General features: G+C 46.1%; 5 protein-coding genes and 1 pseudogene across 11 annotated transcripts; 5 read left to right on the forward strand and 1 right to left on the reverse strand.

Annotated features, from left to right (window-relative positions):
* The first annotated feature begins 73,685 nt into the window (after positions 1-73,685).
* LOC115325441 (decapping and exoribonuclease protein-like) lies at positions 73,686-138,387 on the forward strand. Of its 5 annotated transcripts, XR_005716355.2 has the most exons (7): positions 73,686-74,271; positions 97,379-97,608; positions 101,510-101,732; positions 103,035-103,170; positions 104,248-104,363; positions 126,516-126,601; positions 138,165-138,250. XR_005716355.2 is itself a non-coding variant. In XM_029986152.4 (6 exons), exons 1-6 carry the CDS (start codon positions 73,952-73,954, stop codon positions 138,283-138,285), a joined length of 1,146 nt encoding a protein of 381 aa, XP_029842012.1. In that variant the 5' UTR covers positions 73,686-73,951; the 3' UTR covers positions 138,286-138,387. The 5 variants fall into 5 exon arrangements, 4 of the variants coding, with proteins under 4 accessions (XP_029842012.1, XP_029842013.1, XP_029842016.1 ...); XM_029986152.4 differs by lacking the exon at positions 126,516-126,601 and having other exon boundaries at positions 138,165-138,387; XM_029986153.3 differs by lacking the exon at positions 104,248-104,363 and having other exon boundaries at positions 138,165-138,387.
* A 5,469-nt stretch (positions 138,388-143,856) lies between these two features.
* Positions 143,857-145,257, forward strand: LOC115311772. The gene has a single exon (XM_040216112.1). The coding sequence runs from the start codon at positions 143,857-143,859 to the stop codon at positions 145,255-145,257; it is 1,401 nt and encodes a 466-aa protein (XP_040072046.1).
* An 80-nt stretch (positions 145,258-145,337) lies between these two features.
* LOC8027145 (leukocyte elastase inhibitor-like) lies at positions 145,338-192,038 on the forward strand. The gene is made up of 4 exons (XM_029986162.3): positions 145,338-145,472; positions 145,523-145,574; positions 190,923-191,897; positions 191,944-192,038. The coding sequence occupies exons 1-4, from the start codon at positions 145,338-145,340 to the stop codon at positions 192,036-192,038; spliced, it is 1,257 nt and encodes a 418-aa protein (XP_029842022.3).
* A 6,159-nt stretch (positions 192,039-198,197) lies between these two features.
* On the forward strand, positions 198,198-213,655 carry LOC115320892. 3 transcript variants are annotated; one of them, XM_040215952.3, is made up of 9 exons: positions 198,198-202,749; positions 206,823-207,009; positions 207,381-207,644; positions 208,303-208,377; positions 210,608-210,828; positions 210,979-211,138; positions 211,283-211,381; positions 212,221-212,341; positions 212,854-213,655. In XM_040215952.3, exons 2-8 carry the CDS (start codon positions 206,823-206,825, stop codon positions 212,316-212,318), a joined length of 1,104 nt encoding a protein of 367 aa, XP_040071886.1. In that variant the 5' UTR covers positions 198,198-202,749; the 3' UTR covers positions 212,319-212,341; positions 212,854-213,655. The 3 variants fall into 3 exon arrangements, with proteins under 3 accessions (XP_040071886.1, XP_040071883.1, XP_040071891.1); XM_040215949.3 differs by having other exon boundaries at positions 212,221-212,280; positions 212,854-213,654; XM_040215957.3 differs by lacking the exon at positions 212,221-212,341 and having other exon boundaries at positions 212,854-213,652.
* On the forward strand, positions 203,192-205,977 carry LOC120844370. Its single transcript, XM_040216125.2, has one exon. The coding sequence runs from the start codon at positions 203,300-203,302 to the stop codon at positions 205,310-205,312; it is 2,013 nt and encodes a 670-aa protein (XP_040072059.2). The 5' UTR covers positions 203,192-203,299; the 3' UTR covers positions 205,313-205,977.
* A 61,911-nt stretch (positions 213,656-275,566) lies between the features above and the next one.
* Positions 275,567-278,454, reverse strand: LOC121836520 (annotated as a pseudogene).
* Between the last annotated feature and the right edge of the window lie 9,904 nt (positions 278,455-288,358).

Raw genomic sequence — 288,358 nt, forward strand, 5'->3', positions numbered from 1 at the left:
TGCTTGTTGAAATAAATCGCTCAAGCATCAGGCATCTAGGCAAATTGTTCGTTAACCCTAAATGCGTGCCATCAGGAAAGTTGAATACCTCAAAATCATTAAAGATGTCCCGAAATTAATTAACGTAATTAAAACATAAAGTAAACCCATAAAAAAATTACTCGCAGAGCTAGTTGCTTGTAAACGGGCAGGAAGACAGGCATAAAAGATAGTTTTCAAATCTCCTAAAAGTTTAATACACACAGAATGTTCCGTAGAGAAGTGCATACGTGCAGGCGATCTGCGAAGTGTAAAAAGGTACTACTAAGCTATTATACAGTTGAGAAGATTGCGAAGCAAACAAGAACGGGCGTATTTCTTGGCTATATCGTCTATACTTCCGGCAGCTGGAAAAATATTTTCCCCGAAATTCTACCTGCAGACGCCTCTCGTTGGCGGATGAAATCTGTTCATCGAAAGATGTTTTATCGACAGATTGCAAACAGCTATGATTAGCGTTGTTTTTTTTTTGTTTGTTTTTTTTTTTGGTAGGAAGTCATTCCAGATTGCCGGAAAATTCTTGTAGGGTGGGCTATGTGGGTTAACATTTTTGTAATGAGCCGTCGCAGAATGTCGCCGTGAAGCTGCGTCGACGGGTCTGCCAGCCAGTGATCAACACACCATCGGACAAATGTCCCTGCAGCGTGCAATAGACCGATCTCAGCAGCCCGTTTGACTACGCCACCGCTGCCACAATGCATAGTGGGAACTGTAGTCTTTGGGCACGTGCGACAACTTCGCTGGATGTCTGCGCGTGTAGAGCACGAGACGGAACGAGCCCTCTCGTGTACTGTCGTCTGCTCCCAGTGAACTAAAGTTATGGCGGCGTCACGCATGCGCCGAACGCTTAGTAAGATCGGTCTATTCGCGTAACGAGTGTCGGTAGTTAGTGTCGACAAAACGTGTCCACAAAAATTTGCCAATGAAACGTGTTTCCACGAAATGCCAGGAGAACAAGAAAATCAATATTCTCAGACAGTTGTCGCATGATTTCAGCCAGCTACTGGGAGGCACTTTTGAGGAAATTATTGTCCCGGCTGCCGGGAGACAGTGCCTGATTCTGTAGATAATCTTGAAGAGTACCCACAGAACAGCGGTCACTCGTCTCCAACAAGTAGGTTGCTGTGCACGTACCATAAACTTAGCGGACTTGAAAGATATGCATTCCGAGATATATGTCGAGGTTAAAGCAAGTAAGCAGGCGAGCTGGTTAAGGATAGACATATTACCCTGGAGCTAGGGGACGGACAGACACGAAACTCCAAAAGTAGTTTCGTGTCTGTCCGTCCCTTTTTGTCCCTTAGCTCCAAGGTTACTATGTCTATATATGCCGATACAGAAGGGTGTGTACTTGGGCTAGTTGGTTATTCATGAATAGGAGGTAAAAGCGCTAAAAAACGACGGACAAGTTGAAGAATGACGAACACCACAGAGCGCTAACTTGCAACTGAAGTTTATTACTGAAAACACGTACACATATATACACCGTGACATCAAAAAGACAAGTGGCAATAATGCCGCTTCATCTATCTAAGGTTAATCTATGAATTGTTTACTCTTTCGAATGATTTCAAATATGCCACCTCAGAGCTATACAGGTTTACTGAGGGAGTGCTGACACACATGCCCTGATCATACTTCAAAATAAAAAACGCCTCCGATATCTCTCTCGTTTTTTTGTCCCTATTCCGAGTTAAGATAACGGTGTTGTCAAGCCGTGGGACACACCCACAACTGTTACAGTGTACAGCCAGATTGCCCGAGGGTGATGATCTAACTGACAGGGCATGTTCCCTGAGTCTGTCGTTTATGCACCGACCCTGCAGTGCCGATACAGGCACTGCAGAACAACCACACAAGAACGAGAAGAAAAGGGTCCGTTAACACTCAACACGATGTGGCAGAAGCAGTCATTTGCCGAACGGACACTGAACGCCTCACAAGAATTTCTTGGGTTTCTTTGAAGAAATCGCTTGTTGCCTTTTTTCGCGTAGAACTTTTCAAACACTGGTAGCCTTGGATACGTTGTCGGATACGTTGTCATAGACGGAATCTGCGGCAGTTTCCACAGGTCGCAGCATAGCACACAATAAGCTAAGCCAGAAAGCAGGCTTTCCGGGATTGGAAAAAAGCTACTACGTCATCCGTGAAATCTTTACCACGTGACCACGCTTCGGACGTTGCCCGCATCCAGAGAGCGGAGTGAAGTGACAAAAAAGCCTCCGGTTGATTGGTCCGGCGAGTTCTCACCTTCTTCCACGCTTTCAACTTAGGGAGAGAGGGAGAAAGAGAGAAGGTGCAGGAAAGTAAGAAGAGCTCCTTCAAGGTCAAAATGGGGTGCGCTCGCTCACAAAGGCTTATCTTCAGGGGCATCCCAACAATAAACACAACGACAAGATTTGTCACTTATATCCTCTTGAAAGTTCAACCCAAAGTTGATAGTGCAGTGGATGTTATCCGTGGCCTTCGCCTTCAGGTAAATGCCGTGCTCTGCCTTATCTTTATCTTGGAGACTAATCACATGATCCTATCCGGAGACACGATTGGCCTAAAACAAGCATAGCGTCTACTTTGCTGTCAATACCGCGGGTAAACAGGACAACTCCATACTTCCAAAAAAAAACTGCCAAGCCCAAAAATAGCCACAAAAACGGGAAGCTTGAAAATACTATGTTTGAAGCCGTATAACCCACATTATAATATAAAATGAAGAATCGACCGCGACTACGTTCACTGACCGCGTTCGCTCTGCTAAAATTTGATCGTGGGACTCTCGAGCAGCGTTAGCTTGCTGATGATGCAGGACGCTGCTTTATCGTTGAGAATCGTTTGCCGTGCGAACGCGAAAACTTTCTCGTGCCTGGCGTACTCTACGCAGGAGCGCCTGCCAGCAACGGCCCGCGCAGCATTGCCAACCTTTTTTGCGCCTGTTGGCAGTCTACGAGCGCCGGCAGTTCATCTTTGCGACTTGAATGCGAGCGTTTTGCTGACTTTAGTACACCGAGCGAGTATCACTGGCGTCAATCACCCCGATAGCGTCAATAGACTTCTTCCAAAACACGAAGTGCCCCATCGAGGCGAAATGCCATGCAATGCACTCTGGGAACTAAATTGTAGAAGAATCTGGAGTTGGGCAAGTTAGATTAGAAAAGCGCCAAAAAAAAAAAAAAGGACAACAGAAACAACAGAAGCGCATCGTTTCGTCTATTCTTTTTGTTGTCCTTGTTTTCTGGCGCTTTTCTAATCTGGGAACTAGTTGGCCACTCAATTTCGGTTTCGATTAAGGAGCTTCAATATTGATGCTATCATGCGACCGAATGCGCTGCTTGCTTTTTCAATCGACAGACATTCCACGAATGTACAATACTCTAAACATTCTCGAGCTATATACCCCGTGTCCCAAATAACGGCCAGGTTCTTTAAATTAACCGCAAAAATCGATTTTTTAACCTATCGCGTTCCGATTGTGTAGAGCGTTGGCCACAGGTGTTGCATTTTTTCTATAAAATTCGCAAAGAGCGAACATACCTGAAGATAAAGTGAAAAAAAAGGCTTAACTCCTATGGGAACGCAGCAAAGCCACCGGTTTTCAAACCATAGGGCGCCGTATGGTTTGAAGACCGGTGGCTTCGCTGCGTTTCCCAAACAGTTAAGCCATTCTTTTGTTGTTGTTTTTTTACTTTTTCTTTAAGTAAGTTTGCTCTTTGCGAATTTTATACAAAAAAAAAAATGCACCACCTGTGGCCAACGCTGTACACAATCGGAACGCGATAGGTTAAGCAATCGATTTTTGCGGTCGATTGAAAGAGCCTGGCCACTATTTGGGACACGCAGTAGAAGGAAGACCAGGGCACTTTTCCTTGGTTTCCGAAAGGCCGGATATTGTGCTTAAGACGTGACTTAGTCCCCTAACCCCAGGATTGTTTCTTTGAGCTCACGTTCAATAATCCTGTCTAGTACCAGTGAACCACAATTAAAATTTGGTCACTTTGAGCCCTACACGTATTTTGTTTGCCAAACGTCCACTTCGAGTTACTTTATTAAGCAAGAAACAATCCGCATTCTAAAAGGATAATCACAGTTGAGCCCAACGTTAGCACATGAACTTACAAGGAAATGCAACCAATTCGCACACACGACTGCACAAAAGTTGCTATGAAGTCCTCCTCGTGTCATCGTACATTTCCCACTAAACTTTTATGCCGATTGGAGATTGCGTTTTTGCGAACGCCGAGATCGGCTAGCTACGACGGAGTCCGTAACAAGCGTCCCCTACTCCTGGCGAAGCCTTTTTGGATTAGCCTTTACCGACGCCCAAGATCTGTGTCTGAACGGCGGTTCTGAAATTTTCTCGGCATACTCAGTCAGGAAGAAAGCAAACATATAACAAATCTTATCACTATTAGCAACCGCCAAATGCGCTGGGAATTCTCTAGTTCATTTGGCGCGTGCTGTCCGCCGAACTGTGCAACATTCTTCACGCATGTGCTCGTCTGTTGCTTTCATCAAAACGATTTGTATGTGCGACTGTGCCTATATGATAGCAGGATAACTTCATGCGATATAGAATTAGTCGAATCCAAGCATGTAGGAACTTCACTTCGCGCAGTACTGCGGGACAGTACACTATAAAAGGATAAGAAGTGTGCGATTTTAGCTTTTCGACGGCGTCTCCCAGTTTTACTTCGCGTACTCGGGCGTATTAAAAAAAACTGTAATTGAAAAAATGTATTTTTGTCAATGGACGCATAAAACAAGTAAAAAAATTGCTGACCAGCGGCACTAATGTAAAGTTGCAAGCTCGATGTACGCGAACGGGTTGGTTTTACAGTGTGTTGAATCGTACACAAGCAAGATTCCCGAGCTTCGCAGCGTCGAGATTCGCAGCACGTAGTACCTCAAAGCGCTAACAGGAAAGCTCGAGTACAAAAATATAACAAGTATGTGTCAAGACGAACTGGTTCGGGCTTGTGCTAAAGCTTCGAAGTCTGTCCATTTGGTTAGTTTAGAGGCCGAAAACGATGCGGTCGGGACCAGGAAATATTAGATAACGGCTGTTTACAATCCACGCTCGGTGTATGATCTCTTCTCGACGTGTGGATCGAAACCGAAACTGCCGCTCTCCTCCCTGGCCAATTAGTTCCCAGAGTGCAACGCGCGCTGTGTTGCTTGCAGGGATTTATGAAAGTAGTCTATCGCGTCACGGCGCTGCCCGCCACCCGCCAACAACCCCGTTAATAACAACAGAACCAGCATTCTGCACATCTTGGTCGCCATGTTAATTTTCTTCCTCTTTTCCGTGTGGTCCGATTTTGGACGTTTCTGTCGCGGTTTTGACCGAAGCTCTTAGCTTTCGTTGGTGCAGTGAATAATTATCCTAGCACCTATTTAAAACATTACTGAGACCTTAAGATTAATCTATGTAGAAGAGACGTCATGTTTATGCTCCTCCATAACACAAAGCCCGAAAGATCCAACCTTATCAGATCCACTCACGAGCTGATCGGGGCGCGTGGCTAGCTTGGTGGTATACTAATCTGGGTGCATTGATACACCTAAAGGTTTTTAAATGGGGGGGGGGGGGGGGGGGGGTGCAACGATTTCCGGACTTGGGTAAAAAATTTGTGGAAGTTGCCCTCTGACACTTCTGAAGTAAAGACACAAAACCGATTTCGCCTGCGTGTCCTACTTCTTGTGTAAAAAAAAAAAAAGAATAAATATTGGCATTCCTGGCACCCCGCAACTCCCAGTCTTCAGGATCACACTGGTCGCACTCCTTGTGACGTAATTCAGGGTGCCGTGTAGGTTCCCGTGTGCTCTCTCGGAGGACGGATTACTTTACTCATTACGTTAAAAAGTACTTCCACGCTACTTTTTCCGTACACTTATCCAGAAAAGAATAGAAACAATTTTTATATTTTTCAAAAATGTTCTGCAACGCTACTTTTCATTTCTCATACGCCCGTATTACGGTTGTCCTTGGAAAAATAAAACAGTGTATTTAAGACAAAGAGTGTAGGTGCACTCCGTTCCCCTGTAAGCTGACAAGGCACCGAAAGCTGCTGCAACCACACACGCCATTTCGCTAGCTCACGGCCTCCGGAAATGATCCCTGGAATTGTGCAGAAAAAGCTAGCGGTGCGCATGCTCAGCAGCAACGCCTACCTCCGCTACGAGATTCGGAGCTAAAGAGTGATCAACGAAAGCTCCCTTTTGACTCAGGTGTTTCACCTGTTATTCACGGGAAAAGACAAACTTGGTTGTAACGTTCAAATCTATAGCCAATGCAAAATGCTAATGTCCCAGCTTACCTTGATGTGTTTTCGTAAATTAGAGTTTGTTGTTCTTGCTGATGACAATGTATTTTTTTGTTGTTTTTTGCAAGCAAAGTATGCACTGAAACTTTAAATTTCCGTTCTCCTTAATGCCCTGAATTTCGAACATCTCATTTAGAGTTGGCCATGAAGACGACGGACACTCCATGTCCGAAAACTCAACCAATCAGAGAAAACGTGGCGGTTACGGGTTATCGATCGTTCATCGGTTCTCATTTTATACCAATATTCGTGCAGGTCAGGGGAAGGGAGGGCATAGAGAGAGAGAGAGAGAAGTGGTGGCCATCGGTGTCACAAAACAATAAAGGATCCCACCACTTTTACGCTCTCTCTCTCTCTCTCTCTCTCTATCTATCGGCACTTCTTAGATGGCCTTACTTTCCCCCTCCCCCCTCCCTTCTTATACTGACAGTTGACAGTAAAGTGAGGAGTGGACTCGACCACCATGCCCAAACAAGTAAACCAAAAGAAGGATCTTTCGTACTCTTGAAGACGATGCTCTTAGCCTCGCGCCGGGCGCTTTTCAGCCGTGCCTGAAAAGCGTGCTAGAATAAAGTAGTGCATATCAAAAACGAAGAGAATTCGACCCCCTCGCTCGAGGCCTTATGCATGCGGTTTGGAGAAGCTCATTTTAGCGAATGCCGTTTTACCGACTCCAGTTTATCGAATCTTTTTATAGAGGAACCCAGTTTAGAGAAGATGGCGAAGGGTAGCCTTTTAGCGAAATCAGCCGCCGTGAAGCGGCGTGTAAGGATGGGTCAGGTGAGTTAGCATGTTTGTAATGAGCCACCGCAGACTGCCGCCGCGAAGCGGCATAAACGCGGGGCGGCAAGTGGGTTAACACGCGCCCCGGTGATACACGCGCGAAGTTGGAAAGCATTGTTTAAACAGCGTCCCCTTTTCAACAAACGGCGTTTCACTAAACAAAGGCTTCGGTTTCTCTAAACCGAGCTTCAATAAAACATGCCCATTTTCTAAAACGTGTTTCAATGAAATGGCGTTCGGTCAACCGTAGTAAACCCGCGCGAGGATACATTGTCACGCTAGTTATGAACCCGCGAATCGAGGGGGTACAGACCCGCGTTTGATGTTTGTGCAGGTGGCGGTAAACGGCGAAGGTAGAAACGGTGATATGGTGTAAAGGACAGAAACAAATAAACACAAAGAGCTTTCTCCTTCCCGGGAGAAGAAAAATACGATGGAAGGCGACGCAGAGCCTACTCGGCGTTGCTTTACTTGATCTTCGTCCTTCGTATATTTGTACAGGCTTTCGCCGGTTTTCTAGTGGTTTTAGTGCCCGGTCATACAAAAAATCGTGTTTTCTTTTCGGCTATTGTCCCCTTCCTGACGATTTCTATTTTGTTAATCTTGCTCTCTTTATGCTGCAAAATCTTCTGCTCGTATTGCACCAGTTACTGTATTATGCTCATATTTTTAAAAGTAGCGAGTAATTAAAGTAATCTGTTACCTATATTTTGTAACGAATTACATTACAAATTACTTCAGAGAAAAAGTAACGTGGCAATTACAAAATTACTTGAAAAAGTAACGGATTACAAGTAATCAGTCAGTTGTAATGGATTACTTCCCAAGTCTGACTGTGACCGACTGCGTCCCGACTGCCTGTTACTGCTTCTGATGAAATTAACGCTTTGGCGTTTAGGGAACCATTTTAGCGCATCCGCTACGGTACAATGAGCCCTCCGGTTCAAACAGCGCATGCGCTACCACAGAAGTCTCGCATACGCGCACTTCGTACCGGAAGGCCCATCGTAGCGTATATCGATGTGCACAGACGGTTTCCTCAAACTCTTTATTGTCTTTACAGTATTTACGGTATTCTAAATCTCTACTCGCGAACTCAACCGATGGATGGATGAATGCTTACGGCTAGCGCGGCTAAGGTTTCCTTGCCCGGGCGGAGCGGCATTGCTATCTTAAGCTCGCGCTGACCACAAATCTAGACCCCCAGGGTCCGCAGCCCTCAGAGCGCACTAGGCGCCTTCTTTATATACGAGATCAAGACCGCATACGTCCGATGCACCTAATCGCCGGATCCGTTCGACGCACCTTCGGAAAAATCGACCGAGTACGTCAGACGTAACATTAAACAAATCGGCCGAGTACGCCCGATGCTTTAAGCAAATCGGCAGGTTACGACCACCGGACCTTTTGACAAAGCGTAAAAAAAAAAAGATTAGAAAGTTCTAGTAGATTGTACGGTGCCGAAAACGGGCCCAGCGGGCGCGTGCTCGATACATTCTTGCTTCAAACTGACGGCGCGAACGCCCGCTAACCAAGCGTAGCTCTAGAATACGGTCTACTAACCGCCGAATTCAGAAACCTCACTCAAACTACACTCACTCAAACTGAAGGGCCCCTCCACTTCCTCGAGGAAGGCGCGAGGGCCGGCGCTGGCCAATCGCGAGGACGGATCCGCCGTCGCGATTGGCCAGCGCCGGCCCTCGCGCCTTTCTCGAGGAAGTGGAGGCGCCCTTCAGTTTGAGTGTAGTTAAAGTGAGGTTTCTGAATTTGGCGGTAAAAGTCAAACGCTCTAACAATAAAGCGCTCCGGTTTTATGTCTGATCAGTTTTAACATATCGCAGCGGTGGCAAAAGAGCAAAAACAGGGTCCGCTGTGACAGCGAACAAGTAATTCATATCGTAACCGCCGCGTCAGAGCAGTGTCGGATCGTAACCCTTGAAAACCGCAAACAAAAGTATGCCAGTCACATGTGGCCACTACCATCAAATTTCAGCAATAGGCAAGCTCGAGAGGTCTTAGAGATCGACGTGCCCGTATCAGTTTTGCGGACAAACAACGAACTTTTTTAAAAGGATGTTGATGATAAGAGGGAGTTTTAGAATAGTGAGTATAGTAGTGCGCATGCGAGCAAACACAAGCGCCGTGCGTTTGCGTTAGCTTTGCCTGCTCCACGCTGCGCATTCGCGAAGTCGCCATGCGCCAATCCAAGGCCGCGGTTTGGGCGCCGCTCACGCGCAGTGTGGAACACGACACGCGAACGCAAACGCACAGGGTTTGCATTCGCTTGTATACACGATACTAAAACTCACTAATACGAGAGTGGTCCGATAAGTACTTAGCCTACAAAAGAAAAACAAAAAAGTTCTGGAAAAGCGGCGATTTGTTTTTCAATATAGTCTCCTTTTAGTTTGATACACTTGACCCAGCGATGCTCCAACTTTTTTAACCCACCTGAAAAGAAGGTTTTCTCGAGGTCTGCAAAGTATTCTTCCGTGGCGGCGATGACCTCCTCATTCGACTCAAATTTCTTCCCGGCGAGTAACTTTTTCAACTTTGGAAACAAAACGAAGTCGCACGAGGCCAAATCTGGAGAATAAGGTGGATGGGGCAGCAGTTCGTAGCCCAATTCGACCAATTCGGCCGTGGCGAGGGCGGAGGTGTGAGCCGGTGCGTTGTCATGGTGGAAGAACACTTTTTTCTTCGCCAAATGGGTCGTTTGCTCTGCAATTCGGTGTCGAATCAGCCCAATAATTCGGCATAGTACAGCCCTGTGACCGTTTTGCCCTTCTCCAGGTAGTTTGTGTAGATCACACCTTGTGAATCCCAGAAACGGTGGTCATCACCTTTCCGGTCGATAGGACAGTCTTCGCCTTCTTCGGAGCAGGTTCGCCGGGTGAAGTTCACTGTTGCGACTGTTGCTTGGTCTCTGGTATGTACCAGTGAATCCATGTTTCGTCGACGGTCACGAAACGACGCAGAAACTTCTTCGGATTGCGCTTAAACAGCGTCAAACACTGCCCTGAAGTGGTCTCACGGTTGCGCTTGTTGTCCGGAGTGAGCAAACGCGGCACCCATCTCGCCGACAACTTTTTCATGCCCAAAATTCATGCAGGATATGACCCACGCGGTTTTTTTAGATGCCTACTGTCTCAGCTATCTCAGGCACCTTCAATCGGCGGTCTGCCAATACGAGATTGTGGATTTTTGTCACATTATCCTCTATGGTAGCCGTTTTCAGGGCACCTGGCGCGACTCTTCAAAAACCGACGTGCGACCATGTTGAAACTTGTTAAACCACTTTTTGATGGTCGCCATCGAAAAAGAAGAGTCACTGTAGATAGCATCCAAGCGCTCCTTGATTTCACTGCATGATTTCCCTTCCAAAAACAAGAATCGAATCACCGACCGATATTGCTCTTTTTTCATTTTTTTAAAATTCACGGACACGCCCGCTTCCACATGCGGTCAAAACAAAACTATGAGTCCGATTTGGTTGAAATTTCGATAGTGGCTGTACTACACGATAGTACATTTTTCTTGCGATAGTGGCGCCATTGGCCGGTGAGGCTAAGTACTTATCGGACCGCCCTCGTAACGTACGCGCTTTTAGCGCACGCTAGTGCTAAATGTAGCCTTGAGTTAGCGCACATTACTAAAGAGTTTTAGAATAGCGTTTCTCCGCCGCGACGCAAAAGACTAAGCATATTGCGCTTGCAACGCCGCCAACACACACTCAAAACTTTTATTTCACCCGCGAACTGCTGTAACTTTAGAAAAAAAAAGTTTTTAGGTCCAGAGTAACATTTCGATTTGTTTAAACATGAGAATGTGATTGCTGTTTGCTGTTTGTTTAAAATGTCACCTGACAAATGTAACTGCGCTCTCACTTTCGTTCGCCCCGTTTTAGCTGCAGAATCAGCAGGCGCGTCTACGCTGGGGCTCCAGTTTTTCCATCGCCAGCTGGCTTCCACAGAGTTTTTGCAAAACAAATTCCGTTTTTGGAAGAGAAGCGTGGCAAATCGTGCTCAACTTCTACTACAAACTTCGTTCTGAGTCTATGAGTGTGTCATACAGAGCGATGGTTCACAGAACGCCTGAGCGGTGGTGAATGCGGAAGAAAAGTGCCACTGGCAGCATGTCTGGTGTGACGGCAAACAATTTTTATTAGTCAATTCCCCTTTATTGGCTTTGCAAAAAGGAAAGAAACAGAATCTCTGTCACCCATGCATCTTCAGTAACTTCCGAACAGCTTTCCGTAGTGTACTGTTAGTAGTCGGCCTCGGAACTTTCCAATCCGACACACGAGCCCGGGCCTGCGAGTCCACGCAGGCGACACATTTTGCAAGGTCGTTAGTTTGGAGTCTACGCTCCACTCTCCAGACCTACCTGTTTCGCTGCGTGACGGAGAAGTCCCCCCTTTTCTGTGTGGCAGAAGAAGCTAGGCAAAGTGTTTCTGGGTAGACTGCTTCGGCTCGACGCGTCAGGCCTCTTTGATAGGATAGCATACCGTGCCATCCCAACGATCCCACTAACAAAATTGAAACCGCACAGCTGCGCGTCAACCTCGGCACGTCAAGAGGTTCCAGCCATAATTACCAACGATACTTAAACTTGTGGAGTAAATCAAGCAAATTATATGAAGTATGAATTTTCTCGAACACAGCAGAAAAATCGGTTCACCCGCATCGTGTCCACGTCAGACCTCCAACCAGCGCCATTTTAACTCGCGCACTTATTCACGCCGAGGAATGAAGTGGCGTAACTTATAAACTGGTGCTTGATTGGATGTGGAGGCACCTAGCTTTCTACTGCGGTTTAACATAGGTTAAACGAAATATAGTCGCGCTTTGGCCAATCGTGGCTTCGCAATCTCGAGGCGCGAAACCGCAGATCACGCTAAAACTACTTGGCAGAAACCGCTTTGAAGGGCGGCAAAAAGAAGGAAAAAAACTCCGCTCCAAACCAAGACCAAGATGGTGACCGCCTGCAAATTTGAACGGGAGTGGCCTAAAAGTCCGACTCGAGTTTGCGGTTTGAGCGCGATTTGGAAGCCGCCGAGACCTCGTGAACAATTTTTATACATATTTTCTTCAGTGAATTCGGTGCCCACAGTTACAAAGGCGGTAGTCTACGAAATTACAACCCAAAAAAGTTTTTAAAATAATTAGCATTTTGCAATGTTAATGTAATGTGTTCATTGATAAGTCTTCGGCATTTCGTGAAACTCAAAAATGAAGCCTTGATAAAAGCGTGGCCACGAGGCTCAACACTGATTGATTCACGGGTGTGAGAGGAGGAGTGAGGTGATCGACGTTGATTGGTTAGCCAGTTGGTCATGTGACCAGAAAGGTAGGCAAGAAGGAGTGAGGTAGGTGAGGGGGAGCTCGAGCACCTGTGCGTACTGAGGCAGAGGAGCTCGAGAGTATGGAAGGCCCTGGAAGATCGCCAGGTTTATTAGCCGGCCCGACGAGTGGTAGTATCGCTCCATTCTAGAAACTATCGAGTGAACCATGGTATGTGTTCAACTGTATAATGAAGAACGCTGCAAACGTAGGCGGCTGGCGTTTGGAAAGCTATAGTATAGCTAAATGTTTGCAATTCTAGAATGTTTCACCCATGCAGCACAACTGCCTTGAAATTTGCCATAATTCTTTTTTTCGCTTTCTAAGGCCCGTGTTTCCCCAAAAAAGTGTAATGAATAGAAAATGTATCCGCCAGATCTAAGTTTCTGTTATTATTAAAACCAAAAAGACATTGATTCCATGTATTAAAGCGACATATTGCGTCTGCATTTTATAAACCATTTTTAAAAATCATGTTTTTAATACTCAGTGGGTGTGCGTTGGACACCAGGAAACATTAAGATGGCCTGATCTTCACACCAGGACCTGTTGAGAAGTGCATACCAAAACACACTAAGCTGATCTGCGTGACACATTAGGATACATTATCTGGTGTGGTGTGCACACTAAAACACACAAGGCCGCTTTGTTATGCACATCAGGATATTTAGCAGGTGTGGTGTGCACGCCAAACACACTAAGCCGCTTTGATGTGCACATCAGAATACATTAGGTGGTGTGCTGTGTACACCAACACACATTAGGCCACTTTGATATGCACATCAGGCTACTTAGCTGGTTTGTGTGCACACCAAAACACAAAATCCACTTTGATATTGATGTGTGCACCAAAACACACAAGCCACTCCGATGTGCACACCAAAATACATTGGGAAGGTCTGTTGTGCACACCAAAACACATTAGGTGGGTCTGTTCTGCACACCAAATCACATTAGGTGGGTCTGATGTGCACACCAAAACAGATTGGTGGGTCTTATATGCACACAAAACACATTGGTGAGTGTGATGTGCATGCCAAAACACATTAGGTGGGTCTGATCTGCATACAAAATCACATTAGGTGGGTCTGATGTGCACACCAAAACAGATTGGTGAGTCTTATATGCATTCCAAAACACATTAGTGGGTCTGATCTGCACACCAAAACACATTGGTGGGCTTGATGTGCAAACCAAAATGCATTACGTGGGTCTGATGTGCACAACAAAACACATTAGGTGGGTCTGCTGTTTACACCAGGACACATTTAGATAGTCTATTGTTTACACCAGGAAACACCAAAACACACCAGACCCGTTGTCGTAGAGTGCTCAAATATCCAATTTGCTATTTACTTAAAAAACTTAGGAACGAATTGACATCTGAGCTTAGGAAAGCAAAATCATCATATTACAAGCAAAAGTTTCATGAGGCTACTAAACAACGACATGACGTCGTGTGGAAAATTATTAATGAAGTTTTAAATCATAGAAAGGTTTCCCACTCTATTGGCGAATTAACTATAGACGGTCATAACGTGTCAGGTGCACGTTTGGCGGAACAGTTTAATGCTAACTATTCAAATGCACTACCTACTGCACAGGCAAACGGAAATAATGAAAATGTCCTTTCTTCTGTGAAACATACTGATGATACGTTTTTTCTCAATCCAACTGACGAAGTAGAGGTGTATAACATCTTTCTAGGACTAAAAAACAGCAAAAGTATTGACATTGATAACTTGCAAATACAGCCAGTTAAATTTGTAATGGATATAATCGCCCCACACTTAGCATACATATACAACTTATCGTTATTATCTGGTCAGTTTCCCGCAAAAATTAAGTTGGTTAAAGTCACTGTTGTGCATAAAGGAGGCGATAAGCATGTAATGAATAACTATAGGCCAATATCTGTGTTACCTGTCTTCTCTAAGGTACTCAAAAAGATTATTCTTACGCGCCTCTATCACTTTTTTTGTAAACATTCTATATTAACAGACTATCAATTCGGCTTTCGCAAAGGCAAATCTACGGACGCCGCCTTGTTATATCAAAAAGAAATTATATTACGAAATATAGACCGACACGCTGTTTACAAACAACTCCGCATTTGCCCACACCAGGTGTGGGCACTGCGCAAGCGCAGAAACCAGATTCGCGAGAGGTGAAGCTTCTGCGCATGCGCCGTGGCGACAACAGCGCCACCGCAGGAGTGTGACGTCAAAGCGGCGTGTTGGTCTATAGAAAAAAGGCTGATTACTTTAGGTGTGTTCATTGATTTTAGTAAAGCGTTTGATGTCCTAAATCATACAGTACTACTTATGAAACTTAGTCGATATGGCGTCCGCGGTGTACCACTTGCCTTGCTTCACTCGTATCTAACAAATAGGAATCAGTGTGTAGCTATTGACGTTTTTTTCTTCTTTCCAAAGTGTTCTTTGTGGTGTACCGCAGGGAAGTATACTTGGACCTTTTCTGTTTAACGTCTACATCAATGACCTAGTAAACATCGATAACCAAGTGCAGTTTGTTATATATGCGGACGATACGAGTATGTTTTTCTCTGCGGCTGATGCTGATACACTATTATGCCAAGCCAATTCTACTCTTACCAAATTTGCATTGTGGTCTGATACTAACGGCCTTAAGGTAAATACAATGAAATCTAAAGCAATCTTATTCAGATCAAAAAATAAGCCCATTTCAATCAATTACACTCTCTCACTAGGTACGTCGTCATTCGAAATAGTCAGCCAGCATAAAACTTTAGGTGTATTTTTTTCAGAGAATATGACGTGGGATTGCCATGTAAATTATTTAACAGCTAAACTTTCTCGGATCGTTGGTATTGTTTCTCGTTGTCGCAAACTTTTACCACTCAACATTAAACTTAAAATTTATTATGCATTATTTCAATCCCACTTGAGTTATTGTCACCTTGTATAGGCTACTACAACAAAAAGAAACCTTAAAAACATACTATTACTGCAAAAGAAAATAATACGATATATTGCTGATGTTTCCTACACAGACCACACAGAACGTTTATTTTTAAAATATCAAATAATTCCGGTTGAACGCATGTATGAGTATCGTTTGCTTTGTTCCATTCGTTTCTCTTCCACACACTTCATCGATTTCTTATTCACTATTTCTGAGCTTGTAAGGCATAGCAGTGATGTCAACATACGCCGCAGAGAAGCATGGGTCCTCCCTTGTTCCCGCACGAACTACAACTTTCAAACTTTACATTACAACCTACCACTTGTTTTAAATAAATGCCTCACAAACAACATAAACATATACACGATTAGCAAACCAGACTTGCGCTCGTACATCTTCGTTGTTCCCTAATTTAATGTTATAATGTTTACAAAGTTCCGATTTTCTTTTTTTTTTTTCAAATGTTACGCTAAGAGAGTGTTGTGCACTACCAAGCTGCTGCCATGTAATGAGGGTCCCAGACCCAGTCAAGCTGTCTCAACAGCTTTTTGTCTGGGACTCCTTCCAGTGTTTCTGGAAAATAAAGCTTTGATTTGATTTGATTTGATGAATGTGCCAGCATTAAAACGCTCTTTTCCGCTAAAACGCCGTTGTCGGTCCGTGCGTCCCTTTGTCAGCGTCATTCGTGACTTCGCGAGGAGAGCGGGGTGGTGAGAAGGTATCGTGTTCAGATTCACGGCCGTATTCATAAACGGGCCTCGACTCGACACTCCATTTCGACTCACTGGAGTGGAGGAAAGCAGCTCGCCTCCACTCGAGGAGCCATCGGGCTTCACAGACGCGCCTCGGCATTTCCTCGGCTGAGGAGCTCCTCGAGAACACTTCCTCCACTCGAGGAAACTCGAGGAGACGTGAAAGGCGTCTGGTTACGAGGTTGTAGTAAGAAACGAAGTTGAAAAGAATATTGTGGTGTGAATTAGGAACATATTAGTTCTTTTTATTTGAAGGGACACATTTTACTAACATTGAATTGGGAGTCTGCAAGATTTCTGCTTCGCAGCACGCATGTTTTATGTGTTGTAGTCGGTTTTCGGACAATCAGCTACAAGCGTTCTCCAGTCTGGCAACGGTGGCGGCCGCTCTCCAGCTTTTGCGTCGTAGAGGCAGCTGTAGCTCGCTACCGTCGTTCGTCTCTGCGTCTCGCCCGTTCTTCGCCGTCTCACCTCGTCTCACCGGTTATCTGCTCGCTGTCACTGCCTAAAACGAGCATCTTCACCCTTCCTCTTTCTTCAGAGACAGTGCCTTGCCCTACAACGATGTCGTTCAACGAAGGTGACAAGAAGAGGCGAGTGGTTCAACGAAGGAGGAGAGCTTGTTCGTCGTTCTACTAACAACTCCCCGAAAGAAGCTAAAATTGACGCGTAGAAGAGTCTGCACCATATATGAGCGCCAGCCGCATGTCCACCCACGAATGTTGGGACAACGGTAAACCCAAGTGGAAGAAAACAGACTCTGAGAAGAATCAGGGCATCCACACAACAGGTGTGTAAGCAATTTCTATATTCGGGCAGAATAATGCAACGGGTTCGCAAAATCACATGACAGGACGTGGGTACTAAATAACTCTGCAAGGGACTTTGGTGTGGCCACTTGCAGCTAGTCAATCACGTTACTGTCAAGGCCGTAGGTGGGCAGTGACGATGAATTGTCGCTATCTTTGGTGATTCTTGTGCCGACATCGACAACTTACGTTTGCGTGTTGTACTATATCCAAGCGAAAATTACGCAGCGAACATTCTGGTTGCGCCACACTACTTTAGCTTGACCTCCGGCCCCTTTCTTGAGATTAGAGAGGCAACCTGGACGTATAAAAAAACGCGACGCACGAAACTGACACTAGTACACGTAGAAGTTACGCTAAGTAGGAGTTTAGACTATGTCAATTAAACCTATCACCTCATCTCCTTGTGTGCTAATCTTTTGAAAAAAAAAATCTTGTGCTGGTTTAATTGACTACCAGCTCTCATTTCTTAATTGTAACCGCCCAAGAAATTACATTATGTGAACATGAGACGTGCTGGAGTCCAGTTGTTGACAGATGTCTTTTTTCAGGTGTCCATGTTAGTGTGCAACCATTGTCATTTATTTGCGAGGTTAACCAGCGCATTGTACTGGCAAGATTAAGCTGGCAGAAATTTAATATGGATAGAAGCATGCATTATTGATTTGAAAAGTCGCGTGTCTACAATATGACTGTTGTCGATGATCACATTAAGCTACTCCAGAATTTTCCATGCGTATCAAGAAACAGCACAGGTAAGACATCGCTTGTTTCGCATTTCATTCTTGCAGTTAAGTGTCGAACAACAAATTGTACCGCATAAGTTGTAGTATGATTTGTTTTTCTTTCTGCGTTGTGCTCTGTACATCTCAACTCATGGATGCTGTCACAGGATATTCTTCGGCCTTTCGTTGCAGGAGGGGGCACTGGTGTTGCACCCGCTGAACAATGAGCCCGTCCCTCCATCTTGTGGGGGCACTGGTGTCCCACATGGCAATGCGGCTGCCAAGCCGGTACAACAGTGGCAGCGCCCGCGCGGGTTGGCCGGTGCTCTCAATGCTGCCAGCCGCCATTCCCGAAGCCGCAGTGAACGAGCATGACGATTGGCATGATGCCTGGTAAGAGCTTTCGATTACATTTGCTACGAACCCATGAAGGTTAGTTGCTACTTGATCACGCAGCTTCCAATGCTTATTTATTAAAAAAAAAAATCTGTCTATGCTCTTCCGTTTATTATTTCGATTCTGGCTAACTGTCTCGTAGGAACGCTAAAAACTGTGACGAGCCACATTTTCATTAATGCGACTCGTTAGGGGTGCCACGTAGGAACACAGTAAATTCCTTGGGTCTGGATAATGACATGTTTATTGACGAATACGCCACACGTTTGCCCGAGGGCCAACAAGGTCCGAGATTACAGCGCTGTCTCTTTTGACGGTATCACCATTTGTAGTCTGCCCTGCCGCTACTGACAGTATCACGGAAAGGAAAGGGTCAGAACAAGGAAGGAAAACTTTCGTGTTTACCAACAGTTGGCATTTAACATTTCTGTAATGAGGTGGTTGTGACAGTTTCTACCAGTTCTCCGGTGTCTTCACCGTGCCTGTAACACTAGGCGTCAATCTGTTGTGCTTGCCTAGATTCGCCTGCCTCACCGCTGCTGGAATGGGCCCCTAATCTGGACACTTGGCGGAAAAGTCGGCGAGAAATTCGGCGGCTCTGATTGGCCGGCGCCAATGTCAAGTGTGGCGTTGGCCAATCGCGGCCGCCAAATTTCTCGCCGTCGTTTTCGCCAAGCGTCCAACTTAGGGCCCCTGGGGTGACATCATGGAGGTTGCGGTTGCTGCGTCACCAACCAAGCCCCCGCCTCCTCTACCTCCTCAGCCGCCACGGGTGGTTGTCCGAGTGAAGACAACTAAAGGCCGCACCGACTGGAGGAGCTGCACCTGCTGCAGGTGGAGCTACGTCAGTGTCAGGTTGCCTAGTAACGGACGCAGGCCCAGGTTTTCCATCAGCAGCAGCGTAGCGAGCTGGTTCGAGCTTGAGCTGCTCCAGCTCAACAAACTAATCAAGCTGCAACAACACACAACACTAAATCAGTTGGAAGTTCGCGCCTATCCGTGTCGTACGTGTCTCTCTTTTTTCGTCCTGTTTGTTCGCGCCTTTTAACCTTTTAATGCAACAACTGCTTGTTCTTGGGGCCTAGCCACAACAGTAGGCTGATTTATTCGATTTGTTTCATCTTTCTTTTTAGTAATTAGAATGTTTTACATTCTCTTTTGTGTTTAAGGATGCTTTATTAAAGTCTGTAACTTGCTTCATTTTATCCCTGACCTGAAGTTGTTACAAGTATTGACCATATCTTGTTCAGTAAAGCCAAGCATTCTTTTTAACTTGTTTCTCGATTGGCTATTTGTAGTGAACATTTTATGCAAAAGGACAGTTGCGTCAGCTTTAAATCTATTCTTTTAAAACTTAAAAAGTAACCGAGTATTTTTTTTCTTACTAATTACATTGTTTGTATGTTTAGACAACGGGAAGTTAGTCAGCCCCAGTGAGCAACTTATCTCCACTGTAGACGAAATATTCAGCCAGTGTCGTACCACAGCTATCCTGGGGTCTTTAACTTAAATCACAGTAGTGATAGACAACCGCATGCTGTTAAAATAATCGTCCACATCGCTACAGGCAGAGGCAGAGATTGAACTCAAGATTCCTATGTTCAGCTGTGCGAGCTTTCGCTCCACGTGCTCCAAGCTGTGATGCGCTAATGCAGTCGACCATCGATCCCCTTGAAGGAAATTAGGAATCTGTTTGAATGTACAGCCAGGTGTTTTCTAAACATTGCCACTGTGATTTATGTAATGTCTCTTTTAATATTGTGTAGTTCATGTGCAGCCTCGTTGATTAAATGATGTTGCCACAGAGTTTTGCCATAGTTTTCATTGAGTTGAGACGTCTCATTTCCTGTCCAGGGGTTTGTGCCTCGCAATCCTCTATGGACTTGCACCGCCTACCAGAGTAAAGTCAACACCACATTGACGAGCCTTGCCCACTGCCTTTTTATTGCGGATGTGGCGCCGTGTCACCGAGCTTTTGGTTGCTTGTCAAAAGATCCCCAGGTGGTCAAAATTAATTCTCAGTTCTCTGCTGGGGCGTGCCAGATGCCCGTCGTTGGTGTGGCACGTAAAACCCCCAAATTTAACTTCACTGCCTTTTCACTGCGCACTACTACAGTGCCGACGTAGCTATTGGGTCCAAGTTTGCAGCTGACCTCACAGTGATACAGTAATTGAGCAGCGGTTCCAGCTAAACTCTGGCACGGTGCTCACCTCATTCATGCTCGCATTCAGTAATACATAGTGTGATGCCATCAGTTTGAGTGCATGGGCCCTGCATGCTTGTGTAGGTAACTGTTAGTAGGACACCCTTGACTGCCTAACATCCAAAGGTATCCTCACAAGGAATTGCTGCGCTATATTAATATTTATTCTAACCGAAAGTTCTTCATGTGGGGTCACAGCTGCAAGACATGATTTCACGCATTCTCATGTATAAGCTTATTTCGAACAAATGTGCACTGAACAGCTCGCTGAAAAGTCTCGAGTCTGAACACGGCAAAATATTGAGTTATTTCAATGTAATTACCTGAAGCTTCTTACTTTCTTTGTATCCTGCTACCCCCTGCTTTGTGTGATGATGAATTGTTCTTGAGCAAAATGTTTCCACAACAAAGACGGCAAGTTTGTCTTGCTTCTTTTGGAAGATTCATAAAACAGCAACCACCAGCATAGTTTCAAACACTCGTCCAGTGGGAACCTGAGTAAAACAAAGACATTGCAACAATCCGTGGTGACCAACTAGCTGAGAAACCGGCGGATTTTTTTCGGTTTAAATTAGAAAGTGTGTGGCCATAGTATAAGGTTGATTTGTTTCTGGCCCGATTGCATGTTGAGCTTTAACATGGCCAGTGACTTGATTCTCCGGTGACCTAAGCTAAAAAAGACCATGCTCTGCATTCAGTTCCAACTGGAAACACCACACAACGAGTTGAGCCTGCACCCATGCCCCGTTGAATGTGTCCACGGGGTCTGGAGTCGATGGGAGATGAGACTGCCTTCAGCATCGTCAGTGGGGGGTGGGACTGATAGAGCGGGAAGTGGCTCGTTCTGCAGGTGGGCCAAGTTTTGCAGTGCAAGTCCACCAGTGATCATCACAGCTGACCATTCAGGCTTGTGCTGCTACCACATGTCGAGGCACGGAAAGTGCCTAGGCCCGCTGCACTGAGTTCCTAGTCCAGAAGTGGGCCTTTTGGTACCTACAGAAGACAAGAATGAGGAACCATTACGCATCCTTTTTTTGGTACCTAAATAAGACAAGAATGAAGAACAATACAGCACAATTATTGTTTGAGTAGAAAATGTGGGACTAGTTTGTGGAGTAGCGTATGTCCAATTAATGCTCAGACTACTGTTTTCGATAGAAAGTGCTGTGTACGATAACACACTTCTTCAGATGTACACACACAGCTTTTTGTCGTCAGCGGATAATGTCCCTTCGCGCACATCTTAAGCTTCAGGAAGTCTCTTTTAGATGGCTGCAGGCATCAGTCCGGTTCGGGCGGTATGCTGTACGACATGGACTTTGGCAGTTGTTGTATTTTCGGTACACTCTGCTGCTTGCCGAAGGATGTCAATCTGCGAATGGTGTGGTATCGGCGTATGTTTTCTCCATTATTGTATATTTCTGTGGACTCGTAAGCCGCGGTCTCATTTAAGCAACAAATGCCAAGAACCAACGAACAACCAACCTCAATGAACAACAAATGTTATTGAGCAGTGAGTGCTCGCTGTGCAGTTTGGGTTATTCGACACAAGCACATGGAGACACAAAAACTGTTTACATATGGGACGGTTGTAGTTACCAATTGCACAGACAACTTAGGGAATGCCACCAAATGAATGCCTTCATGTGTATGTAGAAAGTAAACACTCGCTCATCATTTTCATTTTTAATTTAATTTAATTTTAAGTTTTCATATTTCAGAATCTGACGATCGAAAAGGTTCATCTGGGATAAGACTGTGTTGCAACACAACATCATCTCATCCCACATTCACTGGAAATGTGCTTTGGTCATGATCATTCTTGCAAGGAGGATACGCTCGGGCCGCTACTATCATTGTGCTCGGAAACCCGATCGAGAGTTCGTTTTATTTTAACGTATAATCTGTGCTCTCACAAGAGTAGGGCAATCGTTTAATGACATCTTTTTTTTTTCTTAATAAGAACGGGAGTACGTTCACGCTCGGTCGTGCAAACTGTTGCCGGATACAGATTTGTTTTAAAGTTTCGATTGATATCGTTACGTCAAAGTTTAGACCTACGATATCGCATCTCAGCGTACAGTTGGATTAATTAAGTTTGGCACTACTAACGCAAACAACAGGGGTGAACTTACCTGCACGTTGATGGAGAAGTATCCGTTTCTGTTTCGAGAACACTTCCACATCGGGACCGCCGGGTCCTCTTATCAATGCACCCAGTCGCCCCCTGAAACTTCATTTCGCAGCAGCCCCGTACGAACGCATTAAAGTTCGCTGCGCCGTGCGGGAACTTCACCGAGCGGGTGAAAATGGTCCGTGCGAGGAGCCGCGAAACTCGCTCCGCAACCCGGCACACTGCCGGCTGCGGCATGTTGACATGGTTCCCGTAACAACTTGGAACGTACTGGCACCATAAAAGCTCAAAGCAACGAGAAGCTGCAGCATCGTTGAGGGCGGCAGGCCTTGAGTACTCGCGCTCCTGGCAGAGACAGCAGAGTGCTCGCCGGTCGCCTTCGTGAAGCGGCACCGCACAGGAAATCCGCGGTCACTGAAGTGTTCCAGCGGGTTCATGCGTTCTCTGAAACTTCGTCTCGTCACACGTCTCGATTCGCTGTCGCCTGCGTCGTCGTAGAGGATCTCTTCTGCGCTTAACACGAAGTGCTCGAACTCCGCGAACGACTCGCCGGCCTCCATGACACTCCAAACTAAAGTCGAGGAGCGGCTCGACTTTAGAGCCGCTCCTCGACAGAGCTACCTTGAGATTCTCGAGGAAAGAGTCGAGTGTTTCCTCGAGTCGAGGAGCGTTTGGAGTGGAGGTCGGTTTATGAAGCCCAAAGCTGGCCTCGAGTGGAGTTTCGAGTCGAGTTTGAGTCGAGTTCGAGTCGAGGCCCGTTTATGAATTCGGCTGTCAATGTCTCACCACGGCGGACAGGAGAGAGTTAGAGGGTGACGCGTGCTGACGTCAGCGCTTCGGACTAATACGAGCGTGGCAGAGCCGGCGAGGAGCCAGAGACAAGCAGGCGCCGCGCCGATTTGGAATGTGTAGTGACCGATGCGAGAGTAACAACTGCGCTTGCAAGAAGTGTTGGTTCCGGAATAAAACATACGTTTAAGTAGTCTCGGCGGCGGTGCTCGGACGAGCGTGTCGTGATGCAAAAAACAAGATGTGGGAGCGCTCGCTATCTTCGCCAGTCATCACAGAATACGGCCCAGCTCAGTTACCGCTTCCGCGATGGATGTGATTGTTTCCACGAGTAATATGGCTGACCGTATCCAAGAGCGACGACGGAAGAAAGAAGAGGACACGCGTCGGCGACGTCAGGCCAGGACAAAGGAAGAGTGTAAAGCCACGTTCACACGGATCCGCAACTCCTGAAGTAATGTCCGGCTACTTTGGTTTAGTTGTAATTATCTCTGCAACTCTTCAAAAATCATTCTAAAGCAGTCATTACTTTTCTTTCACGTGCATTGTTTGTTCATTTAGGACTAAGGAAGGTAGGGCACAAAAAACGTTTCATTGGTGAAGCAACGTCCATAAAAAGGTCTATACCCTTCATTCATGGCCGATTAAAACTTTCATCGGCGAAGTTTTGCGTACACCATGTTGAACTTGTATTTTGCTCTTCAAAGCAGAAACGTTTTAAATTCTTTGTGAGAAGTGGAGACTTCTACAGAAATTATGACGAAAAACTTTCTGTGGAAATATGCTTCCCGTGGAACCATGGCTCTTCGCAAATGCCATTCGACAGTTTATTTAATTGTCGGACTAAAAAGAAATGTAAGAGCTGAATAAATGTCAAGTGCCTCCCTATCGTAAAACAATTTATCGTGGCGATCTAAAAAAAAAAAATTGTTTCTCTCAAGAGCTGTAGGCACCGAAAGCTACGTGGGCAAGATTTGGGTAGAGGATACAAAGCATGGCGGCTACACTTCCCACTTCGGCGAATATTAAAAAAAAAATCGCTTTAATCACCTCTACATAAAAATATATATATACTAAAAACGTCACAATATTTTTTTTTTTTTTGCGATTGTGTACTTTTTCAAATTTGTGTAATGCAAAACGCCAGAAGCAAATATCATAGTAAAAGCCACAAGCAAGAATGTTTGGGTAAATCAAGATTTTTTTTTTTTCAATATTTGGCGGTGTCGGACAGCAGCAGTATTTGTTTCGGTTAATTTGACATGGTTCTTGCCAGATGGAGACATAGTCCACTGGTGGGAATGCTGCTTCCCTTGAGATCACTACAAATTATGCGCGCGTGGGAATCTGCCGCCCACGGAGGTATTTATGCGATTGGGGAATCAGCTCGCGATCACGACTCCGTGCGTACACCTACGTGCGCACTGGTTCGCCCATTTCACAAGGGTCCTCAGCGCGGGGGCCTTTGAATTCTTTATGTAACAGACAAAATGTGGGCACTGATAAGTTAAGAAACTCAGGCGGCGTTTTTTTTTGTTTTTTTTTCTATGCTTCTGGTTTTGCGAATCGATCTTGTGCAATCTTATCGGCCAATGCCACAATCTTCCTCGGCTGCAGAATCGTTAGAATGCCCGAGGCTCGCCACGCCCTGCTTGTCTCAAGATGTCACGGGCCATAATATAGCATCGCGTGTGGAATTCTATCGTGAGTCGGCCTAGGGCCACTGAATACGGTACGCTTCGAGTATCAGCATTCCTACTTCCCTAATGTCTCGTGGCACCGCCATTTTGGTGCTTAGTATAGTGCGGGAGTAATAGCCCGTTTTCAAAACTCCATCAAGCAACGTTGGCGGCCGCCATTGCTTGGACACGAAGCCCGTGATTGGATCCGAGTCCTCGCCGAACGCCGACGCAGTGCTCGTGACCAATTCAGGCTCAGAGTACGTCATCAAGCAATGGCGGACAAACGTTGGCGCAGACTTCTGAAAAGGGTCTATCGGCGATCGTTGCCACTCCAAAATGATACTTTCCGAGCCTTATATTAGGTGTCGGGACACTTGGACGATGTCGATCTGCTTTCCTGAATACAGTTGTAACATTCCCGGTGGGCGCAGAAGCGTTCCCGGCTATTCCAGATAAAGCTGTTGATAACTCGCGAAAGTAGAAGCGTAACACAGATTGGTCCACTCGGCTGCTCGGTTTATTTAGGTCTGGTCTCTTTCCGCGTGATGGTCGTGCAGGCATTCTTGCATCTGCAGCAAGCTTTCCTCGAGAGCGTCCCTCAACTGGACCGTAGACGTTTTGGGGCAGCTGGCGTAGCCGGTGATGAAGTAGCTCATGGCTTTTGGCTCCAGACTGTAGAAGATACCATAGCCGTCGTGGCACATTGGACCAAACGTTATGAAGCTCTGACTCCGAGCCGGAACCTAGATCAGTGTATAATAAAGCGAAAATTATGTATTGCCTTCATTGTGTGCACACGTCCTTTGCAACAGAAGCACGCTCCCAACGTTTTTAAACCTGCCCAGGCAGGGTTGGGCTGGAGATTTGTTTTGCACGAAATACATCTCTCTAAATTTTGAGCGTAAAGAATCACCGTAATAAACTAATTTACAATCGCCATACAGCTGTCGAAACATGTTTATTTTATTTGTCATAAAAATCTTCAGTTGAAAAATATAAACAATTCTTTTTAGTTATTTCTAAGAAAGCGCCTTGGAACTCTGTGACCAAAGCTCGCGTTGCAGAACCCAGGTATCCCAGATTCAATCCACACCCCTGCCCGTTTGGATCGGGACGAGCATCGTGCAGGCGTGCGCGCGTGTATTATAAATGCGTGATTCACGTTAGCGGCAGTCGTACTGCACTCACCCAGCTTCTTATCTACAAGAAGCAATAACGTTGTCATAATTTGGTAGACAGACCTATCGCCGTCTAAACAAGTACCGATAAATTTGTTTTTGTTCTCCTTTGATATGTACCAACTACGCCACCTTTTTTGTGTTTAATAGTTATTTGAGGCTGCAGTAGTTCTGGTAAAATGGCGTGACCCTAGAAATTCTTTGTATATGACATCATCCGAACAATAGCAATGACTAAACTGTTCGGTGAGAAATTACACACGAGTGAACGATTTTCACAATTTCAGTGTACCGCCATCGTGGCACCATTTTGGGACTGAATTTCACGAAATCCTAACCTTTCCCCTTAATCTTAAAGCCGGAGTCACACTTCTCATGCATTATATAAAAGACATGGTGTTGGTTGCAGATGTGATGAGACATGTTCAAACAAGCCTCATGCATGCTAGAAGTCTGTTTGCTTCATACATGCGCGTGCTTCGTATATATCTGCGCACAGTTTCTGTATGACCGACGTGACAGGACCAACATGAAAATAAGAAACGCGACTCACGCAGTGTATGTACACCGCCTTTTCGATGATATGTGATCAGTGGGACCGAGGTTTTAGGCTTCGTGACACTAAGCATCCTTGTTCTCTGGCGGCTCTTTTCAGCCTGATAATTTCTATGTATTCTCTATTATTGTAGTTAAAAGGCCGGATTGTGTGGTTTGAACCTCGTACCTCGGAGGAGCACATCTTCATATGCGTGCTGATGCGATGCCCTGCATCTTGATAAAGAGCCGGTGTGGCCATCTCATGTTCTCTGGCCGCTACCTTCATAGCCATAAGCAGGGGGCCTACAGCGAGGCCGGTTTTCGCGTGTTAAAAAAGGCACAAAAACTTTTAATCGACTTGAGCAGACCTCTATATACCACTAAAGAACTCGGCGGCCTTGGGCATACATTCAGAATGTCACTATAATAATAAGTGTGAAGTATAAAAAAGTTCATAGCGAAACGTAAAACATTAACTTGTTTTGACACCAACATATTTTACATCGCTCCCGAAGTAGCACAAGAGGTGGGGCCCACGTGAGGCCCACATGGGCAATAGGGGCTCAGGCAGCCCTTACAAAACCCACGATGGAACCACGTAGGTGAAGTGTGGGCATGCCCAATATGGTCTGCCCACGCAGTGCCGCGGTGGGTCCCACCTCGGTTATGCAAGTGAAAATTTGGGCACAGCGTGGGCATGCCCAACTCGGGCTGCCCATGCAATACCCTCATGAGTCCCACGTCGGGTACGCGAGGGCATGCCCAGTTTGGGCAGCCCTCGCAATGCCTCTGGTAGCGTCATGTCACCTCCTGAAGCTTCCTACCTCCATGGTATTTTCGGTAGGATCGAATACTTCTGTTATTGCCTGGCAGTGCTTTCACCGAAGCGTTACAAATAAAATTCGTATCGGCCACAGTCTGCCTTGTCCGCACAAGAGCAACGAAACAATTTCCCGTGTTCTCCATATCCGTAGATTGCCGTAGTCACGGTCGCCGGCTCTCCAACAAGCCTTCAGCTCGGTTGGGAGGGAATATTACTGTATATGTCATTATTCTCCAAACTATATCACATCGTCTAGGAAGCGCGGTGAAAACCGTAGTTTCTGGACGGATCGCTTACTTAGCAGGTGAATTTTTCCTGTACTGCCCAACATTTATTACCTTGCTCATCTGCTTTGAATATAGTACTCCAACGCCTTGCCCATTCTATGTCTATGCTCCTCTTAAATTTGGTTTTTCCATTGCTCTCAATTTTTACGCTTTTCTTTCTTTTACTCTCACGATCCATATTTGGCTCAAAGTAGACTGGGGGTATCGATGACGGAAAATGTTCGCTCACCGCAGCTTGGAGCACATGGAACGAAAGCGCGCCGCTGTGAGCTTTCCCTCCATATGCTCCACGACTGAACGCAAGCATTCTGGGTTCAACCGCCACCTCTGCCTGTTTCGATCTGAATGGGCATAGTACCTGCGTGCAGTCGTGTATCGCTAGTGCATGATGCATGTAACATACCCCAAGTTACCAGTGGCACTACTAGCAGAATATCTCCTCTACAGCGGTGACGCCATACACTCACTGCGGCTGATTAGCTTCGCACTCTCTAAACACCCTCACTACACACTTACTTTTTCTATATTGGTTGAGTGATTATACGATATTGTGTATGAATTTTAAAAACCAGTCGCAAATTGATCTTAAGCTCTATTACTCGGAAACCATCGCCGAATTGGTAGTTTTGGTTTTACGAAATTGAGCTTTCTCGAGAATATATATATGCTGATAAATTTTCACTTCCCAGATATATAATATCAAACGAATTGGTTAAACGTAAGGCCATCCAATTGAAATTTTGGTTTGCTAATTTGTTCGCCGAATTATTAAAGTAAATGTCAATAATGTGTCACATTTGAAGAGTCGTACACTCTGAATCCCTGAACGTGATGGCTGTCACCGAGTTCCGTACAAAAATGTACCTAACTACAAAAAATAAAGAGGAAATAAATGCCTCTCGCTTTTCGTCGAAATTGCTCCAGCAAAACAAACCGTACATTTTTTTGTATTTGTTTTGTTTTTCAGCGTGGTGTATTCTTTCATCTATGACATCAAAAAGGAAAATTAAGTGACCAGCAGAAGGCTCTCTAAACCAGGCAAATTTAAGTTTTTGCCTGCTTCTTACTTGGAAAATTTCACCAAATGATCTAGCATTTTTAAAAGAAGTCATGGTGGCACCCAACTCTACACGTTACTCGATCATGCCAAATGTAATTGACGAACCATGAATAAAAATGCGTCTGCTACTCTTTTTTTCACTCTCTCCGTTCGAACGTGAAATGGTGTATCACGGTCTTTTTGAAAGTTCTTACGAGGAATTCGGGTCTATCTCGAACTACGTAAAACATAACTCCATCACTGTATCATCGTCAATAACTTGATATTAATCTCAATAGCGGCTTTGATTAAAACTTTTTTTAAACCTGAGTGGGAAGGTGCATGTGATATCAATGGTAGTCATCTCTCTCTTTAAAGGGGCCGTGCAAGGATATTGGCTTGGAGCACTTCTCACTTCGTAGAAGCTTAGTGGTACTGGTGGGATTCAAGTATACTTGCACGCAGTACCACTGACCAAAGAGCTTCTTTATCGCCGTGTAATTTCAAGGATAGAAACGGACGTTTTTTGTCAATCTCCTAAAAACTAGGTGACGGAGTTGTGGGGATCGGATTGTTGACGTTATCAAAAATGTGATCCCCATTATTTTGTCAACAAGTTTGGCGATCTCCGCGGTGACGATATTTCAGTGTGGCTCATACAGTGGGCACAAGCACTGCGTGAGCACTGGATTTGAGCTCGGGACGATCAATTAACCCACGTGCATACATTCTGGTAATAGCTCGTGCCTAATCGCTGCAGTGACGGGAATAGCTAACCCTTAGCAATCTCTGGAACTCTGCGCGTTCCCTGTGCTTTGCCAACTCCAGCGCGTGGCTATGATAAATTTTGGCAGCATAAAATCGGCTCCGGATCATGTGGCCGCTTAATCTAACTGCGACTTAAAAAAAAAAAAAAAAACTCTACTCGTTTTTGTTTTGTTTTTTTACTTTTTCTGTGACTACTTTTACACGAGGAAAAACTAACGCATGTTACATAGGTTAGTTGAAGCAGTATGGAAACGAGAATTGAAATATTCAAATTACGTTCAAAAATGAGTCAAGCATGACAGATAATAACCGTAAATGAAAATCGCACGTTTGTACTTCGAACGACTGGCTATATTTTTTTGTTCCAAACTGTGCACTCGAGCAAGCGCTCCAAGAGAAGCAAACGGAGAGCGCGATGCGTCATGAGATATCCGGCGCAAACAAAAACGAAAAAAAAAAAAAGATTCCTCGCATTTGTGACGTAGCAAGACTGGCGTGGTTATGAGCTTTGCCGTTGGTGGCGTTGTCAACGTTGTAATGGTGTCAATAGCGTCAACGCGTTCCAACGGAGCCGTTCGAAGTGCCCGTGGGGTGACGAGTGTGTGGCTGGCCCAAGGAGCACGTAGCTTCCACAACACTGTCAGCTGAGGGGTGAACGAGGTGGAAAAAGCTACTTTTGTCCAAATTTTGAGCGACGGGCTAATTTTCTAGGGGGAAGAATGGCTGTGTCCGGTTGCACGAACGACGGTCGTCTCCCGTCTTCTTGAACTGTCTGGTACAATGGGCGATATGTGAGTTGAGGAGGAAAGCTATGAAGAAAAATGGTGAATTCCAAAGAGCGGCGCCGCTCCGATGGAACTTACTACGTCATGACTACATAGCAAGTTCCCCAACGTTGCTAGATTATCTCCCAGGTAGGCTCCACATGCATGCAGCACATGCATGTGGAGCCTGTCTGCACTCCACCACACGCAGGTGCACATTGAAAGATCGTTTAATTAGCTTTAAAATTAGTTTTCTATGTCCTTGCAACAACAAACTGGTATTTTTGAGATTATGCTTCAGCATGCAACACAATAAAGCCAAAAAATGAGCGCTGGAATTTTGTTTCCGTACCCTTTTAAAGTGCAGCTCGCTTGCCCATTCGTTTGCATATGCAGTGAACACAAAATGAGTATCTAAAAGTACTGGGAACATAAAAAATGCATTTGTGGAAAGTCGTGAAGCAATTGTTCACCTATCTGTTTGGTTTAATTAATATGCTAAATATCATCACAATGGCTACTCTATAAAGAAGCCGCGCACCTAATTCTAGTTCATGACTCTCCAACAGATGTCACGAACGAAGGGTGTTCGCTAGGGCGTTTTTATACATAGTCGCCACGTCCGTTTTAGGGTGGTGCAACGAGTTATAGGGGTTTAGAGTGATAAACCGGAAGTTCGGAAGTGCCACCCCCCCCCCCCCCCCCCCCCACGGTTGCCGCCATGTTGTACGCAAAAGTGATCACTCGTCACGTGGCCTCACAAGAACCATGACGTCACCGGTAAGATGGCAGCGCCCAGAGATGGCGGATGCGAGTTTGTTGGTGCGCGGTAGCCGTGATGTGCAGCTGCTTTCCGACGACTCCGGGCTTCTTCGTGCTCGCTGACGCAAGTATAATGTTAAAATATGAAGCAATGAGACTTTATGCTCATTTTGCGCAAAGTCGCTCTGGATCATCTGGATATTAACACCTGTGAGGCAGCATCCTGTGAGGGCACGGCGGGACCACCACGGACGCATCAATGAACCCCTTCTTATTACTCGCACAGGTCACGCTGTGGACTGCACTTGATTGTGCATCACGGTGCAATGCGCCAAGCAAGTTCGCTGCGTTCATCACCGAGCAAGACCACGTGGAAACAGAAGTGGGATGTGGCTTGATGACTCATCCACCCTTCCAAGCTTCGACAACAGCGCCATCTTCAACGGGGCATATAGCCATGCACGGTCTTCAAGGCTTCAGAGGGCACGGCGGGACCACCACGGACGCATCAATGAACCCCTTCTTATTACTCGCACAGGTCACGCTGTGGACTGCACTTGATTGTGCATCACGGTGCAATGCGCCAAGCAAGTTCGCTGCGTTCATCACCGAGCAAGACCACGTGGAAACAGAAGTGGGATGTGGCTTGATGACTCATCCACCCTTCCAAGCTTCGACAACAGCGCCATCTTCAACGGGGCATATAGCCATGCACGGTCTTCAAGGCTTCAGAGGGCACGGCGGGACCACCACGGACACATCAATGAACCCCTTCTTATTACTCGCACAGGTTCGTAGAAACTATGGAAAATGTTTTCGTAGTAATAATAGAAATATTATTGTCCTGCCGTGCCTGGCAAAGTGTTTTTCGCTGATTGATGAAGCTCTAAGTGTTCTGATTCTACTTGCCGGTGACGTTGAGCGAAATCCCGGTCCTGAGGTTAAGCAACTTCTTCAGGAAATGCGTTCAGCTCTACAGGCTTCAATCGACAAAGTTTCTTTGCAACAGTCCACAATGGAAGAAACAATAAAAACTAGGTTTGCTGAGTTAAACGACTCGCTTAAAGTCTTAACCCAGCATACCGAAGAAATTAATCACTTAAAGTCAGAAGTCTCGTCTCTTAAGAAAATAATTACTGAGCAACAGCAGAAAATGGAAGATTTTGAAGATAGAAGTCGCCGCCGAAACCTAGTAATCTTTGGCCTCCCAGAAACGGAAGGCGAAATCCCTGCTCGTTTAAAGCAGCATGTGTTGGAAGATATTTTTTGTACTAAATTGGGTGTTACAGTACAATCAGTAGAAAGAGTGCACAGGATCGGCGTAAAAAGAGCCGATAAGACAAGACCCGTCATGCTAAATTTTTTTGACTACAACGAGAAAATGCATGTTTTGCAGAGTTGTCCTAAACTAAAAGGTTCAAATATATCAATTAGTCACGATTACTGCAGAGCTACACTTAACAAGCGGTCAAAATTGTGGCAACATGGCAAAGAGTTCAAAGCCCAGGGCCGCAAAGTGACTCTGGACTACGACCACCTTCGGGTGGATGACACGGTTTATATTTGGGACGATGTTAACTCGTGCCCAAAACAGGTTCACTCTACCAATTTCCGTCCGAAACAAGTTCGCCAATCCAACTCTGCTCAGGCATCTTCTTGAAACGAGTTTAAAACGCTTCGGATAAGTGTGCTGAACGGAAGAAGTATTGCTAACAAATCCCAACAATTAGAAGAAGTTCTCCTCCTCTACGACCCTCACCTACTGGCGGTTACAGAGACATGGCTGTCACCAAATATTACTGATTCCGAAATTATACCCCCCTCACATAAAATAGTAAGACGGGATCGTGAAGGACGTGGTGGAGGCGTAGCTATAATAGCAAAGAAAGAAGTTGATATCATTAGGCTTGAAAACATTCCGGAACACGAAAGCATTTGGTGCGAAATCCGTTATCGAAATATTTCTACTTTATTTGGCGTCGTTTACAGACCGCCCAATAGTCCTGTATCATATATTGAATTGCTGGCAAACTATCTTGATCGCATGCTCACGCCTAATAAAAAATGTGTGCTCACTGGCGACTTTAACCTACCTGGGATTGACTGGAATGCGTTAGCTATCTCGGGCTATCATGACGCCGAGAGCGCACGCCTGCTTCTTGATTCTGCCTTTTTCCACGATCTTAAACAGATAGTCACTGTTCCCACTCGAGTCACAGAGACAACTCAGTCAATCCTAGACCTTATTTTTATCAAAGATTTTCCCGGTGACTGTACAGTCTCTACCGCAAATGGAATCGCCGATCACAAACTGGTAAATCTAAATTTGCTTATCAAAAAAACAACGCCAACGCCCCCCCTTAAGACTTTCATTGATTTTTCAGCTGCAGACGATGAATCAGTTCTTGATTGTTTACATTTTTCTTTCACGAATTTTGAGCGTATCGATGACGTCTCTCTTCTATGGGAAACGTTCAAAAGCCTCGTCACGTCCTGCATAAATCAGTTTGTTCCGATCCGTCGAAAACCAATCAGAAAACACAATCCATGGATTAACCGTGAGATTATTCACCTTAAGAGGCGTGTCAAACGCAAACGAAAGGCAAAAAATAAAAATAGCTCAGAGCTGAACGTCCTGAATGATGAATTACTCAGTAAAATACGCATCGCACGTGATAAATTTTATGGGCAAACTCTTACTTCCTTTTTATTAGAATCACCTCAAAAGTTTTGGCGTTTTCTATCTGATACTAGTGAACGAGTCGAACAACTAAGAATTAATGGTATTGTGTCAACTAACGGTAAAGAAATTGCAAATGAGTTCAATGCCAGTTTTCACAGAGCGTTTACTACACCCGATTCCCTTTTGATTGAGAATGACAATTATGCCTCTTCATCCGCTTCTGTTAAAATGCCAGATGTGGTGCTCAGTCATGAGGGCATATTTTCGCTTTTGTTGAATATCAATGTAAAGAAATCATGCGGTGCTGATGCTATACCTAATTCCTTTCTTCATCGCTACTCGGAAATAGTCTCCGAGTACCTTTACTTGCTTTTCAGTGCCTCACTTAATCAATGTTCCTTACCAGCAGATTGGCTAACGGCTAGAGTAGTTCCAGTATTTAAATCAGGTGACAAATTAGACGCCGGAAATTACAGACCTATTTCTTTAATAAGCACATGTTGCAAGTTACTTGAGCACATAATCGCTAACCATATATCTCGTTACCTAGAGTCGACCAATTTTTTTGACAGGAACCAACACGGATTTCGTAGAAACGTTTCCACAACGACTCAGCTAATATCTGTAGTCCACGATTTTGCAGCCGCGATGGACAATCGTCACCAAATCGACGCAATTTTTTTAGATCTATCTAAGGCGTTCGATCGCGTGCCTCACAATCTGCTCATTGATAGATTGAAAGAGGCAGGACTTCCTGATAGGCTGGTTCGTTGGATACAGGCCTATCTACAAAACCGCTCTCAATTCGTTGAACGTGATGGCTCTAAATCTGATAACCTACAGGTCTTGTCGGGTGTACCACAGGGCTCCGTGCTCGCACCGTTACTTTTTTTGATTTATATTAACAACATTTCCAAAAATATTGATGAATGTGTTAGTGTTAAATTGTTCGCGGATGACTGCGTAATGTATAGCCTTATCAAAAGTTCTTCCTGTCAGACTACATTGAATGAAAACCTTTGTAAACTTGCGGACTGGTGCGACCTTCAGAAAATGAAAATTAACTTCTCTAAAACCGTCTCAATGACACTGACTACTAAAAAAAAAGCCCCTTTCTTACATTTACCATATTGGCAACCAGTGCATTCAAGAAGTTTCCTCTGTAAAATACTTAGGTCTCACAATTAAAAACAACCTAAAATGGGACCAGCACATCAACAACATATGTGCCAAAGCGTTCAGAAAGCTATGCTTTCTTCGAAGAAAACTCAAAGGGTGTCAGTCGGCTGTGAAACTTGTAGCTTATCGTTCTCTGGTTCGCCCAGTTCTAGAGTACGCCTCTATTGTGTGGGACCCGTATTTGGTGAAAGATATTGCGGAGGTGGAGCGGATCCAACGTCTTGCTGCAAGATTCATCCTATCTGACTACCGCACTTCATCATCAGTAACTAACTTGTTAAAGCAGCTTGACCTCGAACCGCTCCACCTTCGCCGACAAATCTCTAGGCTGAAGTTTCTTTACTTACTTTATAACAATTCATCTGGTCTATCAAGTGACACTTATCTTCGCCCTGTGCCACAAAGGTCAGCTCGACTAAATCATTCCAAAGTCATATGCCCATACTATGCCAGAACTAACCTTTTTCAGAAGTCATTTTTCCCTAACACAATTGAACAATGGAACTGTTTGCCGTCATTGCTTATGGAATGTACTCATGTCAACCAATTCGATCATTTGTTAACTAAACTCCTTTTGTAACCCTCCCCTGCTTGGGCAGCGCCGCTGCCTGCAGTATATGTAAATAAATAACAAATAAATAAATCAGCCGTAAAGCTGTACCGGTGCTCGGATTCCCAGATGTGTTCGAGGATCGACAGAACTTTGAGTGCTTTTAGCATAAAATTTTCGCATTCCCTTAGCTTTGTTTGAACGTTGGAATGTCTCAGAATCGATTCGAAATGTATGTGTGGGATGTAGGGCCTAGGGGAATTTGTTTCAGCCCTAACTGCATCATCACAGCAACTTCTATCGAGGAAGCTCCTGCGGTCTTTACGTTTTGTACTAATCAGCAATTTTACGATGTAACGCCTGGCATAAAATATTCGTATTTTTCTAGCTTCGTTTGAACGTTAGAATCTCTAAGAATCAAAGCGAAAGGTGTACGTCGCGTTAGGGCCCAGGGGAAGTTGTTTCAGTTCTGCGTCACCGAATAACCATAGCAACTTCTAGCAAGGAAGCTCCTGCGATCGACGTTTTGTGCTAATCGACGATTTTACATTCAATCGCAATACTTTTTTAGAGTGAAAAGCTGGCGTTTGCTTGATTGAGGTGCACGCGAACTCTTCCAAAGCATTTGAACCAATGATTCGGAAAAAAAGGCATTAGCTATGTTCATAAGACAGTTTATTTGTCCCCTTGGAACTCAGAACACATTAAGTCTTCACATTTTTGATTGATCAGTGCACAAAATGTTGCATCCGATGTCCCTTTGAAATTAGTATTAGTAGGCTGTTTACCTTGCCGATCGGTATCAATAGTCCACATTAACCTACATGTGTATGATCATACTCCTCTTAGATGGTTGTCTAATCCATCATTCTAACATCTAGAATCTAAAAAAAAATGCAGCCCCATTCTTGGGAGGTCCAGAGATAGAACCAGACATATCAGCATTTCGTTAATTAAATGTAAGGCAACACGGAAATAGAAGATTAACTGCACATTTTTTTCTTTCGTAGGGTTTATTGCAGCAATATTTTTTTATTTTTTTATCAAGAGTGCAATGTATCAGCCGGTAAATTTTTTGTGTTCTAATTACCTGGGCAAGAGGACTCATATTTGCTTTTATCCCTTGCCCGAAGATCAGTCTTGTTGAAAAATGTTGACTACCATTCCTTTCAGTCTCTTCAATAGACTTTTTTTCAAAAGTGTGTTGCCAATACTTCGTTTCACCGTAACTTGGCAACGGAAGACCGCCCCAGCCCCCTCGAGCCAATCAGAGAGAGGGAGTGAAGGCGTGCGACAAATCTGTGCAGATGAGCGCTCTGATGATATGTTGTCATGTGCCTCTCTCCAACGTGCATATTGACTCACCGAGACTGTAGCCTTCGCCGTTTGCCAAATTGTGATGAAACGAGTTACAGTAGCTACTACTCTAATTACCCAAAGCCTTCATACTTTGGGCATTAGACTCGAATGCTCCATTAGCGTTCGGCGTGTGCTGTACGCCGGAAAAGAATGGTGACAGTCGTCGTGCTTGATGGGGTTTGGCAAGGGTCTATTGTGTCATAGCTATAGGAAGTTTGTTGCTATATTACAATGCATCAACACATACCACTGAACTACAGGTTTTCCCGCTCATTTTAATCCAAGCGACGACCAATTTAATCCCGGGGTCACTCAACTTAATCCAAGCGCCATACAATTAAATCCAAGCGCCACACAATTTAATCCCGGGGGTCAGTGAATTTAATCCATATGTATATATATGCACTTATCGTGTTCAGTGGTCGTGTTTCGCTTACACATTTGGTAAATTAAAACAATTTTTTATACAATTAGAATTTTTGGCGGGCAATTGATAATTTGATCACTAATGTGATTACTTTGAGTTACTACTCCTACTATTGACGAGGCTTAATTGATATGGTTACTTTTTTTAGAGCACAGCTTTTAGGCACCCCTTCCCGGCTTGAGCGGCGTCGGCGTCGGCGTCGCCATCACCGTCGCCGTCGGCGTAACCACGCGGTGCATCATGGGTAAATTCCCCCACTAAATTGAGCGGAAAAATTTTCCCGCTAAATCTTGCGGAAAATTTTCCCAGCTAAATTTATCAGAAAATTTTACTAGCTAGATTAAGCGGAAAATTTGCCGCGCTAAGTCTAGCGGAAAAATTTCCCCGCTAAATCTAGCGGAACGTTTTCCCTGCAAAATTGAGCGGAAAATTTTACCCGATAGATCTAAGGAAAAAAATTCCCCGCTATGTTTAGCGGAAAATTTCTACCGCTAAATCCAGGGGAAAATCTTCCCAGCTAGATTTACCGCAAAATTCGCCCCGCTGTCTGGCGGAAAATTTTCGCCACTTTATATCTAGCGGAAAATTTTCCCCGCTAAATTTAGCGAAAATTTTTTTCCGCTATATTTAGCGGAAAATTTTCCCCGCTGAATCTAGCGGAAAATTTTCTCAGCTCGATTCAGCGGAAATGTTGCCCCGCTAAGTCTAGCGGAAAATTTTCCGCGCTAAATCTAGCGTAAAATTTCCCCGCTAAATTTAGCGGGAATATTTCCTCGCTAAATTTAGCGGAAAAGCTTTCCCCGCTAAATCTAGCCGAAAAGTTTCCCCTCTAAGTTTAGCGCAAAATTTTCGCCGCTAAATCTAGCGAAACATTTTCCCCGCTAATTCTAGCGGAAACGTTTCCCCGCTAAATCTAACGGAAATTTTTCCCAGCTAGATTTAGCGGGAAATTCGCCACACTGTCTAGCGATAAATTTCCCCTCCAAATCTAGCGGAAAACTTTCCCCGGCAAATCTAGCGGAAAACTTTCCCCGCTAAATCTAGCGGAAAGTTTTCCCCGCTAAATTTAGCGAAAAATTTTACTAGCTAGATTTAGCATTTAGAGGAAAATTTGTCGCGCTCAGTCTAGCGGAAAAGTTTCCCCGCTAAATCTAGCAAAAACTTATCCCCGCTAAATATCGGGGAAAATCTTCCCAGCAAGATTTAGCGGAAACTTTTACCCGCTAATTCTAGCAGAAAATTCACTTCGTTAAATTTAGCGGAAACATTTTCCGCTAAATCTAGCGGAAAAGATTCCCCTCTAAGTTTAGCGGAAAACTTTCCCCGCTAAATCTCGCGGAAGATTTTCCCCGCTACGTCTAGCGGAAATTTTTCCCAGCTAGATTTAGCGGGAAATTTGCCCCACTGTCTAGCGATAAATTTCCCCGAAAAATCTAGCGGAAACTTTCGCCGCCTAATTTAGCGGAAAATTTGCCCCGGTAAATCTAGCAGAAAATTTTTCCCGCTAAATCAAGCGGAAAACTTTTCCCGCTAAATCTAGCGGAAAATGTTTCCCGCTAAATTTAGTGGGGAAACTTTTTCGCTAAATATAGCGGCAAAACTTTTTCCCTACATTTAGCAGGGAAAACTTTCCACCATATATAGAGCGGCAAATTTTCAGCTAGATTTAGCGGAAACAATTTCACGCTAATTTAGCGGGAAAAGTTTTCTGCTAGATTTAGCGGGGCAAATTTTCTGCTAAATATAGCAGGGAAACTTTTTCCTAGATTTAGGGGGGGGGGTTCACTAAATTTAGCAGGAAAAATTTTCCGCTAGGCCTGGGCAAAGTGTCCGCTACATCCAGCTGTGGAATTTTTCCGCTAAATTTAGCGGGGAAAATTTTCCGCTAAATATACCGGGAAACATTTTCCGCTAGATTTAGGTGGGAAAGTTTCCCGCTAAACATTGCGGGAAAAGTTTTTCGCTAGATTTAGCGGGGGAAATTTTTCGCTAAATATCGCGGCAACAATTTTTTGCTATATTGAGCAGGGAAATCTTTCCGCCATATATGGAAGGGCAAATGTTCCGCTAGATTTAGCGACAAAAATTTCCCGCTAATTTAGCGGGAAAACGTTTCTGCTAGATTTAGCGGGGGAAATTTTCCTCAAAATTTAGCAGGGAAAGTTTTCCGCTAGATATGGCGGGGAAATTTATCGCTAGGCTGCGGGGCAAATTTTCCGCTAAATCTAGCTGGGAAAAATTTCCGCTAGATTTAGCGTTGAAAATTTTCCACTAGATTTCGCGGGGAAAATATTTCATTAAACTTAGCAGGGGAAATTTTCCACTAGACTTAGTGGGGCAAATTTTCCGCTAAATCTAGCTGTGAAATTTTTCCGCTAGATTTAGCGGGGAAGCTTTTCCACTAAATATAGCGGGAAACATTTTCCGCTTGATTTAGCCGGGTGAAGATTTCCGCTAAATATAAGAGGAAAAGTTTTTCGCTAGATTTAGTGGAGAAACTTTTTCGCTAAAGTTCGGGGGGGAAATTTTCCACTAGATTTGGCGGGGCATATTTTCCGCTACATCTAGTTAGAAAAATTTTCCTCTAGATTTAGCGCGGACAATTTCCCGCTAAATATAGCGGGGAAAATTTTCCGTTAGATTTAGAGGGGAAAATCTTTCGCTGAATTTCGCGTGAAATATTTTTCGCTAGATTTGGCGGGGAAAATTTTCAGCTAAATTTAGTAAAGGAATTTACCCATCATGCACAACGTGGTTACGCCGACGGCGACGGCAGCGCCGCCGCCGACGCTGCTCAAGTCGGAAAGGGGTGCGTGCCTAAAAGCTGTGCTCTAAAAGGAGTAACCAACACACAATTAAGCCTCGTCAATGGTAGGGCTAGTAACTCAAAGTAATCACAATAGTGATCAAATTATCAATTGCCCGCCCAAAATTCTAATTGTATAAAGAATTGTTCTAAGTTAATAATCTGTAAGCGAAACACGACCAGTGAGCACAATAAGTGCATATATATATTGTGGATTAAATTGACTCACCCCGGGATTAAATTGTGTGGCCCTTGGATTAAATTGAATGGCACTTGGATTAAATTGAGTGACCCCGGGATTAAATTGGTCGTCACTTGGATTAAAATGAGCATGAAAACCTGTAGATGCTCAGATGTGCGTTTGTTTTTGCAATTGACAAGTTACAGCAATAATTAATTCTTACGAGTGTAATATTTATTTTCGGTAGCTGGGCCCATGTTGTGCTCATTCATGTCAGTGTGCTTTGATGTGAATATCATGTGTGTAGTTTTAAGTATCCTCTCTGCAATGCCTACAGGGGCCCTTTGAGGGAATAAATTAATAAACAACATTTTCACATCATTGGAAGTGGTTTTCGGATGCACCAGATATTCAGAAGTGGAACGAGTGCAGCCCAATGCACCCAGTCTGCCAGTCTGGTATGTCCCATTAATTAAAGGGACCATGAAATGATTTTAAAATCGAATTTCATCCACCGCACGTCGTAAAAGGTGTGAAAAGAAACACAAAAACACAAAAATAGGGAGCCAGAAAAAATTATTTGCTATAGAACTTTTAAAAGAAAACTGGACTGTTTTGCGCCTTCTTTCCTTCGCCTTTTCACTACGATGCATCCGCGGAAACGGGGCACGTCAGCCGAATCCACATCGCCTATTGGGTAAGAGCCTACCTCACCAGCACCGCGATCGTAAACAATAAATAGCCGGCGAATGTTTCCTAAAAGTTTTGTTAAATAATAATCAGATCCACATTTTGTAGCGTAATTAGAGATGTGTGGCCAAAATTGCCAAATTTGATGGTGCTGAGAGCCAAGCGCCATCTATCGTGTGGCAAACGAAGCAACTACTGCGCGTGCGCAGTAGGGCAGGGCCGAGTTCAGTTACTTGGGTCGCGACGGCCGACTTACGTTTATTTCCTTTGATTTCCTTCCTCTCAAAACTCTGACTGACTGACCGTCTATTTTTCTACATGTTCTTCTCGCGCGTGCCGACTTCAAGCAGCAAGAAAAAAAGTACTTAAAACAGACCACGACGAACAAGAACGCTGGCCAGGAATCCACCGACTCCGACGAAGCGAGCTGCTCAGCATATAGGCCTAGCAGGCACTCCGACTCGGCGCAGCGTTGCTTCGTCGCAAGACCGTCTGCCTACGACCGGCTGGCGTGCTGAATGGAATATGCCCGCGCTACCCTTGTGGACCCTTCCCGAATTATAGTTTGATCGCTGACCTCAATTTTAGATTCAGAGGTGAGGTCAATCTCTTCCCCTTGTTTTCCGAGGCAGTGTTGACGAACACTCGTCGATTCTATCTTCTTGTTTTCTGTGATATAGAGCTGAAATAAACGCCGTATGGATTACCTTCGTAACACGGTATGTGCACTTTGTTATTGGTATGCCATTTTTATTCTGACAGACTGCACGTCACTGTCGAGCTGTAACAGTTCGTGGGAGGTATACGTGCAATGCCGGTCCAACCTTTCTTTGCCGAGTGTCGCGTCAGTATCGAGTTGCAATCGTAAAAGATCGGTCCCGAAGCGCTTACCAACAGCGCGAATACAGCACTTCCATCAAACGCGCGCGTCCGCTCCGAGTGTGAACAGGTATTTACGTGGCTCTTGCTGACACTCGTAGTTCAAACGTATCTTTTTTAACGTCGGCTCGCTCCTGCATCTCCGAGGCCGCGAAAAACGCCGCGGCAATTTGTTTCCATCTACGTCGCTTTGCAAACGACTGACACGGGCCGCCTTTTACCAACAATGACAGTTGGGTTGACTGAGTCTTCACCGGAAGACTCGGTGCACTTAGGCGCCGATTCAGAAAATATGTCGGTGACATCAGCGCAGTAAAACCTACCGGCGCACCCCAACTCGTCGCCGCTAACGCTCCCATTCTCCTACTGCCGAGAGAACTTCCGGTTCCGGAAACAGCGTACGTCACGGCTTGTTTTGCGGCCAGTTGGAGAGAAAGAAAAAGTCGATATTTCATTAATTTTTTGTGTAGAAGTTAATAAACCTAAACGAAAACGGATGCCTGTTCGGCATTCAGTGAACATTGACGGTTTAATGTAAAAGTTATCTGGAAAAAGTAAAAAGGTCATTTCATGGTCCCTCTAATATTGAGGGGTCAGAGATACGAGTGTCCTCAAAAGGTCCAGCACGTGCGGTGAACACAATTATTTGTGTAGAGTCTGAAGGCGTAAAGGCGAGCGGAAATATGTTTATTTGGTTAGTGTATCAAACATGTTTATTTCCACTTCATTACATAATTATTGGTTCTTTGCAAGTGGTTCCATAACAAGTTCTTTCTGCGACAGTCTCGTCTCAGGCGGTCAGTCGTAGTACCTGTGCCCCTTCTTGTCGCATGATGCTCCTGGCGCGTCGGTATTCGGTTTGTTCGAGTGGCAACTTTGACCGACTGATGCTGTCTTGTAATCATACGTCGTGTGCGGCCACTGACATCTGTTGCGAAGAAGCTGCAGGGCTGGCTTCTAATTCGCAAATTTTCCTGGTAGTTTTCTGCGTCAATGCAGCAAGCTCGGGCATGTATTGCTTACGTGCCTTTTGCTGTGCCATTGACTTGATGGCTGGCAACAATGTTAGTTTGCCATCCAAGCTATTTCACTTCCAGTTTGTAATGGTGATTTTTTTCTGCATCCCGCGACCACTGCAAATCGTGCAAGTTTCGTGTGGCAAAGAGAAGTCAGGTGATGCTCGGTGTCCACGTTTGAGAACAACCAACCATTCTATTTCTTCAAGTCACTCAGCGGCATTCCTCCTCAACGTTGGAAATTGTGTGCTTCCTGGCGGGGACACAGATAATTGGTTTCAGCAAATTATTAGGTACTGACCTTGGACGACAACCGACACCAAATCAACTGTCCTTGCATTGCCGCTCACCTGCATTGTCATGCTTACCTCCCGTCGAGGTGATGGGGATCAGGAGCTTCGGGGTAATGCCGGCACCAGGGACAAAGGCTGCCAAAGATAATCCTCAATGTCCCGAGGACGCTCCTCGAGACGTGGTCGAGGGTCGTTCGGCACGAACCTTTGCAGGCCAATTCATTGGTACGGGCACCTCCAGTAGACATGGTCGGCCTCACGCAGTGGTAGCAGAGTGGTTTTCGGCCGACCATTCGCAGCACCTCCGTTTTCCTTGGTGTACTTGTTCAGCGCGGACCTACACTGGTTCTTCCCGATGTCAGGAATGCTTCAGCGTTGGGGTGTCTCGTTGAATTGGCATTTAATACTAACGGGTAGCCGGTGGCAGTCGTCGTGACTTTGTGGCATAAGTCGCCCTCGGTTCGTCAGATGCCGCTCCAGTCGAAATGCCTGTCGAACTTGTTCTGAAACAATCTGGGCAAATCAAAATAAAAGCCGGGCGAATGATGGCAGGAAGTAGCTTCCTGATCTCCTCCCGGACAATGTCGTGGATGATGTCGCGGATGCCTGGAAGGCTGGCGTCGAAGTTGCAGCTGGACGACTCGGGTGTCAAGATGCTGGGTGAGTTGTTGATAGTGACAGGCTCGGGCCTGCAGTGTACATTCAATGTTGCAAGCCTCGGTGATATGAATCCTTCGACGGTTGTCATGGGGTTGCGGACGAGGCTGCCGAAGGTGTTGTCCCTCACATGAGGAACATGGGATTCTTAGCTTCTTGTCTTGTGTAGCATAAGGGTTGGCGTGGGTGCTCGATCAGGCGCAAAACATCCTCCACGATGACGGTGACGCTCTCGTTGGGGACGTGTCCTGGACAGAATCAGGAATTCGGCTCTCTCTCGTCAATGTTAGCTGATGAACGTGCACTTCAGCTCGATCTTGCAAACTTCTCACGACGTTAAGGAGGATTCGTGGTTCTCAAACCAGTGCCTGGCGGTTTCTTCCACGAGGAGTATAGGCTCTGCAGGAGCTGGTTGTCTGTCCACCTAATTGGCGGGCGACACAGTCATGTTGTTCAATCCAGCCCTCGACATCTTCATACACCTTGCGTGAAATGGCGTTGGAGTGTGAGGTGCGACGGGCATGCAAACAATTTTGGGAGTGGACACGGTTTGCTGCTACAGGTTTGTCATTGCTGGCTTAGTCAGCTTCGGTTTTTCTGGCAAAAGACAGACTTCCGGTGGTTTTTGCTGGTAGCAGCGATTGGCTCGGATTTCAGGTACTTCGCGGTATATTTCCGAGGTCCGTCCTCATGGTGCTCGCTCGCCTTGCGAGCTCGGGTTGGGACTTGGTTCACGGCTTGCCGGGGATTTAAGACGTGGGATAGTCCGCCACCCGTGTCCCGTTATCGGGCAACTCGGCTGAGGAGCCGTCAGGGTGCACACAAAGTGAAGGGCTATGGGTAAAGTACCCAGCACCTCCACCAGAACATACGATGACAGCTGAGCATGGCCTGGAACCTTCCAGAATAGCAAATATTGATAGAAGATAGCACTGGAGCAAGCATCCGTCACAATATAACAAAACTGACAGAAGAGTGTCTATCCTGACCACTAAAGAAGCTGCATTGCTTTAGTGGCATTCTGTCCGAATAAATCCTCTCCTTCGGGGTTTGGCGACTGCCGTGGACGAACTGAATTGAAATGGATGTGGAACCACATTTCTGGTAATTAGCCGCTGCAGACTGTCGTCGCAAAGCGGCGTGATCGGGTGGACTGGGTAGGTAACATGCGCGATTAAATGTCCATACAGCTTGCAATTCGCGTACCGACTGTTGATGAAACTTGTGTCGACGAAACGTGCGACAAACCAGCGGAATCAATACCAACTGCAACACCTGTGCTTCGTGAAAGTGCACGTCTACGCCAGAACAATTTAGGAAGCAGCACAGCATCACCTAAATCACGGCACAGGAACTACCAGCTTGAAGGCAGCTCTCCGGTGCGCCGCACAACCAAAGTGAGCCTTCGGTCATTTGAACGAAGCGGCGCCACGATTGCACACTGCCAAGCACGACTCACGCAGTTTACGTCGCTAAACTGTGTATCCAAATATATCGCACACGCTTCACTGCAGACCTCGAAGATTCCGATGGTCGACGAGACCACATGAAACGTCACCTTAAAATGTACTCGCGGTATTCGAATCAATCCGAGGTCCGAGCAACGTAGGGCCGATTGTCTCTTTCGTGGCAATATCCCCGTCGGTCACCAGCGAAATGCACACCGTTCCTCCTTATTTTCACATTATATCTAGGTCAGACACCACGCTGAACTCTGAAGTCGCTTTCGACCGGCCTCATATGACGGCTTCCGCGTCTAAAATCAACTCGCCGACACGAACGACAACGAACAAAACATCCAAGAAGCTCCGGCCCCGCTGGAGCCAGCCGCTGCCTGGGCGCCGCCATCTTTCCTGTGACGTCACGTATTTGGTATAGTCACGTGACTAGTAGTCAAATTTGCGTACAATGACAGCGGCCATATGGGGCTCACTTTCGAGTGCAGATTGGAACCCCGGTTTATCGTTCTAAGCCCCTCTACCTCGTTGGGGTAATGGCAGCTCGGCCATTTCTGTCCCCAGAATGCACGCTCTTTGGTCTCGTTGGGGGCGAGCGATTAGCTCTGCCCGGTGCTTTGGCGCCATTTTAAGACCCATTTGGCACGCGCAGGCAGTTGTCAATACAAGAATTTGTGTCTTCACCCTGTAATAGACGCGCATCGAGGCAGCCTAGTCTTGGCCGGTTCTGACCATGGCTCCGGTCATGGCTAGTGGCACTAGTCATGGCCAGAGGCAACTGCCAGAGGTCATGAATGGAAGGGTGGATGTATGTATGTATGCTAATAACTGTACCCTTAATAACGGACAGTAGCTTGCGCCGCCTAGCCTAGAAACTAAAAACCAAAAGCATGATTTAGCCAACGCGGTTCTAGTCCAAATTGCTTTCCCTCTTCAATTTTGTAACTATCACGGGGTGGTGTGGGATATCATCAGAATGACCCTTGGGAAATCAGGCAAGAAAAAAAGCATCACTTCTGTTCTTTTTTTTTTGGGGGGGGGGGGGGGGAATTGCTAATTTTCTTATTGTCAGACCTAGTAACCCAGTCGGCGTTACCCCAGCACCGGACCCACTGGGACACATGGTTGAGACTGGGCCAAAGCCACGCAAAAGAGGGTCCCAATTTTCCTCTGTCCCGCATGTCCCCAGCTGTACTATAGTTACTTGTACATCATTCAATTCTCCCCAGATAATTTTCACCAGTCTTCCTTTTTTTTTTTTTGTTTTGTTTTGTTTTCATTCTCTCATTCTCGTCTGCAAACCCCAGCGCTCCTGCCAGACCCGTCACCCCCCGCCCCCCCCCCCCCCCCCCCCCCCATTTCCCGGGGAGGGCGGGAGTAAGTACTATGCATCTTAACACCACATGATTTATAGTTTAGCCTTCCCCTTGGCATACGGCACACCGCGTGTTCATTTCCTCATACTTTGTCCTACATGTCCTCATGGCATTGTGAGTGATGTGAGCGATGAAACTGGGGGAAGCGCGGTCACGCTCATCTCCGAATTCTGACGGAAAGGCCGAGACTGCTCCAGTTTAGACCGCAGTTGTTGAGATTTGTCAGGTGGCGCACTCGTTTGTTAACCGGGCTTCACGTGCCTCGCCTTTGTCGGTGGAACGCGGTGGCGTTATCAATAAATATACTAAAGCTCGAAACTCTGGAGTCTTCGTAAGAACCCCCCAAACTATCTTTTCCACACTCTGTGGTTTGCAGGGATGCAGTTGGTCCAAGCCGTCTTGGAGCACTTATTGGAGGAGCCAAATGTTAATTATGGAGAAGCAAACACGAACTTTTAGAGCACAGACATACACTTAATTTCATTAATTCCTCTACAAATGCAATGCAAAACTCTTAAGAATGATTGTTTTGTTTGATTGTCTTCTGTGCAACAAATATTTTGCATCTATAGGAGGTATTCACTGGACGCCATATTTGAGGGCGATGTTTAGAGCGCATGCCCAGAACGAGCTCACATTAATAATCCTGCTAAGTGCGGCAACCTTGATGGTGCTAAATGCGCGCTCCAAAAGGACTGCGGAAGCTCGCCGTCAGCACGCACTCAGCAGCCGCGCACACAGATATGGCCGCCGGTTAATACTCCCTATAGCACATCCAGTTTCATTCCATGCTCTACGCTGTTTTCTGGTGCTTGAAAACACAGAACAAAACAACAACAGCTGCATTTGAAACATAAGATGACTGATAAAAGACATAAAGTGAACATCTGTGATTGATTATTTTATGGAACGAGATTCAACTACAATATCTCAACCATTCTCGGTATTAACCGAGTCCTTCTGAAGTATAGTACAGGTCCTTAATGTCCATCAGTAACACCGGACAGTGTCTTCCACGATGAGTTTCCGAAATGTCAATCAATACATTTGAATTTCTAAGGGATTGTGGTTTTCAGATGTCTTAATTTACGTCAAAATATTTGTTTGAAAATATCATTTACTTCATGGCCATTTGAAGTTCATACCTGAATGACATATTTTATTTTTTAAAAAAACTTCCGCAGACATTGCAATGGTCTGCTCTTCTGTCGTATATTTGGAGTTTAAAAGAGAAAAAAAAATGGGAAGCGGTATTAGGAGCAGGAAGCCTGTGAATGGTAAACCAGTACGTTAGCCTGGTCTTTCCTCTACTATTATGGTGAAAGGAAAGGGGCAGGGCCGGCCTCATGTAGCTCCCTGGGCGAACTACGGTAATGGCACCCCCCCCCCCCCTTTTTTTTTATACGCCCTTATCTACTAAATACTACATCACGTTGTTAGTAAACATGTGAATAGTGGCCCAACACGACCGTTTTGTGAGACGAGAACCGCATGACAAAAACAAACTACGATCGAACATATAGCGTGGTGTCGAGCGCCGTGTTCAAATAAATCAAGAAGCTAGAAAAAAAATCGACAGGGGGAGTGGTGGCGCCCTTCTCTTGATAGCGCCTTGGTCGAACACCCAGGTCGCCCACCCCTTGGGCCGTCTCTGGAAAGAAGAATCCTTAAATGGTGATATTCGACCCAAACTTTACGAAGTCGGCCCACATTTTTTTTTTTTTTTTTTCATGAACAAAGTTGTTTAGAGAATAAATATATTTGTACAAAAGAACTGTTTCGGGAGAACGGGGTTTGCTCTGGAGTGGTTGCTGGCATGCTAGCATGGGACGCGGTGCTAGCGGCGCCATTCCCTCGAGTGCCGGAGGGCACTGAGAATGCAGGTGCAGATCGTCTGGGGATGTCCGTCCTTTGGCTCGTCGTGCGGGACCCTCGAGGATGCGGAAAGGGGAAAGGGCGGGAGGGGGGGAGGGGCGGGTGCAGATTTTTGGGGCCACTTTTCATATGTCCTGCTAGGCTTCATTCTTGCTGACTATAGTGGGTGCACTGTCAGTTGAAGTTTCGATAAGTTTCTGCAGAAGAAATAAACTGCAACAATGAGGCGTGTTGGGTTAGTTGGTTGGAGCTGAACATCTTGGGAAGAAACAGCGGAAAAAAAACACGGACAAAAGTAAAAAAACATACACGAAAGGACGGCACGACACGTCCTGTCGTCTATGTTGCTTTACTCGTGTTCAAGTTTTTTTGCCACTGTTTCCTCCCAAGATGTTCTGCAGAAGAACATTGAACATATCTATAAGTGTCTAACAAGGTAATCTTAATGTCAATGCCATGAGCAGGATCCAACAGCCCATGTATCACGAAAGAGAGATATATTTTCATCTGGTGAGATTATATTTTATCCTTTCGTTGGATGAATAATAACGAATAGATACTGCTGCGGTGGCGGCTTGTCTTGAATGCACGTAAGTTCGTAAAGCATAGAACTGTATGCTTGCCGGCTCTATACATTCCCCCCAAGCATGCTGGCGCAGAGTCAGTGCTTAACAATAAAACAGGCCTTTCGATCGAATCTTGTGACCCAGGGACTCGTTGGGTCAGCTGCTCCAAGGTAGGATCGCTTAGCGCGAGCAATTCTCCCGTTTATCGTAAAGCTTCGCACGGCCGCTGCGTCAAAAGTTTTACTGAAGACCTGCATTAGAGGGGCGATGCAACGATTTTTCAACTTCGCGCAAATACCGCTTAGAACGAATCCATGACGTCAATGACCTTAAAACACCCGCTCGTTCTTCACAACTCGAAATTGAAGTTGCAAAAAATAATAAAGAAGAACGAGCAGTTCACCCCTTCTACTTTCAGCCAGAACAAACGTCCACGTGATCTGAAGCCGATTATATGCCGCCGTATTGATCATAGCCACGCACTGGGGTTGGCTAGGGTGCCTCAATGTCCTTCTGTTCAGGGTGATGCCACCCTTCGAAATACCCGATGCCGACAGTACGCGCTCACGGGTAAAATACAAAGAAATCGACGAAAACAAAATGTCGCCATAGCACAGTCAGCGCCACAAACGCACGCTCTTTCACGCGCTTCTGAACTAAAAATAAAAGTGTGGGACCAAATGGCCAGATTTCTCCACCCCACCATGCTCCACCATAAGCAGAGCGCACATGAAGGCACCCTAGGGTTGGCAAGGCACAGGACACGAGCTGAGTTCCCGACATTGTTATGGTTCGACTATTGTCGTCATTGCATGCAGTGATTGAACACGGGAGACTACCCGAATGCTTCTTGAGCTATCGATTATCACGAGCCCAAATCCAGCGCCCACGCAATGCTCGGGTCTAATCTATGAACCGCATTCAAATATCGTCAATGGGTAGAACTGCGACCGCCCAGCGGCGTCATTAAGTTTTGCGAAGGATAGATTGAACGAAAACGCTCGCTTTTGTCCTTGAAAGTACACCGCAACAAAGGAGTTTATTGGCCAGTGGCGTTGCGTGCGAATATCCTTGAGTTCCTATAGTGTCAATCTGGCCTGTTTTAGCTGCAAGGAAGTTGAATAATATAGTTAGATAAATCGTGTTTGGTTTTATAATAACGTTGAAGCTCCTTTGCCTTAAGGTGCGAAAGGGTGTTTGCGTTTATCTCTGTAAGTTCGAAATCTTCATCCCACCCATGAAAACAAAATGTTGGTTCATCTTCACACAGTGATGTATATGGAGTCCGTCTCCCATGGTAAACAGAATTATTTTTGTTAATATTCGTTTTACGAAATATTACACAAGCAACGGGGTAAAACATGTTACAATAGGATTTCTACCAGTGTTGCGGAATGGGCACCCCCATTCGATTCCAATTCCATTCCTGGGAATTAGAGTTTTCGAAAATTCCATTCCTTTCAACTCCTAGGAACGGTGACGCTGGGCCCATTCCCACTCCTGGAATGGCTGAATCGCTCTATTCCATTCCTCAAATTCCTAGACGTTCATAGTGTCACTTAACAGCTGCATTGCGTTGCAGGCTGGGGCAGAAACATTCAAAAAAATATTTGGAAATACAAATACTGCGATTGATGAAAATAGTTGCTAAAATAGTGATACTCAAGTCTCAAATATATCTGTAAAGATGTATCGCGATACGTATCGGAAATACATTTTAAAAAGAGGCCAAAGTCTTTGGAAATACAAATACAAGGAGGGCAAAATATAAATACTGATAATGCAGCACATTTTTCAAATTTCTTTGAGACGCCAACTAAGATGAAGCTCTAAGCTTGAAGTGGAAGTTCTTTTTTTGTCCCGAAATTACTTTCCCGCAGGCTTGGCACTTCGTTTTGAAGGTAGTGTTCCGTACGAAGAGTCTTCAATGGGTTCAACAAACGTTCCATCAAGGATTGACCGCGCTCCCTCCCCCGGCATCCTTTCTGTCTGACCAGTGATGCGAAAAGATTTCGACCTCTAAATAAATTCCATCAAAACATCGCCCCTTCCCTGTTCAATAAGGGCGTCCCTGTCAGCACTGATCACTTGACGTCACGGTGGGATGAACTAGTATTGCTAGTACTCTTGTATCTGTAGGTGTTGCTTTAAACATGGAACTTTACCCACGCTGCTCAATGAAAGAAAGGAACGTACGTACTTTCGTTGTAGCTGACCTCGTTGAAGACCATGCAGGCAGTTGCATTTGGAATTTTCGAGAAAAGTGGACCACCCGAAGCATCCTGAATCACATTGTCTTGTCTTCTGTTACGGTTGAAAAATCGATACGGTGGCATCCCTGTTGTGACGGTCCTACCTGCCGGGTCCCGCCTCCAACGCATGAATGGCAGTCCTCCAGTTTCGCCTAGCATCATTCAAACAGAGACCTCGTGGAATGCGACCTGAGATGGCCGGCACAGGTGCGAGCTGTCCGAGAAACAGCGCGCTCGAGACGAGTCGCAGGTGTACGAAGTCTGGGTTTCCACAGCGAGGCCACGTCTGGCCTCCTTCCTGGCTATCGCATCACCAGAGCTGCGGGTCACGTTCGCGTTGGCTGATGACGTACCCTTGAGCCGTGCAATATTACAGGCACAGACGCATTCGGATATGTGTTGAACTTCACTGGTGAAAAGCGCCACCGCCCCCCCCCCCTCCCCCCCTCTGTTCTTTGCTTTGACGCTTATTCTTTATTTTTTTTTATTTTTTTTTTTTTTTTGCGTATAAGTCTGTTAGGGCCTTACGCGGGTTCGCAGTTTCCCGCTCATTTTATTTCTGAACAGCTGACTTGCTGACTGGCTCGGTATAGCTGAACGTAAATAAATAAATAAATAAATATAAAGAACTTGGCCCATTCCATTCCCATTCCATTCCGTGCAAAAGGCATCTAATTCCATTCCCATTCCCATTCCCTCAACGTTGCCGCCATTCCATTTCCATTCTATTCCGGGTCGAGAAAATGCGGAATGATTCCAGAATCATTCCAACTCCGGAGTGGCAACTCCGCAACACTGATTTCTACACACATTGCGCAGATGAAAACAATCCCAGCGCATGTTTTCGGGCAGTCGTGTTACAATCTGCATCAATTTACGAGGACATTTCAGGACAAAGCAAAGCACATTTAATGAATGGTTAGAGATATGTGTCCTCAACAGGCTTTTGCCACAGTAATGCAATGTCAGCGAACCTTTCGGTTGGGAGTAAGAATAGACAATGGTACTCGTATACCTGCAATTCATGGGGCGTCAAGCGTGCTGCTTTTGATTCCAGCGGGACCAAGAGGAGGACTCGTCTGTGAGGACCACTTCTCGCCATTCTTTCACCGTCAGCTCTTCCACGCTTTGCATGGTTAAAAGGGCACTCAAGTAAGGCACGTTCGCAACGCATTAAACAATAAAACATCTGTACACTACCCTTCCGATACGATAGCAATTTCATCAAGGTTGAAATACAATTAAAATTAATCTTAAAAGCGCTCTTTACTGTCCGACATTCAGGTACCTAGGAAACTGCCGTTTATCGCTACCAAGGAGCAAAAAAAGAAAAAAAAGTCCAGCTTTTTTGTGGAACGTGCCATAAAACTGGCAACGCCACTGTTTATGCAAAGCCAGCTGAAACAGTGCAAGGTGGCTATTTACAGTAATTAAGTGTAAGGTGCTGGACCCAACTAAAAGTCGATTGACACGGCGCACGATTAGCATATCACACTCGAGGTCGGAGGAATGTTGACGAGTGTGGTGAAGTGCGATTCGCTCTAGAAGAAAACTAAAATTGTGACGTGCTGTCTGATATTTAGGACTTGCACGTGACATCATTCCGCCCTTCTTTCTGATGGCTAGAAAGGACTCGTTAACGCAGCCGCAACTACCCTCTCACGCGCTCTTTCTCCCATTTTGTCTGACCAAATGACGTCAGTGACTTGGTCAGTCATAATCGGGGAAAGCGCACGAAAGAGGTGTTGCGTTCCACTTGGAAGAGCGGAGTGAGAAAAATGCCCTATCCCTCTCACCCGGCACGTCGTCTGCTCCGCCGAATGGGCTGTACCTAACATCCGGCTGGTACTGAAACTCGGTTTAAAATCACATAATATTGAAAATTTCAAGCGCAGACGCGCGAATTTTGATATGCGAGTTATCGTGTAATGCTATGCTCGATAAAACAACTAACCGGGTCCAATTGCGGTGTTACCTGAGTGCAAATAAAGAAAAGAAATGAGAAAACTGTGTCCGAATGGCCGGTCTCTCCGGCGAAACGTAAGCTGGGTTGTTGTAGCTTTTTTTACTGTACAAAGTTCGTACTGGTGCAGGCCTTTAGCGGCAATGAGTGGAATTTGGAATAATAAATAAAAACGTGTTCTCCTGTCGCAATAGACGCAGTGGTTGAGGGCAGTACTGCCGGCTGACTGTAACGGAACACACCGGCTATCTGTCAGAAAGAGGTCTCTGTGGAATATCCATTTCATCGAAGCATTCTGGCGAAATCGCCGGAGTCGATTAGAATAATTCCGGCGAACCTGCAAAGCAGCTAGGTCCGACGGACGCAAAATAGGGCTTTTTTTGCTTTTTTTCTGTTTTTTTTTTATTTGCTGACATTTGTGTGACATTTAGGAGAAAATAAATGCTGGTTTGCACTCGTTATTGCCATCATTTTCTTGTTTTTGAGCTGCTAACCGCAACCCCGAATGGTTGTTCTGAAGCGTGACATGACAACACGAGGACGAACCGCACTGACCGATTACCTCTAGGCTAGATGGCGCTAGCTACCGTCCATAGAGAACCCGTAGAGACGATGCGGTTGCCACGGAGACGCGGATGCGCGAAGTAGGGCAGTTCGTCGGGGCGCGCTGGACCAGCGTTGGTCTGCGCTGGACTGTAAACACCATCGTTCGGGCGCTTTTCGTCGCTGCGTAGTGGCCGACGAACGTCGGTCTGCCCTGGCGCGCGTTGCGTTCGTCGACGCTGGAGTATACACCAACTCAACTCTCCTACGTCACGCCGCGGTGGTGGCGCGTCGGACGCACTTCCGGTCTGGGGCGGTGGGCAGAAGTCGCCGTGCAAGACATGCATTCTTGTGTTCTTTTTGGAGAAACCAGACAAAAAAACCTGCGTTCTCGTCAAAATGCTGCGACAGGGGTTGTGTCAAAAAAGTCTGGAAAGGTTTGAGATCAGTTTTCATGTGTTTCTGCCCGCTCCGTTCGTCCGAGTACGTGGATAGTAGCCGTGAAAAGGGTAAACCGAACGCTGTCAAACTACGATTGCTTGTGCGGGCAACACTTTGTGGTCGCCAGATGTATTTGTTTTGTTCCAACATGAACGAGAGAAAACCGCCAAGTTGTCCGGGCCCCCCGCGGGTTCAGTGGGTCTTCAAATTCACACGGCCGCCTGATCGTTTGAACTTTCTTCTGCTCTTTCGAACTTGTCTGCTTTTTGTCGTCTGCTCGTTCAAACAAAAACGGCTCGTAGACCAAACATTGACCGGTGATTGCAATAAGAACTAATTGCAGGCCTCAAACGATTTAAGTAGGCTCGATGTAAACAGTACATACAAGATGTTGATCATTGGTACCAGTGGCCATCACCGACTTGTTACGCTTGGTATGTTTCCGCTACCGAATTTCAGTATCGACGTCGATTATCGCCGCTACCTCTACACTTTTGCAGCACGAGTGACGTCGCGACCGAAAATATCTAGAAGATTCTCATCGTGGTTTTGGCGTAAATTCTGTGGCGTTCACGCGAATGAATCGTAGCATGTCAAAATGTTTTACGCAAAGTTTAGCGGTGTAACGAGCCTTGATAGTTTCGCTCAGGCGATTTAAGTGGTAAGACATTGCTATGGGGACGTAGTTTCGACAATTCCAACGCGAAAAAGAGTATGCAGACTCACACAGACGCCGACAGCGTGACATCCCAAAGGTTTGTGGACGCGGGACGTGGTGCTTCTTGCCCGCACTCCATTTCGCATGCGTTCGAACTGGCGTCTGCTCTTTCAAACTTGTCTGCTTTTTGTCGTCAGCGCGTTCAAACAACAGCGGCCCGTAAACCAAACGTTGACCCGGGAATTGTGATACGAACTAAGTGCAGGCCCCAAAACATTTTTGAAGGTTGGTTGGGTTAAGTATAGCTAAGTGTAAACAGTAGATACAAGATGTTGATCATTGTTACCAGTGGCCATCACCGATTTGTAATGCCCGATTCTTTTTGCGGTTTTAAGTATCGACGTCCCCCATCTCAGCTACGGTCCACGCTTTTGCAGCCCGAGCGACGTCGCGACTGAAAATAGCGAGCAGAATCTCATCGTGGGAGTCAGGCTTTAGCGCCCATTCTGCGGCGTCCACGTGAAATGAATCGCCGCAAGTCACATTATTCACGCAAAGTTTTGCCTCGTTAATTTTGCTGAAGCCGCTCAAGTAGTCATACATTGTTAGGAAGACGTAAAATCAACAATTCCAAGAGGCCCGCCAGGGGGCCAGCTTGGCTCGACCACCTTCACGTGAGCTCCCGTCTTTTTACTTCTTTTGACAAAATCTCTGAAGGTTTTATATCAATCAATTCGCACAAAACAAAGCGCAAACGCGTAGAAAAAAAACACGTGATAAATTTTAAGACCCGGTCGCGGATTGGGGACCCGGGGATGGTTTAGAAGGGAAACTTAAGACGCCGGCCAAATCCAACATGGCCCCCCATCGACGTGATGCTCCAGAGAGCCCAAGACGCCTTCGCCCCCGACCGCTGCGTCTTCGAGGCGCCCACGCTCCAGCGACTCCCACGGATACAAAACGGAATGGTTCAGGGGAGTCTACCGAGCTCAAGACCACCAACCATCGGCATCCCGTCATTGAAAGCATTGAATCGGGAGCGCCGGCGGTCAGGACGGCCCCAACGGTCGACGAGATTCAAGCCGGGACCATTTCCGGCCTCCCGGAGTGCCTGGAGGGAGGCCACGCCCACGCGCCCCCGACTCGGCCAACGTCACCCATTTCGGAAGACGGAGAGAGAGAATACGCGCCTCCTGCGGTTCCCCCTTCACCCCCCGGCCGTGCCCCGGACTCACCGGGAGCGTCCTCGACTCAGCGAGAGGCTTCTTCCGTCTCGCGCCCCATCCCCATGCCCGTGGAGAGGGTAATGAACGAGACACCCGAGTTAAGCACCAACAACGGCGAAACAACGGGGGTGAACGTGCCGACATCGAACAGCTTCGAGTGCCTTAGGGGGAACAATCCCGACGGGGAGCCTAGCGTCGGAACAGCAGCACCGACCAGTCACGATTCGCCAGGTGAGCGCCGTCCATGCGGGGTTGCGCCTGCCGAATTCCTCACCCAGGATGGCTACACGCTGGTCACATACCGATCGGAGAGAAAACTCAAAAAGCCAACAGACCAAATCGATAAACTTTACACCGTGCTTTTTCATCCCTCGCTAGAAAGTCGCCCATTCGAAGCAACACAACGGAGCAAAATTTCTAAAGAAATCAGAAGCGCTTTCAGCAAGACGGCCGTCACAAACATCCGACTAAATCCTTCTAAAAACATCCTAGCGGTTGACACACCCTACATTGAAACCAGAGACAGGCTTCTGCTCGTCCGCAACCTGGTCCGAATTCCGGTGCGCTCTTTCCCAGCTACGCCGACAAACGCCTCCGTGGGAACAGTGCATGGCATGGCCGGCGAACACTCTCTACAGGTGATTCGGACTATGGTGGAGGCAAAAGGGACCATCCTGGACATCGCCCGTAAGGGAAAAGGCACATCAATCTTCGCCTTTTTTGAGGGCCCAAGTATGCCTGACCACGTGACTCTGGGCCCGCGGTGGTACAGGGTTTATCCGGCTAAAGAACAAAAAACGACTCAAAAGGATCGCCATCACGACCGGCAGACCTCCATGGAGATGCCGCCACTCACATCAACATCAATATCGGAACCGCCACAAGCAGAAAACAACCCATGGAGAGGCAGACCTACCTTTGCGCGTGTACTCCATGCAGGTCGGGAAACACCGAGCCGGAACGCAGAGCTCTCTGTGGGCCAAAAACCCACCACCCCCACTCGGTGCCACGGTGCAGCTGTGTCGCAACGCAGGGGAGAGAGATCCTCCTCGAGACACGGGGGCACCTGGATCCGTGGAGACATGGATACTCGGGGGCCCCTATCATCGTCAAACTGTGGCCGCAATCGTCCACTCATGCGGTGCAGCCGAGGAGATGGCGGGATGCCCAGACGAGATATGCGCTGCCGATCCGTGCCGTCACCCAGTGAGCGGTCCCAATTGCGGAGAGCGATGACTGGAGGTCGGCATATCGAGCCCTTTGGTTTGCCGGAATCATCCTCCCGCGGTGCATTTTGGCCTGCACGGAGCGAGCCTCCTTTTGGTGACATCGATATGCGACGGACGGGGGCAGTAAGTTGGCCACCGCTTGTTTCGCTGCTCCAAGAAGAACACCAGAGGGAAGAAAAACGTCCTTACACAGACGGGTCCGCCTCCAACGCGTCTGAGAGAAGCCGGAGCGGGAATGACAACAGCCGTAGGCATCCCACGGAACCAACCAGCCTCCCCTGCAAAACAGCTAGTGGGACTCACCCAACCCTCCCGCATACTTCTCTGGCAGCCGACCCCAACCAGCCTCGGCTCCCGGTCTCCCCAAATGATCGCGGCCGTCCCCCTCCCAGTTCGCCTGAGGCGCACGCTGCTGCTCCTCCTCCTCTCTTCTCTACTCTTTCGAGAGGGCATGCGACACCAGCGCGGTGCATGTGCGGACACTCGGGGAATTCCGCGGAGGTGCTGAATGACTTCCACCAAAAGTGTGTAGCGACGGAAATGATCCTTCATCACACCTTCACTCCACTGGTTAAAGAACTGCTCTCAAGTCTGCTCGAGGCTAATCCACAAATGAAGGGAACATCCGACGAAAACCGAACCCCACAGGAAAATACTAGTACTGCCCGACAACTATCAGACACTCAATCATCACAGCCACATTTCCGAGGGACAGAGGAGTTCCCGCTCCTGCCTTCTCGGCGGGAGACGTCTACAACCGCCGATACCGAAGACTTGGTGTCGCCCGTGCGGAGAAATATCAACCGCGATCGACCTCTGCACCAAGACATAGACACACGCATAGACCAGCTGGAAGGCGAGATGCGCGAAGTAAAGCGTTACTTGAAGACCATCCTTGACAGACTCCCACAACCTAACAATGGCCAAGACAAGTAAAGGTTGCATTGTGTGGCAGTGGAATTGTCGAAGCTTGGCTCCGAAGAGGGGACACCTTCACCAGTACCTACAATCCCTACCACCAGAACGCAGACCAGACGTTTTGGCCATACAAGAAACGTGGAAGGCCATCACCATTCCGGGATACCAAGCCTTTAATCACACCAACTCATCAGGGGTCGTACGAGTCACCACGCTAGTGCGACGGAACCTACTAGCACAACTTCATTCAACCGGCATCGAAAACATCGAGCACACCTTCATCGAAATCTTGGCGGGCAAGAAGAAGAGCCATCGCAGCACGTTCATCCTCAATGTATACAGTCCTCCGAAGGCACGACACTCGTTTCACCAGCTCCTGCGCGCCGCCATAGACATGGCCAAGGGAAAAGCTCTGCTCATCGTTGGAGACTTTAACGCACCACACATGTCATGGGGCTATCCGCGGGACAGCGCTAAGGGTCGGCAGCTTTGGCAGGACATTGCCACCCTGGGACTGGACCTACTTACAGACCCGACGCAGCCAACTCGGAAAGCCACGGGCGGATACAAAGACACATCACCAGACCTCACACTCGGTCACTGCTTGGACGCAGAATGGCACAACACCCTGGAAACTCTGGGCAGTGACCACTATATCCTCAACATCCTCCTGAGACGCGGCCCTACGAAGCCCATGGGAGGGCCTCTGCGAGTGGTCGAGTGGGACACTTTCAGGCAGGAGCTTGACGAAGGGGACCGAGACGGAGAGATCAAGGACCTGGATCAGTGGACCGCAGGCATCAGAGAAGTTGAAGCCTCAGCCACAAGAAACATTCCCGAGGAAGCAAATCTGACCGCGGCGGACAGTCGGCTCCTGCACCTATGGGAAATGAAGACAAACCTTGAGGCACGCTTAAGGCGAAAGAAAGGAAATCGTCGGCTACGCAAGCGAATCGCAACATTGTACAAGACCATCGAGAGTCACGCCGCCTATCTCACAACTAAGCAATGGGAAGACACCTGCAACGAGTTCGAAGGAGCTCCCAACACTCCAAAGACGTGGAACATCCTTCGACATCTCCTCGACCCCGGACAAAGCCGAACCACAGTCCGAAATCAGATGGAGTGTATCCTGAACTCATTCAAGGGAGATGGAAACGAGCTTGTCCAAGAAGTACAAATCAAGTATATCGGACGAGCTCCGCCAACACCTGCGATGGAATACACGGGCCAGCCAAACCTTACGCTAGACGAAGAATTCCGACCCTTCGAAGTCATGGCTGCGATCCGAGAGCTCAAGACCCGCTCCGCTCCAGGACCTGATGGAGTCTCCAACAAGCTACTGCGGCACTTGGATGACAGAGAGATTGACCGGCTAACATCATACTTCAACGTCTGCTGGCAAAAAGGGGAAATCCCAGAATCCTGGAAGACTGCGAAGATGGTGTTTATACCCAAGCCTGGGAAAAAACATCAACTGGATGCCCTGTGCCCCATTTCGCTCACGTCCTGTCTCGGGAAGGTCTTGGAGCATGTCGTACTCAATCGCCTTAACAGGTACGCAGAGGCCAACAAAGTCTTCGCGGACACGATGGTCGGGTTCAGACCCAAGCTCTCGACGCAGGACGTGATGCTCCGACTGTATCATCAGATTATGGCAAGGGAATACGCACCCAAAAGGGACACCAGAGCCATACTCGGGCTGGACATCTCCAAAGCATTCGACAATGTCAGCCACGCAGCCATCCTCCGTGGGCTAAACTCCATTGATGTGGGCGAGCGCATCTTCAAATACATACAGCACTTCCTATCAAGTAGGCAGGTGCAGGTCTCGATCGGCGGTTTCCAATCTGACCTGCAAACTCTGGGCGGAGTCGGAACACCGCAAGGAGCAGTGCTCTCTCCGTTTCTCTTCAATATCGCCATGAAAGATTTACCGACGAAACTACAAGGTATCCCCAACCTTCACCACAGCATATACGCAGACGATGTCACTCTGTGGATGGTAGGAGGAAGCGATGGCGCCATCCAAGACTCGCTGCAAGAAGCTATACGCATCGTGGAAGCCTACGCTAAGGAGCGCGGACTAGCCTGCTGTCAGGAAAAGTCGGAGTTGCTACTCATGGCCGGCACCACGGTAAAAACTCCCTCAGGCATCATACTGCAGGTCGGAGGCAAAGACGTCCCTCGGGTCCGGGGACTTCGGATGCTCGGTCTGTGGTTGCAGGAGGATGGCAAGAACACATACAGCATCGGAGTCCTCCGTAACCACGCACAGCAAGTAGGAAGACTCATAGCAAGAATCGCCGAAAACGGTACGGGATGAAAGAGCGGAATGTCATTCGCCTTATCAAAGCCTTCGTGATTAGCCGGATTGCCTACATTGCACCCTTCCTGGACTTGACACTCACGGAGAGGGATGCCATCGATCGCATCATCCGCTGCGTATACAAGAAAGCGCTTCACCTAACGCCTTCAACAGAGACCAAGCGACTCGAGAAGCTTGGGCTTCACAACACCCTCTCGGAAATCATTGAGGCACAGAGGATAGCCCACTACGAAAGGCTATCTCAGACCACAGCGGGAAGAACCATCCTCACATCTTTGGGCATCAACTACCACCCAACAGGGCACAGTACGCGAGGCTGGCTTCCAAACGAGCTACGCGAGCAACTAAAGATTTCGCCTCTGCCTCGTCACATGCATCCAGTGCACGACGCAGGCAGACGCATGGCCAGAGTGAAGGCTCTGGAGAACACTCTACAGCAAGGCTACGACGACTCCGAGGTGATCTATGTCGACGCAGCCTCAGCTGACAGGGGTCGAATGACCCTTGCAGTTACGAATCGCTCCGGCCAAATCCTCACGGCGGGCAGCATGTACACCAGCAACAGTGCAGAGGCAGAGGAGGCAGCCATCGCCTTGGCCCTCACCCTCAGCACCACGAAAGTCATCGTCAGTGACTCCCAGATGGCCATCCGCCAGTACATGCGTGGTCACATCTCTGACAAAGCCCTCAAGATCGCCACTGGTCATCGTCTGATTGACCACCCAGTCCGCATACTGTGGTCTCCAGCCCATGCGTCACTCCCAGGCAACGAGAGTGCTCACAGTGCAGCCTGCGCTCTTACCAACCGGGCTAGCACACCAAGTGAGCACTCGACCTCCGCCACGTGGAACCACGACAACCTCTACACTTTTAAGGGGGTGCTGGACCACTACCGAGTAGAACGCCGAGCCTACCCAGAGGCTCACAGCACTCTCAACAAGGCAGAATCCACCATCCTTCGTCAAGTCCAGACGGAGACCTTCCTCAACCCGGCGCAGTTGCACTCGTGGTACCCAGATACCTACGACCCGTCTTGCAGGAACTGTGGCGAGATCGCTACACTCCACCATATACTCTGGGGGTGTCCGGAGCTGCTTCTTCATTCGAAGAATAAGGAGTTCATCAAGCAAGCCAGGCAACCAGGCGCCTGGGAATCCTTCCTGCGGGATCCTGACCCCACGACTCAGAAAATTCTAGTCCAGCTGGCCTCGGACGCCGCCGGGAACATCGCGTTTCGTCTGTCGACCGAGGGGATCGCTTCGTCAAAGGTCTCTTCCTAAAAGAGACTCGGTTGACGCGGGGATCTAACAGTCTTGGACCCAATAAAGTTTACCTCACCTCACCTCACAATTCCAAGGCGAAAAAGAGCACGGGGACTCCCACCGACGCCGAAAACAACGCAATGCAATGGTTTGTTTATGGGCGACGGCGGGCTTCTTGCCCACCGTCGTCGGCGCCGCGCAAGCGCGGCGCCGGTGGCGTCCGCCAGGGGCGCTCCGGTTTGTTTGTAAACATGAGTTGGTATATAAACAGCTCTTGAACGTAGAGCATCTTCAAAGGGAGGAAGTGGCCGAGTGGGCTAACGCGTCTCAGCTCGGAGCGTGGAGCGAAAGCTTGCGCTGGGAACCTCCTGGGTTCGATCCCCGCTGCCCCCGCCCTTTTCGATCTGGATGAGTTTCGTACCGGCACGCGTTCGTGTGATCACTACTGCGTGATGCACGTTAAAAATCCCAGGTTGGCGGTTGTACCGCACTGGCTAAATTTCTCATCTACAGCTAAGAGACCGATTACCCGTTGAGGCGCATCTCCATCAAGGCTGTATAAACATAAAGAGCAAGCCAATTTTAGAGCATCTCCAAGTTCGTCGTAAGCTGAGCTGTCGCGCGTCGAGCTGCTTGCGCTGCGCTGCGCCACCTTTTTTAATAATATATACACGTAAAGATAATACGAGTACGCATGTAATAATATCCAAAGTATTGCCGGCGGTATACTTTGTTTATAATCACCAATAATCTTCTTTGGTTATAGTTATGGGTTATATTCAGCGATCGGTGTCCTCTTCTCGTCGCTTGTGTAGCCTAAACCGGGCTGTGACTAAAGCCGGCGTGGCTATGAGCTATGTTGTTTGTGAGCAGTCCGTGGACTGTACAGATGTCTTTGTCATGCAACTTCTGCCTCTAACAAACAAGGCCGTTTTGGAACGCTTGTTATAAAAGCCCCTTTTGCTGCCATCTCGCGCTCACTTTACTTGCAAGGTAGCAACGGCCACCGAAACTTTTTTTTAATGTGGCCCGGGCTAAGTGCTATGTTTAAACTGAGGGAAACGAGGTCAGACAATTTGCTGTTTAAATGTCTGCTCTGTATGGCGAAACTCAAGCTGATGAGCACATCCAAGACGTCAAACTCTAATTTGAAAAAGCCCATTAAGGTGAGTTATTCTTCAATGTCACTTAGTTCTTCTCCGTTAACATGTCGTCGTTAAGCTTTCTTAGCCAAAAGAACGCACCTTTCTTTCGAGGTCGTTTTGTTAGTCGCAGTTTTTCAGCTACATCTCACAATGCTCATTAATGTAAGCTAGCAAAAAAGTCTTCGAAAACGGCTTAGTTTAGTTTACTTGTATATTCAGAAAAAGGGTAAATCAATCATGGCAGTTATATACAAACACGCCTATTTGATATATGCTTAAGTTTGCGATTTATTCAGAGAGTTTTTTTTATATACTAATTCGTGATGCAGTTTATTTAGTTAATATTTCGTTGTTCCACACCACTGATAACTAGAAATTAACTGCGGTGCTTCACATCAGTCCTAATTGTTTTGTTTTTTTTTCCGCCAGTCCCTTCATTCGCAGAAGCTATCAGAGTTTGCGGAAACTTCAAAGAAACGAAAGACCGAGACTACAACCCAGTTTCCCAACACAGCCTTGAGGAAGCAGAGGAAGATCGACCGCATGCATCAAACTCCTGTTTCTCAAGAAGTGCTCGACAATCTTATAGAGACGCTTCTGGTTGAGACTCTACTGTCGTACACTAACAGCTGTCATATACGAACAGTGAAACACAAAGTAACGACAAACTAACATAAAGGTAACGTCCCTTCGTCATGGCACGTAACGACACCGGTATTTCGTTACATTTCCAGAATTGTAACGGAGCTCTGTAACGCTTTAGCTTTTTTCCAAGCTAACGAGTAACGCTATTTTTGTTGCTTATTTCCGGTAAGCGGCACAACACTGCTTTTTTTCCGCGGTGGTTGCTTTTGCGATGCAAGTTATCGCGCGACTGATCGCATCGACGGTGTGAACGCGACTTTAGACTACGGTAGATGTTCAGCTCTTTGCACGAGAGCCTGGAGGACGAGCCCATTCATCCATGGTGATACTCCGCGTTGGATGTGTTTTCTTTCTATTTCATATAGTGCACAAGATTCACAAAGGAAGTGCTTTTGGCCTGAATTTTCGGGGCGGAAAAGTCAACTTGGCGCATACTTCACTTCTTCAAAGATGACACGAAAGTTAACCCTCAGTTCCTTTTTATTATATTTTTAATGCGTTAGCATCAGTGCCTGGTGCATGCGCTTACATTGGACGGTTTGGAGAGTTTGGAATCTGGCCTCCGATATCCAGAAGAGGGCGAACGTTTCTCCGGCCGTCTCATTCATACGGAGAGGCAGTAAGCGAAAAACGAGGAGGAGGCGGCGTCTCTCCGCGGGGAGGCACTTTCTCGAATTCGACGTTTTAGAGGTTTCAGCATGGCGCAAGAGAGAAGATTCCAAGAAAAAGTCGTGTTACGTCGAGTTACCGGAGCTTCTGCTCGTGGATTCTTGTGTTGTGTGGTAGAACGGTGAAACTTGCTCTATGGAAGTAGACAGACAAGTTGCCATGCTTATGAAATTTTAAATATTTATCTGGACATGTGACGGCTAACGGTACAAGAGCGCCTTTTCATATATTTGACGGCAATTTGTAGAACGTATAAAACTCCAAAAAAAATTGAGCTCCTTACACAAAAAAATTTGTATTTCCCTAAAAAAAAATTTAAAGACGTTTAAAAATTTCTGCAATGCGAAATTAGAGCGCAGCTCTTGAGGTATTTTGATGTTGCGATATACCGTGACGGGAGGGTACGCAGGAGGTGGAGGAGGGGGGGGGGGGGTAACAGAGGAGGAGGAAGGGAGGGTATGGAGGAAGAGGAGGGGAAGTTATGGAGAAGGAGGAGGACCATAATGTCAAAAGACAAGCGCCGAAAGACTAGGACAAGGTAAGAAAACGACGACGCAAGGCGCACTCGCAACTGAAGTTTTATTTATGGAAAAACATAGTCTTATATACACTTTTAAAACACCCACGTCACTTCCCACGTGCCCACTCTTTATCCAGGAATAAACGCTCTTTATCTGACAGCGTCACGGAAGGTTCGCTTATGCACTTATCTGCACCCTTCTTTATTGCATACGCCTCATGAATTTCTCTCGTAATCTTTTTGCCGTAGCGCCCCAGGATTGCCATGTCATTGAAAACTGGTGTGCACTCACATCGATGGCAATGCATAGCCAGGTGCCCAGAAGGTGACTGTTTTAACGAAGCAGCATGCTCTCTTGCGCGATCATTTACACAACGCCCAATTTGGCCTACGTAAGACCCACCGCAGGAAAGCGGAATGTCATATGCAACACCGGTCTGACATTCCACAAACTTATTCTGGTGTTTTTTCTTACACTCGTCACTCTTCCTTTCGGGATCATTGATTTTCTGCATGACGCAGAAAGCTTTTTAAAGGCTGAAAAGACAACAGGAACGTCGTAACGTTCCGCTACCTTTTTTAAGTTATGAGACACCGCGTGAATGTAAGGGATTACAGCGGTTCTTATTTTTTGGCGTTCATGAACGTTTCTTTCCGCACCCCTTTAATTTCTTTTTTAGGCCCTCTGCAGCTTCAACAATCGATCTCAGTGGAAAACCCGCACTTGCGAGCCGATCTACCTGTAGAGGGAAGCTCCTTCCCATTTCCTCTGGAGAGGATTTGTTCAGAGCGGCTCCGAGGCACGAAGAGGCAATACCTCTTTTCACTAACTTGGAGTGGGCAGAATTAAAAGGGAGTACAGCTTTCTTGGAGCGAGGCTCGTAAGCCCAGCACACATGGTCATCTAAGAATTTTAGTTTTAAATCCAAAAATTGTAACGAGCCCTCCGTGGTCCTCTCATGAGTGAATTTTAACCAGTGTTGTGCCCGTTACCGAAAACAAGTAACGAAATAGCGTTACCCGTTAGTTTGGTAAAAAATAACGCGTTGTTGAGCTACGTTACTTTTTTACAAACGTGACGATATACCGTTACCGTTACTTTTCAAAAATAACGAACGTTACTATTACGTTACTTTTATGTTACTTTTGTGTTCGAGTACATATGTTTGGCAGAGATGTATGATAAGCCTCCTAAACAAGCTTCGATAAAGATAGACATTTACAGAGTGGTTTCCTAGTGTTTTGATGCGCGAAGCAGCTTAATTTTCGGCATGCAGAGTAGGCATTGAAACTGTAAATTATCTGATTCCGTCTCCTTTAGTTGATACATTTCATTCAGTCCTGGCCATGGCGACGGAGTTTTGTTATTCATGTCCATCTCACACACAGAATGAGTCGTAGATGGTAGTCAATCGGCTTTTATAAACTACAGCATGCGAACGGGGACTGCTGGAACACAACCATCCAACTAACACCTCACATCTTTACGCCGGTTTTAGTAACAGTACGGTTCATACTATTACCAGAGACTGATTTGCTTCTCTATGTGGAACAGGACACCGGTTACCAGCACACAGGTTATAATCACTTGCTGCCTCTTAACATCAGTAGCTCTTAGTTTTTTTGCGAAAAAAAAAGGTTTCGTGTTTGAAAGTTCTCTTTCCAGGTTTAAAACTATTTTAATTTTTTTTTATTATGACCTTAGGGAATTAAAGCCTAATCAAGCGAAAGATTCTTCTGTGTACAAAAGTGAGTCAGGAACTTTTGGGCAGTGAGGGGGAGAGCGAGGGTAAAAAATTCCACAAAGGGTGTTTCTTTTCTTTTTTTGTAACTAGAAAAACGAGCAAATCACTTTGACACTAGTCCACTGCTGTTAATGGATGTCTCCCCCCCCCCCCCCCTCTCCCCCCGCTGTCCACCTGTGCTGCACAAAGCAGAGAGGGAAAAGGAGAGAGGGGAGGGGAGGGGAGGGGAGGGGGCTGTAACGCAGTCGTTCGTTCAAGCCTTGTGGATGGTGACGCTATGAAAAAAGAAAAAAGGAGGACGAACGGAATTAGCTGGTAGCCGAAGGTTTTTTTCGCCTTCGAGAAGTGAGTTTTTTTTTTTTTTTAAGTTTACTGTGACGGATGCTGGTTCCATCCAGGGATATGCTTGTGCAGGATTTTGAGATGAATGGGTGAATAGATGGACTGATAAGTGGAAAACCCACCGTTTTAGGAAATCGAAGGTTCAGAAGTCTTAGCAGCAAGATATGGCAATGCCTGGGCATTGCGTGCTCGAGCGCATGTAGTTGCCCCTCGAGCAGAGAAGCTAGATCCTCCATTGAGCTTAGTGACCTACATTTAGTTCCCCTAACGTCTCCAGTTGTATGCACAAAATTGCTATTCTAAACGTTCGATCAGGCGTCGTGACCTTTTCCCAAATACCTAATGTATTTCACCAGTTTTGGTCAAAAGTAACGAGTAACGAGTAACGTAATTTGATAGCCGATACTGTAAATTGTAATGAAAATACTTTACTCGTTAGTCATTCAGAATACTAACGATTACGTTACTGCGCTAGCAAAAAATTTAACGCGTTACCATTAACGTCGTTACTAGTAACGCGTTACCTCCAACACTGATTTTAACCCATGAGAGCAGGACGTGAACGTGCCGATTACGTCAGCCACCTTTTTATCCGTGAGTCTGTTCCCTGGAAGGGCGATGACCAGATAATCATCGACATACCTGTATATTTTAAAAAGGCTATCACCTCCGAGCTTCTCAAGAATGGCTTGGTCGCAGTGTGCCAAAAAAATGACGCACAGAATACGCGCAACCCGCGAACCAATGCAGATACCCCGTTTTTGCAAAAACACCTCTCCACCAAAGGAGACATAGGCGCGGTCAAGATAGAAAGATAAAAGTTCAACGAAACCTTCTACACTTATCCCGCAAGTGCTACGAAAGGCTGTTTCACCGCTGCTCTTAATGCAACTTCTAACAGTGTTAAAAAAGGACGGCATGCGGAATTGAATAAAAGAGATCCTCAACATCAACTGAAAGAGCGTCGCACTTCCCTCTACACCCTTCTTTCGAAAATTCAATCAATTCTTCTGAATTCCGGACCAAAACTTCATCTTGCAGTTTCAGGCTTGATAGGTGGGTGCGGAGAAAGGAAGATATCTGGATCTGCCACGTATCCCTTTCAGTAACAATTGCTCTAAAAGGTACATCTGCCTTGTGGGTTTTCGCCGTAAAAAACAGGTTTATGGAAAGTTTCTTGCTGGAATGCCCCTTCCTCTCCAAGGCAGAGAGGGACAGTTCACCGCACCGAATTCAGAAGAATTGATTGAATTTTCGAAAGAAGGGTGTAGAGGGAAGTGCGACGCTCTTTCAGTTGATGTTGAGGATCTCTTTTATTCAATTCCGCATGCCGTCCTTTTTAACACTGTTAGAAGTTGCATTAAGAGCAGCGGTGAAACAGCCTTTCGTAGCACTTGCGGGATAAGTGTAGAAGGTTTCGTTGAACTTTTATCTTTCAATCTTGACCGCGCCTATGTCTCCTTTGGTGGAGAGGTGTTTTTGCAAAAACGGGGTATCTGCATTGGTTCGCGGGTTGCGCGTATTCTGTGCGTCATTTTTTTGGCACACTGCGACCAAGCCATTCTTGAGAAGCTCGGAGGTGATAGCCTTTTTAAAATATACAGGTATGTCGATGATTATCTGGTCATCGCCCTTCCAGGGAACAGACTCACAGATAAAAAGGTGGCTTACGTAATCGGCACGTTCACGTCCTGCTCTCATGGGTTAAAATTCACTCATGAGAGGACCACGGAGAGCTCGTTACAATTTTTGGATTTAAAACTAAAATTCTTAGGTGACCATGTGTGCTGGGCTTACGAGCCTCGCTCCAAGAAAGCTGTACTCCCTTTTAATTCTGCCCACTCCAAGTTAGTGAAAAGAGGTATTGCCTCTTCGTGCCTCGGAGCCGCTCTGAACAAATCCTCTCCAGAGGAAATGGGAAGGAGCTTCCCTCTACAGGTAGATCGGCTCGCAAGTGCGGGTTTTCCACTGAGATCGATTGTTGAAGCTGCAGAGGGCCTCAAAAAGAAATTAAAGGGGTGCAGAAAGAAACGTTCATGAACGCCAAAAAATAAGAACCGCTGTAATCCCTTACATTCACGCGGTGTCTCATAACCTAAAAAAGGTAGCGGAACGTTACGACGTTCCTGTTGTCTTTTCAGCCTTTAAAAAGCTTTCTGCGTCATGCAGAAAATCAATGATCCCGAAGGGAAGAGTGACGAGTGTAAGAAAAAACACCAGAATAAGTTTGTGGAATGTCAGACCAGTGTTGTATATGACATTCCGCTTCCCTGCGGTGGGTCTTACGTAGGCCAAACTGGGCGTTGTGTAAATGATCGCGCAAGAGAGCATGCTGCTTCCTTAAAACAGTCACCTTCTGGGCACTTGGCTGTGCATTGCCACCGATGTGAGTGCACACCAGTTTTCAATGACATGGCAATCCTGGGGCGCTGCGGCAAAAAGATTACGAGGGAAATTCATGAGGCGTATGCAATAAAGAAGGGTGCAGATAAGTGCATAAGCGAACCTTCCGTGACGCTGTCAGATAAAGAGCGTTTATTCTTGGATAAAGAGTGGGCACGTGGGAAGTGACGTGGGTGTTTTAAAAGTGTATGTAAAACTGTTTTTCCATAAATAAAACTTCAGTTGCGAGTGCGCCTTGTGTCGGTCGTTTTCTTAGCTTGTCCTAGTCTTTCGGCGCTTGTCTTTTCCCATTATGAACCAACTGGCCCAACTCACCATTTTGTTGCGACCATAATGTCCCCTCCTGCTCTTCTCCCCTCCTCCCACAGTTTTTCCGCTATGTTTTGCTGGAAAATTGACGCCACGTGACCTCAACACCAATTCAGTTTCTCCGCCAAAATTAGCGGGGAAAATGACGTCACATGACTTTTTGTCACGTCAGCTATGAACAAATTCAGTTTCTTCGCTAAATTTAGCGGGGAAGTGAACTGGTGTATGTCTATGACGTCCCGTAATGCAACGCGTGCGACTACGCCGACGGCGACGCCAACGCCCCGAAACGATGGAACGAGCGCGTTTACAGTTGCGCTCTAAATTAATCATCCTGTACTTCATTCTTTTTTTTTAATATTTCCGCACGTTGTTGAACGTTGCTTTTTGAGCCTGAGCACGAAGCTTATTACTATCAAAGTGCAATCCTCGTGTTCTCCTTTTAATATTTTATGATATTTATTATGCAATTTATGCGGGTCATATTGCGGTGTTTGCTTGTATCTAGAAGCACATTTAAGCCGGGGTGGCGCTGCTTTTACGTCACACAAGAAACAGTCTGCAGATATCAGTCACCGCAATATCCGTGGTTCAAATGCCGCGTCCCAAGTGGGGCTAGATAAGAGAGGGAAAACTTGCGCGGGCGCCTTACAGCAACCGCTAGCCTTGTACCTGCTCCACGAGTGGTAGCTTTAGTGCGCTACTACGCTTCTCACGCGGTGAAAGTCTTTCTGAAAATTGCTGATTTAGTGGTTTTCGATGACGCTGAGCAAGTTTCTTATTGGAACTATATGTCGATTTTCATTCATTAGAAAGTTAATTACAAATATTAACTAATTAGCCGACTGATAGTTACGATTAGCCCCCTATACTATGCACCCCTGGCCGTATAACTCACCTGCGCAGCCGCAATATTCTAGCTTTGATGTGTTTTTTTTACCATTTTGTGAAGCTTAAAAAACACCCTGTATACACAGGGTGCGGCCGTAAAAACTTTCACATTTGGCACGCCTAGCAAAAATCGAATTTCAAACGTACATACCTGAAACTGGGCGCACGAACGTCGTTTATTCTAAAGTTTTTTGCCTATTTTTTTCAGACGTCAACTCGGGAGTAGCGAATTATTAGAAAGATGACAAAAATGGCAGACGTGCATTTCCTATGGCCTATACCCGCCCGTTCGCCGTCTGCTATCTAATTCGCGACGCCGCTCCCAGGCGGCGCACTGAACGCAAAAACGCAGGAAACGCCGCACGAAAGGCTGGTGTCGAGAGAGATAATCGTGATAAAAAGTGATTTTACCGAAATATGTCAATAATTATGCCCTTTTACTTGAAATTTAGAAACTGGCGGACGCCCTCGTTTAATAAAAATATGTTCTAAAGCAGACGAACGTGTGTCTTCCTTTGTCGTCTGCTTATCTGTTGACGGGTCCGTTCCCGGTGAAAGGTCAACTTTGGAATCAAGAGTGCCGCTGCTAAGGCATCTTGATTGTTCCCATTTATTGTTTTTGTTGCACTATCTTCTGCAGTTATTATCAAAATATTTTCCGCGCCGCCCTGCGATGCCGCAATACTCGGCAAGTGAGTGTGCCCAGGCAGTCAAGTGGTACGTGGAGCGGAACGGGTTTACTACGGTTGATAGAATGCCATTTCGTCGAAGCACGTTTTACAGAACGGGCACGGTTTACCGAAGCATAGTTTAGAGAAAGCAGAGCCTCAGTTTAGAGAAGTGCCGTTTATCGAAAAGGGGACGCTAATGAAAAAAGGGTTTTCTACTTCGCGCGTGTATCACTGGTGCGCTCCCCGCTGCGCTCCCGCCGCTTCGCGGCCGGCAGTCCGCAGCGGCTCATTACAAAAACGTTAACTCACCAGACTTATCCGCGCACGCCGATCGCGGCGACCGAATTCGCTAAAAGTAGGCTCATCGCCATTTTCTCTAAACTTGGTTTCTCTATAAAGGCATTCGATGAACTGGGGTCGGTAAAACGGCGTTCGCTAAAACGAGCTTCTCTAAACCGCATGACTCCGGAGCGGAACTCGGTGACCACAGCACAGCGAAAATTTCGCACTGCATTTCATAAACGCTCGCCTTCACGCCCGACTATTTTGACTTGGGCGAATCGTTTTATGAGTGGAGAAGAATCCAGTCAGTGAACGTGAGAGCCTGCTGAAAAATGAGGAGCTCATTGAAGCGGTGCTTGCTGTCGTCGAGAGCGACCCGCAATTGTCAACCAGACGAGCAGCCAGGTTGTTTGGAATTTCAGAAAAAAGCGTACAACGGATTCTGCGGAAAAATAATTTGCGCTTCTACAAGATGCAAGTTGTCCAAGCCCTGCACGACGGTGACAACGTCCGACGTTTAGAATTTTGCAAGGCGGAGTTGTTGCGAATTAAGAGCAACCCAGGGCACCTGCAATTTCTTTTATTTAGTGACGAAGCAAACTTTCACCTAGATGGACATGTGAACCGCCAGAACAGCAGGATATGCGCTCGCGATAACCCTCATGCAGTGGACGAACGGCATCTCCATTCACCGAAGGTGACAGTGTGGAGTGGGATTTGGCGTGAAGGCATAGTGGGCCCCTTTTTTTTTTCGATGGCACCGTTAACGCAGATGCCTACTTGGACAGGCTGAAAACGGAAATGCTCTCTGAGGTTGAAAGGTACCACATGACAAAAGAAAATTGTATATTCATGCAGGATGGGGCGGCTCCCCATTACACAAAGAGTGTGAGGGCATGGCTCAATAACACGTTCCCTCGGCGGTGGATGGGTCGGGAATCAGATTATATGGACTGGCCTCCACGATCCCCCGACTTAAATATGTGCGACTTTTTCGTATAGGGATTTATAAAAGGACTTATCTACAAGAAGAGGCTCCCCAACATCGAAGAGCTGAAAGAAAAAATTGAGGGCGCGTTCCTCGAGATCGACGATGGGATGCGCGAAAGGGCTTTCCTGTCGTACGAAGCTCCACTTCGGCTTTGCGTGTCTGTAAACGGCGGGCACATCGAATCGGCCGAACCCTAGTCGTTTAGAGGGCCGCTGCAGCATCAACATTATTTCAAATCGCCGTGACAGAAGAGGCGTATCAGAAGATGTATTTTTCAAAAATAAACAATTGAATGAACGCACAACTTCCACTTCCTGACGGAATTTAAACTCTTAGTTTCTCTCTTACTTTCTCTCGTGCTGCTTGCCGAACGCGAAGAGCAAAGTAGAGGTTGCTGATAAAGGTACCAATGGGAAACCAGCAAAAAGACGACTATCTCTCTCAAATACCAGCCATTTTATCACCGGTCATCCGAAATGACTCCAGCGCCGTAAATATTGCTCAAATTAATATGATTTCTTTTTTTTTTTTGTTTTTATAAAAATGTCTTGCGACTTGTGTGTTAATTATACCCAAGCTGTATGAAAAGAAATACTTTATGTGTTAGAGCGGCCCTGTAAAAATCAGAATGAAATGATAACTCAAAACGAACTTGTCTGCAACGGTAGCAGCACCACTTGCTATTCCAGGCTGTAAATAAATGATCTCGTCGCATCATGGTGTCTTCCTGCTTGCATGACGATCTGTCAAAACTTGACTTGAAACAGGTAATTTCAACAATCGTTCATATATTTCGTTTAAATCACTTTTTATCGCGATTATCTCGCCCGACACCAGCCTTTCGTGTGGCGTTCGCGTTTTTGCGTTCAGTGCGCCACCTGGGAGCGTCGTCGCGAATTAGATAGCAGACGGCCAACGGGCGGGTATAGGCCATAAGAAATGCACGTCTGTCATTTTTTTTATCTTTCTAATAATTCGCTGCTTCCGAGTTGACGTCTGAAAAAAATAGGCAAAAAACTTTGGTATAAACGACGTTCGTGTGCTCAATTTCAGGTATCTATGTTTGAAATTCGATTTTTTCTAGGCGTGTCAAATGTGAAAGTTTTTACGGCCGCACCCTGTATATATATATATATATATATATATAGAAAACATTTGTGATTTCGTTTTCTCCAGATATTGGGGAGTAACATATAAAGATATGAAGAAAAACAGAAATGTGAACCGGACGCGTGTTCTCTCTTATCTGAACACACCTTTCTATTTCCTCTCTCCCTCGCAAGCTCTGCTCGGTTAGACGAGATTCCGAAACTTTGCGATCCGCGGTAAATTCCGAAGGTCGGTCGGGTGCTCGTCCGCGTCAGTCCAGTACTCGTCCCCGCCAGTCGAGTTGCCGTTCTCTTTGTCAGGAAGGCGGTTTCCGTGGTCGATAGCGTACGGACAGGTAATGGCAGCGGCAGACAGTACCTTTGTGGGATCTCTACCCACGGACGCTGGCAAGAATGCCCAGAGTCTGCCCAGATACGCGGCGCCTCGCGAGATCGGCAGTTTCTCGGTCGTCGGAAAGAACCGAGAATACTTGGGCGACCGTTCCGAGCTCAAGTACCTGTGCATGCCCAAGGAGCCCGACGCGCTGAGCTGGGACCTGAACAGCGGAATGCCCGAGGCAGTGTGGGCGGACGCCGGGAAGCCCAGGAATCTGAATAGGCTCCTGAGGTGGATAACGGAAAACTGGCAATTGCTTGCTCCCCACCAAGGTTCCAAAAGGTAAGCGGTCTCACAAATTTCAGTTCGTAACTACGTCCCCCCCCCCCCCCCCTTAGAAAAGAAAGATGGAATGCTCATAGTCTACCTAGTATATACACCAAATTTCGCGACTGTCAGAGCTCTAGTAAATGCAATAAACATCTCACTAAGGTAGATCATTTTCATTCGGCGACCACGCAGCATTTCCCAAGTTAGTCACACCATGATGTTAACTTATTCATCATCGCTCAATCACTCAAAAATTCGTTATGGATAGCATTTCTAGACGTTGAAGTGACGTACGACAATGTTTGTCAGGAAAAAATATGGGTGCAACTGAGAGAGTAGGATTTGAATGCACGCTTGATTAGGCTTTTACAGCAGGTTTACACAAATAATATGGTAGTCATAACATGGGAAGCAGAAATAACAGAACCGGCCGAAATAAAAAAGGACTCGGGCAGGAATATTCCCTATCGCCTCTGCTTCTTACGGTATACCTGAGTAGAATGTAAAATAAATTACGTGAGTGCAATTCAGGTTTAAATGTGTCATATATGGAAGAGAGAAAAAAAGTAAACCAAGCTATACCAGGAGTGTTCTACGCAGACGACATTGTACTGTTAGCAGATAACCGGTTTAGGTTACAGGAGCTGATTAAGATCTGTGGAAAGGAAGGAGACTCTCGGGCCTGCAATTCAGTAGGGGCAAGTCGGGAATAGTGGTTTATAACGATGAAAAGAGGGAACCACTCAAAATGCAACAGGTTTTAAAATAACACATAAATACTAATAAATATCTAAAAGAATGGTTGTATGACGAAAAACAATACTTAGAAGAATAGGAAGAAAATATGCCAGAGATAGGGAAACAAAATGCAGCAATTATGAAGTATTGGACACTATGGAACTTACAAGAGGCATGAAGTTGTTGCGGTAATATGAAAAGGAGTCATTGTGGCATGATGGTCTTTTGTCAATGCCGCATGAAATCAGGTCCAGTCGAGTTTAGAGACCCGGCAGGGGAGCGTGGGAAGACTGGCACTGGGGGCGCATGGGAACACACCAAATGAAGGATTGCAGGGCGACAGGGACTATAGGCATCTTTTGGAGATTGGAGGCGATAGTTAATTTAAAATTTGTACAAAGGCTAGACACAATTGAGGATACACGGTGTGCTAGAAAGGTATATAAGCATTTATATATGAAAGGTATGAGCACTAGCCGAACAAACCGAACCCGACAACTGAAATTAAAATATCAACATTCACGCGCTGGGGAAGAGCAGACTGCCCCTGTGAAAAGGTAAATAAAAGGAGCCGAGAGAAAAATGTGGGAGGAAAGAATGCAGGGAAAATCAGCTTTAACTCTGTATAGGCGACGAAAGCAGGATATAGATAAAACATTGGTATGATAATTTAAGGGAAAGCTCGTTGTTATTTGAGGCTCGTTTTGGAGTATTGAGGACTAGGACACACAGGACAACGTATGGGGAAGTGATTATGCGGTGTGCCGTACGCTAAGGGGAAGACGAAACGTTAGAACATGTGGTGTTGAGGTGCACAGGGCTTGCCACCGCTCTCCCGGATGGTGCGACGGATTTAGCCGGCGCGCTGTGGTTCGCAGACGAGAATGGGAGTATGGATAAGTGCATTTTAATAACAAAAAGGAGATTAGAAGACTAATGTAATTTATCTCGGGAGAATTGAATGGCGTACAACGAACACAGACAGGCTGGATATAAGAAAATTGGGACTCCCTCCCGCGTTGCTCCAGCAGAAAATCTCAGCCATTTTGCCCGATGAACGGTTTGACAGGACAAAATTTGGCGACTCCCTCGCCAGGGCGAGTAGGCGGAGGTGACATCTTTAGTTTGTTTGCCCGATCCCCTGAAGGTCATCCTGGTGGTTTCCCACACCGCCTTGTGATAGTTACACAATTGCAGAGGGGAAGCGAATTGGCAGAGATTTCGACCTCCTCTCCTGTCGTCGCCGCTACGGAAAAACCTCTCCCCGCCCTTGGCGCGAGGCCAGGAAAGTCGAGCTTTCCCGTCGGTCGGCCGGCATCCCGCCAGTAACGAACCGACAAAAGGAGTCTTCCGCGTCGTCTGCTTGAAAGACTGGCTTTCAAATATTACTCGCGTTACGCGAAATCCCACTTTGGCAGTATCCGGTTGCTACGCGTTATGTTGGATGGTTTCGTAACTTCCACCGCGCTTAGCCACTTTACGGATTACCGAGATCTGGTGACGGTCGTCTGTGACATCCACGACGAAAACCACGACGGCTATTGAGGAGTTTTAGCGAACATAGGGGGCGCTCCGATCGATCCAACATGGCGGAAAAGGGGGCGATAGATTTGCGACGCCCGTAGACCGGTAGCGTTAAATGAAACAAAGCGTTCTTTGTTTGTTGCCGTGTGCGAGATGATCATCGCTTCAAGCAAGACATACCGTGATGCTAGAAATGAAGTGTTCAAGCCAGTCGAGGGCAAGAAATCTTACCATAGTCAAGATATTTGTGCAAGTGTTCGACGTGAGCTCTCTCACGCTGGTGTAGCTGTCATCAAGTTGAACTGAAGAAAGGTACATATCAACAATGTTCGAATGTTGAAACTATAGTTTCAACATTCGAACATACTGATAAGTTTAGGTTTAGATAAACTACGCCTCATATATGACGCGTAGTTTATCTAAACCTAAACTTATTGGTCTGTGGCTACAAACTTTTTTTTTTCACATTGCTTAGATGATGCAACCATTCAAGCCACGTATTAAACGGTGTTTCGAACACTTGGGTTGTTGTTCTGGTTAATTGCGCTAAAAAGCGGTTGGATGAAAAGTATGACAGCTGCAGCATACAAGGGATGATCCAGGTCTTTATCCTGCGTTCTTTGTATCGAAACATCGGTATCCTTGATGTTATATTGCGATGAGCTGGTCGCCAATCGCCCTGTTTTTACGCATAATGTAAACAAGCCCCGGACGCGCCAATCTCATTTCGATGTGCTTGTGCACCCCTACAAACCTCCTTTCGGCTATCGTGCGAAGCTTTATTGTAATAGCAATGGTCTCATCAGTTATTCGAGTCGTATATGACACGGTGATATCTGCTGTGTGTGATCTGCTGACAAACAAAAGTCTGTATTAAATGCCAGAAAAAGACCAAAGTAAAGTTTTTTAAACTTTTTTTTCTTTTTACAAAACAGGGCAAAGCTTCTAAACAAAAGCAACCTAAGCTGATATTTGAGTGTGCTCAAGAATGAATGGCAAAAGGTGCTTATGCTAAGTGGTAGATGTACACAGTTGATTTTCTTTTTGCCTCTGCATTGTAAATTGGAAGATATGCAGCAGAAGACACGTGTCGTTTTGAAAATGTCTTTTATTAAAGCAAAAATTGGTTTTCATACTCAAATACATACACTGAGTATTAGAAACATGGCAAATAGTATTAGTCTAAGGATCTTAGGCCTCTTTTCGATTTCATGTAGACCGGCATGAAGCTCCATTCTTCCTCCGACAAGTTCTCGGGTGAGACTGAAACGGGGCAAGTTTTTGGAAGACAATTTTTTTAGCGAGGCAGCCAAGTCGCGGTCGCAGAGCGGGATGCCGAAGTAACGCTCACCTGCTGCAGCTGTCATTACGTCATCTGAAACAGGCACCACTGTCCATGCACGTAGAACGCAGGATAAAGACCTCGACCGTCCCTTGCATGCTGTAGCTGTCATACTTTCGATCCAACCGCTCTTTAGCGCAATTAACTAGAACAACCGAAGAGTTCGCAACACCGTTTAATGCAAGGCCTGAATGGTTACATCATCTAAGTAACGTCAACAAAAATGTTTGTAGCCGCAGACCGAGAAATTTAGGTTTAGATAAAATACGTGTCCTAGTTTACTTCCAAACGCGCAAACATTGTTCATATGTACCTTTCTTGATGACAGCTGCAGCAGCGTGAGAGCGCCACGTCGTCGAACATTTGCACACAAATCTTGACCACGGTATGGCAAGATTTCTTGCTTGAAGTGAAGATCATCTCGCTACGACCACCCACCGCAGCGTTGCAGGCGTCAAAGGAGGGGCAACCCGTGTACTACGCAGTCAGTCGCCGTCACCCAACGCTGCTCGTTTGACATTCACGGCTTTCCGCCCAGGTTCTTCGTTAGCACTTGGCACCGAGTGTTATTTTCTGCGCTTGTGTGTGTGCTCAGTGGCTGGATATGGGCCTCATAGAGCAGTTCTTCGGGCTCAACAGCGTTCGCCGAAGAACTTCTGAAGAAAATGCCACCTAGTAAAAAAGCACGAAGAAAAACAATGCACCACCTTGGCTGACAATGCATGGGCGCGGAAATCAGGCCTTGCAGATTATACATCAAATGCAAACTATCTAAACAAAACAAAACAAAAAAATTGGGCTCAAATTGGCTTCTCTGGACTATACGCCTGGACACTAGTGCCTGTTATTATACATTGTATATTCACTGCTGTTGGTTGTGGCTTGAGACTGCCTTCCTGTAATGTTGCAGGGGGGTCGACTGAACCTTGAAACAAAACATATTTCAGCACATCTAGATGCGATGTTCCTTGAAGCCACATGGTCAGGGAAAAGATGTAGCATTACCTAATTTGCCAGCAGCCCACAAATGGTCACGATCAAAACTCAGCGAGTCAATGGTCAGTTTTCCACCACAATATTTATTGGCGTGCAATTCCCAATTTGGTCTATTAAAAACCTTGAGGCTGTAGCCTATACCAGACCTCTTCTGGATCTGCAAAACTTATGCTGTAGACATGCATCATCACATGAGCATGTTTCTTATCAATCGTAAACGTAAAACGCTAGTTATGCAACGAAATTCCCATATCAGCACATTTTTAGGAAACTGAATGCTCCCACCTGTTACACTTAGAGCTTTGGAGGTAAACGAATCCACAATACCACCAGTGGCATCGCGCCAAGCATTAGTGCCGCATGTGGCAGCAAAATATTTTGTCTTAACTAGGGAAGCAAACCTAAAAGATCCTGTTGATTAAATCACCTAGATACGAGAAAGATTATCAACAAAAAAGGTCACTCGAAAGGGAAGTTTTCTCGCTGAAGAAACATGACTTTTTATTGGGGGTTGCGCAATGTAAGGCCGACATTCACTCCGTGGTCGGTACAGAAGCATTCGCTTAGTAGTCGGTCGTGCGTGATAAAAACAACAACAAAAACAAAGGTTGATTAGAAATGCAATATATTCGCCTTGGCACGGAGTACTTACATTTAAAATAGTGTCAACATAAAGTGACTATGGCCCACCTTGCTAGCAGCAATCTTAAAATTTATCCCTGTAGTCGTCACACCCGTGCACCAACCGAAAGCGTTGCTGCAAGTCTCTCTGCCGTCAACTTTGAGTCGCTCTTGAGCCTGAAGAACTGTTCTATGAGGTCCATATCCAGCCACTGAGCACACACACAAGCATAGGAAATAACAGTCGGTTCCAAGTACAAACGAAAAACCCGGGGCGAAAAGCCCTGAATGCCAAACGAGCTTCGTCGGGCGACGGAAACTGACTGCGTAGTACACAGGTTGCGCTTCTTCGACGCCTGCATCGCTGCGGCGGGTGGTCGTAGCTAGTCGTAGCAGATCGTGTCACCTCCCTTGCTCGTACCGGAACACTAGAGCCGCGTAATATTCTTTCTGCCGAAGTTTATAAGCCTACGTTCGCGGCCGACGCACTTTACACAAAAGTCAACGTCCAGCAAATCTATCCCCTTCTTTCTCTTTCGGCAACCGGCCGCCAGGGCGGTGACACCATCGCTGAATCTCCTCAATAACAATTAACCACGTCGTACCTCCGTCCTCGGGTACGTGAGGGCATATTTCCACCCGCATTGCGCAACCGTGCTACAGCTATCGCTTGAGTATAGTTAGTAAAATGTATTTACTTTTGCCAAAAAACAAAAAAATCGCAGCTTGTTTTATTGGCTCGTTTCAACAACGTTCCAATAACGTTAGCTTTCCTGGATGCATGAAAGGATGAAGAGTTCTGCTGCAGTTCGGGCGGTAGCATGCGCTACCTAGTACGCAAAAGCTCGACTACGATAGACTTGTCTTGGCTAAAGGGTGCGACACCCTCACAGTTCCCATGATGCCTCGAAACGCTCACTTATGGCGCTTGCGTTTTCAGAAAGGTCCATTGGGAAATCATATTTTTATCACTTGCAGAAATTATTTTTGAAATCACACTAGGACTTGTTGAAATTGCGCGGCTATATTTGTTTACATAGCCGTCCCGGTGGCTTTTATCTGGAAATAACATATATAAAAAAGCATTGATCTGTGGCTCTGAGGCAAGGCGCTGGCCTACGGGTTTCCCATTTGGCGGGTTTAAATCCTGTCCGATGTGCCTAGAATAAGACGGAAGCCTGTTTCTGAAAAAGCGTCCTGCAATCGAGATTTCGGTTGCACTAAAAACGATCTCCACTTAATCAAGAAATTAAAGCGCTTCTTTTTCTTTCTTTGTTTGCTAGGGCGTGCCGGATGCCCCTCGTTGGTTTGACCGTAAGATCTGAATTTTGACTTCGCTTTACCTTACACCAGGGCGCCGCCAGCACTACAAGCCGATGAAACCAATCAATCACTGCGATTCAATTGAAATTAAAAGAAAAAAACACATTGCTGGTTACGTGCAACAATCAACAAAGAATGTTCTCATGTGGCCGCTCACGTTCGTAAGCGTTGTTCCCCCGTAACGCGACACCCAACGCACGAATTTATGCCTGACCTATAGCGCGAATTATTCTAGTGTTAATAACACATTAAGACGGCGCTACAACCTTCTAGAACAAAGCGATCGTCTTGAATGTGCTTTTCCGCCCGCTCCTGGTCTAGTAAACAGACAATCACGCATTCTTAAAGGTACGCTTGTAAACTCCCGGCTAAATTCATCGCCCCCAAATAACGAGTACACGCCCTGAATAAAATCACAATACTCTGTAAACAAATGCAACAAACGACTCGAGTAGGGCTAGCAACACACATTCGCAGTTTTCAATGAAAATTAAAGGAGATCTGACATGTGACTCGTCGAATGTCATCTATTTACTTGAGTGTAATGTCTGTAATATGCAATATGTGAGACTAACTGAAACATAATTTAGTATGCGCTTTAATAACCATAGACCTCACGTCAAAATTCCTTTCGAGACTACATTTTTTCTAAAAACCTCTAACCCCCAGTGCACTCATTCGATAAATTATCAGTAGCACTTCGAGAATCTGGATATAAATCAAATCACGAAAGCGAACACTTCGAATCCTATATAATATACCGTTCGCCGCAATTAAACAAAGAATAAATCAAAGTCCAGGAACGCTTGCATTGATTGAAGCATTATAAAACCAATAAACAACGGCAGATAATTTCTTATCGAAACATATTATTGAAAGTGGTACTGTGCTTGCAGCCGTAATTGGATCATGAAGCTTTTCTCTTTTATTTTCAGGTGTAATGTTTGCTTTTGTTTTCTGAAGTTATGTATATATAAATATTTTTCCCCCAGTAGAGTGCAATGTGCATGCCGGCTGTATACGACCGTTTGTCGAAAAACAATTCGTAGTAGGGCAACTCGTAGCAGGACTATTCATCACATAGGACAATTCGTCATAAGCCAGTTCGTCACTATGAGTATTCTTCAAACTATTAACAGACATTTCTTATTTTTGTAGCATTTCTCATGCTTATCGAGCATAGTTCTTCAAAGTGAGTACAATTACCAGCGGCCCGTTTCCTTGATTGAACTGTTTCTTTACTCATTTCACTTTTTTTTACTTTTATTATTTTCCTAATAGACATTGACTAATTATGTCTTGTCCACCACAATCTTGTGCCCTCTTTATTACTAATAAAAAAACACATTTGGCAGAGACACTTAAGGGTGCTTACGTGTGAGAATGCGAAAGCATGACGCACGCACTAGGCACAGCTTTAGTCAGGCGCGACTGTGGAGCCCCCGTGGCGTCGGGGAAATGTTCTCGTCTCCCACGTCGGAGGTCGGGTTCGATTATAATCGAATATATACGGCCCAGGCCCATATGTACGAAATTTTATCTTTAAAGACAATAGTTTACTTTGTTTACAGGAACCTCAATGAGAAATTGTTGACGTGTATCTACTCTTTTCGTTGTGTCGCCAGCAGTTGGGTTGGCTCCTTAGCAACGATGACGCCGTTGCTATGGAGGCGCATGATCTTTCGCAGCAAATCGGAATTTAGGCCCCGTTTTGCTCAGGGGAATTTAGGTGCCGTTTATTGCTGCTACAGACAACGATAACGCCGGCTTCAAGCTCAGATAACGCCGGATTGCTCCATAAACAATTTAATGCTTTCGCATAAAAAAAATGAAAGGCGTTTGCAAAGCTCTGTAATACGAAACTAGAGCGCAGCTCTTAAGGAGGAGGAGGGGAGGGTGCGGATGGGAGGGTAGGCCTCCCCTCCTCCTGCTTCTCTCGTCCTCCTCCTTTCCCCCTCCTCTCCTCCTGCCACTGAATTCGCTCATCGGTGACGTGACACGAAGTCGTGACGTCATTTTTTCCACTAAATATTGGGGGAAAATTTCCACGCTAAATTTAGCGAAAAAGTTCCCCGCTAACTTAAGCGGGCGAATGTCCCATAATGCAACGCATGCAATTACGCCTATGGCGACGCCGACGTTGCTCAACCCGGCAACGGGCGCCTGAGCTGCACTCTATAAACAAATAGGTGGCAAATGGCTAGGCAATTGTGGGGTGTTACGTGAAACGTTTTTGTCGCGCATGCGCAGTTTGTGACACGTACGTAGACGAGATACATTTTCTCCACATCGCGCACGCGCAGTCTCTGTCTGCGTCGTGCATGCGCAGTCTGCCTCCGCAGACACAGAGTGCGTTTGCGCAATTCATGCCACGGCACGTCACAAAAAACTCAAGACCTTAAGAAGATTTCGCGTTAAAAAAGGGAGCACTTATTCAAGTACGTTAAAAAAAAGTTTATGTATTCATGTCACTCTACCGAGGAGATATTTGTTCACAATGATGTATTCCTGGCACATCTCTCGACGATGTCCTGCTATCGCTCACGTCATAGCGATTGGGAATCGCCCGAAGTCGCATGTCGCATTCTCACTGCTTCCGCGACACCCTCGTGGAAATGACGCCGCTCGCTGCTTGACTGAGCTTCATTTCCGTCATAACTTGCTCCTTTTTTAGTGACTTCAGGAACGCCCAGAGGTCCGATAAAACACAACTGACGTTGATCTGCTAAATAATATTGGGGGCATTACGAAAACGAGATGAAAGATGTAGATTGCGCGTGCGCGATAAATAAGGCGAATAAAAAAGAACATTATCAACAATTACCTTCAGCCCGTAGTTCAATGCCTCCAGACTGTTGTCGTGCGTGGCATTCTACAAGCATCAAATCATGCATGGACCGCATTTTTGGGAGGGAACTGCGCAGAGGAGACCCCGTTTTGACAAGGTCAATCGAAGTAAACATTCTCAAAGTAGTCGGCGACTTGAATCACCTCATGAGGAAACACTTCCATGATATTCTGAAGATCTTTAGTAATGTCCCCAGCAGGCAAAACTTCCAAAGCTGGGAGCATTTGATCTGGAATAAAAGAAAATGTTGATGTACGATACCGAAACCGATAAGCAATACTTATTCAACCGAGAAGAAAAGTAAAGTCTGATTAAGCCAACAACTGACCCTGACTGCAAACCAAACGTCACGTCGGTGGAGTAACGCCCTTGAAAACTCAGCGCACAGAGCTGCCGATGCACGGACTGGACAAGGTGAAAAAAGCATCCATGAATTTGATGCCCAAAATGGTGTCAAAAGCGGCGTTTTTCTTTTTTATTTTCTTTGTTTATTTTAAGTCTGCGTAAAAGACCCGGAAAGCGCAGGGTTCAACCCTGTTTATGACGACTGTGAAGAACCTGGTAAGATGAAACTTTATTAGTAGAATTCGCACACTCATATGCAAGACTTTGAGATGACAGATAATTGGGACACCGCCTGTATATTGCCTCAGTTTTGTTGGAAATTAAACCGTACACCATATGCACGATGATCCCGTTCTTCAGCGCGTGTATGGTGTAAAGCTGATAAAACAGGGAGGCTACAACCTTGAACGTGCCATAACAAAACCAGGCGCTCGAACCGCAATACAGGGGCGGATCCAAAACTCCATTTCTTTTTTCTTTTTTTTTTTTTGGGGGGGGGCGGAAATTTGTAAGGATACTATTCTCCCATTCTGTTTTGTGCACCAGGGGGTCCACCAATGGAAAATTGCCCTCCGAGACGGGGGGAGGGGGGTCGACTTTGTTTGGAGGGGCGGCCGCCCCCGTCGCCCCCCCCCCCCCCCCCCCCCTTGGATCCGCCACTGCCCAAACATTAGAGGTTGCGTTGCGTTGGAAATACGATAATGCGGTTGCTGTCGCCCTCTCCACTGTCGTGCAGAAAAAACGGCTCTTCATGCCAGCTCACCTGTAGGCAAATGCGGCCTGTATACATCAACCCTGCAACGCGTAGTGTTTTCCGGGCGTACCGTGCACTCTGTTAGGAGCTTGATGTACTCTCGGTGGGGTGGTAGAGCAGAGACGAAAGTTGGTCTTTGCCTCTGCATTCGAACGGTTCGACGTAGCGTTGATGTAGAGAGCAGCTATGACGCAGTGCTGTCGGTGCGTTCAAGAGGATCTGTTGCACTGGGGCACATCCTCCCAATGAAAATTAAAATTGAAATTTTATCGAATTCAGTTTATCATCACGAATAACACGAAAAACGAAGTAAAAACACACCCGTTCTCACCTGCGGTCGCCTTCATTTTTCATCGAAACTTGGATCCTGTTGATGTCAGTTAATTTACAAACGGAAGCTTAGAAACATCAGTCGGTATTTTTGTTTTGTAGCTCTTCCTTCTCCGACATACTGGGTAGATACTTGTTTTTGTCCTTTAGCATTTCTACACCTCTTCCCGTCTGGACGACTTCGATGACGACTTCAAAGCATGACGTGCCAAACCAAACATTTATAGTAGTTTCCTGATTTATAAACGTGTCATTGGAAGCCATATTGTAAGATACCCAATACGTGAGACAACAGTGCTGAAGAAACTGAAGGATGCGGGACACAGGACACGACAGGGAACTTGAACAACAAAGGTGCCAAAGGGTAACTAAAATGTTTTTCAACTTAAAAGAAAACGAAAGACTAAACTTTCTAAACAGGGTACAACGGCATGATCGAGCGTTTGTTTTACAAAAAGATTCATCCCCTGAGCCATTCAAAATACTCTCAGAGGTGTGACATTCCTTGAAAAAAATCAACATGCTGGGAATATTTTTTATTGCTTATTCAGTCACCGAGAAATTCCGTCCGCTCAAAACGACCAGTATAAAAGACGGAAACGCAGAGCTCGGGTGTAGTGTTTGGGTTAGTGTGGCGTGCCGTTGTATTGATATTTGTGTGTGCTGTTTATGTGCTCAATGTATGTTCACCTGATGCTTGACTATGCGTAATGTCTGTATACGCGTAGTAGAGGATCCCTAAGCGCACTAGTCACTGATCTCTATTTTAGTAGGCTGGATCGCGGATCGGGAGCCCATCGGTGTCGCCACCGGCGGCCACTGCTTGACACCAGGCGATACACACAAGTCTATGGGAGAAACACACAAAAGTAAGCATATTGAATCATGTACGCAGTGCTCGGAGGCGAGTATTTTATGGTGCGCGCGATCCTTATGTCGGGTGTTTGGAGATCGCGTCGGTATTTGTCAAACGTCCGGTGCCGAATAAAAAAATCGAACGTCCCGGAGCACCTATGGCTGAGCTGGCAAGCTTGCTCTCGTAGTGGAGTAAACAAAGGAACTTGCCGTCAATAAGACCGTACTAGGGAAGCCCAGAAGTTGATGAATGACAAAGAAGTTCAATCTCGACAGTGACTTGCCGGGGTTGAGCGAATGCAGCGTAGGAAAGCCTTCGAGCTTGTCGTCTGCTAAACCCAACTCAACGAAACCGCCACCGACTCGGCGGTAACTCTAGGTAACTCTCGCCCCATTGAGCTGCACTACAGCGGAGTCACTCTCGACCACAAAATATTTATTTATAAGAACTGCGAGGGCTGTCAGTTTTAAAGGGGCGATGCAACGATTTTTGTATTTTGCGCAAATACCGCTCAGAACGGATCCCTGACGTTAATGACCTGTGAAATACCCGTTCGTTTTTCACCACACGCAATTGAAGTCGCAGAAAAAAAAAAAAAAAAAACGAGCAGACTTCACCCCCTCAGCTCGCAGGCAAAACAAGCACCACGTGATCTGGAGCCGATTATATGCCGCCAATGTTGATCATAGCTATGCGCTGGGATTGGCAAGGCACAGTACACATGCTGAGTTCCAGACATTGTTATGGTTTGGCTGTTGACGTCATTGCAGCAATTGGACAGGGGACACTACCCTAATGCTTCTCGAGCTATCGATTATCACGAGCCCAAATCGAGTGTCCACGCCATGCTCGGGTCCAATCTATGAGCCGCATTCAAATATCGTCACTGGGCGGTACTGCTACCGCCCAGCTACATCATCAGGTTTAGCGAAGGAGAGATTGAATGAAAACACTCGGTTTTGTCCTCAAAATTACAGCGAAACAAAGGAGTTTCTTAGCCAGTGGTGTTGCGTGCGAGTATCCTTGAGTCCCACTAGTGCCAGTGAGCTCGTGTAAAGTGAAAAACATTCCAATTGAATATCGTTGCACCGGCCCTTTAATTTTTGTACGCAAGCTATTTGACGGGCTTATCGAAAAGCATCCAAAGAGTTTCAGTGCCGACAACAGCTTAGAAACAGGGGAAAACGTCACGTTTTCTCGTTCTTCCCATATAGTCCCATGCATTGGCTGGTGTCAGTCAATGGCCGCCGGTGGCGACACTCGGCCGCTGCTGTTGAGGCCGCGGTCTGCGATCCAGCCTACTACCATAGAGATCAGTGGCACTAGTGGCCTGAGGAAATCAAATTCTAGACGTAGAACATGAATTGGGCGGTACCTAGCGCCACCTAGCCTAGCTTCTTGCAATTACTCTGCATGACCCTGCCATCTGGTGGCTAGCGATTTAACCTTCTTTCACGCTACGCGATAAACAGCGGCTTCGAGTTTGTTCTTTCGAGAGCGGCTTTTGGTTTCGCGGATTGAGTTTTCCATTCTCCGTGATGTGCGGTTGACGAAGGAATTGAGTTTCGAGGAACACCAAAGGTAAGACGCAAAGTGCGCGAAGGAACTGGGTATCGGTTGTCTCCGTTTAACATCGCAGTGCTGTCGACGAGAAGACTGAGTAACTGCTTTCGAAACGCAAGTTTCTGTACCTGTGGGAGGAATCTAACTTCGTAAATAAACACAGTTCGCGGAAAGCTCGTGTTACGCTTTTATTTGCTGCTCCTCTCGTCCCGTACAAGAGACGTAGCATCCTCGTCAAGCCTTATTGGGCTCAATTTGCTCGATTCGGGGCCGCCATATTGAGGTGCAAGCGACGGGGGAACTTTGCTCCCCTGCTTCAGGGACGAAAGTTTCTCCCTTTCTAAAGGAACATAGGTTACAAGACCGTTCCTTCCCTAAAGGAGGACTATTCATACCCTTTTTTCTAAGAGTAGTTCCATGGCGGCGATGGAGCCCCAACGTACGGAGAGCAGCGGGGAGGTTCCTCGTGCAAAGGAGTGATGGAATGTTTCAGGTTGCGAGCTTCTCTTAGTGAAAAGACGGTGAGAGTGCAGGCGAGCTGGTGGTAGCTAATCATGTCGTATTACACCTGAGACTGCGGTGGTTGACAAGTTGTTCAATAGTGTTTAGTTACGCATACTCGTACAGGTGCCAGATAGGGGTATGTCGAGGGAGACCAGTCATGCCCCGAATGTCATCCCTATTGATGATTTCAATAGTCTTCCACTGAGATGCAGTGAGACGCTGGAACTGAGCTTGGTATATCAATCGAGGTTGAAGGACGCATTTAACCAGACGTTGAGCTACCTCAGTCCCCGCTCCGCCACATCGTTTCGAGACGCGTCGGATGAGGTGTGTTGTAGATGCCGCCGTCTTGCGTGCCGCTTGAAGCCACTGTTTGGCTGAGCCGAACTGGTGGATGAGGAGTCCCAAGATCTTGGTTTGTGTAACCATCGGAAGCTGTGTCGACCCTATTCTGAGGGGCATGGGAGTCAATGGCAGTTTCTTCCGGGCAGCGTTGTGGCACACATGAAGGAATTGCGATTTCTCGGGAGACACCGTTAGGCCAAAGGTCTTTGTATGGCAGTCTAGTTTATTCAGCCCGGCCTATCAGGCATTTCGTTGCACCTCTAGGGATGGGTGAACTGACCACATTGTGACATCATCAGCGTAAATTAGAAAAAGACGAAGGTGTTCTATATCAGCGAGAGCCCAGGCCAGGGGAAGGAATGCAATGTTGAAATACGAGTGGTGCAAGTACTGGGCCTTGGGGCACACCACAGTTTGATAGGAAATTTGACGACTCGCCATATGATAGGTGGACAGTGAAAGTTCTGTCGGTAATGAAAGCGCGGACAGAATTTATGACACGAGGTGGGAGGCCGAGGACCACCATTGCCTCCAACAGTGGGGCGTGAGCGATATTGTCATAGGCCTTTGATATGTCAGTAGCTACAACTGTGCGAACCAAGTGGCTATACGGTGACAGATGTACGACTTCCTTTGCAAGGCGGTCGAGGCCATCTTCCGTTCCGAGATGTTACCGGAATCCAATTTGGTTGGGGTGATAGAGACAGTGGGCCTCCAGGCACCAAGAGATACGTTTAGCCATCATCCGCTCATAGATTTTGCAGATGGTGGGAGTCAGTGATATAGGCCGCAGAGCTATGAGGCCGGTCGGTGCCTTGCCCGGTTTTGGAATCGGCACTACAATCGAGTGTTTCCATGATATGGGGAGCTCGCCGGCTTCCCAGATCTTATTGATGATAGCTACTTGCAAAACAAACGCAAACACATCGAGGTGTTTTACTTCAGACTAAAGCCCCTTCATGTTTTAAAAGTTGCGCGAGGTGCGTCGATGCACGAGGCACGTGTGACGTGCAGCCCTTGAGAAGATCATGGCAGCACAGCGCAGCGCTGAGCTAGATTTCAGACGCCATGTTCTTGCAAGAAGTGGCGCACGGCACGCGTGTCTCGAGCATTTCCACAACAATGAATGGCACCATTTTTCCCTGGATAGAGGGGCTTTACTCCACACCTCCGGGGAGCGGGTTTGCAAACCAGTATTCAGACGAAGAGCAGGCCGATATAGGACATAGGAAGTGCAAACCTGCCGCTTTATTTCTATTTTTTTTTTTTTTTTTGTAGCTTTAAATTACGCTCTAAAAATATTCTTTTTTTTTTTTTTGCAAAACAACGATTGTTTGTTAAATGTGGGTGTCCAAACGGCCGCAACGCCGCACCCTGTACTTTAGATAATTTCAAACGTGGTTGAAACTTCGAGTTCAATCGGAGATCAGAGCTTATTCTACGTTATGTAAGCCACTATAATCTACGTTTCTATTGGCTCGTGTCTCGCGCCGCCCGTTGGCCGCTTTCGGCAGCGGCGGACGCAGAGCGAAGAAGATCTAGCTCGAGATCGGCGCCGAACAGCCCGTGGCCCGAGCCCACCTCGATGGTGCTGCACAAGGAACGCTGCACGAGACACGTGCAACGTGCAGCCCTTGGGAAGGTCATGGCGGCACAGTGCAGTACTGATACCGTGTACTAGAATAGTGGCGCGCGGCACGTGCCTCGAGCGTTTCCACAACAATGAATGCCGCAACTTTTCCCAGGATAGAGGGGCTTTATGATAACGACGGCCGTCACCGTCTTTCTCCTAACAATAAAACAATACCCTCACTCCCCTTTCAAAACATATGGCTTTACCTAAACACGCGTTTAAAAACTGGACGTTATATTTTTACAATCTAATTTCAAAAGCAACCGTGATCGTGAGCAGAGAGAATCCTATCTTATTTACAAATTTAATTCAATCCGATCCGGGATTAGTAAAGATCCCGGTATAATGTCATCTATGCTTGGAATCAACCTCGATCCGCCTGTAGCTGTACAACCCTTTACAACCCTTTCATTTTCCAGTGTACCTTTCTGCATTACCTGTCGACGAGTCAACGCTTCATGACCTTCGACAGGCATTTTCCACCTGTTGCTCATGCTACATGCTTTAAAACACCAACAACGCTTCGAAGTTCATTACTTTATACCAGAGGTCGCCAGGCTGACCCGGTCTAAGAGCCGAGAACCACGAAACTTCCAAGAGCCGCGGGGGGGAGGACAAACTTTTGTCTTGAGGAATAAACCAATACTAGAGCTACTTTCAATCTATCCGAGTCAAAAGCAGTCCAACTGTACGTAATGTAGCAGTAGCAAAAGACTACCCAACCGCAACCTGCCTTTCGATTTAAAACGCGTTTTATTCCTTTTTGGGGGGAAGTGCTCGTCTGACCGGGAGGGAAAAGAGGGGGGGGGGGGGGGGGGGGGGGAGTAGAGGAGGGAGCCGCGAGCCGCAGCTTGGCCACCCCTGCTTTATACCCTTCGGCCGCCCATACTATATATATATATGTGTGTGTGTGTGTGTGTGTGTGTGTGTGTGTGTGTGTCAAAGATGCGTACTGTCGGAATTACTAATACGAAGCTGATGAAGAGCGGTCCCCGCTCGAAACGTCGTAAGAAACTTCCGATTATATAGTAACTCCGACAGTACGCATCTTTGACTTATTCACTTTTCCCGGTTCATTGTTTTATATTTACCTTACTTCATATATATATATATATATATATATCCTTCAGGCAAAAAAGGTCGAATTTTTAATTTCGTTTAAGAAACTATATGTTATGGCGTCGTCTTTAAAAACGCAGTAGCCACAAACCGCAATTTCGTCGGATTTTTTGTTCTCGACTTACGAATTTTAAAAGAGGCCGCGGCGGAAAGCAGTGTTTTTCACATCCGTCGAGGGTCGGATGATTCGCTCGATCTCCTGGCGTGGATTGTGAGTCCACATTATATTAACTTTCTGTCAAGCACTCTGTGAGTATAGGTAAAAGGCTCTAATGCCATGAATTAATTTTAAACGTTTTGCTTCTTTTCTGTAAAAATGTCAAAAACGTTCGCTCGGTTAATTGTTGACGAACTTTGACAATTATATACTTGCGATCTACTTGGGTTACATCGATATTTTTATTTCTATGGAGAGCCCAAAACACGCTCTTTATATATATCGTAAAATGACTCAGCTGTACAAAATATCCTTTGCAGGACGGTTACGTTAATGTTATGCGAAAACCAAAAAGTACCACTTTTCAAATCGATTTTCTCAAAAAACACATTTTTAATTTTTTTAATATTTTTGTTAAAATGTAGATATGATAGTTGCTGACTCAAAAAGGAAGTCCAGAAAGTGTTATTTTGTTTGTATGTTCTATGTTTCAGCCTTAATATCGGAAAAAGACGTCTTCGTTTTGCAAGACCTAAGTCAGACATGGCGACCCGTGCGTTTCTATGAATTGCGAAAAAGTTTTCTCGAATTTTTGTCTGCGTTTTGTAATCAATTAAAACGCAATTTGGGGTATCGAATAGTTATTTATGTTTTGATAAGAGAGGGAAACCACGAGAAACATATCAAATCAGCAGGCCTAACACACATTCAATAACGAAGAGGCATAGACGTTGTATTGTTTCGATTTATAAAACTTTCACTGTAAACTTGCATGACTAGCTATTAGCTGTCATAGTACTAAAACATAGAAAGTCACCACATCATCGATATATTATATACATTTTTTCTGAAACCAAACGCTAGGGTTAGTTCACCGCACATCGCACAGATCACCTTTCACTTCCGTAATGCACAAAAGTGAAGACACAGAAACGGTCCGAAACACACGGAGAGATTGTCACGGAGACGGGTAGGGAATAAAAATAAATAAATAAGAATTATATTACCCAACTCCGATCTTAACGAAAATTGCGTTAAAAAAAAAAATAAAAGATTTAGGTTCGAGTGGTGCAGGGCGATGGGTCCACGGCTGGTGGAGAGTCAGACAAAGAAGTCAACGACACGTAAAGGTAATAAAAAAATAATAAAAAAATTTAATCAAGACGGAAAAACTCAGCCACACACTGCAAGAACAAACACCAACTCCTCCGGGCATTCCCTGAACGGGACACAACCAAATGCGTGCGAACACGCTCTCTACAGCACTGTCAGGCCGCTACGCCATGACGAAATAAACCCAACAACTAAACAATGATAACAAACAGTTAGTAAGAAAACATTTTTAAAAAAAGTTCAGCAGAACCGCACCCGAGAAACAAAGTTCAGCAAGGCGAAGAAACACACGAAAAAAAAAAAAAAAAAAGTTTTAACTGACCGACGCCGAGTCCAGTCCCACGACACTGAAGCCTGGCAGGATGACGGCGTCCAGATGATGTTCGAATCTATTCTTCACTCTGTTCCGCACAGCCACGACGGCTGTGCTGAACAGTGGCTGTGCGGAACAAAGTGAAGAGTAGATTCGAGCAGCGATGCTCTAGAAGGTAACCGAGACGTAACATGCCTCGAGCTTCATATCGGAAGAGGAGCTTTCGAGGTAGTTACTGCAGTTACTCAAACTTTCTCTTTCCCCTTCCCTTTTCAAAAGAACACCTCAGCCGGCGCTAACTTTTGATCTCGGGAGAAGACCACTCTTCACAAACGGTTATAGTTGACAAGGAGGCTGACTTCGACCCAACTAGTCTCCGGACAGAATCAACACAAATATATCTACCAACACGCTCGTTTTTAATCTTAGTCTCCGGACTTTGCTGTCTCCAAAAGAGATCACCTTTCGGTGCTATCGGATCTCCGCTGAGGGAGATAGAGCACGGCAGTTTTAAGGATAGGGCGCTCGAAGCTTGGGCAAATACGCGGTATCGTTTCACGCGTGCACGAATGACTGGTTTCAAAATTTCCCCGCATCCCTAACAAAACCGGCCCATCTTCGTTCGTGCGTCTGCGGGATGTTTGTCCCGCGCCGCCGGTTTCAGCGCGCACGCGGCGTTGTTTTGGCCGACAGAACTGTTGTTGACCGTCGATATTGTAAGGCCGTGGTGTCCTCATTCTCCCAGACAACAGTTCCTTTGCTTTCGACTGACTGACTCCTCCAGGGTGGCCGTCACTATTCGCCGTGTCAACGACACATTCGTACCATTTCACTCCTCGTGACACAGGGTGCGCTGCTCGCTTTACTGTCACGGGCCGTCCTATCTAAAGCGCGATCCAAACCAACGCTTCTTTTTGCGCCTGTAGGTCGTGCGGCTGCGGATGTGACGCATTTCGTGGCGTTTTTGCTGTTTCCGGGCGCGCTCTCTGAGTCAGAACCGTGCGCTTTGCTTTGGACGGGCGAAACTTCGGGCGAGCGCGCACGCAGGCACGAGCGCACAAGCAAAGTGCAACTGCAGTGTTGCCAGACGGAGAAAAAAAAAGTCAGCAGATTGATCCCCAAAAAGTTAGTAGATTTGCACAAAAATCAGTAGATTCTACGAAATATGTGTTTTGCCATGTTTTGCTATTTCCATTAATACACACTTCGAAGAAATAGTATAAAGTGACATAGAACATAGTAATAAACACAAATAAAATTGAAAAAAAAACAAGACCAGTTCTGGAGTAATTGTTTGTGAAGGACAAATTAAAATGGCACCATAAATGTTTCTTTTTTTATTAATCATTATTGACTATTTCGAAGATTATTCTTTGAAATCGAGACTGAGCCACTTTTGGCCTCAACGGATGAGGGCGACAGTGCGCCATCCACCTGTCGCTATTATTAAAACGAAACCCAAACAAGACGTTCCGGCAAGTGCGCGCGTACATGTCCAATGTAAGTCCTCTGCCAGCTGCCATCTTTCCTTACTGGGCTGCGGAAGGTTTTTGAAGCAACGCTGTCGGCGCGGAGCACTGTTGAGGCTACGCGTCGTCTGCTACGGGCTTATTTCTTTTTTGCCTGACCCAAAGTTTGCGTTCAAACATGGAGAACTTAATTCGTTAGCTTTTTAAGCCACCGAGGAATAAAATTATATAATTTTCTTGCCACAACCTGCCAAATAAAAGTAAATAAGTGAAATTTGGATGTTGATCCCATGCATTCCGCCGGGCGAATGAATGAAAATGGCGGCCCTCTCCGCTCAACTCGAAGCAGCCAGAGTTCAGGCGCATGCGCTCACACCTCTCGCTCTGCGCCGCGGGCTGATTGGCTCACTCGGGGGAGGGACATTACGGCGAGATCATAGACTGGACAAACTCTCTCCATATATGGCTCTGGCCCAGATGTCACCGTCGAATCTGCCGAATCTGCTGAACCTGCTCTGGGTAAATAGATATATGAATATACGGCTACATTACTCGAATAGGACGGGCTTCTGGGCCATGTAGCCAGTGCTTCTTTTTTAATTCTGGGACAATATGAGTTTCCTTTGATGACCGACACTGGCAACTGAAGGGGCCAAATAATAAAATTTTAATATCGTTACTAAAAAAAAGTCAGTAGATTTTCTTGTTTTTCAGTGAATCAGTAGACCCGGAACGAAATCAGTATATCTACTGATAAATCAGTAGACCTGGCAACACTGTGCAACTGCGACAGACTGGCCGGCCAGACGGCGAGAGAAAGAGAGAGAGAGAGATCGCGTTGTCATGTTGGAAGAGAATAAAAGGGGGGGTGGGGGAGGAGAGGGCAGCCAGACGGCGAGAAACGCGGAGCCGGAACTAGCTTGCCCTCCACCGATTGGCCGGGACACAGGAGCGCCCTACTACGTCACCGCGCGTTTTTGTGCGCGTTGAGACGAAGTTGAAATTATCCAACTTTCTTGTGCGCGCCCGGAAGGAGCGAAGAAGCGGCGCGACGTCACAAAAATACGTCACATCCGCAGCCGCACGACCTACAGGCGCAAAAAGAAGCGTTGGTTTGGATCGCGCTTTACACAACCAGCGCAAAAGGTCGTGGTCATCTGTTGGTTCCGAAAGGGCGGGACGTTCAAATTGTAGTCCAATGAAGGCCCCGAATCAATACGACGTGTGCCGATTTCTACACATTAAATATTTATGATGCCTGCTGGACCGTTAAGAAGTGTTGCTTTCTCTTTTGAAATCCTCCGATGTAGCTTGTCGCCCATCATAAAATTTAAATGATCAATAAATATAACAGGGTGGAACTACTGTATTTCATTTGTATGTGGGAACGTTGAAGAAAGGTAAAAAATATTTCCAAGTTTGTGAGGACGCGTAATTCGCAAGTCCGTTTCGAGCCTTAAAAACACGTTTTTGCACGATATTGATGCTTAAATATAGAACATACAAACAAAATACACACTTTCTCGACTTGCTTTTCGAGTAGACAACTATCATATCTGCATTTGAACAAAAAATAAAAAAAATAAAAAAATGGGTTTTTTGAGAAAATCGATTTCAAATTTGGTACTTTTTGGTTTTCGCATAACATTAACGTAAACGTGCCGCCAATGGAATTTCATGCAGCTAAGTGGTTTTATAATATATATAAAGAGCGTGTTTTGGGCTTTCCATAGACATAAAAGTTATTGACGTAACCTAAGTAAATCGCCAGTATTTAATTGCCAAAGTTCGTCAACAATTAACCAAGGGGGCGTTTCTGACATTTTTACAGAAAAAAAAAAAAAAAGAAAAGCGCCTAAAATTATTTTATGGTACTAGAGCCTTTTACCTGTGCTCACTGAGTGCTTGAGAAAAGTTAATGTAATGTGGACTGAAAATCCACGCCGGGAGATCGAGCGAAACATCCGACCCACGACGGATATGAAGAGCACTGCTTTCCGCCCGCGACCTTCTTTAAAATGCGTAAGTCGAGAACGAAAAATCCGACGAACTTGCGGTTTGTGGCTACTGCATTTTTAGAGACGACGCCACAACATATATTTTTTTCAACGAAATTAAAAATAAAATCCGTGAAAGTTATACTCATGTCGTTTGTGGAGTTGAGTTATACGGCCACTGGGACATATTATAGGGGGCTAATTGTGACGATCAGTCGGCTTATTAAATAAAATTCGTTAATTAACTTTTTAATTCATGAAAATAGACATATAGTTTCAATTAGAAACTTGTTCAGCGTCATCGAAAACCCCAAAATCAGTCATTTTCAGGAAGACTTTGAGCGCGTGAGAAGCGTAGTAGTGCACTAAAGTTACCACTCGTGGAGCAGGTACAAGGTTGGAGCTAGATAAGAGACGGAAAAATCGCTCGGGCGCCTTATCGCAACCTCTAGCTTTGTACCTGCTCCACGAGCGGTAACTTCAGTGCACTAATACGCTTCTCACGCACTCAAAGTCTTTCTGAAATAGATGGATTTAATGGTTTTCAATGACGCTGAGCAAGTTTCTAATTGGAACCATATGTATATTTTAATTAAAAAGTTAATTTACGAATTTTAATTGATTAGCCGACCGATTGTTACGATTAGCCTCCTATTATATGTCCCCCTGGCCGCATAACTTACCTCCACAAGCGGCATAAGTGTAACTTTCACGGCTTTTTTTAAACCCAAATCTGTTAAGCTTAGAAAAACACCTTATATATATATAAATGTTTGTGAAAATCGACCACGCATTTTCTCCCATGAAGCCGATTTTTCAAGAAATACAAAACTCAAAATATTATTAAAATAAAAAAGGGCCACAACATGCAAAGCTAACACTCTCTATCTGCACATCTTAAATTGTTTTAAACATGTCGGTCCAACCCTAAGCTCTGCTCATTAGTACCACCAAATCATGTACGGCCGAAAACGCTCTTTTTGACATGTTCCCACCGAGCTAAATTTCTAGTTTAATCATACTTTGTTTATACCAAGATAAATACCATTTTCTTCTCTCTGCCGTTGTGTATTTAAAATATTTTCAGGGAGCGAAAAAGCATTATAGCACTGATTAAAACTCCGGCTTTTATCGCCATTTTTATGGCTGCCATGGGGTCTCAGCCCTATTGGAGCAGTTCTCTGCTGACACGGCTGTCGTACATGGATGTTTCTGCCCACTGCTTGCAGGGAGAGTCTGGGTGTAGACTTTGTCTGCAAGCGAGGCCTACTCTCTCGGTTGGCTCGCACACCGTACAAGACCTACGACAAATGGCTGTTTTCTGCCACGCTCTTCAGGGGCACCATCTACTTGTGCGAGGTCACGAGCGAATCTCGAGCAGCTTGGGAGACTGAGAATTCCGAGGCCGTACGGCAGGCGGAGTTTTGGGGCCACAAGTTCAAGAAGTTGATGGCGTCCGGTGGGTGCTGCCCTTTGCTTTTCTGGACTCCGTGCGTGTTTTGGAAAACGAACTTCTACCGCGTCGAATACGCGTACGCACAAGCAGACTTGTACACGTTACTGAAATATAGTAAAGAATTACATTTACAATTACTCAAGGCTAAATTGTAATTTATTACAATCACAATTACTCTTCAATAAAAGTAAGTGACCGTTACCTCAAAAAGTAATCCGTTACTTTCGTGGCGTTACTTCCAACATTATTGCCCTCAAGTAAGAAACGAAGGGAAGAGGGTTATTCAAGTTATTCTTGTTGCAACCTGTTCAATTTAATGACCTTGAGTATTTTGAGCAACAGCTGACTCTCGAAAGTATTTTCAGACATTTTGCGTTATTTATTACTCAATGTGTCGACCGCTACGCTACAAACCCTTTGAACTGAAGCACTGCAAGGGAGTGCGGTATTGTGCCTCACGAATGCTTTATACTCTGCATTGAGATTTCTCAGTGAAGCAATGGAAGTACTATTTACCCCGAAAATAGAGCAAAGCTTCCTTGTTGCAGCCGTTGCCTGATATTCGAAAGTTTTAGTAGATCGTTCCAGTACCTCCTATACCCTCTGATAACGATATGATGAGTGCGCAAAGGCGGCGGCGGAGTATCGGATATCGTTATCGAACTCATTGGGACAATCTACTAAAAATTTCCATTGTCGAAATCGCGAAGCTGTACAAGTCATCATACATCTCGCCAATACTAAAATAAGAATTATGTCCATCTTACTATACCGGCATATATTGCCAGACAATAGCAAAACATAGTTGTAACAGTAAAGTGATAATTCAATAATATATAAGGTTTGGTTCGATATTCTTCTTCCTTTGGTTCTGAACAGGTCGAGCGTCGGTTGAGACGTTGGTGAATAAAAAAAAAAAAAAACTTTCCAGGAAATAAATATAAGTAATAAAAAAAGACTCATAACAGCAATTAGGACGGCGGTTAAAACAGGTAATTGTAAACGCACGTTTGCCGTGTGTACCTTTCTTGGTGCCGTTCAAAAACGCATGGAGCACGGACCGACTGCAGTTTACTCCGGTGTTCTCCAGATAGACGTGCGCTGACGCCACGGGCAGCGAAGGGCAGAGTACTAAGTAATCCGCGCTATGGCCACACTCACGAGTTTCACTCTCTCCTCAATCCAGAATATCAAGTCTACGTCAGCCACCATTATGTTTTATTTGTAAAAATATCTGCTTCAGGTAAGCTGCGTCCTGCTGGGGTCAGTACAGGAAGATGAAGAAAGGAAGACTATTACCATTTTTGAAGTGCTCGCAAAAAGCTGACTCACAAAAAGGGTGACTGAGATGCAGATAACCTGGCTGGAATTCATAAATAAGGTGGGCTAACCCTAGAAGTTGGACCACGAAAAAGTAACTAGCTTTTAAAACAGGGTCGAATAATGTGAAAGAAACAGAAAAAAAACATCCTGTTTTGTAAGAGAAGATGATAAGTGTTTATAATGCAATTAAATGCAAAGGTGCAAGCGAGCCGCAGCGAACGAGCATGCATGCTTGTGGCAATAACACCTTCGCATATTATCACATCTCTTTTAGTGTATTTTAGGGTAGACGGAGCGTTGTCTCGTGTTGTGACATTATGAAAAGGGTCGTCGTCACTATAACCGAAAAGGACATTGTTAATTATTGTCTGTGCACTTACCGCCTCGAGCTTTTCGACGAGGCATACAATCACTTGGTGCCCTCTCCCCCCCCCCCCCCCCCCCCCCCCCCGTCGATTGCAAAAAAAAAAAAAAGGATTAAAAAGGCGGATACAACTTGCCCCCCTTTCCCCCCCCCCCTCTTTTGTTTTTCTTTTTGTAAAAATGTTCATTTGGATTTTTTGGCATTGTTGTTAGGGTCTAAAAAATATATAATGAGAGGCTTGGTGTTGCAAAAAAAAAGGCTTTGCGGAACTGAACAGTGCCAAGCCTACCTTTGCGCTGGTCAATTCGCGCGATAGTGTGACGCGCTCAACTTGACCCCCCCCCCCCCCCAAAAAAAAAAAAAAAAAAATTTAGAAAGGGAGGGGGAGGGGGGGGGGTTGGTTCTGAAAAAAAAAATTTAACGGATTGCAAGGAATCCGTTACGCAAAAAATGTAAGGGAATTACTTTAAAATTACTCTAGAAAATATGTAATTAATCCGTTACTAAATTACTGATAATTGTAAAGGCTTACAATTAATTTTGTTACTTGTAACGGATTACGTACAAGTCTGCGCACAAGCCTGTCGTCCCAAACATTAAATATACCCTTGTTTTATCGATGTTCATATATGTCAATGATAGAAACAGCTATTGCAATTAACGAGAAAATACTAAACGCTGAACAAACAAGAACAAGGTATATTGCCCTAAAATGTTGAATTCTCTAGCGCCAATGAGTATGAATTGCCGTAGCAGTGTTCCATTGCAATATGATGGCACAGTCACATTCATCTCTGCCCATTTATATTTAAATGAACATCGTGCGGTCGGTCACGTGTAGCTCTTGCGTGGTCCACGTTAAAGACCTCAGGCTAGCGGTTTGAACTAACTTTCTCATGTACAGGTGAGGCAATTGACACCCATTGAGGCTGTCTAAATTCTGGCTCTATAAACACACACAGCAATATTATTATAATTTAAAGTCGCATTCATCGTGTTGTCCCAACATGTAATATTCATTCCCAAAAACTCAGCTTTTAATAGGAAATAAAAGGCACGCAATAAATAAATACTGGAAGCATTGATACTCTTTACGACACAGCTCTGTGAGATCCAAATTTCGGGATCTGTAATATAGAAACTTCGTGTGCTGGGTTGAATTTGTTGAGAAGCACAGGCGAAGGACACTTGCCTTGTTTTATATCGTACTCGTAGCCTCCGTACCCCCTCAAAAAAGCGAGCTTGACCAGGCAGCTGCGGCTTGGGTTTAATTTGAAATAAAATGATTAAAACGTTTTCATTTTCAATATTTCTTTTGAGGAGCATGGTGGCGCTAGGAGCACGAAAAATTCTACGGCTTTGGCAAATTGAATGAACAAGATCATGCGAGATGTTCACTCGGCAACGAAACGCCCAACTAAAATCGGTTTGAGCAGGTGGTTTTTAGCCTACCCCATACTAATTGCCTATTGCGTACAGGCACGCTGCCAGGATTTTGTTTTCCGGGGGGGGGGGGGGGGGGGGGGGGGGCGCCCATGACAAAATGCTGTATGACGGGGAGCTGGGAGAGCAGGACCCAGCAAAATGGAAGATTTCGGGGGAGGGGGGGAGGGGGGGGGGCGGGCCCCATGAGCCGCCCCCCTGGCTACGTGCCTGATTGCGTACGTAAGAGCCAGCAACGCTGTACTAAAACTTTTCTATTTTTGAGTAGCGGAAAGTAGCTGGTGACGTGTTCCAGCTTTCGTTTGCCGGTACGGGCACGCGCAGCGATCGGACGGAGGAGGGGGAGGGCACTTCTCGCTCCTCGCGAACCCTACAAAAGGAGCAGTCGCTTTTGTTCTTTTGTCCTCCTGCAAAATTAGTTTGCCCGTCAACATTCCCACAAAAGGGGCGTTTTCCCTTCTCGTTTTTGTGACTTTTACAGTTCTGCGCTAACTGACAACAGTTATTAGAGGACAGCGTAACGAAAAAAAAAAAAAAAAGAAGACAAACCCCTCGATGCATAGTGTATTTTTTTTGTAATAAAAAATTCTTTCTTTAGTCTTTATTTATTTAGCTCTTGAGAGCCGCGGCACCGCGGAAAGGCAGCAGCCCGTACCATGGAGGCCCGCAGTGCCGCGTCTAGTGAACATAATAATGTGATGATTATATACATGCATGAAAAGCATTGCATATATTTCTTTTTGAAGACAAGTAACATGGTGATGTCAATGACAGCTCAGCCTGGGATGTCCCCCGACATGGACGCCCCCCTGATCTGCTTCGACCAGTTCTACGTCGTGCTGAAAGGGAGGCTGGAGTCCCACTCGCTGCTTTTCACCACCGAAGTGGACGCCATCGACAGCGATGTGCCGCACGATCCCGGGTCCACGGCTGCTTACGTCAAGCTCAGGAGTACCAGATACACGAATTGTATGAGCCAAGTGCTCAAGTTCCACAGGTATCCACCACCTTTTCCTTCGACGCGTGGAATCGAGCTCGTGTTGGGTGTTCGAAGTCCCACTTCAACGTGGATTACACCACGAAGAGTACAAGCGACAGTTCGTCGCATCTTGTCGCGCATCTGCTCTACGAGCGCTGGTGCAGCGGGAGCACCAGGCACAGCTACCCGCTCGTGCTTCTAGGCCTACGTGTTAATCTGGATGTACAGTTTAGTGAACACCACCTATAAGAATCAAGGCCTGCAAACATTCTCCTCATTCTCCATGAATCCAAATACTTTACTAAGGGCAACAACGTTACTGGGGGAATAGGCAAAAATTACATCTCCCTCCGAAGAAGTACAATAGCGTCGGCATGGACAGGTTTCGCGTAATTCAAACGACAGGTTTTGCGAAATTGAAACGGCTCCATCCGCTGCAGCGTTGGTGTTTTCCCCTTTGGATTGGGAGTGGTGGCGAGCGCCATCTATCGTCGTGTACCTGGCAGTTCAAAGCCCTTAGGTACAGCCGACACTACGAGCTAATGGACCAATCAGACAGCGTCAAAAGCGCCCCATCATTGTGTTCGTCATGTTTTTCTTTACGTGTTCTATCATCGCTGAACCAATCGCAAAAAAAAAAAAAAAAGAGGCCCGATAACTGTCGCTTTTGACGCTGCTTTATTGATCCCATTCGTTCGTTGCGTCGGATGCATCTGGACTTAAGCTGAAGCAAAGTATAGGATTTCTTCGGTGTCCAGTGTACGCGCCACAATCCGTTCGGTCGATCTGTAACAGCTTGTTTTACAAACGTAAAGTGGAACGATTTTTTTTTTAATTAAATGAAAGGAAGCATATCTTTGTACACGCTCGCCGTAGAAATAGAGTGAGGCGTTGCAGCCCGGCCTCAATATCAAATGCTGGATTTCGGATATGTTTTTGTCCCAATTCGGTAAGAAATAACAGTTTTTCTCCGGTTTTCCGTTCGGTTCGGTTCGATTCGACATCCCGCTTTAAAGGCACCTAGTTTGATAACCATTAGGATATATATTCAAATGGGTGATGCACAGCATTAGAAAATTGCGTTCCTTGATAGATATTTAAAGAATGAAAATCTCTTCTCCGAGAAAAAAAGCGGCAGTGCCTTTGTGACGTGCAAAAAGAAGATGGCTAGCCCTATACATCCATCACAAAACTCAAAGGTGACAGACGAGAAAAAAATCCTATTCGGAAATTTTTCAAAAGCAATTGTAAAACCCCTGCCAAGAATATTTTTTTTATTTTGTATAGCGTGTCAGTTTTGTGTTTTTTATCTTCCACCAGGAATAAGCTTCTGACTTATTGGAGCCAGTGCTTTCTAGAAGGCTTTCCCAGAGTCCTGATCGGCTTTCGAACTATGGACGACGAGGTGCGGTCCATCAAGAGCTACAGCGTCGAAGAGATGCAAGACCTCGGAAAGGTGGGATCGCTGGACGTTCCTGTTTTTGCGCATATTTAGTGAGACTTCCGTGCGATACAAATACGTCAAGAGGAATCGCGTGGTCGCGCGCCGTGAAACCACGTGATCATACCAAGTGACGTCAGCAAGTCACGTAGCATCTTGACGTTACATGGTTAAAGGAAAAAGGTCTAACGAGACCACGTTGTCTAGTTTGACCTGAGGTTACATCTCTTTAAAACCAAACCTACCCCCCCCCTCTCATAAAAAAAAAAAAAAGAAAGAAATTGAAGCAAACAAAGAAAGACGCTTCATATTTCAAACATTCGGTTATATTTATCATCGAGAAATGAGACCGAAGGAACCACCCAATATGACTGCGGCTACCGAAAGCTATTGTTTTCTTATTCTGAGAATATCACTATGATATTTTGTATCAAAGATACCTATAACACAGTTGGAACTTCAAAGGGACGAATAGCACTTGGCACACTGAGTAGTTCTTTGACGCTGAAGTTAGCAGATCAATATTGGTCTTATAATGGTCCCATATTTGGTAAATAGTGTCAGCAATATTGGATGATATTGGAAAGTGCAACGCGGCGCTGACCAATATTGGTGCACATTGTCTACCCAATATTTGATAGACAAACTTCCCTAATGTTGACAAATATTATTGAACACTTTCTAGCCAGTATTGGCTACGCGAATGTTTTCAACATTAACCAATATTGGTTCACATTTTGTAACCAATGTTGGCTACACCCACGTCTCCAATATTCTGCATACTTACTCTAACCACTATTGGCCACACCGCCTTCCCCAATATTTCCCTATATTGTTTCAACTCTTCTGGCCTATATTGGAAGCATGAGCTTCCCCAATACTTTCCTATATTGATCACGTTCTCCTAGCCAATATTGGGCATTCACCATTGCCTCATAGCAACCAATTTTGGGTAATTATTTTTACCATGCTGCCACCAATAACAGTTCTGGTTGATTTATATAGATATAACACATTTTATATATTGTTCTATTATTTAGAAACACAGAAGGCCAGACAGGCAGGCTCTTTTCCCTTCGACACTTGGCGCAGGGCTTTGACCCTGCTCTGCTTGGCCTTGTACTTGCCCCACTGAACCCTGGGCCTGCCCAGCTCGGGTGCTGCCTAGGTTACGCCTGCCACCCTCCCGGTCCGCGGCACAAAGACAAGTAATTCTCATTGGCCTTCTTGATGTCCACGGTGTCGATGCTCTGTACTTCACCCTTGATGGCGGCTGAAAGAAGAAGCATGATATTCGACCCCTTACATTAATGTTATAATGAATAGAACACAAATTATACTTGCACTGTATGCAAACTAGCGGTCAAGTGATAACAAATGAGCAAGATTCCAAACAAAGTACTACATAAAACCAGGTCTGTTAAAAAGAATCTAACGTATTAGTAGAGATAGTTATTTTCTATACGACACTGGCAGTGGCGTACCAACTTGTTTTTGAGGGGGGGGGGGGGGCAAACCAACCCCCCCCCCCCCCCGCCCGCTCCGGGTCGCATAGTTGTACTAGCGATGGGCCGAACTTTTGCCGAATCTTGGGATTCGGCGGAGAGAACTTTTGCCGCACTTTCCTAAAGATTCGGCAAAAATACACTGTTCATCATCATTTATTTTCCTTGAGAGCCCGTGGGGCATTATACAAGAGAATGGCAATAGAACAAAAACAAATAGAACAGTAAACACAATTATAACACTGTAAGCTAGCTAGGTAGGTTAGATAAAGAGAGGGGAATGGCTTCAACAAAGTTAGTTGTATCACTAATAGAAACGATGTTATGAGGTAGTGAATTCCAATTCTCGACGACCAATGGTAGTGTGGAAGTCTGGTGAGAAACAGTTGATAATCGAATTGGACGTAATTTACATAGGTTATCTAGACGCGGGAAAATACGATGGGGAGGTGATAGCAATGATTCTTTGAGGTGGCTATTGTGATAAAAAATTCGATGGAGGAGAGAAAGGCGTGATACTCGGCAGCGAAGGGAAAGTGAATGAAGGTTAGCTGATTGGCGTAATCCTGATATGCTGGTATATGGTGAGTAGTTGTTATAAAAAAAAAACAAGAGTAGTATACGCTAGTCGTTATATTACTCCTATAAGCAAGAGCAAGTTTGAGGTTAGAGCGCCAATATCCGGGATAACGTTTAGTATCAGAAATAACAGAAGTTATGTGCGTAGTCCATGATAAGTCACAGGTGTTTATTGGCTAAAACAACCATACGACCGAGAGCCTGAGGCAATCAAAAGGCAGAAGCCCGTGCATACGTATGCTGATTTCCTCCTCGGCCATACGTTAACAGATGACATGGAGATGTTGGAATGTAATTTACAAAAGGGTGAGAATACTTAGTCTAATGAAGAGAGCAGGTGTCATGGTGATTCCGCACCAGATCTTTAAATTCGTCTACGCTTGGGGCCTGGCGAGCAGCATCTGGTAAGTGATTCCACAGGGTAGGCGCTTGGACAAAGAGGGAGGTAGAGGCACAAATGGTGCGGGCAAAGCGCTGTTCAAGTTTCGAGGGGTCTCGCCTAGACCTCCTCAAGTAACCATCGGGGATGGGAGAGACACCATGTAGGTACCTGTAGAGGAGGACCCGTCTGAAGAACAGTCGACGTTTATCAAGTCTGGACCAACGGAGGGATTGCAGCCGCCTTTCATAGGGTAGCTTGCTTGCTCTCTTGTCCTGCAAGTAAAGTGCTGTCTTTGTGGCCTTTCTTTGCGTCGACTCTAGTCTCCTCTGTAGGTCAACCTGGCGGGGGCTCCAGACAGAGGTGAGATGAACACCCAGATATTTATATGATGGGCAAGCTATTACTTGAGTGTTAGTGAGGTAATTCAAAATTGGTGTGGCACGCGAAATGCGGGAAAATGATAGGTATCTACATTTATTGAAGTTTAACGTCATCTGCCATTTTTCACACGAATGAATTACAGGCACAAGGTCTTCCTGGGGAGCATGATAATCATGGTATAAAAGAATGAATCAGTAAATGACACAATCGTCAGCGACCAGGCACACAGAAGAACCTATATTAAGGTGGAGATCCTTACTATATCTTGGGAACAGAAGGGGGCCAAGTATGGTTCCCTGGGGGATACGTGACGTTACGGTAGGGGTGGGAGATTTTACGTTGTTAACGGAGGAATATTGCTTACGGCTAATTAGAAATTCAGAAATCCACTTAGCAACAGAAGGATGAATATTAATATCGTTAAGCTTTGTTAAAAAACGTTGGTGAGGTGCTTTGTCGAATGCTTTGGAGAAGTCAATGAAAATGGCGTCGGTCTGAATATTCAAATCGAAGCTTGAATAAATATCACTAAGGAAGGCGGTTAGCTGGGTTTCAGAAGTGTAAGATTTACGAAGTCCGTGCTGGATGTTCAAAAAGAAGGTTATGAGAGTCAAGAAAGTTTATTATATTTGAGTAAAGTATATGCTCCATGAGCTTAGATGGAACACTGCTGAGAGAGATGGGACGGTAATTACTTATTAGTTGGCGATCACCAGTTTTGTGAACAGGTATTACATTAGTTATTTTCCAGACTTAACTTTGATATTTATGGCTTATGTCTTTTTTCTTAACTTAAATACAACATGTAGTGCCTATTGACACAGTTATTACTAAATGAGGTGAAATTCTGCAAGATAATTGTATCGGTGTCTTTTTGTGTGTTTACTTGCAATTTTCGTGTCTGGTTCCAGAAAGTGGCATGACAACGAGGTTGGGTAGTAGCCGGCGCAGTCATGAATCACGCTACCAGAGTTTTGATTTTGAGACTTCATCAGCGCGCGCCTACAAGTGTGTTTACGTTGTTAAAATAAGGGCAATCACTGCGTTCTTACTTTCTCTGGGAGTCGCCGTTTCGTGCGCGAAAACGAATGCAACGGTTGCTAGCCTTCACCAAAAGAGATAACGATATTGTAAATATGCATGCTTTTCGATTTGAGTCACTTGACGTCAGGTTTGCATGAAAGTGTGCGTTCCATATTCGCAACGTGGCGTTTTTTAACGTTTAAAATTCCGGTTTCTGGCGTTAGGACACACACGGTCGTTTAGGAAGGTGGGGAGAATTAGGAATGTTGGATGTGCAACGTCGAACATGATAGATAATTCTGTGTTTAGTTTTATGCAGATAGATGATTTCGCGAAATAACGCGAACTATAATGCAATATTATTCTGCTTTGGCACAAACTACTTGTGAGCCGAAAATAGCATTGTTATAGTAGTAGTAGTAGTAATATTAATAATAATAATAATAATCAATCAATCAATCAATCAATGTTTTTATTCGTGCCCAGGAACAACCTTGCGGTCTTGGTACAGGTGCACTGTGTTAACATGTAAGGCAGAACAGCGCATAAAGCAATAGTACGGACAACACACACAACGGACAAGTTCTAGAAAAATACACTTAAAAATTATAAAAAGTAAACACAAAGTCATAACACACGATAAGCTTAATGGTACTACCGCCACCACCAATTGCAAGAAAGAAAGAAAAAGAAATGCATTCAAAGTGGGGAATTTCGGCGTGAACGCCGCAAGTTAGTGCGTACAGTTCAAATTTAAGTGATGGACTTTAACGTTTTTACAAACTGCAGCGTGTTATTGTTAAATATGTCAAGTGTTTCAGAAAAAGAAGAATTATAAGTATGCCCAAGTCTGGACGCAGGATCGTGGAGGTTGAATAGACGCCTGTTGCAGAAGGACGCATTTTGCCTTGTTGTTTTTAGAGGAATTTTTAAGAGAACTCTTGACGTCAATACCGTGCAATCAGTGACGGCGTGGACAAGTTTGTATAAAAATAAGATATCGGCAAGTTCTCTCCTACGAAGCAGGGTAGGTAGTGCCACGCTACGTTGAACAGGGACAGGGACATCAGTAGTGGTGGGCACAATACGCGCTGAGCAACGATGTCTATAGATGGAAAGAAACTTGTTCTGAACCCGTTCTATTTTCGAGGAATTTGTGGCACAAATTCCATTCCATACAACAGAAGCGTATTCAAGCTGTGGTCGACACAATGCACTGTAGAGTATAAGAAACGTGCAGGGGTTAATAAACTCTTTAGTGATGCGGCACGCACTCCCGAGCGTGCGTAGAGCTGCGTTCACGATGTGATCAACATGACTGGAGAAGTGTAAGGTGCTGTCAAACACCACGCCAAGATCTTTGATTCTGTTCATACGTTCCAAAAGGTCTGTCTGAATAACATATGGGAATACAATGTTATGTGTCTTACGAGTGTACGACACGACTTTCGTTTTAGAGCTATTTATCTTCAGGTCATTCTCCCGGCACCATTCTTCAAACGCATCAACATCTCTCTGTAGCAAAACACAGTCTCGGTCTTCTCGTACCTCCATAAATATCTTAATATCATCTGCGTACTGAAGAAATGAAGAGTGACGAATCACAATCGAAACATCATTAACAAAAACTGAAAACAGAAGAGGTCTGAGAACGGAGCCCTGAGGCACACCCGTTGTCGCCTCATAAGTAGCAGAAGAATTATTATTCGAGCTAACAAAGCACTTCTGGTCACGCAAATAACTTTCGAGCAATGAAAGCAATGAGTTGTGAATATCTAGCTTTGACAGTTTAGCCAGTAACATCTCATGATTAAGAATGTCAAACGCTTTACTTAAGTCAAAGTAAATCACATCAAGCTGGCCTCTGTTAGCGACGGCGTGAGCAGCGGTTGACATAAAACAGGCGAGATTAGTTGTGGTCGAGCGACCCGCCATAAATCCATGTTGGTTAGGGATGAGATAACGCTTGAGATTGAATGACAATATTTTGTGTAGTGCCACTTCGAGGAGCTTCGAAAATGTGCAAAGAAGAGATATAGGTTTGTAATTCGACACATTTGTTTTTGGACCGGACTTATGCACAGGTACAACAAGTGCCGTTTTCCACATGGCGGGAAAGACCTCATTCTTTATGCAGTTGTTAAAAATCTGTACTAGAACAGGAATAAATATGGCACTGTATGCCTTCAAGAGGAGTGACGGAATACCATCATGGCCAGAAGACAATGATGGTTTCATTTTTTTTACACACTCATGCAGTAGCTCCTCGTCAAAGAGTGCAATACAGGATGCATTCCCAGAGACAGCTGGCGCGGCAGTAGCTGAAGGGGTTGGATGATGCTTAAAAACAGACTGGAAGTGGCGTGCAAAAATTTCACAAACATCTGTCGTCGAGTTTCCCTGTGAGTCCAGCAGGGTGATCTCTCCTCTACCTTTTGTCTGGGACCGAGAGCGAACATACTTCCAGAATTCTTTGGGATTTTTAGTTAGCTGCAATAATAATAATAATAATAATAATAATAATAATAAATCTTTATTCTCAAATTGCCCAGTACCAAGTTCAGTTTCGGGCCCGATCAAAGCCATCAGGGGCTTGTAGGATCAGACCCAGCAGTTTAATTGACAAAAGTATCACAGGCACGGCGACGACGAACACACAACCAACACACGGATAATAGGCTAATCCTCACAGGGCCCAGGAGTCACACAGGCACGACGAGGACGAGAACACAACACACACTCAGTTGGATCAACATTGTAGATCCTTCGAGTCGCACAGGCACGACAACGACGAGCACACGCCAACAATCACTCAGTTGGTAGAACCACGGAGGGCCTTGGAGAGCAGTGCGAGGTCACGTGGCACGATAAGTCGTAGAATGAGGTGGAAGAGAAAAAGGAAACAAAGCAAACGCAGACGAGCACACATGCGGCATCTTGGGCGACTGAATTCGGTATGATCGTAAATGTAAAAAAAAAAAGACAAATTTAAGCATAATTGAACACTTGATGCTGCAGGGAGGACACCGAAAGGTAGGGCGGGTAGCATAAGCAGAAGATGCAGGTCGCTAATGTAGAAAGCAGGAGCATTCGCTCAAAGGCACAATCACATACCTAAAAAAACCATTGCCCAGGTTACTGTCTCGTAATGTCAGAAAATACATTTTGCAGCTTCCTTTTCAATTGCTTGTTAGAGGTGATGGAACTGAGCGAGTGCGAGAAGTCATTAAAAAGGCTAGGTACATAATGTTTGCGCAGACTCTCATTATATCAAGTCCGTACCGAAGGAATTTGATAAGGCACAAAACATCGGAGTTCACGACATGGATTGGATGGAATTTTGAACTCGCTTTCCCAAAAGTGCCGCCTGATAACTGTTTGAACAAAGAGCGAGTAAAAGGATGGCAACTGAAGAGACTCAAAAAGATTATCAGTACTAGAGTATTCCGTGTGATAGGCAACGCTTTTGAGAATACCCTTTAAAATCCGATCGATTCTTGAATGCCATTGGAGGGAGCAATTAAAAAATACGGTGATGCCGTACCTCAGTACGCTGTACGCTAAGGCGTGTATTATGTTTTTTTTAATGGATAACGGTAAAATCCCTTTAATGTTGTACATGAAACAACAGACTGTTCGAAGACGTTGACATAAATGAGACATATGAGTACCCCACGCTAAATCACAATCAAAGTGAATACCTAAGTATTTCATAGAGTCAATATATTGTATTGGAGTACAATCGGTACATGTGCAGTTAGATGTATGAAGATATAAGGGGAAAGTCAAATTCACATTTTTAATGGATTACGAAAACATATCAGTTTCGTTTTTGCAGTATTAACTCGAAGCTTGTTTGTAGAGAACCAGTCCATAAGGTTAACAGCGTCCACCTGAAGCATTTCCATTGCCCGCTGGTAATCTAGGTGCCGAGAGAATAAGACGGTGTCGTCTGCATACTGATGTATGAAGCAAGTGGTAACAACAGATGAGGTGTCATTTACGTAAATGTTCAACAATAAAGGCGACAGGATAGACCCCTGTGGAACACCAAATGTTAAGCATGCCAGAGCACTACGAATGTTGTCAACACAAACAACCTGGGTACGATTTGATAAGAAGCTCTTAATCAAAGAATAAAATGGCCCCCGGAAGCCGGTTCTTTGTAACTTGCTTAAAAGAACGTCGTGATTTACGGTGTCAAAAGCTTTGGCGACATCAATGAAAAGTGCACAAGTAAACATGTTGTTTTCAAAAGAGTGGTGTAAAAAATCAGAAAATTTCTCAAGGAGACAAGAAGTACCACTTCCTGCGACAAATCCGTATTGATGGGGAGATATTATATTGTGTTTTTCTAGAAAACCAGACATAGCAAGTAATAAATGTTTTTCCAAGATTTGCGAAATGCAAGAAAGTTTTGAGATGGGTCGGTACGAGGAAACTTTATCAGGTGAACCCCCTTTAAACAGGGGAACTACTAAAGCTTGTTTTAATTCACCAGGGATATTTCCACTCTCCAGGATGCTATTAATTATTACTAGGAGAACGTCCTTTAAGGTGTCATAGTTACGACATAAATCGTTCACAGTAATACCGTCAACACCCGCAGATCTGAAGCGCTTAAATCCGAAAATATATGATCGCAGTTCAAATTCAGAAAGAAGAGGAAGAAACGCCGATTCTGAGACAGACGGAATGGCGGGTGTTGAAATCACTGCAGTAGATGAGCTAAGAGTGGAACAAGCAAAACAACTATTGAGCGCGTTGACAGTCAGATTCATATCAAATCCGAAATGTTTTCTAAGCGTCAGGGAGACATTCTTTTTTTGTAGAGCCTCTAAGCTCGTTGACTACCGACCACGTGAGTCTCGGGTTGGAACGGGCGTTCGAGATCTTATTTGCAAAATATATTCGCTTTCCAGACCGAAGGAGAGCGTTTACACGGTTTCTATAAATTTTGCATTCCAGTTTGAGAGCAGCGTTCGTAGGGGAGCGTCGGCTCCTTTTCCACAGTTTCTCTTTATGATCGATAGCATCAAGAATTTCTGAAGTCAACCAGGGAAGTTTTGGTTTGCGCTTTTTTATACGAACTACAGTTTTTGACATCATCTGAAAACGTTTTATAATTTCCATGAATTTTGGGTACAAGCTTATCGTGTCCACCGAGGACATGAATTCCGACCAGTCAAAAGCTTTGATCAGCCGATCAAACCTGTTTATATCAAGTTTCTCTACTTGACATATTGATTGAATCTCTTTATGGTGCTTGGAAAAGAAAGTATATCGACAGGTGACAAAGTAGTGATCAGCTAGCTTTTGTGAAATAACAGAGGACTGAACGGAAGCATCAGATGTTCGAACGTTGACATGGTCTAGGCATGATGAAACCAATTTCTGATTGAGCACTTCCTCTCTGGTGGAACTTTGAATGGTGGAATGTATCCCATTCTCCGAAAGTAGCGAGAGGTAGTCGCAGACGACCGGCTTGGAATTCTTGAGAGTATCAATGTTTACATCACCCACCATACATAAATGACTTTCAGTAGTTAGTGTTTTTAAGTTTTCTTTTAACTCCTCTAAAAAGGTAGTACAGTTAGAGGAGGGAGGTCTATACAGAGTTATCAGATAAATTGAATGGATTGCGTTAAACACCTTTAGAGCTATGCTTTCTGACGACGTGAACGGCATTTCTACTTCTTTGACTGTCCAAAACTCTTTCACATATATAGCTATTCCACCTCCTCGAGCATTCTGGCGGGTATAAAAATAGTTTTGAAATCCCGGTAATTTGAATAGCGAAAAATGATGTACACCCGTATTGATTTCTGTTAGCACCAAGGCATCTATCCGGTCCTGAACTTTATCAACAATAATCTTCAATTCGTTCCAGTATTTGCGAATGCTTCGAATGTTTACATGTGCAACGGTGAAGCTATCGGAGCAAGAGGCATCGAATGAGGCATTAAAAGCATGGAAATTAGTGAACTCAGAAAAACTGACTGAAGCCATTATTTAATCAGATCCAGGTCACCTCGTTGCAGAATTCTTATCGGAGGAGCTCCCTCTTCTTTTTTTGCATAAATTCGTGAGTGTTTAACCCAAACGAATTTGTAACCGCATTCTTTTCCCCGAGAACGAGCCAGCCAGAAAAGATCTCTGTTCATCGGGGAAAGATTATCGTTAAAATATACTCTTTCCGAGGAATCCTTTCCAAAGGACGTACGAAGTTTGACGCGAGCCTGCATCCAACGGTCTTTAATGACCGACGAAGCAAACCTCACCAAAATGGTAGGATTTGCAACTTGTTTTCCAGGCAGCCTGTGGGTAGATATAACATGAGCTGGTTCATGTCCGTCAATGGCGAGCTTGTCAGCCAGCTGCATCAGGACAGACGCAAGAGTTTCATTTTGATCCATCTTCAGACCTTGGATCTCCATGTTATTTAGGCGAGAAGTCTGATCAGCCTCGTTTATCTCCGTTCTCAAGGTTTGTATTGTCCGTGCTTGTTCAGAAACAGTGGTCTTCAAGGTGCTCATTTCAGCCTGTAGATCCTTGACTGCAGTCTCATGAGCAGTTGCAACTGCTAGCATGTCGTCATACTTGGCGCTTAGAAAACTGATCGAGCTCTGAACCTCTTCAACAGCCGTCTTCATTAGTTGTATTGACGGTCTGAGCAGCAGAAGCTCGTTAACTTTTTGGGGAAGCTCAAGCAGCGTGTCGACACTGGTCTTGAGTGAAAGGAGAGAATCAAGTTTCCGGCTTATTTCAAGAATCTGCGCTGCGAGCGTGGAGGAATCACACTGGGAGCTCGTGTCAAAGCCCGTCACACCAACGTCAAGATCAGTACGAGTGGTTTTGGTGCGGCATACCTTGCACCTCCATTTTTCTTTTTTTTCGGTGGTCATAGCGGTAAAAGTGGCCTCGCTAATCCCAGAGCAAGTTTTCCCGAGGTGAGAGTCATGTCCGCAGGAAGTGCACGTCATATGACGACCGTCGGGAGGAATGGGTTTTGAGCAGGCATCACAAAGGAGAGACATGACCGCTATAAATCAATCAAAAAGTTAGCAGAACTAGCAAGTAAAACAATGTTCGTACGGTTAAGAAGACCAACGATCTTACATGGCAGTAATGGTGGTTGATGTTTCTCAGGGTTGCGTTAGGCCAGATCACGTTGGCGAGTTTGATGGTCAAACGGCGCTGTGGTGCGAAGGTGGGCGTGAGGACCGATGTTTTGCTGAAGCAAGGTTCCTTTGGAGCAGAGAGCGTCACTGGCACTGAACAAGTGGCAGGTGCAACTGTGGCAGCTCCAGATGATTAATCGAGCTGATATGAAGAAGTGATCCCACCTGCTGCCACCCAGAAAGTCCCAGAACTACACCAGTAGCAGCCGACCTGAAGGTCAAAATCTCGAAGCGTGCAGTTGAAGAACAAACTTTCCGGTGACGGTTAGAATGTCTACCGGCGAAAGATTGAAGCGATGGTAAGCCTACTCGACGAGATCACGAACAGCACAGAACATCACCGGTAAAAATGTAGACGGCTGTTGATCCCGATGCGTGTACTCCAGAAACCTTCGGGCCTGGTGAGCATCCAGCGCGGGCCGATGGTGCAGCAGATATTAAAAATACCAGTAGGAATTCGGAGAGCAATCGGAGACAACCACTACTCTCGACGTCGTCGTCGTCGTCCTCTATAATAATAATAATAATAATAATAATAATAATAATAATTTTATTTGCACAAACTGGAAGGGGACCATGTGGTGGTGTGCGGCCCGGGCTAGGCAGATAGGTAAAAACCCTTACGCAGAGCGCCTGCCAGCCCGCCACCACATGTGAAAAAACAAAACCGATGTATAAATGTACAGAATATACACACTACCGAAAGTGCGTAAAAAGGAAAGAAAAGAAGGGGGAAAACATGTATCACACTATGACAAGGATGCCACCTGCATCCCATACATTCTGGCAAGCTCTCGTGACTCTGCCCCGTTTGACGGCAGTGGGCTGCGCACACTGATCGTAATTGTCAGTTGTCAGTCAGTGTTTCAACTACCTCGTTGCATCAATGGAGACGTCAAATGAAAATCACGTTATCCAGAATGCACCGCATCATTTGTCACTTGCGCAGTGGACTGCGTAAATTACTGGTCGATCTTCTGTTCTTGAGGCAGAAAATATTGAAGAGAACCAAACTCGCGAAAGCTCACAAACGCACAGTTACCGTGTCGCCTACACCACACTTCGCCGTAACCTCTGGTTGTACTAAACTGTACGATGGTAACCGCACGACTGCGCGGCGTCCATTTGCGATCAATGGCCCCGTCGCGTTCGTGCGCGCGTGTTAACATTTGCCGAATTTTTGGCGAAGTTTTGCCGAACTTTCCTTCTAAATTTCGGCATGTGCGGAACTTTGCCGAATCTGAAGTTAGGAAGATTCGGCCCATCACTAACATTTCTGGCACAGGCGATAGACCCCCTAGCAACGACGCTCACGCTGGCTGCTCGGCAACGCGCGTGAACTTAAATTTCGGATTCGGACAGCGCGTGTATATAACCCGCCCCCCCCCCCCCCTCTCCCCCCACCTTCATCCACGACGCTTCGCGGCGACAGTGTGCGGCTGATAATTACAACACTATTAACCCACTTAGCCCCCCCCCCCCCCCTTCTTCACCCGTACACGCCGCTTTGCAGCCGGCAACCCAAGCCCCGCTGTCCCCCCTGCACATCCATAAATAGAGTCCCATACGATTTAGTTCAGCGATGTTTCGTCAATAACATTTGCTGTTTTTTTTTTTTTTCAGTTTTGATCGTAAAAAAGAAATGTCGTAAATATCGCCAAATGCCTCGACAAAACAAAATGTTCGAGGAAAAAACAAAAAATAAGATGCCCACACCGTGGATAGAACCCGGGTCTGCTACGTATGAGGCAGACATCTTACAACTAAGTTGCGCTACCGCTTCGGAAACTCGCATTGTAACCACTGCCTAAGTTGACGGCGGCAGCGCCTATCTCCACGAACCAGCCAATCCGGCGTGAGCGCCGTTGCTAAGGTTTGTATCGCCTGCGCGTTAAAAATATGCCCCCGGGGGTGGGGGGGGAGGGGGGGGGGCAGTGCTCTTTTGTATTCCTTGGGCGCCGCCGGCCAGTGTTTGCCCAGCCCAGAGGCGGTTGTTTCAGGGGGGGGGAGGGGGGCAAAACACATGCCTTGCCCCCCCACTCTGAGAACTGGGGGGCAAACGCCCCCCTTGCCCCCCCGGTTGGTACACCCATGGACACTGGTACACAAACTAGCAAATTGAGCTGTCAAGCCAGAACGTGTTGAACCATGAGGCCCTAAACTCGTCAAATACAAAGTTGGGGCCGAAGTTCACGGAGCGCATCGATTGAACTAGCACGACGATGACTTGGCGCTTTTGTCGCTAGCGTCCAATGCGCGTGCTCCGCGAACTTTCGCCTCCAACTTTGTGTTTTACGAGTTTAGGGAGCATGATGAGTAGCTGGGTGTTTCACTGGCGTCAGCACTGACGCTACAGTGGCCTAAAATCGGGTAGTGGGCTCACTCCGCCCTTTTGCTGGGGCGGTTCATGTCTAAATTGACAGATGGCGCTCGGGTTGACTCCTCCTGAAGCTTTCCTGCGGACGTGTCCTCGCAGCGCTCTGCTCAACTTTGTTCGAAATGCTACATCCGAACAACATTTCGGTTTCCGTGCCCTCAACGGACGACATGAAGACCTCCCAGGCTGGAGACGCGAATAGGTTAATGGCGTTCGGAAACTTCCGGTTCCTTAGGAAATTTTGTTTTGCTGTTGACAAGCGACGACGATGATCTAGAAACATGTTTAAGCATGGTTCTGAAAACAAGAGTCTGGAGGTTCCATATTTCTGCTTGCGCAGGCTTGCAGCTCATGGTCGTCGTTTGTCAACAGTAAAATAAAATTTCCTAAGGAACCGGAAGTTTCCAAACGGGTGTGGTATTTGAGGCCTTTGTCAAATAAATCCTGTTCGAATAACGCGGCACCGTGGGGTACGTACTAGTGATGCAAAACTATCGATAAATTGACTATCGATACTATCGATAGTTTTTCTATGGTCGACTATCGATAGTACTATCGATAGTACCATCGATAGTGTTTCGATAGTCGACTATCGATAGTACCATCGATAGTTTTTCGATAGTCGACTATCGATAGTACCATCAATAGTTTTTTCGATAGTCGACTATCGATAGTACCATCGATAGTTTTTCGATAGTCGACTATCGATAGTACTATCAATAGTTTTTTCGATAGTCGACTATCGATAGTACTATCGATAGTTTTTCGATAGTCGACTATCGATAGTACCATCGATAGTGTTTCGATAGTCGACTATCGATAGTACCATCGATAGTTTTTCGATAGTCGACTATCGATAGTACTATCAATAGTTTTTTCGATAGTCGACTATCGATAGTACTATCGATAGTTTTTCGATAGTCGACTATCGATAGTACCATCGATAGTGTTTCGATAGTCGACTATCGATAGTACCATCGATAGTTTTTCGATAGTCGACTATCGATAGTACTATCAATAGTTTTTTCGATAGTCGACTATCGATAGTACCACCGATAGTTTTTCGATAGTCGACTATCGATAGTACTATCGATAGTTTTTCGATAGTCGACTATCGATAGTACCATCGATAGTGTTTCGATAGTCGACTATCGATAGTACCATCGATAGTTTTTCGATAGTCGACTATCGATAGTACTATCAATAGTTTTTTCGATAGTCGACTATCGATAGTACCATCGATAGTTTTTCGATAGTCGACTATCGATAGTACTATCGATAGTTTTTCGATAGTACCATCGATAGTGTTTCGATAGTCGACTATCGATAGTACCATCGATAGTTTTTCGATAGTCGACTATCGATAGTACTATCAATAGTTTTTTCGATAGTCGACTATCAATAGTACCATCGATAGTTTTTTCGATAGTCGACTATCGATAGTACCATCGATAGTTTTTCGATAGTCGACTACCGATAGTACTATCGATAGTTTTTCGATAGTCGACTATCGATAGTACCATCGATAGTGTTTCGATAGTCGACTATCGATAGTACCATCGATAGTTTTTCGATAGTCGACTATCAATAGTACTATCAATAGTTTTTTCGATAGTCGACTAACGATAGTTCTATCGATAGTTTTTTACTATTGATACTCAGATTTCTGGCGACTATCGATACTATCGATAGTACTATCGATAGTTTTTCGATAGTCGACTATCGATAGTACCATCAATAGTTTTTTCGATAGTCGACTATCGATAGTACCATCGATAGTTTTTCGATAGTCGACTATCGATAGTACTATCAATAGTTTTTTCGATAGTCGACTATCGATAGTACCATCGATAGTTTTTCGATAGTCGACTATCGATAGTACTATCAATAGTTTTTTCGATAGTCGACTATCGATAGTACTATCGATAGTTTTTCGATAGTCGACTATCGATAGTACCATCGATAGTGTTTCGATAGTCGACTATCGATAGTACCATCGATAGTTTTTCGATAGTCGACTATCGATAGTACCATCGATAGTTTTTCGATAGTCGACTACCGATAGTACTATCGATAGTTTTTCGATAGTCGACTATCGATAGTACCGTCGATAGTGTTTCGATAGTCGACTATCGATAGTACCATCGATAGTTTTTCGATAGTCGACTATCAATAGTACTATCAATAGTTTTTTCGATAGTCGACTAACGATAGTTCTATCGATAGTTTTTTACTATTGATACTCAGATTTCTGGCGACTATCGATACTATCGATAGTACTATCGATAGTTTTTCGATAGTCGACTATCGATAGTACCATCAATAGTTTTTTCGATAGTCGACTATCGATAGTACCATCGATAGTTTTTCGATAGTCGACTATCGATAGTACTATCAATAGTTTTTTCGATAGTCGACTATCGATAGTACCATCGATAGTTTTTCGATAGTCGACTATCGATAGTACTATCAATAGTTTTTTCGATAGTCGACTATCGATAGTACTATCGATAGTTTTTCGATAGTCGACTATCGATAGTACCATCGATAGTGTTTCGATAGTCGACTATCGATAGTACCATCGATAGTGTTTCGATAGTCGACTATCGATAGTACCATCGATAGTTTTTCGATAGTCGACTATCGATAGTACTATCAATAGTTTTTTCGATAGTCGACTATCGATAGTACCATCGATAGTTTTTCGATAGTCGACTATCGATAGTACTATCGATAGTTTTTCGATAGTACCATCGATAGTGTTTCGATAGTCGACTATCGATAGTACCATCGATAGTTTTTCGATAGTCGACTATCGATAGTACTATCAATAGTTTTTTCGATAGTCGACTATCAATAGTACCATCGATAGTTTTTTCGATAGTCGACTATCGATAGTACCATCGATAGTTTTTCGATAGTCGACTACCGATAGTACTATCGATAGTTTTTCGATAGTCGACTATCGATAGTACCATCGATAGTGTTTCGATAGTCGACTATCGATAGTACCATCGATAGTTTTTCGATAGTCGACTATCAATAGTACTATCAATAGTTTTTTCGATAGTCGACTAACGATAGTTCTATCGATAGTTTTTTACTATTGATACTCAGATTTCTGGCGACTATCGATACTATCGATAGTACTATCGATAGTTTTTCGATAGTCGACTATCGATAGTACCATCGATAGTGTTTCGATAGTCGACTATCGATAGTACCATCGATAGTTTTTCGATAGTCGACTATCGATAGTACCATCAATAGTTTTTTCGATAGTCGACTATCGATAGTACCATCGATAGTTTTTCGATAGTCGACTATCGATAGTACTATCAATAGTTTTTTCGATAGTCGACTATCGATAGTACTATCGATAGTTTTTCGATAGTCGACTATCGATAGTACCATCGATAGTGTTTCGATAGTCGACTATCGATAGTACCATCGATAGTTTTTCGATAGTCGACTATCGATAGTACTATCAATAGTTTTTTCGATAGTCGACTATCGATAGTACTATCGATAGTTTTTCGATAGTCGACTATCGATAGTACCATCGATAGTGTTTCGATAGTCGACTATCGATAGTACCATCGATAGTTTTTCGATAGTCGACTATCGATAGTACTATCAATAGTTTTTTCGATAGTCGACTATCGATAGTACCACCGATAGTTTTTCGATAGTCGACTATCGATAGTACTATCGATAGTTTTTCGATAGTCGACTATCGATAGTACCATCGATAGTGTTTCGATAGTCGACTATCGATAGTACCATCGATAGTTTTTCGATAGTCGACTATCGATAGTACTATCAATAGTTTTTTCGATAGTCGACTATCGATAGTACCATCGATAGTTTTTCGATAGTCGACTATCGATAGTACTATCGATAGTTTTTCGATAGTACCATCGATAGTGTTTCGATAGTCGACTATCGATAGTACCATCGATAGTTTTTCGATAGTCGACTATCGATAGTACTATCAATAGTTTTTTCGATAGTCGACTATCAATAGTACCATCGATAGTTTTTTCGATAGTCGACTATCGATAGTACCATCGATAGTTTTTCGATAGTCGACTACCGATAGTACTATCGATAGTTTTTCGATAGTCGACTATCGATAGTACCATCGATAGTGTTTCGATAGTCGACTATCGATAGTACCATCGATAGTTTTTCGATAGTCGACTATCAATAGTACTATCAATAGTTTTTTCGATAGTCGACTAACGATAGTTCTATCGATAGTTTTTTACTATTGATACTCAGATTTCTGGCGACTATCGATACTATCGATAGTACTATCGATAGTTTTTCGATAGTCGACTATCGATAGTACCATCGATAGTGTTTCGATAGTCGACTATCGATAGTACCATCGATAGTTTTTCGATAGTCGACTATCGATAGTACCATCGATAGTTTTTCGATAGTCGACTATCGATAGTACCATCAATAGTTTTTTCGATAGTCGACTATCGATAGTACCATCGATAGTTTTTCGATAGTCGACTATCGATAGTACTATCAATAGTTTTTTCGATAGTCGACTATCGATAGTACTATCGATAGTTTTTCGATAGTCGACTATCGATAGTACCATCGATAGTGTTTCGATAGTCGACTATCGATAGTACCATCGATAGTTTTTCGATAGTCGACTATCGATAGTACTATCAATAGTTTTTTCGATAGTCGACTATCGATAGTACTATCGATAGTTTTTCGATAGTCGACTATCGATAGTACCATCGATAGTGTTTCGATAGTCGACTATCGATAGTACCATCGATAGTTTTTCGATAGTCAACTATCGATAGTTTTTCGATAGTCGACTATCGATAGTACTATCAATAGTTTTTTCGATAGTCGACTATCGATAGTACCATCGATAGTTTTTCGATAGTCGACTATCGATAGTACTATCGATAGTTTTTCGATAGTCGACTATCGATAGTACCATCGATAGTGTTTCGATAGTCGACTATCGATAGTACCATCGATAGTTTTTCGATAGTCGACTATCGATAGTACTATCAATAGTTTTTTCGATAGTCGACTATCGATAGTACCATCGATAGTTTTTCGATAGTCGACTATCGATAGTTTTTCGATAGTACCATCGATAGTGTTTCGATAGTCGACTATCGATAGTACCATCGATAGTTTTTCGATAGTCGACTATCGATAGTACTATCAATAGTTTTTTCGATAGTCGACTATCGATAGTACCATCGATAGTTTTTTCGATAGTCGACTATCGATAGTACCATCGATAGTTTTTTGATAGTCGACTACCGATAGTACTATCGATAGTTTTTCGATAGTCGACTATCGATAGTACCATCGATAGTGTTTCGATAGTCGACTATCGATAGTACCATCGATAGTTTTTCGATAGTCGACTATCGATAGTATATCAATTGTTTTTTCGATAGTCGACTAACGATAGTTCTATCGATAGTTTTTTACTATTGATACTCAGATTTCTGGCGACTATCGATACTATCGATAGTACTATCGATAGTTTTTCGATAGTCGACTATCGATAGTACCATCGATAGTGTTTCGATAGTCGACTATCGATAGTACCATCGATAGTTTTTCGATAGTCGACTATTGATAGTACTATCAATAGTTTTTTCGATAGTCGACTATCGATAGTACCATCGATAGTTTTTCGATAGTCGACTATCGATAGTACTATCGATAGTTTTTCGATAGTCGACTATCGATAGTACCATCGATAGTGTTTCGATAGTCGACTATCGATAGTACCATCGATAGTTTTTCGATAGTCGACTATCGATAGTACTATCAATAGTTTTTTCGATAGTCGACTATCGATAGTACCATCGATAGTTTTTCGATAGTCGACTATCGATAGTACTAGCGATAGTTTTTGGATAGTCGACTATCGATAGTACCATCGATAGTGTTTCGATAGTCGACTATCGATAGTACCATCGATAGTTTTTCGATAGTCGACTATCGATAGTACTATCAATAGTTTTTTCGATACTCGACTATCGATAGTACCATAGATAGTTTTTCGATAGTCGACTATCGATAGTACTATCGATAGTTTTTCGATAGTCGACTATCGATAGTACCATCGATAGTGTTTCGATAGTCGACTATCGATAGTACCATCGATAGTTTTTCGATAGTCGACTATCGATAGTACTATCAATAGTTTTTTCGATAGTCGACTATCGATAGTACCATCGATAGTTTTTCGATAGTCGACTACCGATAGTACTATCGATAGTTTTTCGATAGTCGACTATCGATAGTACCATCGATAGTGTTTCGATAGTCGACTATCGATAGTACCATCTATAGTTTTTCGATAGTCGACTATCGATAGTACTATCAATAGTTTTTTCGATAGTCGACTAACGATAGTTATATCGATAGTTTTTTACTATTGATACTCAGATTTCTGGCGACTATCGATACTACTATCGATAGTTTTGCACAACTAGAGCGAACACAGTTGCCGCACCGCTGCCCTCGCCTCTCCTCCTCCTCTCTTCACCCAAACTCCCATCTTTGTCATCATTGAAAGCTGAACCAAAGTTTGCATGGTAAGTGCTTGGGCTAGTTGGTGTCCCATTTGAAAAAAATTAAGCGAGAAAAAGAAAAGAGCGAGCGACGCAAACTACTACTGTCGCAAAACTATCGATAGTAATCGGTCGACAGCACTATCGATAGGTTTCCGATAGTCGACTCTTGATAGTTCCCTGATAGACAATTAACGATAATTTTCCGATAGTTGACTATCGATAGTACTATCTATAGCGTTTCGATACACGACTATCGATAGTACTATCGATAGTCGACTATCGAAGTTTTTCGATGGTCAACTTTCGATAGTTTTTCGATAGTCGACTATCGATAGTTTTTCGATAGTCGACTATCGATAGTACTATCGATAGTTTTTCGATAGTCGACTATCGATAGTACTATCGATAGTTTTTCGATAGTCGACTATCGATAGTACTATCGATAGTTTTTCGATAGTCGACTATCGATAGTACTATCCATAGTTTTTCGACAGTCGACTATTGATAGTTGACTATCGATAGTTTCTCGATTGTCGACTATTGATAGTTGACTATCGATAGTAGACTATTGGTAGTACTATCGATAGTTTTTCGATAGTAGACTATCGATAGTACTATCGGTAGTTTTTCGATAGTCGACTATCGATAGTTTTTTGATAGTCGACTATTGATAGTTGACTCTCGATAGTAGACTATTGGTAGTACTATCGATAGTTTTTCGATAGTAGACTATCGATGGTACTATCGATAGTTTTTCGATAGTAGACTATCGATAGTACTATCGATAGTTTTTCGATAGTCGACTATCGATAGTACTATCGATAGTTTTTCGATAGTCGACTATCGATAGTACTATTGATAGTTTTTCGACAGTCGACTATTGATAGTTGACTATCGATAGTTTCTCGATAGTCGACTATTGATAGTTTACTATCGATAGTAGACTATTGGTAGTACTATCGATAGTTTTTCGATAGTAGACTATCGATAGTACTATCGGTAGTTTTTCGATAGTCGACTATCGATAATACTATCGATAGTTTTTTGATAGTCGACTATTGATAGTTGACTCTCGATAGTAGACTATTGGTAGTACTATCGATAGTTTTTCGATAGTAGACTATCGATAGTACTATCGATAGTTTTTCGATAGTAGACTATCGATAGTTTTTCGATAGTCGACTATCGATAGTACTATCGATAGTTTTTCGATAGTCGACTTTTGATAGTTGACTATCGATAGTTTCTCGATAGTCGACTATTGATAGTTGACTATCGATAGTAGACTATCGGTAGTACTATCGATAGTTTTTCGATAGTCGACTATCGATAGTACTATCGATAGTTTTTTGATAGTCGACTATTGATAGTTGACTATCGATAGTAGACTATTGGTAGTACTATCGATAGTTTTTCGATAGTAGACTATCGATAGTACTATCGATAGTTTTTCGATAGTAGACTATACTTTTTCGATAGTAGACTATCGATAGTACTATCGATGGTTTTTCGATAGTAGACTATCGATAGTACTATCGATAGTTTTTCGATAGTTGACTATCGATAGTACCATCGATAGTTTTTCGATAGTCGACTATTGACAGTTGACTATCGATAGTTTCTCGATAGTCGACTATTGATAGTTGACTATCGATAGTAGACTATTGGTAGTACTATCGATAGTTTTTCGATAGTCGACTATCGATAGTACTATCGATAGTACTAAAAAGACTATCGATAGTACTATCGATAGTCTTTTTACTATCGATAGTAAGATTTCTGGCAATTATCGATACTATCGATAGTACTATCGATAGTTTTGCATCACTAGTACGTACACTACATGTTGTTCGATTAATGAGAAGCGTTGAATTTCTTGTGAGCGGGGGATACCTATGCCTCTCGGCCATCTTGAGTGGTCAAAGATTTTCTACAGCTTAGACCTTTGCAGATTAAGACGAATCAGTGTACGGCGTCTTAAAAAATAAGCATAAAATGAAACAAACATCCATGTTGCATTTGTACTCTCGAGCACGGACTCACCAAAAATAGCTTTCATTTGTTTGTTTTTGTGTCCAAAAAGGTTACAATGCTCTTTTAAAAGACTCGATAAATTATATTTGTCATAAAACACAAAAGAAATAACAAAACGCATTAATATAGCCGCCACCAGCGTCCGGAAGTGCGCCTGCGCAGACTGCCACTGACGAGAAAACCCACAGTCTAGCGCAGTCAGGCAACACTGACGTACACTCTGAAAAAAAAAAAAAAACAGAAACTCGCGCTGTAAATCGGCTCGTTTGAGACTGCCGCTGGAAAGGTCTATGCCAAGATTGCCCCGATATTTAGAAATATTCGTCACATACCGGATAATGTTGGACAGCTGTACCAAGATCATACCAATATTTACCAAATGTGGGCAAATACTGGGTAATATTGGTAATATTGTCCAGCTATACCAAGATTGTTCCAAAATTTACGAATATTGGGCACGCACTGGGTAACATTGGCGGATTATAGCAAGGATCCCCAACATTCACCAATATTGGTTACAGATTGGGGAAGCCGGGCCCAACTTCGACCAAGTTACCCAATTTTACTTCACTATTGGCCCAATATTTTATGCTGCCGGGGGATCGCGTGGTCGCGTGCCGTCAAATCACGTGACCACGCCAAGTGACGTCAGCATGTCATGTATGCCTTGACGCAAGCACGTGCCCGGGATTTTTGTTCGCGGGGGGGGGGGGGGGGGGGGGGGGGGGGGGGGCCCGCTCATGACAAAATGCTGTATGAGGGGGAGGGGGAGAGAAGGTCCCAGCAAAATGGAAGATTTGGGGGGGGGGGTGCCCGGGCCCCATGCCCCCCCCCCCCATGGCTAGGTGCCTGCCTTGACGCTACATAGTTAAAAGACAAAGGTCAAACGAGACCACATGGGCTAGTTTGATCTGACGCGTTACATATTCCCCCCTACCCTTAAAAATAAATAAAAATTGAATCTAGCAAAGAGACAGTCGGTTTCTTTTTTTTTTTATTCGAAAAATTAGACTGAACGGATCACCGAATGATTTCGGCTATCGACAGCAATTGTTGTGTTAATATCCAAGATGATATTTTGCATTAAATATACCTATAACGTAGTTCGAACCTGAAAGTAAATAGTACATGGCACACTAAGTGAGGCATTGACGCAGAAGTAAAAAAAACACTTAAAAAAACTACATTTTTTAGCTGTTCAAGAGTTCTATCGCACGGGCAGTCGGGCGATATTTTATCTGTAGCACGGTCAAAAAACGCCAAGGACTGGTGACGGGCCCATCACTGAACGGCTGCTGCTCGTGCCTCTTGCAGTATCAATGGTCAGGGAGAGCCTGCCTGAGCTTCCTCGACAAACTCCTGTCTTTCATTAAGGACTGCGTGACCGAAGACGATCCAGAGTAAGTCATTACGAGATAATATTTCACGAAAAAAAAAACACAAGCATTTTGTCTAATTACCCAGACACCAAGGGGAATGCTGGGAAAGTAGGTATACGAGGTGTGATCAAAAAGTTCCGGGACCGATTTTGTAGTGTAAAAATAAAAGGCAGCACAGTGATGTACGCGCAGCAGTCGTAATAATGACGCAGGGACCTTCCTGTGTTATTATGCCAAAGGGCGTCGCTCTGTGAGCATTTGGAACTGCGCTACACGAGTTTGCTTGACCCAGTGGCGTAGGCAGGGGGATGGTTTGGGGGGTCAATCCCCTACCCTCCCCTCCTCCAAAACACCAAAGCTACCCCCCCCCCCCCTTCTTTCGCCGCCCGCTCGCTCCCCTGCTCACGGAGTCGGTTTTGCACGGGGCACGGAGCAAAAGGGTGAGCGCGGACTATATCTCCAACTCGTGGCTCCGCCGATTTGTTCTGTTGGGCTTTTTGGAAGAATCCCGCTCAGGGTAGACGTCGCTCTGTGCTGTCCCTCTCATTGCTAGTGTAGTTTAGAGCACTGCACGGGCCGGAATTTCTAGGCCCGGCCCGACCCGGCCCGGTAGAGACACGGCCCGGGTCCGGCCCGAGCCCGACAAAAGTTTTAATTTCTAGGCCTGACCCGACCCGGCCCGGAAGAGACAGGGCCGGGCCCGGCCCGAGCTCGACAGAATTTTTAATTTCTAGGCCCCGTCCTACCCGGCCCGATGGCTGTAGCCCGAAACAATCCATTCCCGTTTGAACCGGTCCCGTTTGACTCGTTCCCGAAACGAGCTCCCCATTTGAACCCGTCCTGTTTCGACCCATTTTTTAAACGCCCTTCCCATATGAACCCGTCCCGTTTCGACCAGTTCCCTAAACGCCCTTCTCGTTTGAGTTTGTCCTCTTTCGACCCATATCCCAAACGCCCTTCAATTTGAACCAGTTTCCGAAAGACCCTTTGCGTTTGAACGCGTCCCGTTTCAACCTACTTTTTTAAGGCCCTGCACATCGCAACCTCTTCGCAAAAAGTCTCCATCGTTCTAAGCCTGGTCAGCGCACCTTTTCTGTTTAAGAATATGTTCTGAAGTAGCTTTACATGTCAACGCGTTCTTAAAATATACAACCTTTTCAGGCAAGCCTAAGTTTAATATATTCCTACTTAGCCCCTTAAAACGTTTTTTTCAAGATGGTTCCCAAAACGTGCAAGCGCGAAACGGACTATGTACACTGCGCGACACTGATACCGCGAACACGACGTTGGCTCTTTTTTCGAATTTTACTTCGAAATAGTGTTAGTAGGCACCAAAGTATACCGCTTAGGTCTGTAGCCCAGATAAGCACTTCTAAATACACTAATTGTTTTGAAAACAGCCTTTTGATTATATGAGATAAACATAAAAACACGACTATCGCTTGTTCGCGCTATTATAGTGTCGCGCTCTTTGCAATAAGGGAGTCTTTGAATAACGTACTCAAGCACTTTGGGCAATCTAAAATTAGCATCGCCATAGGTTTTACATCGCAACGCTATTTTTACGGTACCCAAAGCGCTTGCGTACGTTTTTCTAAATCTTCCTAATAGTGGGAAGAGGAAGAAGAAGTCGGATTTACCTTGGCTGCTATCGAGGTTGTCCTGCTATATTGTGTCTTTATTCAAGATTTTCGCTGCTAATTCGAGGTAAAAACGATACGACCCGATCGCTATTGACGCACCGGTCACCGACCATGGCTGAGGCGGGTCATCCCGCCGGCCAAGGCTCACCGTCGATCGAAATGGAACTGGATGGACAGGCTGAGCGGCCATCATTGGGTATGTCAAGCGCTTCAAGCACAGTCTCTTACTATGAGAGCACCTCTGACGAGCTGGACGCCAACTCGGCACCTTTTCAGCTCGTTCAGAACCGAAAGAGACGCAAAGCCTCAACTAGTTCGGAGTCAAGCGACAAGACCGTCAAGACTATGAATCATACTGATCCCCACCTCACGGTGATAGTCAGACCCAAGGATCCAGACAAAGTGATCGCAACCATTAACCCGAAAAAAATTCAAGAAAAACTGGACATGACTGCTCCAGACGGGGTGATCCTGGTAAGGCCAAACCGACGACTCAACGTACTGGCAATCGACACCAGAAATAGAGACGCTACGAAAGCCCTCCTTGCACTCACCTCACTAGACGGGATCGCTGTCCTGGCCTACGAACCGCTCCCACGACAATCGCTGGCCGGGGTGATCTACGAAGTACCAGCAGACCTTACCGAGGTCGAACTTCAACTGGCAGTTCGCACTACTGCACCTGTTATCTCCATCCGACGACTGGGTAAATCCGAGACCGTCTAGCTCGTCTTTAGCACGGACACTCTACCAGAGTACGTTACAATCGGATACACAAGATACAAGACACAACCGTACATCGAGAAACCACGTCAATGCTCCAAATGTAACCGTTTTGGGCACGTTCGAACCGCCTGTACAAGGGAATCGCGATGCGCTCGCTGTGGGGGACCCCATGATCGCACCAAGTGCGAAGCGGAAGACACACTCTGCATAAACTGCCACAAAGCACACGACTCTACATCTCGTCTGTGCCCGGCATACAAAAGAGAGCAGAAAATATACAGGTACAAGAGCGAAGCTAAGGTTGGTTACACCTCACCAAAAGAGGCTCTACGGTCTACACAAGATCAGATGTCCACTGGCCATGCCAGGACTGCAGGCAACCAAGCAAGAAAGGACGTCGCAGCTCACGATTTTCGTGCTTAACGAGATTCCCCGTCAACGCAGCAATCCAGCGTGAAAAAAGCCAAGACCTATTCAAAGTCCACAGACGCTACAGCTCCTACTTTGCAGCTAAATGATGACATAGAATTTCCAGCACTTCCTGGATCTGCACCAACTTCGCGTGTCGAAGATAAAGAAAATAGGCAGCCCAAGAGAAACCAGTCAAGGGCATCAACCAGGAAGCAACCACCTATGTCCGGGGTCAATCTCCAAACCATCACCAACGTTGTCCGTAATATTCTTCGTTCATGGAATTCTCCTATAGCCCAAGCACTATTAACCATACTAGATGCCATACTTCCGCTTGTTATGATCTGGTGTCATTAGACAAGCTTCGTAGAGATGCCACCGTCCTTCAGTGGAATGCGAGAGGCCTTCGAAATCGGCTCTCGGACTTTAGACAATTCATATTCAAATATCCTGTTCCTATTATCGCAATATCAGAGTCGCGAGTGACGCACAGCATCAGACTATCAGGGTACGAGCTTTTTCATTCCCACAGAACCACTGGTCTTAGCCGAGTTTTGGTCGGCATTCGAAAGAACCTGACCTATATTCAACACGATATTCCATCGCACCCTACAAATGAGTATATTGCTGCGACTGTTAAGATAGAAGACATTTCGTTCACACTTATTGCTAGCTATATACCTCCTCGAGCAGCCTTCGACATTCAGAGTCTGGATACAATTTTACAGCAAACCCCATCACCCCATTTTCTGACAGGAGATCTCAATAGCCACCACTCATTATGGGGAAGCAGAAAAATTAATGCTCGAGGGCAAGCCTTATTGGACGTTACACTAAAATATGACCTTGCAATTCTTAACGACGGTAGTCCGACGTATTTCAGAGGTGCATCTACGAGTAGCTCTCTAGATTTATCGTTCGTATCTTCATGTCTCGCTGAAAGAGCCAGGTGGTTCGCTGATATTGAAACCCATGGGAGCGATCACGTGCCCACTTACACTACGTTTCAAGGATTGCATTGCTTGAAGAGGCGTACCACAATGCATTATACTGACTGGGATATCTTCAAAACAAAACTGGAGTCCGCCTGCACTACACTAACGGAGACAGAAGGATTTGTTGCGGCCATCAACTCTTCAACCTCCGAAGCGACCAAAACCGTCAATATGACAAACCCCCCGACAGCTATTGATGGAGAATACGAACGACTGCGAGCCATCCGCCGGCGGGCTGAACGCAGGGCAAGAAAACTAAGAGTGCTGAGGATGTCAGGGCTTCTAGGAGAGCCCAAAAGCGCGTTATACGACACTTGGACAAGCTTTCCAAAAAACGTTGGCGGTCTCTTAGTGCCGTCCTTGATCCCAGAAAGCCAGTTACTCGCATATAGCCCATGATGCGAAGCTTGCGTGTTAGGCCGCAGCAAGTTCATCCCTTCCGGGCCATCGCTTTGAGCCGCCAAGTCTCAGCAGTAACCATAGCCGAGGAATTCTGTGTCAAGATCACCTCCTGCTCTGCTCTTATCGACTGCAGAGTGAATACGACAAATGACCATCCATCCGTAAGTGTATGCAATGCTGTTGAAGCATATTTTACTTTAAAAGAACTTGATATGGCACTCTTTGCATCTAACTTCAAGTCATCCCCGGGCACGGATGGAATCCGATACTCAGCCTTACGTCACCTGGGGGAAGCGGCTAGAACCTTCTTGTTAAAGGCCTTTAACTCCTCATGGGAAACAGGAATTATACCGAGGCAATGGAAAATTGCTCGTGTGTTGCCAATCCTCAAGCCTGGAAAGTTTTCCCTAGATATTAATTCGTATCGTCCAATTGCATTAACAAGTTGCATGAGCAAAGTAATGGAACGAATGTTGCTAGCCCGTATGGAATGGGATCTAGAAAATAGAGGATTATATCCCTCGTCCATGAATGGATTTCGACGCGGAAGAAGCAGCATCGACAATGTTATTGATTTAGTGACAAGCATTGAACAAACGAAGACTGTCAGCAAGATAACAACAGCTGTATTTGGGGACATAAAATCGGCATTCGATACTGTAGAACGCGGGGCCATTCTTCACAATCTGGGGGCCATTGGCTATGGAGAACGCATATATACGTGGATTGCAAGTTACCTTAGGGAACGACAAGTGTACATATCGACACCGGAGGGCAACACTGGTTTTCATGAAATCAAGAGGGGAGTACCGCAAGGGGGGGTCCTTAGCCCCATGCTTTTTAGCATTTCTCTAATAGGCCTTCTTAAAATACTTCCTAAAACCGTTCACTTATCTATATACGCTGATGATATCTGTTTCTGGGCGTGCAGTAGGTCTCTCTACATAAACAAAGCAAGACTACAAAAAGGAATAAACATCACAGCACGCTACCTCCACGAGCGGGGTCTGCATATATCACCGGACAAATCAGCGGTGATGGCATTCAGCAGAAAACACACGGACAAATACCCAATCGTGATCGATGGAAAACCAATTCCTTACGTCACTGAACACACGTTTCTGGGTGTCACTCTCGACAGGCAGCTGACATGGAGCCCCCACATAAAGCGCCTAAAGAAAAAGCTGACCTCGTTTATCGATATAATCAGAATGATTAGTGAGACTAAATTGGGATGTTCTGTCTCTGCGCTAATGGCCCTATACAATGCTCTGTTTCTCGGCATTATGCGCTACAGTCTTCCTGTTATGCATAACGCATCACGGACTCTTCTTAAAGAATTAGAAAGTGCCCAAGCACAGGCTCTTCGAGCTTGCTTAGGGCTGCCGAAATGCACATCGAATGTGGGAACTCTGGCTGAAGCACGAGCAGTTTCACCCGCCATTTTAAGGACACAAGAAACGTTGCGAGCTCATCTTCGTCACAAAACTCGAATACATAAACATCATCTAGCAAATATCTCAACAGAGAGACCATCCTCAGGATTTGCCCAAGTAGTCACGCTTTTGGAGGATTATATTCCCAGATCATTTGAAGCGGCTACAATTCCAAGATATCCACCGTGGAAGTACCCCCACTTAGAAATCAGAACAAGTATCCCAGGGATCACTTCGAAAACAAAGATGCCTGCGCCGGTGATCACCCAGATTGCTCTTGAATACATCAATAAATCATACAACTCATTCCGCCACATCTTCACTGATGGCTCTACAATGACGTTATCATCGGCTCTGGGAGTCTACATTCCTTCTATGAGAACATCCATAAAAGCAAAGCTGAGCCACGTCACCTCATTAGCGGCGACAGAGTTCGCGGCAATTCGAGCAGCAGTGACACAATTTCGGGCAATATTTGTTGACTCGAAGCCCGCTCTCTACACCCTCTCCTCGATGAAAAAAAGTACCCCATATCTACAACTTGCACAAGATATTTTGGAAGCAGCTCGCCAATCTTCGTGCCAAGGGCACCATTTTATTCTGCAGTGGGTTCCTGCCCACTCCGGGATAACCGGAAATGTTCTTGCCGACAGAGCTGCTAGAGATGCCCACAAAAGCATTAATATTGTCTCTATACCATTCTCGAGACCAGATACAAATAGCATGATAAGAAACATTGGCCAAGAAATAACATCGTCTCTTTGGGAAGACCCTCAATACCACTACAGATATCTTTACAATATTGATCCTAAGCTACAGTTTCGGGCTCCACGAGGTTTGCCAAGGCAAACGGAGACCGTGCTACACCGCTTGCGGCTTAAAGTTGCGTATACCAACAGCTACCTTCACAAAATCGGAAAAGCTCAGTCTCCTGAATGTGCATCGTGCGGCGGCGTCCATAACATCCAACACGTAGTCTGCGAATGCGAGGAATACAGCCATGAAAGGCAGTTAATGAAGAAACACCTCAACATCAAAGAGGAAGAACAAATAATCATCGACATCGTGTTTGGACCCTGGATGACATCTTCTGACGGTTATAAGGCCACAGAAGCTCTCCTGAAGTTTTTGAAGAATACTCGTTTACAGCGCAGGCTGTAGTGTTCAAAAGTGAACTGAAGTGGTAAATAACGCTTGCCATTGAAACACTCACATCTCCATTTATTTTAAATTTTAGAGCGCAGCTCTTAGGGGCCCGTTTCCAGCCTGAGCGGCGTCGCCGTTGGCGTCGGCGTCGCCGTCGGCGTCGCCGTCGCCGTCGGCGTCGGCGTCGGCGTCGGCGTAACCGCGCCCCTCCCTCTCCTCCTCCTCCCTCTCCTTCTCCCCCTCCTCCTCCCCTCCTCCTCCTCCCCCTTCTCCTCCTCCCCTCCTCCCCCCCTCTTCCTCCTCCCCCTCCTCCTCCTCCCCCTCCTTCTCCTCCTCCTCCCCTCATTGTCCGGCTTGAGCGGCAAGGAGGAAAGCAGTACGAAGGTGGAGGAGGGGGGGAGGAGAGACGAGGAGGCGGAGGCGAGGGGAGGGGAGGAGCTTGAAGGACGAGGAGGTGGTAAAGGAGAGGGAGGGGGAGCAGGAGGGGAGGAGGACTAGCAGGCATGATCACGAGGGAGGAGGAGGAATATACCCTCCACTCCTCCTCCTCAAGAGCTGCGCTCCAATTCGGCGTTACAGGAAGTTGTAAACGGCTTTCACTTTTTTTTACCTTGTATCACTTTTTTATATTCTCTTATACTTTCTTTATATCAATTTTGTTTTCTTACCTTTCTCTACTCCTTTCTCTACTCCATTCTATTTTTTCTTTGTTTTTCCGTTCATTACACATTGTAGCAAACCAGCACAAGGCGCTGGATGACATCACTGTTTTAATAAACGCCTACTTCTCTCCTAATAGTGAGCATATGACTGCGACTTTATTTTGTTTACAATTTATAACACTGAACCCTCGCTCACACGGAAAAAACTTGAAGGCTTTCTAGCTTCAAGATGCCTTTTAGTTATTATTTTTAACAACGCTGTAGTGAATTTGCACTTCGCTTTTTTTGTATTCAATGAACCTAAAAGATCAATGAGCAAACTTCTTGCTATCAACAACAATTTATGATTTACGGCACAAGATTGCCCAGGCACGGCCCGAACCGGCCCGGGCCGGCGCGGCCCGAGAACTTTTTTGTTCAAGCCCGAGCCCGGCCCGGGCCCGAGAAAATACGTGCTACCCGGCCCGAGCCCGGCCCGCGGGCCGGGCCGGGCTCGGGCTTTCGGGCTGGCCCGAGCCCGTGTAGTGCTCTAGTGTAGTTTGCTTATTTCAGCGAAGTACCCTGTAGGCTTGTCGTTTTTTTCTTTAGTAAAATGTCTACTGCGACGCCACTTACATTGGTGAGACGGGTAGGCGAACAAGCACACTTCTTAAGGAACACAGAAGACATGTTGCCAATTCAACACACGCTACACGGGCGAAGTCCGAGCTGGTCGATCATTTCTTGACGAAAGGTCATGCTTTGGATTTCAACTATGCGTCGACTTTGTCACGAAAGCAGAGGTGGGTGCCGCGAAAGTTCGTAGAATCGTGGTTTATCCGCCATGAGTCAACGACGTGCAATGTCGACTTTGGCACCTTGCCGGACGTTTACGGGGTTTGATAGGGTTTGTAGACTAGTTGGCCCTAAGGAGCCTTCATGTGCGCTTTGCTAGGGTGATGCCACCCTTTGTAATACCACTCACCGACGGGATGAGGACGATTCGTCACATGCGCACTCGTCACAGGACGATTGGTCACAGGACGATTCGTCACATAGGAACATTCGTCACAGGATGACTCGTCATGCGGGCAACTGGTCACATCGATCGGGCAGGCGACGATAGTAAATCGCAAATTTCAACAACTGCCCACATTCCCTGATGAGGACTTTCACGACTTCCCACTGTTACATAAACCAATGGTTAGGAAAACTAATCTTACAATGCTCCTCTTCCGCTTTTACTTTCATTATATTACGAGTCTTTAGCAGGTTGATCTCAGTTGCTGGCTTGAAGGAGCACTAATCCGACTGGCAGCTAAATCAGTTTTTACTTTTGCCTTGCATACATCTATTCGACAAAATCAATAAGTATTGGAATTCTTTCTGCTGAATGTGTACGAGTGAATGTGTACAGCCTCTCTCTGTTGCGATCCCCTCCATTATTTTGAATGTAGTCCGAGTTCAAAAATAGTCACTCTTATATGGCCTCCGCATTCACCGTTCGGGACGGACCCAGAAACTAAAACGTCTGTTACAAATTCTTTGACCTTGAGAAGCGAAAGACATGCTAAGATGTGACCCACTTTGTAAGGCCGAACCAACATTCAATGTTCGGGACCGAAACAGAATCTAAAACTTTTTGTTACAAATTCTTCGCCTTTGAGAAGCCAAACACATAGTAAGATATGAGGTGAGCCACTTTTTCCGACCGAACCAAATTGAACAATACATTTTTGGGGGGACTAACTATTGCCATGTGACGAGTCGTCCTATGACGAATGTTCCTGTGTGACGAATCGTCCTGTGACCAATCGTCCTGTGACCAATCGTCCTGTGACGAGTGTGCATGTGACGAATGGACCGTATCCCCTCGCGGACAAACCAGCAGCCATTTTGTTCCTCGGCGATAATCCGTGGGGCTTATAACCTTCCCGGAAACAAGCACCTTACCTCAGAAGTTCGGAGCAGCGTTATGGAACCTCCGGAGGGAGGATTAGCATTTTCCCCCTCCTATGGGATTACCGATGGACACAAAGGCCACTTTCCGGCGAACGGGGAAACAATGAGAGAAACAAAATGGCGGTGGAAGAGGGTGTGGGAAAGGGAAACAGGCAGTTGGCATCACTCTATGCGAAGCGCACATGAAGGCACTCATAGTTGGCCCTCTCCATCATGGTCCTGTACATGTGTCCCTAGTGTTTGTGCCTGAACGGTTGCTCTAAATTTTCAGCGTCGAGAATTTTTTTTGTTGTTGTTGTTGATGCTTAATTTTTTGTGACAGTATAGCTATCCTTGTGTTTTGTCTGGCTGGCAAGCGTTGGTAATGCAGTGGCACCTCAAAAAGCGGAGGGAGTTGTGTGCGGTGAGGAAGCTTTTAAAGTTGGTCGGCCGCAACTACGACGACAGTAGCACAGTGAGCCACCACGCCCGTATTCCTATAAATGAAGCCTGCTCCGTTTTCCGTTTTGAAAAATGACAATGCAGCTTTACCCGCGTTATCGTAACAACAGCTCCCTAATTTTTGCATGAGCGTCCGTACCGACGAGCTCACCCTGCTTCGTCATAGGGGGGGAGGAGGAGGAGGAAGAGGAGGACGAGGAGGATGAGGAGGAGGAGGACGGATTAACGCAGTTAACCTCCCCCCGCCCAAAAAGAAAAGAAATCCTGGCTACGTTACTGGTTCAACCTCATGCACAAGCAAAATGGCGATCTCTCCATTAACTCCAAGCGCAAGCGAAAGCGAACATTCATTTTACGTCAAACTCGGCAAATCTGAAACAGACACCTCCGAAATTATTTAGAGGCCCTATGTCAAAAAGCAGTGAGGTATGCGAGGTGTTCTGAGTGACACTCGCGCCTGGCAGAACGTCACTGAAGTCAAGGAGAAGTCGGATAAGGTCGCACTACCGCTCTTCGTCGTCCAGCGATGTTCTGCCACTCCTGAAGCGCGAGTGCCAATTAAAACACTTCGCAACGATCCCTGCCTTTTGACACTGCTTTTTAAATCATGTTAAAGGTCTCTGTTTTTTATTTGCTGATTTTGACGCCAAATTTATGTTCGCTCTGGAATCCAGTTTATGTTGACATTGCCAATGTGCCCGTGCAGGTGGTCACAAAAACTCGTGTAGCGCAGCTCCGAATTTCCACAGAGCAACGCCTGTTGGTGTAACAAGACACGAAGGTCCTTTTTTTCGACTGCTGGGCACGCATCACCGTGCTGCCCTCGTTTTTTACGCTCCAAAGTCAGTCTCAGAACTTTTTGGTCACACCTCGTACACGCGCTGCACAAGCTCACTCAGCCTGCCTGGTTATAGTATTTGGAGTGCAACAACAGGAATAAGGCGTGGATGAACGCTGTGCAAAGTACCCCTTGTTTTCAATGTTTACTTCAGACCACTTGCTGCTGAAGACGCCAGCCCATGCAGCACTTGCAACCACACTTGCAGCGCACACCAGCTTGGAGCACGTGGAGCGAAAGCTCGCGCGGCAGAACCCAGGGATCCTGGGTTCAATCCCCACCCCTGCCCGTTTCGGTCTAGATGAACATCGAAACAGCATGCGGTTGCGTACCACTACTGCGTGGTGCACGTTAAAGACCCCAGGCTAGCGGTTGTACTGCACTGGCTAAATTTCTCATCTACAGCGAGTGACTCGTCGCAACTTTGAAATGGCTGACCAACCACACGCTGTCTAAATATCCACACAACTCCGATTATTATTATCACACGCAGTCCACAATTACTTTTGTGTATTGGTTGGGTGATTAATATACAGTGTATAAATTTTATAAACCAATCGCAAATTTATGAGATGCTCAATTACTCATGAACCATCGCCTCATTGGTAATTTTTTTCTTCTAAATCAGGTTTTCTTGAGAATATATATATGCTGTTCAATTTTCAGTTCTCAGATATATAATATCAAGTGAATTGGTTCACCCGTAAGGCCATCCAATTAAAATCTTGGCTTGGTACTTTGTTCGCCGAGTTAAAAGAAGTGTCAATAATGTGCCACATCTGAACAGTCGTGCACTCCGAATACCTGAGCGTGATGGCTGTCGCCGAGTTCCGTACAAAAAAGTACCTAACTACAACAAATAAACCGGACATAAATCTAACCTCTTGTTTTTGCGTCGAAATTGCGCCAGTAAAAGGCCATTACTTTTTTTTTTCTTTTTCAGCGTGGTGTATTTCTTCAGCTACGACATCAAAAAGGAAAAGGAAGTAACCTGCAGGAGGCTCTCAAAACCAGGCAAATTTAAGTTTTTGCCTGCTTCTTACTTGGAGAACTTCTCCAAATGATCTAGCATTTCGAAATGAACTCAAGGTGACACATAACTCTACAAGTTACTCGTTCATGCCAAATGTAATTGACGAAGCATGAATAAAAAAAAGTGTCTGCTACTCATGGTTTCATGCTCTCTATTCGAACGTGAATTGGTGCATCACTGTCATTTTGGAAAGTTCTGACGGGAAAGGTTGGGTCTATCTCGCACTATGTAGAACATAACTCCATCCCTGCATCATCGTTACTAACTTTATATAAATCTCAATAGCGGTTTTGATTGAAACTTTTTTTAAACCTGAGCGGTCGGGTGACTGTGATATCAATGAAAGTCATCTCGTTCTTTAAAGGTGCCGTGCAAGGATATGGACCAGGAGCATTTCTCACCTAATACAAGCTTAGTGGTACTGGTATGACTCAAGTATACTTGCACGCAACCGCACTGACCAAGAAGCTTCTTTATCGCCGTGTAATTTCAAGTAGAGAATCGGACGTTTTTCTGTCAATCTCCTTAAAACTCGGTGACAGAGTTGTGGGGATCCCATTGTTGGCGTTGTCAAGAATATGATCCCCAGGATTTAGTCAATAAGTTTTGCGATCTCCGCGGTGGCGATATTTTAATGTGGCTTTTACATGTGGGCATACACACTCCGTGAGCACTGGATTTGACCTCGGGACAATCAATAAATCGACGTGCACGCAGTCGGGTAATGGCTCGTGCCCAATCGCTGCAATGACGGAAATAGCCGAACCTTAGCAATGTCTGAAACTCGGCGCGTTCCCTGTGCTTTGCAAACTCCAGCGCGTGGCTATGATAAATTTTGGCAGCATATAATCGGCTCCAGATCACGTGGCCGCTTGGCCTGGCTAAAAGTTAAAAAAAAAGGCTACTTTTTTTTTTTTTTACTTTTTGTGATTAATAGTGCACGAGAAAAACTAACGTATGTTTCCTAGGTTAGTTAAAGTGCAGCTCGCTCGCCCATTCGTTTGCATATGCAGTGGACACAAAATAAATATCTAAAAATACTTGGAATATAAAAATATAAACTTCTGGAAAATCGTGAAGCAATAGTTTGCCTATTTTTCTTTTTAATTAATATGCTAAATATCTTCATAATCGCTACTCGCAAGAAGAAGCCGCGTACCAAATACTAGTTTATAAATAGGGCTCCGTGTTTTCGGATAAATCCGAAAAAACTACGAAAAACACCCGCCGGTAAAATTTTGGTCCATTCGGATTTATTCGATAAACTCCGAATACTTCGATAAACTCCGAAATTCGTTTTTTGGAGCAATGCTGGTCCTCACGTTTCGGTGGAATGTAGCAGGACATGGCAGTGTAGGCCCTTTGGTTCATCTTGGCGCAAATGACGCAGAAGTCACGTCACTGGGATTATCTCGCCTATTAAAGTTTAAAAAGAGTCTTTCGTTCCTTCGACAAGGGCAAAATACTAGAAGTAATTAATTTCCACAATTTTCCAAAGTTTCCCAGGTCAACTTTATTCCCAATCGATGAATGGTAATATGTTACAATATTCTAGTCCCTCTTTTTTAAAACTGCGCGCTGTTGAGTTTTTTTTTTTTTTTTATGTGTCATGGTTATGTTGTTTTTTCGGTGCAATGTCATGTTGCTGGCGTCGATAACCCCTCTGTGCTATGGCGAGGACTACTCATTTGGGTGGTGTTTCCTACGGCGTCATTTTATTTATTTTTTCTTAGGGGGCACTGCTGGTTAGAATCGTCAGGGAGAAATGGCATTGATGCTGTACAACTGAATTCCCTCAGAGAGTTCCAACACGAAGTATCTCTGTATGGCACAGTGAAAGACCTAAAAGATGCATATAACACCGAGATGCACGAAGCAGCAAGCCAAGTAACAAAACACAGTCAGAATAAATCTCAACCAAATATCTTGAACTACTCTTACTGAAAGAAAGCCAATCCCTAACATGTTTGCCACTACCGCACGCGTGGCTCCCGGGAATCGAACCCTGGCTTTTCGCGCGGGAGCCAGGTACGAGAACCGTTAGGCCACGGCCGCGCTGCCTACTTGGCGCGCGTTAATATACATTCCTTGTAAAAAAGAATAAGAAAACAGAAAATCTCGGGACAAAAGGTTACAAATCATGAAGAGTTGGGACCCCGATTTTATACGTACCGTCGGTGTGGCAGGTTCGATAGTAAATAAAATATAACAAGTCTATTCATTTCTAAAAAAATATGAATAGGCACAGGTGGGTCGTCCTAAATAATATTGATTGTTTAATACGTTGCGTGTATCTCCTCAATACTCTAAAGCATGGCACCCCGAGGTTTGTCCGCGAACTCTGCAGGCCCATATCTTATTTAATTAAAATTAACTGTTGGGCTAGTTGGTTAAACGTCGGTCAATCTGGGCGCTGCGTAAATGTGCGACTACGAGAGCATGAGCTTTCCCTACATGCCTCACCGTCTGGACACTTGGCCATACATGCCAGAGACCATAAATGCACTCCCCTTTTCAATCAAACGCAAATACTCAAACGCTTTCGGAGCAAGAGAGCCAGAGAGATTTTTGAGGCAAAAACTATAATCGAAAAAGGAGACACGTGCATTAGCACACCATCAATTTCACTGTCTGAGAAAGAGATAGGGTACCTCACCCTTTTTTCTTAATCTGGATGCTTTTCTTTAATTTTTCTATCAGTCCTAATTTTTCTCAATTAATGTTTTAATCATTTTACGTGGGAAAACAATTGGAATTTTAACTTATTAAATCTCCTCTCATTTTCGTCTTTCTCTTACTAAGCATTAAACAATCAGTTGTTAGTAAGCGCTTGTCCTGTTAATTCTTTGTCCTGTCCTTGTCCTTTGCGCTTTTGTAATTAAGATATTTAACCAACTAGCCCAACAGTTAATTTTAATTCAGTATCTTTCTTCTACATTGGGCCCTTTTCCGTGTGTTTCTTCAGTAGACTGTGTTTCCTTTTATGTAAATTTCATCGCCATCTCTACATGCAAAGCGAGGTTCTACTCTTTTGCCATCAGACATAATGTGTTGCCGCAAGAAGTAAGTGCCCTTTTCGGATATGCAAGACCATCCGTGCAACATAACAAGAGGATGTGCAAGATCCTAAGGTCTGAAATGTGGCGACAAGTGCGGTTTTACAGGTATTGCCTCAGCGTTATTGCTGGGTGTGGAAACCCCAATTACAAAGGTGGCGGATCCAGATACAGGACCTTCTTGAACACGGCCAGACAGATGACTGAATTCATGTGGGGATCTTACGTCCCTCATCTGAAAAGCCTACGTTCACCTAAGACGCAGCCCAAGGGTGAGTCTGTCACCCTGTTGGGCGGAGAACCTCTTCCAGAAAATATACGCAAGGTGCTTGAAAAAGGCCCTAAATTTTGCACAGAGCCGAAACAGCAAGGAGTGTATATGGTGTCTAACATCCACGACATCGCTTCAAAAGCCCAAGAAAATGATAGAACGAGATGCGTAGCAGACTGCGTGGACGTAGTACTGAGAGCAGGCCCACCATGTGAAAGAAAATTGAACGTATCTCGGGTTGTTGACCATTTCCGAGAAAACAACTTAAACCTGCTGGTCTCCGACAAGGAAGGAGGCTTCGTTGTGGCACCTAGAGAAGTCTACCTTAATAAAGCTCGGTTGGCGATTGACAAGAATTTTAACTACTTGGAAGGGCTTAAACCCAAAGTGATAAAAGCAAAGGCTCTCCAACTGCGCAATAGATTGGACTTAACTCAACTCAGAAAACAGATTACCGCGGCAAAAGGTGTTCAATTGGAAATGTTTTTTACGGCAAAAACTCACAAGGAAAGTTGCCCATTTCGAGTGGTGGTAACAGAAAAAGGATCATGGCAGGGAGCTATGTCTAGATACCTTCTAGACCACCTTAAAAATCTTGAAATCAACGATCCATTTTTGATTCCTAACTCGCAGACATTGATAGAACACCTTAAACAAGATGGCACGACAGTGAGGTATGGGTTTTCGCTTGACGTGGAAGACCTATTTTACTCAGTCCCACACAAGGAAATGTTTGCGGCAACCAGCGCGTGCATCGAGAACCATGGAACTGTGTCCTTCCAAAATCAGTGCGGTATCTCCGTAGAGTCATTCATGAAGCTTCTGAAGTTCTACCTCACCTCCACTGTAGTGACGTTCAACAACAACACATATATCCAGAAAAAAGGAATATGCATTGGCTCATGTGTGGCACCAGTTCTGTGTAACATCTTCTTAGCCCAATGTGACAAGAACATAGCCCAGAAGCTCCCAGCAAATCTGGTATCACGGGTGTTCAGATATGTTGATGATTATCTAGTCCTACTGCATGAGCGACCTAAACAAAATGACTCAACTGTAAACAATATCTGCACCACGTTCCTTACTCAATCTCAGGGACTAAGCTTTACCCACGAGCTACCAGATGAAAGCAAGCTTCAATTCCTAGATCTTCAGCTGTCCTTTGAAGACAACCATACTTGCTGGACATACAAACCACGGTGCAAAAAATCACTTCTACCATTTGATTCGGCCCATTCTAAAATAATCAAGAGAGGAATTGTAAAAAGCTGCTTCGTAGCAGCCTTGCAAAAATCATGCGAGCACACAGCCAAGCAGAGTTTTGAGGCACAAGTTCAAAAACTACAGGAATCTGGGTATACTAGTTTTTTAATGTTCGATGTAGCAGAGAGCCTGACCACTCACAATGAAAGAAGAAGAAGAGATAAGACACGGCGCCCGGCAGTGATACCCTACCAACACAAAGTATCACACAACATGAAACGAATAGCGTCAAAATATGACATACGGGTTGTAACATCAGCTCCTGACAAACTTAAGAAACTGTGTCCAAAAATCAACTCCCAGAACGAAAGACAAGAACACTGCTCAGTCCAACACGCACATAAATATGTCAACTGAATATATATGTCAACATCGTTTACGAAATTCCGTGCACATGTGGGAGATTGTACGTCGGTCAATCTGGGCGCTGCGTAAATGTGCGACTACGAGAGCATGAGCTTTCCCTACATGCCTCACCGTCTGGACACTTGGCCATACATGCCAGAGACCATAAATGCACTCCCTTTTTCAATCAAACGCAAATACTCAAACACTTTCGGAGCAAGAGAGCCAGAGAGATTTTTGAGGCAAAAACTATAATCGAAAAAGGAGACACGTGCATTAGCACACCATCAATTTCACTGTCTGAGAAAGAGATAGGGTACCTCAACCTTTTTTCTTAATCTGGATGCTCTTCTTTAATTTTTCTATCAGTCCTAATTTTTCTCAATTAATGTTTTAATCATTTTACGTGGGAAAACAATTGGAATTTTAATTTATTAAATCTCCTCTCATTTTCGGCTATCTTTTACTAAGCATTAAACAATCAGTTGTCAGTAAGCGCTTGTCCTGTTAATTCTTGATCCGCGCTGTTCCATCCGAGGAGGAGGAAGAAGAATCCTATTTGACTAGGTCGCCATTTTTTCTTCTCTTGTTTCAATTTTTGGACACGTATATTTTAAGACGCCCATTCAAGTCAACCTTGGCCTTTCGAGGCAGGGGTACACCTGGTATGTCCTGTGCCGATGGACATCCCCCAGCCACGACCTCGGATATTACCGAATCAGACCATACCTACAATGGAACACAAGTAAGCCCCCAAACTAAGCGACGTAAGGGAGACGGTGATGATGAGGAGATATCAGTGAACGACCACCCCGAAAAAATGGAAGAGACGGAAGCCGGAGAGGACTCTGAGTTCACCTTAGTGCAACATCGTCGACAGAGGACGACAGGGGTTCCAGTCCTGCTAACGCCCGTGCAGGAGGATAAGCGGTTGCAGCAACAAAACCCGCTGAAATTGTCTGCTGAAGTAGAGACACTGGCTGGCGCGCCCATCGTGAGACATCGTTTCACAGCGAGGGGAGGTCTTTTACTTGATGTCTCGGAAGTACCGACTGTGCATCGACTTCTCGAAGTGCATTCCCTTTGTGGGATCCCGGTACAAGCAACCATACCCAAAGCGTACCTACAAAACTTCGGTCTAATCAAAGGGGTACCAAAGTGGTACACTGATAATGACCTTAACGAATTTCTGGGACCAGCCGGTGTGATCGCCGCTCGTCGGCTCTACCAGCGACGCGAAAATGCAACAGATGTTGCCCAACCAACCGACCGAGTGGTTCTAACATTCCGTCCAAACACCGAGCGACCGGACAAGATCAACCTCGGCTTCACACGGCACGAGGTAACCGAGCACATTGAAGCACCTCCAAGGTGTTTCAACTGCCAGGCCCTCGGCCACATTGCAAAGTACTGCAAGGGGAAAACAAAATGCAAAAGATGTGGAGAACCACACTCGTCCAAAGAATGCCCTGGCACACTTCCCACCAAATGTGCGAACTGTCTCGGTGACCATCCAGCTTCTTATGCAAATTGCAAGGTACGCCTGGCAGCACTTACAAGGAAAAAATCTTTCATTTACGGACCAAAGCTTGTTGAAACACAACGTGAACTACCTGTAGCACAAGAAGAATATCCTGCGCTCCAAAAAGAAGCAACGCACGCAGATCGTTCCCATGCGCAAGCAGGACGAAAAATTCAACCTAAGAAGGACTCGCCAAAAAGAGCTGCATCGAGGTCAATGAATATCTCTTCTAAACGTTCTCCAACCACTGATAAAGAAAACTCAGGAAAGTCAGATGCGAAGAAGGACCAACAGGAAATGACCCAGACTAGACCAAATAGAAACCTTGCATACAGTGATGTACTCTCTGGTCGACGTGTGTCTGAGGAGCCAGCGCAAGAATCAGCCACATCCGCCGATAGCTTAATAGGCTTCATCTTCTCTGCACTGCGGAGTGCCATTGCACAAATGCCACCAAGCACATTGAAGACAATTTTACAAGGAATGATGCTCTTTGAGACAGCTGTCGTCGGAATCGTGAAAAATTCTCAACACAGCGATGCCTGAGAGCAACGCTGCAGGATCCCCTGTGCGCGCGCCGGTAGCGCCAGGTCGTATCAAGATGCTTCCATCGATCATCCAGTGGAATGTTAATACTCTTCGACCTCGACTTTCCGAACTTCGTCGCCGCCTCCTGGAGCTTCAACCAAATGTTCTTGCTCTTCAAGAAACGTATGTGCAACCAGGACCTCATCGATTATCCCCATACGTCCAATATCACAGTAAGACACCGCACCTCGACGGGAAGTCTAGAGCATCTATATTCGTGCAGAATCACCTCAAACAAATGGAAATCGACCTTAGCGACTTGAACACTCTATACGGTGAACATACAGCCGTAACAATAAGAATGGACAAGCGTGATATTACTGTTGTCTCAAGCTACATACGTCCTCACCAACCCTGGGATCCCGATGAAATGAGAAAGATCAGAAAACGCTGTCCTGGGCCAATTATATGGTGCGGAGATTTTCATGCGAACCACCCTGTTTGGGGAAGTGACACAACCACACAAAGGGGAAATGCGCTCATTGATGTAACGAAAGATCTAGGCTTAAGATGCCTCAACAACGGATCGCCAACATTCATTCGCCCTCTTCTTAAAACAGACAGCGTTCTCGATCTAACATTCGTATCACCCGAAATACAGATGGTCTGGAATGCAGAACCTGACACATGGGGAAGTGACCACGTGCCCATCTTGCTCCTCCCCATCACGGCCATTCCACGGAAGATCAGAACGCATCAGATTACCAACTGGGACGTTTATCGCGTAACCCTTAGCACGATATTAAGAGGCCAAAATCCTCCAGCGATTGAGGAGGCCGTAACCACCGCCTCCAAAGTCGCCACTAAGCAAATAACGCTCCTAACAACAAAACCAGTCCCAGACCTGACATATTTGAACCTTCGCGCCGCATCCCGGCGAGCTCAATGAATAGCTAGACGTTCTAAGCGACCCCAAGACTGGACAACATCACGACGAATTGAGGCCAAGCTTCGCAGATATACCGTACAACTTGGCCGTCATCAATGGCAACAGAGAAGTAATTCACTAAACACTGACGCTGGATCCCGCCTCCCATGGACGACAGTCAAATGCCTACTCACTGCAGTCCCACCTAAAGACCACTTTGCAGCAATCGCCATCAAAAACAAAATCTCATTCGCTACCCTCAGAGAACGATTTGCAGATGAATTCACCGCTCACATCAACTCACCAAAGGCGGTTTTTCTTGGATCCAGGCCTCCCGTTCTACACTTCCCCAAAAAGTCAGTTGATGACGACTTCACATTATCAGAGTTAAATTACGCCTGGTCAAACTGCCGTCGACGGAGTGCCCCAGGACCTGACGGTATAACTAACCAGGCCCTAAAAAACATCGACGAAGAAGACCGACCCAAACTACTCGCCTACTTCAACGACATTTGGCAGGGAGGAGTACTACCCAATGCCTGGCTACAATCGACCGCGTGATAGCTGTCAAGAAAGCAGGAAAGCGCGCGAATGACTTGTCCTCATATCGCCCAATATCGCTGACATCCTGCACCTTCAAGCTAATGGAAAGGATGATCCACCGCCGTCTCACTTGGCAACTTGAACATACAAACGCGTTCCCACACGAACTGTCGGGCTTCAGAAGAGGTCGATCCACAGCAGATGCCATCGGGGATCTTGCCTCGTCTCTTGAAGAGGCCAAAGCACAGAAACATGTTCTACATGCTGTGTTCTTGGATATACATCGTGCTTTCGACGCTCTTCCTCACGACATAATAATAGAGAGATTGCAATTAATCGGGGTAGGAGGTCGGGCCCTGGCCTTTGTGCGATCTTTTCTAAACAAACGAACGCTCCAAGTTAGACTGGCCAGGCATTTGAGTACGCCACGCGAGTGCACACAAGGAGTGCCACAGGGAAGTGTCCTCAGCCCGCTACTTTTCAATGTTGTCAAGGCAGCACTCCCCCCTGCTTTGCCAAAGGAAAGTATATTTCCAGTCAAATGTGCAATATACGCTGACGACGTCGTACTGTGGTGTGCTGGCCCAACGCTCCTCTCAACAACAGTTGAAGCACAACTCCAAAAGGCTCTTAACACCACCTCGGCATTTCTCTTTCACGCTGGCCTCACATTGTCTACTGCTAAGACCTCCGCACTCACCTACAGACCACGAGGGCGATTACGTTCCGAATTCTCAAGACTTCGCGTGGTAGGAGAACGTATTCGAAGGCGGACACAAGTTAAATACCTTGGCGTCATTATAGACGACAGAGTGAACTGGCGCCCTGCTGTTAAGCACGTCATGAAAGAATTCTCGCAAACTATGTGGTGCTCTTCACCGCATCGCGAGTCAAAACTGGGGTCCGTTCCAGTCATCACTGTTGACGCTCTATCGGGGTCTCATTGTAAGCAGAGTGCTCTACGCACTTACCCTACTCGACATAGCAAGACCACAATGGACAACTCTTGAAACTTTCCACCGAACGGCGCTAAGGTTCTGCCTCGGCCTGCCCTGCTCATCACAAAATGTGCCCACGCTTGTAGAAGCCGGCGACTCCCCACTACGGAATCAAGCACAAGAACGAGTGCTTCGACATTTCACTAGGCTCCACAGTGCACCTAATGCAATCAAACTCATCGAAGGCATCATAGCAAGGCATAATTCTTTTTTGAAAAGGATGGGTGAAGCATTTCGTTCAACAATCGGCTATCCTTCTAACGTTCCAGAGACACTTCCGCCTCACTGTGACGAAGAGAAACTGCAAATATTGGCAACTATTCCTGACCTGCCTCGGCGCGGTAGGGTCGCAGATTGCGTAGCACGGTCTATTACTGAAGAGTTGATAACCACAGACTACGCAGGACAAACGCACATATATACAGATGGTAGCATACGTGGGAATTCCGCCACAGCTGCCTACTGCATTCCCCAACTTAGAGTTCACACGAAAGGTCGATTGGACATCTGCATGAACACCGCATGTGCCGAGCTTGCTGCCATCTGGCTTGCCGTACAAGAAATTTTCAAGCACGCGGAGCTACACCACTTTGTCATCTTCTCCGACTCCCAAGCAGCTCTGAGGCAACTCACGAACCTGGAAAGAGCATCTCCGCTAGCTCGCACTATAGCCTCCCTAGTGCAGAAGGCAGCTGTCGAAGGTGCATTTATCCAGTTTCAGTGGATCCCTTCCCACGTTGGCATTCAAGGAAATGAGACTGCGGATTCTCTCGCACGGGCTGCTCATGCGGATGTCACACCAACAATCTCCGTACATCCATATAATTCGTCAAACAGCCTTATTCAAAAACCCATTCAGAAACTTCACCCTGACCCTGAAACTGCGGCTAGAACACCGCCGTACACAATTCCCAAGAAAAGCTTCAGCAGGCTGGAACAAGCTCTACTTCATCGGATAAGGGTAGGCTGCGCCCGAACCGCTTCTCGACTGCATCTCATCAAACGCCTGTCATCCCCAGCCTGCAGTGCCTGTGGTGCCACGGAGGACATCGAACACATTCTCTGGCATTGCAGAGCGGTGAGCAACCACCGAGAAACACTTGTGACCACCCTCAAACAGCTTAACATTCCTGCTGGCAACACCAAGTCACTCCTGTTCCCGACAGGTTCGCGGCATTCGAGAACAAAAGCTTTAAGAGCACTGCTTGACTATTTAAAATCCGCAGGCTATAGCAGCCTGTAATACGTCAGGAAAGGACCAAGATCACAATTAGCCACGCAATTCGTTTAATATTGTATCACAGTGTAAATAGTGTATCATAGTGTATTATAGTGTATCATAGTGTTTGTTGCGCCACCTCTCCTTCAACCACTCTTGGTTCCCCCTATCCCCCTAGCAAGGCGAGAAAGCTGACCCCACCACTGGGAGACTAACCTTTCGCCTTGCTTCTACCCCCTTTTCACTTTACAATAAACTACTACTACTACTACTGTTAATTCTTTGTCCTGTCCTTGTCCTTCGCGCTTTTGTGATTAAGAACCATATCTTATGATATATCATCATATTAATAAAAGTTTTCCTAAAATATCATATTTACGAACAGGTATAAAAGGACATATATATACATTATTTTCATAAAACAATTTCTCAGATATTAGCACGAAAACACTTGATTAACACCAAAACACGAAAACAATACAAAAACACATATCCGACTTTTATTTTTAAAAATTTGCACTTCTTGTTTGTATCATTTATTTATTTATTTTTTTTGGGAGGGGGGGCAGTTTTTGGAGAGAAAACATGCTGGATTATATTGCCGCCTACAAGGCCGAGAAAGCAACGCTCAGTCATGGACTTCTAGAAGATTCGCGTTGATTTTTGCTCCGGACGTAACTTTTATCATTTCGTCCTGCTTTCTTGTTCTCGAAAGTGCCTGTTTATTCTCGACCCGAGCGCGCGATACTCGAACCTTCTTTGCCGAATTTTCGAGATAGTGACGCACTGTAGATAAGGAGCAGCCCAGGACCTTGTCGAGTCAGTCTCGCTCTTGCTTGCTGTTACGCCGCCAAATCGCCGCACGTCTTTTTGCTGTTTCGACGCTCGTCTTTTATTGTGTTTAGCACAAGTTCGCCGATTAAACCTTTATTTTTAGTCGACTGTTCATCCTCTCGTCGCCTTCCTTCGTGACATTTCTGGTGGAGGTGCGGGGTACTGGCGGGTTGCTGGCGGCGGTCGCCGGGCCATGGCGGTGTAGCTCAGAATCGGTCCTTCGGGAGCTGGAACGGTGATCGGAGCCTCTGGCTGGAAAGCTCGCTGTATTTTCTCTCGAACCACCTCGGCAATTGAGAGCGAAGCCGGGTGGTTGGGAGCCGGCAGTAGCTTCTTGAGCTCGTCCCGGACAACGTCGCAGCTGATCTGTCACAGCTGTTTGATACCGACACCATCAACATCAGAGCGAGGTGTTGAAACAACCGAAACCGTTGACACCACGGCGAGTCTTGATAATGGACAGCTCTGACCGACAGCGCTCGCTCAATGTTAGTCACCTCGGCCACGAAGCCTTCAACCGCCGCCGGGGTGCTGCGTACAGACCGCCGAAGATTTCGATCTTGACGCCCCTCGTGAGGAAGCGCAACTTCTCCTCGGTGGCCTGCGGGTCGGCGCGTGTACACAGGCGTAGCACGTCTTCAACGAAGCTGATCACGCTTTCGTTGGGTGCTTGAGTTCTCGTCTGGGGCAAGTCATCCGCCTTCTGTCGCCGGTGTTGGCTCAAGAAGGTCCGCTTCAGCTCGATGGCGCAGGTGTCCCACGAAGCCAGCGAAGCCTCGTGGTTATCGAACCCTTGGGGATGCCTTCCATCGAGAAGTAAAGGTTCTGGAGGCGTTGCTCGGCGTTCCATCTGTTGTGGTGGGCCACACGCTCGTAGTGTAGGATCCGTTCTCGACGCCTTCGTAGAGTTCGCCATGGAAGGGCGTCGGCGATCGCGGGGTGACGGGCAGGCAGACCGGGGCGGAGGCAGGGGTCTGCGACGATTGGCTGCTCATTGTCGGTTTCGTCGACTGGTAGGTCTTCTTCGGCAGCGGACCGAATTCCGGGGCAAACTTTCGACACGGCGGGTTCCTCGGGTCTCCGTCGATTTCAGGGTGGTCTTCTTGAGCCGGGGACTGGGCTTGCGCTGCGAGGCCTCGAAGGAGTGCGCTTCATGGGCTGCGGTAGCCGCACCTCCACCAGAACTTTCAGGTAGGAAGGCGACGAAGGGGTGAACAGGGAACTAAAAATAAAGGCTTAATAGGCGAACTTGTGCCAAACAAAAGAAAAGACCAGCGTCGAGACAGCATAAAAGCTTGCGGCGATTTGGTGGCGTAACAGCAAGCGAGAGCGAGGCCTCCTCGACGAGGTCGCGGGCAGCTCCTTATTTACTGTCATAGCTTCCTCTAAATTCGCAAAGCCTGGCAGTTGGACGACGGAACCATAGAGTGCCCGGTAGCAGATTTGGAGCGCGCGAGGATCTGGTAGCACACAGCATCAAAGAGCCATTTCTCGGGGAACCTGGACGTCAGCTCACAACTTTTGCAGCTGCGAGGACCCAAAACACACTTGTTCGCTCGGGAGAAGTGTGTTTCGGCGTCTCGTCGCAGCGCGGCGCCAGTCACATGGCTCTCCTCTCATCCGTTGTCTGCCGTTCCACCTTTTCCATTTCGGCGGCCACTTCTGTGGCGATCTGCCAGGCTTTATGTGTATATAAGAGGCTAGGCTATTGTATGTCACTATCTCTAAAATATGGCAAAGAAGGTTCGAGCCAAGACCTACTGTAATCCTGACCTGCCCACAGAAGAATGTGCCAGCGCGCTCCTTGTAGAAAGAACATGGCCTCGGCCGCAGCGTTCCGTCACACTATGATTTCACGGCGCTGTATAAAGGCTTTCTTGTTTCCTAGGCTATCCGCATATCAATCGAAGGCGCGCAAGGCGCGGCGGCCTTAAAGCCCCTCGATATGTTTTCGTTTGTCTTTGCAAGTAGCGCCAAATGCGCGAGCGCACGTGGACCAGGTCTCGAGCGGCCCTTGGAAGCAAAAGGCGGCGCAGCACTGAAATGAGCGGCCCTTGGAAGCGAATGGCGGCGGAGCACCCGCTCGTGGCACGTGTCTTGCGCATTTCCGCAACAATGGTTGGCGGTACTTGTGAAAACACCTTTATCAAGGGGCTTTAGGCGGCCTTATCCGGTCCCGACATGCTCCCCTCGCGGGCCTCGCGGGATCTCGTCATTCGGGGGTCACGTGACAAATTTGCCGCTAGAGGCGCCGGCTGCCAGCACAGTGGTTATTTACGGGTAATCCGAGAACGCTTCTTTTTTTTCTTTTTGACGATGGCACAAGAGCAGTCCGGGCTAAAATACACCTTTGAGCTTCCGTGCCTGAGAAACGCGCTTTTTCGATCCAAGCGAACATGAAAGCGATGCACCCTGTTGCGTGCTACTGCTTCTGCAGCCTGCTGCCGCCACGCTACGGTAGGTGTTCCCGAGAAACAGATATTGCCAGGCGTGCCGTGCGGACCGTGCGTTAGATAGGCAGGCTGTGAATCGTGTTTAGGTCGCAGAAAAACTTTATCGAACGCCCCCAATGGCACCATAAAGCACTTCATCGGCGACGGCGTCTTCCATAGGGAGCCATTCTGTGGGCTGGTCATGATTACAGAATATAGTCGTGGTTCGAGCATCACGCGCTCGGTGCGATAATGAACAGGCACTTTTGAGAACAAGAAAGTAGGACGAAATGATAGTAGTTACGTCCGAAGCAAGAATAAACGCGGATCTTTTAGAAGTCCGTGACCGAGCGTTGCTTTCTCGGCCCTGCGGGCGGCAAGGTGTGCAAAGGGGTAGTGTAAGGATTTTAATGTTAAAAGAAGTTGCAGATTGTATTTTTAATATTGCTTATCAGAGCACAAGTAAAAAAAAAACACGACCTTGCACCCAATATACTGATATTCCGTTGAGTAATCACAAAGGAAGAAACGAATTATTTGCCGATCTGTAGCCACGTTTGGTCGTTACGGGAACTACAGTAACACGTCTCTGGGTGACACGTGGAAGTCAGCAAAACGTGCCCCACCCGCTGCTACGCACGCTGCCAGCACCGTGGCAAACCGTTCTTTGTGTCGATCGCTCGCCGCGACCTTCGGCGATGCTAATCCTTGAACAATTTAAAATTGCGAAGGAAGCTGTTAGGGGTCCCCCAGAGCACGACACTCGAAAGAGAGCGTGAGAGTTGAGGGACAACCTTACAGGTCAACACGCTAATAGCACCACCCATCTTCTTTGAACTTGAACAAAAGGATCATTTGCCCGTTTTATACTAAACGCAGTTCCAACTTCGCATACAAAAGACGCCCTCCCCACTTATTACCCCCGAAAAACCCGAAACAAATTCTAACCACACGACTGCTTTAAGGCGCGTTCACACCGGCGATATAAGCAGTCGCTCGGTGCAAGTAAATCGCATCGCAAAAAAAAAAAAAAATTAGATTGTCACACTGGCGGGCGCGATGAGCGAGTCCAACGCCTTCGTTGGCGAGTCGCTTGTCAAAAACTCTCGCTCTGAACGCCGTTGAATGGCCCAGCCGCTCCGCGACTAGATCGCATCGCAAAAAGTCAAGTCAGCAAGCGACTGCTCAAATCGCGTCGCTTTTTTCCCGCGATGGTCGCTTTTGCGATGAAAGTTATCGCGCGACTAGATTGCATCGCAGGTATAAACGCGCCTTTACGGAGTATGTCGATTAATCGAACCTCCTTCCATATCTGTAACTCCTCCTCTTTCTCCCTGCCTGTTGGTCGAAAACATCTCGCGTGTACATGGAGTGCACTGACAGGTATAGGAACAAATGGTCCCGGAACTAATGGTCCCGGAACTAATGGTCCCGGAACTAATGGTCCCGGAACTAATGGTCCCGGAACTAATGTCCCAAGTCCAAAGTAGGAAAAAATGGTCCCGTAAGAAGATTGTTTTGAAACTAAGATTTGCCATGCAATATACTTCATTCGTTGTTTAATCAATGATTGCGCGGTGGATTGAAGGATCTCGTCTATATTTGAGGCCGGTTACTTCGAAGAAAGTGGTCGGGTACTGAACTTAATTTTATTCAAAATCGTCAGAATATTTTGGAAATGAATACTGTCCAACAGTTGACTCTTAACTGTTTTAGTTTAGTGAGCTTACACGATATTATAGGAGTTATTACGGGTCCATATCACTTCAGCGAATGACGTTTTAGCAAACAGACAGTTGAGCGAATCGACGTTTTAGTAAATAACAGGGGCGCGTGTTACCCCCCCCCCCCCCCCCCCCCCCCCCCGCTTACGCCGCTTCATCCGGCGGCTCATCACAAAAACGTGAACCCACTTGGCTTACCCGTAAACGCGCTTCGCGGCGGCCGATAGTATTCGCTAAAGTGTCATTCGGTGAAACGCGGCGGTTCGCTAAAACGTCATTCGATCAATTGAGCGCCTCCCCCCCCCCCCCCCCCCCTCCCCCCTAGTCATACTGTTGAAGACGTGAAACTCAAATTTCTTCCATCTCGTCATGACACGTGGTGGTAGCACACATAACGAGCGGGCCTCGATGCCTTTATAGGTGTATTACACACACAGCGAAAAAGTACACCCCTGGACGTGTAAACCGTTGTCCCAGGGCGGACTCCCCAAATGGTGTTCGTTTTACACGCGAGGCTCGGTGTATTTCGTTTGCACCCGAGGTCTCGTGTAAAATGAACATCTTTGAACGTGTACTTCGTTCTGCGATCACACGTCTAGGGGTGTTTTTTTACAATGGCGGCCGTTTGATGCAAGACGGGTTCTACGAGCGAGGCCCAGCGCTTTACACGGCTTTTCGCCGCAGCGAAAGCGTAGTTTGCACGTGTTCGTTCGTAATCGTCCATACGTGCTGAACTACCGCAAGCATTCACCCCCAAGCGCCGACGCCGTATCCATTACGGCGATTACGCGACAGTGGGAGCGACCATCGACTGCATCCAGCAGCGTGCTTCCCCATCGAGCAGGTCTCGTTCGCGTGGCGGTTCAGCCGATCGCCGAGGCCTCAAGCCGGTTGCATTGTCACCGACGCCGGGTAATTTCCACAGCAGTTAATTTTTTGCGACCACAGACATGAACTTTATTGAAAAAGCCCGTTCGCCGCGAGCGACGACGAATAGCTCCGACACCGACCCGACCCGACCCTACCCGACCGGCGTTACCGACGTCCCGCTCACCTCTTTACCGCGAGCAAAGTTGTACGCGACGTTTTTCGACGTATCCACTCATATCTCGTGTGTACGCAAATTTTGCGGCTTTCCCGGTACGAATCGGCTACCGAAACGGCCAGCGAACGAAGACGAAGTGAACGCCGGCGCTATGCGCCATTTAAACACGCGGTAACTTTTCTACTAGACTGTAGCTATGTGGCGTGGTTCCTTACACATAAGTGGACTACGTACAAACAAAGCTAAAATAAAATTGGGCGGCTGCTTGCGCCACCTAGTGAGTATGCGGAAAACTACAAAAATGAAAGACATTTCGGCATATGTGGAAGTGACACCAGTGACACGCTCGAACACGGACGGCAGTATACCAACACATACATCACACTCACAGCACATACCACAAGTTCAACATACAAGCATCAACATACACAAACAACGAACAGAGGCACTGACAACCCGACACTCCTACTCAATTGTAATAGAAACCCGCTCGGTATATATAGCAGACTTTTTGTTTCAGACGAAGGTCCGGTGACACCCCCCGTATTTTATATGAACGTAACGATATTACACAATTATTACTTATATAGTACGGCGACATAAATATAATTTGAGAAGGTACACATTTCTCTTAGTTTAGATTATAGCTAAAAGACACCCTATATTTAAAAAAAAATGTTTCGAGCTAGCCAAAATGTAGCAAAATCTGGTTTCGTTTTCGGAAGTTCGAGCGCTCAAGGCTGGAATGCGCTAGCGAAGTGTGTGCTTGCTTCTGTCAAACTATAATCCATTGTATGACGCTCTCAAAGCTGCTGTCTGCAGCCCCCGTCTTGGTTTAGGGTTTGATTTACACGCGCTCCCGTGGAAATGAAATTATGCGCGCTCGAGTCGATATTATTGACAGCGTGAAGTATAAACCGAATGTAAACGATTTTGCGAGCGACGAGAACAGCGACGGCGACACGCTTCGCTGACGCTCGGTCACTCGCGCGACGACGCAAGCCGCATGAAAGCGGAACGATGTTTTCTAGAAATCCAAAAACCGAGTGACGCGACGAGCGATAGTAAGAAATCTTCGTAATACGTCGCTGACTCGTCGCTGTCGCCGTCGCTCGCTAAATCGCTTTATGCAGTTCAGCCTTTATACTCACGCTAGTGCCGACCTGCATTACCCGCTGAGCCCAAGCAAGCGATAAGGATATTCAAATATGTCACAACAGTGGCGTGCATTCGCTAAGAAAACATATATCTCAAATTCCTGCAGTTTGACGTCGGGATCCGTTACTTGTTCTGCTGTCACCTTGGCGAAACGATCACTAAAGAGAAACTAGTCAGTTTGTTTTATCAGAAATTATAAAAACCTTATCTAGCCACTGTTATGCACAAAAGCACTCTGGAATTTCATATAAATAGTTTAGAATAAACTGAACACAATCGGTAACTTAATTTTACAAGCATAATAATAAAAAAAAATCTTAGAAAACAATGTATTTTTAAGGTGTTTCAAATAAAAAAAACTGAAAAAGGAGCCTTATTTCAGCTGCACTATCACGTAAATACTTTGGGAAAAAAATATCTATTGAGAAGTAGGTTTTGCAATCTCTAATTTGCTTCTTTCAACTTTCCAGTTACTTTATGCGTACTTGCAGATTGTATCCTGACAAATCTAGACAAAATTGTATAAAAAGTAAGTCTATATAAAATTTATAGCTTAATTAACTTCACATTTGTTTGATAATGTTCAATCTTAAATATGAGTTTTAAATTTCACATCTATTATTACAAATGATTGAATTACATGCTGCTTGATGCATGCTGTGCTGCCCCCCCCCCCCCCCCCCCCCCTTTTAAATATATATATCCTGTATATTTGCTGGTTAGTTGTTGTAAACCTCTTAATGTCGTGTTATTTGTTTGTTGTTGTAGGTGTGTGAATGCATATGTTGTACCCCACTCCTACTTGGGCCTTCAATGGCCAGTAGTATCCTCTAAATAAAATTTAAAAAACAAGTGAGCAGTAAAAATCTGGAAGACAAAAGTAAACACAGAGCCGTGCAAAAAGGCATTCAGTATATGAAACAGATACAGATATGGGCCTCTGGCGGTCCATCGGTTCAGCCTCCACACCGCCTAAAGACGGCAGTGTTGCAATATTACGAACCAGCGCACAGGTAGACAGTTACCAAAAATCCAAACACAAAAAACTCACATCAGCGCTGTGCGAGTGTATATTTTTGTGTATTTGGATTTTGAGTAACTGGTCTACCTGTGCGCTGGTTCGTAATTATGCCGTACCAACTCGCCCAATCTGCCGTATTAATAGTGTTGCAAAATACTTAGATCAACTATAATGCTAATGACTGCAGTGTATAAAAGCAAGCTACTCGTCGGAACGAGCTTGATGGTACGAGAATAAAAAGAAAGTTTTCACAGTTAAACTCAGAGTCTGTTGCACCGTCTCTTCCGTCCTCAAGATCGAAAGTGCTACAGATTGGTGACCTGGACATGATGATTGACTCCGAGCACCTGCTATCCAGGGGAATGTTCTTCGTGGCCAAGGGCACGGCAATGGCTCTGCCTTTTCGGACGAAAATGCAGTAGGCACATATTCAACTTTCTCAGCCTCCACATCTGCAGTGCCTCCGCAACCACCTCTGCTCTGTCGCATCTAGCACCGGCATCTCCTAGCAATGGGCTGCGACCACCTTGCTTGCCCCACCGGCTTGGCAAGTGAATATTCATCGACATCTTCACACTGTTCACAAGGCATGTTGCTAGCCGACCAGGGTCTCCTCATCGTTGCCATGTCAGGCATTCGCTCTCAGTTCGGTTCCTCATCTTAGGGGATGTTGCATCGGCCCCGCAGTCGGCCGGCATCCCCCTTTCAGTCCGAGGCTGTACACTCCAAACTGATCGAGCCGGACTGAAAGCATGACAGGATCGATTTCCCCCGTCTGCTGCCTCATTTCCTGACCTCGGCGTCAACTACCATGCACAGCTTCCAAACACTCTCTTTCCTGCTCTCTAGTATGTCATCCTGCTTGCGGTACATGTCAACAGCAACGACACCTCTCTGGAGCCGCAATCACTTCAACAAAATCGTGCCATTCCTCACAGTGCAGAGCTGAGGGCGATAGCTCTGCGGCAGTCTATCGGTTCAGCCTTGGCATCGCCAAAGATGACAGTGCTACTCATACTCGTCACCACGAGCTCAGCGACATGAGAATAAACAGGTTTTTATTGCTCGGAGTCGGTTGCAGCATCTTTTCCGTCCACAACATCGTATACTCTATACTATAGCAAGAGACACACTTCAGATGAAAAGAACAAATGCTCAGGTCACACATGCCGCGGGTGTCCAAAATTATCCATCATGTTGAATATTGTTTTGGTTTTTTTTAATTCTAACAGAAGAGAAACATCATTATCGCGCAATCAAAATGAATACTTACGAAACACCTAAGTCGCAGCGTAAGTGCTCATCGCTGAGCTGCGGCTGTGGCATATATGTATTTATTTAAAAGTGCACCGATGATAAAACCTTCAGGTTTGGCAACAATACCGAGATTACAACGGTTGTTGTCCATTATAAAATACAAAAGAAATAAAAAATACCGGAAACAATGCAAGGTACAAATCTGCACAACAGGCTTCCGAATTCAACTACTTCGTCGTACTGGAGTTTGTTACAGTAATAACAGCTTTGGATGGGCTGTGAGGACAGCATTCACACTGAACTGGGTGCCTTGGTGACTATCACCAGTGTTGAGGAGTTGCCACTCCAGAGTTGGAACGATTCCGCACTTCCACAAACCTGGAATCGAATGCAAATAAAATGGTGGCAGCACTGGAATGGAATGGGAATGAAATTAGTAGTTACATTTTGCCCAGAATAGAGTAGGAATGGAATAGGCTTTGTTCTAATGCGAGCTGCTTAGATGCCGTCAAAGGGGCTTTCGAAACGGCATTATTGCACTTAGGTAACTGACGGTTTGGTTATCTGACTGGTTATGTTCCTTCGAGGATGAAAGTGGCAACCCCAGTGAAGCAACCCAAACTGTAGAGTTGTAGGCTGACAAGGGCAATTTACTCGATCTTAATCCAGGGTAAGGGTTTTGTACCTCAGCGTTCCAAAAACTACCCGTGCCCAGCACTTTTCAATCTGTGTTGTCACGTGACATGACCCACCGGAGTAACTCGGATCTATTTGGGTAAGATTTGGAACACAGCCAAAGTGTCGTTCCTGGTGCTGCGAGATGCAACCATAAGGCTGTTGGGACCATGTGTGATTACAGCACCAGTTGCAGGCCACCAGGCAGGGACAATGTCACACCGCCCGCACTTCGTTAATACACGTGACTCCTCACTTATTATGTATCTCGTAAAAGTGGAGGACATATACGGTTCTTTTGTGGAAAAGATCGGCGACTTAGTTTTCCTCTCTGTTGCGAGGCTTTTACACCTGGTGGTGCGATCAATATCTGCAGTGCCCCCATACCAATTGCCACTAGTGCTATGTGCGACCAAAGCTCAACTTAGTAAAATCAATGATTGCGGGTAGGGTTTTGAATTTTGCAGTCGTCTACGCATTTCACAACGCCAGCTTTACGCCGACGTTATTTTCCGGTAACTTAGTACTAGCTGTCAAGTGCCATTTTCACAATTGGGAGGGATTGAGAGGAATGGAATGCAGCAGTTCAGCCATTCCAGGAGTGGGAATGGGCCCAGTTTTTCCTTTCCAGGAGTTCAAAGGAATGGAATTAGTATTAGAAAATTCCAATTCTCTGCAATAGAGTTGGGTGGAATGGGGAATCTTTTGTTTGTTTGCACGCCTAAAATGTTTGAGATGACTCGAGAATCTTGTTTGTTCGAGCTCAGAACCTTCTAGATACCTACGGGCTTACAAAAAGAGCTTCGCATGGCTGCTCGAGTCAGTCGTCCTTTTGTCGCTGTCAAAGTATGTGCGGTCTTTGTTACTTTATGTTTCTCGGCACAAGTTCGCTGCATTTAACATTGATCTGAAGTTTTATTAATCAAGTTTGTTTTTGTTCATGACATATTGGTGGATGTGCAGGGTAACGTAGTCTATGCCCATAAAGCGTACCATCTGTGAACACGATAACTCTGAAGACGACGATCGTGAAGGCGACGTCCTTGAAATCATCCGAGGACGACTCCAACTCTGACACCAACGACGACCTCAACTATGGCCTCGGAAGCGACCCGGACAATGAACTTGACAAAGCCCCTGGCTACCACACTTAGAGGAAAACATCATGACGACTTCTACGCTGATGATGAAACGGACGACAACTCCAAAGACCAAACCCGGCTACAATGTCAACAACCAACTTGACAACAGCCTCGATGACAAACAGTCTTCAACTGTGGTGACGAGACTGATGACGACACTGATGACGACCCAGGCGAAGACTCAAACAATTTTATGGAAGACGATCCCGACTACGGCTTTGACAGTTATCCAAGGACAATCCGGACGATGACTTTGAAGGGCAACTCCGGCCAAAACTCGAAATTAAAGAAATTACTGATATCGCTGTAGTGACACAAAATACGACCCCAGCCAAAATATTACGTCCGTGGGATGCCGCATTCTCAACTAATGCCGATAATAAAAATGTGACCCGCCGCGAGACGCTGAACCTTAGCGGTCGGCTAGCGGGTTGCCGATCACTAAAGCAACATTGGGCCGTGACGTCAGTATCATTCTTTTTTTCCTCCAAGCGTTACGCGGAGTGCACTTTTTTGAGCCGCTACCACCGCTACTTGGACTTGTGATTGTCATGTTTAGCCATTGCTTTTATCTGTAGCCCGTGTAGCTTCAGTATAGCCTTTTGTTTATTTGCTTGTGAGGACTCAAAGACTGGTTTTAGCGAGCAACTCGTAGCGCCCAAGACTGCCCAGCTGTTCCTCGAAGGATGCCGAGTAGAACTTGTAGTGCTGTGGGCTGCTCAAACAACCCGCTGCACAACCCGGAGGTGCTTTTTCACAAGTTTCCAACGTACCAGAAATTGAAGAAGGTGTGGGTAAACGCTGTTCGACGAGTGGACTTTGGCTTTTACGCGCCCAAGGAAAAAAGAATGCAAAAACAGACATGTACAGCCCTAACGCAGCAGCCCGCGCCGGAAAGCCTCAAAGCTTTGTGTCTGTTACTGACCTGCAGCGCGAAAGCGAGAGGGCCCCCAGTACAGTACTTCACTGGCAGCGCGTCGTAGAGCAACGCCGCTCTATCCACAGAGCCCCGATGACAACTTAGGCCTAGCGACAGAGTACGGAAGACTGCACACACGGCGACAGCCGCTGAGTACGGTACTGAACGAGTTCACTCGTTTTCCAGTCGCTACCTTTTGGGTATACTAGCGACAAGTACGGCATGGCACACGCACGGCGGCAGCGGCCGCCGAGTACGGCACTGTACGAGTTTACGGGTTTTCCAGTCACTAGCTTTTGGGTATACGCACTAACTCTTCCTACACGTGCTGGATAACTACCACATATACAGAATTAAAATAAAATCAGCTTACCTCCTACCTTTAGACGGCTAGCGCAACAGAAGTAGCTGCTGATCAACCTGCGTACTCGTTGAACGAGAACGATCCTGACGTCACGTTCACATAGCGGCTGATTTCTAGTGCTGCCAGGGCCTCGAGCGGCTAGTTTCGTTTTTGTTGGCCGTGCCCCAAACAAAACTTTGAGGTGTCCATATCTTTAAAACTACGCACAATAGCGAGGAAAAAATTACACCTTGCAATTCAGGGACGCTGACTGCACTAAAAACAGTCATAATCCCAAAATTGAAAGTATGGTCCGGAGTTGCCCTTTAACGACAACCACGACTACAAACTTGACGGCGACCTTGATGATGAACCCGATGACAATACCTACGGCAAGTGTGGTATCTGTCACGAAGACGAACAGGACGACGACGCCTGGTATGTCACTCAACGAACGGAGGAAGTTTGCCAGCTTGGTCGCATTTTGATGCAAGCCACAACTTCCTGACGATGACTGCTACAATCTTTGTCACCACGACGCCCAGTTTCAGCCTGGCTACCCACTGTGAATCTAAACACCAATTCATCGTCGCAGCAAGGAACTGTTAAAGTGGTGCTTCGACCTCAAGGTTATTCGCTACATGAGACCTAAGTTGTAAGTCGTTGGCCAATGGCACATCAACATTGTCACGCTGCCCTCTGCGACCCGTAGGCGATTCACGTCTTCCGACTCAACTGAACTAGGTATGCTCGGTAGGACTGTGAAAATCTGCTATTTACGAGACTCTGTATTTTGACCTAGTCTTGTTTAAGCTGTTAATTTAATTTTGTGTTGCATAAAGACGATGAGTCTTTCACAAGAGGGGAGTAATGCCACGTGCAAATAGCCGAGTCAGCAGCATGATCGACTCACATGCCGCTGACCCCGCCAGCGCATGTCCTTCTTTCTTTTCTTTGCGTGACTGGAATGATGAGACGACTCTAAATTTTTTTTGTTCGAGCTCAGAAACTTCTAGATACCCACGCGCTTACAAAAGTACCTTCGCTTGGCTGCTCGAGGCAGTTGTCCTTTCGACACCATCAAAAGTCTTTGTTAATTTATGTTTCTCAGCACAAGTTCGGCGCATTACACACTGATTTTAAGTTTAATAAAGAAGTATGTTTTTATTCGTGACAATATTTAGAAGAATTTTGATAATTCAATCTTCTGATATTAAAACAAAAGTGTGTGGCTTCCAGGGCCCGTTTGCTCAAGCGCTAACCGCGGCTAAAGTTAACCGCAGTACCTAGGAGAGGGATTTTGAAATCACGTGACTGGCTCGGCAGGAATGCAGGGAAACATGGCGGTGCCCCGGTGAGTGAGCGCCGCCCGCTTTGAAACTAATATGTCGTTGTAGCTGCAATATTGGGCACGTTAGTCAGCAATGAATGGGGCCAGAGGCTTTTGCTTTGCCTTACCTCATTTAAATCGCAAAGCATGAGCATATGACCTCGCCGCATTTTTTATATAGTCTTTCGATTCTGGCCATTCCTAAGCCTAAATGAACGCAATAAATGTTAGCATGGCAATGTCTTTGGAAAGTGGATTGCCTTGACTCAATCGGCCGGGTATTAATAGCACACAAAAGCAGACAGCGTCCCAATAGACCATATTAGACCTTTCTCTAAATTTCCCAAGCACCGAGGTGCATGCTACAAGTGTAGTTACACGCGTTGCACGTGCTGGCGTCTGAAGTAGTAACTGTTCTAAAGCAAAAAGTCTAAAACAAATTTTGTCTTGCACGTGCGTTGGTCAAATATTTATTATGATTATTTACTTCGAATCTTTTATAAGAGGAAGGCCAGTGCGCGCGGACCGCAGAATTATACTTCCAGCGTTCTTCTCGATGCTTGGGTAATTTAGAAAAAGGTCTATAGGGATGCTGTTTGCTTTTGTGTGCAATCAATACCCGACCGATAGAGTCAAGACAATCCGCTTTCCAAAGATGTTGCTAAACCGACAATTACCACATTCATTTAGGCTTAGGAATGGCCAGAGTCGAAAGACTATCTAAAAAATGCGGCAAGAGCCTTGCTCATGCTTTGTGATGAAGTGAGGTAAGGCAAAGCGAAAGCCTCCTGCACCATTCGTTGCTGACTAACGCGCCCGGTATTGCAGCTGCAACGACATATTAGTTCCAAAGCGTGCGGCGCTCACTCACTGGGGCACCGCCACGCTTCCCCGCATCCCTACCGAGCCAGTCACGTGATTTGAAAATCACTCTCCTAGGTACTGCGGCTAACTTCAGCCGCGGTTAGCGCTTCGAGCAAACGGGCCCTGGAGTTTGAAATAATGAGAGTCGACTGTAAAACACCATTTTTGCTACCCCAAGTAGCAATTTATTTTAGTGTAATTTCTGGAATCTTTTATTCAGACCGAACACTTCTTTTTCAATGAGCTTGTCGGCATAAAATTTAGACTATTTTTTATAGCCTAAACGTAGCAAGCGTTCAAAACAAATACAACCTAGTGCATCAGATACACAGAAAACACAATATTAGCAAATGCTACTTTTATTGAACACATCTGGAGTTTCTGTTGGATACATACAGCGCTGTGAAGAAGTACACCATTCTTATATGAAAATAAGCTTCCCACCAGTGAAATTTCTCAAGTTGGACAGCCTTGTTGTAAGTCAGGCACGTTAAAGAGAACCCTGCCCAAGTTTTCATAGACACTCTTTCAAAGTTGTTTCATCCGTACAATAGCGACTTCAAGGTATATGTGTAGAAACTTCCCAAAGTGCTAACATTATGTGAAGAAACTGCATTTCAAAGTTGACGTCCTCGCAACCCCCCCTATCGGTAGCTGCTCTACCGGCAACAATGAAAAGAACTATAGAAAGACCGCTGAGGCCACATAACGTAAGACATGGTGTCCAAGATTCGCCATGGACAGCATTGTTGGTAGTTGGACTTGTTTGTGCTCACTCTTTTACCCAGTCTGTCGATTGACAGCTATTTAGAGTGCATGATAGGAACTATTTGTGCTGTAGACATAAAAACATGTACATGTTGCCCCCCCCCCCCCCCCCCCCCTTTAAATCTGGCAGGCGAGACCACTCGAAAATGTTTGAGAGTAGCTGTGGAGAACTGACATGTTCTAACATTCTGATGACACAATTATTCATATTAAAAGGTATGCTTAACCGGAATTTGAAGCTTGCAAAACAACACTGGGGCGGTAGGCGGGACGCTGCAAAACCCCCAAAACATCACACATACAGCATTATTTCTAACGGATGGCCGTATTTTTGGAAACATGTGGGATTCAACAAGGCCGACGAGACATGTGATGTCGCGATTCTCATTCCCTCTCCTCTAGGCTTCATCCCCTTAAGCAGGTGAACCGAAGCGGGAATGAGAGAAGCGAGGCCGCTTCCCCTCATTCTAAAGTGTACCAGGAGAAGTATGATGTCACATTTCTTGTTTGATTGTGCCCTTTCCTTTCCAAGAATACGGCCATCCGTTTGAGATATTAATGTATGAGTGATGTTTCGGAATTTGTAGAGCTCCCATTCAAAGCTTCCGCGGCCTTATTTTATGAAATCCAAATTTTGGTCCAGCATCCTTCTAAACAAGCTTTTTCAAATATTAGCATAATGAACATACAATTGAACAACTTGCTAACTCACAACAGCATCCTCCCGATGATGCCGTACAAAGGTTCTGTCACACGCACCAACCGAGGGGATTGCTGCAAGTCCATCCACCCTCAACTTTTAGTCACCTTTGAGACTGAAGAACTGCTGTATGAGGCCCGTCCAGCCACTGCGCACACAAAGAGAAACACGGGAAATAACACTCAGTGACGAGCAAAGTCTCTGGGCAGAAAGCCCTCCATGAGAAATGAGCACTGTTGGGTTACGGCAACGGCGTAATACACAGGTTCTGCTTCTTGGATGCCTTCACCGCTGCGGTGGGTGGTCGTAGCTAGTCGTAGCAGATAGTGTCACGTTTGTTGCTCGTACCAAAACACCAAAACCGTTTAGTATTCTTGTTGCCGAAGTTCATAAGCCTACGTTCCCGGTCTACACACACTACACAAAGCCAGCCACGAGCAAAGCTAGCTAACCCCGTTTCTGCTTCGGCGACAAGCCGCCAGGGCGGTGACACCGCCGCTGAAACTTCTGCCTCGGCTCTTCAAACCAGGGCCCCTCAGTGCACAAGCATGACACTTGCTAGGCTGCTCTGCCTGTACCAAGTGACAAACGCCCGCATGTTCCCTCTCATAATTCTTCTGACTGTACGTGCCCCGTATTGTACACGGCCATACTGTGCACATGGCGAAAGTTCCCTTTTGAAAGTGCTCCACGGTCGGCTTTCATTGCTGCGAACACATAGCACATGACCACTATAGGTGACGACACTTGGGACACTTGCCAGCCGTCGTTGTGGCGCAAAGTCGCTTTCTCAGTCGTCCTCACAAGGGGCAAGGAAAGGCAGGCACTGCATAAAAAATCAATACATATTATAACACTGGCTGTGGCAAACAAGTTTCAAAGATGATACAGTCATGTCTTCTTAATATGGACACCTCCGTACTATAAAAAGATTTTTTTTCTATAATGTAAGGTGTTTATATGAGAAAATTAAATTTAAAACAAAAATTGGATAACAAGCATAACCAAACAAACAGTTTATTCAGCTAAAAGATAATGAGATGTGAGTTTGCTCTATCGCTTTAGAGCCGTTTAACATGTAGCACTACTGTCGTTTACAAGAACAGCTACCCAGGCTGTAAAGTGATGATCGGCTGAATAGCAAAAGATGTTGCACTGTATGCACAAGCCGGATGTAATTGACACTTAGCTGCCGGCAGTTAGGATCCTATAATCTTATGATCGCAGACGGGAATTACATCTGGTGCCTACGGCTGGAATAATGTCTCGCTTCGTAATAGAAAAAGCACAAAAAAAACACAGGATGGAGAAACCGGGTGTCACAAATTCAGGCTTCTCTTCATTTTTTTAAATACTTTTATGATCTTTTTTTTGGACCACTTTAAGTATTGGTACGGTCAAAAAGGGGGAGTGTGGTGCCACTTTTAATCTCAGTTCGTCCCGTCGTAGTTCCTTTCTAAGTCTCCAACGAATTTGCTCGTTTGCGGAATGGGTTTTTGTTAACGGGCGACGTACATCATCCCAGGTCACAGTTTGTGGCTTTGACCTCGTGGACGGAGGGGTGCCGATGCTGGCTCGCGTATGGTGCCGATTTGACATGCAGGGGCGCCACCGGGATACAAAGATGTTTACGCTGGCTAGCGCGCTTTTTGAAGGCGGCGGCTTTGCTCAGTCTGCCGCCTGTCGTGTTCTATGTATCGGCGATAATTGATGTTTTTGGACTCGTTCGGGGGAATGGATGGGCACATATGTTTTGTTGTCTGAAAAATGTAATAGGTTTTGCCATTTGGGTCGTTGCTGTGTAGCTTTGTTTTTCTTGAAAGTTGACTGACCCGAAAGGTGGGGAAACGGGAGGTTGGTCGGTAGACGAGCCTATAAAAGGGGGTTCGGGAACAAAGAAGGTAGTCCAACCCCAGAGCTGGCCGGGTCGCTACTCAACGCGGTTACTCCCTGCAGATGAGTCTTGGAACGTGTAATGTTTGGCTTCTGCCCTGCCTGTCGGACAAGTGTTTGAGTTTGTTGTGCTGAAGCGTGTGTGGCTGTCTGGTGCGCGGTGTCGACCTCATCAAGCCTCTAATTGGACCGCTGGACTTCGAGACGCCGTTCTTTGGGCGACAACTCCAGACTACGGACTGCTCTGGACTCGGCACCTACCGGAAAGCTAAGCCTGGTTTTCTAGGACTTGTCTACTGCATTCTCTGGCTCTGAAGTACGAATTGTTGAATGTTGGGAAGATTTTTACACAGTGCTACTTTCTGTCGCGACTGTTTTGGGGGATTATCCCATGTGTGTAGCGGTAACGTTCGAGCTCCATCTCGGTTTGCTCTCGTTGTTAGTGTCGGGTTTTCGTCACTGTTTTGTTGGCTTATTCCGGTTTTATGAGCGTCGAGTCTTTTTAGTATTAGTTTCTGGCTTGCAGGGCTCCATAGCTTTGAGCTGGAGTGTGGTTTGTGTTGAGTGCTCTTTGCCGTGTACAGCTTAGTTTTTCACTTTATTAAATCTAATCTTTTGTTTGCTTATCCTCCCTGTGTCATCATCTTTCTCTACTGATTATACACCAGGCGTGGACCTAGTGCTAGTCAATGGTCGAACTTAGCTCTCTTGTTCTTTTCCCGTAATTTCTCGTTTATTCTCAGAGTGGATCATTGAATTATTTTTATTAATTTGAACCCCACTCCGTGACACCGAAACAGATGGGAAAGCACCACAACGTATTAAACTCGTCAAACATTAAATGTTCTTGAATTATACCTCACCCATGCTTGCTACGTGATGAAGCCCAAAGGTTAGTTCAATGCCAATCAATATTAAATGTCTTTAGATGGGCACCTGCTGCCCGATCATGGCCTTTATTGCAAAGCACTGTTCACACATTTGCGAGTCCTGCAGTGCCTTGTGGAATGGTGGGCGATACTTGCCGTTCCGCAAGGCACTGCAAGACAGATCAGGCTCAACTTTTGAATGTCGACGTGCTTACGGAATGCTGCAGCAAACCAATCATTCGCCGAGGGAAAAAGAAAGGAAGCTGCATGCCTCCGTGTGCTCATTGCCAGTGTTTTCTGCTCTGCTATGTACCCTGCTTGTGTGGTGTGATTTGCAAGCCAGCGCGGGATATATTTCCTTGATTTGTTTGTCTGTTCAGCTGTGCGAGGTTGTGATTGAAACAACCAAGAAGTATAGACCGCCATTCTTTTCATCAAGCTAAGGCTTCGCTCATCCGAACCGCGGACGATGATTGCTGTTGTTTACACGATTTTCGACAGCTATGTGGAGTGGCTTTGTGTTTAAAATTGCAATCCTCAGTGCAAAAAGAAGTTACCGCAGACTATATTGTTAAAGGTTGATTTCAACTGGCAGGCTCTGGCTACAACCACCTTAATATTCATTCAACATTGTTTGCATTTCTACTTACCCGTGATCGCTTCATTTGCCAAACACGTTAGTGGCCGGTCACCTTACCAATGAAACTAATGTGCTGGTGTCTCCGGCGAAGAATTCCCTCAGGGCTACATGCAATGCACAACCCAGTTTGTAGCCCGTTGTGACTGAAAGCTTTCACACTGGGGAAACGTTGTTGTCACAAACGCAGTCAAAGAATGCGATAGGATTGAGGGAACAGGGGGATTGTCCAAGTTGACTGACTGCATGAGCATATGTTTCTATCGCCACCGTGTTTCCTCCACGCAGGCGACGGAGAAAACGATATAGAGACTCCTCGCGCTTGCCAATGCCAAGTTTCTCTAAAACGTCGAAATACGAGACACCCAGCAGCGAAGTGTCGATATTGCCGGAGAGAGCGGCGGGACAACGATCAGCGCAGGATCGCGGCTTCGCCACTCTTATGCGACGGTGTCTTCGGTTTCCGCTCACTGCAGCTTCCACCGGGACGCTAGCCGTGCCTAATTGTGCTAGCTTTGAGCACCACAGTTCATAGGGTTCACAGCGCCCGAGCGAAAGCTCGCGCAAAAGAACCGGCGAGCAGTCGAGTCGTTTCCAATCGACGGGGTGGCTAAACGCCGGTTGTGTGAATCGGGCTTAACGCCTGAGCCGGCTTGCTCAAAGCAAATCTAACGTTCTTGAATGTCATGTAATAAAAATCTGAGACGTGCTACATTCTATACAAACTTGATAAAAAAAATCAAACACTCACCTTCGGCTGCTACGTCCGCCGAACCGCTTCAAGGCAGAAGCAACATGGCGCTCGACGTTTTGGGGTGTTGGGCTGGGGTGTTTTCAGTGTTGCTTACACGCCTAGTCGTGTAAACCGAAACCGAAACACCAATTTTTACTACCCCAAGTAATTTTTTGAGGATTTATCACTAGCAGAGCGTGTAAAAGTATGCTGGCGAGTGAAAATGGGGTGTAAACAGGCGAAATATTACATTTTCGCTAACAGTGTAGGTTTCCATAGCGCAAGACATTTGTTAGCTTCTCAGAAGAATATAAGAACCGGTTCAGTTCGTGCAAACGGCAACCTCGAAATTCGGCGAGTGTTATTGGATTTCATCGGATTTATCCGAAAACGGAGAAGCCACGTTGGCGATATCGATCTGGCATCATTTTTTCCTAGTTTGTAGTTGGGACCATTAGTTCCGGGACCATTTGTTCCGTTTCCCTGCACTGACTCAACACCTCTTTCGCGCGCTTTCCCCGATTATGAGTGACCAAGTGGCTGACGTCATTTGGTCAGACAAAATGGGAGAAAGAGCGCGTGAGAGGGTAGTTTCGGCTGCGTTAACGAGTCGCTTCTGGCCACCAGAAAGAAAGGCGGAGTGTCGTCACGTGCAGACCATATATATCAGCCAGGCACGTCACAATTTTAGTTTTCTTCTAGAGCGAATCGCACTGCACCACACTCGTCGGCCTTTATCCGACCTCGAGTGTGGTGTGCTAATGGTGCGCCCTGTCAATCGGCTTTTAGTTGGGTCCAGCACCTTACTCTAATTACTGCAAATAGCCACCTTGCACTGTTTCAGCTGGCTTTGCATAGACAGTGGCGTTGCCAGTTTTATGGCACGTTCCACAAAAAAGCTGGACCTTTTTTTTTCTTTTTGCTCTTTGGTAGTGGTAATCGCCACTTTCCTGGGTACTTGTATTTTGGCAAAGAGCGCTTTCAAGATTTACTTGAATTGTATTTTAACCTTGATTAAATTTCTATCCTACCATAAGGGTTTGTATATTACCGAGGTTACTGTGATTGGTCGGTATGATTTGATACGGTCTTGGTCTCCTTTGCCCTTATATAATAATCTTAGATTATTTTTAGTGCAAAACATCAATCTCAAGAGCTCTTTTGACAGTTACCAGCATTGCCACAGGTGACGAGCGCGTTGGCAAATATTGACGTTGGTCGTCTGCAAGCACCTCTGCCTTTCCTCCTCACCACGCGAAAACGCTGCACATGCGCACTTACGACCAATCAGCGCAGGAGGTGCCCGTCATTAAATTGCCAACGCTCCCAATGGTTAGATGGACGTCCCTCTCTATACAACAGGCACTTTGCAATTACAGCGATAGCTACGACACCCTATGGAACCTTGAGGTATCCTTGTGTATCTTGCATTTTACTTGGAGGAACCATCGCCAATGTCTGCTTGGAGAGTGGCTAACCCCCCCCCCCCCCCAATTCATAACCATAAAACTATCCCGATAGATGATGTCACGCGAATAATCGTGTAGGTACGTGATTTTATGACGTCACGGTGACGCTATAATGTTACGTGACAGTGTGGCGCCACGTGACATTGTGAAGTCACAAGACATCATAGAGTCACGTGACAGAACAGACGTTCTGCATAATTCTAAATAGGGGAAAAGCCCATGACAGCTATTGTCGTAAAAACGCAAACACGCGGCAGACAAAGAAAAACCAGTTCGGCAGTCCCACATGAACAACCTTTTCTTTTCTCCCCACAAAACCCCCACCCCCACTATCCATTTCGGCAAAGCAGGCCAAAAACAAAGCAGACCGCGGACCCCGGGTGTACGCAAGATGAAGCCCGACGACGCGACTGACACCACCCACCCGCGATGAGTGCGACGCTGACGGCTCGTTGCTTTGTCATGACTCGGAGGCTCTGTGATGACTACGTGGACGTCGCCGCCTCGCGGCGAGGGACGGAGACGCTCGTATACTGCTGGCAAGCGAGTCGAGTGGGACCACTGATCTTTATTGTAGTAGGCTGGATCGTGGACCGTGCGGCTTCGGCGGCTGGGGCCAAGTGTCGCAACCGGCGGCCATTGATTGACACCACCAAATGCATGGGAAAACGAGAAAAAGTGCCGTTTCCCTCGTTTCTATGCTGTTGTCGGCACTGAAACGTTTCGGTTGCTTTTCGGGAAGCCTGTCAAATAGCATGTGTACAAACATTAAAACTGACAGCCCTCGCAGTTCTTATAAATAAATATTTTGTGGTCGAGAGTGACTCCGTTGTAGTGCAGCTCAATGAGGCGAGAGTTACTTAGAGTTACCGCGGAGTCGGTGCCGGTTTCGTTGAGCAGACGACACGCTCGAAGGCATTGCTACGCAGATTTCGCTCATCCCGGGAGGCCGCTGCCGAGATAGAACTTCTTTGTCTTCATCAACCTCTGGACTTCCCCGAGGACGGTATCATTGACGGCAAGTTCCTTCGTTGATCCACTACGGACAGCAAGCTTGCCAGCTCAGCCGTAGGTGCTCCAGTACGTTTGATATTTTTTAATTGGCGTTCGAACGTTTGACGAATACCGATTCGATCTCCAAACACCCGACATAAGGATCGCAGCACACGATAAAATACTCGCCTCGGAGCACAGTGTACATGCTTCAATATTCTTACTTGTGTGCGTTTCTTCCAAAGACATGCGTACTCCCATGGTGTCAAGCAATGGCCGCCGGTGGCGACACCAACGGATAGCGCTTCCCCGCACCGAAAATGAAGCCACCGTCGGCCATCTTACGAGATATGCTCTAGCGCTGTAAAGCCTAGACAGTTACCATGGTTACCGTGTGTAAGTCACGATCCAGCAATTGTCATAGAGATCAGTGAGTGGGACGCACTGATTTCAATGACAATTGCTGGATCGCGCTTCCCCGCTTGTTCGCTGCAGCGCGATAGAATTAAGCCACCGGACGGCCATCTTGCTCGGGTAGGATTTGCGGTTTTCCTAGCATTTGGCTGCGGTTGGTTGGTTGGTAAAAACTATATTGTTTTGCTGCGGTTTGCCAGCGTGCTATCAAACACGTTTTCTACTCGTTCGTCGTCATTCGCCGAAGAAGCTTTTTAAGACTCTGTGTACCATTGAGACTTGCCGTTGTGAACACGTGGAAAATTTTACGAAAGCGCAGTGTCGCAGGAAAAGGCGCAACTCGTCGAAAGCAAGTTTCGCCGGTCTCGCGGCGGGGTCAAAGCTCCCTTGGCACGCCGAAGCGCTGTGTCTCTGTGTCGTCACACGCTTGGATACCGACCAAGAATCGACGCCGTGTGAATGTGTTTTGCGAGTGCAATGTGCGTGAAGCTGTATGTGCCTCTGGCTTAGCGTCTTACTTTACTCTGACGACTGCATACTTGCGGCCCTCGCGGTCCAGAAACGAGCTTAGTCCAGCGTCCACTAGCGACGGAAGAGGGGGGGGGGGGGGGGGGGGGAAGAAGGTAGGTCTTTTTTTCGTCCTTAGACGATTTACAGAATACCGTGCACAACAGCTCCTCACCACTGATCAGTGCTGGCTAATTAACAACTTACTTAATTTCACTTGACGTTTGAGCGCGGCTCGCCTAATCGTATGGTGGGCAGATTTCACACGACCTTATCGGCCGCGCTTCAAAGATTTTCATTCTCGCCGTCTTGTACATTTGCTTTCGAAAGCCCTCCTTGCTCCACAGTGTTGCTCTATTAGTGCTCCCACGTAATCCATTAGAGTAGATTTGGAACATAGCCATGGTTAATAGTACATAAGAGCACATACAGATCACCCCCCCCCCCCCCCCCGGTCCTTTATTGATAGCAACTCACCGAAACAGCTGGACGATTCAGAACTCCGTGGCCGATATATATATGATCTAAAGACGCGCGACACACCTTCAGAACTTTGGTGCGGCGTCGATTCTTGATCGGTATCCAAGCGTGCGAACGCACAAAGATGCAGCACTCGGCGTGTCAAGGAAGCTTTGATCCCGCAGCGAGACCGGCGAAACTTGCTTTCGACGTGTGGTGGCTTTTTCCTGCTGCATTGCTTTCGTAAAATTTTACACGTGTTCACAACGGCGAGTCTCAACAGTGCACAGAGTTTTAAAAAAACTTCTTCGACAAATGACGACGAACGAATAGAAAACGTGTCTACATCACGCTGGAAAACCACAGCAAAAAGCTAGCAGAACCGCAAATCTTACCCGAGCAAGTTGGCCGTCCGGTGGCTTCACTTGCGGGAGCGGAAAGCGCGATCAAGCAATAGACCTATTGCTATATTACCCAAGCATCAGGGAGAATCCAGGGATTGGTGTTCCACGCACCGCACGTGGTGGTCTCAGCAGTAATAAATTTTCTAAAGCAAAAACCTAAAACAAATTGTGTCTTCCACGCGCGTTCGTCAATGCTCTGATTATTTACTTCGAATCTTTTGTACGGGGAAGGCGTGCGCGTGTGGCGCGTGGAACACCAATCCCTGCTTTCTCCCTGATGCTTGGGTAATATAGCAAATGGTCTATTGTCATTGAGATCAGTGGTGGGACGGCCGGAGAAGGCACTGATCTCTATTGTAGTAGGCTGGATCGCGGACCGCGGCCTCGGCAGCTGGGGCCGAGTGTCGCCACCGGCGGCCATTGATTGACACCAGCCAATGCATGGGACTCTATGGGAAGAACAAGAAAAAGTGCCGTTTCCCCCGTTTCTAAGCTGTTGTCGGCACTGAAACCTTTAGGATGCTTTTCGATAAGCCCTTCAAATAGTTTGCGTACAAACATTAAAACTGACAGCCCTCGCAGTTCTTATAAATAAATATTCTGTGGTCGAGAGTGACTCCGTTGTAGTGCAGCTCAATGAGGCGAGAGTTACCTAGAGTTACCGCGGAGTCGGTGGTGGTTTCGTTGAGTTGGGTTTAGCAGACGACCAGCTCGAAGGCTTTGCCACGCGGAATTCGCTCACTCCCGGAAAGCCGCTGTCTAGATGGTACTTTGACATTCATCAACTACTGGGCTTCCCCATGGACGGTCTCATTGACGGCAAGTTCCTTTGTTTACTCCACTACGAAAGCAAGCTTGCCGGCTCAGCCGTAGGTGCTCCGGTACGTTTGATTTTTTTAATCGCCGTTCGAACGTTTGACGAATACCGATTCGATCTCCAAACACTCGACATAACGATCGCAGCACACCATAAAATACTCGCCTCCGAGCACAGCGTGCATGCTTCACTATTCTTACTTGTGTGCGTTTCTCCCATAGACTTGCGTGTATTGCCTGGTGTCAAGCAATGGCCGCCGGTGGCGACACCGATGGGCTCCCGATCCGCGATCCAGCCTACTACAATAGAGATCAGTGGGAGAAGCCTTCGCGCGCGTCGGATCTCAGTGGCCATGTTGGAGTATTCAAAGTTCGCAGCGTCGCCACGGGAGAGCGCCATAGCCCCACAGGCTGTGGAAACTTGCGAGGAAACAACTTCTGCAAAAGCTGACAGATGGCGGCGGGGTGCATATATGGATAAAGCCCCTTCATGTTTCAAAAGTAGCACAAGGTGCGTCGATGCACGAGGCCAGTGCAACGTGCAGCCCTTGGGAAGATCATGGCGGCGCAGCGCAGCACCAGCGCTAAGCTAGATTTCAGACGCCATGTTCTTCCCAGAAGTGGCGCGCGGCACGTCTTTTTCGACAAAAATGAATGGCGCCACTTTTCCCAGGATAGGGGGGCTTTATGTATGGAGAGGCTATGCGATAGGACGCATAGCAACTCAGGCCGCAGTGGATTGGCTGGTTATAGGAGGCGACGTCCTGACGTAAAAACTAGCAACTGAAAAGCGCCGGCGACGTCCCCTTCGACGATTTCGGCGCCGCGCTGTGGTGGGCGGCGGGTGTATCACTGGGGCGCGTGTTAACATGACATGTATGTAACGCGTTACTATAACGAGTTACTTCAACCTAGTTATCTGTTTTTTATTACGAGTAGCGTATTTAGTTGCTTCTTAAAGAAAGGGACGAGTAACATACTTAGTTACTTTTAAGGCCAAGTAACGAGGAAGGGTATTTCGTTACCTTTGAGGAGTAACGTGCATATCACCGTTTCAGCAGCCTCGTTTTAAATCTTATCGAAGTATGCGTCTCTTGTGACAAAGGCAGAGCGGAAACCCAAAAATAAATAAACAGGATGACAGTATAGCAACGTTTAACGCTGAACACGTCAGTCGAACTCTAGAGCTGGGAAACTCCTTCACCCAGCGAACACAATAAGGTTCGTTGGTTGAACCTTCTAGACTCGTGTAAAGACCGAATGTAAACCCAGAAATCGCCAACACAGGAAAGCACAGAACCTCTTGTCAACTTCGAACTTTAGAAGGAGTGATAACAAAAGAGAGGGGAATCCCCGATTCGCCAGCTGTTCCTGAAGCACAACACTGTCGAGAGCGCATCAGTTGAGCGACTCTTCAGCGTCGCCAGACATGTATTTTTAAGGACGCGGAGAAACAGAACTGATGAAAACTTCGAGAGGTAGCTACTGCTGCAACGATTTTAACGTTGAAAGAATTGGCATCTTCTACTTTTGACATTGTTCACCTTTTCACAAAGGACAGAAAACACACCTCCTTCCTTCGAAATGTTGCGATTCCGCCGCGTAATCGCGAGGCAAAAATTAGAATATTCCTCGACCTGCAGCCGCTGGCGGCGGCCATGAGAAACACGCGGCATGACGTCAATGGGGAATCTTGTAGAAAGATAGCAGATTGTGCAAATACGTGCTCGATAAAAGGTAACTTTTCTATAAATCTTGTCGTTCGAACATAAATATAAATGCGTCAAAACCCTGGTATCATCAACAAAACTTTTATTATACCGAGTTTTAGTGGCGCCATCTATCCAAGGTCCACAAAACCACCAGCTCTATCTGCTACCGCAAACAGCCGCCAGAGGCCGGATGGGGAGGGGGACAGACCCGGACGGGTATGGCCGGACCCGGATGAGCTCGCGCTGCGGCCGCCAGCACGTGGTCACGCGGTCGCGAGCGGATGAGTTCTGGCTGCTTACTAATGGCTCTAGAGAGAGAACTTCACCGGAACCCCACGCGACCCCCATTTACGTCACAGCGCACGTGACTCGGAAGATGGTGAAGGAGTTGAGAGGTGCCGAAAACCTCAATCTTTGTCCATTTTTAAAATAAAAACTAGGACACGCAGGCAAAAGCGGTTTTTGTTTTTTACTTCAAAAAGGTCGAGACAAGCTCCCAAATTATTTAAGCAAAGCACTGAAACTGTTGCACAGCTCCTTCAAGTGCAACGGCTACTGAAAAGAAAACAATAAACCATAAAACAATAGCAGTTGTGTATTTGGTCCATGGTGTAATACGCCAAAACAACAGGGACAGACAAAACGAAGGTAGAACTAGACAGGACGCGGCGTATTGGCTAGTTGGGCTAGTTGGTTTTGCATCATGGTGTAATACGCCATGATTACATGGCGTATCCTGTAATAGCCATCCTCATTCCGTGTATTTGGTCATCAGAGTACCGAGAAAAGTAACTCGCTACTTTTGAGGTAAAGTAACGCGTTCTTTTGGCGAATCGGTAAAGAGTAATGTATTTAGTTACTTCTTGAGTGAGTAACAAGTAACGGTATTTACTTTTTGGGTGGTAACGTGTGCATGTCTGGTGCTAACCCACCACGGCACCCTCCGTTCACGCTGTTTCGCGGCGAATGTCTGCGGGTGGCTCATCACAAAATATTAACCAACCTTTGCCTACCCGTACACGCCGCTTCGCGGTGCCCCGCTGGCGGCCCAAGGCACGCCCCAACCCAGTGTCCACAACCCCCCCCCCCCCCCCCCCCCTCCTTCCTGCAACTCGGTTGCGTCGCTCCGTCGCTAAGCCTGTGCGGCCGCCGTCGCTATGCGTCCTATCGCCGCCTCGGCCGGGGTGCGGGTGCGCGCTGTGGACGCCCTCGGGAGCTCCAGCCGCCGGGTTCGGAGACCTGTGGACGCCCACGGGCTGAGGTTCCGGTCTTCGGCCCGCCACACCGTTCTTGACGCGCAGTTACCATGTCACCGGGCCGTAAGTGCATGGTGTCGTCGCGCCTGTATCCACAACATGCATGCACAACAACGATATGGCTATGTCGTTTTCCGCGCATTGCGCGCAGGTCCTTCACGCACACGCTAAGTGACCTTATCGTCTTGCACCAAAGAGAAAAGGGGTTTCGGGTATGTTCATCCAGCTGCAAAGCGATGAGAGCTTGCATTCATCATGATTTGTTATACTATATAACTGTTCCGCGAACTGCTCACGCATTTCTTCGAGGATCAGCGTAAAGCGTGTTTCACATGCAGCGGTTTTGGCCCTAGAGCAGCGCGATTCCTGCCGTCGCGGCGGTCTGGCCAGCACCAGCGATTGAGTGGCACGAGCGCCGCGACGGCAGAAATCGCGCCGCTCTAGGGCCAAAATCGCTGCATGTGAAACACGCTTAACGGCAGCAGCGATATCGGCGGATTTTTTCTTTCTATTTTTAAGAAAAAACATCACAAATATTAAAATTGGTGAGCGTATGTTCATGCAGCCTAAACCTAGTCTGCCTCAACGGGCGACTTGTTTCTCAGCTTTTTGCGCAATTTAGCCAGTGCGGTACAACTGCTAGCCTATAGAGACTTTAGCGTGCGCCACGCAGTAGTGATGCACGACCGCACGCCGGTACGATGCTTATCCAGATCGATACTGGCAGGGGTGGAAATTGGTTTGGGTTTGTGCTCCAAGTGCTCCGAGCTGATGAAAAAATAAATTTGGGGTGTCTGTATGTTTATATACAGCCTAGAACTTAGTCTGCCTCAACGGGCGATTTGTCTTCCAGCTGTAGATGAGGAATTTAGCCAGTGCAGTACCAACCCTGGGGTCTTTAACGTGCATCACGCAGTAGTGATAGACGACCGCACGCCGGTACGGTACGAAACGGACAGGGGTGGGAATTGAACCCGGGATCCCTGGGTTCTGCAGCTCGAGCTTTCGCTCCACGTGCTCCGAGCTGGTGTGCGCTAGTCCACTCCGCTACCGATCCACCCCGAGCTGGTGAAGAGACCACAGTGATGTTTGTCGACGTTGAGCGCACTCAAAAAACTGTCATTCAAGCATTCACACACCCAAAGAACACTCCTTTCACACAGCGCTCACTAACAACTTTGTATTTCGTGGTTTACTTCGGCTTCTACTTCTTCAGATTTTTGACGATTTGCAAATAGAAAAAGACGACATAAGAGTAAAAATTTCTGTCTAACGCTTAGGCTAATTCGCGGCTAAATAATTAATCTCTTTTCGTGATAATGTTATCGACGGCGTACTAACACATTTGTGCTCTAGTCGTATGATATTGTCGGCTTCGATGATTTTCCTTGTTAATTGGTTTGCACTTTTGCCCAACACGGTGCTGTTGTTGAAGTGCGCGACATATCCACAATCCCGACAGTGTATCCCCAAGTGGCCAGAGTTAGCGTTTACAATGTTGCTGGAGTGTTCTCGAAGGAGGTCATTCAAACATCGCCCAGTTTGTCCAACGTATTGTCTTCCACATGAAAGGGGGAATGAATAGACAACCCCCTCAACGCAAGGCACAAAGTTGGTCCTATGCTTCTTGGAGCAGCAGTTTGCGGGATTTGAGGGTGTGGTGACGTTTTCGCAAAGGCTGGACAGTTTGGTGGGTGCTGAAAACACGATGTCCACATTGACTCTGTTCGCTGCTTTCTTGAGGCCGTGGGAAAAATTGTGGATGTAAGGGATGATGACTGGTCTTCTTGTCCTGTCTCTGTGTGTTTGTTGGACACAGTTCTCTGGCTTCATTTCTTTAAGAAGAGACCACAGTGAGCTGTGAGAAATCTGTTGGCCGTGATTGGCCAACGCCGTACTTGACCTTGGCGGCAGTCAATCATATCCGCCGTATTTCTCGCCGACTTTTTCGCCAAGTGTCCAGATTATTGCCACTGTGGCGTTAATCTGGACACTTGGCAAAAAAGTCGGCGAGAAATATGGCGGCTATGACTGGCCGGCGCCAGGGTCAAGTCCAGCGTTGGCCAATCACGGCCGCCGGATGTCTCGCCGACTTTTTCGCCAAGTGTCCAGATTAGGGCCCCAGCTGTGACCAGCCATGGAAGGCTGACTACAGCTACGTTTTTGTTCGGAAATGTTCAGTCCAGAACCCCTGTGTTCTGCAGCGCGAGCTTTCACTCCACGCGCTCTTGGCTAAGAAACAGAATGGACAAAAGAGGAAGACAACGGCTGCGATCAACGTCAATTTGAGAGCGAAGGGCGAATGTTCGGACAGCTGTAGCGACAGCTCCTCTTATTCCTACGAAAACACGCTGCATCATGAATTCACGTCCAGGTATGACATCAACTCATTGCCTTTGTCTCAAGATATGTTTTAAAGATGCCATATGCTACAAAAAATCGTACCCTTTTACCAAAAAAATATTTAGATAACACATATGACTGCAACAAATGAATACGTATATTTTCTCTTTTTTTTTTTCTGTTTCACACACCGTCTTCGGTGTGACGGTCAGATCTACACGTAGAAAGTGCTTGCAGAACTGTCTTCGGTCATCAAGCGTCACAGCAGTAAACAAGTGAAGTTGTTAGATTATGATTTCTTATGACGGAAGCTTGGGCGAGCGGGTCTCTCATATTTAAAGTTGTACAACACAAGATACGAGCTCGAGCAGAAATAACACAACTCAGGCTACGGCTATTTCTGGAGTTGGCGCTTTCAGTGAATGTCTCGACTATCGACAAACGATACCAATGGTGCGAGCTAAGAATCACAGTTTTGAGTTAAACTTCACCGCTCAGCAAACGAATGTCGCTTTTTATAGGAAGAGCCCTCTTGCGGCTCAGCTGTCCGGCACTGAAGGCTGACCCGCCTCTAAGTCACGTGCTATTTGTTAGCAGATACTGTAGAGAATGCAAATATAGATATCATATAATACTGAACAAACAGGGTGAAGGGTGTTGCAAGTTGCAACTTTGATAGTACCTTATTTTGACGTGCGTCATCGCCGGTAAAGTTTGGCGCCGGCGCTTTGCCTCGGTGCCACCGAGGCGACTGAAACGGTCGATGCAGAGTCAACTTTAAAAATAAACCTATTTCACGCGCAAGGAATTCAAGCATAAAGAATATGCGATAGACGCTAGTTCTCCCCGCCTCATTTTTCCATATATTTGTTTTTATTACTTATATATAGGGTTCGGAGTTTTCGGTTTAAACCGATAAAAACCGATAAAAGTACGCCGAATCCATTTTTGGAAATTCGGTTTTAACCGAAAAAGGTCAGTTTGTAGGTTCGACGTTTTCGGTTTAAACCGATAAAAGTACGGTGGGGGAGGAAGGAGAGAGAGAAAGGGAGGGCTTTGCAAAGTTCGACATTGTGTGACGCCTTCGTAATTGCCTTCTTCCAAGGTTCAACATGCAACAAAAGAGGTCTTGGATTGGCCTTCGCGGGACATCTGTGTCATTTCTTTGATCGAGCTTAGTGTGTCAAGTTCCCGGTCCTAACAAAAAAAAAAAAAAAATAATAATAAAAGTTCGGATGTGGGCTAGTATAAGGTTTCTCACTTCATGCACTTCAGAGGTCATCGAGGTAAGCCGTTAATACCTTTCTTAACATCCTCTCTCAAACTTCCGTATAATTGAAAACATAAATACAATTAATTTTTTTTTTTTTTTTTTGCCATTCCGCGGGTCATTGTACGGTCATCACCTCAGACGGTCACGTCGTCAGAATGGGAAGAAAAAAGAAGCGCACTGAAGATTATGCCCGCGAATTTCGCGATTTTTAGGTGTGTCCTGACGGAAGTTGTAGCGAAGACGACGGATGTATATGTGTCGGTATTCTTTGAGTGATCACAAATATCACAGCTACGAGGATCATCTGATCCGGTGTCCGATTGTGTTTCTTTCAAATTCACCGATAAAAAACGGTGAACTTTTTTTGGAATAAATATACACCGAAAAAAAACGAAAATTGAATTTTAAAATAAACACCGAAAAAAGTACGCCGAATTTTGAAAAAATAAAAACCGAAAACGCGGAACCCTACTTATATAACAAAAGCTGGAATACTCTGTGACCGAAGGATATAAAGGGCATTCGTGGAACCATACAGAATATACACTGGACAAACCCTATTTTCTCTCGTTTATTTTTTATATTTTTTGCCGAATAATTTCAACCAGAAGCTTGACTTCAAGTACCGGCCCTATAGTTTGGACCAGGGCTTCTTTAAACACTGGAAGGTGTACCAGACAAGCATAGTGAGCTGTTCAGAAGTTATTACTCGCCATATTTCATGGTGATTTTTGCGAACTATAGGTAAAGTCTGTCTGCAAATGGTCGTGTGCACGAAAATGTAAATGTTGCCTCATGAACTCGCAGGTTTATTTGGCATGGCATCAGTAGCCGGGGGGCAATCGGTGGCCGAGGCTAAAACGCACACCCAGCTCGACGCGCGAGGAGCAAAAGCTCGCGCTGCAGAACCCAGGGACCCTGGGTTCGAGTCCCACTCCTGCCCGTTTTGATCTGGATGAGCATCATACCGGCGTCCGGTCGCGTATCACTACTGCGTTAGCAGTCGTACCGTACCGATAAAAATGCTCATCTACAGTGTAAACCAGCGTCCTGGCAGACCGACCTTACGCTGTATAAACACTAAAAACGTTCAGTTTGATTTTTTTTTTTATCGGTAGCCGGGTTCGCCATTGTTATCTCATCTCAGAGTGCATCTCGTAAGTGCGCTCTGGTCACGCGCTTCTCCGCAGCTTCATTTCGTCGGCAATGGCACGCGTAGGCGACGCTGGGCATCCCCGGCAAAAGCAACAGCTGTCATTGGGGCCCTGCAGTGTACATTATAATCTATGCTGCGGGACGATGTGTGACGAAGGGACATCGCCGCCTGCTGCAATAACCCTTCCGTCCCCTCCCCCCCCCCCCCCCCCCCCCCCAAAGTCTTGTGCATACTTCACAAGTGCGGGAGCACCCACCTGCCAACAGCCGAACAGAGTCTGAAACCAAAGCCTCCTATTAGAGACTATGGTTCCACCACCCTCACGTATGTCATTTAATCTAGTTTCCCCAAGCAAAAAAAAAAAAAAAACAGTGTTCCAACAAAAAAACTAGTTTTTTTGTTGTTTTTTTCTTTTGCAAACATAAATTATGCATGGCCGAGCGCTCATTCTCCGCCGAAAGATAGCGCTAGAGGTCCAAACCAGGTGACAAAGATTTAGCACGAACCGATATTTTATTCAAAAGTTTTAAACTCTAGGGCTACCTTCGGGCGGAGAATGAGCGTTCGGCGATGCGTAGTTTATTTTTGCGGTGAAAAAAAAAAAAAAAACCTGTAAATTTGTTTCGGAGGCACCCTGTATATACTCAGAGTAAACTTTGCGTGGCATTTAAAGGGACACTGACACCCCCAAAATTTAGTTTTCCTTTTTTGTCGCGCAATTCATTATGATGTCGGAATACTACCCAATTAACATTTTGCTACAAAGTCACGTATTTTTTTGATAAAGCCAAAAAATGCAACTGCTCGAAACCGAAAGCGAAACTAGCCCACCCCACGGAGAAGTGGAGAGGATAGGCTCCTTGCACATGGCGTCATTTCCGATGCCCTCCAGAGAAAAGGGGAAGAAGGAGCTCCCCTCTTATCAGGATCCTCCTTTGTGCCTCCCGGATTTGCACAGGCGTCGCCATTCTCCTCCCAGAAGATTATAGAAGATTAACCTGTGACGTCAGTGATTATAGAAGATTAGCGATGTGACGTCAGTGCAAGGAGCCTATAGGCTCCTTGCACTGACGTCACATCGCACACATTTGAACACCAAGTAAAAGGAGGAAAGAGAAGCTGCTTTTGTAAGAATTTTGAGTGACAGGTTAATCTTCTATAATCTTCTGGGAGGAGAACGGCGACGCCTGTGCAAATCCGGGAGGCACAAAGGAGGATCCTGATAAGAGGGAAGCTCCTTCTTCCCCTCTTCTCTGGAGGGCAACGGAAACGACGTCATGTGCAAGGAGCCTATAGAGTGAGTGGCGGAAGTCACGTGGGTGCACCCAACCGCACGTTTTTTTTTTTTTTTTTCGTTTGTTGTTCTGTACTTTAAGATGAGTTGTTTTGTACATTTAAGTGTTGGCAATGAGTAGTGAGTGCCCGCGGTGAATTCCCGTCATCGGCTCCGAAAAGAACACTCCCAATATGTTAATATGTTGCGTGAAGAGTTGCCTCCCATGTCCTGCATCTGAAAGTGGCATTGTGCGGCAGAGTGCACAAGTTTCCGAAAGATCAACGGGTCGGGGTCAATGGCTGGCTGCAATAGACCATTTGCTATATTACCCAAGCGTCAAGGAGAATGCAGGGATTGGTGTTACACGCGTCGCACGCGCACGCCTTCCCCGTATAAAATATTCGAAGTAAATAACCAAAATAAAGCGTTGACGAACGCGCGTGCAAGATACGATTTCTCTTAGGTTTTTGCTTTAGAAAATTTACTACTGCTGAGGCCAGCACGTGCGGCGCGTGGAACATCAATCCCTGCATTCTCCTCGATGCTTGGGTAATATAGCAATAGGTCTATTCCTGTAGAACAGTTACGCGAAGCTCGGAATGCGGACGCTACCCCATTCATATGGTCCTTGCATTTTGTGGAAAGTGACTACAATGAGTTCGCACGTGTCGTTCGCCGCGTTCTTAGAAAAGTTCGCCGCATTCTTAGAAATAGCCCAAAATAGCCACATCGCCAACCACGAAATTTTGACGCCAACTAGAAAAACATGTAGCCCAATTTGGCTATATATAGCCCAATCTGGCAACACCACGACGATACGTCGCTTAACTACGGTAAATGGTATGGGATTCCCATGCCATTTAGTTAAGCGACGTATCGTCCACAACAATGGTCTTTTTTTGTGTGATAATTGTAAAAAGAAAATAAAAACATCGAAAAATGCTTGACAAAAAGAAGAAAAAAAGGTACACCCACATTAGGGATCAAAACCGTGCCCTCTGCGTGTGAAGCGGACGTCTTTCCACTGAGCTACAGAAGGAACCCTTTCATGCGTAGTAATAAAGCAGGTTGACTGTATGTCGGAAGTTTGCTGCCGATTTCTCTTCAACACATGCGATCCCAGCTTGAAGTCGGGCAGCACCACGCATAGGCCACATTCGCACCTCATAAAGAAACCGTACGCGTGCGTATTCATATCGAAGTACGCACTTCGTGCTTGACGTTTGAGCGAGCGATGTCTTCAGCTTCGAGAAGGAACGACGACTCGGCGACGTCTTCGTGCAATCGGCTTGCTGGTCGGGCGTGTCGTACGGGATGAATATCAGTTCTTTTGATCGGTTCAAAATTTCTCTTTCGAAGGAAGACAGAATTCGCGGGTACCGTGAACGGCAGTTCTGAGGTAGACGGTCCAACGCCCGTCGTCCGCTGCCATCCGCTAGTCCCACGATACACGAAGCGACGCCATGTTGAGAATTATGCAGTAAACGCACAGAATGCTTCCGGTTGTCTGTGCTACATTTCTTTTTCTTATCAACGTATTTTCAGCTTGTTGAAAACCACAAAAAATGAGTTTCATATATATATATATATATATATATATATATATATATATATATATATATATATATTTTTTAATATTGACTGTGTGCTTTCAATGACCCACGGCTTTGATTAAATTTGGTGGTCGTGTCGAAACCTTATAAAACGGCCCGTGGCCATGAAAAAGAGAGTGAGCGCGACTCAAGCTGGCCAGTTCTCGATCGGCGGCTTTCGGGCGGAAAGAAACCTAATTTCGAGCCGCAATTTCTGTTCTGGGTAGTTGGGCTCTCATATGTCACGTACAACTAAAAACCTCGGCGAGCATAGATACCCTGTCAGTGCCCCTTTAAGAGAAAGCGAACAGTGCGCGTGCACAGCTTTCATTGGTACTCAATTGGTGAGCGAGTGCAGGGGCACCCATAACTTTGGCTCCATTGCCACAAAAATTGGCCCCCAAGTACTGGCGGTCTTCGCCGCGTGTTTTCGAACCTAGTTTTACGGCTTCGTCCTTAGGCCGCCAAGCGTTTCGATTCGCTTGAGAGGGCTGGGGAGCAAATTTGCCGCCACAGTTTTTTGTTCTAGACGCTCGGTGCCATTGATTTCGCTGGAGTCACCAATAGCAATGCAGCAACGCTGCATGCCTTGCGCCGGCACCCAGTGAGCGGCACCGAACAGGTTTTTTACCTCACTTACGCAGCGCGTGTAATTCGTTTTTTAAACAACTAGCTTTATGAATCCGCACTGACGTTTCCTGCAATGCGTAGGTCTTAAAAAGCAGCAGCTTAGCTTATGTCTTGAAAATGATAGCAATAGAGCTTTTGCCAAATTACCTAAGCTTCAAAAAGAATGCCGAGAACGTAGGCACACGCGCTGCGAATGATGGCGTCTTCGGCTCTAACTGTTCGAAAGCAAGTTAAAAAAAGGCACTTCGCCCGCGCGTTTTATGAACGCTTTAATTTCGTGCAGCGCGTGCACCTACGTTCCCAATATTCTCTTTGACGCTGCAGGGTCATTTAGGAAAAGGTCTATTGGCCAGGTTAGCAGCATGTCATGCCGCGTACCACAGCACCGACGTGACGTCTGATTATCTGTGTTGCCATCCCTCTCAACACACTTTGAGCCGTGATATTTAAAAGCCTACACACAACATGGAGAAAAAATATATATTTAGGGACATAGACTGAGCTAAAAGCAGTCATAATTTCAAATCTGCAAATATTGACCGGAGCTGCCCTTTAATGCCCTGGCTCAGACATTTTAGTCATATTGACTGGAGCTGCCCTTTAATGCCCTGTCTCAGACATTTTAGTTAGTTGCGTTCAAAGCTACTCAAACCACTCACATCTTGCATTAACCTCGCATCACCTGCCATTATGGTTACCTCGAAGCAGAGCGCGCACCCTTCTGCAGCACGTATTCACACCACCCTTGGCAAGAACCACTGTAGGAGTGACCACCAGGGCCGGTTTGCTCATCTTGCGGCCGCGGCCGCGGCCAAGAGGGATTTTTACGTCACGTGACCAGCTCCATGGGGACAAGGAAGTACCTAGCGTCCCTGCCTAATGGCGGAGAGATCCGCATCGCTTCAAGCTCAAAAGCCTAATGTCGCTCGCAGGAACTGATTGCAGGGACTTTCAACTGGAGTCCAATTGACCGCCCCGTTATACTGTAGGAGCGGCAGGTAAAGTTACGGCCAGGGAGGGTAAATAGGAGCCAAAATAAAGAAAAAACCACACGAGATAAAAGCGGTAGCAGCATATTTATCTACCTCCGCCGGCGCCGTCGCCTCCAGCGTTCTGCTACGGTCGAAAGGTTAAAGCGCCGGTACTTGTCGTCGCGGCGTGAAAGTTCCGGGTTCAAATCGCACTATAGTCGGTTACAAGTCAAGAAGGTAGGAGAAGCTCCTCCCACAAGCGTGATGCGTCCGTTTCAAATCTCTCCGCAGTCGAAAGAAGAGTTCACTGGAAACACTCCTTGTTCCGATAGAGACGTGTCCTCGACTGTTCATTTTTCTTCTACTTCGAAACTTTCCTCTTTTCCTGCCTCAGTCTCGGGCTAAGAACAAAATGGTTAACATCCACCAGCTCGCCTGCGCAATCACTGCATTATCATGGATTCCAACTTGTCTCCGATCCCACTTTTAAAGAAAGCGACCTTTGTATTCATCGGAGAGGGAACCGAGCCCCTGAAAGCAGCCTTTGTATCCATCGGGGGGGAAGCTAATCCCCGAAAGTCGTATTTGTTTCCGTCGGTGGGGGAGAACTCTAATCTCCCTCTCGTGGCTTCCACAATGCTAAGTCAAAGTCGAAAGATAAAGCAAATATGTACAGAAAGGCAAGGCCCTCCTCGCGCGTTGGCCGCGACGTCACGGAAACGGTGGGACGCTATTGGATGCGGAGATGGCGGAGGGATATATGATTCCTTTTGAGGGGCATTTGCCGCTACCTTCTTAAAGGGGTCATGAAACACTTTTCCAACTTTTTCCAGTTCAGCTTTCCTCCTCAACTCATAAATCGCGCATTCCACCAAACAGTTAAAGAAGACGAAAAGGGGGAGCCCCCTCTTGCTCGCACCCTCGTTTGTGTAATCCGGACACATCCATTCTCCCCCTAGAAGATTAGCCCGTCGCTCAAAATTCAGACAAAACTTGCTTTCCCCACCCCGTTCATTCCGAAGCTGACAGTGCTGTTGAAGCTATGTGCTCGTTGGGCCAGCCACACTTGCCACGTGAGCGTGGCAAATGTGGCTGCAGAGAATGAAGTCAGGTGATGAAAGGGAGGCGGCTGATTGGTCCGGCAAGCGCGTAGCTTCCACCACAATGTCAGCTTAGGGGTGAAGGGAATAAGTGAGGTCCGGTTGCGTGTGACGTCAGTTTGGACCCGACGACGCGCTTTTGGGACCGCGGATGTATCACAGTGAAAAGGCAGAGAGGTTGCGAAGGGGAGGAGGTACGAAATAGTCCGCCCTGTTTTCAAATTTTCGCACTGAAAGTCAGGCTTTTGACTTTCTACTTTTTTTCTTTTGGCTCACTGAACGATGTGCTATTAGTAAAATCCCAATCTAAAATGATTTATCCCAACCCAAAAATCGTTTCATGGGCCCTTTAACCCGTAACTGACTATAGGGACTTTTTTTTTTGTATTTTGCGCGTGTCTTACTTTTTAACTGTGATCCTTTTTAGGATATCATCCACTTGCACTACTGCGCCTTACACGGCTTTTACTGTTAAGGCCCGTTCACACTCTTGCGACCGAGTACGACTGAGAGAGACGAGATCTCTTACAACTTCTTAAATGTTTCTAGAATGAGGGAACACACTGACATTGTGGCGCCATCTATGCGGTGACCCTAGAACTGCATTTCACAAAAGCGAGGGTTTTGCGGGATTTCCGAGGTCAAATTTGCGTAATACCCATACAAAGGCTCGTTTATAACATTGACAAAAGTTTTTCGAGCCAAAAAAGAAAGGATATTGCGCGAGAAATAAAAAAAAAAAAATATGCCGGATCGCCGAGCTTACACTGCTTCCCAATAGATGGCGCCAGTGTGTTCTCTGGTTTAAGAAGTTTTAAGGAACCCAGGTTTAAGAGGTCGCAAGCCGTCGCAAGAGTGTGAACGGGCCTTTAGTCTAACCTGTTCAATCGAAACATCAGAAAGAAAAAAAAAAAGGATCAACGCAAGTTAACGCGCTAATACAATCATTTCATAATGTTCATTAAAAGGAAACCAAGATAACAGCATCGCTATGACTTTCACACTAACGGAGCCGAAACAAGCATCCTTTCCCCAGCAACTAGTTTTATGTGTCTTTAAATATACAACACTCTTGCTACGATTCCTTTTAATAACAGGAGACGCCTATTTAGGACTAATAAAAAGTGCAGTTGTGACAATTTAAAAAAAAAAAACAAGCAAAAAGAAAAAAAAAAGACTAGCAACTGTGGCTACACTGATTGAGCGAAATCCTACAGGCAAGGCAGCAAGTCAAACGTCTGAGAAAGTAGTAAAACCGAAATAAAAGCGATCATACTTTTACTTGCATGGAATGTGGTAAAGAGTATATTTATACTCTTTACATTTTGTTGTGGCAATCGTTTTGTAATATTACCACATTACTTGTTGAATTTTAGTTAGATTAGCGGACGATCACAACCGAATGCAAAAATGAATCAGGCGTCGACATCGCAAACCCTCTCTCTAATGCAAACACCTAAAATGACTTTGGAACAATAAATGGAATTCACAATAATTAATTCCATTTATGATTCAAAGTCATTTTAGGTCCCTCACTCTAATGCAAACTTCTAAAATGACTTTGGACCAACAAATGGAATGAAATGATTGTATTAGCGCGTTAACTTGCGTTCATCTTTTTTTTTTTTCTTCCCGATGTTTCGATTGAACAGGTGGGACTAACAGAAAAAACCGTGTAAGGCGCACTGGTGCAAGTGGATGATTTCCTAAAAAGGATCGCAGCTAAAAAGTAAAACGCGCACAAAAAAAAAAAAAAAAGAAAAAAAAAGTTTCTAGCGCGATTTGAACCCGGAACTTTCACGCCGCGACGACAAGTACCGCCGCTTTACCCTCTCGACCATAGCAGCAGGCTCGAGGCGCCGGCGCCAGCGGAGATAGATAAATATACTGCTACCGCTTTTATCTCCTGTGGGTTCTTCTTTATTTTGGCTCCTATTTACTCTCCTTGGCAGTAACTTTACCTGCCGGTCCTACAGTATAAAGGGGCGGTCAATTGGATTCCAGATGAAAGTCCCTGCAATCAGTTTCTGCGAGCGAAATTAGGCTTTTGTGCTTGAAGCGATGCGGATCTCTCCGCCATAAGGCAGGGACGCTAGGTACTTCCTTGTCCCCATGGAGCTGGTCACGTGACGTAAAAATCCCTCTTGGCCGCAGCCGCGACCGCAGCCGCAAGATGAGCAAACCGGCCCAGCACAGTGCGATAACGTCATGTGCAAGCCGACTATAGGGAGTATTCACTGGCGGCCATATCCGTGTGCGCTGCTGCTGAGCTCGTGCTGATTGCGAGCTTCAGCAGTCCTTTTGGAGCGTGCATTTAGCACCGTCAATGTTGCCGGTCTTAGCAGGCTATTAATGTGAGCTCGTTCTGAGCATGCGCTCTAAACATCGCCCTCAAATATGGCGTCCAGTGAATACCTCCTATAGGGAGTATAGGGAGTATTCACTGGCGGCCATATCCGTGTGCGCTGCTGCTGAGCGGGTGCTGATGGCGAGCTTCCGCAGTCCTTTTGGAGCGTGCATTTAGCACCATCAAGGTTGCCGGTCTTAGCAGGCTATTAATTTGAGCTCGTTCTGAGCATGCGCTCTAAACATTGCCCTCAAATATGGCGTCCAGTGAATACCTCCTACAGACCTTTTTCGCAAGAGCACCGCCATCTTGAATTGTCGTCACTTCCAGTATGGGCGAAAACATTGTTTTGCCGTCGCCACGCCAATAGAAGGCATTTAGGACATAAACGTAATCGTCACACGTTCTCGTTTTTCCTCCCCTCTATTTCTTTACTATTTGCAGGTTGAAACGTTTTGATTTTTTTTGTCGCCCATACCGGATACGCCTATTAGGTGGCTGCAGGGACGAGAGTACACGAAAAAGTTCTATACTAATAGAGAGTTTTAGTAGATCGTTCCGATACCTCCGATAGCCCCGATAACGATACTATGCATGCGCAGGGGAGGCGGTGGCGGAATATCGGGTATCGTTACCGGAGTCATGGGAACGATCTACTAAAACTCTCTAATGACAGAATCGCCGATAACTGTTCGCAGTGCACAGCGTGGCAAGCAATGCGAGAAATAGCTTCGTGAAGCGATCATGAGTCACGGTTGTCCTGGTGTCCTGGTCATGACTGCCGTTTTAGTTTCTACTCATTATTGTAGCGCTCTACCGACTTTTGAGACATTGACAAATGCGGCGGCGCATTTTGTACTCCGCGCAGCGAAGTTACTTTCTCACTGTACCTCCGGGCACAGAAGCTTACAAATATATGTCTGTTTCGTTCAGGTACAGCAAAAGAAGTGTCGCCTCTAGCGAGCGATTTCCTCTTCACATTTTCTGTGAACTTGTACAAGCAGCTTCAAGCTGAGGAGGGAACCAACAGCAATATCGTATGCTCCCCATTCAGCATCGCTGCCGCCCTGTCCATGATCAATGCGGGAGCCAGGAACAACACGCAGAAGCAGATTAGCCACCTCTTACACGTGAAAGACCCCGACGTCCACGATAAATTCTGCGTCTTCTTTGACCGCTTCTGCTTTCTGCCGCCGGAAATGATGCTGTTTATCGCCAGTCGAATCTACGCTTCTTTCGAATTCAGTCCTCTGGAGGACTTCGCCTGCCTGTTGAAGAAGATATATAAGAGCTCCATGAAAGGCATCGAATTCAGAGGCGACCCGAACGTCTCCCGCTGCCAGGTGAACTCATGGGTTGCCGAGACTACCAAGTTCATGATCAGGAACTGCCTGCCTCTGAACGCCTTTCAGAAAACGACGCAGGTGGTCCTGGCAAACGCGGTCTACTTCAGGGGCTTCTGGGACTCCCCGTTCAGACTGGACGCTGCGTCCCGGGTAGCGTTTCACGAGGACGCCACAACCACCAAAGCCGTGGACATGATGTTTCGGCGGGGCACGTTCATGATGTGCTACAGCGACGAGCTCAAGGTCACCGCTCTCAAGATTCCCTACAGGGGCGGCAAGATGTCCCTCGTGGTTCTCTTTCCGGAGAAAGTGGACGGTCTCACGAACCTCGTGAAACAACTGACGCCGTACAAGCTGACCCGCCTCCTGAGGGACGTCACGCGGCCCATGCGCATTGAACTGAGGCTCCCCAAGTTCAAGCTGGAGCACACCATCGACCTGAAGGAGACGCTGAGTGTGATGGGTGCCACGGACCTCTTCACGGAACGTGCAGACCTGTCTGGCATGAGCGTTCCCCCCGTGCCCGCTCTTCTCCAGCGCCATCCACAAGTGCGTGCTGGACGTGAATGAAGAAGGGGACGAGACGGCGGCCGACGCCGGAATGGAAGGTGTCAGCCTTACGCTGGATCACCCCTTCATGTTCCTCGTTGAGCACCATGATCCCGTCGCCATTATTTTAATGGGAGTACTTCGCAAAATTTAAATTGTCGGGAGGCTTTCTTTCTAATGCGAAGGAAAGTAGAACAGAAGCCAAGAACAAAAAATATATGATTGATGAGTCAGCCGACCCAATGTCTTAGGACTGACCCAGTGTGTCTTTGCCTCTACTTCTTTAGAAGAGACGATTTTAGTCTTGTATGTTAAAACTGAGGTAGGTATCAGTGGATACAGGATTACACCTTGAGCAAACGATAGATTAACTTAAAACAACAAACGTCAAAACTCTGGGCCAACTTCTTATTTTCTGCTGTAGCTGTTCTAATTCCTCTTAACGGCGAAATCTGGCGGCGTCTTTACGCAAAAGCTTTCGTGATCATGGGAAGAGGGTGACAGCGCCGCTACGTTGTTACTTATTACTCCCTCGCTAGCACCGTCACCTCTCACAAACATTGGGAAATTGTAGTAGGCCGTTTCCGCAGCCCGCTAAGCACCCGCATAGCGCTCCTTTATCCGCTACAAAACCTTGAACTATGCAGACAAGGCTGGCGGCGCGCATGCGCAGCTGCGGCGTTTTCTTCACGGATACCGTAGCGGAGGAGAAAAACGGTCTACGGGTAACACGGTCTACTAAAACTCCCTATTAAGGAGTTTTAGTAGACCGTGTTACCCGCTCCGCTAGCCCTCCGCTACGAAGAAACCGCCACTGCGCCTGCGCGCCGATGGCCTTGGCTGTACAGTTCCGGGTAGCGGAGGGGCTTAGCGGAGCGGGAAACACGGTCTACTAAAACTCGCGCTCGCTATGTAAGCTATTTCTCCCCCTCTCCGTCGACCCCCCCCCCCCCCCCCCCCCCCCTCAACACCTCCTAGAAGACAAGGCCGTAGCGCTCTACTCGCGACGTCGCGAGGGAAGGCCATCAGGGGCGCGCGGCGAAGCGAAGGCAACGCGCGTGGATCGACCGTCGTAACGCGCTTTTAGTCACATACGCGTGTCTTATCTGCTAAAATGAAAGCTGCACATAGCAACGGGTCTCGAGAATATTTTACTACACGGGCAAAATATTACACCGCTAAGTGATCGGTATGAAATGGTACGAAGAAGGCGTAGAAGAGAAAACATTGATTCACGCAATTATTGCTGCAGGAATGCATATTTTACACAGAAATACTTCGACAAAATGGCAAGACACGCAGTGATTGGACACAGCAAAACAGGTCACATTGAAAAATCAAGTAGACGTAGTCAACGCGGACACGGCTAGAGGAATGTCACTTACGATCATGTAAGCGATGTTATCGCGTGCAGTCACTGAATTCTTGCATCATACACCGGCCACATGGCAAAAGTAATGTAATCTCGATCGAATGAAAATATGGGGCCGACAAATCAGCTTGCGACGCTCATATAATCACTCAAAACAGCGAGCTGATTAAATCCCGTATTATTTAATCAAAATATATTAACTTTTCCGCGTGGCAGGGGTACTAAACTTACTATTTACAGTCAACTAAATTAATTCTCCCTATGGGCTCGAGGTGCCTAAGAACAAAATATAACCTATTATGTATACAATAGTACTATCACCTTAATACGGTTAAGATTCTAGTATAAACGCGGTAAAGGCCATAAATATCATTAGTATAAATAAACACATAAGCACAAACAACGCACTTTCAATAATCACACAAACTTGTTATTTACCTTCCAGTAAAAGCTAGAATATTACCACGCATAATTATAAATGTCAACGCAATAGCAAACGGATAATGACGAAGAACGAAAGTCCATTCTATCACGATATTAGAAAAAAAAAATCGACTGCAGCACTTTACTTGCGTCTTACGTGACCAAGAAAGCTGGTAAATAAGTTGTTCCTCACCTGTCGATCGCATCCATACGTCCCACACGATCCATCACGAAAAAATTTTAACACGAACTTCAAGAAGTCTCTCTCTGTCGAGAGAGGTCATCGGCCAGTGTCATCGTTGACTAGTTGCCACACACATCAGTCAAACCGTAGCAGGACTTGTTTCGCGAATCCACGTAAATGCCGTAGTATCAAGCGAACAAAAAAAAAATCTACCCGAGACTGCGGTGACGACAAAAAAAAAAAACAAAAAAACGATGGGTAGCACAAAACCACACACACACACACACGCGTGAGAGCAGCACCAGCAGTGTGTCGACCCATCTCTTCCTCGTGTGCGCTCCCTCCCAGCGGCGATGAATGGATTTTTTTTTTTTTCGGTTTCTTTCCCTTCTGAAATGTCTCAGCGTACCTTTACATGCTGTCAGCAGCTCACACGCAACGTAAATTTACCAGAATCAGAGCCCGTACGAGGGAAGATGTCGCATCGGAAATTTGGAGCCGGTTCATTCAAAAAGTGTGGGGAGCTGCGGGACTGCGCTTAGTCCCGCGGTTACGGGGATAATCAGAAATATAAATTTAGTACTTTCAACCTTGGTAACGCGTTGTATATTACGTTTATATTATATATACCGGGTGTTTCTGCGAAGACTTTCAAAAATCCTAAAAATTAGGGCCTTTGAAAAAAGAAGAAACTGTCTTTGGGAACAAACTACCAGACCATACCTCGGCAAACCTCACTCATGAGGGCCCTCACTCACCCTCACTCACCCTCATCTTCACACGTGAGGTGAGGGTGAGTGAGTTTCTGAACCAGGAAAATTCATGAGTGTGAGGGTGAGTGAGGGTGAGTGAGGGCCTTGAGGGCTGTGAGGGCGGTGAGGGCCGTGAGGGCTGTGAAAGCGGTGAGGGCCGTGAGGGCTGTGAGGGCGGTGAGGGCCGTGAGAGCCGTGAGGGCGGTGAGGGCGGTGAGGGCCGTGAGGGCCGTGAGGGCGGTGAGGGCGGTGAGGGGTATGAGGGCCATGAGTGCGTGAGAGGCGTGAGGGCGGAGAGTGGCGTGAGGGCCATGAGTGCGGGAGTAGTGTGAGGGCGGTGAGTGCGTGACGGGTGTGAGGGCCATGAGCGCGTTAGGGCGGTGAGTGCGTGAGGCGCCCTTCATTTCGAGCATCTTTCTCAGCAATTTTGGTGTTAATGGCGGGTTGTTCTCTAGCTTTCCCTAGATCGACACGAATTGCTGAGATCGGGTCCGGCTCGAAATACGCAAGCAACTCGGAGAAATTTGAATACGTTTGAAGCGGCTGCATCCAATCAGGGACGCAAAATTTTCATGTGATACCTCGTGCCGGTGATGATGACACCGAAAGAATTGGTTCTGGTTTGAAATCGATCGTTTTTTTGGAAATAAACTGTTTCAGAAAGGTGCATTAGTATTCTTAACGAGATTTAAATGCATAAAACACGTTTATAACGCGTAATTGTGTCTAAATAGAGCAAGAAAAACCAAATTTTCTGATGACGATGGCAAATTGCAGCAATTGGTTGCTGCGTGTGATCGCGGGCGGCCCGTGTTGCTGGTGTTGCGACGTAAAGTTTCTGGGCGAAATTGCCCCGTCTGAAGCTGGCCTGATTGGCGTGACGGCCATGAGCGCGTGAGGGGTGTGAAGGCCGCGAGGGCGGTGAGGGGCGCGAGGGCGGTGAGTGGCGTGAGGGCGGTGAGTGACGTGAGGGCCGTGAGGGCCGTGAGGGCGGTGAGGGCTATGAGTGCGTGAGGGCCGTGAGGGCGGTGAGGGCCGTGAGGGCCGTGAGGGCGGTGAGGGCGGTGAGGGCCGTGAGGGCGGTGAGGGCCGTGAGGGCGGTGAGTGGCGTGAGGGCAGTGAGTGGCGTGAGGGCCATGAGTGAGTGAGGGGCGTGAGGGCCGTGAGGTTCAGTGAGGGTGAGTGAAGGGCTGAAGGTGAGTGTGACTGTGAGGGTGAGGATCAGTGAGGGGCTGAAGGTGAGTGTAGCTGTGAGGGTGAGGGTGAGTGAGGGGCTTAGGTGAGTGTGGCTGTGAGGGTGAGGGTGAGTGAGGGCGTCCTAAAATGCCGACCTCTGGACACGGCGGACGTCAGGAATTGTCAAAAACCTACTAATTAGCCAGATAATTAATTAAAATTTGTTAATTAACTTTTTAATTGGGGGAAATAGACAAGTGGTTCCAATTAGAAAGTTGCTGAGCGTTATCGAAAACCACTAAATCAGTCATTTTCAAAAAGACTTTCGGCGCGTGAGAAGCGTAGTATTGTACTAAAGTTACCACTCGTGGAGCAGGTACAAGGCTGGGGCTAGATAAGAGACGGAAAAATCGCGCGGGCGCCTTATCGCAACCGTTAGCTTTGTACCTGCTCAAAGAGCGGTAACTTTAGTGCGCTACTACGCTTCTCACGCGCTCAAAGTCTTTCTGAAAACGACTGATTTAGTTGTTTTCAATAACGCTCAGCAACTTTCTAATTGGAACAATATGTCTATTTCCCCTAATTAAAAAGTTAATTAACAAATTTTAATTAATTATCTGGCTAATTAGTATGTTTTTGGCAATTCCTGACGTCCGCCGTGTCTGGTAGTTTGTTCCCAAAGACAGTTTCTTCTTTTTTCAAACGCCCTAATTTTTAGGATTTTTGAAAGTCTTCGCAGAAACACCCGGTATAATAAATTGTACAAGACTGTGCTTTTAAAACGTGTATTAATGTCGGATAAACGCGCACGAACATTAATGCGCCGATACGCGTCGACAGCGGCATTTTCTCACGTAGTTGCGCCATGGCCTTCCTTCCTCCACCATTGTGACGTGCCCACTCGGAGCGCTACGGCCTTCTCTTCTAGAAAGTGTTGTCCCCCCCCCCCCCCCTTCTCCCTTTCCCGCCGCCGCTTCGTGGTTCTGGAAGCAGAGTACTGAATCGGAACCGAACCGTTATTTTTAGCTGAACCGAACCGAAATATTCGTCGATATCTTGGAACTGTACCGGGACTGAACCGGAAAAAAATATAACGGTAACAAGTTCAAAACTGTTCACGACAATTCTTTTTTTGTTGTTTTATGACAAAATGAACGTTTGACAAGTTAAAATTGGCAGCTGTATTTATATTGTGGGAGTGTTTCGAGTCAAGAGACAACCAGGCAGAGGCGTAGATGGGTTCGGCGTATTGGCGACGTGAGCGATGGAAAGCGTCGCTGTGGTCGGCCTGCCACAATTAGCTGAATGCTGACCATGACGTCAGCAAAGGATTTCTCATCGATGGAAATAAGAGTAATCTAAGAACTTCCATTTTGACAGTCTTGGCAGTGTTGCCTTCAGAGCGCAATGATTTCAAGCTTCCACCATCCTAGTTACAAACACCATCGAACTTGCTGTTCGCAAGGTAATGACGTCAGGAGAGGAAACCATAGAAGGCGCCACCAAAACATCTCGCCGCCAATAGCGATCTATTCTATCAGCCAGCTTCCTCGCTCGCGCCGCTGGGCACGCAACTGTGCCCGCCAGGGATGCCCTCCCCCTAGAGAAGGCCAGAGCAGTGTGCTGGTCACGGTGTAAGCAAATACTTTAAGGAAACTCATGAAAAAGCGCAAGCAGACGTGATAGACCTGTGCGCCGGTCAGACGACGGCGGCGGCGCCCCGAAGCAGACGAACTTGTGCGGCGGCGGCGACGGCGGCGTGGAGAAACGCGTTGAAGCGGCGTTCGCACAACGCTCAGCGTGCGGCGGCGACGCAGCGCGGCGGCGCGCGGGCCTACCACGTGACCAGCGGCGGCTCCCGCGAGCGCCAACTATAAATTCGTATAGCGCCGTAAATATAGCTCTAAAAATTTTTTTTCTTCGTTGTAAAATCGTTTTATGACATCCTTTTGCCATCTAAGCTGTCTAAAAAAAATGTTTTTTTTCCTTTGCATGTGTCCTTTAACGTTCCTTCAACATTCAGAACACCCAGGAAATGTTCGCACGACATTGGATGCTACGTGGGCAGCCCTGACGGAAGGGAGGTCCAGTCAGTCCATGCGTAAGTGCACGTGGATGTTCGCGGCGGCCGCGGCGGTGTCGTCTCCGATTCCACCTAAAGCCCCTTCATGTTTCAAAAGTAGCGCAAGGTGCGTCGATGCACGAGGTACGTGGAACGCGCTACCCTTGGGAAGATCCACTGGGAAGATCATGGCGGCACAGCGCAGCAAAGTGTTTAGCGCACCACTGACCCAGGTAGCACAAAACATTATAATAACATTATTTTTTTGTTGTGTAAGTTGAAATAACGTTTTGTGTTAGGTGTAAATGTTACGGCAACGTTCAAATAAAACACTCAACGTTTTAGGTATGTTATCAATGTTGGTGTAACATTCAAATTAAACATATAACGATAATGTTGTGTACGACACATTATAACAACATTCAATACATAACTGTAAAGCAATGTTGTGAGCACTAACATTAATGTAACATTTAGTAACATTATGCTCCTAACATTATTCTGAAGTTTACAATGAAACATAGTAACAGTGAATGGAGAACCATGAAATAATGTTGCAAGAAGTAACACTGAAATAACATTTTAACATATATTTCCAATGTCATTTTGAAGCTTACAAGGAAACATAACATTCAATGCAAAATAGTAAATAAATGTTAAATAGTAATACTGAAATAATGTATTGGTTTGATCACATATCTGTTTTTCAAACTTCAAATAATTGTTGCAAATACTTATATTCAAGAAATTGTTTGACAATATTGTTTTTAACATTATTTTGAAGTTCACAATGAAACACAACATGCAGTAACAAGTTATTTATTGGTGTAACATTTTGAAAAGAGTAACATTTTTGCAAATGTTGTAAGAAAATGTAGTACACTATTTTAGTTTCCGATTTTATTGAAATGTAGCGTGAAGGTACAAAAAAATGGCAAGCGAAATGAAAATATATGCTATGATACTTTTTTGCATTTCTTGTCTTTTGCCCTATAAGGATGGAAGCATTTTGATTAAGCTTTTCTGTAGCAGCTGCTAACTCCAAACAATGGAAAATCTTGGATACCTATATGTAGAGCCCTGCATATCCGCGGATTACCTGTGGATATCTGCAGTAAACGGGCGGATGCGGATGAAAATTAAACAAATTTTGGCAGATTGCAGATTGGATGGCAGAGGCTGCGAATATCAGCGGATACGGATTTAAATTTTTGCCCAGCGGCATTCAGTTCGTCGACTGACGTCTCATCTACAAATCGTTTCGTCGAGATGAAACGTTTGATCGAAAGGCTTCTCCTGTTCGTTTCATCGAAAAACCTGAGATGTTTTGTTGCACACAACCTTGCTATTTTTGTAACAAACTTGTTGAGTCTCGCCTGGATTACAGGGGAGAGGGGGGCATGGTTTGGTTAAGCTCGCTAGCTTTTAGCAGCTTGGTGAAGAAATGCGTTGTCGACAAAACATTGCAGCGGCATGTGCCCACAAAACGTACAGCGTCGATGAACCGTTTGTCCATGAAAAGTTGTCCACCGATACATATTTCCACAAAAACGCGTTTCGAAGAAACAATAGGGATCCTAAGAAAGATCTGATTCTCACTGAAGATCGCTTCAGTTAGTGTGTTTCCTCTCGTCAAAAATGCTACCTTTAAAAAAAGTAAAGATTGCAGGGCATCAATTGTCCCAAGAAAGCTAGCACATTGGCAGGGAAAGAGCTGTAACTTTTTCTGGGCAAAGAAAACTTCAAACGTACAAGTCACAAGGAAGTAAAGAAACGTCCCCCTCTTCGCAAAGAGTAGTGTGGTCATGATTAAAAACAAAAAGTGCCTCGACAGCGAGTGCGACCCTGTGGCACCACGGTTTGTAAAGTTTCAGAGTCAACAGCGAACTTGCATAGGCAGACGGTAAACTGCCTCTGTGTTTCTTTTTTGTATGCTTAGAGCCCTAGCCAAAACGCCTGGTAGTTCATGTTCGTCCAATTACGACGCCAGTGCGTCGTAGCCGGACTAATATGAACCTCTATTACTTTTTAATTGTTTAACAGAACTGTAATGTCATATTTAGTATGCCCTTTTTTAACTTTTATCCTTCAAAAGTATGCGTCCGCATAAAATAGGTGTTACAAAGCAAAAAAAAAAAAAAAACATATATAACCTTTTTGTGCGCTCCTTCTGGGCAGAGTGTCGCGGATTCCTAGGATGATCACATAACTGAGATGATTTTTCCTAATCGCTTTTAATATAAATCCGATGAAACTGATAATGATAAAATGACACTTCCTTTGAATGGCGAGCCAGATTTCTTTGGTACAAAGATAAGCAAACAGCTTAAAAAGTGTCATTTCTATTTTACAATGAATGCCTGGATTGTGAGTCGGATCTGGTTCCACATTTTGCGGATGCGGTTCGGATACGGATACAATAATGTAAAAAGTATGCGGATACAGTTTGGATACAAAGTATGCAGATGCAGATCGGATACGGATACAATAATGTAAAAAGTTTGCGGATACGGTTCGAATACAAAGTCTGCAGATAATTAAACTGTTATCCACGCAGGGCTCTACCTATATGTAAGATCTAAATGAAATGCAGCGTAAAGATACAAAAAAATGGCAAGGAAAATTAAAATATGTGCTATGCTACTTTTTTGAAAGAAAGACAGCCACAAATAGTATGTGCTTGTTTCACTTGTTTTATGTTTCACATTAATAGATTCACTTCCCTTTACCAGGAAGGCCTGAGGGAAGAGGAGGTGATTATATAGACTACGGAGCTTGTGGATAAGTGAAGTGATGATGTGTATCACGAAAGCGCTTTCATCCCTTCTTCATAAACAGTCAGTCTCTCCGCTTGCCAGCTTGATCCTGCTAACGTTTCCCTTGCCCTCTTGAAGTGACCTGCATCACCCTACGATTTACTCCAGAGGTGCCCGAAGGTGGTGGATTAATTACTGAAGTATAGAAACATGTGCCTCTTTAAATAAAAGATTTTTTTTCCTATGAAAATTTTTTTGTCATGCTTTGTTTTTCTAAATGATCAAAAATGAATCTGGGCATTTCTGGTGTTTATTACGACTAAATAAAGAGTGGGATGGGAAGGGAATGAAATTGGCAAACATAATACTTGTTTCATTTGGCCAGAATGAATGTCTGTCCCAAAATAATTAGTTTTTTTTCTTTTCCCTTATTTGAATTAGATAGAAGTATGATATATTTACTGCACTATGTAGGGAATGTACACATGTGTGCTGGTACTGTGGGGAGGCTGGCATCCATGCAACTATGTGTTTGAGGTTCCTTCGCCGTTCACATGTGAACTGAGACAGTACAATCAGGGCAACTCCTGCCCCTCTCGATGAGATCCTGTCTTTCCGGAAGATGCTAAACTTTTGGGTGTCAGCAATTTGTCCTTCGAATATTGTATCATCCAACCAGGTTTCTGAGACCCCAAAGATTGTGTTCGGCGAAGTTTCAAACAAGACAACGAGGTCCGAGTTTGTTCTTGATGGATAGAGCGTTTGTATACCGGATGCCGATGTGTCGCCGCTTCCTCGGTGCGGGAGGAGTACGTCGGTTACTAGCGTCACTCCGTTTTGTGTCCCGGGCGATGGGCCTGGCAGTTTCGTGGGGGGAAGGGGGGGGGGGGCACGACACCGGTGGATATGGGTGCGGGGTGCGAGTCATCGGAGGGAGGAAGCTGGCATGAGCCACAAAACCAGTGCCCGGCGAGGAGGCCAAGCATCGGTAGGCGAGTAGCGACAGCCCTTCACACTTCCCATGGAGCCACCAATCACACAGGTCACATTTTAGGGCGGCCACGTTGTTGTAAACCGCTTTCTCGCAGCTCGGGGAGGTTGGCGACGGCCTGGGATTTCGATAGATGTTCCCGGCAATCAGCATGAGTCATGCAATCGGCGCAGTCGTCCAGGCAGGCCTAACCGCGATGAAGCGGATGTCCGCACTTTCAGAAGTGAGAGAAGCCGCCGCGCGGAGTTGAGAAGCATTGTGCACCTCATCGGAGTGTTCCCGGAGCTCGACTCTCTGTAGAGAGGCGACCAGCAGAAGTTGCAACCATGTCCGCAAGCACGTCATCCCTGAAGACTATAATTTTGCTGAAAGGTTCCACCACCGTATTACACATATGTGCGAAATCCCGTCAAATATGCTGAGAAACTGTTTGATGCGGTCTCTCTAAAGAGCCAACGAAACGTTGTAAATCTCTTAGTACAAACACAAAACACGGCAGAGACGAAAAGGGTACCTTTGAACTTGAAGCAAGCCCATGGTCAACACACGCACTGCACCGCACAAAAAGACCATCCGTGTGCGCTACTTTTAGAGCGTTAACAAGCAAAGCAAGGCGTAAATGAGTAAGAATCGTTCCGTAGAACCCGTAGAACCAGATCACAACAGCCGCCATCACAACCCTAAATATACAAACACAGTGCTGCTAGACTTCTTTTCTTTGGTTTTGTGAGTTTGTCGGGTGTGTAAATAAGTAAAGTCTGATGAGTAAATTTATTAATACTATACACTACAGATATTTTCTTCTTGATGTGTTCTACTTTTAAGTCACAAAATAAAATATAATATAATTTATTAACTACAAAATGCATACACGGTTGGTTTAGCCTATTTTAGACCAATGGCTTAGGTTGGCAACATACGTTCCCGCCGGTTCAAGTGGTTCAAGTATGGTTTAAGTTTGGTTTAAGCGGTCTAAGTTTAAGTTTGTATCGCGGCTCGCACAATTGTGGCTCGCACGGTTCTGACCTGACAACCGTGGCTCTGAAACATCGTGAAGACAAGTTCTAGTAGTTACGGTTCGAAGTGCCTAACGGTCAGGCTGCGTAATCCCACTGTGGCACCGACGCACCTGCGTACCCTGCGTGAAACGTAAGTAGCGGTACCTCATTTCCTTTAGTGATGCTGCTCACTTGCTTAACCGACGGGATCTCGCATATTACGTTTGTGGGTATTCCTGTCTCGGGTACCCGAAATCGGGACGGCTCCTTTGGAGCCTTTGGATCCTTTGGAGGTCGATATCTGACCTCAACAATTCCGTCTAGGACCGGAATTCGGTGCCGGTCCTAGACGGAATTCAAGGCGGTGCGTTGTAAGTGGCAGAGCTTCGCTTTAGGGTGCCCATTATTACCTAAACCTCGCACATGCTCGTGAATGTGCGAGGCTGGTTAGGTAATAATAGACAAGAGTAATTATTTGAGGGCTCTACAGTGATTATTATTTTGAAGAGCGAAGCGCTGCCACTATGACCCGGACGAAATCCGGACAAAATTTTCTAGCGCAACCAATGACTATGATAAGTGGGCAACCATGTTCGCCGATTGCGCGCGATTTCGGTTACGCCAGACTGCGCGACTCGCGATGCATGATATCCCTTTGTGATTGAACGGTGCTAAGAGGAAACGATCTCCTGGTTCGTAAAATGAAGCGACAGAGGCGAGCATTTGATGACGTGTGCGACCGACAGAAGAAAAGAATTATTGCCGAAAACGTGCGCGACCATCTTGCGGACATTTTTTCTAAGTCTGCTCCGGACGAGAGCGATGGAAATTCTGCGGTTGACGGATCAGACGACAGCAGTGACGGAGCCAGGGAGGGTCTGAGCGCACCGCAAGTCGACGATCCCAGAGATCCTTGCGCGAGCACATCAGCTTCCGAAGAAACTGAAACTCATTTGCCAATCTCAAGTGCAGATGAGTTTACTTTGGCAAGCGAGCTGGCCACCTGGGCACGTGAGACCAAAGCCTGCGCATCCCATCTTAGCAAGCTTTTAAAGATATTGAAGAAGTATCACCCGGAGCTGCCTAGTGACGCAAGAAGCCTAATGGGGACACCAAGATCTTGCAATGTGAAAAACATGGGAGCGTCCGGCCTCTACCACTATTTCGGAATCGAATCGTCACTAAAACGAATGATGAGCTCAGGCAGCATCACTGGAGACACCATTTCGTTGCTCATCAATGTTGATGGCCTGCCTATAGCGAAAAGTTCCAGCAAGCAGTTCTGGCCCATTCTTGCATCTGTCGTCGAAAGCTGCGATCCTGAACCTTTCGTCATAGCTCTGTTTGTTGGAGACAAGAAGCCGGAGAACTTGGATGACTACCTTACCGATTTCATTTCGGAGTTAAGCACATTGCTGGAAGAACACGTGACCGAGGGCGGAAAGGAGTGCGTAGTTCGAGTGCATGCGTTCATTTGCGATGCGCCCGCAAGGGCATTTCTGAAGTGCATCAAGGGCCATGGGGGATACTTCAGTTGTGAAAAGTGCACCCAAGAAGGCACCTTCTCTGAAAGCTGCCGGAAAGTAATTCTTCCAGAAGTCAGCAGCCCCCTACGAACAGACGAGTCGTTTCGAAAGCAGGATCAGGAAGGGCACCATCATCGACAGTCCCCATTGGTCGAGCTACAGATTGGCATGGTAAGCCAATTTCCCCTCGACTATATGCATTTAGTCTGCCTAGGCGTTATGCGGAGGCTTCTACTTCACTATTGGGTGCGGGGACGACCTCATCGATCAAAGCTCCCACCACGTGCACAGACTAGCATCTCAACAATGCTCATGAAACTCCAGAGACACACCCCTCGGGAGATGGCTCGGAAGCCCCGGAGTCTTCATGAATTAGAGAGATGGAAGGCCACTGAGCTACGAAACTTCCTCTTGTACTTCGGTCCTGCGGTTCTAAAAGACCACATGGAGAAGCGCTACTACCAGCACTTTCTCAAACTGAGCATTGCAGTGTCAATCCTGTCAAGCCCACGACTCTGCCATGAGGAGATTGATTCTGCAGAGAAGCTGCTTGAAGAGTTTGTTTCTGATGCTGGGGACCTGTACGGTGAAGGCATTTACGTGTACAACATACATTCTCTGCTGCATCTTACTGCTGATGTGCGGAGGTTCGGTCACCTTGACTCCTTCTCTGCGTTCCGGTTTGAGAACTTTCTGGGTCAACTGAAGCGAGATTTGAAGTCACCAAATCGACCATTACAACAGATTGTAAAACGCTTAGAAGAGCGCAGTCATGCTGACTTGCATCCTAGAATACCACCGAAGCAGCAGGCATTGTTGCAAAAGCCGCATAATGCCGGACCAGCACCTCCAGGATTTAAGGGAGAGCAGTATCACAAGCTAGTTCTTCAAGGCATGGTTCTGGAAGTGAACCTACCAGACTCATGTTTTCTGATGGAAGATGGAAATGTAGTCGTCGCAACAAATGTTGTGTCCCGTGATGGAGAGATCAAGATCTGTGGCCAGTTTTTCAAGAGATTAACAAACTTCTATGCCGGCATTGTTGACACAACTGGACTGTGTACTTTCAGGGCTTCTCAGGTTTCGTCTGCAAATGCTTTGTGGACTGTTGAACAGGTCAAATCAAAGTGCTGCTGGCTTCCTTGTGGGGGTGAATTTTTGGTTAAGCCACTCTTGCACACAGGATAGCTCAGATAAGCAATATCTGCCGTAAATGTGCTCTCACTTATAGTGTTGTTTTAATGAGTATATAATCATCACGAATAAAAATAAAGTGTGTGTGCTAATGTCTTTGGCATAAATTATGTCTTTATGCTAATAACTGCTAGGGGATTTTTAAGGACATTTCTTCTGATTATAAGGCATCTGTAGGTTGAAAATTGAGGGATTAGAAAAAAGCTGCTATAAATAGAACTGTTTATATGATGGAAAGACCAAAATAGAAAAGCTGTAAGGTGAATGTCTAATAAAAGGTTAGTTTTCTTTTGCTCATGATGTGTGCTCACTACTTTAGCTCTTTAAATGAATGATAATGTGATTATCCTTTGACTTGGTGATTACACGTAACTATTGTCCCAACTGATAGATATCCCAGCTAAGATGCCGCAAGTATAAAAAGACTGAACACTCTACGCCAGAGGTACACAACCTTTTCGGGACTGCGAACCCCCAAAGCTTCTGAGTGCCCTCCGGCGACCCCCGCCTTAACTATTTTTGGAGCTCTCCGAGGCTCTGTAGCCGCCAGACATTTCCCCACAACCTCCAGTCTGTGCACCTCTGCTCTACACAAGTGAAAACCACTATGTTGTTAGCAGGTGTCTTGCGAAACGCAAGAAAGACTTGGCAAACTTTTAAATATCAATTTTAAGACCAGCAGGATCAAGGTGTCAACTGGCAGGCTTTAGAAGTCTTGAGAAACAGCCAACTGGGGTGTTTTGAACACAATACACTTTGTTTGCTTCCTTTTCTAGCAAAGAAAGAAAGCCCATGAAATATAGGGTGGTTCAAGCCACCAGGCTCGATCTGAAATGGACCGTAAAAATCAATGCCTGCACGTAACAATCTAAACTTTTCGTCAGCGGTGTATTTCACAGGTCGGTTTTTTCTTGTAAAATTATAAAGCGTAGTTCTCGTTCTGTAAAAAATAAGGCCAAGAAACTTGCCAGGGTCTACGGCGGGCAGCGACGTAAACGAGAGGGGTTCATTAGCGGGATGTGTTTGGCATTCGTATCGATAGATGGCGTCGGGAGCAGCCTCCGAAGTTGCAGCCGACCAGTGAAAGAAAGCAGACGACACGCAGACGAAATCCGTTGACAGCAAAAGCGCCACCGTTATACAGACACGTTTTTTTTACTCTAAGTTTTGCTTTTATTGTCCGCATTTATTTTTTAACCGAAGGTACATTTCAAAAAGATTATGCCCATTTTAACAAACCACGGTGGTCACGAGCCGTTGCGATAAGGAGGGAGCGCCATCTATCAATACAAATGCCAAACACATCATGAGTTTTCTTTTGTTTTAGTTTTAGTAATTTTCACCTTCATAAACCATGTACACAGCATTCATATTTTATTTGGTTTCATCAATATTCGATTCATGTTTGATTTGGTTACATCACTATTTGCACACCCCTAATCTTGTTACTTCATAAAACTTGTAGGTATGCTCTTTACTGACGGTCTCAAATTGAATTTTCTAGATGTTCTCGGTCGCCCATTTTATGAAGACTGATGACGTGGCCGTGGTTCCAACACGCTGGATTAAGAACGGGACAGCTCCCTGGCCACCGTTTAAAAATACTGCAAAAGTGAACAGTGCAGTGAGGGACAGAACGGAGCCAGGCAAAGACTGGCCAAAATTTGCCTGCAGGGTCATGTCATATACAGGTAAGCTCCGCCCTGAACGTCATTAGTTTTTTTTTTTCATTCTGAAGAGAGCACTGCTCTATTGAAAGTTATTACAATCCACACTTTCGCAGAATCTACAAAAGAGAAGGGGGTTTGGTTGTGAAATAATTCTTAAAGTACATATCATATCTGACTCCCTTTTTTTAGTTACTATGGTAACGGTACTATAGACCTCCCACTGCCTATGTTAATAGGACACATTGGTAACAGCTTGATAGCTACAAAAAGGCAGCATATGCTTCATTAGCAGAAGCTACGTACAGCTTAGACAAAACTCAGCAAAATATAATGCCTCACATTCAACGCACATTTTTTATTAATTCATTATCTACATAACATCTGACTTGCAGACAGTTACGAAGTTGCCCGCAAGAGGTCCATAAAGGCGGAGGAAGAGTCCGACCTTACATCGGAAGCAGAGACATCGCAAAAAAGAATACGGCGACCTCCGACATTTTTCGATGACTACCTCACTGACAGCAGCGATGAGGAGGGAGTAACTGAAGAACCACCTCCAGAAGGTGACATTGAATTTCTCGCTGAGCCCCCACCGCCACCACCTCTTCAAAGAAAAAGTGGAGCACATTGTGGAGGAGCAGGCCAAACTGATGGTGGCAAGTCCTTTTTTCTTACACGTGTTTTGAAGGAAATGGTTTACATGAACAAATACTAGTGATAAAGTGAAATGCACAAGGTAATCAAAACAAAACTACAGATCATGTATTTCACACTTCGAATGTTTGTAATCTAGAGTTGAGAAAAGGCCTTCCTAGACCCACGTGCAGGCTGTTATGTACACAGTGCGACACTTTTAGCATGAACATGACATCGGCGCTTTTTTGTGCTTTGCTCAAGCTGTGAAACCCTTATGGGCCCTTTTCACCGCATTAGTAATTTTGGTGATATCACCTGATTTGTGTAAGTAAAGCGAGTAAACCCGACGATGTTGTGCTTGTGCTAACAGCGTCGCATAGTGTACAGTATGGGCATGGTATAGATCAGGGGTGGGCAAACCGCGGCTCGCGAGCCGCATGCGGCTCTTTGCTGGTCCAAGTGCGGCTCGCGGATCCCTCGTAAGAGGACTCCCCCCCCCCCCTTCGCCCCTTTCCGCGTTTCCCCAAGAAAAAAAAGAAGAAAGGATTCCAGAATAAAGCACACTGCAGCTTGCAGTTTGACAGCCTTGTACTCCCATCCAAGGAAATACGCAACTGTGACATAGCAGTTCAACTGCTCATCCTTGTTATTACTTATGCATTGCTTGTGGTTTTTCAGATGACTTGGTGTTGCCCAAAGGAAGACCAAAAAGTGCATCTTCTTTGAACTGCTCTGCTGAACCTTCAAGAAATGGCAAGTATATTTTGTGACTGACAGAAGAGTTAGGATGTATGTGCACTTTTGACACATGAACCTGTAAAAAGTAACTTCACTTAGTTACAAGTTTCTGGAAAATGTACCTAAAATACAGCAGGGGTGGAATAGCTGTACCATTTGCGCCAGACGCATATGTCTGCGCCATCCTGAAACATGTTGTGGAAACTGCGCCACAGCCAATACCTCGTGCCATTATGCACCAAAAGAATTGTATTTTGTCTTGGTTCCGGTTTTTATCGACCCGATTCGCAACAATGAGCGCATTTAGCTTGGTCGGCCTTGCACTCCTTTGCTCTGTTTATTCTCCCTGTGTATCTCGAGTCAGAAGCGCACGAAAAAAATTGGGGGTCAGACTCCAAGCGCTACACCACCTGCTTCTGGATTGTTATCCTTCAACCATAAGCGGTTAAAGGGCAACTCCGCTCAATTCCGAAGATTTCGGGATAATGAGTGATTTCGAATTAAAAAGCCCTAGTAAAACACACTACGTTGTTTGCTTTGCGAAAAGTGGGCTATATATTTTTAAATCTAATTTTAAACACGAGCTGAAATCGAAACCGAAACTTCGGCTCTGCCCGGCAACATTGGCCTCGGGCCGCCAAGTACATGGCCATCACGTGGTACGAGATGTCACGTGATCCTCGGCCCAACGACGGGCGGGATTGGGGCGGGCGTGTGGCAGGCGCGAGTGTCGTCTGCACCGCACTCTTCGCCACGTTTTGGTGTCTACGGCATTCGACGACGTCTGCACAACTGCGGCATAAGTCTGCGCACATGGTGTCCGTGGTGTGGATGAAACTCCGAGAGACAATAATCACAATCGGTGAGACGACGACGGCGGTTGTGACGCGGAAGACGGCGGTAACGGCGGGCGGCCGGACGGCTCCCAAGAAACGCGCTGCGCGGGCGCGTTACACCAATCATGTGGACACCGCTGAGCGCCGAGAGGCAACGTTGCTGACGTCATGCGCTACGCTCGCGCGGAGAAGTGAAAACAAGCAAAAGGGGGCCATGATAATGACGTTTAGCTCAATGTTGGCTCCGCCCATGCCATAGCCTTGACTGCGCTGTTGGTTGCGCCTGATCGCCCGCTCAAGTCAGCCGATTTCGACAACTTGGCGAGTTGCGAAGTTTGCCGGACCGTTTAAGAAACATTTAGACAGAACTGCGTCGTAACATTTCACTCGTGGTCTTCCTAGGCGATACTGAAGAGGACTGCATTGTTTTTTCAAAACCAAAAATGAAGCGGAGTTGCCCTTTAAGCACGTCAGCAGAAGTGAGGTCGAGTCGTTAAGAGTCAGATTGCCTGAGGCTCTGCGGCCCGGGATCCAGACTTCAGCCAGTTGAAGACAGGAGCAAAAGATTCCTGTTAGTACTTCATCGTTAAAAGTTGGAACCGCATTCCCACAAGATAAATCGTGATTTGATAGAACTGAAATGCGGTCCAATCCGAAACCTTGCCGGCCAGCAGCTCTCATGCAAGCGGTAGATCTGCTTGGCATACTTTAACCTTGCTCCTGCTTATCGCCTCGAATATGATAACTACGCTTAATCATAGTCTGCTGCTTCGTTATTGAGTTACACAATAGGATAAATTCGAAATTTATTGCCCTGTTCCTTCGCGCAACTGCACGTTCGTTGCTTGCGCACGTCACGTGATTCGCGCATGTAATTACTAAGACATAAACTGAAGTGCAGTGAAAACTTATCTGAGCTGCTCCTAGCCTGCTCCAGAATGTAGGTTCAGCTGCTCCCGTGGCTCCTCCCAAGTACATTTCATGAGTTCCAACCCTGTACAGATACAGATACCGAAAAATGAAAGTACCTAGGTTTTTATGTCAGGTACAACAAAGGTACCTAGATACCGATTTCGAGTTACTTGTACCTAGGTGCTTTACAACCCTGGCTGAGGCATGTCCTGTTTAAAAAAAAAAAAACTTTAGCCTTGTTGCTTTGCAGCATTGATGCATGCTGCACGTTGTAAGAATGGATAATTTGTTTGTGTAATTAAGCTAAGTGCTTCGGTAACGTGAGCAACAAGAGAAAAGTTTCTGTATCTTTAATGCTCTTACAGCTTTAAGCGATTAAAGTATTAACTCCTTGTCACCTTGAAAATGAATAAAGGCTTGTTTTTTTATCATCTTTATCGGAACACTCAATATTGATAAGGTTCTAACGTATTGCTCTTTTTTTTTTTTTTTTTTAGCTTTGGTCACAGTTCTTAGGGAACTTGAGTGTATTAAGGCACAGTTGACAAGCATGGCTACAATGTTGGCCAGAATACAGATGCATGTGAATGCTGATGACCCTACTGCCATGGCTGGTCCAGTCCATCCAGAAGACCTTCCAGTCTATCCAGTGAAGACAAGAGAGGAATTTGCCTTCCTGGAGGCTAGCTTAAAAAATGAAGCCATTTTTGCAAAGCTAGTAAGTTTCAAGTTGTTGTGCGTTACAGCCAAAGGTTATTATCCAGAACATACATGTACTGAAATAGTCATTGTTTTTCATCTTTCTTCTGTTCTTTGAGCAAGAGAAGCTTTTATGTGTGGCTTATTGTGGATAACTTTTGATTTCTAGGTGAAAGAGCTTGGCCAAATTGGAGGTAGAGATGTAGCCTCTACAACAAAAACGGTGTTTAAGAAACTTGTCGGAGATGAAGTTGCCGTCTTCTACAACAGAACCGGGCGAAACGGAAAGCAAGAAGCCGGGAAACTGAAGATCTTTAGCCTGATCTATGGTAAGAGTAATGTTTTTGTATCACTGTCTACACTATGGAGAGTAATGTGCTTGCATGCACCCGTCTTTTTTTTTTTTTTATTATTAAGTATTACTTTACAGTGATCGTTATAAAACTTCTGATAGCTGTGCATATTTTTTTCAGCTGCTGTACGTGTAACCCGCAAAACTGCAACAGACGACGAGATGGGCCGCGCCATTGGTGATTGGCTGCGCTTCGCCAACGTCCGGCTCCGTGCTCAAGGCAAGCAACAACCTAATCTTTGCAGGAAGGATACAAATACATTGAAGCTGATGATTAATCTAAAAATCTCCTGAGGCTTACAAAATGAAGAATGTAAACCATGCATGAGATCTGTAACACAGCGAAGAGTTCTATTGTACTATCGCTATACATTGAAATACAAAGAAGAGAGCTTGTGGCTTTCTACAAATGCTGCACAAACTGGCCACGAGCCAGCGAAGCTTGCACATGTGTAGTTCGACCAAGGACACTAGATTAATCTCCAACTCTTGAATGCCTTGACTGGTGCCTGGTGTGTAAGCAGTGTACTGAAAGTTATGCGCTTTGTGTTCATATTGCAATGTATTGCAATAGTACATGCTCACTTGTATCATTGCCCCTCCCAATCAAATGCACCAGCAGAAGCAGTGAGCACAACTACAAAATAACGAAGGAAGCTTTGTTTACAATAATTTCTTATTGGAAAAAAGTAAAAATTGGTTTTCTAACATACAGAATGTAGCAGCCGAATAAGAAAGTTCTGCACTCAGCTTGATTTTCTTTGTCTTGCTTTCCTAGAAAATAGGGCAGTAAAAGTATTTCTGACAGCCGTTTGTGGGACTGATTGTGTGTTGCTATTGGGTGAGGCCAGCTGAACATACAAGATGACAACACAGAGAAAATTAGACAAACACGATGCTGGACTAAACTGTTTAATGGAGTGCATTTTTATTCATTTACACAGGAGCAGGTTGGCCCCAGACGGGGCCAACTGGTTCTTTTGTAAATAAAGTATGTGGATGAAGTTAGTCCGGCATTGTGTTTGTCTCATTTTCTCTCTTCCTGTTTTTGTGCTGTAGGTTCATTTGGCCCCATCGACAAGCGCTGCACCAACAAGCTCAGCTCCGGGTCGTCACAAGGTGTATTTTGTCGCGTGTTTCAATGTTGGTTTGCTTGAGCAGGAGGACTGACAACTACTAGGTACAAGTGACTCAACAACAAATTAAAGGATTTGATAGCATGTTGGTGGGAGTTAAGAAACAAACAAAAGAGAGACACTTATGACAAGAGATGCCACGGGTGTACAGTTCAACTAGCAACATCAATAAACTACCACAAGGCATTATTTTATTTTTGCTAGTTGAGAGATGTACCTGTGTTGTCTCTTGTCATAAGTGTTTGCTACTTTGTTTGTTTTTTGCAATCAATTCACTGTTTTAAGCACTTGAACAAGATTGTCATTTTCTTTTAGTTCGTAGTTATGTGGGAAATCAGGTCAGCCTTTTTGCGGCTCTATATGAACTCTCTTTCCCACTAGGATATTTCTAGTACACCCTAATTTCTTGAGGGGTTTCCAAACCTGCAAACCATTGTCACAAAGCTAAATTTCGAATTAAGCTACACTGTTATGTTTTCCACGTATTATGATCATTTGCCACCTCAAATTTAGTTTCCGGCACTCTGTATTAATTATTTTCTTGTTTTGTTTGCAGCCAGAAAAGTCGAAAACATCCCATCGACAGAAACTGTGGTTTGACTTGGGAAGATGAAAATCAGTTTGTTTCAATTTTTTTTTTTTCTGTCTAGTCCTGTTCTAGACTTTCTTCAGCCTATTTCATATTCTATTGTCATATTTTACTTTTTAAAGTGGCAATAAGGCTATTTAATGTCTCGACTTCTGTTCTAGTCTAGTGACAGGCTTTACTGTGGTTTGACTTGGGAAGATGAAAGTCTGTTTGTTTTAATTTTTTTTTTCTGTCTAGTCCTGTTCTAGAGTTTCTTCAGCCTATTTCATATTCTATTGTCATATTTTACTTTTTAAAGCGGCAATAGGCCTATTTAATGTCTCGACTTCTGTTCTAGTCTAGTGACAGGCTTTAGTCAGTCCTTTCCGGCTTTTCTTTAATACGATACCGTTTTAGTAATCAAGTTTTTCTAACTGCTTCTACACATGGCAATTGTATATAGTGCCAGCTGGACATAAAAGGATTAGAGAGAGATAAGAAAGACACACCGTTGGACTAGCAACTGTTTAATCAGATCATCTTTTTCTTCATCTACGTTGAGTTTCTCTTCTTTTTTATCTACACTGCATTTGATTTAATTGAGGAGTTCCTTTTCTTCTAGTCTTATACTCGAGCGTCTCCTCGTCTTCCATTTGTCCACCATGGGTGCGGCCCCTCTAAGATACTCACCTTCCTTGTGGTGTAGTGCGATGGAAGGTATACCCACACACTTGTCCGCTTTTGCGTCAATAGCAAAGGCCTCCAGGATTTCTCGAGTGAACTTGTGGCGGTTTCTTGCCAGGATGTTTAGGCTAGAAAAGTCTGGTACACACAGGCACATATGACAATGGGCAGGTAGGTGCTCTGCACGCTGTGGTGGCCTTCACCGAAGCTGCATGTTCTCTCGTCTAGTCACTGATGCACCTTCCCTTCTGTCCAATGTAACATTGACTACATGACATGGGATTTGGTGCACAACCTCCTTCTCACATTTGGTGTACTTGGCAGTTCATTTTCTCCTTGTTGGCCCTCTTGTTTACATGATGAAAAATTGCACACAAAGAGACAAGGGAAAAACACAGAAGTCAGAGAGGCGCATACTCGCAACTCTGGTATATTAAGTGAAGAAAGAAAAGATGAAGCACGATTCATGACGGGGGACATCAACACCAGGGGGTAAACAGTTCAGTCATAGTGAGGTGTTCGCAAAAAGGCAACTTCTTTTTCGCTCAAAGCAACCGACGGCTGACTAACGCAGAGATCGGTCAGACTCAAGATGGTGAACGCATCGAGCACCTCGCGCGTTTGTTTATCATTAAAGTGCCCAATGATTGAGATTTTTTTCTAAAGATGGTGTGCAGATAGAGGTCTTACAATGCACCAAAAGGTTGACCTCATACAGTTTATGATCGTGCTCTCGCAGCCAGTCATTCAAACACTTTCTAGTCTGTCCGACATAGCATCTTCCACAGGGAAGAGGAATGCTGTACACTACGCTCAATGAACGAGGAGTGAAAGGCTGCACATGTTTTTTGTGGCGCGTGTCTTTTTCGCTTTGGCGCAAACCTTAGAACAAATTTGTCACATCTTTTTAGAGGCTGATAATACTACGGGCACACCATACCTACTTACCACTTGTTTTAGATTATGCGATATCTTGTGTAGATACAATCTAAAACAAGTGGCAAGTAGGTGTGCTGTGCCCACAGTAATATCAGCCCCTAAAAAAATATGACAAATTTGTTTAAGGTCTGCGCCAAAGAGAACAAATTATAAAAAACACGTGCCACAAAAAACATGTGCAGCCTTTTTTTTCCTGTTCATCGAGCGTTGTATACAGCATTCCTCTTTCCTGTGGAAGATGCTATGTCGGACAGACTAGACAGTGTTCGAATGACTGGCTGCGAGAGCACAATCATAAACTGTATGAGGTCAACCTTTTGGTGCATTGTAAGACCTCTATCTGCACACCATCTTTAGAAAAAACCTCAATCATTGGGCGCTTTAATGAAAAACAAACGCGCGAGGTGCTCAGGGCGTTCACCATCTTGAGTCTGGCCGATCGCTGCGTTAGTCAGCCGTCGGTTGCATGAGCGAAAGAGAACTTGCCTTTTTGCGAATATTCCTCTGCGACTGAACTCTTAACCCCCTGGTGTCGATGTCCCCTGTCATGAATCGTGCTGTCTGTCTTCTGTGTTCCTTCCTCGTCTCTTTGTGTGCAACTTTCCATCATGTAAACAAAGGGACCAACAAGGAGAAGACAAACTGCAAGGTATCTCACGAGACCAAGCACACCGAATGTGAGAAGGAGGTTGTGTACCAAATCCCACTGTCATGTGGTCAATGTTACATTGGACAGACGGGAAGGTGCATCGGTGACCAGACTAGGGAACATGCAGCTTCGGTGAAGGCCACCACTGCAGCAGGGGACCTACCCGCCCATTGTCACATGTGCCGGTGTGTACCAGAGTTTTCTAGCCTAACCATCCTAGCAAGAAACCGCCACAAGTTCACTCGAGAAATCCTGGAGGCCCTTGCTATTGACGCAAAGGCAGACGAGTGTGTGTGTGTGCCTTCCATCGCACTACACAACAAGGAAGTTGAGTACCTTAGAGGGCCGCACTTATGGCGGACAGATGGAAGATGAGAAGATGCTTGGGTATAAGATTAGAAGAAGAACTCCTCAATTAAATCAAATGCAATGTAGATAAGAAAAAAAGAGGAAGTGAAACTCAATGTAGATGAAGAGAAAGATGATCTGATGAAACAGTTCCTAGTCCAGCGGTGTATGCCTTTCTTATCTCTCTCTCTAACCCTTCTTTTATGTTCAGCTGGCACTATATAGAGCAATGAGCCAACTAGCTCAGCTTCAAGCTTCACCCGCTCTAGTCACCACTTCTACTCAGTTTCAAGCTTGTTTCTGTAGTACATACAGATTTGTCTTAAGTTATTGGCTTGTCATTTTAACAGCTGAGTCTAGCAGCATCCTTACTCGTATGTATATGCTTTTGGTTTAATTTGAAACAATAAATGTTTTAGTACATGTACCTGACTGATTTCATCTTTGCAAGGGTAGTAAATTGCAATTATTTCGTCTCAATATGTGCTGTGATGAAAAGGAGCTTGTTAATTCTAGCGTTTTTGTTAATAGTGTGCAATATTGTGCCTTTCACAAACATTCTTTTCCTCAGTTAACGGACATGCTACGATCAAGCTTCTTCAAAAGGTGCATACAGTCAATTCTCTCCCGTTATGTGTATTGCGCACTGGAGTCCGGTGGTTCATCTTCTGGAAAACATTGCTATGTATGTGAAAAAGGACCTCCTCGAAGACCCAGGACGCAATATTTTGTTGCAAGTCTTAGCTTTTTCAGCCCTCAGAAAAGCCATGTCTGTAGTGAAACACTGCCTGTCGTTGGGTTTCAAGGAGGTTCCTTTCCAACACCCTTCTTTCAGCTTTGACTACCTGCAGTTTTGTTGGTATGCAAGTTTATAAAACATTAGATTCACATCAAAGAAAATGGTACTGCTACACTAGCAGAATATCCACAAAATGTTAGAAAGAACTTTTCAGTTGAAGACAAAAGTATTGTAATCAGACGCAGTTGCTACCCATGCAGTTCGCCTTGTTCACAGCAGAGGCGTAACTGCATGGGTAGCGGTTGCGTCTGATTTATAATATTTTTGTCTTCGTCAACTGAAAAGATCTTTCTAACATTTTGTGGATATTCTGCTAGTGTAGCAGTACCATTTTCTTTGATGTGAATTTAATGTTTTACAAACGTTGCATACCGGTTGTAAAAGTGTTTCTCGAATGTTCCTTCAATGTTAATTTAACGTTTTGCAAACATTAAATTTATGTTGAAGGAATGTTTCCTGTGTGTTCAAATAACGTATGGAAAAACATTAATCTAACGAACAGATAAACATTGTGGAAATATTAAATAAAATGACATTAAGGACATATTTCAAACATTTGGGCCAAACAAAAAAATAACATTATTATAATGTTTTGGTGCTACCTGGGGAGCTAGAGTTTAGACGCCATGTTATTCTTAGAAGTGGTGCGCGGTACGTGTCTTGCGCATTTCCACAACAATGAATTTGGCACGTAGAACATGAATATCATCGATAGCCGAGACCTCCACGACGATAGATGGCTCTCGCCAAGCCCAGAAAACCTGTCCGCGCCGAGGCTATTGTGTTTGAGAGGAGTGGAATGTATTCCCCCTAGTAAAGTACTTGGTGTAAGATACACTCTTTAGGTGAGGACACGGCGGGGCTGAACGCGCGGCGCGAGGAATCAGATATATCATTCGTTCGACGGGCATCCGAAAGGATGCATCATTCCGCGGCCACCGTGCCCGCCGCTGACAGTGTCGCCGGCGGCCAAACGGCGAAACTGTGCGAGAGCGAAAAACAATAGGTCTGTTCGATTCGGCCATAAAGTTCTGAACTAGTTCTGTCCGAGTTCAGAGGAGTGCAGGAGTCGTGCAGCGGCGGCGCAGAACCAGTGCAACCGCCGCGCTAGGACTGGCGCTGTGATCGGCTTTCCGAGCGGAAGCGCGGAGTGTCGTCTGCATCGGTTGGCTCTTGTTTCTAAACTCCAAGCTGTATGCTATATTTATTTAGTCGCGGTTTGATGAGACCATTCATGTTTTTTTAGTTTTAAGGTATAATAACGGAATCGTTTCTGTGAATATTTTTTTTCGAGTGTACTAAAAACGTTTTCTGCACGAAGTGTGTTTCTGTCTGCATTTTTAACGGCCGTTCAGTTCCTCTCGTTTCCATAAGCGTTCGTGTCCTTCATATTCATTTCGGAATAGTAGATTCATTCCAAGTCTCTCGAGTTTCGCATTTCGACGATAGGTTCGCGGCATCAGGATGATTTTGCGTCGGGAGTCACTGGCGGCAGCGCGCGGTCGATAGCGGTCACCTCGAAGACGAAGGCCTGACGATAGCGTTCTGGCCAAGACAGTTATCGAACGTAACTTTGGCGTCAAGCTGAAGCTTTTATGCTGATTCTCAAGAAAGAACTGCATGGAACTACCAAGCCAATGCCGATCCTCGGCGTCGTTTTTCAAAGGCTCGTTAGTGGGCGTCCAGATACCAGCTGACAGAGCATGTAGTATTATGCTCAGCTACGGGGCATGCGAGGGCCAATGTACTAAATCCCAGACCTCTGCAATGTAGCGGAGTCGTCAGTATATGCATCCAAGAGCACCTGAAGGCGGGGACTATCAAGAGTGCAATTCCTTTCCCGTGTTGGTAAGGACGAATATCAACACTGTGGATCCCCAAATAGCATCAAAAAGAAACAATTTACGTGAGCCAGTATTTCAACACTTACAACATAGAACCAAACCTACACGAGCAGGTGCCTAAAACGCTTTCAGAATATCATAATCAATCGAATTCCTACTCTTGGTTAGGATCTCAATTCCGCGTCCACCGTGGGTACGTTCTTATAAATGAGAGAAAATGCAACGTCCGTATCGGCGTTATTGTTAAAAATCGCAGACATTTGAGCAAGAGCTGCGAAAAATGGCACCGCGAGCAGAGACGGACGAGGAGTGGCGTCTGCTATCGCCGTCTGCTTTTGTCGTCTGCTTCTGCACGGACGCTGAACTGACTCCGGAGCCAATGCAAGGTTTTGAGGAACTGGGTCTGAACTCGTTCAGAACTGGGATGAATCGAACGCGCCAGTGCAGCGGCCGTGCAACTTCCGGTTGAATCGAATGCACCAGTTCCTGCACTGCTGAACTAGTTCAGCCAGTTCAGGCGAATCGAACAGATCTAATATCTCGTTGTCATGACACTCCGGTACACCGTGGTCTTTCTGCACGAGCGACAACCTCGCTGGAGCTCTGCGGGTGTGGTACATGAGGCGGCACGAGCCGTCTTGTGCACTGCTGCCTGCCTCCTGCGCACGGCTCCTGCGTCTTACATCGTGCCCAGCCCACGGGTCGACGAGTCACCTGCCGGCGCCGCTTGAAACCATAGTGAGAGAGAGAAAGAGAGAGAGAGTGAAAAGCGAACTGTATCGGCACGTCGCGAGGAGCGCGCTGTCCTCACCTGAGGAGTATTATCTTACACCGTGGTGCTGGCTCGCGGGGTTGAAATGGCTTGAGGCGATTGACGTGAACGATGAGTGGACCGTGAAACCGGCGGTCTTGGGTCGGCGTCTCAGGCTCCACGAGTTATAGCGAGTTCGTTTCACACGCACTGGCACCGTTCGAGTTCTCTCCCAGAATGCATCGCACTCACAGAGTGTTGTACGGAAAACTGGACTCAAACGAACTCGCCAAATGCACCGAGTGCAGAAGACTGACGCTACCGCCATCTATGTTGTAGAAAAGGTACCGACTTCAAACCGAAACTAGCGCCTTTCTGTTCGGAGTGATGCGTGGGAATGCGAGAATGCAGTCGCCTACCAACGTTTATCTACAAACGTTGGTCGCTGCAACCTGTAGTTTATAGTTGCGATGACTTCAAGCAGCTAGGCTGCCGTAGAGATAACTACAGACGGTGTAAATTTCCGCAACCAGCTGTCTACAAAGCACCTTGTTGCGATCTTTCAAATCGTATAACCGTTTACACTGAAGAAAACTGATGATGCTGTCCGAGCAGAAGCTTGATCCGTTTGAGCATGGTATTATTCGTGAACCACTGAAAGGGTACGGCTTAAAACTAGCCTGTTGGAATATCCAGCAAAACTGGGACTTTCGATTTGGATCGTCAGGATTAGATATTAGCCTTGGTGAGGGCGTCGAGAACGAGAGCTTTCTCGAACAAAATACGACGGGGCAAGTTAGCTGACGTAGCTAAATGTTAAACATGATGATGTTGCCCAATCCTTGGGTAAAGTCTCCATCTTTAGCTTTCTCTGATGCCTATTGAGCAGTCAGAGGTTTCTGCTGGGGGAGTTTTGTCGACAAATGTTAAATTTTTCACCCGCACACGGATGGTGATAGACATCTCGGGGGCCGCTGTTGCCTTTGTCCTCAGCTAGTATATTTCAGCGTTTGTGCGGCAAACCTGCAAATAATTCACGGGTTGTCAATTGCTTCCTTCCTGAAATAGCAGACGCTCACAATTCAAGCTCGCGTTTGATTTCGTTGCCCGCGGGACGCGATTTCTATCAGAAAATCTTCTCTCTTTTTTTTTTCGTTCGGTTCCGCGACACATCGTAGCAGACGAACCCTCGTCGTCTGCTCCCGCTCCTCGCCGGTGTAGGACGCCGATCTCACTACCCCTCCGCTTCGACTACGGTAGTGGTTATGGCGTACGCCAAAATCAATACCGTAGTCGTTTCGGCGTACGCCATAGTCAATACCGTAGTCTTTTTCGCATACCCCAAACACACTATCCTTACGCCAAATTCAATACCTTGAATAACGTCGGTTGAGCGGGGATTGAGCTCCGCATTTCGCTAAAACTGGCGGAATCAACTTTCTGCAGCAAAATACCCTGATATTTTGTTGTTGTTTGTATGAGCAGCGGAACGCGCGCGGCAGGCGTTGTTAATTTTGATTACCGTTGATACGGCTGACGGCGCACAGAGCTGAAGGGCACAAGCAAGGAAGCTTGGAGTGATTCTGTGTCAATGTGATTTGACGTCGCTTCTTTCTGTTTCTTCAATCATGGTGCAAATGCAGGTGCCCGACTCCCGAACGATTCGAAGGCAAGAGTGGTAGCCCGCCTATCCGCTGGTCTTTCAATCGCATGCCCTGTCGTCATTTTGGGCACAGCGGAAGAAAATAAGACGCTCACTATTTTAAATAGCGTGCGATCGGCCTGTCTAGGTTTTGGCGACACCGTTTCAGGCTGTAGATGAGAAAATTTAGCCACTACAGTACGACTGCTAGCCTGGGGTCTGTGCCTCACAACAGATCGAATCGGGTGGGGGTGGGGATCCCTGGCAGTGGGACCTTTCGCCGTACGAGTTGCGGTGCGCTAACACGCTCGACCTCCGATACCCCCTTGGGTCGCAGCGCTTGCTGAAAGAAGTTTTGGATCGTTTTACGCAGATTTTGCAGTGCGTACGAGACGCACAACAGCTACGTACTACGTCCTAGATGCCCAAACTGAGGCTCGCTACTTGTGCGCGGCTCTCGTGATCTGGGGAACAGCCATGAAAATGTTGCATTGAGAAGTACAAAAAAGTAATATTATAAAAATAGAGTATTTAAAACTGGCTTGCATTGTCACTGAACATATGAAAATAAAACTGATTAGGAATGCCGATCAGATCGAGTGGAAATGTGATATAGATCTTTAAATAGGCTGGGATATTATCGGATTATGTGCGAAGTTGCGTCGGAACAGGTGGGCAGGGTTGGTATATTCTCCATCCCCCACATAATTCAAACTCGTTGCCCCCCATCCCTGTTCCTATATTCTTCCAATGTGGCAGGTCTTTTTTTTTTTTTGTGTGTGTGTGTGTGTGTTTAGAGCTGCAGTTTTCTATACTTCATCTCCCCTTAGCATGGACTGTTAGCCAGATTCTACAAGTGTGAGCTAATTGCTTTGGATCACACCATGGCGGTTGCACGAGTGCTCATTCACTGCAAGCGCTGTGAAGGCAGTCGAGGTCATACCATCTTGTGCTTGCGCAGCCTTTGCGGTTTGAGGTCCTTTGTTTTGGCCTGTTCTTTTGTGTCTGGGTTTCATGTTCTTTTTGTTTCTTGTTTCGTGTGCTGGATATGGTTGGAAGTTATGTTACGCCTAGTAGTAGGATCTTTTGTAAAAACATCGGTTTGAGAGTAAATGGTTCTAGTACCTTCTTTCTTTTCCTTCTGGCCGAGCAATGAACCTTTTGTAGAAACATTGGTTTGAGAGTAAATGGTTCTAGTACCTTCTTTCTTTTCCTGCTGGCCGAGCAGAGAGCGAAAATGGTTTCCTCGTGCCGACTTCGGGACAGAAGATAACCCACGATGGGGACAAAGGCAAGTTTGGGGAAACCGTATCTAGGTCACAGCGGCTCAATGGGCAAACAGGATGTGGCTCACGTTTTGCGTGTGGAACAGGTTAGAGAGGCCTGGTGCGCGCATTGTTTTCTAGCCATTTATTCTCTATCCCAGTCGCGTGTCTAGGTGGCAGCACGTATTCGCCAAAGGGTGGATTCTGAAGGAGGTTTGGACGTGTATATAAGGCGGTGTTTGTTAAATAAACTTTAACCTGTGTCCGAGACTTCAATGTTCATTTCATTTTTATTTTTATTTTCCTAAGTCTCGGGTTTACTATGTTTGTCATTCACCAGCTCGCCTGTGTTTTCTCCCTTTCTTCACTGAATAATGTACTGGTCAACAATTATCTGGTCTCACCCAAAGTCGAAGGGAGACCAATGAAGTTTGAGGTAGACACAGTAGTTTACCACCTTGACCAGGGCAAGACCCTATAGATGACGCGTTGCTGACACATGAGGAAGTTCTTGACTCAGGGATGAGCAGGCACAAAGAACCCTCGGTGAACCTGGATCTGAAAAAAAATGAAGCACTGCGCTTTTTGAAGGCCAGCCCTGTTCCTTTTGCAATGTGTACCGCAGTGGAGGCAGAACTCCGGATGCTCCAAAGCTAAGGCATAATCGAGCCAACACAACACTGAACGCGGTTGAAAAACTGGCGGTAAATCTGATGCGGGCTGTAACAGATTTTGTGGTGAGCGTGTTTGGAGGCACCACTTTTTCAACACTGGACCTCACTAATAATAATAATAATAATAATAATAGTAATAATAATAATTTTTATTTGCACGAGAAAGTTTGCCCACTCAGCGGCGTGCGAGGCTAGACAGAAAGGTTAGTACCCTTACGCATGTGCGCCTGCTAGCCCGCCGCTGAGTAGGTGTAAACATAAACAAACTGTAGTCGTAAGTACAAGATAACACATATACACCTACGGAACAAATGAATAATCATAACCCAGAGGGGAAGATAAGAAAACTCGCTGTGCCCCAACCCACCGCCACGCAGACCACGGCAGAGGCCCCAGCCACAAGGCATTCCACTAGCTGTGAGTGACAGTGGAGACAGCAGATATGCTCACCATGAACACCATCAAAGGACGACACAGAGTGAAAAGGATGCTCTTGAAAATTTCAGCTGCCGCGGCAATTTTCCAGCTCTGCAAGGAGACAGTCCTAGCAGGAAAACTTATCATGAAATTTTACCTGGGTAATGTTGTTGTGACGATCTGGATCGGTCATCAAGATAAATGGGCACCGTGCTCAGGAAAGACATGTCAACGTCATCAGCTACCATGCCAAAACTACTTCTTTTATTTCGATCATGAGCGCTCGCACGAGCCGCTTCAGAGCGATGTCTCTTTTGCAGCTCGTCACGTGCCAAGGTTTTTAAGTGTCGACCTGATATCACGCTGCCACGCAACAAACACTAAACAAATACTGCGTCGAGCAATATGCACATGATTAAATAATGATATACATACGACGTGATAAATGAGAAAAAAACATAAAGTTTACAAAGTTCAGTCCCCAGGTAGAGGCTGCACAAATTTGACGACTGGCTTCAGTTTCTCCACATGCACTACATCGCGGCCAGTACCGTCCACGAGTTCAAGCTCGTAGTTCACGGGAGAGAGCCGGCTCACAATTTGGCGAGGGCCAGTAAATCATAGTGTTGCCTTGACTCTGATGAGTCGGCTCTCCTACAACACGAGCTAGTCCTCAAAAAGAACATACATGTGCCACTGTCAAAGTCGCTTTCTTGCTTTTCTTGAGCATGCTTGATTTGTCTGGAGGTCAACTTCCAAGCTGCGTACCGCTGTCAAATGTGACACCAATGTTGGTGCTGAGGGTTGACAACTTTCCAATGTTCTGAGACAGAAGTCCCCTGGCATAAAAAGGCTTGATCAATGGAAAGTGGGGTCAGTGTCCGCATTGTTGAGCTTAATTGTCTTGATGCCCACTGCAGCACCAGAGGTGATGTAACAAACTACTGATGACACCTTCCGGGCAATAGGGGCATCAGGTTTTCACTTTTCTCCGTCAACAATGCAACAGACTCAAAGTGCCGTTGCCATTCCAGAAATTCTTGGGTCAGCTCTTGCCGGCATCACGTCACAAAGTGGCCGCGTCTCTTACAAATGAGACGGAGCGGACGAACTTCAGGGTATTGGGACGAAGAACATTGAAAGTCCCACGAAGTTTTTGACACATGCTGAAGCGACACATGCTGCTTCTTTTGCTTCCCTGTTGCAGAAGGGTGCTGGTGACGATTGCTGTCGTCAGCTTTCCGATGAGGCGGTGGCCGGCCCTGCCCAAGAGCAGGAAGGAGTGCGCTTTCTCTGTCCCTGCGCAGCTTGCACTCGCTCTGCAGCGAGAGCCAAAACCGGTGTCTTTGGTTGGCTGAAGACAACCTGGTCAAAGCAAAGGAAAGAGTCCAGCAACTCATTCAACGAAGCGAAGCGCCTGTCGAAGCATGCTTTCGTGCTTTGTGGAAGAGTGTGGCCAGGATAACCTTGCATTTCTCCGCCTTCTTCTCTGGGTAGCTGCACTTGTGGATGAGCTCCAGTAAACGGAAGGCGGAGTTGGTGCAGGACTCTCCCGAGTGCTGACTTGTGCTGAACATCTTTTGTTTCGCCTCAGCTTTGTTGTCCAGGTTGTAACGACGACGGAAAGCTTTCTTCATTTGCTCCTACATTGTTAGCTTGGCTGTCTTGAGGTGGTACGTAATCCACTTGGAGTCCTTAGATGGTGGCTTGGATACAATCAATGGGATGGCCTCACCTGGTGCAACTTTAAACGTCTGGAACCTGAAATCTATCTGGTGAAACCAGGCGATGATGTCCGTGCGCAGTTGAGAAACCGAGCTGACAGTCACGTTGGTCAGCGACTGCAGTGTCTGCGGCTGACTCAGCTTGAGCAGGAACCCTCTTCTAGGTGCCTTGGACCTTTTTTTTTTTGCGGACTCTTGGAGCAGTGTACGTCAGAGTCCACGCTGCACGAAAACTCCGAGGACGAGGTTTTTGGCATCCTTGCCTCGAGCTGATCAAGACGATCCATGATGCTGACAGGTGCCAGCAGGCAAATTCAGTGTTGCCTTTAGCTATGCGTTGAAGAATCTGAACGCAGACATTTTGAGCAGACTGCCTTTCCTGCGGGCAAGGATGAGCCCAACCCTCCCACAGTTCTGCTCATGTTGCAAGCGTTGACAAGGGCGCTATAGTCTGTTGCAGGTCAAGAATAGCATGAGAGTGGAGAAGAGGAAACCACCTCTACTTGTCATGATAGGTGGTTTGCTTCTCTCCAGTGTTCGCTCCGCCAATGTCGAGAGAGAGGGACAGAGACTTCTCCTGCTATTCTTGACCTGCAGGAGACTCTAATTATGTTCCAGAAGCTGGCAGAAAAGACCACATAGAATTTTACCCTTTCGCACATGTCCGAAGCAGTTCAGGGTAGAAATGTCGGAGGCCCCAGAGAGGATATTTTTGACCTATTCAAGAGTTTTGTTACACTGCTGCTGCCGCTATTCATTCTGAGAACTGCAGCCCCTACACGCGTGATAACCCCGCTGTGGGCCTGTGCATGCAGTACACGAAACGACACCACCTGTCTTGTGCACGGCCGTCTGTCCCCTGTGAGCAGTTATGGCATCACCAAGCATGTGCACAATAGCTGGTGAGATCAGTATGTTGGTGACATGATGTTGTTTAATGCAGGGATCAGTGTTGTGATACCAATGGATCCACGGTTTGGGTCGCTGACTCTGGTGCACTCCGTATACCGCAGAATCATCGCCATGGAAGCCTGTGCCAGAAGCTATATGTCCGATGGCCAGGAATTGGGGAAAATAGCATATATGGGTGTAGGACAATATATGGTCCCGGACAATATGGTCCCAGACAAAATCGTCCTGGGCAAAATGGTTCCAGACAATATGGTCCCAGACAAGATGGTCCCGGGCAAAATGGTCCTGGACAATATCATCCCGGACAATATGATCCCGAACAATATGGTCCCAAGCGCAAACCTGGACAAAATGGTCCCAAGTAAAATTTCCGACACATTTGACGCACTGTCTAAAATGTCACTGATATCTGCAGCGATTACTTTTAACGGTCTATTCGTCACATGTCGATTCGTCATAGGGGGAATAAAGGCAATCTACCGTGCAGATACCGCATGTTTTGGTGCAATGTTAGAAAATAAGAATGGAAAATAATAAACATGATTTTGAACACATGACATGTTTTATTACGTTCCCACAAAAGGTCTACCCTTCTTTGATGCTGTTTGGCCTCAGCAGCCCTTGCGCCATGAAAATCCAATCCAGTCCAAAAGGTCTACGATCTTGAAATGGCACTTGGCCCACGCCTTTCAGAGGGTCGATCATCGATACGGCTCAATTGTTTGTACTGTGTGCAGATTGTTTGAAGTTGCTGTTGCATTTCTCGGTAGACTGGTTGAAACTCAAGTTGAACACACGAAAAGTAGAACAAATGGCGAAAATTATGCGTGAAAAATATAAACTGTAGATTGACGAACGGCTCGCAATATAAGTATTTTGCGAATCACATTTAATAACATAAACCTGTGAAGACCAAGCAATTAAAAAGTAACTTTAAAATAATCAATGGCTCATGTCACAAATGTTTACCAAAAATAAATACATGCAGTCTACAAACCTGTGAAAAGCAAGAAAAAAAAAGAAAAATGCAGCGAAAACAACATGGGACCATTTTGTCCGGCTAGCTGGCACTTGGGACCATTTTGTCCGGGACCATATTGTCCGGGACCATATTGTCTGAGATCATAATGTCCAAGACCATTATGTATGGATCCCATATACTCAATACCAAACAACCAGAAAGCCAAGCTAAAAGCACTGACAGTGAGAATGGCCAACATCTTGGAATGAAATTCACATAGGCTTTGCTGGTTCAGTGATGAAAAGCATTTCAGGTTGTTATACACCAAATGGCTGGAGGTGTGAGTGGATAGCAGCATGTCGTCGAGCGTAGTAATCAAGGATTTATGGTCTTTATTAGACACAATTGAAGTGTTAATAAAGGTTTGTTCAGGCAACGGAGCTGCTTTAAGTTGCCATGATTTATTGCATGAATATCATCTGAGTCACCAGCGCACCTCATCACCGGCAACTCACAGGCTGAGCAGATGGTACAGGAGCTCAAGCAATTGCAAGGGCAACTACAGTAGATAAAGAAATTTCAGGTTTATGATTGGTTAAACGTCATGTAGGTACAACAGCGCAAAACAAAGAGGACTAAGGAAAGGAACAAACACCACAGGACGAGTGCTGCACTAGTCCTGTGGAGCTAGTCCTCGTTGTTTTGCGCTGTTTTATGTTTAGCCTTCAATAAAATGACCAGATGTCTCCATTTAGGCGGGGACAGATAACGCTTTTCCGGCCAAGGTCGCTGTCCCGCCAGCGGGCTTGTGGGACAGCGCGTTTTCTTTCTTTTTTTTTTTAGGGGCGAAGCTCGATTTTTAGGGGCTAGTATGTCCATCCGATGTCTGGCGTCGGGTGCTCGTGCTCACGAGCACGTGAGCACATGCTCCCGTGCTCGTGTAGGGCAAAAAACAACCGCATCTCCACGTGGTGAATGATGTTGATGGGGCGAAGCTCTGGTGGAGCTTGTCTGCGTAGACGCTGAGCCGCAGCATGCCGAGCCTTTCGTTCGTTTTCATCCATGTCAGAAAGAGAATGTGTGGTATGTGGTTATATAAGCATTTGAGCATTTGACCGCAGCGTGACATGGATGCATGAAAACGAACGAAAGGCTCGGCATGCTGCGGCTCAGCGTCTACGCAGACAAGCACCACCAGAGCTTCGCCTGGCTTCGCCCCAATCAACATCATTCACCGATGCAGTTGTTTTCGCTTCGGCTGCCCCGAACCCAGAATAGATGAAAGACACAGTTAAACGAAACTATCGCACCAGTGAGAGGTTGCTTTCCCTGATGAAGGGACAAAATATGCTTGGCAAAGAAGATGCTGGTGCTGTTAATTTGCATATGACATCCCGGGCCAGTTGAGGATTCCCATTAGATTCCAATTGGAATTTAAAATTGGTACCAGTTGGGTTTTCAGACAACCAATTTATCCCTGCCAAATGGCAGCCGAATTCGCTAAAGGGAAGCTCATCGCCATCTTCTCTAAACTGGGTTCTCAAGGGATTCGATAAACCGGGGTCGGTAAAACGGCGTTCGCTAAAACGAGCTTCTCTAAACCGGATGCCTCTGAATTATTAAATTCCAATTGGTGAGACCCATTGGCCAATGTGCTGATTGGAACCCACTAAAACCAATCGATTCCGGTTAAAACCAGTTAAAATTCCAATTGGATCTAATGGGAATTTTAGCTGGGGATCTACTATACTAAGAAATATTCTAACCAAATGTATTAGATGTGTATAGCAAACAGTATGCAAATGGCAAGGAAATGTTTTCACAGTGTATACGGAATAATAAAAAGGAGTGATTTGTTACCGAAATTCAAACTTTTCAAGTCTCGAACACAATATATAATTCCCCCTCCCCCCCACCCCTCCCCCTTGCAACACTACAATTTACTCATGTATACACCGTGGCACGCAGGGCCGTACCCAGAAAAACATTTCGGGGGGGGTTTTCGGGGACAACGGCGGCCATTTTCTCTTATTTTCGCCTATGAATCATGTGCATCGGTGGCATATAATGGAGAGTTATAGCAAACCTAAGAACCGGTCCCGGTTTGGTACCCGGTAGCCGACCGGTGCCACTGCACGTGCGCAGAGGTGGAGATTAAAATTGGCTGGCTGCAAGTGCACCGACCAGGGCCGTACCCAGAAAAAAATTTCGGGGGGGGTCAGAACCCCCTAACCCCCCCCCCTGGTTACGGCCCTGGTGGCACGTATCCAGGAGAAAGACCCATGGTGCCCGGGCTCCCCCCGAAATCTTCCATTTTGCTGGGACCTCCTCTCCACCCTCCCCCTTATACAGAATTTAGTCATGGGTGGGCGCCCCCCGAAACAAAATCCTGGCTATGTGCCTGCACCCTGCAATGGCTTAAATGTCGGCTAAATATTGCTTTGCGGCGCTTTTGGAATATGTGCCTAATAACATGCCTACCCTAACCGATCTGTACCCACGCACAATAATCTCCATAATACCTCACCCCCTTCCTCCTCATGCCTTCCACATCTGTCAGTTGGAAGAGCTGGACCGCCCCACCCCGGGAAGCACAACTGACATGGCCCCAATTAGTGTCACACATTCTCAACGTCGCAGGGACCATGCTGCCCCCCTCACTACCAGCATCTTTTTGACCGCTAATGATCGAGATGCAGATAATGCGGACGAAGCATCATTGTAAATAAAATTTGTCTCCCTCTCCCTCCTAGCTGTTAGCCAAACGTCTCCAATTAGATAAAAGTAATTGGTTTTTCGGCTAAATGGATACAGGCTCCAGCATGCTAGACTTCCTCACACCTGGACTAACCATAAGGGCTGCATGTGACCCCCCCCCCCCCTTTCCCGAGGTCACGTGACCCTTCCTCCTCCGAGGTCATGTGACCCCCCCCTCCCCCAGGGTCACCTGACCCCCCCCCCCCCCCCCCGAGGTCACGTGACCCCCTCCCCCAAGGTCACGTGACCCCCACCTCCCCGAGGTCACGTGACTACCCCCCCCCCCCCCCCCGAGACCCCCCCTTGAGGTCACATGACCCCCCCCAAGGTCACGTAACCCTCCCCTGGAGGAGATTCAAGAATGAGGGGAGGAGGAGGATAAGGAGGGAGGAGGGGTGTAGCTTCCGCTCACTACTTCCCTCCTCCTCCTCAAGAGCTGTGCTCTAATTCGGCGTTACACGGCTTTCATTTTTTAACTCGAGATTAAAGAAAGAATATTTTATATGGCAAGATTTGTAAATTCACTCAATTAGGTATGATTGGCTGTCTCTATGGGATTCATTTTATATCAGATCCGTCGTTTACTTGCCATCCCATGACATCAGACCTTCTGAGGTCACAGTTCATAAATATTTTATAGTTAAACATACCTTAATATAAATGAACAAGTAGAACAACCTTCACGATTTTAGCAGGGTTTTCGTCTAAGCATATAATGCAGTGAAAGGTGTGGGAAAACTTTTCAATATTCAAATTGAAAGTATTTGGCGAAAACTTTTCGCTTCAAACTCAAAATCCACTTTTGCATATGACTATAACTTAGAATCAACTGTTCTTCAAAATTGTCATCGGCCTACATCAGTTAATGTTTTTGTTTATTTTTGACCTTGAAACGACTGAGGACACGGATGATCGCATAATTACCTCACGGGATATACTCGGAAGCAGGCCTGAACGTAGCGGGTCAAACAGTTTCAAAAGAATATACAGGAAAGGAGACAAAGTGAGGCCTTCTGGTGCTCAACGAGAATGTACGACGACCACTGCGGCGTCTCTGTCGAAAAAGCCATCTGTGGTTCCACAACAAAGTGTCCAACCATTGGGGTGTTTCTTGAGGCTATCAACGAAAAAGGATATTTCATTTGAACCTGCCTTCGTGTTTACTCGAGCGGCTCTGAAGAAAACAAATAAGTGAAACAAGCGCCGGCTTTCTGCACACTGTGGGGACGGCTTCCTTGAAAACTAATAGGAAAGAGGAGACGGTGACCCGCTGGGTGTAAAAATGACAGCACAGACTTATCCTACAAAGGCGAAGGGAGAGGGGGGTGCAGACACAGCCCAGACGGAACACTCAGAGACATATTGCACGAGCACCGACACCCGCAGATGGTCCCCACATGAGAAGAGTGAGACAAAGTCGGTGAAACGGACATTGTTTGCCGCCCCTACCACCGCGGGTGCTGCTTCCTTTATCTCCCGGTTTCGTGCTGACTCGGTTCTCAGTCGTGTGCTAAACCAGACAATTTCTTGTTTGTGTAATGCGTGGAGTTACAGTTACAGTTACCCAATACAAAATAAACAGTCTTACAGTTACAAGTTACCAGCAGTAAAAAGTAACTCGTTACCAAAAAGTAGCTCTAGTTACCAGTAACGCATTACTAGTAACTAGTTACTGCCCAAGACTGCTTGTCATGCACAATCTGGATACGAGTGCTTCGCTCTTACCAGCGCTTTGGTCATATAAAAAGCGGCCTTTGAAGCGTCATCTTCGATGTCGCTCATCAAAAGCATTGGCTTATCAATTATTGCAAATAAATTGTGCACATCAAAATGCTGAAATGGCGAATCACACAAAAAAAAGAAACACCCTTTGGGTTTAAATTTTTCTAATTTCTCAGTTTACCTTTCTTCTTACTGCATAGTGTAACAAATAAAATAATATTGTTTTGGTTTGTGATTTCTTAAGTCCAATTTTTGTACTGTGACGCGAAAGTAACGGCGTTACTCTTTTTGCAGTAACTGTAACATTTTAGTTTTTGAAGCCGGTGACTGTCACCGTAACAGTGTTACTTTTCCCCCCTAGGTAACTGTAACTGTAACACTGTTACTTTTTGCTGTTAACGTGCCCACGACTGATGACTAGGTTTAATTTTTTTGTTATGCTCTGGTAGTAAACACCGGGCTATGGGGACAAGTTCAAATAAAGTACCCCTTATAGTTTGATCTCCTGCCCATCGTATTATCGGGCACCGAACAATGGTTCTGAGCACTGCGACACTTTGCGCACCATACTGCTCGACATTTAGAGTCTTTACCCAAAAGGAGACTTTGCTATTTTTCACGACTTAAATTTTCCAAACATTGACTGGGTTCATCTTACCACGAGCAGCTCGAATGCTGCACGAGAGTTTTTCAATAACTGTTTGAATTTTAACCTCACCCCAGTTGTTGAACAACCCACCCGTGGCGACAATATTCTTGACCGTACCCCTACAAGCACACCAGAAATAATAAAAACTGTCAACTGTGTTGCTGGCTTAAGTGACCACGGCATCTTTATCATCGAGTTATCTATCCCTGTGCCGACGCTGAGCCCAACTGTTCAAACAATTCGTGAGCTATAACAAAGGTGATTACTACGTCACCATAAATCGGAACGTGTCATCGTTCTATCAGTCGTATGTCGGAAACCTTCGTTCAAGATCGGTGGAAGAAAACTGGTCACTATTTAAAAACAAACTTAATATTTTAACTGAACAATTTGTTCCGAATGTTATTGTACACAGCGACGGGCATAACCCCTGGTACAATATAAAACTTTGCAATCATTATAAATAACAAAAAGAAGCGCATGTATAGAAGAGCTAAGAAAGCAAATAATAACAAAGTCCGTGGCAAATATTTTTCAAATCTCAAATCTTGCACAGAGCGTAAGGTTGACGAAAAAAAAGTTATTTTCTTTGGGCCTGCCAAGAATTCTGCAAAGTAACCCCCAGAAGTTCTGGAAGGTATTTTCACCCAGAGATACTACTGACTCTATCCGACTAAAGAATGAAAATGTAGATGCCGTGTCTGAGCCACATTCCGCTACAGCTTTAAACAAATATTTCTCTTTCATACTATCAAACGAAAGCGTTGATTATATACCTATATAGTTTGCCTTGCTCTGGTTTTGAGCCCATGGCCCCCATTGACACTAACATTTCTGCTTCCAGAATACTTTGACCTATAGGTTTAAAACTCTCATCATCTTGTAGTCCAGACAATATTAGCCCCAAAATTCTTAGCAACACCAAAGTAATATCTAGTGAATTCCTCACATTCATATTTTCTTAGTCATTACAGCAGTATTGCCTATACTCCGTTTCACCTTCAGTCCGAGCGCAGCGGACGCTAGGAGCTATCCCAGCCAATCCAGCGTTGAGAGAGTGTCATGTGACCTTGAGCTCCCTGCGTCGCTCTGGCCAACTGAAAGGTCACACGACTTTCTCCCGAAGCTGGATCGGCTGGGATAGCTTGTGGCATCCAGTGTGCTCGGACTGAAGGTGGAACGGCGTATACCATTGGACTGGAAGCTGGGGAAGGTCATCCCGGTCTTTAAAAGCGGTGATCGTGTGCTGGCCTCAAACTATCATTCCATATCATATTTAGAAGCCAATCATATTTTTTACAATCATCAACATGAATTTCGTAGGGGTTTTTCATGCGAGACGCAACTGTTTGAACTCAAACACAAGTTAGTCACTAACCTTGACTCGCAGGGCCAAACAGGTGCTGTATTCCTCGACCTCTCGAAGGCATTCGACAGAGTTCCCCATCGTCATCTAATTTCAAAACTTTCCATCCTGGGTATCGACCCTTTGGTCCTTTCTTGGATTCGTGGCTTTCTCTTTTCTCGCACTCTGGCTAACAACCATATATCAGATTTTACTAACGTTATATGTAGGGTTCCACAGGGGGCATCACTAGGTTCACTACTGTTTCTTATTTTTATTAAAGACTTATCAATTGTAGGCTTTGTCTCTTTGCTTACGATTGTGTCCTATATCGCAAAATTACTTTGTCTGATGACCATTTGAATCTTCCGAGTGACCTTGACCTGATTCATGCCTGGTATTTCAAATGACTTATGTCATTAAACATGCCAAAATGTAAAGTACTTCGCTTTACTTGGAAACATGTAACACCATATTTTTCGTATTCCATTGGCTCTAGACTAATCATCTCTGCCTGCCTCCATCTATAAATATCTTGGTGCAACACATTGAAACAGACTCAGCAGAGGCTTTGCGCACTCTCGGGTACATCAAAAGAAATCTGAAGGTGCCACTATCTCATCTCCAGAAAATGGCATGTGAGACTTACGTTGGACCAAAGTTAGAATATGCAGCAGCAATTCGGAATGCTCATCAAATTTATCCCATTAACCATCTTGAGTCAGTTCAAAATCGCACAGCCAGGTTGATTCTTAATGATCATTACCGAAGAACTAATGTCTCTGCACTGAAATTCCAGCTGTATAAGTCGCGCCATAAGATATCATGCTTAACCCCCATTTCATAAAATTTTCTATTATAATCCAATGCTTCATAACTCACTCCTACTTCCTCCTAGAAGAGCATCGTCACGACTAAACCACCCCCCCATATCACATATATCTCGGATCACAAACTACTTCAACCAATCAGAGAGGGAGAGAAAATAAACTTTTATTCTGAGCATTTCAACACGGTGGTCTGTGCCGGATGGAAGGGCTTCCCTCTTCACGAGGTCCTATATGCTGCCTTGTCTGCCTGGCCCGTGTTGACCAATTGAAGCTGATTCTCCAGGGCAGGGCTGGACAGCAAGTTCATCACTCTACAGGGGGAAGGGTGGGGGTAGTGGGTGGTCTTGATTGAATCTACACTCGCCTATTTTGTGACGGAGGGTTCCTATCTCTTGGCACACTGGGCAGTTCCCACTGTATTGAGTGGGGAACATATGCGACTGAGTAAAAGGGGGTGGGGGAAGGACCCTGACTGACTTTGCCTATACGCTACCTGTTCCTCCAGCGTTAACTTAGGATGCGGGGCTGGCAGTCTTCGCCTTTCCTTGCAGTAGAGTGCAACTACTATTTCCTTTTAGGTCACCATGGGTTGGTCCTGCACCTCTTCCATGGCTGTGGCCCGGTAAGTCAGCGCGCAGGCCTGCTAGCTGGTGAGCAAGTTTATTGCCCTCTACCACGGAGTGGGCAGGTACCCATTCAAATTCTATGGGCTCCTTTGGGGGTCTATTGTTTTTGAGCACCTGAAGGCTTTTCAGGACACCGAGCCCGACTGGAAGCTCCGGAATGCTTGGTGCGAGTCGGTGATTACCCTGGTTCTGCCCGGCAATAGGCGACCCTGTCTTGTTCCGCAATGCTTCGATTACTCTTTTAGCTAGTGTATTTATGTACCAGTTTTATTTCACACACACTTGTTCTCACTGTTTATATTACTCACCAGCCCTGTCGGTGTAAGCCACCTGTCTGTTTATATGTTGATGTTTTGTATTTTTCATGTACTTCCCCCCCCCCCCCCGCTCCTTATGTAATGCCCCTGTTGGGACCTTTGAAGTTACAATAAGAATGATAATAATAATAAAAAAAAAAAACTGCCAGCAACATTGGAAGCGTTTAGGAGCGGGGGTGGGGCCAACAAGTTTGAATTCCTGTGCCGACGCAACTTCACACATAACTTGAGCACAATATATCACATTTCCACTCGATCTGATCGGCATTCCTAATCAGTTTTATTTTCATATGTTCAGTGACAATGCAAGCCAGTTTTAAATACTCTATTTTTATAATATTACTTTTTCGTACTTCTCAATGCAACATTTTCATGGCTGTTCCCCAGATCACGAGAGCCGCGCACAAGTAGCGAGCCTCAGTTTGGGCATCTAGGACGTAGTACGTAGCTGTTGTGCGTCTCGTACGCACTGCAAAATCTGCGTAAAACGATCCAAAACTTCTTTCAGCAAGCGCTGCGACCCAAGGGGGTATCGGAGGTCGAGCGTGTTAGCGCACCGCAACTCGTGCGGCGAAAGGTCCCACTGCCAGGGATCCCCACCCCCACCCGATTCGATCTGTTGTGAGGCACAGACCCCAGGCTAGCAGTCGTACTGTAGTGGCTAAATTTTCTCATCTACAGCCTGAAACGGTGTCGCCAAAACCTAGACAGGCCGATCGCACGCTATTTAAAATAGTGAGCGTCTTATTTTCTTCCGCTGTGCCCAAAATGACGACAGGGCATGCGATTGAAAGACCAGCGGATAGGCGGGCTACCACTCTTGCCTTCGAATCGTTCGGGAGTCGGGCACCTGCATTTGCACCATGATTGAAGAAACAGAAAGAAGCGACGTCAAATCACATTGACACAGAATCACTCCAAGCTTCCTTGCTTGTGCCCTTCAGCTCTGTGCGCCGTCAGCCGTATCAACGGTAATCAAAATTAACAACGCCTGCCGCGCGCGTTCCGCTGCTCATACAAACAACAACAAAATATCAGGGTATTTTGCTGCAGAAAGTTGATTCCGCCAGTTTTAGCGAAATGCGGAGCTCAATCAATATTGGCTCAATCCCCGCTCAACCGACGTTATTCAAGGTATTGAATTTGGCGTAAGGATAGTGTGTTTGGGGTATGCGAAAAAGACTACGGTATTGACTATGGCGTACGCCGAAACGACTACGGTATTGATTTTGGCGTACGCCATAACCACTACCGTAGTCGAAGCGGAGGGGTAGTGAGATCGGCGTCCTACACCGGCCCCACCGGAGCGAGGCATGACGGGATTGCATTTTGGCGCACTCCCGATTTTCTCGGTGCAGCGAGCAAGCCGGCCGTGTCGCGGCGGTCGCCTATTGTTCGCCGCGACCTAGCGGTAGCCGCCGCAGGAGCATCGGGGAGCAATGTCGATGAACAGCACGGCGGGCGGTGTCCCCGTCGTGATTATGAAGGAATTTAAGGCAGTTACGAATTCGGAAAGTTCCTTCGGTAGCCGGTGCCGTCGGCGCAGAATCATCGGGAAGTAAGAGCAACGATCACCACAGAGGACAGTGGGCGATTACGAATCCGGAAAGCTTCTTCGGTAGCCGGTGCACAATCATCGGGGGGAAGCAATGGCGATGAGCAGCACAGCGGACAGTGTTCCCGGCGTGATTACGACGGGGTTTAAGGCGGTTACGAATCCAGAAAGCTTCTTCCGTGCTACCAATTTGAAGAAGGGAAAACCCTTCGTGAATCTGGCCGCGTGTACGACGTGAAGGAGGTCCGTTTCGACAGACAAGTGGATGTCACGGAGCACCGTACTCCGCTAACAAAATTAAGCGCGTCCGCAAAAAATGTAGTGGGCGTTGAGTGGACTGTGGTAATTATGTACGTTTATTTCTGAATCAGCTTGACAATAACTGGGCGATTTTTTTTCGCGCCGTTCCGCGATTCCCACTGTAGGCTGATGGAAACCTCCAAGGGTAGGCTTAGGTGGACGACCGCAGTCCGCTTCTCGATTCCGGTGAAGTATTTGCTGCATACTTTAGAGTTTGCCGTCGGTGTCGATGCTGTTCCATTGTCGCTAGAATAGAAAAAAAAGTTAATTATATTATTCGTCAGCAGCTTAAACAAAGCGCGAACTGGAAGGTAAGAAACGCCACTAACCTGTATGGACGCACAAGTCGCACCCAGATCGCGCAGTACTCTGCCTCGTACGGCTTCGAAGGGACGATGTAGTACTACGTGCCGTGCGCGATCTTCGACGTACTGTTGCAGCCGACCACGCAGCAACTGCTGCGGCTTTCTTGGTGCGGAATAGCTACTCAGAAATTACAGCGCTAACCCACTTCAACGCAGAACAAACGCAGCGACTGGCAGAAACTCCCCGATGCAATGGACCCGTTTGCCGCTAGGGTCGCCCTGGTCGGGGCTTGAATTAGGTGCGCACGGTGTCAGCGCTGAAACGAACTCGGAGAGTGCAACCACTCGTGGAGTGCCGGCCGAAACGAACCCGTTCCACGCTGCGAGTGGGCACGCGTGGGCACGAGTGCCGTGAAACGAACTCGCTATTAATTGACGGGTGATGTCTGGCGAATGACTCGAAAGGGACCATGGTGGCGGTGAAGAAATTTTTCACACCGGCCGACTTGGCGAGTTGGGAAAAATACTAAAGCAAGGTCATCGGGTCTGATAGTGGCGATTTCTGGTGTAGATCATCGTAATCACATTTGGATTGTTGTTGCCTTGTTGGTGTCAGATTGTGCGAGTGCGGGCGAGTTGACGGCACACATCTGTACGAGGCAGGGCCGTAACCAGGGGGGGGGGGGGGGGGGGTTAGGGGGTTCTGATCCCCCCCCCCCCCCCCCCCCCCCCCCGAAATTTTTTTCTGGGTACGGCCCTGGTCGGTGCACTTGCAGCCAGCCAATTTTAATCTCCACCTTTGCGCACGCGCAGTGGCGCCGGTCGGCTACCAGATACCAAACCGGGACCGGTTCTCCGGTTTGCTGCAACTCTCCATTATATGCCACCGATGCACATGATTCGTAGGCGAAAATAAGACAATAGACACTTTCAAAATGGCCGCCGTTTTCCACGAAACCCCCCCCCCCCCCCCCCCCCCCCCCGAAATTTTTTTCTGGGTACGGCCCTGGTACGAGGTATAACTTGAGAAAAATAGTGTTATCGGCCCCGGCGTTTTCTGGGTAAAGCAAAACAGCGTCGAGGATTGTGGATGGTTCACGTACGTAAACCAAATAAAAAGGGGAGAATCGAGTGGTTCATTGGACGGATGTATTAAATGAGAATGTCACGAAGGGGAGAACGATGTCCCTGTTGGCATGGTTGTCTGAAATATACATGGAAAGCATGTCTGCGAGAGTATGGTTAAAGCGCTCGGCAAGCCCGTTTGTTTGTGGATGGTAAGGTGGGCCATGAATAATATCCCGCGATCACTGATGAGTGCGCGTGGGGTACCGTGGCGAAGAACGATGTTACGCAAGATAAAGGTAGCATTTGCTTCAGCAGTGGCATTCCGTAGAGGTGCTGTTTCGACGTACCGTGTTGCATGGTCTATGGCCACGAGAATCCAGCGCTTGCCACTTGCGGACAGAGGAAGTGAACCAAAAATGTCGATGCCCACGACCTGAAACGGGTGGCTCGGGGGAGTGATGGGCTGAAGTAGGCCGGAAGGCCTGCTGGATGATCTTTTGCGACGCTGACTCGGGGCGCATGTTTGGACATAGTGGCAGACCGCGCGGCACATGCCTGGCCAGAAATAACAATGGCGAGGGCGTGCATACGTCTTGAAAAGTCCAAGGTGTCCAGCAGTCAGGTCGTCGTGTGAAAAACACAAAACTTCGTGACGTAACAGTGACGGAACAACAACCAACGTTTCCCGTCAGGGTCGTAGTTGAGCTTGTAAAGCAGGCCGTTAAAAACGGCGAAGTCTCTGCTCTTTTTGATGAAGCGGCGATGACTGGATAGGTGCACCTTAGATGTGTTCAAGAATCGGTCGAATCCAGGCGTCGGCTTGTTCTGCTGAAATGAAGCTGTCAAGTGAAAGAGTTGCAAGCACCTGGGGTGTGTCCGCACTAGGCGCTGCAGGGCTGCGGGGAGCCGGCTCAGGTAATGGACAGCGGGACAGGCCGTCGGCGTCGTTGTGTGTCCTTCCTGATTTGTGGCGAACAGAAACGTCATACTCTTGTAATCGAAGAATCCATCGCCCGAGGAGACCGGACATGTTCTTCATAGACGAAAGCCAACAAAGAGACTGGTGGTCTGTTACGATATCGAAGCGACGACCGTAAAGATAGGGGCGAAATTTAGTTGTTGTCCACACGACAGCAACGCATTCGCGTTCTGTCGTCGAATAGTTTGCTTCCTGTTTTCTTAAGGTGCGGCTGGCATATGCAACAACAAGTTCTTGCTTGGTCCTCAAGTCTCGCTGTACAAGCACGGCCCCTAGTCCACAACTGCTGGCGTCCGTGTAGATTTCGGTAGGAGCGAGTGGGTCGTAGTGGTACAAAATTTGTTCTATGGCAAGGGCGTGGCGAAGATAGGTAAAGGCAAGGATACAGGGGGCGGTCCATTCGTATAATACATCGCCACGAAGTAGCTGATGAAGGGGGGCCGCGATTGTTGCAAATCCTTTGATGAATCGTCGAAAATATAAGCTAGCGACTATGTACATGGCATCATTTAAATTTCCTAATCATCTATTACGGCCAATTTCCAAATTAACTAATAAAAATATTGCATACGATATGCGCAGCGCCGGAACCTTGAGAGTACCACGTCCAAGAACTAATTACGGTCTTCAGATGATTCACCACACACTTCCAGCACTACTGACTTTTTTGAAAGAAAAAGGTGTCTGCATTGAAAATTTAAATAAGAATAGATTGCGTAAAATATTATCCTCCTAATAACATATTTTTCGGTGCGATGCATAAGTGTTATTTTTGTTTTGTTTCAAATGATGTAATTCTATCTCGCTGACCGATCTGCCTGTAGGGGGCAGGGGCTTCGTCAAGCTGCAGTTCTGCAGCTTTTTCTCCTGCCTCCATCGCCCATTTTGTATTATGGGTGTAAATAAAATGAATTGAATTGAAAGTATGATGCAAGGCCAAGAGAACTGCGGAGTTCTTTTCTGTTCTTGGGGGTCGGAAAGTGTAGGACCGCACGAACTTTCTCAGGGTCAGGGGCAACACCTGCTTGGGTAACGATGTGACCAAGCACCTTGATTTTCCTTGCTGCAAAGCGACACTTTTTTGTATTAAGTTGAAAACCTGCGTTGAGAAGGCAAGAAAACATTTATAATAGTCGGTCTAAGTGTTGTTGGAATGTGTTTGAATATACAATGATTTCGTCCAGATTACGCAAACATGTTGTCCGTTTCATTCCACGAAGATGTGCGTCGATCATCCTTTCAAAAGTAGCGGGTGCATTAGAGAGGCCAAATGACATAACATGAAATTCAAACAGACCGTCAGGGGCGGCGAAGGCAGTTTTTTTTTGTTTTTTTTTTTTTGTTGAGCCATTGATATCTGCCTGTATCCAGAGCGGAGATCAAGGGTTGAGAAGAAGCAGGATCTTTGAAGGGAGTCGAGGGTGTCATCGATCCGGGGAAGTGGGTAGACGTCTTTACGAGTAATTTGGTTGAGTCGGCAATAATCGACACAGAATCGATTGAACCCATCTTTCTTCTTGACCGGTACGACAGGGGAGGACCATGGGCAGGAAGAAGGTCGGATGACCCCTTTCGTCAGCATGTCATCCCCGTGTTGCTGAATGAGTTTCCGTTTCGTAAGTGACACGCGGTACGGTCTGTGGTGGACGGTGGGCGCGTTTCCAGTTTCAATGCGATGCTCGACCGTGGTTTGTCCATGGCTGGATAAAGAGTAATCAAACGCTGCATGGAACTTTTGAAGGAAAGCGGCGAGATGGCATTTTTGATCATGGGAGAGAAAGTCGTCATGGTGGTCCGGAGAGGTCGACGTCTTCGGATATGTGATGGAGGGGTTTTCTTCAACAGGGGATGCCGAATTTGCGTCGCTGAATGAGTAAGCATGGGCGAGTGAAAATGCCCTGGGGAGAAGAACGTTGTGGTTGGTGGCATTTGTGACCGGAATCGAGAAGGTAAGAGAACTTCCTTTTTTTTTTTTTAAAATAGTGTCGTGTATCGGCTGTAGAAGAACGTCGTTAGATATCTTAGAAGACGTTCACGCCATTAAAATAGTCGTAGACCCTTGGTGGGAAGACAACATCTTCAGCTACGCATAGTTTGATGTCGTCATCCAGCATGACGGGTGGGCAGCGTATTTGGCCTGTGGTCCACAACTCAAAGTTGGAGCAATCGATTATGGCATCGCACGTTCCTAGAAAGTCCCATCCGAGTATGATATTAGGCGTCCATTGGGGCAGCACAAGGAATTCGATAACATGGTAGCGGCCTTGGAGGACGATACGAGCAGTGCAACACGCTGTCAGATCTATCGGGTTGGTTCCGGCGCCACTGAGGACGTGCGTTTTTAAGGGGGTCTTTATTTACGAAAGGCGGTACATACATCCTGGTGCATAACAAACACGGCTGCGCCTGTGTCCACGAGCGCAGAAAATTGACGGTGGTCAATTATAATGTTTATGAGGTTTTTCGGTAAAAATGGAGGCTTGTGTCGTGATTTAAACTTAGCAGTTTCACCCCCGCAAACTGCTCACATCAGTTTCCCGAGGAGAAAGAGGTACGAGGGTGTCCGGCGTTCATCGGAGAGATGGAGTGGCGACGGATGTAGGGTGAAGGCGACCTGGGGCGGGCCGGACGTCGGGAAGCTTCGGGTGGAAGAGCTGCGTCGATATAGTCTCGCTTGAAGTAATATTCGTTCCGATAGCGTGGAGTACTTGAAAAAGCGCTGTCACGGTGCTGTTGCGGCCAGTTACGGCTCTCGTCGGAACGACGCCGTCTGCAAAAGCGGGAGACGGGGCCGGGAATGCTGCAATAATAACAAACAGACAGGGCGGTTATCTTATGTTCGCCATGTGGCTCGTGTGCGTTGCGACAGAGGTGTTCTGGCCTTAAGTGCTGCAATAGACTACTTCCATAAATCCCTGCATGCAACATCGCGCGCGTTGCGTTCTGGGAACTAGTTGGCCAGAGAGGAGAGTGGCATGATTTCGGTTTCGATCGACACGTCGACAAGACATTATATACAAAGCGTATCTCGTGTTTTCTGGTCCCGAGAGCGTCATTTGTAGTCTCTAAACTAAACTAAATGGCCAGACCTCGAAGCTCTAAAACGCATGCTTGTTGTATTTTTGTACTCCAGCCTCTCTGTTAGCGTTTCGAGGTATGTGGACGAGCCAGTGCTGGGAATCTCGACGCTGCGAAGCTCGGAGATCTTGCTTTTGTATAAATAAACAAGCTGTAGCAAGCAATAAGTATGCATACATCGAGCTCGCGCCTTTACATATAGTGTTGTTGATCAGGAAGTTTGTTAGTTTCGTGCGTCTATAGACAAAATATCACTTTTTGCAATTACTGTTTTTTTTTTATACGCCTGAGTACCGGAGGTAAAACTCGGAGTCGCCATCGAAAAGCTGCATTTGAACACACTTCTCATCTCTTATCTGTACTGCCCCGCAGCGCTGCACGAAGTGAAGTCCCCACCCGCTTGCTTTTTACTAATATTCAACATCGCGTATGCGCATAAAGTTATCCTACAATCATATAGGCACATTCGCACATACAAACCGTTTTAAGAAAGCAAAAGTCGAGCACCTGTGTGAAGAATGTCGCACCGTTCGCCGGAAATGCACCGGACGGGCATGAACCCCTATGCGGTGCGCCAAACGAACGAAATTATTCCAAGCGCATATGACGGTTGCTAATGGCCATAATATTTGTTGTGTGTTTGCTTTTTTCCTGACTAAGTATGCCGAGATAATTTCAGACACTACGTTCAGGCACAGGTCTTGGGAGTCTGTAAAAGCTCGTCCAAAAAGGCTTAGCGAGGAGTAGGGGACGCTTATTAGGGCCTCCGTCGTGGCTAGCCGATCTCAGCGTCTGTGAAAACTTAATCTTCTATCAGCGTAAAAATTTAGTGTGAGATATGTGATGACACGAGGAAGACATCATAGCAACTTTTGTGCAGCAGTGAGGTCGAATCTATTGCGTTTCCCTAAAAGTTCATCCGCCAACGCTGGGCTCAATTTTGAGACTCCTGTGAGGAATATGCGACTTGCTTTTCGCCCCATGAATAGGTAACAAGAAGCGGACGTTTGGCAAACAAAATGCGTGTAGGGCTCAAGGTGACCAGATTTCACTTGCAGTTCACTGGTACTAGACGGGATTACTGACATTGAGGTCAAAGATGCACTCGTGGGGTGAGGTGACTAAGCCACGTCTTACTACGTCTGCATACGCACGCACAATATCTGGTGTTTCGGGAACCAAGGAAAGTGCCCCGGTCTTCGTTTTGTATCGCTCGAGAATGAGTGTATTGTACATTCGTAAAACGTGAGATAATCGAAAACGCAAGCAGCGCGTTCGGTCGCGGCATGATAGCATGGTATGAAGCTGCTCAGTCGAAACCGAAACTGAGTGGCCCACTAGTTCCCAGAGTGCGCTGCGTAATATTTCGCCGCGACGGGGCGCGTCGGTTTCGAAAGAAGTCTATTGGTACGCGTGACATGTCACGTGTGAAATGGATGGTTGATTGTAGAAGGAGTCCTTGCAGGCTTGAGCGCGCTCCGTCCGGTAGGTTTTATCAGTTCGAAGACTAGACTGTGGTGTAATCTAGTACCCCATAGCTAGACGAAGGCTAGCTGCTGTCACACGTTGGCCTGATAAGTGACAAGAGTAAGGAGGAAAATAAGAAAGAGGCGAGGCGTCAAGGGAGCATGGCTTCTGGAGGCTATGCGGCTGGCGTCATGCCCTCTCCTACCCTTCTATCCTCCTTGTTTTAAACCATATGATCTCTATGTTTTAACCAGATTCGACCGGTTCGACTTTGAGGACAGTGTGGCCAGGCCTTGATACAAGCATGTGTATGTTGGAGAATTTTTTTTTTTTTTAGGCAAAGGGTTATTTTTAGTTTATGAACAGTTGCAATTAAAATAAACTAATTCTAATCACTGAAGAAGGTAATAAATTAATTTTTCTAAGGTATTAACTGAAATAACTTATCAGTGCTAACCTTAATTCATCTCTTAGCCATCACCATCCAATCAGGAGTCAACTGGCCAGCCTGTCCCGCATGCGCATAGCAGTCCAACCTGGGTCGAACCATTGTCGCACGTTTCACAAGAGAGTCGAAAAAGTCGAACCTGTCGACCTCGACACCCCTGCACATTTCGCGACACCCCTGCACAGAAGTGCGGCGTGCCGGATGTAAACAAACGCCAGGCTCACTAGCGTCACTTCCGAGACGCCGCTGATTGGTTCAGCCGCCGGGTGACTCGGCGACAAGTCGAAAAATTCGATCTGGGAGCGACTGCTCCAAAGTTCAAACCTGTCGCTTTCGCGACTTGCGACTTTTTGCGACAGAAGTTGTGCCGTACAAAATCTGCCGCGCAGTGAAATCGCTGTTGCCACCTCCACAAGTAGGTTAGAAGTACTAGGAGGGGGCACGCTGCAATATTGGTGAAGCCTAGTCATAAAAAGTTTAAACGATTTTGTGCCCAGCGTGACCGCAGATCTCTCTGGCGATTGGTGCGCGTGACATGTCACGTGTGAGATGGATGGTTGCTTGTAGAAGGACTCCTTGCAGGCTTGCGCGCGCTCCGTCAGGTAGGTTTTATCAGATCGAAGGCTGGACTGTGGTGTATTCTAGTACCCCATAGCAAGACGAAGGCTAGCTATGGTCATGTGATGTGGTCACGTTGGCATGGTAAGTGAGGAGAGTAAGGAGGAAAATGAAAAAGAGGCGAGGCGTCAAGGGAGCATGGCTTGTGGAGGCTACGCGGCCGACGTCATGCCCTTTCCTACCCTTCTATCCTCCTTGCACTTCCACCACGACAGCGTCATCGAGCAATCATTCGGTTGGCCACCGCTGGAGGTGCACAAAAGTAGGTTGGCTTTTCTTCGGACTTTATGCGGTGAGCTTATCACCGATCAGATTTTCTCCGCCGCTCCAGCATTTTCGAAATTCTTCTGAAAACCCGTTTCACTGTCCGAGGACGTTGAAGGCTGCTCAATGGGTAGTCCGGTCAGCCCGTTTTATCTGTGACAATGGCGAATTCCGTCATAGCGTGCACCTGGAGGAAACCGTACTACAGCGACAAGTGTACTCAGTGAAGTTTTACGGGCTGCGGTCACGTTGGCCACAACATCGTTTCAACTTTTTATGACTAGGCTTCACCAATATTGCAACGTGCCCCCTCCTAGTACTTCTAACCTCCTTGGGTTAAAAGGTTGAAGCTTAGGCGAACCCTTCGAACCAGTCGAACCCCGAAAGTTCGACCTAAAGATCCTGTTCGACAGAAGTTGGCGACACCCCTACTTCTTTGGGAGAACCAACGAACATGTCCGTTCAACGCGATCGGTTCGCGCCTCGCGGTAGCGGCCGTGGATACAAAGCCACGCAGCCCGCACCCTAGTAGCACGAGATGTTGCAGGAACGTTACTGCAACGTGGCTAATGTTGTGCAACGTTATGCAACGCGTAACAATGTAACGACAATATTACTAAAACCATATTGCAAAAACATTATTTCGAAACATCAACACAATGTTACACATGTGAGATGCAACGTTACACTACTTTTACCTATGTTACTGAAATGTTGCTGCAGAAATGTTAGGGCAATATAATCCAGAAACAAAGAGCCTATGTTTCAAAGGTAACATTAAGGAGATGCATCTGTGATAACTTATAAAATGTTACAAAAACATCCCGCAACTTGAGAGGACAACACGCCTTTCTGTCTGCAGAAACATATCTCGCCTGTATTTATTTCATAAGATCCACCACCACAATGACATCCCCCTTTGTCACACCTCCACCTATTGTCAGTCATTCCCGCCTATGTCATCACTAGGCAAGAATCATCCCCCCTACTTATCGCTGGCATAGCTGATTGCACCGAATTTAAAGACGCAGTGTGATAATGAATTCGGGGTCTTGTTAACAATATTTTGATTTAGTTTTTAATGTGTTTGTTTGCAATTAGATATTTCTGTCCACTCCACTCTGTAATGTCTCAATGCCCTAAGGAAATAAACCGCTACAATATTTTTTCGTCCGAACCCGGCGTGAAGCTCACAAGGGTTAATTTTGGCTCGAAAAAAGTGTTTTTCTTATACAGTCCCCACTCGGTGTATAGTCCACAGGGGCAAATTCAAACTGAATATCTGTTTCCTTAGACGGTCCACATTATGGGGAGAGGTCCTTTTGAGCCCGCTTGTCGTGGTGAATCACAGAGCTCATGAGAATTAAGCTTGGCAAAAAAAGATTGCCTGGAGGCACTTAAGCTAACAGCCTGTCAACCCCAAGACATCAAAGGCCTGGACGACACACTGACAGTATGACCTGTTTCTCACTTCAGCAAAGCAAAACATATTGTAAATATTGTATTGTAAAATATCTAGAACGAAAGACACAAAATGTATTGTATCCTCTGCACTTGCAGATAGTCTGCAGAGTGAAATATTAACTTTTAGGCATGTATAGTCTGCAGACTATGGTCTGGGAACTATTGTACTTTTGTGTGTCAAGGGCTCCATTGAATGGATGTAGCAGTTTGGTTTTACTGAAGTAATTTCTGAATTAACTAATGAATATTTAATTAAAATGGACGGAGCATGGCCTCCCAGTAATCAGAAATAGTAAACGGAATGCACAGTCTCCCCAATTGCCACTTCAGTTTTGGTAGAGCTACACCTGCATGCAGCACGAGCAAGCTCAAAAGCTTTCGAATGGCCCCAGTGAGCAAGCGCCCACGAAGCAGGATGCACGCACCACGTGCCCTTTCGCTCACTCATGTCCTCCTTTCTTAGTTGCTCCTCTACCTCTTCCCATTTTAACCTATTTCTACCACCCTGCATGTTAATATATCCAATGTCTGATTGTGCTGTTTTTTTATACCTGTTCTTACGTTTTCTCCTCTTTTTAACCCTGGGTGCCTCTCCTGACTTCGTTGGGTTTTCAATTACTTCAGTGCCCCCAGGGCCCTCGGTCCCCCCAAAAAAGCAGTCACCGTGCGGCCCATCCTATCCCCCACCCTGTAACCCGTGGCCTCACTGTAGTGAATGCCATCTGCAAAAGGGCGGGAGCCAGCCTCGTACACCTCTCTGTTTACTTCCATTACGTCGTACCGAAGCTGTCGACTCATACCCTTAATTACACCGTTGGCTTCGACAACCCTCCTCTCCGTTAACCCGGACTGCCCCCGAACTTCTGGAATGGTGCACACAACCACATGCACATTCTCAGACACGTCCCTCAGCTTACGTATTCCCACGTTTAGCTGCTTTCCGAGGTTCTGGCTCCTACCCTTCAGCACATCATTAAGCCCCGCATGAACTATTACTAGGTTCCTTCCCTCCCGGTTATCCCACACCCCCTCACGTGCTGCGGTCATAGCATCCACCATACACTTCCCTGGCTGGACCTCTACGGTTACCCTCTGGTCTCCCTTCACCCTGTTATGTACACCCCTCCTAACCCGTGCTACGTTAGAGCTCCCCACTACCAGTACCCTAGATCCCCCTGGTGCCTGCGCGCCTTTGTCCTGCGACTTATCTCCTGTCACCTGACTGCCCGACGCCTGCTGCTCGAAGGCGCCATTGAGCTGAGGTTCAATCAGCTCTCCAGCGTCGTCGAGCCCGCCTGCCAACAGGCCGGACTCCCGACCACCAGGGACCCCAGCCTGCAGACTGGTGGTTCGTCCCGCTAGAACTGACACTTCCTCCTTTCTTCCCTCGCTACTCTCACTCGCTCGAATTACCCCTTCCAGGCGCTCTACCCTACTGTCACACTCCCTCTTACGCTCCTCTAAACCCGCCTTCCATACTTCCCCCAGCTCTTCCGCCTGCTTCTCGAGGCCGACCCGCTGCTCCCTCTCATGATTAAGCTGCCTAGTCAGCTCCTCTACCTGGGCCTCGAGACCCACCCGCTTCTCTCCTTCTGCCTTAAGCTGGGCCTCAATCTCCCGAAATCTACCCTCCCATTCCCCAGTTACCTGCTGAAGCTTCACACAAAGCCGACACTCGAAACTCACCTCCGCCGCCACCTCCAGGCTCCCGAAACCCGTCTCCTCCAGGTAACACCACCTCCCACACCCCTCGCACTGCACCAACTCGTCCCCACTCTTGTCATGCCGACCCAAATCTAGACCCATGTCTAGACCGGGAACAAACCGTCCCTTCCCGCCAAAAATTCAAACAGAGCCTACTTTGCGAAACTAACGTTAACTGCTGCTGTTCAAACCTAATACTGCTACCGCATAGTCACTTCCAATCAACTCTCAAAAAAAGAGAGAGAAAAGAAGAAAAACTGGCACTTAGCTTCGGATGCTCGAGGAGAACCAGGAAACACGTCCGCTCACCGCAACTCAGTACCGCCGGACCAGTAACGAGCGGTAGCTTGCGTCACCTAGCGACGTCGACCAATGTTCACCAACACAACCAAACTTTATTATCGACTAAAGTGCTAAAGTGATTAAAAACAATTTTATAATTAAAAAATTATACGTGTTATTTGGTACTATATACAATAAAATTATTTATTTTGTTCATTAATAAAATGATCGAAAGCGGGGCCATTCTGGACTCTATCGGGCTCTAGGCCTTTCGTCTCTAGCCATAGCCAGAAGTAGCACTTTTCTTTTGTTTGCGCAGCCGTTAGTGTTCCCGCGCAAGGCCGAGGCTTTTGAAAGCGCTATCCGCACCATCGTCACCATCGCCCTATCGTTCAATCGCCGTTCTCCCTGCAAATAACACAAAACAAGGTACGTGGTATTTTGTTACTTGTTATTGTGGAGAATGGAGCGCGTTAAGCGTTCGCTGTCGGAGTTGTCCGATCGCCAGAAAAGAAGAATCGCGCAAAACGCTCAGAGGCAACTAGAAAGGTACCGCAAAGAAGATCCCGTGGACTCCAGCACCGATGAAGACGTTTGCGCTCCTCCGGTGACGACAGAAGGTGAGGCAACCGAAAGCTTGATTGAGGTCAGAAGTCAACAAGGCTCCGAAGTTACTTCAAACGAAGACGATGACGTTTCTCTGATAGATCCTGTGAACTCTAGCACAGATGAAGATGTTTGCGCTCTTCCGGTGGCGGCAGAAGCCGAGGCAACAGAAAGTTTGATTGAAGTCCAAAGTCAACGAGGCTCCGAATTTAATTCCGAAGGAGACGATGATATTTCCTTGAATGACCCAGACTACCAGTTGTACTGCACTGGCTAAATATCTCATCTATAGCGTAGACGTATGCGCATCATTTGAATGGCTGATCAACATCACGCTGTCTAAATATCCACAACCCTTTTTTTTTTTTTTCAAGCTTTTAAAATTTGAGCATACAGAATGTTTTTTCTTATTTTTTTACAAAATCTTTTAAAATAAGAGCTGATAGCTACGTGAATGCCGCTTCACTGTATGTTTCTGGGGCTCGGCGTACATTAGGTGAGGAGATAAATGTCAAAGTATGTTCACTAATTAACAAAAACTGATAATTAACTTTTTATTTGATGGCTTAATTGGCCATGTTGCAATTGCAGTTTTAAAGGAAGCAATCAATAAAGCCCATCCCAATGGAGGTAATTTGCGAAAAGACAATGAGCTTTGTGATACTCGTCGTTACAATTTTGCCGTTCTTCGCTTGATTCAAAACGCGCACCTGATTATGCTTGGTAGAAGAGTGACATAGCCACTTCTGTCCATCTGTCACAATCTCAGAAGAGTGACGCCGGCGCGTCTATGAGAGGCACGCTGTAGAGATAGTGACGATGAACCAGAAACAAATCCTTCACTATTCTACGAATCCTACCCAGGCGCGGTTTTCAGCACGCGGTTTTTAATCAAGCGAAGAAAGGCAAAATTTCAACAATAAATATCTTAATGTTTTTTTTTTTTTTGCAAACTGTATAAATTGGGTTAGCCTTTACTAATGGCTCCCTTTAAAACTGCAATTGCAACGTGGCCCATTAAACCGTTTATGAAAAAGTTACTGTGACATTTATCCCCTCATAGAATGCCCTCCAAGCCCCACAAACATACACTGAAGGCGAATCCACGTAGCTATCAGCTTTTTTTTTTTTTTTTTTCAATTCCGTAAAGAATTAAAGAAACGCCCTGTAGCTTTACTCTTTAATATGCTTTTTGCAGGAGGGCACTGATTTTGCCTAGAGGTGACTTTGTAGAAAGAGGCAAGCACTTTTTTTACTCTTATTATGTTTATAGTCAGCTTCTTTCACTCTGACTTTCCCTTTTATAACTACTTTCCAGGCATTGAGTGACCTTTGATGTGGAAATTATGTTCCTTAATATGTCAGTTTGTTTTGCTGACTTTGACTGCACTTTAGAAACACTACTGAGAAAAGTGAGTGTTTATCTCGTTAATGTCATTACCAAGCAACATGAAGCCTGCCATGTGCACAGCCTTTTTTAGGTTAGGGGGTGGGGACCCATGTAATTTATTGATCACAATAATTATGACGTTTATGTTATTGACAGAGGACAAGCAGGACATTTGCCTGTCTCATTGAGGTTTCCGAAAATAAGTTTTTGACTTCTGGGAGTAATCTACAGCTAATAATGACACTTGGTGTAGAGAAAGGGTGACACTGCGCTCAAGATGGCGATAAGGGACTGTGTGCCCTCTAGTTTTATGTAACTGTTCCTCTTCCTTCTCTGTTCATTAATATGACATATGTTTGTTTTATGATAACTTTGAGCAGCAACAGATATGGTAACATCAGTGCAGGTTACTCTAGTGGTTTTTTTTATTGAACTTATTTACCACTATTTTCACAATCTAATATCTGTGTATATAGAACTAAGCGAGTAGCTGTCACACCTATTCCTGGTAAACGTCGATACTGCCTATGAATAGGATGTAAACATTTTTGTTATAATTTTCGTCTGTGTAATTACTTTTTTTTTTCCTCTTGCAGTTGCCCTACGGATGCAAGAATGATCCGTTTGTAACACACCTTTGCTTATATATCTAGTCAATTTTATTTAACTCAAAGATACTTTCAAACTACATGTTTCTTCTGCTAACTTAAGCTTAGTTGTTACCACTCATTATACTTTTTGAGAAGTTGACAATGTTTCTTAGTGAATCTGCAAATGTTTCCGCAGTATATGTCTGGTCCTGTTGCTGCAACCTTTTTCGTGATGTTTTCTCACAGTTTATTTTAATCAAGTTGGCTGAGCTTACAGCTTCTACTGAGTGCAATGTAAAACTTGGAAGATTTATGAAAATAAACCCTATCTCAACAAATCTTTTGGATTCCTCTAAGCGTCCTACTTTATGGTCAGTGACAGGTGCCTCTTAGAGGGCCACTAAAAAAGTTAGAACAAGTTAGAATGACATGGTAGGACACCCATGTCATAAAATGCATTTTCCTTGAAAAAAAATAAATAAAGTATAACTATTTAGGGTGCAAGACTCATTTTGGCAAGACTGATTTTACATGGTTGCCTGAAAAGTGGTTGCTATTTCAAGGAGATAGCTTTCTTTTTGTAACTTCCTATTGGCTGGAAGGAAGTGATGGAGACGGATGTGCATACTTTTCCCAGCAACCCCTGCTTCCTTCTCTGCTTGCCACGAGCAGATGCGAGAGAGAAAAGTAGAGTGGAGGACTGCTTTAAATTGTGTCACAAAGTGAAAATATTGCTGAAATTATACTGTCTGGGGGGGGGGGGGGGGGATGCATCTGGTGATAGGCATGTTCTATTAGTCAGTCTTCTGCTGTAGAGAGTAGATAATCCACTCCAAAATAATTCAAAATCTTGCAATTGCAGAAAAAATTGTAGAAGTTATCATGCAAATCAATTGCCCAATAGTTGGGGATACTGGTAATTCATGAAACCTTTTACTTTTGTGGGTTGTGAAAGTTTAATATAAAAGAAATGAAAATCAACACTAATTAATTTCGAAATATTGAGTCTGAATAGTTACAGTGCTGTCTCCACTATGCTCCGTTTCACTTTAAGTTAAAGCATAGTGAACGGTATGGGCCATCCCAGCTGATCCAGCGCCGGAAGAGTATCACATGACTTTCCAGTTGTGTGGAACGGGAGGCAGAGCTCAAAGTCGCATCAGACTTGACGCTAAATTGACTGGGATGGCTCGTAGTGTATGCTGCGCTTCAACTGAAGGTGAAACGGAGTATAGCTGCTAAATTTGGCTTTGGAGTTCCGTAAGGCATATATATTACAGGCTACATTTCTGGTAACCGACATGTTGTCAACAAGTGCTGTGCTCAACAGTTACTAAGGTGTCAACTTGGGTATTAAGGCAACTTGGGACAAACATTTTATCTTCAATATACCCATTCATTAGCTAAATGTGTCTAGCCTTTGTTGGTTATAAGTGCTAATTATTTTGGGAATTAAAATCAATGTTTGTCCTTTAAGATCATCAGAAGTTCTTTATTTCTCTGTCACGTAAGAAAGATTTTTTTTCCCTCACAAAGTTTACTTCACAATTAGGCTAAATGTCTTTTTTAGTGACTTCTCTGCTCAGAAAATTCTTGTGCAAGAACATTGGAGTGACAAACATCTGAAAGTTAAACATTTTGATTGGCTGAAAAAAGTTTAAAAAAAAGTGGAGCCTTTTATAAAAGCTATTACCTCGAAATAAAACTGGGATAGATCGACATGATTGAAAGCAGATTACAGAAAAGAGTATTCACGTTTTCTCAAGTGAAGTGAATAACTTCTTAGAGCGGTTCAGCAGCAGTGCTATTTGATGAACGACTTTCACACAGGCGAAGGGGGGGTGAAATCGCTGAAAGAGCTAGTCTGCGACTAATTTGCCCGAGACGAGGAAAGATAGAAACGAAGCTAGCACACTGCGGCTATGTATATGTGCTTGTCCGTTTTTAGCTGTCCTTGTTGGGGGTAAATTGATTTTTTTATAATGTAGCTCATGTAGAAAAGTAGTGGTCAATTGGCAATATATTGGGTGTCTCAAATAGTGGCCAGTCTCTTTAAATCGACCACAAAATTCGGTTTCTTAACCTGTCGCGCTAGGATTTTGTGCACCGTTGCCCATAGGTGGTGTATTTTTTTCTATAAAAATTGCAAAGAGCGAACTAACTGAGGAAAAAATAAAGAAAGAAAAAGGCTTATCTGCTATGGAAATGCAGCGAAGCCAACGGTCTTCAAAAATAGGGCGCCCTATTGTTTGAAGACTGGTGCCTTCGCTGAATTTCCAAAGGAGTTAACCCTTTTTCTTTCTTTACTTTTTCCTCAGGTAAGTTCGCTCTTTGCAATTTTTATAATAAAAAAATGCACCGCCTGTGGGCAACGCCGCAAAAACTCCTAGCGCAATAGGTTAAGAAACCAAATTTCGCGGTTGTTACACGAATATTGAGGACAAAACATACCACAAATGTTTGCTGTGTGGTCATTGGAAATATATAAACAATGTTAATAAATTATGTTCCACTAATGTTGAGGGCATAACATACCACAAATGTTGAGGGCATAACATAGCACAAATGTTGAGGGCATAACATAGCACAAATGTTTACTTTGATGTTACGGGAATGTTTTCAGATAACGTTCCAGCGACATGACATTTTGCGGACATTAGCCACGTATACACAACGTTGGCGGACCACATTCCAGTAACATTGTGGCAACATTCGGTGCTACTATACTTCGTTTCAGCTTCGGTGCAGACGCAGCCAAAGCTACAAGCGCGAGCTCCGGGCTTTCAGCACCCCTGCCAAGCACGCGCGCTCGTGCAGTGCAAGCACTGTTCTGGGCCACATGCTCGCGCTTGTAGCATCGGCTGCGTCTGGACCGAAGCTGAAACGAAGTATAGGGCAGGTCTCTGCGGCGGCTCTGATCAGTGTTATTAAAGAATACTCATTGCTTTATAAACGCAGCACTCCAACCTAACCAAACGCCCTAAAAAAAAAACAAAAAAAAAACGAAAAGATGTCCGTTTTTGTCCGTTATTTTTGTTTATTCTTTCTGGAACAAGTAATCAAAACCAACGCAGCAAATTCGTGCCACTTCTTGACCGTTATGTACCACTCTATGGTACCGCGACGCAGTAGCTCGAGCGAGTGCACGCCGATGTAGCGATTGTGCTTCTTTGTACTGTTCTGAAGGACCCAGGTCACATAACGAGTATGTTTCATATTGCAACGACGACGATGTCTAGCTATAAGACAACGAAAATGAAAAAGCGGCGAAAGGCGAACCCGAGCTGTGGAGGAGTGCCCTGAATCGACGGGGGCTCCCGAGAGCTTGCGAGAAGCGACTCGCAGATCTGCCGCAGCGTGAACGTCGGTGAACGCTTGTCGCATGTCGCCATAGTTCGTTTCACCTGCGAGCAAGGAGGATAGAAGGGTAGGAGAGGGCATGACGCCAGCCGCGTAGCAAATACATTCCACAAGTCATGCTCCCTTGACGCCTCGCCTCTTTCTCCATTTTCCTCCTTACTCCTCTCACTTATTAGGCCAACGTGACTACATCACGTGAGCGTAGCTAGCCTGTGTAGCTAGCCTTCGTCTAGCCTTCGATCTGATAAAACTTACTGGACGCAGCGCGCACAAGCCTGCAAGGAATCCTTCTACAGTCAACCATCCATCTCACACGTGACATGTCACGCGCGATATATGGCCACACACTTTAACGTTGCCCGCGAGCGAAGGCAAAGCTGGGAGCGCGAGCACGAAAGCTCCATGCGTTCAGGTTTGGCTCGAGCCACGGTGGCTCGAGCGCGTGAGCGGGGGACAAACGTAAAGAGCGTCGGTCTCGTGCTTCTAGCTTTGGCTTCGCTCGTAGATAAAGTGAAACGAGGTATGGTCGCCAGCTGTTTGTTTGTTTATTTTAGGGTGACATGCCGCATGTTTCGGTTGACGATGGTAAAGGGCACCACTGGGTGGCGCGACATGCCGCCAAACTTCTGATAATGGCAGCCACAATTGTCCATCCGTCCATAACACTTTGAAGTCTATCAAAATTCGGAATCGGCAGTGCCATTGCCATCACGATTAACTTTTTGATAGTTAGGGGGAGAAAAATTGGTCTTAAAGGGATACGGAATCGAAACTTGAAATATAGAGAAAACATCAAGAAATGAGTTGAATATGATCAGCTAAGCCTGTAATGAATAATCGCACGGTCGTATTTTGAGCAGATGGCTATATTTTATGCTCTAAATGCCGCGATTTTGGCGAGCGCTTCAAAATCAGCCATGGAGGAGCGCGATGCATCTCGGGAGATCCGGCAGACGTCTTGACGTCATCATGCCTCGGACGACCAAGCGTACCGTAGTGACGAGTTTTGCCACTTGGAGGCGTCAACGCGTTACAATCTCGCTTTGTCGAAGTACCCAAGGGCTGTAGATATCGCGGGGCCAGCACGCGCACCAAACCTGAGAACAACCGAAGCACGCGTTTGCACGTCGCGCGAGAGCTGAAACCAAGGTGGCTCACTTCGTTTTGGCTCTTTCCACCAAGACGCCTCGGTATTGCGTTCAGGCCTAGGCAATCTATACCAGTGAGCGGACATACTGCTGCGGCGCTGCTTTCAGAGGCATGTTGTCGTCAGCAAGCCGGCCGTGTCGCGGCGGTCGCCTATTGTTCGCCGCGACCTAGCGGTAGCCGCCGCAGGAGCATCGGGGAGCAATGGCGACGAACAGCACGGCAGGCAGTGTCCCCGTCGTGATTACGGCGGTAACGAATTCGGAAAGTTCCTTCGGTAGCCGGTGCCGTCGGCGCAGAATCATCGGGAAGTAATAGCACCGAACGCCACAGAGGACAGTGGGCGATTACGAATCCGGAAAGCTTCTTCGGTAGCCGGTGCAGAATCATCGGGGGGAAGCAATGGTGATGAGCAGCACAGCGGACAGTGTTCCCGGGGTGATTACGACGGGGTTTAAGGCGGTTACGAATCCAGAAAGCTTCTTCCGTGGTGCCAATATGACGAAGAGAAAACTCGTTCGTGAATCTGGCCGCGTGTACGACGTGAAGAATGTCCGTTTCGACGGACAAGTGGATGTCACGGCGCGCCGTACTCCGCTAACAAAATTAAGCGCGCCCGCAAAAAAATGCAGTTGGCGTTGAGTGGACTGTGGTAATTATGCACGTTTATTTCTGAATCAGCTTGACAATAACTGGGCGATTTTTTTTAGCGCCGTTCCACGATTCCCACTACTATCTTTTCGTAGGCTGATGGAAACATCCAGGGTAGGCTTAGAATGGCGACCGCATTCCGCTTCTCGATTCCGGTGAAGTATCTGCCGCATACTTTAGAGTTTGCCGTCGATGTCGATGCTGTCGCATCGTCGCTAGAATAGAAAAATAAGTTAATTGTATTATTCGTGAGCAGCTTAAACAAAGCGCGAACTGGAAGGTAAGAAACGTCACTAACCTGTACGGACGCACAAGTCGCACCCAGGCCGCGCAGTACTCCGCCTCGTACGGCTCCGAAGGGACGATGTAGTACTTCGTGCCGTGCGCGATCTTCGACGTACTGTTGCAGCCGACCACGCAGCAATTGTTACGGCTTTCTTGGTGCGGAATAGCCATCTCAGAAATTACAGCGCTAACCCACTACAACGCACAACCAACGCAGCGGCTGGTAGAAGCTCCCCGATGCAATGGACCCGTTTGCCGCTAGGGGCGCCCTGGTCGGGGCTTGAATTAGATGCGCACGGTTCCTATAACCAACTACCAGGTGGTTTTTGATTATCGTTTAATTCACTTCAAAATATGTTTTCTTGCGTTTTCTAGCGCAATATTTATGTTTCTGTGGTTGTGCTGCTACCTGCGTCGTGTTGAAACAAAGAAATGAGCTCCAGAATTTGGTTTCCGTACCCCTTTAAAAGGGCGGAAGGAATCACGTTTTTGTCTTTTTAGACTTAGGCTAGGTGGCGCAAGCTACCGCCCGTTACAAAGGGAATAGCCATTAACATCCATCAGAGCCGTGTATTGAGAGAGTTTGGTCAACGGGAGGTGCGGGCAGAGTCAGGGCGTGCGGCGGAGTCGGAAAGAGGGCTTGGCATGCTTTCTTGACCAACCAGAAGCCGAAAAGAATCCCCTAGCGGTGGTAGCGGTAAACAGTTCTGATCAAAAGTCTATGTTCGTATATGGTTTTAATCACTGATCTCAATGACAATTGCTGGATCGCGCTTGCCGCTCCCGCAAGTGAAGCCACCGGGCTTCACTCGCTTGGGATACGATTTGCCGTTTTTGCTAGCCTTTGCTGCGGTTTTCCAGCGTGCTGACGACACGTTTTCTACTCGTTCGTCGTCATTCGCCGAAGAAGTTTTTTTGGAGACTCTGTGTATTGTTGAGACTTGCCGTTGTGAACATAGAGTTATTATAATGTACGCTAGAGGTTCAACTGGCGCTAGTGTGCTGTTGCAAATTGAAGCAGACAGCAAGCAGTCCGAAAATGACTTCCGGTAATGTATTTCTATGGAAAAAAGCGAGTGCATTTTCTCTCTGCGCTCGATTATAAGAGCAAATATCACGAACAATTCGTACGTACTAGGTAGCTTGGAACATTTCTCAGTCACGCAGATGAAATAATTGGTCAGTTACGCCGTTTTTATTTTAAAATCGTGTCATGAAAAACGGTGCTAAAACTGTTTGGTACATGTATTTATGTGCACTGTCGGACACTGTTAGCGCGAACACGGTGTCGGCGCTTTCCAGCATGGGTGATATACGTGCCAAACAAACGAAGGACATGTAGAAAACGTGGAAAACCAAGAGAGACGGCAATAACTACGCAGTAACACTGGATAAGTAACTCTTTGCGCTTGCAGACGATCAAAATAAATGAAAAGTCACGTAATATAGTTTGATTTGCAATAAATAAGTACTGCTTTATTTTTTCTGCTCATGAATATGTGCGAAGATGCTTGTTCTGTGCTCAAATCATCACCCGCACGCTCCATATCTTTGCAAATAGGGGGAAGCCGAAGAACAGGTGCGCGATATAAACTGCCCGACATAGGAAATAATAAGAGAACACACCTTTCGTAGCCCACGTACTTTATTCTTTGCGTTTCGAACGTTTTTTTAGCCACTCGTAAAGATGCACGACGAGGTCATTTTCTTGTAGTGAGAGGAAAGGCATATTAGCAATATATAAGCACCAACGGAATGCTGGCGGACTTTTAACACACTCTACATTCCTTTCGATCGTTATTTTGCATAGAATCGACGGTCGTTTCTACATACATGCCATGGAACAGAGGTTTGGGCCTGAACTATAGCGAAGTATGACATCGTTCAGTGGTAAAAGAAAAATGCTGTAACTAAAGCGATTACACTTTCACAATAGTATTAAAGGTGCATACTATCCGGTACAACCGAAAAAACAAGCGTTATTCATGTTATTTTTCGGCGACGAGACAAAATTCACGCGCGTTTTCCCATAGGAATGCACAGGAAGACTGGAAAAGTAGACTGCATGCTGTCTGCTTCAATTTGCAACAGGAAGTCCCATAGACACTAGCGCCAGCTGAGCCTCTAGCGTTTATTATAATAACTCTATGATTGTGAACACGTGGAAAATTTTACGAAAGTGCAGTGTCGCAGGAAAATGGCACAACGCGTCGAAAGGAAGGGCTGGCGGCGTGTTCAAAGCTTCCTTGGCACGCCGAAGTGCCGTGTCTCTGTGCCTTCGCGCGCTTGGATACCGACCAAGAACCGACGCCGTGTGAATGTGTTTAGCGAGTGCAATGTGCGTGAAGCCGTATCAAAAGGTACAACTCGTCGAAAACGTGTCGCCGGTGTCGCGGCGTGATCAAAGCTTCCTTGGCATGCCGAGTGATGCATCTTTGTGCCTTCGCACGCTTGGATACCGGTCAAGAATTGACGCCGCGCCAAAGTTCTGAACGTGTGTCGCGCGTAGATGCCTTTAGATCATTTATATATATCGGCCACGGAGTTCTGGATCGTCCAGCTGTTCCGGTGAGTTGCTATCAATAAAAGGGGGAGATCTGTACGTGTTCTTATGTACTATATTAACCATGGCTATGTCCCAAATCTACTCTAATAGATTCCGTGGGAGCACGAATAGGGCAACATTGTGGAGCCAGGGGGGTTTTCGAAAGCAAAAGTACAAGACGGCGAGAATGAAAATCTTTGAAGCGCGGCCGATATGGTCGTGTGCAATCTGTTGACCAATTACAATTAGGCGAGCCGCGCTCAAACGTCAAGTGCAATCAAGTAGGTTGATAATAAGCCAGCACTGATCAGTGATGAGGAGCTGTTGTGCACGGTATTGTGTAAATCGTCTAAGGACGAAAAAAAGACGTACCTTCTCCCCATCTTCCGTCGCTAGTGGACGCTGGATTAAGCTCGTTCCTAAATCGCGAGGGGAAAAGACGCTGATCCAGAGGCACGAACAGCTTCACGCACATTGCACTCGCTGAACACATACACACGGCGTCGGTTCTTGGTCGGTATCCAAGCGTGCGAAGGCACAGAGACACGGCACTTCGGCGTGCCAAGGAAGCTTTGAACACGCCGCCAGCCCTTCCTTTCGACGCGTTGTGCCTTTTTCCTGCGACACTGCACTTTCGTAAAATTTTCCACGTGTTCACAACGGCAAGTCTCAACAATACACAGAGTCTTCAAAAAACTTCTTCGGCGAATGACGACGATCGAGTAGAAAACGTGTCGTCAGCACGCTGGAAAACCGCAGCAAAGGCTAGCAAAAACGGCAAATCGTATCCCAAGCAAGTGAAGCCCGGTGGCTTCACTTGCGCTGCAGCGAACAAGCGGGGAAGCGCGATCCAGCAATTGTCATAGAGATCAGTGGTTTTAATAAACGCGTAAGAGTGAAGTGTAGTAACTCTTTGTGGTTGAAAATAGGGTGCACGTGTTGTTTTGATCATGATCATGCGAAAAGATGTAAGAAACGAATGCGCCGCGCAACTCTGTTTTGCGCGGACAGAGTGTGACCGTTCGGACGGCAGATTCCCGGCCCTGGGCGCTTGGCGTACGGATCATGTCGATCGTTCCGCTAGCCGCACCCTCCCACCATCATTTTAGATGAGTGTGATTGAAACATCACGTGTACCATATTTTCAGCCATCGAGAGTTACTCCAATGCAGTTATCAGGTTTGTTTCTCGCGACCACCGCCAGGGTATTATTTCCGGCTTCTGGTTGGTCACATTCGAATTTCTGAAGACGCCCTGGAACACGCTTAGGCCGCTTTTGGCCAATGGCGCCTCCTCATTCGTCTCCTATACTTCCCAACGAATGGCCAAACTCTCTACATTTACGGCTCTGACCACAGTGGAATCATAACCAGTGGTCCCACTCAAGGCCACTTCCGGTATGATGATGATGATGATGATGATACTGCGGCTGCTCCCTTTATAACGGGCGGGCTCAAATAATCGTGCCCAAGCCTGGGGGTGAATTCAGCGCCCCCTGTGTTGTGTATGATGCCACCAATCCTCCAGTCGTCTTTTCGTCTGCTCGATGGTCTTCCAAAAGGCTTCAGTAGTATTGGCTGCCTCGCTTGTTGACGAGAAGCCCAACGCTGCCGCTAGAGGCGGGACACCTTCGTGTAGTCGGTTCGCCTCTTCGGTGGCAGAAGTGGCAGAAGGTCGGATTCCGCCACAACGGAGTATGATGTGCTCTGCGGTTTCGCTCTCACCCTCGCATACTCGGCATACAGTCGACTGCACACTATTGTCGAAGCGCTGTCTGTACACCAGTGTGCGCAGGGCTCCAGCACGAGCCTCGAACAATAGGCGGCTGCCCAAGCTGTTGTCGTACAGCCGCGTCTCTGCCGTGATTTGCTGTTTTAACTCCGCATGTACTATAAAACGGTAATCGCGCATACACAGCGCTCCTCAAGCCGGATGGCGACAACTGAAGTTGTCAAACAAAAACAAACAAAAAAAACAGGGTCAAAAAGAATCGCAATTGACTAAATTGAGTGCGTTAATGTTAATATTTTTAGAAAACATAATAAGCTAGGTGATAATGATAAACCAATATGGAAAGAAAAAATCGAGCAGTTACCGTTAGTGCCGTTAGCTTCAAAAAGTTCATTGCCCTAACCGAAGCCATGTCGCCGGTCGCGTTGTCGGTGTTGCTGTTCTTCGAATTTCTCTTTCCTAGTACATTTCCCTTTCGGTCGGATCCTCGCTTGGCGTTTTAATGTCACGTGAGTTAACGAATCGCGCTATGAATGTGTTCTAAATGGGCCTGCTCAGGCAAGAAGCCAAAAAGCCGGGGACTCACTTCGCCGTTCGAGATTCCGGGATTCCGCTTCAAGTTCGTTGCTGGTGAGTGCAAACATTTTAAAGTGCTCGTGCTGTCCTTCGCGTCAGGCCATGGCACGATCGTCTTTTCTCCAACGCAGTGTATGTGACTCGATTAATTTCTTAGTCGTATGTACGTCGGACGTGACTTGTAAAACGGTCGAACGTAATGAATTGCTTGTTCACGCGCAACCTCCACGTATCGAAACTTTCACGCCACTTTACTGGAAAAATATAAATATTGTGGCAAATGACGCGGATCAGGACCGAACCTTGGATTTGCTAATGTGTAAAATCATAAAAGAGAAGTTGGCATCATAGCATAAGATATAAAAAACAAACAAAAAAACACGCAACATTATAAAAAGTGAATTTACCACTTGTTATATATTTGCATTTGGCTAAGCAAGTTGACTGGGTACATTGAACATAATTCTGAATTAACTAGTCAGATGGATGTCCCTTGAAGGGAATTAACGGGAAGGCACCTCCAAAAAAAGTGTTGCTCAAACATGCCAATTTCCTGGACTCACACCTGTCTTCTTTCTCTCGTCAGGATACCCTGTGGGTATGGCAGCGTGTGCCACCTGTCGTTCAGCATGCGTCGAGACCCCTCCTCCCCCCCGTCAAGCTCCAGACATTATTTATCTCCGCTTGGCACGTCATGCAGTAAGACCCACAGTACTTATCTAATTTAGAAGTATAAGCAGGGACAGATCCAATGGGAGGCGACGGGGGCGGTCCCCCCCCCCCCCCCCCCCCCCCCCAAACAAAGTCGACCCCCCCCCTCCCCCCATCTCGGAGGGCAATTTGACATGGCTGGACCCCCCGGTGCACACGAAAGAAGGGGAGAATAGCATCCTTACAAACTTTCTGCCCCCCCCCCCCCCCCTCCTCCTCCCTCCCTCCCTCCCCAAACGGAGTTCTGGATCTGCCCCTGAGTATAAGGTGTGTCTCGCTTCGTCCATTCACTGTATACTGTTACTTTCTTGTTCCAGTACAATGGTTCCTCGGAGAATCACAGAGAATACCACGAGGGCGACAAACGTGTGGAGGCAAGCTGCAAGGGCCGGACACCAGAGACAAGGACCATCAGTAACCAGGGGGATGAAGTGAGGAAACTCAAGAGGCAGCTCATCATCTGGGCCACAAGAAGAAAATCGGAGACCGTACGCTGGGAAATTTGTCGACCCTCATCCTTGGGTGGCATGAGCATTTTCTGGTCATATTCGTACGTGAGGTGAACTGTTACTGGAACTAGGTTGGCTCATCGTTCTGCAGCTTACAGGGCATTACCAAAGCTACGGCACCAACGAGACAACCGGAACATTTGGCTGAGGGACGGGACAACATATTGTAGGAGTATACACCTCCTACGGAGAGCTCTCACAAAACTTGCTTCGTTGCTCCGATTAGCTCCAAAGGGTGGCAGTGCTTTTCTTTGTAAAATTACGCTGAAACAGATTATAGCTGTAATAGAGCCACCGAAATTGACATTGCGGCATAACATTCCTCATGAGGGTTCTGGCATCTATTCTATGATCTCTTATGCAATTATGAATGTCGCGGCCACAAGTGGTCACTTGACAATAATCTGCGACTCGTCATATAACAAACTGTGTAAATGGTTGGGTAAGTGCACTAAAGGTAGTTCTGCATATCTGGGAAAAAACAGTGGCTGGGAGGGCTCTAGCTCTTAAGTGGCGAAGCGGGCGAGTTGGTTCATGATATAAAATTTAAAAGCGCTAAATGTTCAGTTGAGAGTAAGCGCTCGTCCTGTTCGCCTTCTTTTTTGTCCTCGTCTTTGTTAGCGCTTTTAAATTTTATCTCTAGCTCTTCCTCATCACGATCTGTCTTAGGGACCAGCACGACAACCACAGCTGGTTGTCGTGCCAGTAGACCTCGTTCTGAAGTCACCGGAAGAAAACAACAATTGAGCTTGGACAAAGTGTTCTTCAATTAGTTTTCTCAAAGCCCCTTTGACACACAATGGCACACATAACCTAGCTCAGTGGACACCCTACCTGTTAGTAGTGTTTCCAGTTTGTGCTAAATCACGAAAAGAGCCCTTGAAGAATAAGGTAGTGTGAAAAAGTAAATTTTTAATTCCTCATGCCGGAGATTCCCATCTGTTGGAGTTTGGATAGAAACAAGCTGTGGTCTGCACTGTTAAAAGCCTTTCTGAAGTCTAACTGGACGATCTCACACGGAGTTCGGTTGTCGAGGCTGGTGCTGAGTGCATAAGTGAAAGCTGCAAGGGCCGATTCGCAGCTCCTGCCGGGCGGAAACCATATTGGCGGGGGCTCCATTGTTTGGTTTAGCCATCGCAAGCCTTCGGACGGAGAACGTCGTAGCAGTTGTCTGTGTCGCAAACTCAAGCCGAGTTTAGATAAAGTTATATGTGCCGGAACTAGTCCTGGGTACTGCCTCTCCTCAACGTCGAGCCCCGACGTTGAGGAGAGACAGTACCCAGGACTAGTTCGTGACACAGACAACTGCTACAACGTTCTCCGTCCGAAGGCTTGCGATGGCTAAACCGCCTTTTTTTTGCTGTCCCTCTTCTTTGTCCTCTTTTCTTCCCCTGGCCCCGAAGCGAGGATTCTTTGTAATCTGGCGCGGACGCCACGGTGGGACACACACACACACGTGCCTGCACACACAGCACCGAATGAGTCGGTAATACACTCCGTCACAAGTGGATGTTAGACTTGAGGGAGCACCGTGTCCCTTTTTGAGAGGCGTTACTGACTCAACTTTCCAGGATTTAGGAACAGAGCTGTGGGAGAGAAAATCGTTGAAGAGGCGAGTGAGGACGGGGGAGATACAGCCAGCACAGGATTTAAGCAATGCAGGGTGGAGGCTGTCTGATCCAGGGCATTGAGAGGAGTTGTCACAGGCGAGGGCTTCGTAGGTTTCACTTTGAAGAATGACTATGGAAGAGAGTGTGATTGCTGGTGTGGCCTTGATTGGCTGAGTTGTGGGTTGGGTGGGAAAAAGGTTAGGTGCGGTAGGGTCAAGTAATGCTACAGCTTGAGAAATGTGGTAAGAGAAGAGCTGTGCTATGTCGTCAGGATTAGAATAGGGCCTGCCATGATGTGTGAAGACCGGCGCGTGGAACATTTTTTTTTTATAGTGAAAACATGCCCAAGAGTTTGGGCTGGCAGGTTGCTTTTGCTCTTAGTTGGTCGGTAATCGTTATGGGAGATATGAATGAGATGCTTGACTTCGGTACGTGCCTGGTGGGCTTGGTAAAGATGAGTGGGATTTAGGGGCACTTTTTTGAATAGTCAGTGTTTACGTCTGACTAAGACTGCAATCTCCTTTGTCATCTATGGAAGGCTGCCGTGCCTCCTATTGATCCATAGGGTGAACACATTTGTGCTGAATTGCTGATATGTTGAGTGAGAGGTCGTCGGCCTCGTCAGCCGATGGGTGATCAAACACGATGAACCAGGGAGCGAGGTGGATGAGCTGATTGAGATGAGGGAAATCGGTTTTTTAGAACTACTGGAACTTCTTGGCTTGATGACCTAGCTTAGGGCAATGGATATTGGTGAGGAGAGCACTGCGATCACTGCCCGGTAGGCTGGATTTCACTGTGCAGCGGTAGGATAAGGTGGGATTATTGGTGCAGACGAGGTCGAGGAATGTAGCGTTGCTGTTTTGAGAAATGTAGAATGAGGCGTCATGAAGTTGGGTGAGGCCAGCAGCTTCCAATACGTCTTACAGCATGTCATCAAGTGGATCAGATGAACAGTGCAGAGAACTTGCTGGGGTCGACGCGCTGTAGGCTCTTTTGGAGGAGGGCGTACGATTGTTCACGGAGGGACGGTGGGCAGTAGGTAGACACCAGAAGAAGCTTTCCATGTTTACAAAATGCCTCGACAAAGATGGCTTCTAGACCCGAAGGGGTGAGGTGGTCGAGACGTTGGCAGGGCAGGTGTTATGGCATGGCGAGGACGGACTCCTTCGCCCCAAGGAGGGACAGTTTTGCTGGAATAAAGAGAATTGTGCGAGATTGATCAATTCCCCATTAATTGCCCACCAAAGACAGGCGTCCAGCCATGTCTCGCACACAGCCAATATTGTATTCGGGAAAGATTACTTCAGCGCTTTAAAGTCAGGAAGGTTGTTTTTCAGGAAGCAAATGTTGGAAAACCAAACGGGATTGGAGTCTGTAGACTCCGATCGCGCACTTTTCACACGACAACTATGCCAAACGCGGAGTTGTCATGTGAACGGTGAATGCTGCCGATGTCGCTCGCCGGAGGCGGGTCGGAGAACTACTTGGTAGAGTTGGCGATTATGGTGGGGTACACAGGGGCTCCGTGCTGCTTAGGGGATGGAAAGAGGTCATCGGCCAGGGGTGGGAGCTGGCACGCCGCACAGAGCCACTCGGTTGATAATGAGGAGAGGCGTCTATACAAAGAGACAGATACATCTTCACATTTCTGGTGGAACCACAAATCATAAATGTTGCATTGGAGAGTGGCGACATTGTCGACAGACAGGAAACAGCAGGGGCAGGTGGGACGTGAGCCGGAGTTTGAAGGTACACCCGTGAGCGATATGAAGGTGAACAGCCCTCTTCTTGTTTTTGACGCTCCTGCAAGTTTTGGAACAAGCTCTGTTCCAGAAGAGGGCTAGAACGCAAAGTTTATACCCCAAGCCACATACTATTTGAGACGTTGAGAGTTAATATAGCTTTAGAGAGCCGTAAAACGGGCAAGAATCCAGGTAAAGTGTTCACTTTCATATTGCTGGCGGGTGTGCTTCACCAGTGATCAGCAATAACGAGATTAGGTGAGGTTGGCGAGGGCGATGAGTGAAGAATGCTGAGCCAGGAGGTTGCTTCCATGGATTACAATGTTCAATGGTGATGCTGCAGTCAGAAAGTGGCATTCTAGGTGCTTACGGTTTGTCGATGATAGGTGATATTTTTGTCGAAGGGCCAGTAGCCCCGTTAGGCAGATCAGGAGACGGAGAGTTGTAAAGGCGCGCTGTCATCGAACCTAACAGCTTAACATTGTGCTGAAAAAATTGACTGGCTAGATCCAACATATCATAGAAAACTGACCAGGGGGGCAATGTTCGACAAATGTCTTGTTTCTCCTAAGAAGAAGGGGAAGTGATGGAAGTGACGATATCGCGTCTGATTAGTTAGAGGCTCTAATGACGAAAGCGGGAACTTTCATCATTTGAACCTCTAACCAATCAGACGCAATATCTTCACTTCCATCACTTCCGTTTCTTTTTAGGAGAAACGAAACATTTGTCGTCGAACATACCCCCCAGGTGTGTTGAACATTCATCTTGGGGGGGGGGGGGGGGGGGGGGGGAAGGGGAAGGGGGAAGGACAGGCAGGTCAAATGCACCTCCAAGCACAGCTTTATTCTTTACCACATTAGCCTGTAGTTACTGTTAAAGCAACTGGTTTGTAATCGCACTCGTTATGTAAAACTGTCGCGTCTGTGCAGGGTTTGTTTTTTTCTTTTTTGCATGGTTTATGAATAGCTGTTTTGAAATACCTTTACCGCGACTTTACTTCTACGTGTTTAGACTGTTTGTTGATCTTAGGTTTATCATTGTTTATGCACATAGCTTGAAGGCTAAAATTCAAACTGTTTGTACTACCGTGTATGTTCGATAATACCCGTCAGCAACCGCATCATTGCATGTGCTGTGTGTAACATTTTCTTATAAATTGTACTATGTAGAGCGAAAATAAACATTTGCCTGCTTGAAATAACTCTTGTGTGAATAAATTACCTGTGATTGTCGTCCAGTGGTGCGCACGTCACAATAAAGCGAAAGCGCAACGCGAGAACCGGGTACACAAAATGCCATGGGGGCCGCCATCTTGAAAAGCAAAACAATAAAAACGAAGCATAAAATTTGGTTAGTTACCCCATCCGTGGTGAGAGAGCGCTTTTACGAGTTTAAATAATTGTTTAAGGAACTTTCGCTTTTTTTGAATTATTAGGTTATCAATATAATTAATATTGTGTGAGTAATATCTAATGAGTTTAGTTCTACAATGTACTTTTATTCACACAAGGCCCTCGATCACGTGGTTTGCGATTACCACAGGCTTATTCTACAGTGGGCAAACTGTACATGATAAACTGTGGCTCTGACATCCATCCATCCATCCATCCATCCTTGTTTTTCCCAGCGGTTTTTCTTTTTAGAAAGCGTTGGGAGCACGTGTGGGACGTTGTTGAAGGCAGATGAAGGTACAAATCGAAGTTAGCGGGTTTAGCTAGGGTGCCTTCATATCCCGCAAAGCGAACATGAAGGCACTTTAGGTTTTGCCGCTATCGTCTCGTTGCAAATTCTTGTCGGTATCCGATTTTGTGCTCGGTACTTTCTGTGCGATGTGAGGATTCGCCTGTTCCGCCAACGACTGTTCAACCTGGTTCAACGTCCCCTCCTTTGGTTGAGCGTCTAGACCAAGCGCCCGTCAAGACCGGACAAAGGTTTGTCGACGCGACTTTGTTCGTCAAATTGTGTCGAAAATTCGTAGTGCTGCGAGGTTCCCTCAACGTGCTTTCTGCGGGGCCGCGTGAAAATGCTGTACGCCTTCCAGGCAGTATTTATTCATATGGGGAATGTGGTGTTCGTGCCAAGTCTCGTAGTTCGCGATCAGTGGCGTAGTAAATCGGGTTGGCAATAATTGCTTCGTCCTACCGTTGTCGCGCATTGATGCGTCGTGGGACAGCGTGCCCTCTTCGTTTCCATTACAAAAGTGAGAAACATTTGCTACGTTCTGTGCGAAGTAGTGAAGGTAATTTTGCCGCCTCGCGACTGTCATTCCGCTCGATCGGCCCCGAGCTTCGCGTTTGGAACCAATCGACGTTGCCGGTGTCGCCGTGTCTCGGAACAGCATTTCGAACTCTACTTTATGCTCGGTCAGCGCAGGTTTGGGGGATAAAAATATTCGCTTTGTCTAGACAGTCGGCCGACAACACTCGTGCGTAGTGTTCAAGTGCCGTCCGTCGGCACTGCACTCGCGCCTTGAAATGTCGTCCGAAAGTGTTAAAGGGGCCCTGCAATCATATTTAAGCGTCTACCTTTTTTGCGGTTTCCACGTCTCTTGGGGTTGGGGCAAGCCAGCGGGCACGGAGAGAGTAACTAAATATCAGTGCGTCATATTTTAACCGGACGACGCGGCAACCTCCTCCACCGACGAGGGCGACCCGCGGTACCGAAAGCGCGCAAAATGTGACGTCTTTGGTCCTGGGCTTGTCAGTGGTCAAAGCCGCTAAGAGCTTTTTTTTAGTCGAGATACAAAATATAAGTGTCGCGAACCGTTTCAATTATGTATGAAAGTAGTTTTTGTTCACTATTTTAGATCAGAAAAGAAACAAATGCAGTTTAGAAAGTACGGAAACGAGAAATGGATGGATGGATGAATGGATGAATACGGCTGAGCCCTTTGGATCGGGCGGTAGCTTACGCCACCTAGCCATTTTGTTTTACCATTTAAGCTTAGAATATTTAAATGTGAAATCTATATTCACTCCGCAGTGCAAAGAAAGTGAGGCTATGAAACCCCCTTGCCATCAGTGGATAAGAAAATACCTAGTTTTCTCTCGATTTCTGCCACCATTCACTTAATCTTTGCTTGGTAATCTCTACAGTCTTGAAATCCACTCTCCCTTCGCTGTCTCTAAAACCCAATGACTTTATTAAATCTATGTTGTCTTCGGTAGGCATAGGGTGAAGCCCTTTACAGTAGAGTATCAAGTGCTCAGCCGTCTCGTCCTCCTCTCCACAAGCAGTGCACACTGTATCAATTTCCTGGTACTTCACTCTGTATGTTCTGGTTCGCAGAACACCCGTTCTTGCCTCAAACAGCAATGAGCTTCCCCTAGAATTGTCATAAATGCTTTCATTGGCAATAACTCTTTTGTTTAATCTATAGCTTTCCAGAGCCGTCTTTGTCTGCATTCCCTCTAGCCACCAATCTCTTTCTGTGGCCTTAACTTTCTTCTTAACTGAGACTTGCTCTTCCGTATCTTCGCTATAGCCCAAAAACTTTCCTCTTAATTTCCTAGTGCGCTGTCTCCACTTTGTGTCTACACTCCTCATGTATAAATAGCTGAAAACCTTTCGTGCCCATTGCTCCCCGTCCATTTGCCTCAACCTATCCTCAAATTCTACCTTGCTCACCGCTTCCCTGCTCTCAAATGATGCCCATCCCATGTCTCCTTGTACTCCCTGGTTTGGCGTTTTGCAATGTGCCCCCGAAGCCAGTCTACCTACTCCGCGCTGTTTTATTTCTAGTCTCGCATGCACTTCGGATTTCATGCATAGCACTGCGTTTCCAAAAGTCAAGCCAGGCACCATGACCCCTTTCCAAATCTCTCTCACCACCTCATACCTGTTGTAATTCCAAAGTGCTCTATTTTTCATTACAGCTGCATTTCTGTTGCCCTTACCTATTATATACTTTTCATGGTCTCTGAGATATTCTGCACCATCACATATCCATACTCCTAGATACTTGTATTTACTAGCTCTCTCAACTGTAATATTCTGTATCTTCAGCCTCTCAACTTCATCCTCGTTAAAAATCATGACTGCCGATTTTTCGCTACTGAATTCTAAACCTAATTCCTCTCCTTCCCTACCACAGATGCTCATTAATTCCCGCAACTCTGTCCTGTTGTTAGCCATTAGTACAATATCATCCGCATACATCAATCCCGGTAAGGATTGCTGAATTTTTTGGCCTAGCTTACTGTAAGAAAGGTTGAACCCAAGCCCACTCTTCTCTAGTCTATCCTCCAATCCTCTCAGATACAACATAAACAGCAAAGGCGATAACGGGCACCCCTGCCTAAGGCCTCGTCTTATCTCTATTTTCCCTGTCGCCTTTCCTTCCCATGTTATAATCACCTTGTTATCTTTGTAAATGTTCCTTAATAGTGCTGTTAGTCCTTCATCTAGGTTTAAGTTCTCCATTATGTCCCACAGGTTTCTTTGGTTCACATTGTCATAGGCACCCTTGATATCCAGAAATGCCAGCCAGAGCTGTCTGTTTTCTTTTTGCGCTATTTCTATACACTGTGTTAGAGAAAATAAAGTGTCCTCCAACCTTCTTTGTTTTCGAAACCCGTTCTGTAATTCGCCCAGTATGCCCTCGCAATCTACCCATTCCTCCAGTCTGTTCTTTATAATCTGCATTACCAACCTGTAAATAACCGGTGTCACGGTTATAGGACGATAATTCCTAATATCAGACTTATCTCCCTTTCCCTTATATATCATACTCATCCTACTAAGCCTCCATTCATCTGGAATATTTCCTTTTGTTATCATGGTACTCACTACCTCCCTTAGTTTTGCCTTAGATTTAGGACCCAAATTCTTCACCAGCTTGATAGGGATACCATCTGTGCCTGTCGACGTGCCACTAGGGACTCTTCGTTCCGCCTTTTCCCATTCTCTTTGTCCAAAATCCGCGATGTCACAAACTGGACTGCTACTTCCTTCGGTTCTCCTATCTTCCACATGTAACCGTTCCCGAAATTTCTCCTCCATCACTGCTCCTATATATTGTATCGCATCATCTCCCTCTAATTGATCTCCCTGATGCGAGAGTATGAACCTCTGTCTAGCTTGCGTTGTTTCACCGAGTGAGTTCAAGTGCTCCCAAAACTTCTTGGCAGCGTTTCTATCTTTCTTACTTACATTACTCATCCATTCCTCACCCTTTCTCTGAATTTTCGCGTTGATCAAACTGGATGCCTCTCGGCGACATGTTATAAAATTGTCCCATTTTCTTTTTACTTCCGTTTCGGACTCCGCACTACGCTTGGAATACCTGTGTTCTCTAGAGGCTTCCTGACGTTTTTGTATCGCTTGCTTCACTTCTTTGTCCCACCAGCTTTTTGGTCTATGTCCTTGCTTCCCCTTTCGTTTACTCTTAACTTTGTCTAGTTCTAGAGCAAAAAGCCTAGTTAGGCTCTCATAGGTCCAATCTGTATGCCGGTGCCCTGAAACTGCTGCCTCTATTCTTTCAACAACTATTTCCAACTCTTTGTCGCTGCAGAAAGTTTGCTTTGAATTATGTTGTCTAGTTTCAGGATTTACTTCTCTGGCAAAATTCAGCTTAATACGTTTGTGATCACTACCAAGACTTTTGGAACCTTCTTCATCTATTTTCATTACTTGTAACTTACCATATATTTTGTGTGACATGAGTACGTAATCTATAGTTGAATGCAGATTGCCAGTTTCCCAAGTTATGTGCTCGTCACAAAAATGACCCGTCGACATACCCGCCACCAAGCGGCGGAAAAAAAACGGCGCATACTAGAAAAGGCTAGTGGGATGAGGCTACGACAAACGAGGAGCGTAGAAAGGTCCCGGATGTACGCGGTGGCGCTGTGGTCGTATACCGGCTCAAGAATCCGACCGGTTCCGAGCGTTCCGAAGGCCTTCGGCGCGGGCCCTGTTGGCGATTTGGCCATTTGGCGGTGCATCAGCGCGAAGTGGCTCCCGTTCTGAACTGATCTTTATTCCGTGTTTGCTGTCGTTTCTGGCCAATGAAATGTTATGCCGAATTAGTGTTTAGTCGCGCTGCAGATGCAATACGAGCTGCCCTGGCCGCCCGCTTCATACAGCCTATCCAACACGTGCTTTAGTGGCGCCCTCTCGAGCCGTCGACACGGAGTGCGGCAGCCGTGTGCGCTCGATGAGCTCACTACTCCTCCTCCAGTTCAAGGCCACTCAAGGCAGGACCTACGACGTCATGAAGGAGGTTATTTTTTGCTTGTTTTTGTAATTCTAATTTGCCTATAACTTTTAAAATAAAGCGAAATTTGAGAAAAGAAAAGTTGGATTAAGTTACTACGTTCAGTACGCTCAGGTTCATTGCAAATTAAAAACCAGTCAAAAAGTCATTGCAGGGCCCCTTTAAGTACAAGTCGTGCACGCTTTTTCTAACAAGTATTCTTTCAGCTGCTCGCCGACAATTTGGTTTAACGTAAAGCTGGAGCGAGGTAAACGCAACAAAAGGGAGCAGCATGCTTTCTTATGTATGTTTATGCCTGCGCAATCTGCTCAAGTTTGCTCAAGTGGCAGACTCAAATGTTGCTATTGTGATTTAAAATAAATTGTAGTTTAAATCTCACGTCCTCCAGAGACGACAGCCTCTACAAAATACAAATTTTCTTTTTTTTTTTTAAAGGCACGGGTACGGAATTTAGATATTTGTAAATGAGTAAAGTCAGCGGCGTAGACTTTCCAGTTTATTTTAGCATGTATATTTTGCAGCGTATGTGTATCGCCTTGTGTTCGTCACTGTGTGCATTATTTTGTTTAGATGCCACTACTAGAAGCTCGTTACATGGCACGTAAACAGCGTCTTGGTAAAATCATGGCCCGGCATGCCCCCCCCCCCCCCTCCCCGGATCTCACCAGGGGGGGCATTGGGGCACGATTCTCGATGCCCCCCGTAGTCTACGCCTATGAGTAAAGTACACTTTGGCCGGAAATGGGTAAACGCACTATGCGGAGAGCTCATGCCATTTGGTTCACCCTTTTTGAACGGCGTGTGTATCACTGGGGAGCTCGTAAACACACCCCCCCGCCTGCGTTCACGCCGCTTCGTGGCGGCAGTGTGCGGCTGCTAATTACAAAACTTAACCAGTACACGCCGCTTCACGGTGTCCAACCGGCAATTTAAGCCCCGCTGTCCCCGATTGCACCTTAGGAAAGGGAGTCCCATACCATTTAGTTCTGTGAAGTTACATTGACAAAATTAGTTTTTTTTTCTCCTTTTTCTTTTTGGTGTTGGTAGTAAAAAAGAAATGTAAATATCGCCAAATGCCTCGACAAAACAATATGTTCAAAAAAGAAAAAAAGAGTAGGCTTACCGCGAATCGAACTTGCATCCACTTGCGTATGAAGCAAACACCTTACCACTATGCTATGCCACCGTTTTTTTTATATCTTTAGTGCATGATAAAAAACACAATCAAAACAAATCAATACACTATCTCTTCATATTAATACTTTATGCCGACTCGATTGGTTTGCAGTGCCCAGTTCTCACTCCTTGTTGCACAAAACATTCAATCTACTTACATGTAACTGTATGCGAGTTGCAAAGTACAAAACTACACAGACGGACATGAAGTGCAAAAAAGACTTCGTGCTTCAAGTTAGAGTATTAACATGGTCGGAAATTTGTCACACTAGTCATTCGAAAACAATGAACTGAGATTTTAACGTGCGTTTAAAAGTGTGGTAGGCCTAGGCATGCGTCGAAGAGACTAAACCGTTCTGGTACCAATGCACGTGTCTCGTATACGCTCCTTACTTTGGCAACTTCTTCAATAAAGATAGATCTTGTTGCGCGTGGTGGTTCAGCATTTCTATCTATCATGCGGCACTTCCACAGGCTATGCAGGCCTAGAAGCATGAATAAATCAAATGGAACAAGTTTGTGTGTTTCAACAGGTAGAAATCGTATACTATATTCCAAAAAATCAATATCCTTTTTCAGTGTTTGTTGAAGGACATCCCAAAAAAAGACTGCGTCATTGCAGTAAATGCGACAGTTTATCGACCATGGAATAAAAAATCCCTTTTCCTGAAGCCACCACTTGACAGGTAGTGTCGAGGTATGCGGTTTAAAGAAAAATGTCTTTGCACTGGGAAATACACACATCTTTTTAACGCGCTTCAAAACATACTGTCCTGGACTGTCACTAAACATTGATTGATCTATAAATTGGAAGAGGGAAAAATTCTTCAACCAACGTATAAGACAGACATTTCCTTGAAACACTAAATAAATATTCCAACGAAAACCGAACCTTCACAAAGAACAATGCGTCGACAACCTCTTTCCAAAAACCCGTAAGCCTGCGCTTATTTACGTCCGTGGTTGTAACTATCATAAATGGGAAATGTTGTGCCAGCTTTGTTTAGACACGTGCGAGTAGGAACGGGTGTGTCATACTCATAAAGAAAAACAGCCTAGAGACCAGTTGGCATACAAACAGATGAGCAAGGTCCAATCCTCCAGACTCCAGAGGTAGGAATAACTTATCCCGCCTCATCCATTCCCAGGAGGAACTCCAAATGATGGTGGCAAACAAACAATGGAATACTTGGATTCGTGGGCGGACACAGTCTAGTACTTGCAGGACATACATGTGTTTTGAGGCGAGAAAAATATTGCAGACTGCGTGCGGCCTTGGAGGAGACGGAAAGATCTCATACTTGCCAGGCGTCAATTTTCTGTTTGATAGTTGTTGCAACTGACATCCAGTATGGCCCACTATTCCTGGTCTGATCGAGAGGTACGCCAAGATATTTGATTTCTGGTCGATTCCATTGGATTCCTGCAAATTTGGATGGCGTTGTTCTCCACATGCCCAGCCAAAATCCATTCGACTTGTCGTTATTAACGGATGCGCCTGTCAGCGCATAAAAATTATGCGTTACCCGGAGTGCTTCTTCTCCACTTTCCTTGTCAGAGCAAAAAAATGCGACGTCATCGGCATAAGCCAACAACTTCACCTCTGTGGAATTGATGATTTACCCTCGAACATTAAGGTTTCTAATTATACTAAGGCACAATGGTTCGAGTTATAAGGCAAACAAAAAAGAAATATAAGAAAATATAGGCCTATATATAGGCAAATATAGGAAATATAGGCCAATATAGGCAAAAACAAGAAAGAGGTAGAGGACATCCTTACCTCACTGAAGATTTGACAGCGATTGGGGCTGAGTGAGTGAAACATGTCTTTAATATGCAAAGGAGGATCGCCTGCCTTGGCCGAGAAGGTCTTAAGCAGGAGGAATAGGGTTATTTGGGTTGGGGGGGGAGGGGAGGGGGAGGGGGTATGAAGATAAATACGGTGAGGTTATGTGTCCCCGATTTTCTGATGTAATCCATCAGAGAGTCGAGGAGCGCTTTGCGGTGTTGTGGTGAGCCTCTGGGTCGGGCCCACTCGTCTAGCGTCCTCGGTCGGTCTTCCTTACAGAGGACTTCGAGGGCTTTTTGTCTGTGTCTCTCTAGACCTTTGCAGCTCCAAAAAGGGTGTTGGAGTGTCGCCATGTTGTTCCCCGTGCAGGTCTTGCACTTTGCTTCTTCTGGTTCCAGCAAGCCAAAGCTCGCCAGTTTCGCTGGAGTGCACGCCATCCTGGTCCTGATACGACGGACCCGGACGGCAGCCCATCGGCTGTAGCCTGCTGGTATCTCGTCTTGTGGCGGTAGGAGACCCCTGAGGTAGGCCTTCCTCGCCTGCCTGTCGAGTTCGGCCTGTTCCTCCGGATCTACCGTCTCGTGCCTGCCGGATGGAGAGATCGGGCCAAGCGTGGAGCTATAATGTGCTGCCTCCACTGCGGCCCTGTGTGCCCTCTCGTTCCCGGCTATTCCACTGTGTCCAGGAAGCCACGTTATGTTCAACCCGGTGCCCCTTTCTCGAAGCTCCGTCGCCATCTTTTTTATCTTTTTAGTCGTGCGGCCTTTGGCCCTGCTGCATCTGGTCGCGATGATCGGCTCCTGAGAATCCGTAAAAATTCTGGCTTTACTGGCCGTTACTGAGATGCTCAGGATGTCTTCGATTGCCGCAAGAATCGCCCTGAGCTCGGCTTCTTTGACGGATGTGCCCTCTGGTAGCGCTTCGGCCCACCCCTTGTTCCTTCTTGGGTCGCGCCATGCTGCTGCTGAGGCTCCCTCGGTCCTTGCTGCGTCGGTATAGCGTATCTCGTCGCCCCCTCCATGTTCCTCGCACCAAGCTGCATGTAGTCTAGCAGCCCTTGCCCTCTTCCCTTCGTTTAGGGCTTTAGGGAGTGGCCAATGGTCTGTGACTGACTCATCTTGCCACGGTGGAAGGGGCTCTTCAAGTGGGGGCTTGTTCCTTATGTCGTACCCCAAATCCTCTTAAAGTCGACGACCTTGCCTGGTCCGCTCCAGTCGTTGAAATTGAGCGATGATTTGTGCGTCGGCTCTGTCCTCAATACAGCTCATCTGAGCTTCTTGCCTCAGCTCTTCGAGTGGCGTGAAGTTGGGAAGGCCTGTGATCACCCTCATGGATCGGTGATTCAATCTTTCTAGCTTTTTCCGCTGCCCGCAGGTGAGATTTAGCCAGTTGCAGCTATATAGAGCTCTCGGTGTGTTATTAACAAGGATTTTGGTAGAGCGATTCCTGCAGCTTAACTGAACGCTTGAAAGGATAGTGTCTCCAATATTGACATGGGAAAGAATTTGGAACAAAAAAGAGTGACTGACCCGATCAAAGGCTTTTGAAAGATCAACTTGTACCAATGCAACTTGATCGTTTCTATCCGTCGCACACTCTAGAACGGATCTGGCGACGTGTACATTGGTTTGAATTGTTTTCTCTGATTCCGCACGTCTGGTGTTCTCCAATCAGAGAATGAGTTACCATGTGAAGTCTTTCTGTGAGTATTTTTTGCAAAAATCTTGTAGTCTACATTACACAAGGATATTGGTCTGTAGCTCCCAGTCTTTTTAGCACTTCTTCATCTGTACTTTTAGGTATTAAGACCGTATGACCTTGGTAAAAAGTGTGTGGAAGCATTTCTTCTTGGTATCCTACGTGGAAGACATCAAGCAGCACTGGAGCTATTAAGTCAGTTAATTTCTTGTAGAATTCTGCGCTGAGTCCGTTGGGACCAGGTGTCTTATTCACGGGGGGTGAGTTTATGGCATATCGGACTTCTGCAACGGTTAACGCTCCATCTATCAGTTTTTTCTTCTGAAAGGACTGGTAAGATGAACGGTAATTCTTTCACACCTCTTGTATCCCCATCTGGTATCACTTTGCCAAAATGGTTTGTGTAGTGGTCAATGAAGACTTTTAGAATCTCAGGTGTATCGTACACAGTGGTGCCTTCGTTACCAATTGCTAGAATTTGTTTTGACGGGGCGTATCTTCTCTCATCATTTAGCGATCGTCGTGTTAAGGGTTCATTAAGCGTAAACCGTTCTGTTTGTGAGCGAACAACTGCTCCTCTATACTTGTCTGCATCATATGGTTGTAACTGTGCTTTGGTTTTGTTATTTTCCTCTGTGTATGTCTCAGGGCTAAAGGATTCAAGTTTGTATAATGTTGCCAGGTTGTTGAATAATTTTTGTTGGTCATTCTTCCGCTCAAATGCCAGGATACTCGAATATTCAATGGCCCAATTTTTGACTTTCTGTATAAACATATCCCACTTTGCAAAAACGGTAAGTGTAGGGAGGCGCAAGACATCTGACAACAGACAAGGAATGCGTTCAGTGAACCCCTTTTCAGAAAGGAGAGTTACATTAAGTTTCCACAAGCCCCATTCAGGGCGAAAGGATGACCACTTTTTTCCTCGACGCAAATTGATACCAGGCAGTGATTAGAGAAGAATATTGGTTTCACATTATGGTCACTGATTTGAGCGAACAATTCACCACTCACATAAATCCTGTCAAGGCGAGCATGTGATGAGTTTTGAAGGTGTGTGTAATGTAGATCTCCATATTTTATGTCACCATTGTCTATTAGGTTTTGCTCAATGATTAAAGATTTTAGTTTAGTTGCGCTCGAATCATTTCTAGACGTTGGTTGCGAGCAATCTCGATTACTGCAAACATAGTTAAAGTTGCCAAGAAGAACAATATTTCTCTCTGTAGTCAAATAACGAGATATAAATGAAAAGAAAATATTCCTAGTCGACACTGCATTAGGGGCATAAACACACATTAACCTCCAATCCTTATCATCATACGATAGGTCACACAAAAGAAAACGCCCCTCCACGTTAATAGTTAAGGAAATTAATTGAAAAAGCTCTGGCTTTCTTCAGAAACAGAAAACATCCTGCTGAAGTACCGCTTGCATGACTTACGCAAATTTCGAAATCAATCATGAATGGTTCCAATGCAATTTTTGTTTCTTGCTCTGTTGAAATCTTGGTTTCTTGTACAGCGAGGATGTCTCTCTGTTGGTTATGCAAGAGCTGAAGGAGTTGATGTTGTTTCCTTTTAGACTTTAAACCTCAAACATTTAAGGTGACCACACGAAGCGAAAAGGCACTACGCATGACAATTTCGGTTTGGGGATTTTAGGCTGGGGAATTTCCCCCGACAGGTGCAGAGCCTGTTTTATGTTTCTTGTACGGTTTGTGTCATTTGGCTGCCTGTTTCTGGTCTAAGAGCTTTGACTGTAAGGCTGAGCTGTCGCCTGGCATTTCGTCCTTGTGTGGGTCTTCGTGGATCAGACTAGTCTCAGTTGTGGTTCCCTGACCGTCTTCTTTGGAAGACATTGTCTATTCAAAGTTCTTGTCTTGCGTCGTGTTGAGAGTAAGAGGTGGAAAGTCCTCTGATGCTTCCCTCGTTGTGGAAGATCCCGAGCACACCATCATCACAGGGACTTGTGTTTACTCCTTGTGTAGCTGGCTCTTGGAGTCGTGCTTCAGCCTCACGTGCAGGGGTGAGTTTTTCTTCGTAGCGGACGGGAGAAGAAATGTCCCCTGTAGGTTCGACGACCTCACTGACGTCCATGAGCCTTTCCGTCGAGGGTTCTTCACCTTGGAACGTTCCTTGACGCAGTCTGTCTCCATAAGTAAGCACGCAGTCTTCTACGGTATGCCCGAAGTGTCGGCACTGAGAGCATCGCGGTATGCGACAGTACCGGCGGATGTGCCCGACCCTGTTGCGCCGTAGACAGCGGGGGTCGACCGGGTACAAGCACAAGGCACTGGCATCCGAGGACCATTAGCAGGTATGGAATTTGGGAAGACGACACACCTTCCGCCAGCACCAGTGCCACTTCTCTGTTCATCGTCTGCAAATTCTCCATTCCTGGAACCCTCCACTTCTCACGTTCGATTGAGATCACTTTTCTGAACGGCTCTAGTGCTTCAACTATTTGGTGGTCTTCGATGTGGCTCGGTAACCACAGCAGCTTTAGCTTCACATCCTTGGTTTCAGGGTCAACCACAAGGCATTTTCGGCCCTTGACGGTGAGCTCTTTACATGTGGCCAATTTGGGCTTTGTAAGGGCATTCGCGCACATTATCATCCTGACATGGGACATCTGGTATTGCCCGAGACTAATTATGTCATCTGGGTTGACGAGGGGGAAAATGGCATCCCTGAGGTCCGGGGTACGATATGGTCGGGCAGCCGTGTCTGCATGAAGGAAGAGCAAATTAAGTACGACCTTACTTGAAGGTAAACGAGGCATCAGAATACAGTATGTGTCCATACTGTTGGCAGAGGCAGACTCGGACGTGGAAGGAATAACTCGGCCGGGGGGCGATTTTGAAATTTTTGTGGAGAACATGAAAACTGCTGCCGTTCGGAACGGCGTCTTCTTCTTTCTCCTATGCTATGCCACTGCTTAGCAAGCTCGTTGTAACCATTAGTTTTATACGACTTTTACGTAGTGCATATATCCATTTCCGGCCGAAGTGCACTACGGAGTGCATATAGCTTTACTCTTTGTAAATATCTCGAATAACTTGACCGGAAATGGCTATACACGGGACACCTGGGGGTTGGATGGATGAAGTACGTCCAGAGCCTTTGAATCGGGCAGCGACTTGTGCTACCTAGCAGGGGTGCCAGCTGAATTTACCAGCAACTTGCGCTACCTAGTGGTGGTGCCGGCTGTATTGACCGTTTTTGGGAGCTTGTGCCATCTAGCAGTGGATTTTAAGACCAATGTTTAGTCGCACGACACGACGACACACTCTTTGCTGCTGACTTCGTCATTGCACTTCTCCTCAGTCGCCGACGGACGCCGAACTATACTCGACATCAACTCTTTTGTGCTATGCTGATAAGGCTACAGGGCCAAGCGGTGCGTGGCTATACAATCTGTGCGACGCGACTGGCGCGCTGCCGCGCGGCTGGTACCGAAGGAGGTAGGCAGTGAGAACCCCAGATAAAACGAAACCGAAACCACGCTGCATACATTGGTACGCATTGAAGTCGGAGCGGTGCGGTAGCGCTGGGTTCACAGAATGAAGTGCTGCCTGTGCTGCGTCATTAAGTGCTTCAATAGTTATGCGTCGTATCTGGTGGGAACAAAGGTTCACAGTTTTTCACCTCGCCGATGTTTTGTGGGACTGTGACAACGTTGGACCTGTGCCGTACGACGCGAGAAATTTGGTCTCCCGATCATGTCTGCCACTGTGTCGGCCCGGCTGACATATTCTACACTTCCGATTTGTGCTCTGCGTTTGTTTTCATACCAGGCCTACATGTGTTAGCGCCGATGGGACGAACTGAAATGCCATCCCACACTCGAGGGCATGCAGTGCCAATTTTGTTGGAAGAATGCCCTCCAAAGAAGTTTGTCCCCATCGTACGTGCCGATGATATTTCCGGACAAGTATGGCACGCAATCTGTACTTCATAAAGAAAGATTCAAACGGTAAAAAAAAGTGACAAATATGAATATAAAGAAAACAACAATGAAACTCGGAATCACTGGAGAATCGACGTTTGAGTATGGAAGTTTATGTGGTGTGCTTCCTTTCTTGATCAGCCTCCTTTTGAATATGGAAACGCCGACACCCCGAGTTCTGGAGAAAACAATTTTTTTTCTCGGCTTTAGAGCCACATATCGCAAAGTAGTTTACTGGAAATACCGTCCAATGTTCCCTTCCTACATGTAAAGTGTGCACCTCCCACGATGAGTGGTATTATCTTGACAGCCTTTGAAGGTCAAAACCAGTTCCCATTTAGTTACGCCACCTAAATTAAATTTCCACCTGGTTTCGCTATGCCAGCTCTTTTTGGTATAATAAGTGTTGTGTCAAGTTACGGTCATGTCAAAGTACCTGTGCGCCGCAAATCAGCACCTCGGATGACAGGTTATTACACAACAGCTGACCGCAAAAGCCCTTGACGGCCAAACCACGTGTTGGCCAACAACTTTGTTTTCTCGGCTTTGGAACTACCTTTCGTAAAGTTGTTTCAATTGGAAGTACAGTCCACCAGTTCCTTCCTACCTGTAAAGTCTCCACCTATACGACCAGTGGTATTCTCTTGACAGCCCTTTCATGGTCAAAACCGGTTCCCATTGAGTTACGCCGCCCAAACCAAATTTCCACCTGGTTTCCCTATGCCACCTCTTTTTGGTATAATAAGTGCTGTGTCATGTTACTGTCAAGTCCAAGCACCTGTGTGCCCAGATTTGCACTTTGCACAGCCTGCAATAACAACATTTTGGGTCCAATATTGGATATCCCGTACAGCTTTATTTCTTTATTCGTTAGAAACATAACTTTCACACCTACCGACTTAATGAAACTTGGCACACTTCGTGCACAAACTTAGTGAACACCTCACTCGCCTCCAAATATCATTGTTCCAGCAGTCCTACATTTACAGCTACGAGCAAAATAAATTTCCCACTCGGAGCAATTATGGTGGCGGCCGTCTTGTTTTTCAAAAAATTGCTCCAACTCCTTTTTCGGCCACAACTAGAGAAATTACCCCTAATAACGGCTCAAACTCAATATATAAGCAGTGGAGAACAACTAAATGTCCTTCTGCCCCAGCACTCGTGCAACGTCACCCTCAACGTATCGGCTCAAAAAGCAAAAGTTTCATCCGTGTGGGCTTCCGCCACCACAACTTGGCATCCGAAAAGGCACCGCAGGCTGCTGAACGCGCCTCACTGTCGAACGCCAGCTCCTCTGCTAGCGGCGCTGTGCGAGTTTTTCAAAGCGCCCCCTATAGTTCCCGCATGGAGCGTATACTCTGTTTCATTTTAACTGCAAGCACTGCAGAAGCTACAAGAGCGAGCCCTGTGATTTTAACAAGCGCTCTTGCGCAGTGCACGCGTCGTTCAGGGCAGCGTGTTGTTAAATGACAACTGCAAGGTTTAACCCAATGCAAACTGTTTATTAGTCTAAATCTACAACTCAAGCTTCGTTAAACCGAGAAGAGTTCTTTTGCGTGGCGTCTTTCGTGGCGTTCCTTTTCGATCTCTCTCTGAGAACCCGTCGTCCCGTGATCATTTTCCTTCTCCGACCGACGTTTCAGATTCTGCTTCTTTCCCGGTCCACTTTTCGCACCCCCAGATGGTTGATGGTGGCGGCGGCAGACATCTCGTCTTGCTCAAGTTCGCCCGAGCTGGTGTAAACATGACATGAGGCCACGGGCAAGGCTCAGTCCGTCAGGAGCCCGTTGAGGTTACTTGAGCATCCACGTGCTTTCCTCGTGCTCGTCTCTTTTTTCTTTGTGTGTACTTATTTTTCGTCCTGCCTGTTTGCGTTTTTACGCTGCGCCGTACCACGTGAGATTTATCGCCATCTCGTTGTCGGTCTTTCTGTTTCTTGCCCTCCCGAGGTCCGAGTCAGAGTTCAACTTACAACACAGTGCGCTCGTGCTTGTAGGTTCGGTTGCGCTCGGACATATGCCCGCATGCCACTGCCAGTGATGTGATTGCTGCGCCAATTGCGCCAAACTGCGCCAAGGGGCTAACCCTGCTACATTCTGCTACATTTCGCCAAAATATGGGTAATCTGCACCAAGCCTGCGCCAAAGGACTAATTTAGGTCACCTTTCAAAACCGAAACTAAACTGAGTACTGTAATTCAGCAGGCGTGTGTTATGTGGTGCAAGCAGTCACCTGACACAAAGTACCTTGCATCAATTGCCCACCCGGTCTTGCATGGTTTTCCCGGCATCTTACGTTTCGCGCTCTCTCTTGTGGGTCTCGTCTCTTTTTTTTTATATTTCCAGCGATAGACGCGGATGTGTGCAGACGATCCTACGCTAGCGTGCCGAGTACTAGCTATGCCGTCGTGCTGTGAAACGAAACCACGTTTTTGTGCGGCAGGAGTTACTATGTGAACTGAAGCAACAGCCGTGAGAAAACTATATTTAGTCACTGCCTTTCAGTCACCGTGGTCGCGCGACGTCGAATGTTGCCGTCTCCACATCACTGCAGATAGGGTACTTTCTAAAATGAAACTAAGTATTGCCGCATGTACATCAACATTCCTGTTCTTGTTTAAATCATGCGTTACTACAAAAATCCATCTTTAATTCAGAGACTGCTCTGTCAAAGTACTGATTATCTAGATTCCCCTTGGTAGACCTTCTCTCGAGAGGGACCTCAATACGTGAAAAATCTGCCGTGAAAGAAAGTTGGTGAAGTGAGCTAAAGCAAAGAAGGCAATGTCAGCACGCTGAACCCGTACAGCATGCTTGTTTGCCTCGAGCTCAGTCGTTGGACAAAGAGCTCCAAGAACGTTTTGAGGCTGGCTCGCAATGTCTTGCATCGATGCACTCAGGTTCTTTATTTTATTTGTACCTTTTTGCCGGCCTGGCAAGCACACGCCACTGGACTGTTTTTGTCGCATGCTCGAAAGTTACATTTGGTGTACAATTTTGGGGATAAGTTAGCGACGGAGCTAAAGGGCATGGTTTCGGTTTCGATCAAACAGACGTTGTCTGCGCTCGCGCTACGAAGCATGCCCAACAACAAGCCTGCCGAAGTTGGCCTCATGTGCATGCAAACATGATTGCGTGACTGAGGCACCAGCTGGGACGCTTGCGAATCATTGTTTTACGTTTGCTTACTTTTGACGAAAATGTGGCACGTCGGGAACCAGTAAAACGGTGGCAAGCTGTTTTTCGAAATTGCTTGGCAATGCCTACAGCGCTGTACACTTGTGGGATGTCTGAGCAGTGAAAACAGAAGGAGCGAGTTCCGTCACAACACGTCACATCAGAACACAACACAACACAAAGTGCCCTTCGTTTGTACAGCACTTAAAACAAATATTTTTATTTTCCTTACAATATCTGCTCCAAAATCCACTTTTGCTGCTCTGAAGCACTGCCTTGGCTGCTTGAAAAGCCGCTTTTGCTGCTCCAAAACACTGTTTTCGTTGCTCCAAAGGGAGCATTTGCTGCTCCAAAACTCTGTTTTGGTTGCTCCGAAACGTGCGCCAAAATGGCTTAGGCCAATCACATCACTGCACTGCCTGCTTTTGAGGGAGGGGAGGGGGAGCGATCTTGGCGCAAAAATGTTGACGTCGTGTATAAATTAAGCTACTCCAACCAACGACAGCATTAGGAGAGCACGCTTGATCGTCTTCAAGTTCGAAATGTGCGTGCTACTTCTAGTGCACCCATTTAGATCTTTTTGTGTTATGCTTTTTCATTTTCTTAATAAGTACGTCAACATGCTCGTCTAAATTTACATACACAGACCCGTGACTCTGAACCGAATCACTCCATCAGAGTTGCTATTCAGACTGAGGACATGCATGTCGAACTAAACAAAACTTCTAAAATGGCAACTAAAGCATGGGCACGAGAGCATAACTGTACAGATTGCTTGCTTTGTACAAGTGATAGCGCACAGAAACCGCTTTTGGAAACCACATGCCCCTGCCTTTGCCAACTCTGCAGCCAACAAGCATGCTGGAGTGAGCTTGACGGAACTACATCACCCCGCCGTGAGATCAAAATTATTGGATCAGAATCCCCGCCGGACAGGGATTTTAATCTGATTACGCTGGTTTGGTGTTTGTTTGAGTGAAGAGCACCGGAAGTGTGCAGGGCCCGTTTCCTACGGTATATTTTTCCTGCAACAGTGATGCGATTGCTGCGCCAATTTCGCCAAACTGCGCCAAGGGGCAAACCCTGCTACATACTGCTACATTTTGCCAAAATGTGAGTAATCTGCGCCAAGCCTGCGCCAAAGGACCAATTTCGGTCGCCTTTCAGAACCGAAACTAAACTAAGAACGTAATTAAGCATGCGTGAGCTAGGTGGCTCATGGGGCCGCCTGATACAAAGTACCCTGTATCCATCTGGTCTTGCATGGTTTTTGCCGCCGTCTCTCGCTTTGCGCTTCGTCGTCGCGGGAATCTCGTCTCGCGTCTTTTTTAAGCTTTTTATTTATTTTTTATTTGCTAACAGACGGCATCTGCTCCCAAAGCATCAGTGCCTTCTCCATACCAATATTTTACCTGCAACAGATTCTGCTACGAAAGGTCAAATGCCACTTCTATTACTGTAATAGAAACAAAACACAAATATTACTAAATTTGTGGCAGTTTTACCGCTGTTGAAGGGCAATTAGGATGCCTATTAAAACCGAAACTTTGGGTTTTAATAGTCATCAAACAATAGTGATTGCCTGAATGCATATCTATATCACTAATAAGAAACTGTGCCAAACTACTACAAACTTTTGTATGTGCTGCTCCAGAGCTACTTTTCTGATATAAAACAAAAATTCCTCTATACAAAGGTGATCTAAAATTAATTCTTTTCCAAAAATGGTTCCTAACTCTAAGCTAACCTTAACTACCCCTGGTGGGAAAAAAAAAAGTTTTTGTCGGCTCAAAAATAATCTATACATTTCTGAAAGCCCAGTCTTTGCCCAAATGTAGTGCTAGTGGTTGGGACCAGTTCTCAAAGTGTCACAACTTTCCTTTATCCTATTGTGAAGTTATAGGTACTTTTCAGAATTGTTTAATGTGGCAACGGTGGCTAACGAAGCCTATTAACACCTCAACCTGAATGGGGTCTGTCACTGGGAATAAACATAATTTGCTCATTGATAGGTTTTGCAAATTGCTCATGATTATTAAATAAGATAATGGTAAGTTCTGAAACTGGCATCTCATCCTGACCACTAGTGCTGCACTTGGGCAGAGACAGTGTTTGGCTATCCACAATTTGTTTTTTCTTTTAAAACAAAAATGATTTTCTGTTCTTTCAAACACCTGGTGCTTTGGGGGCTCCATGATGTACTTTTTTGTAAAACTTAGGGCAAAGGTGTCTTAGTTTCAGCTGAGAAACAAAGAAGTGTTTGTGCTCTAATGTGGTACTTGTCATGTGAAGGTGACATTGCTGCATATACAGTCATGTCTCGTTAATATGGACGCTTCCGTTCCCCAGAAAAATCGTGCATAATGTGAATCGTCCATAATAACGAATCAAGGTCAAAAACACAAACATTAGGTAATAATTGTTAAAAAAAAGCATTGTTTATTTCGCAAAGAGCGAGGAGATATGAGTTTGCACTGACGCTTTCGATCCCACTTTAGTGTCCAAAAAGCGCAACACTTCGGCCACTTGAAGTGCACGTTCTCCATCCCCCTCCTGCTCAAGGTAGGCGATCGCTGTCCCCAAGCCACGGCGAGCTTCACATCGAGTAACGGTTGGTCTCTCTTCATCGTCTGTTTCTGTCGGCGCAAAGTTTTCGACAAGTTGATGGCCCTGTTGAGCGGATTCACCGACAAGCTCCATGATCTGCTCGTCGCTCATAGGCTCCCAGCTGTTAGTCTCTTCGTCTATATCCAAGAATGCCGATGCCTCTTCATCTGGGTTTTTCTCCCCGAGTTGTCGAAGAGCTTCACGAAGGGCCGCGAGCGGAAGTTCATCCATCGGATCCTCCACCTCCATAGCAGAGCTGTTAACAAGAATACCTGCGTGACGCCAGCAGTTCACAATGGTTTGAGGCCTCACCGCGTCCCACGCCCTCTTCAGCTTTTGAAGGCACCACCTCAAGTCAACAGTTTGCGGTTCGTTGTCTTCCGCGCAAGCGATGTAGTGCCGCACAAGTTTACCTCTGTAGTGTGCCTTAACCGCGCGAATAATTCCTGCGTCCAAGGGCTGTATTTTGGCAGTCATGTTGGGTGGAAAGAACTTCAAGATAAGGTTTTCATAGTCCGCATGAACAGAATGGCATGATGCGTTATCAACCAACAAAACAGCCCTCCTCTTCTCAGCCTTCAAGAAGCGGTCGAATTTTGCCAAGAAGATTTCAAATATCTTTCCTGTCATCCATGCTTTCTTGTTGCAATTGTAAGAGCAATACATGTTCGGGTCAAATGTCTTTCCAAAATATCGTGGTCGCTCCGCTTTTGCCACGACGATGGGCTTCCACTTGTGGGTGCCGCTCGCGTTGCACAAGAATCCCACCGTGATTCTCTCTTTGCTTCGCTTGTTTCCAGCCACAGGTTCGGATGCCAGAGTCGAAGATGGGCCCAACTTGTAAAAAAAGCCAGTTTCGTCGAAGTTGTAAATATCATCTGGAGAATACTGAGCAAGAAATTCTGCAAGCTGTTTCCGAGCACTGGCAACGGCGGCTGTATCCACGCTTCCACTCTCTCCATGAATACGGTGGCTTGAAATTCCATGCCTTCTCTTAAACCTGCTGAGCCAACCCCTTGAGTAGTTCAGGTCATGAATGTCTGCATAAAGACGTGAAGATTGCAGACATTAAAATAAAACCACTGAAGAGAGAACAGTTATTTTAACGTAGATGCGTAATTGCACAAGAACGAGCAACTAGAAAAATCATTAGAAGAAACAACATTTTTGGGGAGGAATGCGTAACATTTTGAGAAAACATTTTCAAACTCAGTGCTTAAAAAGATACGCTCAGAACTGACTTACCCATCGTTGTGCCGAACTCCTTCGCCTTTTCTTGCAGCATCTCGTCGCTGACGGCGGCCCCTCTGGAGCGCATTTCCGCAAACCAGATGTTGACGGCCTCCTCCAACTTCTCAAACTTTGGGTGTCGCTGCTGGCAGGAACTGGAGCTGACTGTGGGAACGCTCATCCATTTCTTTGATTCTTTTAGAATTGCGTGGACTGTCGATTTTCCGAGATCAACGCCAAGGTGTTTTTCACTCCACTCTTTCACGTACTGAACAGACGCTGAAGGCGTTTCAATTTTGAATTTGCATATCTCCTTTTTCAGCTGAGCAGAAAGCTCTGTCCGTTTACGCTTAACACCTGTCATCGTCTCCACCTCCGAAATGACCGGAGAAGCGTCCAGCCTTGCCTCTTGCCTCTTATGCACAACGAATGTGATTCATCACGTATGCCAACCCGGAAGGAGATGGCATACGTTTAAGCTTGAAAGACAAGACAAAACAAAACAAAAAAAAAACAAAAACAGCTCTTATCTCAAGGGTGGAGGACAATAGTGAATTCCGGGTACAAACTGTGACCTCTACGATTCACTAACCTTTTCTTCTGTCGGGTATGTGGACTCGCCTTCAAAGTAACCAGGCGGGGAACAAAAAGGCAATGGTGAATTCCGAGTAGTACACACTGGGGTCACTAATATTTTTTTTTCGTGGACACGTGTCCATATTAACGAGTCAAAAATGCCTGTATTTTCCCGTTTCGTCCCCAAAATAGCCGTCCATAGTCCGGACTGCGGGTTTCTGT

The sequence above is a fragment of the Ixodes scapularis genome, unplaced genomic scaffold (assembly GCF_016920785.2).
Source record: "Ixodes scapularis isolate PalLabHiFi unplaced genomic scaffold, ASM1692078v2 PGA_scaffold2__306_contigs__length_199485367, whole genome shotgun sequence".
Lineage (NCBI taxonomy): Eukaryota > Metazoa > Arthropoda > Arachnida > Ixodida > Ixodidae > Ixodes > Ixodes scapularis.

Bases quoted from the DNA above. Each gene is read 5' to 3' on its own strand.
- LOC115325441 (XM_029986152.4), top strand. From the start codon at position 73,952: ATGGCAGCGGCAGACAGTACCTTTGTGGGATCTCTACCCACGGACGCT. The intron at 101,733-103,034 runs GTATCCACCACC...ATCTTCCACCAG, and splicing joins CAAGTGCTCAAGTTCCACAG to GAATAAGCTTCTGACTTATT. The intron at 103,171-104,247 runs GTGGGATCGCTG...CACTTGGCGCAG, and splicing joins AGATGCAAGACCTCGGAAAG to GGCTTTGACCCTGCTCTGCT.
- LOC115311772 (XM_040216112.1), top strand. From the start codon at position 143,857: ATGTCCTGTGCCGATGGACATCCCCCAGCCACGACCTCGGATATTACC.
- LOC8027145 (XM_029986162.3), top strand. From the start codon at position 145,338: ATGTTAATACTCTTCGACCTCGACTTTCCGAACTTCGTCGCCGCCTCC. The intron at 145,473-145,522 runs GTAAGACACCGC...ATATTCGTGCAG, and splicing joins CCCATACGTCCAATATCACA to AATCACCTCAAACAAATGGA. The intron at 145,575-190,922 runs GTGAACATACAG...TGTTTCGTTCAG, and splicing joins CGACTTGAACACTCTATACG to GTACAGCAAAAGAAGTGTCG.
- LOC120844370 (XM_040216125.2), top strand. From the start codon at position 203,300: ATGAAGCGACAGAGGCGAGCATTTGATGACGTGTGCGACCGACAGAAG.
- LOC115320892 (XM_040215949.3), top strand. From the start codon at position 206,823: ATGTTCTCGGTCGCCCATTTTATGAAGACTGATGACGTGGCCGTGGTT. The intron at 211,139-211,282 runs GTAAGAGTAATG...TATTTTTTTCAG, and splicing joins GATCTTTAGCCTGATCTATG to CTGCTGTACGTGTAACCCGC. The intron at 211,382-212,220 runs GCAAGCAACAAC...TTTGTGCTGTAG, and splicing joins CGTCCGGCTCCGTGCTCAAG to GTTCATTTGGCCCCATCGAC.